This window comes from Gavia stellata, chromosome 1 (assembly GCF_030936135.1).
Source record: "Gavia stellata isolate bGavSte3 chromosome 1, bGavSte3.hap2, whole genome shotgun sequence".
NCBI classification, from domain to species: domain Eukaryota; kingdom Metazoa; phylum Chordata; class Aves; order Gaviiformes; family Gaviidae; genus Gavia; species Gavia stellata.
In genome coordinates, this window is record NC_082594.1 from 103914479 (window position 1) to 104202836 (window position 288358).

The following is a 288358-nucleotide window of genomic DNA, read 5'->3' on the forward strand; positions in this document are numbered from 1 at the left end:
TTTACCGATATATAAATACATGTCTTAAACAAGGCATGCAGTTCTGATCACCGTAACTGAAAATGAATATACAGCAGAACTTAGGAGGTAAAATGAAGAAAGACAAAATGGAAAATGTGAATAAGAAACCTGCTATTCTTCCTTTTTCATAATACGAACACTTAAGGTTATCAGAAGAATCGGTCAGGCAGAAGATGTAAAAGCAAAATAAGAGGAATTTTTTTTTGGGGGGGGGAGGTACTTAAACAGTGACACTCACTAGCATGTCAAGTGTACATTTTGTCTAAAAACCAAAAGGAACACTAAATCATTAAAGAGAAAAATTCAGGTGCAATCTTGGGCTCAGGAAGCCCATAGCCTGCAGATCACTGGGAGGAAATAACAGGGGAAGGATGACACTGTATTTGTCCAAAGTGATTTAGCCACTGTCAGAATGTGCACACACAGCCAGATGGGCAATGTACAGCCAGTATCACTGTTCCTACATTCTACATTTTGAAAAAAAAATTCCACCAAATGGCAGGAACAAATTTGCACAAAATGTTAGGAGTCAGCTGCATCCCAGCTTTACCAACGCATGAATAAATTTACCCAAAATCTTTATCTGCTTACCCCTGAGATGGATTTGCCAATATTGTTTTCAGGAGATGGAGTTTGTTGTGAATACTTTACCTGCCATGATTGTTGGGGGTTGGAAATCACGTTCTCCTGTTTCCCTTTCTGTCTGCAACTCGAATACCAGTAAGTGGAACCATGAACAAGGGAAATTCAGATCTAAAATAACCACAATCTGCCAGGAGCAGGATGCCAAGAAATTCATAAGCAATAAATGTTTTCCCTCCTTCATGATTCTCCTTGTTCTCATGCATTCATTTTTCCCCATCTTTACTCAGAAGGCACATACTAAGTTCTTTCAGAAAACCTAGCTAATTTGAATTTTATTTGCTAAATGAAAGCATTTTCAGGTTGTATGCAGTATGTCCAAAACAAATGAGATCAGTAGGCAGTTTCCAAAAAGATGGTGGAAAACTATTACAAGGAAAAAAATGTAACTTTTTTCAAAGCCCAGGAATTTATCCCTTGTCTTCCACCATCCTGAAGAATGTTTCTGAAAGATGCTAGGTACTGACAACAGTATAGTATGTTCACATAACTTGTATAGCTTAATAACGGCAACAGCTTCAGAAATGATCCCAAGATACAGAGCAGACAGGGAAGAGTCCTTATTAATATACAAATGTAGATCCTATATTTCAATAAAGAACACAAATTTTAATTTGTCTTTTTCAAAAAAATATGTAATTTAGCATATAAATTTGATGTTTTGTATAAGACATTCTGCACAGGTATATAGGAAAGCTAAAACGTGGGTTTAAAAAGCTGCATTCTTGTTCTTAACTCTTACAAAAATCGTAAGTCTTAAGATGAAAATTTTGAAATAGATCACTTGGCACACTAACTTACAAGGGGGAATAACTTCAAATTAAAGCTTTAATTAGTACAGCATTTAGTAATGTTATTAAGTTATCTTTTGTGGTTACAATCCTGGAAAGCATAATCTTAAGATAGGTGAGACATCCCAAATTCTATAAATAAAAAATGGAAAGGACCCAATTTATTATACTGAAAGCCAGGGGAACATTTACTTTAATGCCTTACAGTAGGAGCTTTAAATAACATTTATGACAGTTTGTAAAATTTATTACCAAAGTAGTTATTTGCATTAGCAGACTCCTGGATATAATCACTCTCCAGATTTCCGCCCTCCCTGTCCCAGGTTTTCACTAATTTCAGCTGAAATGATTCGTGGTTCCAAAAAGATGTGATCATCAATTATGGACTTTTAAAACTCGTTTTCAGATATCCAATGGTGACAACCATATTAGCCTCATCTCATTCTAGTTATTCATTACATTTTCCTTCTTCCTGGATCTTTGGAATCAATAGTCTGAATCGTACAGAGGAAATGGGACGTATTTATTCCTTGGGACTCACAGGAATAGTCTATAATTATCCAGGTGACTAAGACCTTTTTTCTAAAACAGCCACATTTACTAAGCTTTAATGCATTTCGTGACAGTGCATAATACAGAGCAGTATATTGCTACTGGAGTATAAACTGCGGGTCACAAAAAAATGTAAGGTTCCTAGATTAACTGGGACATGGGTATAAAAAAAGAAAAAGTCAAAGAAGGATCTAGGTGAGATGAGCTCTAAATACAAGACAATAGCTGGGTTTATGCCGAGAGCACAAAACTGCAGGGAGAATAACATTGCTGACTGAAGGACATCAAATCGGGGTTCAGGGAAGCTTTGCACTAATCCTGTGTTGTAATGACAGCTTAAAAATTTGGTACTTTGATGAGTTCTGAGATTGACTTAAACCTCTTTAATTTGGCTTGCTGGTATTTAATCTTTTAACTTTTCATTCTTAATCAAAACTCAAAGCAGATCTTTAATCTTGTATGTATAAAATGGAAGATTAGAGGACCCTGACCTGCCACTGGTAGACAGCTGTTTGCTTCCCCTTTTCCTTCTCCTTCTCACAGTAATAGCAAGTGAGAGTTATTTCAAACCTGTAGGAAGGTCTTAGGAGAAAAGGGAAAGTACATAAATATTTTCTGACAGAGAAGAATCGGAACCCTTCTCTCTCTTCAGTGAAGAATTAAAATCCATCAGAGCCTTTGCGTGTGTTTCTTTTAAAACATTGTTAACGTGACAGGAAAATAATTCTGTTTTGGCCAGATTCCTCATTGAAAAGGGAGAGCTATATTCAGATTTCCTTCACTCCTAGACCACCTGAGACATCTACAGGCTTCAATGCCTACTCAGGTTTAATAACACACAATACGCAAGACAAGGGCAAGTCAATAAAATGCTTTGTACAAAGGTAGGAATTGTCTTTACTGATAAAAAATAAATCTGTGAGGATACTTCTACCAAACATGTCTGGTTTTATTGCAAATTCTTTGCAGTGGAGACAGGTTTTTTTAAATGAGAAATGCATACAGCAACTCCTTTAAGATGGGTACATGCTCTTATATACCAAGAAGTCCCTCTAAACCTATCTAGTATTTGAAGGACATCATGGTGGCATTAAGTCAGGGCACCTTAGATGGCCCCAGCTGCAGGGACCTCACGGTGGGGACTTACGGGAGCTAACAGAGGAATTTGAACCAGCACTTCAGCAGACATGCAAGGCATCACAAGGTGCGGTAACATCTCCTTTCCTCTTCCCGGGCGTTTCTAGCCATCTGGACCACCCATGCAACCTCCAGCGTCAGAGAGTTTGAAGAGGCAGAGCAAAGACTCTGGGCCCAGGTCCTTGGGACACTGGGCTAGAGGCTTCCCAGGCCACCAGGCTGCTCTCGCCTGTGATCAATCTAGTCATTCATCTCACTTTGCCACAGCAAGACTGCCCCACTCCAGGGTTTTGTCTCAGACTTGGCATGAGAAGGATCATTATGGTATGGGTGATTTAATTAGTCCAAAATCAAGTGCATACCAGGCATTGCTAATTGCAAGAGAGAACTGGGATCAAAGGGAAAGTCACCTCTCTTCTTTTGTGAACTTCATTTATTCCCCCTATGCCAAGTTCCCTGTCCTGTATAGAAATCTCCGCGTGTCTGAGTAGTCTGACAAAACAGTCGCTGATTTTCACTGCACGTAGATGAGCTGAAGTCATGTAAATCTTAATCAGCTGCATTAGGAGAATAACAATCTTGATTTCACAATTCATTTTAAATTCCTTGCACTTTCCATCATAGTCCTGGAAACACTTTATTTTACGTCATTGTTAGTGATGGTTATCCTGAATTATTCAAATTACTTAAATAGAGGAAAAGTCTATGGAAAAGTAATTTCCTGAAGTTCAATAAGAGTTTTGAACTATTTTCAACTTAGTTTGATGCCAGTGAGCTAGAATTAAACTTTTCTTAATCTGGATTGTTTCCTTAAAGAGCACATACAGCTGGACAGAATAGCAAAAATTATCTGGGGTTTTATTTAGAGGAGGGGGGAAAGGTCAAAAGGAAGAAGACATTTTTGATACAGACCAGCAAATAAACACATGAAAAAAATCCTCAGTGCATAAAAAGAACATTTCCAGTATGGCTTCTGACATCATGATTTTTATGCAGTGCATTCGTAAGCATAAATGTTATTCACATAATCCAAGAATTAAGATGAGATCTTCCTCATTCCCTTGAGGAAGATAACTCAGGATTAAGAAATGTTTTAGAAACAACCCTGACCAACACAGGTAAGATCTTTCTCCACCACCTTTCCCAATGAAAGCATATACAGCTCCACTTAATAATCTCCATATTTAGCAAGAGATCTTTTACTGTCACCAAAATTGTAAGATTTTTTTTTTTTCTTGCAGTGACTTCTGTCACAACTCTTGGTCTTTGAAAGAAACAAGAAAAAACTAGTGTGAATAACAAGGAAGATCTTTAATCCTCAAGTTTATTATTGGAATGGAAAAATAATTCAGCAAAACAGAAGTTGGTCGTTCAGCTTTTTGGAAGTTACAATTGCTGTTTGACTATGTGAGAAATGAAGAAGTTGAAGTGTTCTGTAAATACTCAGAAGCGTTCCCACATCCTTCTTATGATTTCTGGAAGCATTATCAGTTAAGTCAGTAAATAATCATGTGATCAGGCAGTCCCAAAGAGGATCAAACAACAGCTGATATTAAAAGTCTGTTATTTATTAGCTGTTTGGATGCTGTTATTGTTCTACTGCTTTGTTTCTTAATTCAGATGAAAAGTATAGCTTGTCATGCCAAATTTTTAGTAACTTTTCTCAGCATCATTATCCTCACACAAAATATAATATTAAAAAAATAAATCAGTGGCTGCACATACATACATAAATCGATGCAAACGCATGCAATTTCTGCAGTGCGCTCGAGCAAAACAGACCAGTCATCTGCAACTTGATGGAGAGAGAAAAGAAGGTGCCAATCCACCAAGAAACCGGCATAGCACCAGTCACCCCCTTCCTCTCTCCTCAGTCAGAATTTGCAGGGCCAATTCACCTTCAACTTCTGAAACCAGACATTTCTTGAATTCAAGTTCTACTGTTACAATCATATTCAATACTCGGTGATTCTTCCTGGCTGTGGCTGTCATCTACACTTCCATATTACCACTGGCTCTCTTTCTTGGCAACCTTATTTTACTAAGTAGGTTTCTTTGCAAAGAGGAGGGAGGAAAGAGTGAGAAAACATAACTTTGTTCCATTCCCTTTTAACTTCAAACCAAATAACTCTTTGAATTAGGCTTTCAGGGATATTTACAGTTAGACTAAAGGATTGGACTCACCCATTTCAAATGACTGCATGAACTTTCCTTCTCTCTACCTATTTCTTATCTGAAAGCCTACATTAAAATAGGTCCAATTATAATAATCTTTTTTTCTATTTTTGTCTCTTCCTCTAGCCGTGATGCTGCACACAGCCAACAGAGTAGAAGGAGGAAGTCAAGCACTGAACTATGGGATTGCTCCCCACAGTCTTGCTACGCTCAAATCCAGCCAAGTACCTTGTAGATAGGGATGGTGAGGATCAAACTTAGAGCTGCAGCACAGCTTCTAGGCCCAGCTGACAATCTTTGAGGTATATTAGACATACGAGCACTGCCTGGACACGAGGGCAGCCTCAAGTACTGAATCAGCCTGTTTATAGGCTTAGTTTACTAATACATACAACGGGGCTAATATTTACCAGTTCTGCAACACTGTTGTTAAAATCCATTTGCTAACATTCGAAACACATACAAGTAGTAACATTCACTACAAGAAGGACATTGAGGTGCTGGAGCGTGTCCAGAGAAGGGTGACGAAGCTGGTGAGGGGTCTGGAGCACAAGTCTTATGAGGAGCGGCTGAGGGAGCTGGGGCTGTTCAGTCTGGAGAAGAGGAGGCTGAGGGGAGACCTCATCGCTCTCTACAACTACCTGAGAGGGGGTTGCAGAGAGGTGGGTGTTGGTCTCTTCTCCCAAGTGACTAGCGACAGGACAAGAGGAAATGGCCTCAAGTTGCGCCAGGGGAGGTTTAGACTGGATATTAGGAAAAATTTCTTTACTGAGAGAGTGGTGAGACACTGGAATAAGCTGCCCATGGAGGTGGTGGAGTCACCATCACCGGAGGTGTTCAAGGAACGTGTGGACGAGGCATTGTGGGACATGGTTTAATGGGCATGGTGGTGTTGGTTGATGGTTGGACTTGATGATCTTACAGGTCTTTTCCAACCTTAGTGATTCTGTGATTAACCTGTTATCCAAAATCCCCAACTAGAACAAGACTCTCCTTCTCAAGCGTTCAATTCAATGTAGATTTATTTGAAGAATATCTGAGAAATATAAAACCAAGAAACTTAACCTGCTCCTCACATTAGGTTTTATCCCATTGTCTAACACCCTCAAAATATTTGATGCCCACAGTTACCATAATGAATAAAGCTTTTAACTAAACAAAATATCTCCTTATGATTTTTCAGATTTTCTTTTGGTCTTTCTAACTGTGCCAAGAAGGATCTTGATGAACAGGTCACAGGGTGACTAGAAGCTCAGCAGACTTCTGATCCACTTACCTTGTCCAACTAACACAGATGTCTATGGGCTGTCTGGATGTGCCCATCAATTCCACTTGGCCTGATGCTGAACTACGGGTGTGCTAACTTGTCAGACCTGTGGATGTACGCTTGGATGAAAGCACTGCAGAAGGCACCGTCCAGTAGCTACTGAGGCCTGCTTCCAAGCTCACCATCTGGATAGACAAGAACTCTGGTTTCACAGCGAGCCTTACCAAAGCCTTTAAAATGCAACACCAAAATTGTCCATGTCAAATTATACAACACAAGAACTACTTCCTTTTAACAATTTGTAGGTTCCCCTAATTTCAATCTTATTTCCTGATTCATTTTTCCTGAATTAAGAATTCTTATTTCCCCTCACAAACTTGTTTTGATTCTTCTGATTTATTTACTGACTACAATATGGTTTCCTGCCTATTTGTTTCACCAGTATGGTAATTCCCAATTTTGTTTGGTTAGCTACTGACTTTCTTTTAATACATAAAGGGTGCTTTGTTGTCCAGTGCTTTAAAATGTCTTCTTTTAATCTGAAATTCCCCTTGCCCAAGTTAATCTGATTCCTGGAATAAGAATTCTTCTGAGAGAAACCACCACCAAGCCCTTAAACCATACTACCTACATCCACTTCCAATCTTCCCTGAGTGAAGCTGGAGAGCTGCCAAAGCTTTCAGTACCGTCATTTAAAGTCACCTTTCCCGATTTTGCTAGGTTGACTAGTGGCTTTCCATTGCAATGTCTAAAGGATGTGTTGATGTCCAGTGCTGTAGCAACCCTTCTTTTAATCATGCCTCCACTTCAAGTATGATAGTAAGTGCCATCAGGTATATAAGACATCACATGAACCCAACAGATGTGACATATGGGAGATCCTCATACCTGAAATGGTACTGAACACCTGTCTTTAGGCAACCAAATCCCTCTGCCAGCATCACTGATGGCAGCAGCAAAACTAATCACAATCACAGGTACTTTACCTTGGAGTTCACTAGGCATCTAGTCAGGCAGGGATATTTCTGTGCAGCAATCAAACTACTTATCGCAGACGACACCAAGTTGGGAGGGAGTGTTGATCTGCTTGAGGGTAGGAAGGCTCTGCAGAGGGATCTGGACAGGCTGGATCGATGGGCTGAGGCCAATTGTATGAGGTTCAATAAGGCCAAGTGCCGGGTTCTACACTTCGGCCACAACAACCCCAGGCAACGCTACAGGCTTGGGGACGAGTGGCTGGAAAGCTGCCCCGGTGAAAATGACCTGGGGGTGTTGATTGACAGCCGGCTGAAGATGAGCCAGCAGTGTGCCCAGGTGGCCAAGAAGGCCAACGGCATCCTGGCTTGTATCAGAAATGGTGTGGCCAGCAGGAGCAGGGAGGTGATCATGGCTCTGTACTCGGCTCTGGTAAGGCCGCACCTCAAATACTGTGTTCAGTTTTGGGCCCCTCACTACAAGAAGGACATTGAGGTGCTGGAGCGTGTCCAGAGAAGGGCGACGAAGCTGGTGAGGGGTCTGGAACACAAGTCTTATGAGGAGCGGCTGAGGGAACTGGGGCTGTTTAGCCTGGAGAAGAGGAGGCTGAGGGGAGACCTTATCGCTCTCTACAACTACCTGAAAGGAGGTTGCAGAGAGGTGGGTGTTGGTCTCTTCTCCCAAGTGACTAGTGACAGGACTAGAGGAAATGGCCTCAAGTTGTGCCAGGGGAGGTTCAGGCTGGATATTAGGAAAAAGTTCTTTACTGAGAGAGTAGTGAAACATTGGAATAGGCTGCCCAGGGAGGTGGTAGAGTCACCCTCCCTGGAGATATTCAAGGAGTGTGTGGATGTGGCATTGTGGGATGTGGCTTGATGGACATGGTGCTGTGTGGTGTTGGGTGTGTTGTGGCTTGTTGTTGTTGTATGGTGGGTTTTTGGGTTTTTTTTTTGTGTGGTTTGTTTTTTTTTTTTTCCAGGTTGGACTTGATGATCTTACAGGTCTTTTCCAACCGTAGTGATTCTGTGATTCTGTGATTCTGTAATTACTGTTTCCACAGTGAGTGCCTTTCCTCTGAGTTTCTTCAGCCCTGGAAGAACACAGAATTTGAAAGCATATCCACTGCACTGAACTTTTCAAGCTAGCCTTAGTTCATTCAGTGTATCTCAACAGGAATCCTTGCCAGCTAGCAAGATGCTTCAATTTGTCTTAACACTTGTTTTGCTATTTTGTTACAAAGCTCGTTAGAACCTACATTTTTGTGCCCTCCTGCCAGATCCACTCATTGCAGCCACGTTACACTACTTAGCCATGAGACAATTCAAGCCTCAGAGCAGAGCTGAAGAAACTACCTGACTTTATGATTTCCATGCTAGCATCCTTCTACAGAAGAGAGCTGAAACCCATGCATCGCATGCACCAGGGCACCAGATGAGAGGTGCAACAACTCCATGCCATTACAAAGCAGATCTGGCCTTGACAAGCAGAGGGATTTCAAAGTAGCCCCTGAATTTTGGCCACAGCGATGACTGCTGGCTTCCCTGCTTCAGATTATCTGTGAAGCAGGTAAAGTCTGGGGATGCTGAAGCTGTAGCTCTTGAGCTACACAGGCAATTTGGCCTGCCATAGTAGTTTATCCATTTAGATCCCTGACTGTTCAGTGCTAATGTTGCAGACATGGGAATAATGGAACATAATACGAAAGCACTTATTTTAATGACCACCATTTAGTAAAAAATAAAGATGTGCCGTACCTAATCTAATTTACAGTTCAGGGTTACAGTTGGAAAAATCTGAAATGATTAAGCCATCATTTTAAAAACTGTGTAGGAGGAGTCATGACTAATATTACATCACTTTTCCATGCGTTTTACTTCCTATCTGAATAGCAAAAAATAGGTTTTAAAGGGGATAAAAATAGGAGAAAATCAGCAAAAGCACAAAACTTCTCTTAAGTCTTGGACAGTATTTTTCTGATTTATAAAAAAAAAATCATAAATCATGTTCTGTGAATAGGGAGGAGAGTACAGTCCTGGATCCTACTAATTCATAGATGACTGGTGATGCTGCAGGATGATGGTCCTGGAGCACACACAGGATTAGGATTCTTCTTTTGTACGACTAGTCGCAAATTGGGAGGAAGAGAAAGGCAAAAAGGACATTACAAAACCAGGAAGCTTGTGCAAAGGTTTTTTTCTTTTTTCCTTCATTAACTAGCTAACAACATTGAAGCAAGGTCTGTGACCTAGCTGACTTCTGTCAGAATCCCATCAGTGATTCTGAACATAAAGGGTGTTGTGGTGCCAAGAGACATCAAACTTATTCATCAGCATTGCTCAGTCTGACTTGAGATGTAAAGGGAAAATTAAAACTGCCATTGCTTACGAATAATTTGACTTTTTAAAGTATTTTTGCAAGCATTCATAAATGCATCAGTTGGAGTGACTATGTCTCCAGCTGCTGCAACTTGTTTTCTAATGGCTGAGCAAAACCCAAGAATTGTTTTTTTAAGCTATGAACTTAGCATAGATAGCTACAATGCATTCAGTACTAACATGACTATTTTCAAGTGATAGGCCACCTGTAGAAGATGGCTACGAATGAACAATTTTGAAAATGCGATGCCTCCTGCAATGGTATGTGAGATCATGTTTCCCCCTGAGGTATTTTCCCTGGAAGAATTTGCACATCAAAAAATTGTAACACCAAAATGCCAAGCCCAAACAGCAGCTGTTGGATCTCTAAGCCTCAGCCTCAAATCACAGCTCCTTTGGGAAACAAACCCAAACTCCCAACAACGCACAGCAGCTGGGTTCTCAGCATAACATTTTTTTTGACTGATAGATTTCCTAAATTTGTGAGCCTGCAAGCAAAATCTCACCCTTAAGAATATCTCTGAAAGTATTGGAACGACTGAATGGCAAGCAGCTCAGTTGCAGCATTGAGCCTTTATTGAGCCAGTTTATTTTTTCCTCATCAAGAGCTCCACAGGCTAATCCAGTCAACAAAGAATATTTCTGGGATCAGATACCAGATCTTCAGATCCACATAACAGGAAAAGAGTAAAGAAGGATTAATGCACTGTCCTGTTTTATTGCTTGGTTTCATCAATGCGTCAGGCTGTATTTTCTGAGTTTTATAGTCCAGTGTTAAACATATTCTCTGGGCTGAAGCATAACCATTTGATTTTAAGACGGGGCAGCAATAATTTTTGACAGCTCAAATAAAGGATTTTTTTAAGCTATTTTTGAGATGGGAATTATACACAGGTCATTTTCCATTACTAAGAAAAAGCATTTTAAATACTTGGAAATTTCTGAGAACTGTAAAGTAATAGGGGAATATATCAGCTTTGAAATAAGGATTTTCTTTTTATGACATCTGTACATTCTTGCTTTTAACATTTGCATTTTAATACATGGAGAACAAAGACTTTTCTACACACTGTTCAAACAAAAAGCTGTTTTCCAGTTTAGCTTGTCATTTTTCAAGCAAATTAATATCCCTAAAACCACTTTTATTATCATGTCTAGAGGAAGAGTTACAGAAAAAGATAGTTGTATTTTTGGTAATATCATGGCAGAAAATTTTGCCACATACACATGAACAATATTGCTTGGGGATTTTTTTAAGCGGATGAGGGAAAAAGGGATATGGGAGATGTTACTGTTAGCATCTGTGCGTCACTGAGTTTTCAAGTGTTTTATCTATATAAGCAATAAAGAACTACATAGAGCTTCAGCCTATGACTGAAATACCAGCTTGTAACTTCTTCATTCTTCTTTAATAGATACTCTTAGGCTTAATCTGGCATGAAGACATCAACATGAATGATATCACAGTTTCTCAGCAAAAGAATTAAATGCAAGCATCTATTTTATCTCAACCAACTCTTCCTCCTTCCCCCTTCCTTTGTGGGCAGCGTTACATGGCACCAACTGAGAGCTGCAGCGTAAAAGACACTGTGTAAAAGGTGTAAAAGCAAACCTTTTCTTCCAAAGCTTGGTTTGTTCTGTGTGTTTACATCAAACACTTGGTATCACCTGGTACCGTTTGGCTTGTTTGAAAACAGCATTCTTCCTCTTCAGAGCAGCATCCAGGACAAAGAGAATCCACCAAGAACGGGGAAAGAGGGAAGAGAATCATCCTCAACTTCATGGAAATTACCTTCCAATATCTTGTTGTGCGGTATGCACATACTGGCAAGATCGTAATTTCTTGACCACAAAGCAGCAATGCTATTCAATGGAGTCTCTTACGGCAAAGTCATATGATTTAGAATATAGTAGCTTGATTTTTAAACCATAATCTGTTTCTGTCCCTATTTATAAGACCCAATGCTGGCACAGTTTTAATATTAAAAATATGCTCAAACACTGTTAGTCCAGGCCCCAAGGCAGACTTCAATGTACTCTCCAACTTAGGTATATTCACAATGCAGAAAGCCTTGGGAAATATTTTGTTCATTATTTTTACTGTTGTTCTCATTTCTATTTTGAATCCAAGTCCATAAGATATGATACACTTCAAGAATTAAAAGTTACAGGCAGAATATATGCTTCTGGAATTCAGACCTGAATTCAATATAACAACATCAGTAATCACTATGCTGCATTTGCATCACTAATCTGTTAAAATTAGTGAGTGTTAAACGTAATTTGCAGGTTGAAAAGCTAGATATTGACATTTATTTTCTAAATTGTTTTTTAGAAAATAAATTTGCTTTTCCACTACTTTTTGGGGTTTTTTAAACCAAATTCTCAATTTAGTTTTTCTTACTTTGAGAAGTAGTAATGCAGGCAGTACGTGGTATCGTGCTGCCATCTATAGTTTAAAGAAGAAAATAGACTGCACAGTTCAAGTTACAAAAGCCACCACCGGATAGGTAGCATTTGTAGAACAAAAATGATCTGGGCTTCTCAGAAGACGAGTGCTAGAGAGACAGATGCAGAGACACATTTGTGTGTTCGCATTCCAGCTCAGTGAGCAAGACTCGGGGCCTTATTTAAAACATCAGCAAGACCTCCGTAAGGAATCCTAGGTTGGACTAAGTCCTAGTTGGCTGCCCTTCTCCCCACCACCCCCACCAGATATCAACATCTTTTTGATGAAAAAGTATCTGTTCACATCATGGGCACAAATAAAAGACAAAGCAACAGTACATGAGCACTCTTGAAAAGCAAGTATTTATCTAACTGTATGAAATAGAAATGCGGGAATCTATATTACACATGTAAGACCCCCACTAGCCCTTCATTTCAGGGCAGGTATTAGCAGCTTGGAAGAAAAAAATTTTTAGAAACACAATCTTCACGTCCCAAATTATCCATGCATCAATGTTCATCTGTTCTCAAAGGGGCTCTTCATAAAACTATATACTTTTGCAGAAATCTGAGTTTTAAAGAAGTGGAAATTGTGATAAATTTCCATGAAAACAAAACTAGAAACCTATTTTCCTGTTAAGAAAATAATGGGAAAATCTTTGTTTGATGTGGAAATCATGCAAATTACCCATTTCTGTCTTCCAGAACCTGACACTTCCTGGTTTTATTTCCTTTGGTGGTGGTTTGTGTGGGTTTTTTTTTTAATTTAAAAAACTGAGAGAACAAACAAACAAACAAGTTCCTTGTTTAATTTGGTTCCAAATGAAATCCCAAAAGCAGATGACATTTGTCTGATGTCCTCTATAGGCATTACAAATGCGTTCATTTTGACCTTCTAATTTTGGAACATTATGAAATCACTGATAAGTCAGTTTTTCATTAGCAAAAAATGCACAAATTACAATAAGTCTTAAATTACTACTAGAACCTATAAAAACTTATTGATAGTTTTCATCCGTATCCTCATTTTCTTTATATATCTATAAATATATAGAAAGCTGGAAGCTCTTTACTGTCTGTAGCACTGAGAAAAAGCCTCTCACCAGCTGACAGGGGAAAGAAACCGCTACAAGCACACGACACTTATCTGATAACTGCAGTTCAAGGCTATCTACAAGCAAATATTCAGCTTCTAGTGAACTTTATAAACATAACCTCAAGACTTCCTAGTGAGTATTGACCATGCAATGTGGTGTTCTCTGCTTGACATTGCCAGAATGAAGTATTGTTATCAGCTGTCCTGCTCCTCAGTTTCCTCTCAAAGATCAGATCCAAATGCAGTCAGAAAACGAGGACACATGCGTTAACTCCTACACAAATGGCATTCCTTACAAAACACTCCAGGTACTCTATGATGCATGTCAATCCAGCTGTCTAGCAGATACTAGCATTTCTAATGAGTTCAGGGAAATTATTATTTTTCTTTTTTTTTTTATATATGTATATATTTACTGCTCAGTACACTAGCTGGTACAAACATCTTGAAGTGTGAGGCAATATTGGCAATATGTTATAGAATAAGTAAACCTAGTATTTAGACAATATAATCCACCACCAAACAGATTTATGTTCAGCCATAGTCTAAAGCTATTTTTACCCTCCCACAGTCATGCTATCCCTCCTCGTAGCCCAGAATGCCTATCTAATGAAGCATTTTGTAGGTAGCAAGTCAAAACACTGTACTAAAATGAAAATGAGATTATAGTTTATCTTGTACTTTGCAAATCCTGTTATTGGGGTATCTCACATCCCTTCATCAAAATCTCTTTTGAATAGGTACTATTTGTATGTGTGTCTACAATACCTTGCATATATGAAAGCTTTTTTTTAATAGTATCCTTAGAAAGCTACACTGTATGCTGAATGAGCATTATTATAAATAGTTTCTTCCACTTTTCCTTGAAACAGTGGAGAAGGGATAGAAAAGTAAAAAATACCTGCTCTAAACTAGAAAAAAATTGGGTTCTAGCATGTGCTCCTAGCATGTGCTCCTGACAAGTTCTGCCCTGAATCTTTCCTGGCTCAACAGGAAAATAAGCACTTTTCATTCTTTAAATGACATGGCAAAACATTTCCCAGCAACAAAGGCCACTACCTGAACCTTCATAAACCCCCTTGTTCTCAATAGAAATGTTTGTTTAAACATCCTGTTATTTTCCAAAGCTTCAATCTCCGAGGGGAATGCTGCTTTCCCTGCCCCATCCGTTATCTAAAGGTGGGGAAAAAATGATTGCTAGCATCCATAATCTGTCAGATTAATATTTGCAATTCAAAAAGATTAATAATAAAAAGCTTAAGTGCAGTGTATACAAATTTAAGAGGCCTGGAGAGCATAACACATGCTTAAATAGGCTTTTACAATATTCGTATTCATGAAGTCTCTCTTATTCAAATATCTCCTAAAACAGCTCATTCTCCCTTCTTTTTTTCTTTTAGTTCTCTCCACAAAAATTCAACTGGTAGTAAGTCTTAATGTACCAATATTAAAATGCTCCTTTACACATGCTAGTTAATTGCAGCTGTGTGCTTTTGAGGCTCATTTTTTAAAGAAAAAGAAAACAAAACAAAGAAGAACTCAATATGCAAACAACAGAATATCGAACAGGCATAAAGGTCCAGCTTCTATTTCAGTGGCAAAAAGGGACAACATTCACTTTGCCCTGTGAAGATAAACTATTTTGTTTATGCTCAAACCTTTGTCAGAAGAGTACTAAAGAAATTTATTCAAAAACTGCTTCAGATAAAATAGGTGCTTTTACCTTCTTTTCAGCTTTTGGAGAAATTTTGCCATTTCACTTTAAACAAATCTCACTTAGCTCTGTCATGCTCAGATAAAAACCCAGAGCTCATATAAAGGGTGGCAATTATCAGCAGTTCCTCATTTCTTACTTCCTAAAAAAAGACCCAGAGGCAGAACTAATTGTACAGTACTGATCTCTGGCACATGTACCTTTCAGCTTTCATTGCTGTTGTTTCTTGCTGAATATTGAGGAGTTTTAAACGTATCACAGACTCTCGCATCAAGATTTTAAGTTTTCTCAAAGAGGAACCACACTACCATTTCTTGTGCAAGCTAACATCTTGGTTCTTAAAGCCAAAAAATGCACAACACACTAACTAAATCTAAATTACTACAAATTCCGAGGACAAAACCGTCCTGGAGAAAGACAGACAGCTTTTACTGCCTTATCAATTATAAGCAGCAAGTTGAACCTTATAATCCATCACCTTGCTTTCCAGCATTTTCCCCAAAAAAGACTGTTTTAACTTTTAACGAAGGGTCTGCCGGTGGGATGGAGTAATTTCAGACTTGAAAGCATCAAATGCACAGGTTACAAAAACTTTGAAGGAAGTAAAACTTCTAATGAAAAGCTTTCTGAACAAGATAAAACACAATACTGAAAAGCTAGATCCAGTATTACAGTTTACTCTTCAGGAGGTACAGAGAGAGATAAGGATAAACACAGTTTCTCAAAGGATAATTTTTCTGCAATCCTTCTGATTATTTAACAGGACCTAACAGATCTACAGTTAAAGATACTTCTTGAGAAGCTTAATAAACGTACATATAATTACAACTTCCCCCATGATAATCCTCAGTCTCAGGCACTGATATAAGCTATGCATGTAATCATCACCACCAAGTTTTTTTTTAGACCCAACAAACCTACAATATCCCATTAATCAGGCATCTACCTCTTCTCTTAAAATAAAAAAAAAAAAATATCAAAGGTCCCCAGAAAAGAAAACCCACTCAAACAGAACAGGACACAAAAAAGTCAAATAAACTTACAGGAAGTTTATTCCAACTCAATAATATTTGCTACTGTGTGTATTATTCAGTAACTTATAAACTCTATAGACTACTTTGCTACTGTTTTCAGAAATGTTTTAGTAGTACTACGTAAGTGAGTAATGCACCCGTAAAGACTTTCACTGCAAAAGTTTTGTACAAAAAAGAAAAGCCTTTGTAGAAAGGATAGTGGTTTTTATTGTAGTCTTAGAAAATATTGAATTATGAAAGATACAAAATCAGCTGTTGTAATTATCTGTTTATTTTACAATCTGTATGCCATCATACTCTTATGGCTTTAAGATAGTCTGTCCAAAGTATTTTAAAACATGCTTTAACAAAGTATTTTACAATTTCGAGTATTTCTTTACTGGAAAAAAAAAAAAACAACCAAACTCCAAAACATTTACCTGAGAATTCTGTATCATAAAATTGTCATTCATTCTTAACTTTTGCAAGTTGATGACATAGGCTATAGAAGTCAACATGCAACTTGTAGGTCTACTGTATTAAATAAATATTTTTAAAAATTATTTAGATGCAGCTGGTTAGGCAAAAACCTACCCTCAAACTTCATCAAGTTCATCACAGGTTTAAAAACATGACACATATTTTATCATATGTCAATGACAGCCATGATTTTTGCACTGGAAGCCCTGCACTGTTTCCTGGGTGGAATTCAGACCCTGGCTGATCACCAGACTGCAGCAGTGGAGCACAAGTCTTTGGTGGATATTCCGGCCTCTGAACTTGGTAATCACTGACCTTGTTTTCCAACATCCATAGCCAAGTGTGTTGGGGGTTTGGGCCACTGGATATGTTTAAGTTCCCAGACAGTCATTCTCTACAAATATGCTCCACCCCTTTATAACAAACATTTAACACAAGGAATTGCATTTCAGAGTATGTGTACTATTAGGACAATGCTTTAATGCCATTATCCACGTCATTTCAGAATATCACCAGCTTTAAAAGTGATGTTATGTAGGGACAGTAGAGAGGTTTGGGACTTTGTTTTGTTTTTTACTGTTTCTTATTGGTTTGCTTTTTAAATAAAATGGAGACTTAGGAGCAAAACACTGCCCAGGGTGGCAGCACAGGACGGAGGCAGGATTAAATTAACCAGGCATATACAGATGCTGGAGAAAAAACCCAGAGAGCTTTGTGAGTAATACATATACAGGATCAACATATATAGATGATAGTAATTTAAAAGAATTTCAATTCAATTATCTGAAAATATATCCAAAGCATTAGAACGCTCATGTCTGCCATATAGTATTTATTTCTGAATGTCAATTACTGCAAGCACTGTGATTTATACAAGCTATGCTCCATTAACATAAATCTTACTCCTAAAAAAGTAATGATATATGATGAAAATCCAAGGATATCACTAGAGATTTGAATCAACTTTCAATCCCATAGGTGAGGTAGTGTAGTCACTTGTATTACATGCTGGTTATGAGAAGTACTGTTGAAATCTGTCAAATTTTTAATTTTTTTTTTTAAATAAGTGGCTTAATAGTCTTAATGTATTTATTAATGCTATGTTACCTATAAGGGCATGGGGGGAAGGAGCCTTGCCAAGAACAAGGTTTGTCTCACTGCAAGGTAAAACTGCAAAGCAGTATTTACAATAGTCCTTTGCTTAGTTGCTACCTACTGTACATGCACACAAAGACACAAAAAGCTAATATACATTCTGAGGTAGGAAATGAAGAATTCCACTGGCTTGTACAAGATTCTTCATATTTTGTAAACCAGCAAAACCAAAGTTTTCTGTGGTGAGGTTCAATACTTAGTTCTGGTGTGAGAATAACATCTAAATAAACAAAGCATCATTGGTATACAATATGCATCTACTGCCATGTAAAAATCTAAAAAAATGGGGATTACTTTTAGTAGCTGAATTTCTCCTTCGCAAAGTAAATAAAGGAAATCCCTCCAGCTCATTTCCTTATTACACTTTCTGTATGTTTATACTTCTAGCACAAGCCATTGAAAATGTACTACAGGTTTAGCATAAAAGTATCCTGAAGACTAAAATTCTGAAATAGATCTTTACTGGTCCCAGTGATCAGAGAACAAATACATGGTCCCAGTGATCAGAGAACAAATACATTTGGAGATTACTTTAGGTAATTAGGCATTGAAGTCGAAGAATTTGGTGCCTGAATACCTTAAAAAAAAAAAATCTGTCCTTAAACTTTCACAATACTTTGATTCCAACTTACCACAAACAGCAGCGAGCTTGAAGGTGCTAGGACAGTAAGTCACAATACAGCAATTAATTTTAACAAGCATATGGGATTCAGATGCGAGAGGATCCAACGCACACTAATCAAAGAATTGCAGCAGTTTCACACTTCTGCCTTTCCCAGTATGTTGTTATTCCTCCTACAAAATTTGGAGAAGAGAGCAGTATGCTGCAGCACCTCCGCTGTTCCAGTTGTCTCAACTATGTACCGGAGAGCTAAGACAAAGGCATATATTCAGTAAAAGCTGGCTCTGGTACAGGTATGGGAACAGCAGGAAGCAGTGAGCTGTTCCAGAGCGCACTTGCCAGGATCTCCTCATACTGTCATGTTATCCTAACCCATCTACAAAATAAACATTTACAGAGCTATATATGCTTCTTAAGGTTTGTCTACCAGGAAAAAAGAAATGTTAAAGAGATGAGAATTCCAGGCATAGAAGTCATTGTGCATAAACAACTGTTAGGAGGCTTTTCTTGAGATGCAGAGTGGTGTTAGGTAGTGGGGCATAAATCAGAGTGAAGGCTGCTCTATACCTGAATTAAAGCTTCCTCACAAATAAACATCTGTGCACAGAGTTTATACTTTCCAACAACTTCCCTGAACTCTCCTTGGCATTACCACACAGTAAAAGCTCCAAGGCTGACACATACAAATTACACCCTAGAACTACACAGAGCAAACCCAAAGCTCGCCAAGCAATATGACCATGTAATTGTCAATGTAGTTTCAGAAGATAAAGTTTCATCTTTTCTTTCACTTAGTAAGTTACTTTACAATAACGCACAATCTCACTTTCAGTTGCAATGTTGAGAGGCTGGCAACGGGAAGAGAACAGATTCACTCATCTGTAGTGCATTTGTCAGTCATTTGCTGACAGAAGTCTGTGATACCACTGCTCTGTCCACACTGTTCCAGAAGTGAAGTTTTCTCCAATGTTCTTACAGAAACTGGATGCAGTTCTTGTACTTGATCGTATGCTGCATCACACACACTTTTCACACACTGGTAACAAGAACTCTGCTCATTTGTAGATGTAACACCTGAAAGACCATCTGCTAATTCTACACATGCTGGTATCGCAAGCTCACTATCAGATGGAGCTGTTCGTTCTCTCTCCGGGAATAAAAATGAAAGTGGACAATCTGAGGAAGAATATTTTGCAAGTATTTGTATTTGCTCGTGACTCAAGGCTGCTTCCTTACACACCTGCTGGCAAAGTCCAGTCAGATTCTGCTTTGTCTCACCCAGAGTTGACAAGATGTGGTTTCTTTCCTTCAGCAAGTTCTCCTTCTCATTTTGCTGCAAAAATAAAAATAGCCTTTTAGCCTACATTTTAACACAAAACCTATGGTTTATGTTCCTATCAAAGCTAAAACAAGACTGTAAATAATCTGGTCTGCTGAAACAGAAGTAATTTGGCAATAAAAAGGTAAAGAGCAACACAATCAAATGCCTATCAAAAGGACAATCCTAACCGCTCTTGAAGTGTCATCAACTCAGCTATTTGAAGTGATTTTTCAGACATGCAACTTTTTCAAAACTCATGCTGGCAGCCAAAAGAGTAATTTGTAGTTATTAAATAAATGAAACCTAGCTTCGCTTACTATAAATATTCCTGAAACACTAATTCTACAGGGTAACACATTTAAACCATTATCACTGGGTCAACAAAACATTAAGTAGAGCAGTCTTCATAGAGATTTATATTTTAAAAGTTAAATGTTGAAAACCAGACATCACATTTTCACTATTGATACTACTCTGCTAGTGTGAAAATAAATTCAATTCTCAAGAAGTGCCAAGTCCACTGTAGAACAAACAATGGCATTAAGAAGAGTTTCTAAAGTAAATAGAAAATATAGGAAAGAAAGACATCAAACATGCTAACATTGTAAACAAAGTATTTTCTGTGGAAATGCAGCAATCTGGTTTGTTTCAATGCACCAACTAGAACACTGGGAGTTAAAGAATTTAAAGTAGAGTGACAGAGGAGTGACAGATTAGTGAATTGAACAGACAATAACAGAGGTGCCACTAGGTACGTAACCTACTATTGGAACAGGAGAATACCAGCTGAACGCTTGCGTTTTATTTACACAGCTAACATGCTAAGAGTGGCAGACACCTCTCAGACATGAAATAAGACTGTCCTTACTCTGAAGAGCTTACGATCTAGCTACATAATGCAAAAGGATTAACCAAACACAGGGCAGCAAAAGGGATGGCAATTCATTAATGAATATCAAGTAGAAAAAAGTACCATTCATTAAGAATTAGGGGGGTTTTTTGCCTTTAACTTGAATGTCATGAATTTTTCTGAGACTTCTGATACAACTGGCTGAAGATGAAAGACATTGATTAAGAGAGTGGTCTAATGATGGAAACAACCAACACCCGGAATAAAGAAAAATGAGAAAATGGCAAAGAAGGACAGGAAACAAGCAAGACCATAATGAAGCAGTTGAAAGAAAAGGAGAAAAAACCCCAAAGCAAACACGCCACAAATTTTGAGTTCCATAATTAATTAAAAGAAGAGGCAGAGTTTTGAAGACATACAAAGCTTTAAATAGTTTTTAAGAAATAAATTTTAATCATAGGGACTATGTGTTATCACTATTGCTATGTGAATTCACTTTTAGAAAGTTTAATTATTTTCAGTCCTCCTCACACCCCCTGTTGCAGAAGAAACTCATACTGCAACATCTACAACTTCTTTTTGAAATAAGTGACTAACTTTAAGTGGCATTTTCCAAGAGAAGCAGTTGTTGCCAGTCCTTTTTGCCTAAAATTATTAGAAAGAGTACTTTGCTAATAAACTTCTACTTGTCAGCACACTGTGAGCAGCTATTGCCAGATCTCCTAATCTGAAATCACTTTATGTACATTTTGGGTATGTAGAGGTACTCAGCTGTGTATTATGGACTGATGAAATTATCTGGACTGCTGTTTAACATAAACTTCAACATTCAGAAATAGCTATTCCAGTGTAAGCTCCCTGCCCCCATCTGAAGCTGTTGACAGATTAATATATTTAAATATTATTGTTTTACTTCAGCAGCATTACACTAATACTGCAAAGTAATGCCAGCTAGTTTTGAGGTCGTAATAACCAAACAGAGCTCTTTTAAAAAATTCTTCTGGTGAAGAATCTATTTAGTTCACACACTTCCTCTGCCTGCTATAGCATATATAACAAGATCTCAATTACAGTTCTTGGATCACAGCTTATAGTATGTCACTCACTGACACATCCTCCTCCTGAGCTACAGAATCTTCAGGGAAATAGTGCTTTTTGAGGCCAGTAGTCCTTTACTCTGGTCCCCCTCAAGTACCCTCATTTTAAAGCTTTGAAGTGAGAAAGTACAAGGAATGTGAATATACACAGGTGCTCTGAAAGAGCTGTTTCTAGCAAGCCAACATCTCCTTGAGTAGCCCACATGTATTCTCAAATATGGAACATTAGTGAACAACAAGAACACATAGGTTGACCTGGAAGATCAATAAGCAAAGACTATATGGGGGTCAAAAATGACATTATCAGTACAGAAGATCAAGAGAAATGACCAAACTCAATCCTCCCAGATAACAGTTAGATTCAGCACCGAACAGCATTTTTCTTCAACATAAGTAGAGCTTAATGTAAGACTTTCAATTTTACAGAATCACTTGGGTGGGGAGGTACCTCAGGAGGTCTGTAGTCCAACCTCCTGCTCAAAACAAAGTCAGCTCTGGGTAAGATCAGGCTTCTCAGGCACATCATGAAAACCTCCAAGGACAGAGCATGCACAACCTCTCTGGGTAGCCTGCTCCATTGCCTGCCTGTCCCCATTGGAAAAAAGTGTTTCCTTATATGCAGTTGAAATGTCCCATTTTAATTTGTGACAATGTCTCTTGTTCTACTGCTGTGAAGTACTACCGCTGGGGAAGCTGAAGATCTTCCAGTCCCAATGGCTATATGATGATCTTGAGGACTTCCCCACAGATACAGGCACGTGGCTATTAGGTCTACTTACAGCCATCTCTCCTCCAAGCAGAAGCCCTGTTTCCTCTGCCTCTCACCATAGGAGAAGTACTCCAGGCCTGACCATCCCGGTGGCCTTCACCTAAGCTTGCTCCAGTTTGTCAACGTACTTCCGGCACTGGGAGGGGTCAAAACTGGGCAAAACATTCAGTCTTATATGTGCTAAGTAGAGGAGTACAATCACTGCCCCGAACCACTGGCTGTGCTCCTGTTAGTACAGCTCAGGACACTGATGGCCTTTTTTTCAGCCTGGACATGCTGCTGACCCATGCTCAGCTTGCTGTCTGCCTAGACCCCCAGGGTCCTTTTCAGCAAAGCTACTTCCCAGCCAGTCGGTCTCCAGCCTCTACTCATGCAGGGGTTAGTCTGATTCGGGTATAGGACTTTCCCAAGAAACACACCACAAATACTATCTTTTCATCTGAGAGAACAAAAACCTGATAAGCAACAACAAATAGAAATTAATACAAGACAACAGGCTGCACATACTATTTCGTTAAATTCCTCATCCTGGCTTCCAGTATTTCCTAACAGGCTACAGAAGAGAGTATTATTGTCATGAGTTTTCAAACTACAGCTACACCACATTATCCTCTCACAACGCCACATTACAGAGGATACCATGAGAAGATCAAAGACTAACAGGTCTGAGACACATGACTGACCCAGAGAAGCAGGAATGAGGCAGGAGTCATCATGCATGAAGCAACCTGGATGTACCATGTAACACCTTTCACAGATGTCTCTTTTCTTCCACCCACCTGGAAATTATGCCTAGACAGATCTTAAAATTCCCGTGTTTGTGCACAACTTACACAAGTTTGATGGTGCATAACGTCAGTGGCTGTCAGACATGCTCAACAGCTCCACACAAGGTCTTTTCAGGAAGTTCTGAAGAAACTTACCTGCACAGTTGGAAAAAATAAGCGACTGGAACATGTTTGTGCCTAGAGCATGATTCATAACTCAGACCTCACCTCACAATTCTCAACACTCATTGCCTAGACCTTGCACAGCGACATCTGTTAAACAGCAGACTTACAGTCTGTTCTAGCACAGGTCCACAGAAGAAAGGATATTATATTATGATTATCAGTCACTTAGTCAACTACAGGTCTAATCTTGCAGATGAATCTCCAATTCCACCCCCCCCCAGTGCTGCACAAGAGTGACAAAGTTACATAGCAAACAGAAATGACAATATGATGTCAAAATCAGGCAGAAAGTTCTGAACTGTCAGAAATGCAACTTCTCTCTTTAGTCAGAATAATGTAACCCTTATTAACACGATCACCTGATTTCCCTGCCTCCCAGAGTATCTTCTTCATTCAGCACACTGAATGACTTGCTCTGTCAACTCAACAGGGCTGTATGGCACTGCAGGCCTTCCTTCAAAGTCTATCTCCTTTGTGGCAGAAGTAGAAGTGCATGTAGTGAAAGATGACAGACCACTTCAGGAAAGTAAGTTTCTAGCCCATGGCACTTTACTCTGATTTTATTTTCCTTTTCACTCTGAAGTGATAAGGAGAAAGGTGCAACATGACTGTGTATGTTCCCCACTAAGGCAGATACCAAATTCATGTACATAAACACAAAGTCTAAAACGCTCCGTAAACAAGAATTAGTAGTACAATAACCCTAAACAACTGAACTATTTAGTGCACACATTACAATCAACTATGAAACTGAGATGGGAGGGTCAGAAACAAACACCAGAAAAAAGCCATTCACAATTATTTTCTTGCCAGAAGAACTTCAGATTATCCACATTTCTCTTAAATTACATATTTATTTTTTTATTGCCTCTTAAGAAGGAGAAATTATATTAACAGATGGTTGCAGAGAAATCTGGATGCATTACTCACTCGGCTACAATCTTGATACAACTGCTAAAGAGGCAAGCAGCTTCCTGAGTTCTGCTATATCTTCCACCTTTCTGCAACAGTCTCATTTTTAAGATTCAAGACTCAGGAAACAGCTCACCAGCGTATGTTGATATGTTACAAGAACAATGCTTACACAACTAACAATTGCGTAACTGTAAACTTGATCATGAGCAATACCATGAGCTGAAAAACAAAAGCACAAAGCAAGAAAGGGGAAAGAGGTAGAAAGAGTAGAGTGGAATGATGGTTTGGGATTCATTCTGTACAATTAAGCTCAATGATGATGGGCTTCAGAAACACCATTCACCAAGAATTATGCTGTGATGCACTTTTACTTGAATGGAAACAAGTCCACAGAATTGCTCTCTCCAATTACCTGAAAGGGGGTTGCAGAGAGGTGGGTGTTGGTCTCTTCTCCCAAGTGACTAGCGACAGAACAAGAGGAAATGGCCTCAAGTTGCGCCAGGGGAGGTTTAGACTGGATATTAGGAAAAATTTCTTTACTGAGAGAGTGGTGAACCACTGGAATAAGCTGCCCAGGGAAGCGGTGGAGTCACCCTCACCGGAGGTATTGAAGGAATGTGTGGACATGGCATTGTGGGACATGGTTTAATGGGCATGGTGGTGTGGGTTGATGGTTGGACTTGATGATCTTACAGGTCTTTTCCAACCTTAGTGATTCTGTGAAAAATGTGTGTACTTTAGAGTAAAGCGCAGAAAATCTAGAACTGCTATCAAGAAGTCATCTAAGACTGACAAAGTTTTCTAAGCTTTAGTGGAAAAAGCAGTAAGCCACCTCACTCGCAAACTACTACCAGATGTCCAGTCAAAATGTTTAGAGAAAGACTCAAGTGAACAGTAATGAATATTTATACATACCAGTTTTTCAATTTCAGACTCAAGATTTTGTATGCAGTCAAGTTTTCTCTTACGACATCGCTGTGCTGCAATTCTATTTTTACTTCGTCTTCGGATATCATGAATACAGTCCAATTGTTCAGGAGTTAATTTATGCATTTTCAGAAACGACTGGAAGTCATTTCTGGAAAGTGAGATAATCCTTTGTGCATTAAATGGCAGCTTTACCTAGAATGTAAGATACAGTTGTAAATCAAAGGTGAAACTGATATACACAAACACCAAGAGGCCAATTTAAGTTTTTATTTTAAGCATTCTTTACCACATAACCCATCTTTCTTCCTAAATCTCAGAGACAAGAGCAAGCTAACATAGCCATCAGATGAGGCGGATAAAACCCAGGGGTTTCAACCAGATGAGTTCAAGAACGGGCAAAATAACTGAGTACTTCACACATTCACACTAGATCCTCAAAAGCATATCTATAGTAGGATGAAATCTATCTGTGTGTGCAGCAAATAATTAGATTATACACTCTAGGAAAACAAGTTATGGTTAGGTGGTGCACAAAACAGGCGTCAAGAATCACTAATACAGTCTAAAGTTTCCCCTAAGCTACTATTAAAGACTGTGCCCTGCATAGATTTTTATGCCTATAGTTTTCTGCAGGAAAAGTTCATCTGAAACTGGCATTTACTTAAAATATAGAAGTTACAATATTTGTCTTGTAATTCTTGATGCTGGAGAAGAGAAACAACCATGCTCTTGCTACTGTCTGTACACCTGAGCTATAGAAGCAGGAACTTCTGAAACATACATAGATCATGAAGACCTGATTAATACTGAAAAACATCTTTACCTTTATAAAATAATTGCCACATTTTATTAAAGCAGAATATGTTACCTTGCTGTGGTCAAAGATCTGAATTTAGTATAAAAAGCAAACAGAGAAACCCTTTCTGTGGGTTACTAGCTACCACTAGTGACAAACAGGCAAAAAAACCGACAAGAGTATTGCCCTCAGCAATGATGCCATCTACTTCTTTGTCATGTAAGACATGAGGAATGTATTTAGCCAATTCGGACCTTTTGTTTGGCCTGCCAACTTTCTATACTGATGGTAGCTTCCACTTATTTTAAGTCTCAGTAAGGCCCTCCATCTTGAAAATAAAAAAACCTAGTGCTTTAAAAACAACTGAATATTCATGACATTAAATGATCCTTCATAAACAAGAGTCACATTGCAATTCTACAATTCTAAGAACTGTGACAGAAATCATTCTAGATATATAGTAAAATCTTTTGGGATTAGACTACTTATGTATGGCAACTGCCTAAAACGCTACCAAAGCAATGACATAAAGGAAAATACCAAATAATTTCTGCAGTTGGAGGAATACAATATCACCTCAGTTTTAGAGAAGGCAATCCTATTAAAGCAGTCTTAAATACACAGCTACTGAAGCCAGCTTGAATACTTAAATTTTCATTTCACGGTAAATCTGAAGTATCATTTCTCTCCCCACAACTCAGAATAAAACCAAGAAAACTGTTAAGTTTCTATAAAACAAAGGTTGCAAGAAGTTTAGAGTTTTCTTAAGTTTAACTGAAGTAGACAAAAAAAACACTCTAAAAAAGAACCCCCATGCCTTGGTTTAAGACTCACAACCTTTTCTGATAAAGTTGTTCCAGAAAAAGATCTGAAGAGATCTGATACCTAAGCACCTACCACTTCAATATCCTACTAAAAAATACTTTAAGTCTCCCTGAATTAACACTGATCTTCCATATAAACCTTTGAATGCTTATTTAAAGTTTCATTTCCCAGATTTTTAAAACAGCAACCACAAAAAAAAAAAACAAACCCAAAGAGACTCAGAATTAGGCTTTTGAATAGGGCCTTAAGAGACAGGGAAGCAAAGAATACACCAGGATATTCTTACCTCACATTCTTGTTCTCTTGCTGAGCAGGATTCACTGTCTCCCTCAGTGTCAGTTTCCGAGTCCTCTCCCAAACTTATCACATAATTATAGGGACACTGTTCTTGTTGCTGTCCCTGAACATAATCTCCACTACTTATTTCAGAGCTGTTGGAGCATCCCTCAGTACTAAGGTTGCTTATAAAGGGGCAGTTGACAGAATTCAATGTTGTGAAAGTTCGCTGAGAGCAAGGTTCAGGGCTTTCACTGATCCTGATACCCAGCCACGGACACTCTGATTTTTTCCCTGAATATACTGGCTCCAAGCACTCTTTTGGAACTGCAGATGGTAAATGTATTTGACAGGCTTCTGTACTGTAAATATCACTCCAGAACCCTTTTGCTAGATGTTCTGCTACCTCTCTCTCCACACTGCTTCGATCACCAGCTGATGTAATGTTAGTGGCTTCCTTGGTGCACAAATCAACCTTTGAAGGTGCGTCATCTTGACTTTGAATTTTGTCATTCCCAACTCCAGTACCTGATACAGTTGTTTCAGCTAAGACTGTATTGTTTTGCATACTACTGAAATTCAAGTTACCATATTGCTCACAAGTATGTAAAAAAGACACAGAATTGAGTCCATGAGGTGCAGCAGAGTTTTGGGGGAAAGCAGCAAGATCCATTTTCTCCACAGGACACGACACATTCTGAGTCACGGAATCTCTCTTTGACTCTTCCTTTTTCTCAATGCCTTCCTCCCCTTCTTCCATTTTTACCTGAGCCTCTTCGCATTTTGAGACCAGCTGCATAGGTACACACTCCTGAGCTTTTTGTATGCCATCAGTATCAGATATTTCCTTCTCAAGAAAAGTTGCAATTGGTGGCACCTGAATGTCTTTAATACTGGAATGGGACTCTGAAGTATGAACTTTGTCATTTCCAAAAGCTTTCTGGAATTTCCTATACTTTGGGCACTGGGAAGATAAGCTGGAAAAAATACCCCTTTCTAAATGTACAGGATCACATGTTTGATTGGCATTATCTTGGAGAGCAGGCGATGATTTAGCATTTTCTTCATCTTTACAGAGCTTTGTGTCAGGAGTTTGAATATATTCCTTTTCTAAAAGTTCTTCTGCTTCATCATCTATTTCTAGGTCTCCATCATCCACATTGCCAATTTTAGGGTTTGTTTTCCGACAACGCTGTGTACAACACTTCTTCCTAGGACACTCCTGCTGATCCGATTTAAAGTCCAAAAATTTGAATTTGAGAAACTGAAAGCAAGACTCTTCAATGTTGTGTACACCCAAAAATTGAGCACATTTGCAAACTTCAGACACATTGTCTTTATTTAAAATAAGTTTAGCTGTGTATGCAAACTGAAGCAGAGGACTAAATCCTTTAAGTGTTACCTATTAAAAAAAAAAAGTATTAGTATGGCCAGTATGGGTTTAAATAGAGAAACACATGGAACCCAAATTTACCTGTGAGCAAACCGTGTCAGCAGGACAGAGTACAAGACAAAAGCAGCAGATTTGTTCCACAGAGAAAACCTGGCCACACTCATCCTGAAACAAATTTTCTGGTACAATTTTATCCTGTACATTTTGTGGCCATTATCTTCTTCACTGTGGTCAATCTCTTTATAAAAATGTTCTGACAATACAGTACTAACAAGTGAAAAAATATTGCTGTTCACTGAAAACCAGTAACATGATTCCAACTTTACAAAGGTATCTTTCAAACCCAAGTTGTACATGAATTACTCTAGAAAAAGATCAAAATGCTGCTGGTATTTAATTGATCCTTTAAAGAGCTATTACTGTTATTTGCTCAGTCTTATGCATCATTGATATAAAGAAGTTTGAAAAAAGGGAATCTGACCATACATGATTATTTATTACTATAGCAACCTACTCCTTTCTTCGTACCACAGATGAAAAGAATTGTACCCAAAAAATGTACACAAAAGAATTATTTTCAGTTTAAAGCCTCTTTGGAATAGGTAGTTTTAACTGAACATTTCCATCATTATCGTCTCAGCTTTTATCGCGAAACAGTTACCTAACAGGGAGTCCAGAGACAAACAAAAACTTGTTCAGTTATGAACTGAACAAGATCATCTTCTACGTGTGAAAAAATTAGTAAGGAATCAGGCAGAAAGCTGCAATATTCAGCTTCATGCTGAATAAAATGCTGTATTAATGCATTAACTATACCGAATTCTTCTGTCAGCAAGATAATTAACTATACATGCAATTTAATTTAGGCATCAGTTGAAGGTTTGTTTTGTTTGTTTTTTAGTCATTGTCTGGTGTTTTTTTTAAAGAACACAAACAACACATGAAAGGAAGTTGAAGAGATCTGCACCAAGACTGTTCAGCAAAACTGTCTGTAAACTCTTATGACTTATCTAAAGAATTCTTAAAATAGCATTTGAAATATGCTCTGGAGAGAAGACTACTGATTACACCATCACATTAATTCATCCTTTATGTGGGAAGGGGAGTGTAACAGACAGTTTATCCATAAGCTGGCAAGAAGTCTTCAAACTTAGTATAGTCAATAAATCTTTAAAGTGGGTTTACAAACAAGTGACATTCATACATGAAACTGAACAAAAGAAATACAATGGTACTTCAACTCTGTACATTCTTTCTGTATAGGGTAGAAACACTTCTAAAAACTGGAAGGATCGGGAGAGGAAAAAACCACTCTGTACTCCTTTCACTTTCTCTTACACATTTCTAGTTGGCTGTCCTCAGACAAGATAGAATGTTAGAAAGACGCTTAGTCTGACTGACCTAGAAAAGCAACTCTTAGCAGTAGCCATTTATTTAATTTGTATTTGGGCTGAAAGTCTAACTCAGAGTAAAAACATTGGTAGAAAAACACCACAGAACCTACACCAAGATGTCAATAGTTAGTCTTTACAGTATAATATATATGAAGTACTTTAATCGCAAAAACATTTTGGTATCTCAGATTGTGGACTGGTGTCCTTCATTTTAAACTTCAAACACTTTGGATGATTAAAAAGGTCAAAAAAAAAATCACGTCAAACCACATGATCAGTGTTTGCTTCTCTCTTAAATACACAGCTTCATAAACTGAATAATTTAAAAATACTTAGCAGTTCCCAGAAGAGACACTCAAGTTGCTGAGTCTTAAAATGCTTTTACATACTTACCAAGTAAGTGATCAGATCAAATGATTAAAAGATGAGATTCACTGTTAGTATTTTTGCTTGTTGCTTCAGCAGATTCAGTTCTTACATCACAGAATCACACACACACAGAATGATAGGGGTTGGAAGGGACCTCTGGAGACCATCTAGTCCAACCCTCCCTGCCAGAGCAGGTTCACCTAGAGCACATTGCACAGGAATGCATCTAGGCCAGTTTTGAATATCTCCAGAGAAGGACACTCCACAACCTCTCTGGGCGGCTTGTTCCAGGGCTCTACCACCCTCAAAGTAAAGAAGTTCCTCCCCATGTTCAGATGGAACTTCCTATGACCAACTTTGTGCCCGTTACCTCTCGTCCCATCACTGGGCACCACTGAAAAAAGACTGGCCCCATCCTCCTGGCCCCCACCCCTTAAGCATTTATAAGCATTGATAAGATCCCCCCCTCAGTCTTCTCTCCTCCAGACTAAAGAGACCCAAGTCCCTCAGCCTTTCCTCATAAGAAAGATGTTCCAGTCCCCTAATCATCTCTGTAGCCCTTTGCAGTACCCTCTCCAGCAGTTCCCTGTGCTTCTTGAACCGGGGAGCCCAGAACTGGACACAGTACTCCAAATGCAGCCTCACCAGGGCAGAGTAGAGGGGGAGGATAACCTCCCTCCACCTGCTAGCCAGTAGTCTTCATACACCCCAGGATGCCATTGGCCTTCTTGGCCACAAGGGCACATTGCTGGCTCACGGTCATCCTGTTGTCCACCAGGACTCCCAGGTCCCTTTCCACAGAGCTGCTCTCCAGCAGGTCAGCCCCCAACCTGTACTGATGCATGGGGTTACTTCTCCCCAGGGGGAGTACCCTACCTTTGCCTTTGTTGAATTTCATAAGGTTCCTCTCTGCCCAACTCTCCAGCCTGTCCAGGTCATGCTGAATGGCAGCGCAGCCTTCCAGTGTGTCCGCCACTCCTCCCAGTTTTGTGTCATCAGCAAACTTGCTGAGGGCACACTCTATCCCTTCATCCAGGTCATTGATGAATATATTGAACAGGACTGGACCCAGTACTGACCCCTGGGGAACACTACTGGTTACAGACCTCCAGCTAGACTCTGTGCCACTCATCACAACCCTCTGAGCTCTATCTATCAGCCAGTTTTTAATCCACCCCACTGTCCATTCTTCTAACCCACACTTCCTAAGCTTGCCTATGAAGATGTGGGAGACGGTGTCGAAAGCCTTGCTGAAGTCAAGGTAGACCACATCTATTGCCCTCCCCTCATCTATCCATCCAGTCATGCCATCATAGAAGGCTATCAGATTGGTCAGACATGACTTCCCCTTGGTGAAACCATGTTGACTACTTCTGATAACCTTTTCCTCCAGATGCTTTGAGATGACACCCAGAATCTTTCCAGGGATGGAGGTAAGGCTGACTGGCCTGTAGTTTCCTGGGTCTTTCTTCTTGCCCTTTTTGAAGACTGGAGTCACATTGGCTTTCCACCAGCCCTCAGGCACCTTGCCTGTTCTCCAGGACCTTTCAAAGATGATGGAGTGGCCCAGCAATGACTTCTGCCAGCTCCTTCAGCACTCGCAGGTGCATCCCATCAGGACCCATGGACTTGTGAATGTCCAGTTTACTTAACTGGTCTCTATCTTCATCCTCCTCAACCAACGGAAAGTCTTCCTTCCTCCAGACTTTCTCTGTAACCTCTGAAGTCTGGGACTCTTGAGGACTGGCTGGAGCAGTAAAGACTGAAGCAAAGAAGGCATTCTGTAACTCCATCTTTTCCGCATCATCTGTCACCATGGCACCTGTCTCATTCAACAGCGAGCCCACATTTTCTCTAGTTTTCCTTTTGCCTCTGATGTACTTGAAGAAACCCTTCCTGTTGACCCTGACATCCCTTGCCAGGTTTAATTCTAAGGAGGCCTTGGCTTTCCTCGTTTCATCCCTGCTTATACACTGACAGCATTCTTATAATCTTCCCAAGTGGTCAGTCCCTGCTTCCACGTACTGTAAACTTCCTTCTTCCACTTGAGCTTTTTCAGAAGCTCCTTGCTCAACCACGCAGGTCTCCTGCTTCCCTTGCCTGATTTCTTGCTCTTAGGGATGCACCGATCCTGAGCTTGGAGGAAGTGGGACTTGAGTATCACCCAGCTCTCTTGAGCCCCTCTACCCTCTAGAGCCCTAACCCATGGGATTTCTCCAAGCAGTTCCTTGAGGAGATTAACGTTAGCCCTCCTGAAGTGCAAGGCTGCAATCCTACTTGTTGTTTTGTGCATACTGCACATGATGCTAAACTCCATCTTCTCACAGTCGCTATAGCCAAGGCTGCCCCCAACCTTAACGTCCTCCACCAGTCCCTCTTTGTTTGTCAATACTAGGTCCAGTAGTACACCTCTCCTTGTTGGCTCCTCCACCACCTGACTCAAAAAGTTATCATCAATACACTGGAGGAACCTCCTGGACTGTCCATGCCTGGCTGTGTAGCCTTCCCAGCAGATATCAGGGTGACTGAAGTCCCCCATGAGAACCAAGGCCTGTGATTGTGAGGTGACTCTCAGCTGTCTGCAGAAGGCCTCATCAGCTTCCCCATCCTGATCAGGTGGCCTGTAATAAACACCCATAACAGTGTCTCTCATATTAGCCTGCCCCTTAACCCTTACCCACAAGCTCTCAACTTGCTCTTTATGTGAGAGAGCAACTGGAATGTATCGAGCTCTCCCTGGAGGCGGATGAAGAGCAACTCCACCACCTCGCCTTGCGGGCCTATCTTTCCTAAAAAGAACATAGCCATCCATGACAGTGTTCTAGTCATGTGAGCTATCCCAACATGTCTCAGTAACTGCAATGAGGTCATGGCCCTGCAACCGCACACAGATATCTAATTCTTCCTGTTTATTCCTCATGCTGCATGCATTGGTGTATAAGCATTTCAGGGAAGGAGTTGTGTGTGTAATTTTCGCCCTTGAGGGATGGTAGGCCTTCTGATTCTCAAAAATACTAGCACGCTGCCCCACAAGTGCTGAGCTACTACAGCCAGGCACCTTCCTAGCAAGCCCAGTTACCTCCCTGTCCCCCTTCAAATCTAGTTTAAAGCTCTCTTAATGAGCTCTACTAACTAAATACTAATACTAAATTACATTAAGAGTCCTCTTAAGTCCACATTATAGCAAATGTCAGGGATTATTATGTTCCTCCATTTTCTTTACAAAGTCTGGTCCCTTCTAACTCAGGTTTATTTCATGGGTTCACTGGAACACTGTTGCTTTGCACCAGAGGCTATTTTTCCCCCTCTCCAACTTTGATATATGTTTCTTATTCTTCCAATATCCTATTTTTTCCACCATCCCAAAGCAAAACTCTCTCTTCAACATCAGAAGTTTTAGATGCCACTTATTTCCCTCTTTTACTCCAAATCATGGATTTGTGTCCCCCAGCATCCTACTTCCCATCCACATCAGCTCCCGTCATTACTTTTAATCTGAGACACGTTCAGGCTATCAACATAGTAAACTGCTAGGAAACAAAGTATAAGAAGAAATTAACACACAAACACAGTAAGAAGGTTGAGTAAAAGTGACATAGTAGTATTATGCTGTAATGTAATTTTGTAACAAATTCATTCATCAACCGGAAATAGCAAAGACCACTGAAGCTCTTTAAATGCCTTTCAGTTTTCTGTAAAAATCAGAAAGATTCTGGTAACAGAAGACCACTGAAGCTCTTTAAATGCCTTTCAGTTTTCTGTAAAAATCAGAAAGATTCTGGTAACAGAGAATCCTTGTGCTTATCCCAGTATGTTACAAAGCCAGCGAGGTAACTACTTTACTGAGGTACAGGGTTTCTGAATACATCATCTCTGCGTTAACACTCAACTCAGTCTTGTACATGAACAAGTCTATAATGTAATCTCCAACGTCACTATAAATATTCATTGATGCACACCTTTCCTCCAACTTTAATGATGCTAGTTGAGTTGCCAACAATTTGCATATTATTTCCCACCCCCATAGCCGACTACCATGAACTACCACCTAGAAAGCCATTGACTATTTAACAACCAACGCTTCAGATTACTGCTACCATTGGGCACAATCAGAGCACCTGGAGGCTCTTCATTTTTCACCTACAAGCACAGCATTTCATATAAAAATCCAGTCATCTGCCTCGTGCCTCTTACAACTTAACTAAATACCAACTGGAGTCTTTAGATGTCTTGGACTCTCCAGATATGTAATAACACATTTTCTTTCCTACAGATATCAGGTTCTGGCTCACTCCCACTGAATGCCTTAAAATTTAATCTGATTTAAGAATATGTATTTTAGAGGTAAAAAAAGCAAGCAAGTAATTGCAACACATTTTCTCAGTCTTAAAAGTAATAAAACACAGCAGAGAAAAAAAAATCAAGCTGCTAATGATCAGTGTGTAAAAAGGATGGGGAACTGAGCAGAAGAAAATTGTTAACAACAGTAAGCAGCAAACAAGAAACATAAGTACGGTTGTATTACTCAAATGTACGAAACCAAATCTTAATGATACTGATTTAAAAGGTATTATCATTTTCAACTTTATTTATTACCCCAAAAGTATTCTCTTTTCATATAGGAGGACTAGTTCTACAATACCTCTTTACCATTTAAGGCCTGGTTTTTTTGACAAACTTACATGCTTTGAATCAGGTGCACAATTTTAAAAGTAATATATACTTAATTGAAGGATCTCCCCTCTACATTCCCCAAGACAGCATTCACTTATCTTCAGTCTGTGATATACACTCTGATCTGCCTAGCCTTTACCTCAACCAATGGCAACTTTACAACTTAGAAATTCCTTCCCCTCAGTTCTTAAATCTCTTACCTTAACTTCTCAGTTAAGCACCAGCCTATTGCAAAACAGAATTGAACAAAACAGACTAGAAGCACTGGCAGGTAAAATACAGAAGGGAGTGACACTCACCTCTTCCGGTAAAGTGATGATAAGATCAGCATCCACCTGGCCCACAATTCGTGAAAGGAAGTAACTGCTGCAAGCTGCAAGCACAGCTTTATGAGCCCGAAATCGCTGATCTTCCACTAAAATAGTAACATCACAAAGAATATCTTGCTTTCTCTGATCATCAAGACTGAGAAGTACATTGGTACTGTGTACTGAAGATTCGTACGCAAAAACCACACTATTCTTCTCACTTAGAGACATTCTGTATCACAAATGGTAGCATAAGCCTCAGTGGAAAGCATGCTTCTATTCTTCAAATCTGGATGAAGAAAAAACAAGTTGCACACGTGAAAGTCATATCCAAAACTAATAAGCAAACTGTTGCCTGATCTAATTATTTTTAAGACTAATACTCAATATTTCATACATGTTAATACATAAATACATGTTTATGAGCATTTGAAGTACCCAAACCTTAATGCGTACATCTTAAAATATTGCTTTAGTAGTTTCATAGACCAAAAAAGGGAACAATGTTTCATGTGACTTCAGTGATAAAGAACAGATTTTTCCTCAGCAAGTGACTGAGTCATAACTTTACCATAACACCTAAAAATTATTTAAGCTTTCATTTTTACTTATCAGTATATTCTGACTCCAACACTATGAAAATGTAAAGAGAAATAAAAAACAGATGCATTAAGCCAAAATTCACCAGAATACTATGTAAGCTACTTCTGTTTACTGATTCACCCAGTACAGACTAAAATATTTGTGTTCTACCTTCTTTCAAAAGTAGTTTGCCTACTAAACCAATCAGGCATTGGTAAAATCCTCTCATTTTCTCTCTAGTCCGTTAATGTTTTGTTTTTAAAGCAGATTAGTTCTCCTATTTTCCACCTGCCTTAATTCTCTTATGCAACCTTTTTCCCCTCTCCTGCTCATCGCTATTTGAATTGTCATGCTTGTTAGAAGTTTGCTTCCCTAATCAATGACTATGATTCAGATCACCTGGCAATGGAATCCCTTTTGTGACAGAGCATCAAAGTTCTGAAATAACATTATTTATTGGATAATAAACAACAGTAAAAGTTATATGATATTTAAGACCTTGAAATAAACTTTTATGTAACTGTCCTGAAGCTATTCCTCAACTCCTAGTATCTGGAAAAAAAAAAAGCTAGGAAGAAGTCAGCCCTCCTAGAGAGTGCAAAGTTTAACAGCATTTCAAAGTCTGATCTTTACACTGTATTTCTAAATTCCTATCTTCTTTGGATTGAGCCTTTTTTTTTCCAGTTAAAAAAAAATAAAAGCCTAATAAGAGATGTCCTCGCATCTAAAGCTCAATGAAAAAACCACGTAACAAGGTTTAGAACTGTCCCACAAGGAAAATACGATATTACCAGGAAAAGTGTTACCTTAACAAATCGAGCATTTCGATTACACTGGACTATTCTACCCTAGAGTTACTGTAACTGAACTCAGTTGCTGAGACTCACTTCAGCTGACACAGGACTACCCAATCATTATATTGCTCAACAGAGGTTGGTATGATATGCCAGCTCCCAAAACCAATAAAACTGTAGCCAATGCAAATCTTCAGTTTTCAAATATGGGAAACTTTCACAACGTGGGGAGGGAGGAGGGCATGGCCATTTTTAAACACAGTGAGGAAAAAAAACAACCACCCTGCCAGCTATACTCCTGGTTGCTCACTACTCAAGTTACTTTCATGACATATAGGCACTCTTAGTGATCTTTTGAACAGAAAGAGAGAAGAAATAGATCCACATTTCCAGTGGCAGCAGTAGCACAGTACCAGTCTGGACTCCAGTAAAGTGCAGAGCATCAGCATTATCTGCCCTTCCTACTCCCTCATGGAAAACTGTACACTCAACTTGACTGTCAACTTTAGCAACAAAACGTACAGATCATAACTTGACAAAGAAAGTAAGTCTGTTCTGGGGCATCTGCTTAAGTATACAAGATTTTGTTTTGTGAAAATAAAAGTTCTGACGAAAAAAAAAGTTACACAAATCAGAGTTTTCCCACTAAGCAATAGCTATACCATGTGCTGTCTAACCCTAAAGGACTTATTTTTGGAAGCAAAAAAAAACCCAGTTTATACGTTTTCATATACCTAACGACAAGACTACAGACAGAGATTTGTTTACTTTGGAAATACTTAGTTTCCAATCAGTTTAAATGAGAATTCTGAAATAATTCCCTGTGAAACAGTTACTCATGTTACTCATTAAATTCTATTCTTATAATAGCTTATGAGAAGTAAACAGTGCAATATAAATCATGTATTCCTAATTTGTTTGCTCTATATCCTTAACTTACCATATTCCTCAAATATTACAGCACATGCAGTTTAACAAAGTATGACTCCGTGTTTCTTACCAGAAGCTCTAAAAAAAAAAAAACCATCAAAAAGGAAGGGAAGACAAAATGGAAAACTAAACCCAGGGTGGTGGGGAACACAGGGAAATATTAAAGATAAGGACATATTTTGGGATGAACACCTAGGCAAAACTCATGAGGGAGACTATAGTTAGAGACAAGCCTTTAAAGGTTCTTTTTTCTTCCATTGAAGTCCCAAGTTTTCCCAACCCTCAGATAGACAACCCATGTATCATACATGCTGCTCTTGGGTTTTCCCTTACAAAATAATCAGTTCCAATATCCAATTCAGCTCACTACACTTCCATACCATGGAAAGCTAGAAGGAACAGTACTGTGTGTGTATATATGCATGTGTTTGTGTGTATATATAAACACATATGTGCAAAGGACAGTCAATCCTCTTTTTCACTTCATCTCCACGAGGCACACAACATGCTTTCAGAACAGTGTACTGCCTACTTGAAGCACTGATAGCGAGCTTCCAATGTTGCTGCTGCCAAAAAAAATTAGGTTTCAACATCGAAACACTACCTTCCGTTTCTTGAGAAGTGAAAATAAATATTCAATTTGAGCATAACTCAATTTAACACAGACAGAATGTTGTACTTCCTAATGTGAAGATTTCAGTGGCCAAATTACATCCTCACTATTTTTAATCAGGATGCAAGTTTTTCTGATTTATCCAAAACATAAAATGCAGCATTTCATTAAGCATTTAAAAATCTAAAAGAACCTTTAAAAAACCCAACCAAACAAAAAACCACCACACATATCACACTCAAACAGTAAATTTCTCTCAGTCAACTTTGTAAAATTTAATTACTGTCATACATGATAAAGAGAGAAATCAAAAGGAAAAGAACCAGAAGACTGAAAATGCTGGTGAAAACAAAAAGCATCAAACAGGAAAGGGAAAATGTAACCACTGTAAAAAGCTGTAACACTTTAGAGAAGTACTAACAGAGGTCAAACTTACGAATGTCTTAATTCTGTTTTCCAGTTGTGCAATAAAGGCATGGTACCACATTTATAATAGTATTTGTCATGACAGCCAACTAGATTTTCCACAGCGGCATGTAAGTACAAAATACACTTGCCCATAAGTAGATTTGTTATATACATATCCACAACAACAACAAGACTTACTGTTGTACCAAAGAGAAAAAGAACACCTCTTCTGTAAACTGTTTGATCTTTCTTCTACTTTAACTATTCTCCTGGAGCACTTGGAAATTCTTAAAATCAACTTCATTTATGGATGGACAAAAAGGGGAAAAGGTATGAAGTAGAGAAAACAATTCAATGGTGTTTTTTTAAAAGAAGCTTTATAACTTACAAGCTCATGCTGCAACTGTCCTACAAAGACAGACCCTTCTAGGCTTGCTTTCTTCCTCACAGTGCAGGTGTCCATTTTACATAATTTTATTTTCTACAAACATTATCTGTCAGATTCCCCGCCCCCTACCCCCCGACAATTCAGATGAAAGCAGCAACAAATTACTAAAAAGAAGGAAAATGGACACATGAACAATAACACAAATTAATACCTTGGAAACCAGACTAAAACTTCTATTCTACCATGCCTTTTTTTTTTTTAAATTAACACTTAAGTAAAGAAAACTAAAAGCAGGCACAGGTAACTTGTGAAAGTATTAGAAGAGACAGCAGATGACTGTATATTTAAATCACTGATTACTAAGTCAGTGCCAACAACAACCACGTGACTGAATGCAAAAGATGCTAAGAAACAAAAACCGTATAAGAATATTCTTTAAGATATTTGATACAGCAGTTACCATCAGTACTAAGGAGAGTCCAAAAAGATCTTCCAAAAATTCCAAAACTTAAAATAGTACTTACAATGCAGGTTGAAAGGATTAAAGAAGAAACCACTAACTACACTACAAATCCTCAGTTAGTGGAAGAAAACTAGTACTGTCAGTACAAGAGCATTCCTCAAATCCCTCTCACCTGAAATTCTGCACATCTAACAACCTCATAGTCTTGAGAAAAAAACCACCAACAACCAGACAGAATGTATATATAAACACACATGCTAGTATAAAAAGTACATAAAGGAATGCTTGCAGCTGAATGAATTGATTTTGCTTTGAAAACACAACCAAGGATGCTACTATGAAGTTTCCATTCTTTATCAAACAGTGATTTTGAGATAAAAAAATGTTTTGCCTAAAAGCAAAAATATTTTCTCCTAAATACCGGCTATAAAATTTTATTCTGCTTTATCAAAGTGAAGTAACTCCCATTTTTTTTTTCTCCCTACTAGCATATGATTCAATAGGAAAACTATGCCTAACAGCTACCTGTAAAATTACGCTATCTTCAGTAAATTTAGACATCTCTACTTTTAATTGACTAGATATATACATATTTATTTTCAAAGAACATATAAAGTACTTATTATCTTAATGAAAATTAGTACTGCAACAACATTTTAAAAAGGAATATACATGTGTTTAAGTACACAGTGTAGAGATTAGAGAAAGATGCCTATCAAGTCTCATTGGCAAATACAGATCTCATCCAAGACTCATTTTTCTCATGCATTTAAAGTTCTTAATTAGCTTATATTATTAACATGGAGGTAACTGTGAAGTATAGTAAGTGTAAGGTACTTTAAAATTGGACTGCAGGTTTGCTCATCTGATTGCTTACAATTGGTAGCAATTACTGCTCTAACTCCTAGTTGACTGCAGAATAAAAGAAGTTAATTAACTGATCCTCTACTTCCTTCTCCCACAATCTCTGCTTTAAAGAGTCACTTGGTGCAGATCTTTAGGTAACCATAAAGTCTCCCCATTTCATACTTAAAAAGAAAAGGTATATATTCCAAAGATGACAATCATTATGGCTGATACCAAGTAAAGCTATAAGGAACTGTTGCTGCTAAGTTACAGAAGGAAAATAATAATAAATAATATTACCTTGGAATAGATAGCATAAGAATAGGAACACATTACCAGGATAAAACTCATAATAGTGTGATGTATTTCTCATCCACACACATATAAATCTGGCACAAAGCAATTAACTTTCATGCTCAGCAGCACCACCGCAACACATAGAAGTCTGCACTCAATATCCTGTGGTCAACAAGAAAAGTGTTATGCGAGAAGTGAAGGAAGCTTTGAAGCACCAAGCTGTCAATGAAGCTGACAAAAGCATGCACAGAAACCAGCTTACCTCCATACATTTATGATAGGGCAAAAGAACTGCTTGATGTTTAAGTATGTCTCTCAAAATTCAGACAATTGTGAAGTCCTGGAAAGAGTTTTGTATTGCATTTCACAAAAATATATATACTTTTGAATAATATATGGAAATATAGAAACAGTGTATTATATAAATAATACATAAATTTTATATAATATATATACACACATTTATTAAAATAGTAATAACAATAAAACCAGTAAACGCCTTTTACAATAAGTCTTCCTAGCAAACGATTCCTGAAAGTCAGGATTTGACAAAGTACCACTTTCTCAAGTATTTAATGTTGAGGAGTGATTTTCCCCATTATGCAAAGGAGAGCAAAACACAGAGTGTATGTATACTGACATAGAACACTCAATATGAGCATTTGTATTTTTTTATGTGGCTGAGCCCAAACCTCACAATTTGCCATAATGATTAAGTCCTTTTGATAACAAAGGGAAATCCCATTCAAAGGGGAATGTTGTAAGACTAACCAGAAGCAATAGCAACAACATGCGGATGTTAAGACAACATTCAAAACCTTGGAACAATAAAGCAACTGTACCACCCATCAACTCACTGCAAATATTAACATCAGCAGCAATTATCCCAGCTCATTGCCACTTATCCAGATGCCCACTGGACAACTACCAAAGAATTCCAGCTTTTCTGTAGAGAATTTCTAACACACTCTGTCCAAACTATTTTATTAATAATGATTGCCAAACATACAGGATCATAAAAATCAACAAAACTGACTAAATAAACAAAACATACTGTTATTCAATGCAGTGAATTAATAGCAAGAACTTCGTTAGACTTTAAATGAAGATTTAAAGAGACTATCTTGCATTTTGCATCAATGTTAGAAAATCCCCCAAAATGCCATATAGTTTAAAATTAAGCTTTTCAGTAACTTAGAAAAACAGTCAGATAACACCAATTCTGTATTCTTATAGCTGGTTTATTGTATTCTTGCATCACTCTTTCTGAACAAAGATGACAAAAATAACAGCTGGTGGTGTCTCTGCCTGCCTATGACAGCTGCCAGGAACTTTACCACAGAACAATTTAGAACAACAGTAGGACAGCTAACACAGAGGTAAATTCAACATCCTTTAGTTTATACTCAAACACCACAAAAGCTGAAAAGAAAGGGTGAGATTTCAACACACAAAGGGGTATGCTTTACAGCTAAAGAGAGTGTTTTGAACGTTGGACCAGCTGACGCTGGAAAGATCTGCTGGTGGCGTTAGAAGAAAATTCACAACTAGAAAGAATGAATGAGTCACAGGAGTGAGCTCCATAGGCTCTGACACTCTAAGGCAAACAGACAAAGAATACTAAAATGGCCCTTAAAACTGAAATACAGGTTTGAGAGTGCAAATCACTGTCATTTCTGCCCCTATTTACACCTATGATTTGTGTACACATTTACCAAAATACTTTTTGAACATTCTGAGTTTGAATGTTTCAAGGGTCCTTAGAAATACTAAACCAGAGTACAAAAATCCATGGAAATCAGTAATGGTCATGCCTTTACTACTTAGAAGGCTTGCAGTTTCAGGAAAGACATAGCTGATTTTCCAAACTTACAATCTGAACTCTGGGCAGTAAATCTAAGGACCTGGAAAAGAAAATCCAGTATATAATGGTCACCAAGATACAGTGGGAACATTTGGATTCAGTTGAGTCTAGCATCCAAAACTAACGATTGTCTGTGAAAGACTCACTGTCAAATAAAACACAGGACTGTACTTTGTTACCATCACCTGTAATACACTTAATAGCAAGTGGGGCAATAAACCAGCACAAACTGACCTGTGGTTCTTCTGTCTTAAGTTCTACTAAGATAGCAATGGTACTAGCAAGAGCCAAGCAAAGATACATGAGCTACAAGAGTTACATCCTATCAAGTCAGTGCTTTGTTTTAAAGACCAACAGCCTCTTACTTACTTTCCATCAGTCAATAAATCCATTTCAGACATTCCTAAAAAGAAGAGCTAACTTTTTATTCCTAGGCTCAGATAGCAATTACATGGCTCTATCATCACAATCAACTCAGTCTACACATATGGGATTTTTTTTTCTGACCTTCAGCTACCATAAATTTCCTGTAAATGATCCAGCCCAAAAGTTACCCAATTTACTAAAAAAGTAACCAAAACCCTGTTCCTTAGTCTTTACTTAGTGAACAACCATCCGCTAATACCATACTGGGTATCAATCCTCTGTAGTAATCACAGTAACTCTCACTTGTACATGGGTAAAGGTCTTGAAATAAGAGAAAGAACAGAGTGAAGCTCCCCTTCAGCAGTTGCAGAACCCAGGTGAGACACCTTTCCTGTCACTGCTGCCTGGTTGAACTTGGACATCCAGCTGCAATTTCACTTGTGATTACCATCACAATAAAACTAGCAAGATTAATTTATCACCTAGCAGACAATAAAAGTCTGCTCAGCTATCACCAAGCTTGTAACACGTCTGTACTCTTAGAACACCTTAAATTCCTGAACAGTTGGAAAAAAGGCATTGTAAACCCCCAAAAAATAGTCTGAAAAAAACCAAACTCTGGGTGCTATTCCTGTGTTCTGCGCTGACCTATTGAGTAACTTCCAGCAGGTCACTTATCTCCTCAGTTCCCTTAGGGCAGACATTTACATTTACTTTATCCTATTAAAAGAAAAAAAATCTGTCATCCACAGATGTAAAGTACAAGGGACAACTATCATTACTACTGCTAAAACATGACAGTTTGGATAAGAGACAGTTTATTCAGAATACACTGCAAAGGCTTTTTTCTGAAGTTTTATATCTCTGTCCTTGCCCCCAGCTACCTCTCCTTTTAAGGAAATAAAGTTATGTTACAGATGAATGCCTACAGCAGTTAATAGCTGCTGATTCACGTTATGCTGACAAGGAATGAACAAGCATTTTAGTGTTCATGTTTATTATTTCTCCATCTTTAGTTCCAAAAGACTTTAAAAGAAAAGAATGATTTAAGAAAGGCAAAAAGCAAGCTTTGCTTCATAAAAACAATGCTTTCTCCTCTAAAAAAGTAGGTCTCATCTTCAGATCATTAGCACACTCATAATTAAAATTCCAAATTGTATGATTTATTAGTCTAAACACCTGGATAATATTGTTCACAGCTTAATTACATAAATGAACTTTTTAAAAATTATTAGCTTGTATTTCTGCAACGTAATTCTTACCACAGCATTTGGACTCTTGTCAAGTCACAAGTGAGAATTAAAAAGAATCATGGGAAGTCTGACAAGTTTTAAGTCTGCACTAAGAGTCTTAATTTGTTTTCCAGGTTTTAAGTCTGAATATTCACTTTTTTTAATATTTGCAAGCTATATGAGAACTTGGGGCATGGGGCAGGAGGAAGGCTTGATACTGGGTAATCACAGAAATTTTTCACAGAGCAGAGGTTTGAACAGCTTCCCTCAGAAGATTATACAAAGCAGTCCATATCAAAGCCAGAAAAACAATTTTTACTACTTTGCAGTTTAGCATTATTTTACACAACACTAATTGTTTACTTTTTGGATCAGGGATAAAAATCATATTGTGGGATTTGGTTTGTTTCAGTGCTAAAAAATTAAATAGGACTGAAGGGATTTCAGAGGCTCCTTTACAGCAAAATCTCACCACTTATAATCGTTCAATTCTACTAGTATTCAAGCAGAGTTACTCTGGGAAGATAACAACAATGCCCAGGCTTCCTAAAGGCATGGTTCACCTAAAGAAAAAAAAAAACCCACCAAAAAACACCCAACAAAAAAAGACCTCCACAAACACAATACCCCAAAAAATACTAGTAGAAATTGTGTTGTTGTTGTTTTTTTTTTTTAAATAAGAACTAAGTTAGATAGTAAAATATTCACTTAGGATAAGGGCTAAACTGGCATGATGTAAAGCATGCACAACATCTACTGTCAACTCTTGCCTTTACTTAAAGGACAAATACCTTTGCATTTATAGCTACATATTCTACTCCTTGCCACAATTAAACAAACCACATGAATTATTTTGTTTTAATGACTGCCAGAATCCATTCACAAGTATGTATGTCAAAATATTTATAATGAATACTAAATTAACCATCTGTGGTTTTAACAGCTCTTACTCTAACTTAGAAGGACACAAGAACCTGAAAGAGCTGTAAAGCAAATATATTGGCAAGTCAAATAAAATACATTTTGGAAATAATCTTCATAATCTTGTTTCTGGTATTAGCTTTTTAACTCCCATTTGTTTCGACAACTGTTCTTCACAGTATGTGAAACTGAAAGAAAATTCTACGAATATTTTAGACATAAATCAGAAAGAACTTCAGAAACATTTCTATGAAAACAGAAAAGAGTAAGTTCATTAGAATTGGCAATATTTATATAAGAAGGAAAAAAAGATGCAGAAGACCTGGCTTCAAATTATAATTCTAGTAAAGACTTCCACCAAATCACACAAAGCTGTGTTTCAGTTTTCCCATCGGGAACTGTAGACCATGTCCTATGTGACACATGATGTTAAAAGACATGGCCTTACTAGCTGAGATGTAAGTATTTTTGAGATGGTACCATAGAAAATACTGACCTTAAAAAAAGTGTAAACAGGGATAGTGAATGCCTTGTATTTACTTATTGAAGTATTAGTCAAAGGGCCAAGTCTGGAATCCAAACAAACACCTACAAACATTATCTTGACAGTTCAAATGAAGTCATTCACAAACAAATTATCTCAACATGATTCTAAAGACTAATTGAATATTCTTTAAGATGCAGGCTCTCATTCAAAGGCATTCTGACTGACTGATACCCTAGGCTACCTCTTCCACCCTCCAATGTATGTCTAATGATTAAACTCAATTTATTTGTATTTCACCAATGCTTCTAAAGTCAATTTGCCCTTCACAGCACACTTCCCCCTCCTTTCTAAAGCTTCAGTAGCTGACCGGTCAGTTGAGACTTACTCTGACCTGCTAACTTGTATTTATACAAAATACTAAGGTTTCCCTTGCTATTACTTAACAAGAACAAAACTTCCCTCCAGCCTGAGAAAGGCCTTAACTGAAAAACACAGCATATTGCTGGAAATGGAGTTAACTTCTGTGATACAGTCTATGATTTGCTAGAGCAAAGTGAGCCTTTCTATTACTTTTTTTTTTTCCCACTCCACACCGCTCACCTCTGAACTGGAGGTGGGGGGCAGGGAAAGCTGCAGGTGGGTCATCATACATTATCCCCATTGTGGTCATACTAGGCTGAATTCAAATGGTTGTTTCAGCAGTTATTTTTTGCTCACTTACGGTTTTGCTCCTAGCCACATGTGCATCAACTAACATGTTACCTATGGTTTAACTAAGGTTTGCACATAAACAGGACTTACACTATAAATACCACAAAGGTTTTTTCTACCCCTAAAACCTCCCCCATGAAACCTTCAGTGGTTGAATTCTAAGGGACAACTGAAATGCCAGCAATCAGACACAAACATGAATCCTTTGACTGACCTACCACTCCTCCCCCTCACACCAGCATGGCCAGTGCAGGGAGAAAGACATCTCTATGATTAAAAGGAAATCTATGAAGAATCTACATGAAGACCTCATCTTGGAGAACTGAGAAGGTGGGGGGGATGCTGTGGGAATGACATGAGAAGGAGACTTGTTGAGCTATGTTTCCCTAAACCACAGGGCAAAGTTATCTGGGACTCGTACAACTCATGTACAAAAGACATCTCTATTCTACACCCAGTGAGAGTGCCACCTGATCCAAATAGTCAGGTAAAGAGTATGTTTTTCAATAGTAGATAATTCTTATATTAACATGAAATTATTAGTGCTCAAAATATCCTTAGCATAAGGATTTTAGAACTTATTAAAAGTAAATAAATACTTAGCACATCAAGATCTTCCACATTTTTGAGTTTAAAACACTGAAAAATACAGTAGATGGAAGTTAAACCTCCACTTTATCATTCTGGTTAGAATCAGGAGTGTGCTAGTGAAGCAAGCTTCCCAAACATCCCACTTACTGTGCTTTCATTCACTTCACAAGATGGACCTGGACAACAAGAGTAGGTTCTTTTTGGACTAAATTTAACTGGAAAATGTACTCTGAAAGTACACCTGAAGTCCAGATACTAAGGGATTCAGCAGTTGGCTCGAAGGAGGGACTTCTGAAAAGACTACAATCCGGATGTTCTGTTTTCCGCAACAACTGTTCCTCTGCAAATCTGCCACTTCTGGGCCTCACTACTTACTAACATACAGATTTATTCACATGTGTTAGGGCATCCAAGAGTAATTATGCCATTTCAGTCACCTTTAACATTAAACTCGTAAACCACAGAATAAAATTTGGAATATCTTAGTTGCTTTAATTTGGACTCAAGATGTTTTGACAGGAATATGCTCTTTTCTCTTCAGTGTGGCATAATATTTGAGATTAAAGAGCTGACGCTAGTAACACAGTATTCAGAGTGCTGTGTAACCTTAATTTACAGTGTTTCTGGATTGCAATTATTCCATTATCGCAGTCACCTATGTTTTTTCCCACACTGAAAGTGCCTTCCTGAAGTGCCTCAAATTAACATGTGTGTCAAAAGTTAGCGCATGATGAAACTGCATATACAGTTATCTTCACTCTACTGCTAGAATGTTTGCTTTTTCCTTTTTTATTTCAACAAACATTTAGAGGGCCCAGCTGTATATGAATTTGGGATTACTGTTATAGTGCCATACTAAAATGAAGAATGTAAATATAACTTGACAGAAAAGCAGGTGACAATTCTTTTATAATTACTACATTTTCAGCATGCCCCAAAGCATGCCAAGTATCTCACCGTACAGAACAAGACAGACAGGATTTGGATCCCTTTGTTTACAGTCTAAAGTAAATCTTCCCCAGCTCTCTCAGAGGGTACTGAACACACCAGGTGCACGTTTCACCCAGGCACAGCGGGGTTACGGCCCGATTTCAGCAGGGCTGATCTGCCCCTTTCGCACAGGCCCAGGGACCGCGGCGTGGGAAAGTCACGCCTGTGTCACCGGAGCACACGGGCACCCGCCAAGTTAACGACTGACTGCCCAGCCCCGCGGCCGCGCTGGGCACAGGCCTCGGGGAACGGAGGGAACACCTGAAGCATGGCACCGAAGAAGGGAAGCCGGCCGCTGCCCGGTGCCGAGCGCTGCCCGGGCGCCACCGCCCTGCGCCGGCCCGGCCGCCCCTGCGAGCGCGGCAGCTCCCCCGCGGGACCCCGCCGCCCTCACCGCCTCGCCCGGGGTCCGACAGCGCCCGCCCCCGCCGCGGCGGGACGGGCCACTACGCCGGCCGCAGAGTGGAGGGGGGGAGGGAGGAGGGGGCCAGTTGACTAACACCGCCCCCGTGAGAACGCGCCTCAGCCTCCTCCACTCCACCCCCCCGCCCCCCACCCGAATGGTGCTGCCCTCGCCCCACCACCCCCCTTCAGCCCAACTGGCACCGGCAGGCGCGCGCGCGCCCGCTCTCGACGGCGGCCCGTTCGCCGTAGCTCACCTCAATGCCTGTCGCCGCCGGTCCTCCGCGCGGGCCCGCTCACCCGCGGGCCAGTCGGCCGCAGGGCAGCACCGTCACCGCCTCGCCCCCTTTCTCCTCCCGCTCCCCCAACCTCGGCCGCTCCTGGCACAGGCTGCGGCCCGACTGCGGCGCGAGCGGTCAGGTGACTCCCAATAACATTACCCGCCCGCCGCCCCTGCCCCCCCGCCCCCTCCCCCCCGCGCACACACCCCGCCCGCTGATTGGACGCGGCGCTCCCCGCCGACGCGCAGCCGCCCACACCGCTGCGCAGTGCGCATGCGCGCCGCCGTCGGCATCTCGCCGGCAGCCGCTCGCCGGGGCAGTGCCGGGTCTTGCCGCCGGCCTCTAGCACCGTCGAGAGCTTCCCCGCCCGTCGGTGCAGCTTGTAAAGCTGTGGTGGCTGGCTTGGGCGCAGTGTGGGCCCTTCGCCGCCTCTCTGCAGGTGCCCCCAAAGGGCAGCCGTTGCTGGCTGGGAAGTGCTGTTTGCCGTGCCGGCCAGGCAGCCATCGACTCGTGTGTCGTCTGAGGGGAGGACGTGGTGGGACGGGACGGGCTTCTTGTGTTTTATTGGCATAAAACTCTCACTCGTTTACAGAATTACAGAATCATTAAAGCTGGAAAAGACCTGTAAGATCATCAAGTCCAAACAACCAACACCACCATGCCCGTTAAACCATGTCCCACAATGCCACATCCACACGTTCCTTGAACACCTCCGGTGAGGGTGACTCCACCACCTCCATGGGCAGCTTATTCTAGTGGTTCACCACTCTCTCAGTAAAGAAATTTTTCCTTATACCCAGTCTAAACCTCCCCTGGTGCCACTTGAGGCCATTTCCTCTAGTCCTGTCACTAGTCACTTGGGAGAAGAGACCAACACCCACCTCTCTGCAACCCCCTCTCAGGTAGTTGTAGAGAGCGATAAGGTCTCCCCTCAGCCTCCTCTTCTGCAGACTGAACACAACCCCAGTTCCCTCAGCCGCTCCTCATAAGACTTGTGCTCCAGACCCCTCACCAGCTTCGTCGCCCTTCTCTGGACACGCTCCAGCACCTCAATGTCCTTCTTGTAGTGAGGGGACCAAAACCGAACACAGTATTTGAGGTGCGGCCTCACCAGTGCCGAGCACAGGGGCACGATCACTTCCCTACTCCTGCTAGGGAAGTGCCACCAATTAACAGGCTTGACCAGTAATGTAACGAGTGACACTTTTGTGCCAGGAAATGTTAAACTAACTTTTTGTAGAAGTACCATCCTGAGAGAGTTTTTGCTGGTATAACTTACTGACTTGCTGAGCTTATGTTGTATGGTCTAAAATGCTTTCTGGATGCTCAAGCTGCACTGATCTGAGGGTCATTTGCTGGGAGTGTCCCGCTGACAGACCTTGTCCTCATTCTGAGTCTGATTTGTCAAGCAGCTAGTGAGCTCTGCGCTGTGCTATGGAAGAAGAGATAAGATGTCAAGTAAACCAAAAAAATACTGTGGAGCAAGTTGCAGTGAGGACATAACCTTCAGCTAACAACACACACACCAATGCTAGAACTGAAAATGGTGTGATGTTACTGTTGAGCTAGTATCCCTATTGAAAGGCAGACTAGGATGTCCCGTGCTATGTGTATGTAGCTTGCATACTGTTTTCAGGTCGTGGCAAGTATTTTTGTGTGATGCCATCTACATGTACAAATTGAGTCTAAGATAGCTAAGAGGATGTCTTAGAAACAGCTGCTGTGTGTTACCCTGCCCAGGACCAGAAAAATTTCAGTACTTCTAGGCTCTGGTAGATATTTGTCTCCTCTAAAGCAACTTAGAGTAGCAGTAAGGTCTTTCCTTCTGCTAAAAATAGCCAGAGGGCAGCTTGCTCTCCCCAGTATCATCTTGAAGGCAATGTAAAGGGAAACTGATTGAAAGATGGAAAAGAACTCTCCTTCCTTGTATATTAAAAGGGAAACAATTCTCTGTTAGCCAGATCAGAGGGGGGTAAACTCCATGTAGCTGTTTATTCAAGGACACCACTGAAGGCAACATTTTTCCAGAAGCTGCATATCCTGAATAAAACATTAATGATGGCAAAAGATGCACTGCCAAGAATACTAATGGGAATTTCATTGTTATGAAATTTTAACGAAGTTTAACAATTTTGTTTACATTTTAATTATAAGATTGCATTTATGCCTCTTAAATTAGAGCAGATAAGAAATATTCAATCTGTCTTACACTCAATTTAAGTGTCACGTAACTTTCTTGAGCTTTTTTTACAGTAGACATTCTAAACTTCATTTTAGCCTTCCTGAGAATTTTTGGGGAAGGTATGAGCAAAGATCTTACTGGTAATATTTAGTAATGATAGGTGTGTATAAAGGGGGGGTGGGGGAGTTCCCGTCACGTCTGGGTGTAATGACTGACCTTGCATAATTCAGACACAGATGAAACCATGGGGAAAATGCTCATGTTTGAAAAGCATGGAGTGTCATTCTTAAAAACATACTTTTATATATTACTTTATGCCTACATGTATTAATACTCTTTTCTACAGAGTTACTGCCCTTACAATGGTAATGCTAATGAAATTCTTCTTTTATTTACTTTCAGCAGCAAGCCAGTTAGAAATTACACAGGTAGGAGGTCTGAGAGATCTAGAACTGATTCCACCCCCACCCAGTGAACCAGTTAGTTTCATTTTCACAGCAAACTAGAAAGGAACTTTTCAATAGCTTTCTTCAAAAGTCATTATACCAGATTAAAACTGATAACAGACAGGAAATCCCTGCTGCTTTATTAATTTGTTTGCTAACTGAAAAGAGGGTTCTGAATGGGATTTTTTTTGAAGTGGGGAGTGGCTGCATTTCACAGGGAGGCTTCACTTTTCCTTGGATCATTTCTAAGTAGGCTCAGTTTTGTAAGGTGCATTTTGTTACTATTTCTTTGTCTCCATTTCTTTAATTGGACATCTTCATTAGTGCGCAAAATAAAAATGACAATCCGAAACACTGTAAAAGCAAATGTGCAACCCTATCCCAAGTAGCAGTTCCAGATTGCTTACTCAAGGGTTCCCAGTTGCTCCAGGCTCTGAGAAGTCATAGTACTTATTCTGAAAATTGTGCATGCAGATGGAAAAGTCTGAGAACTAAAAGCTGTCTTTTCTTCCATCGACAACACTCAAGATAGATGTTAACTCCTTGTATAGATTTGCACCAGGTGAAAGTCTGTCTTTTTGTTACACCCGCTGTAGGCCTGGCACATAAACTGTAGCTGTCTTCCAAAGCGACACACCTTTCATTTTGCTTTTATATGTGCCTGGATTCTTAGAGTCTTTATTGTGGGCTAGTACAGCTGAGTAACAGTTGTCTTTTGTAACTGACAATCATACAAAACAATTAAAAGCAACATCAGTAAAGTACACAATCTACTGTGTTGGCTGTACATGAGATTAGTCAAGCAATGCTTTCTCTGAAAGGCCTGCAGCAAACAGGATTATATAGCCATATGACATCCACGCTAACAGCCGGGACAAAAATGTTGCACCTATGCCACACTGGAACTAATGAAGCAAAGAGGGTATCAAATCAAAAAAGGTGCTGAAAGAGTATGAGGAACAACAGCAGTGTAAAGGATGGGACCAGGCAAGGAACGAAAGATTCAAAAATAATTGCTGAGTTCAGAGCAAATCTGGATATTCAGTTACTAATTTAAAAATACATATGCTTGTGGTCTTTGCTTGTTCATTTTACACGCTGATCTTGTGAACATTCTCTGAAGGAGGTACAATGCTTTTGAGGTGAGAAGGTTCCCCTGCTAGGAGGAAGGGTTGCCTCTCCACTCCCCCCTTTTCCTTGGGAATTCTCTGACGAATCTGTTCACATGTATTTCTGCTAAAGGAACAAGTTATATCCAGTACTTTGTAGATCAAAATAACCCCTCTGACAGTTCTCTTCATATGTAACACAACTGTTATTCCTGTGTTCATACAACTCCCGTATTTTCATTAAGCAAGAGATTATTGGTGGCCCAAATTTGCTAAATACAGCTATATTATAAAATTAGCATCTCAGATGTTTTTAATCTCACAAAGGATTCAGCAAAATCACACATTGCGGAGGGAGGGTGGGTTCTCTCTGCCATTCATATGAAGAGTGTATTGAATAAAATTCTGAGGCTTTCAGTTTTGACAGAGGCTAATACAGATTTTGCTTCAACAACTGTTCGATAACTGCTTTTCACCTCGTTAAGAAGGCAGTATTTAATTATTTTTAGTTACTAGTTAGTCAATATATTTCCCAGTACAATCAGAGTTTCATTACAAAATAACATAAGCAATTTGTTAACAAATAAATTTAAGGTCACCTATTTGATAATGATATCCAAATAGTATCTTTTTGCTTGAGATTTGGGTACTACCAGTTCTTAATGTATTCTGAATCTAAGTTTCTACAGTTGCTCTTTATGTTTTCTATGACTTGTAGTTCTCATGCTTTTACACATGTTGATAATTCCCAATCCGCTAGTACTCAGCTGTTAAGAAAGCAGCTTTAAGACAACTTTTAGATGCTAAAAATTGAGTTGCAGAAATACAGGATGTTCTCAATGCTTAAACATAAGCAGAAAACTTAAAATACCTACCACTAGATGAAGAGGGTGGGTTTTTTTCTGGTCTTATGCTTAAGTTTTTTGTGGGGAAGAGTGGGGAACAGAAGAGAGAAGAAATCAAAACAAAAAGGAATAAATCAAAACGAAAGGAGCTCTTACTTTGGCTTGAAGATTGGCTGCCAAATCTTGGACTGCACCAACCAAGAAGGGATCTTCATCTCTTATTCTCGATCCTAGGGATGATGCAATGCTGACTTCCCACACAATAAGGAATGAAATTATGGCGTAATAGCTTGCTTCTCACTCATAGTCAGACTGAAGAACCGAATATGTACTTTCCTCATAAAAATTAGACACAACTGAAGAGAGGAAAAATAAAAAAGTTAGTCCATTTTTTTTCCTAAAAAGGAGAAGTAAAACCCGCAAAAAGGAGATCTGGGAGCTAAGCTGAAAAACAAGGAAGTATGTCTTCCTGCAGATAAATAGTGAATGTTTTAAAGATAAAACAATATAAAAACTGAGATGATAAGTGCTTACAGAATTAGTGAGCATGATAACAATTAATAGAAGAAAACAAAGAAAACTGTCCCTTTCTTTTTGCAATATATTTTTTTTCTGATACGTTGATGACATTAATGGGATTTTAAGTCCCATTATATCAAATGTTGTTATTTCCCTCTTTGCTAGTGTTTACTGCTTCTGGCACACTAGATGCACCAGCCTCAGCTAGCACTAGTTTGTAACTCGATTTCACTGCACTCTGACTAGTCTATGTGCGGGTAATGGCCCAGAGAGATGAAAGTGTTCTAATCTCTGGAGGTTAGTTGTGTTGACTTCAGGGCACAGCCTAAAATAAGGAACATTTAGGCCATCTTTAATATTGTGTGTGATCTTTTCTGCCCTTGCTCTCTCTTCCTATGCTGAAGCTGGTTTCATACCACAGAAACTTGGCTAATAAATTCTCCAGAGCTAAATTGCAACATACCACAACGCTACAGGTGAGATTCATCTCACCTATCTTTATCCATCTAAAATTTAGCTGTCTAGTCTAAGCTACTTATGTAGGCTCCCGTGCAGTCAATGGAACTAGATACGCATCTCCATGGGGTCATTTTTCCCTTCCTATGGTAGGTGTCTGAGACAGATGTGATGAAACTCTTTTTGGAGATGCCTGTCTCACCCCTTTGTCTGTGGTTGGAACGTGGATAACTGGGATGGGCTAGAGGCATAACTCTCAGAGGACTACGCATTAATTGAACCAGTGCCTCTGTACTTGCTTTCTGCAGGATGTCGGGATCAGAATCCTCTAGAGCAAAAGTGTCATGGAGTCACTGAGAAAAATAGGTGCTAAAGGCCCATCTTCCTTTCATCATGAAATGTCCATTTTTTTTCTGGCTGAGCTCTTCTGACGCTTAGCTAAGAGAGAGTTTCTGTCTGTGGCCCCTTGCCTACACTGCAACAGACTGATGAGGCATATGTAATGAATCTAGCATTTCTGGTTGTAAGCTAAATTAGTGTACAGATCACCACAGTAAATCAGGTGTAAAAGACAGGCTTTTGTCCTAGACGCACCGGGTTTACATGCATAGATTGAATGCGCTGCATATATGTAGTATGTCCGATGCTTTCCTGGAAGCACTGGCCATAGTGTCACAAGCAGTAAATTGCATTCATGCATGTGCAGCAATTCCAGTATTTCCCTGGAGCCGCAGATTTTCTGTGCATATGTACAGCAGCTGTGTTGCACATCTGCAAGACATGCATGCGGTGATGGCAGATGGAGTGGGAAAAGATCTCAACTGGGACTGGTCTGGTCTCTCTGGAACAACTAGTTGTGCTTATGGCCTGTTTCTGGTGTACTCCTGCGCTTGTAGGCACCACAAGCTGTTTCAGGAGTCACCTGGTGGAAACTGCCACCCTGGCTTCACGGGGCAGAGGCTGAAGACCCTGTTGTACACACATCCACGTCAAACATGACTTCTGCAGGCGTCATATAGAAGACTAGTCCATTTACACTGTGCTAAATGAAAAGCAAACCACTCCCTCCTGTGAACTTGCAAACACAAAAGCTGGTTTTTAGTCTACACTTAGATAACATTTTCTAACTGTAAATCGAGCTATCAAGGAGCTACTATGGTATCTGATGTATTTAAGTAACTGAAACCTCAGGGCAATGTCAATATGTACAAGCTGAAAATCTGACTTTTATTTTAAAATGTTTTTTTGAAGTCTTTAAATATGTTCTTTGAGAATTTGTTTCCATATTGTCTTTTGCTGTATGTGTGTGGTAATGTTCTAATTCTTAGGAACACATGCTTATTTTTTATGGTTTCTTGCTTATAAAAGTCTTTTTTTCATTCTGGGAAATTTCGTGTTAATCACAGGAAAATATTTTTAAATTCTCATTTAATAAAAAAAGAGAAAAAATGCTTTTCATCTAGAGCTAAATCCTATTCTAGTAAACTATCTTTTAAAGTGCAATTATAAAAGTGATTATCTTAAACCTAAAGCTAATTTGGTCCAAATTCTCATCAAAGCTTTTTAAAATGAAAACTGGCCTCTCAGTTAAAACTGATTTTTTCCAGATATTATTTTTAAAAACAGCAAGCTTAAATTAAACAGTAATATTTTAATGGGGAAAAAAATGGGATTTTTTTTTTTTTAAAATAATGAGAATTTTGTTTCGATTCTGTGAGAAGGGTTATAAACCATATGTAAACAATGGAAAAAAGGTGGGAAACAGATTTAGAAGTGTCTAGCTGTGGAAAATAAGAGGTCTGCTTAGACAGGCTGAGGGAGGTATATGAAAAGACCAAAGAATGAGAATTGCAGCAGGACAGCTAAAAAAAGCCCCGTCGGGGTACTTAGCTTGAAAGAGGAAAACAATTGATTTATTCACAAAAAATGGATTTGCTTTCCTGGAAACCTGAAGTAAAACTGGTAATGGCTGTAATTTTGTCAGACAGCAATGCCTGATCTGAGGGATCTGGGAAGAGACCAGAAATATTGAGGAGGTGAGGTGAAATTACTGCAGCCAGACTGTCCAGACTAGGCATTATCACACAGTGGCTCTTTTGAAGCCTGGGAGGAAACCTCAGTGTATGTGGGAAAGCCAGTGTATGTCATCCGGGGTTCCATGAGTGTTTGCAGTCTCAAGTAATGCTGTGGGATCGCAGCTGTGTGGGCTTTAGATAAATTAGCTCCCTGCAGCAGAAAACCACTAAGTCTGAAACCAGCAGAAGCTTAACTTTCAGCCAGATGCAGTTCTGCAAGCAGATTCATGGAAGCACTGAGATTTTGGGAAGATGGAGGGAGACCTGGTGAAACACCTCATGCTTGGGGGCTGAGGACATGCATCCACAGGACCACAAACTAAATGCATAGCAGCCCCCACGGTTTCCGTGTGCCCTTCCCCTGTGAAAGGGTCATGCTGGGGAAGAAAGTCATCTCTTCAGAAAATAGCCTTTGTGGTACTAGGGAAAGAAGAGCCCATCTGTTTTCTTTAATTTATAATATAGTCTATTGACAGTCTCCTGAATTAGCAACTTGGGATGGCCCCTCCGCACACCCTTAGTTTAAGAGGACTAAGAGTTGGTACTGTGTAGTTCCCATGCGTGTCTGGTTCGGGGCTCTTGCTTTCACTCTAAACTGCTCTGAGGAGTCTGCTCGTTAGTGTTATGTTATCAGGGCTATCTGGAGTACTGGTTTGTTGCTTTTCTAGTAAAATGCAAACCCTCCCCACCCCGCCCCAGATGAAAATGCTGGGAACGTTCATTATATCCGTGGAAAGAGGTACCCTGAGTTTTCTTAAATGACAGAAGTATTTGTGAGTGAGACCCTTGAAAGGAGGAAAGAAGTGGCTTCTCTCTCACACACATGCAGATTCATAAATCTCTGCAATACTTGAAACATTGAAACTTTGGACCTATTCCCTAAGAACTGTAGTCATACCCCCGAGAGGAGAAGGATGTTGAGTCATAGTGAAGAAAGGAAAGAAAAGCTGAATGTTTTTTCTATTACAGTCATCCCAGAGGTCAGATGCAACCAAGACAGACAGATGAACAACAAAAACACCGGTTAAATGATTCAAAAGACTAGGTTTTCTGGCATTAGACAGAAACATTTCAAGCACTCTGAAAGAAAATATGGAAATTAATTGTCATTCCAGTATATCTAAGCATATCTGCCTTTTGAGTCTGATGCCTCAAGAAGGATTAATTTTAAAATGTTTTGGTAGAAAGCTTCTGAAGGACTTATACTTACGCTGTCTGAAGGCTATTGTACATATACCAGGACCAGAACAGTGAAAAACGAAGTTGCATTTGGTTTTGGAGATGTCTGACAGCAGCATAAAGATGAGAAAACATATGATGTTTTTCAGCATGGTATAACATAATTTTTTAAAAGTACCTAATTAAGCTACTCTTTTGCTTAAATAAGTTCTTCTTTATGATCACCCAGCTTGCTTTTGCTACATAGGATGATTGCAAAAGTGAATGATGTATTTGAAGACCTGGCTAAGACTGGAAAGCATACCAAAATTAGGAAAGAATACCATACATTCAAATACTTGACTAGGTTTTAATTTCACAGCATAAGGTTCTTATTGTAACCTACTGCTTCTGTATTGATCACGCAATTACTTGCCAAGAGGACAGTTTGAATGTTTGACATACTAACTCTGCTGTTACAGCTTTCTGAAAAGGGGATTTATTTTTCTTGAGGTTGTACATTTTCCCATTTGTCATAACAAAGGAAAAATTGATTCAGTGCCTGCTTCTGTTTAGAGCTGCACATTAAATACCCCACAACAGAAGCTGTTCAGTTTCTGGGACTCATTACTGAGTTGGAGCCTCAATTGAGAAACCAGAGTGATTACCAGTTTGTTTCTCACTGCGGTGATCCAGTAAGAGGAGGGAGCCAATCTTCACTCATCTGCTGTGTCTATCTGGATTTCCTCCTGTTCTCAAGTGACTGGCCAGTCAGCTCATCGTGCGCTTGGGTGTGACTGCAAGCCATGATGAGTCATGGTTTAAGTGCACAACTCATACCGAAAGGAAAATGAGGCCAATTTTAACTCTACTTTTGATTTTATCTCTAGCTTAGTTCTGTGAAAGTCACAAAGAGCCCGAAACTGCTACACACAGCAAAAGGTAACCCAGTGCAAATAAGACACAGAAGGAGGTATCACCATCAACATGCAAAAAAAAGAGAGAAATATACCTGCAATTCTCTGTACTGGGTCTGACTGTGATGGAGTCTCTTCTCAAAAAGAGCATTAGATGATGCCCAAACTAGCAGTCGTCTCTTGCCAGAGAATGAAAGTTGCTGAAAACAGCAAGTTGACAATTGGAAAGTGTACTTGCAAATCTGGAACTTGTTATAGAAATGGTGGAACTGATTATATAGTGTCATTTCCTGATAACTTGGTTCTTTGTTAATTTTTTGTCTTATGAGGTATTGTCTAGGACACAATAGTTGGACAGTTTCCTACTGTTCCTGCTTTTCCTCTCCCTTCTTTGGACAGCTGATGATCCGCACCTGTGGAGACTGGTTCTGCCAGCACTGGAGGAGGCTCACAACCTTTTTTAGAAACTTTTTTGAGTTGAGTTTCTCACGGTGCAAGGTAGGAGCTTCCTGAAACCACTTTGAAAGTTTATCTTTAGGGTTTGTGAGTTGCTCACAGGAGCAATGTTCTCCGGGATGTGTTGTACCTGTGCATATTACCTACTTCTCCTCACGTCCCTCCACCTAAGAACAGGTTGGAAAATTTGGGATTCTGAGGTTCAGGTGGAGTTTTGCAAGTCACAGTCAACCTGTTTACATCTCTATGTGCAGCCACGGCAGAGCACAATCATGTTTGGTCCTGATAAGATATGAACCTACAGCTCCGAGTGTTCATTTGCATGCCTTCTCACCATATGAAAGCAAATTACTGCCTAAGAAAATGCAAATGTCTTGTACTTTATGAAAAATGCTGTAAATCAGAAATTGTGGTAACTATCTCACATGAAGTCCCTCTAAGAAACAACAAAATACCAGTGCTCTAGTTAAATGCTTATGAATCACTACCCGGTAAAAAATTACACCACCTGTCACATTTCACGTATGGGCTCAGAAAATGGGGAGAACATGCTGAGCTGAGGCAGCTAGTGACTGTATTGTACAGTGGTTATTATATGACACCATGAGATATATTATACTGCACATTCCTTCCAGGCAGAGAAACATAGCAGAAACTGCACAGCTGACACAGTGCTAGGAGAAGAAATCTTAAAATTATAGTTTAAGTAAGAAAAACATGCATTTTTTTTTTGCATGCGGAGAGTAGAACACAATTTAGATATCTTTCTCTATGAACTTAATAAATACATGCAGAAATTGCATGTGGATACACAGGAGTGACTATTGCCTTATTAATAGATTGTAAGACATAGGTAAGAATGAACAATCCAGGGGCGTTTTTAACAATGTTTCTGGAACAAAGCAGTAAATGAAACAGAAGCATTCAGGAACGCAAATGAGCTGCCACTCCAGCTGGGAACGTAGGCTTTGACATTGACATTTATAGCCTACGTACATAACGTTTATGCAAAATTACACAAATCTAGGGTTGTGTGCTAAATACTCCAAAGAGAGGAAAATGGAATATAGTATACGCTGAGTCCCTCATCTGCTAAGACATTTAACAGAGTACACGTCAATAAGCAGAGTAGTCCCACTAAGATCTGAATGAGCAAGCCTTTAAAAATCTATTCAAAACATACCCTGTTACATTGCATATCAGGAAATATCAGAGATTTTTTTTCTCCATCATTTTGATTTGTGTTATTTAATACCACTTGGCAGTTTCATTGGTGGCATAATATGATTTAGAAGACTGAAATGATGTAGCAGAATGGGAAGGCAACCTTGAAACACCGATCTTGCAAAACAAGAAATAGCAGATAGTTTGTATAAGATCAGTTTTGAGAAAATGCTGCTGTGTAATAATCAATAATAACCAGTTTTACTGTCTTTGGAAAATTACTTTTTTCCCCAACTGGTCCCTCTGCGAGGCTTCTAAACCCGTCTGTCGAAGTTCATTCACATCAGCTAAAATGTAAACTGATATATAAATAAAACACAGTTTGAGGTTCTACCAGTTCTGTCTCTCCTTGTGCAAATCTTGTCACTTTGACTGAGAGAGGTCATGTGTCAGCACAGTCATGTTTATTTGGATTAGTGGCTGTTCTTCTACCAACAAAAAACTTATAACTGCTTTCATGTTGTTGGCAGTTATATTTGTAAGGGTGTGATGACTAAGCTTCACATGTTTCTGTTAATACAAAGTTGGCTGTCATTGGTATCAATACTTGGTGTTGCAAAAAGCGAGAAATACCTTAAATAACAACTTAAAAATTGGTAGAAACTTCTCAAATGCACATTGCAGTGTAGACTGGTTTTAAAAGTTCTCAGTTGTACGGTGCCAAGGAAGCCTCATTTCTGTCAGGACATGAACAGCTTGCTTGTTTTTTCGTTATTTGCCAATTGCAGTGGAAATGATGCAGCACAAAAAACTGCTGACTGAAGAGTCAGTTGTATTTTCTAGGTACTTTCTGGTTTTGAAATAACACTATAGATTATCACAAGCGGTGCAGTTGTTTGAATTCAACTTCTGCCAAGTTTTTATGCTGATGATGCTGGTAAGAATAAAGAAATTTACCTTAGAAGGGTCTTCTTAAGTCATATCTTGTTATTTTCAATATTAAATTTAAAACTATGCTAAAATTAAATGTCTCATTTATCTTTTTTGTCATGACATTCCTAAAATGGCATGGTATCTTAACAGTTATGTAAAGAATAATATTGTGTATTATAGAGGAGCTACCCGCTGCTGCACATAGCTATGATTTACTAAAACAGGGTAACAACCAGACGGATGTGAGTTAATGTGCGCTGGTGCAAGGTGACATAACTTCACCGGTACTATAAATCAGTGTACCCCGATGAACGATAATAAAGATGGTGAGTCTCTCACTCAAGAAAGACAGTATTTTCACCAAATGAGGCCTGTGATGAGGCTCCCTGACAAGCAAAGCATGACCCGAAAGGCCCTTATTCATATTCTGGAACCAAATGCCCCTGCAGAGAGCTGAGCAGACTCGCACCCTGGGAATTTTCCAGCGGTTTGCACAGGCTGGCCTTGAGGGGATCTGCTGTGCTCGGAAGGGTCACTTTATCAGCTGGGCTCTATGCCCCCCTCTGTACTTCTACCTTAAGTTTAGGTAGGACATCTAGCTTATGCCTAAAGAATTAGCAAAGACTTTAAAAAAAGCTTGCGCTGAAAAATTGAAGAACCACAATTTATTTGCAAGCATTGCTCTTCAGTGTTTCTTCTGGGGAGCTAGAAGATGTAAAATATTAACCAGAGAAAAAAGGGAGGGAAGCGATTTCACGTATCAAATAGCTAGTGTGTTTTAAACATACTGCATTTGGTATAGCAGTTAAAACAGCAGGTGTGAGCTGGTGATAGAGTAGCATGACTGCAGATACTGCACTGTGGGAGGAGTTTGGAAATATACTTAGGTATAGCTAGGTATATAAATATACCTAGTTATCTAAAACTGAGGCCCACTTACATCAAAAATGTTGAACCAAGCAATACGTTCCTTGCTTTGCCTCCTGAACGTGGCTCAGTTTACTCCGTCCTTCCCTCTTTGACCTGAGCATCCTCTCAGTGCCTCTGATTGTGCTTCTCAGTACGCACCGGCCAGCTGCAGCCCGAGGAAGTTGATGCCTCGTCCCCACTTAAATGCTCTGCTTGAACATCGGGGTGCCGGAGTGCTGAGTGGCATTTCCAGTGTCCGCAGTCTGCGAGCAGAGCACATCCAACAGGCACAGGCAGGGCCAGGCCTCCTGCAAAATGCAGCATGTCGCCTTCTGACGGGGGCACCTAGCTGGAAACAGAAAGCACTCAGCCCCTTACCTCAGGGTTGCAAGTTGTATCAAAAAATGCGTGCATAAAATTTGGGTGGGGAGCCCCAGTACCCAAATGTTAGGGCCCTGTTTCTTGTTTGCTCTCCCCCCACTCACAGATCTTGCAAAATTTCCTGCACAAGGACCCACTTCTAACGTGAGAGGATCAGCGTTCGTCCTCTGCATGTGCGCTTTGACCTATTTAACCTATGTTCTGGCGATGGGGACACTGTCTTCGAAGCTGACAAGGCTTTCCAATTCTTTCCTCAGAGCGCTTTTGGAATGATTTTGGTAGAAATTACTAAAAAGTCACAGATAACAAAACTGCCATCACCAGTTTTCATTAGTTCTTCTCATCTCCTTCTGTTCATTAGTGCTCAAGACATTAGCCTGTTTCTGTTGTTCAACAGCTAATCTCTTGAACACATCACAAGGATTCTATTTTAATCCATGTCCATTATTTTAAGCTGGTAATTGATGGGTTGTAAAAATAGGCAGCAGGCCATTGAAGATGTGAAAATTAGCTTGGATTAAACTGAACTTGTTCAGATGCTGTCAGGGTTTCAAACAGCAAAATACAACACACTGCCAACTATGCTAGCTAACTTCAAGGTCCAAGATGTACTTGATTCATTGGCTAGATGGCCACCATAGTTGAGCAAGTATTATTGGGATGCATATAATAAAAATGAAACTTCATCCAAAGAAAAAATACGGTATTTAGGTAGATAATGCCCTGGAAAATCCTTACAGGGAAAGCATAAAATTTAACCACTGATGGAATGAAGTAGAATTAGTTAACCAAAAACTCATGCAGAAGACAAATTAGAAGTGCTGAGGAAAGTTGTGTTGTTGCCTGTTGACTGTAAAGTCATCCTGCTTATAGAAACTGTTGAAGTACAAAATATGTTTGCATTGTCAGATAAAGGCAGGAAACAAACTTCTAGGAAAATGGGTTCCAGGTAGGAAAGCTGCCTCCAGACTATCAGTGCCAAAGCAGACATACTAGAGATAGAGTCCTCCCCCCATCTTACAGGAGGTGAAAGAGAAATAAGCATATACTGGGGAGAAATGTTGTTGCTGTTTGTTAAAAAAATAAAAAAGTAAAGAAGGGGCTCAAAAGAGCACTGAGGAAAAATAAATCAACTGGTCAGTAAGAGACTGGAAAGCAGAATAATTACAAAACAAGTAGTTTATTGCTAGAGACTCTTACAATCAGGGAAAAGCTGCCCATGAAGTAAGTTAATCGACTGTTAATAAATTAAGACAGTTATTATGTTGCTACAAATAAATTCCATTTTTTTAAATAAAGTTTTGATGTGGGTATTAAATTCATTTTCCTACAGAGAGGGAGAAAGTCTTGTAGAACAGCCATCTGACAGCATGTTGGAGCAGTTCTAATGAAAAACAATTAAATGGTTCAATTCACAGAAGGAAATGAACAAAAGTTCTACCAGAAAGAACAGGTAACAGAAAAGTTCAGTCCTGAAAGTGGTAATAAACAGCATTAAAATTAAACATTTCTGCCTTATCAAAATGGATTGCTGGTGCATATCACTGATACATGGATAAATTGCACACAGATTTTCCAGAAATAATTAGGCAGAAGGAAGGATGAAATTGGAGCTGACTTCACAGAACGCATAGCCCAGCCTTAAACAAAATTAGTAACAAGATCCAGGAAGGAATCACCTGGAATAGCAACTGAAAAAAATAGCAATTCAGATCAGCTTGTCAGTGGTTCAGAGTGAAGGGACAAAGTGGGCTGCAGGTGGGGACATGGCAAAGGATGCGGGGGAGCCCAGGCACGACACCTCCCTCGTGGGTGTGCTCCGGCTTGGAGTTCCCAGGAGTTCCTGCCGCAGCAGAGGTGAGTCAGCGAATGTGTCCTGGTTTTTAGGTCCTACAGACCAACACTGGGGAGGAGGGTGGTAAGAAATCACCGCATGCTTTTCTCCCCCTGTCCTCTGCACATGAAGGAAACAGTCCAAAACAGTTTTCCATGGAAGCCCCAAAAGACCCACGTATATTGTCACAAGGTTTACAGCACATATCTATTGTCTTCCCAGATCTTTATTACTCTACTAAGATAGAATTAAAAGTGTATTCTTGAACTGAGACATCATCAAAACCCTCTGAAGGTCAAAGAGTGCAGATGAGCAAACTTGTTTGTAGGGTACATTTCCCATATTTCTTAGCTCAAAACACCAAATGATTTCTTCTTTCAGCATGTTAAAAAAGCAATGTCCTACCACTGGTCAGCTGTCTGTCTCCAGGATTTCAATTTATCAGGCTTCACACCAGAAACAGTACAGAGACAGCATTTCTTTGGGGGTTTTGATTGCTTGTTTTTCTTTCACAGACTACATAAGTACCAAAGGATCTTGTTCCACTTCAAAGAAGCTTCAGGCTGAATCCTGAAAAAGCTCAAGTTCTTCTTGAATATTGTTGTCCATATGGTATAGATAACTGTCCATTTCTATCTCATACATCTTTATTGCAGCACCACAGTAATATTTTTTAAAACTGTTTTTTAACAGGAATGTTTCCATTGTCTCATTTGCTTTATCTTCTCTTACTGTTGAGTGCCCTAGAACCTCTATGGAGCTGCAGGAGCATTTGTTCTGCAGATTTGAAGTCTTTTTGGCTTTTTCTTTTCCACCTGATGGTGCCTCTTGGAGCCCTGGTGACAAATGGCCATGTTTTCTGTCCTCTGAAGACCTCTCTGCCTTTTGCCAGTCACATGAAGAGCAGCGGTCAGAATCAGCCAGGCAAGGTGTGGAGCAGCCCCTTTTGCTCCACTTGCCACTGCAAAAGTTGGAGGTGACTCCATAAGGAAGGGAAGTCACACAAAACTGCTGCCCTGTGTGTGACATGCAGTGGGGCTTTACGTCAGACGCCTAAATTCAAGACAGAAATTGCTGTAGCTGCACAGACGTAACATAAGGATTTCAAGTTCCCTTTCATGGGTGCTCAGTTTGTACCTATGCCATACCCACCTTTGTGTGACTGGCAGAATAGTTTGTTGATACGTATTTGGTTTCTGAGAGGGGGTTTTCAAGTGAAGACAGAACAACTTGGTGCTGATGCTACTCAGAATCAGAGTTTTAGGTAATTTTTATGCCCGCAAAGCATGACGCAGAGTGCCAGGAGTCTCAGTCTTAACAGCATTCCCAGAAGGCTAATACTTAAGTGCTGAGAGTCAAGTTTTAAGTGAATGAATGGCTCTTCTATACCAATACAAGATGCGCTAAGTAAGAGACTCGTGGAGACCCAGCTGGTAAGTGACTGGACCCCAAGGTCCCTATACAGTCAGTGGAAGAGCAAAAGACCTCTCTAGGAGGCACTTACAGTCTGAATAAATGCCTACTCCCTGCTATTGACTCTCTTCCCAGAATAGCATCAAGCCCAGATAACATGCAATCTGAATTGCTCACATCTTTTTTGACTTGGGGCACTGCCTGTGTTGTCCAAGTCTTTGGCAGATGTCAGAGGAGATCTTCATACAGTCTAAATTTTCAAAGGTGAAGTCTGGCTTGCTGTGATGTGTCAATTTTGATTTATTTAAAAAATCTGATATTCAGAAAGCCCTACTGCCCAGTCCCTGATAACAAAGCCTTGAGAGATTACTGCATGCTTCTTACCCAAACACTACTTAGTTTTGAAAGCTTGCCTTAAATTATAGAGTGAGCAATCTAAACCCACTGTGGACTACTCCTCTTCTTCTAACCTCATCCTTTTAGGTGGCATTGATTCTTGTAACTAAAATGGTATTTATAAAGGTATTTAATGAATAATTAAATGGGGCTGGAAGCTTTTTTATTTATTTATTTTTCAATAGAAGTTCTCAATAATGCTCTAGTAAGGCTGAGACTAGCTGAAGATGATGTGTTTCATAAATCCTCTGCTTGATTCAGACAGATACTAAGTAATGCCTACTCTTGAAATAGGAAAACGTATCATCAGACAAAAAGCTCCAAATGCTTAAGATCATACTGAAAGTCATTTTGTTTGTTCAGCTGTACATATCATGATAGGTCTGAGCTCACTGCCTATCTATCTTATAAAGGCACTCTAGGTGGCTTATCTTTTGTAATCATGTTTTAATACTCCTAAAAAAGAAGAGAAGAAAAAAAGGCAAGGTGAGGGAAGGCGAGGGGAGGGGAGGCAAGGCGAGGCGAGGGAAGGCAAGGGGAGGGGAGGCAAGGTGAGGGGAAGCAAGGCGAGGGGGGATGAGGGGAGTCAAGTAGAGGCGAAGCAAGGCAAGGGAAGGCGAGGCGACGGTAAGCAAGGCGAGGGAAGGGAAGGCGAGGGAAGGGAAGGGAAGGCGAGGCGAGGTGAAGGGAGGCGAGGCGATGCGAGGCAAGGCGAGGTGAGGGAAGGCACGGTGAGGTGAAGCGAGGGAAGGAGAGGCAAGGCGAGGCATGGGGAGGCAAGGCAAGACAAGGCGAGGCGAGGGGAGGCGAGGGGAGGCAAGGAGAGGCAAGGCAAAGGAAGGCAAGGTGAGGCGAGGCAAAAGAAAGTGAGGCAAGGCGAGGGAAGGCGAGGCGAGATGAGGCGAGACAAGGTAAGGGAAGGCAAGGCGAGGTGGCAAGGCGATGCAAGGGAAGGCAGGGTGAGGCATGGCGAGGGAAGGCAAGGCGATGCTATGCAAGGCGAAGCGAGCGAAGAGGTGAAATGAGAGGAGGTGAGGCAAGGCAAGGGGAAGCGATGGAAGGTGAGGCGAGGTGAGGGGAGGCAAGGTGACGAGGCAAGGCGACAAGGTGAGGCGAGGCGATGAGGCAAGGCAAGGCCAGGTGAGGCGAAGGAAGAAAAGGGAAAGCGAAGCGAGGTGAGGCAGGGCAGGGCAGGGAAGGCAAAGCAAGGCAAGGCAGGGGAGGGCAGGGCAAGGCAGGGTATGGCAAGGAAAGACAAGGCAAAGGAAGGCAAGGGAAGGCAGGGCAAGGCAAGGAAAGGCAAGGGAAGGCAGGGCAAGGCAGGGTATGGCAAGGGAAGGCAAGGGAAAGGAAGGCAAGGGAAGGCAAGGGAAAGGAAGGCAAGGGAAGGCAGGGCAAGGCAAGGCAGGGCAAGGGAAGGCAGGGCAAGGCAAGGCAGGGCAGGGGAAGGCAGGGCAAGGCAAGGCAAGGCAGGGCAGGGCAAGGCAGGGCAGGGCAAGGCAAGGCAGGGCAGGGCAAGGCAAGGCAGGGCAGGGCAGGACAAGGCAAGGCATGGCAAGGCAAGGAGAGGTAAGGGAAGGTGAGGTGAGACAGTGAGGCGAGGCAGCAAGGCGAGGCGATGCAAGGGAAGGCAAGGCGAGGCGATGCAAGGGAAGGCAAGGCGAGGCGAGCAAAGACGTGAAATGAGGGGACGTGAGGCAAGGTGAGGGGAGGCAACAGAAGGTGAGGCGAGGTGAGGGAAGGCAAGGCGAGGTGAGGCGACGAGGCGAGGTGAGGCGACGAGGCGAGGTGAGGCGACGAGGCAAGGCAAGGCATCAAGGCGAGGGAAGAAAAGGGAAGGCGAAGCAAGGCAAGGCAGGGCAGGGCAAGGCAAGGCAAGGAAAGGCAAGGTAGGGCAAGGCAGGGCAAGGCAGAAAGATAGACAACGAAGGGAAAGCTTTGGTTTTGACTAGTAGTGGTTAGTGATGATAATGCAAATCAGAGAAGTTGCAGTGGGTGTTATCCAAATTTAAATGCAGAGTCTTCTTCCTTCCTGGGACCAGGTTTTTAACATATTGTATTTGAATAGGACATCTTCCTCCGTCACAATTTACAAGGACCAAAGGAAGAATATTGACAGCATGGGAGAAGCAAATTGTGAGATGAAATCACAAGCAAGATTTTCTGTGGTCATATATGCCTGCCTGAAGTACGCATTTGCGGGGGAGAGCAATCTGTGTGCTGAACAGTCAGAACTGCATTGATGCTCTTAGGTTACAGAGTAAGTTCAGCTAGGAAATATTTTAGTTCTAAGTCTCTACTTACCACATGCAAACTGAAAATCTCCTATGCTTATTACACAACCAAATTTCAGCAGGCATTCATGTGGAGGACAGAGAACGCTCCTTTAACCCAAGCACTCCTCCTCTGTCCAATTCCTGCATCAAAAGCAGAGGGGAGTTTCTCTGAGAAAAGGGTGCTGCAACCACAACTCTGAGAAACATTTTATTTCTCTATCTTGTCTTTGAAGCAGCTGAGATCTCCTCTTACTGGAAGAACAGGAAGGGGTACGTGAAGGGAGAGGAAAGAAGGAATGGGACCTATCTGACAGAGACGCCCGTGGCATTTTCATCCTAGTCCACTATTTCTGATTAATTTTTCCAAAGAAAAGAAAAGCAAGAGGAATATTTCTAAAATTTTTTAACAGTATTATGCTGTTACTCTTCTAGTTAAGAGGCATTTCTAGATGTGTTTTATAGTGCTTTGTAAATATTTGACATTTCTTCTGTGTTTGATTGCCTTTTTTTTAAAACTCATATAGTTCCATGTAATGACCTTACAGAGCCACTTCATAAGGGTTGGCATGGCTGCAGTTGTGCGAGTGGGAACAAATGTGCTTACCAGGAATGACAAAAGAGAATGTTTTCTTCATTACTTTGACATCTTATGCCAGTGTCTGGCTCACTTGGCAGCTGCAACTGGACCTAGACCCAGCTCAAAGCGCTGGAGCAAGATGCCTGAGTTCCGTATGCACCTCACAGTGTGAAGGTCCTCCCCACTATTAGGTGCTGTGAAGACCTGTTTAGCTCGTTGACAGACAGCTCAACGGAAAGGCCCTGACGCAGTGTGGTGTTTAAACACTCCAGGCACGTAATTAAATTCCAATGAACTCGAAACAGTTGACTTGAACAGTCGAGTTTCAAGCTGAGGTCCTGGCCCCTCTGGCCTTGATCCAGCAAAACATTTCAGTCCACGAATAAAACTTTACCACTGTGAATAGTCCTATTGGCAAATCAGTGCAAACCGCTCATCATTTAATGTTAGGTATGTGTTCAAGACATTTGTTTGATGTGGCCACAGTGCCCCACAGTAAGTGCTGTGTTGAACCAGGGCCTAAATCCAGTTTACCACGTGGTGCCTTCTTGGCGTTGCTGGTTACCTACCGGGCAGCCTTGCTCACTTAGATGTGGACACCCTCATTTCAGAAGCAATATGTTAAGCACTTTTAAATGCCACTTTCTCATGATAAAAAATCAGTGACAATTCTCTTTTGGGCAATAATGTAGTGGTAGATTTACATCAGAGCACTCTGGCAGTCAAACTGTGAATTAACAGCCTCCTGAATAGAAATTACAGGATTAGGGGAATCTCATAAACAACTGAAAATACTGCATGTACAGTCATAATTAGGTGATACACAGCTATCACAAACTGCTAGTCAGAGTGTTGTCCACTGCCTTTGGTAAAATCCCGTTTATGTTTTCTTTCATCTTCATGCCTCACCTTTAAATACAGTGTAACTGGAATTTTGTCTCTTGCCAGATTTCAGCCAAGTGACAAAACATAAACCTCTTTTTGTTAATTAAAGGGGAATTCTGAAAGAGCTGAAGTAGTAAAGCAAACTTATTAGCATGCTTTTTCTGCTCTTTTCCTTCCAAAACCTCCTAGGAACCCAAATTTTCCAAAAACGTGGTTGTTCAGATAAACTGTGGGCCGTGCAAGAGACACCGAATTCATCACTGGTAAAACAATCCTAATATTCCAGCACAACCACTCTGGGTCGTTGAAACTTGAACTGTGGCTGGACCATTGCCCATGCATTAGGGCACTCTTCCGAAGTCTAACACTTCCTGTGTTCAGATTACTTAACCTAAAGACAAAGAGAAAAATAGGAAGATAACACTTGTGTTTTCTTTTATAAAAAAGTAACTCATGAATACCAGGCTGTATGAGATTTAAGGGATATTAAAATTTGCCAGCAAAAAAGAGATACATTAGTCAGCTGTTCGGTACTGTGTTACTTGATTCTTAGTTTTTGTACCATTAAATAAATACTTATTACGTAAAGTGTCTGCAATCAGTTAGTACTGTCTAGTATTTTGAAAAAGTAAAGCCGCATAGGCCAGATTTCCAGGCACGTAAATCCAACTGAACTCAACAGAAGTACTTTGGACAAATAAAGATATTACTATATAATTTGTAAGTATTATGAACCCTTTCAGCTCTTCTGGGATGCCAGAACTCATTTAACTTGGGTGCTCATGTTATCTGTTGTCCAATGTGTTGCTGAAAATCACACCTTTGTGCAAGTATCTCTAGTATCTTTAAAATATTGGATATCACTCTTTTGGTAGTATCAGATGTGATCAGATGGTGAGAAATTAGTATACTGTCCTATACCTAGATAATAGAAAGAATTAGTAGCTATAAACACTTAAATTAACAAAACTCTACTTGGATAAACGTAACTGTATACCCAAAACATTTACTGAGGTATCTCTAGTGGCTTTGTAATAATAGTGGTAAATGTCACATTACCCACCAGAGGGAGCTCAAACAGTCAAATGTAAGGGTATCTTACACAGCTGTAAACGAATGAGAGCTATTTAAAGGGTTATAAGTAGATTTAAGAACGTTTTTAGCAGTTAGTGCATAGCTGGATGTAATTTATATTAGCTGGGAACTGTTATGTGGTTTTTTTCCTTGGAAGAATACTCCTTTTTTGATATTTTTTTCAAAAAAAAGTGTTCACATTCTTCTTGGTGCAGATATAACTTCCTAAGGAGGTACTATTTCATGTGTGAGTAATGGGCTTTTTTTCTGATTCGACACACAACCAGAGAGTGAGCTCTAATATTCAGAATGGTTTCTATATGAGTATGTTTGAATGTGCCCCTGTCTTCCATGAATATTAACACTTGCCTCATATTTTTTTGTACTGACAATCAGTAAACCTATATACTGGCATACTTGGAGAATGTGAATACAAAAGGGTCTGACCAGAAGACAAGTCAAGGTTTTTAGCAGGTAATCTTTTTAAGTGATGCATTTGCTTCTGACTACTCTTAAAAATTCAGAGTGGTTGACTTATTTCGGCTATTGGAGCACAGCAGAGGAATATGAGAGGCAAGAGTCAAAGGAACAAATTGGGGAGAGCACTGCGATGAAATGGCTGTGGAGAAAGTCTGTAGGCAAAGGCAGATCTGGGCTGTGCACTGAGATGTGTCGTACGCTTGTAGGAAAGTAACAAGACAGAGGCTGAAGTTTTTTGATCACAGAACACAACATCACTATCCCTTCATATGGGTAACTGGGGATCTAGTTATTAAGAGCACCAAACTCTACTTGTGCAATGAACGCAGCAAAAGCCCGTTAGTGGGGATGCATTTATTTTAGTACGAAAGTGCTCTAGCTTCAGTGTAGTTTTTACTATACATAAGCTATTTATCAAGGCTGTAATTTATTTGTCTTTAATGCAAATACAGCAGCTGGCATGGTATTGGGCTCGATGGTTCTTATGGGTCCCTTCCAACTCAAGATATTCTATGATTCTATGATTAGCAGAATAGACTCACATATGGATACTTGTTATTCCTCTTTCTATAGAATAACATCTGCTATGCTGTAAGCATCTTTATCACAGTATAGCTCTGTTGATACTAGACATATTAGACAAAAACAGAGCCTTAGATGAAGTAAATGTTCCATGTTTGTGTGGATGAGGCTTGGAACAGCTTTGAAAAACAACCAAACAAAAGCTGCTCAATTTTGAGCTAAGGACAACAGCCTATACATCCCCCTGGTGCAAGCCATAAGAAACAAGAAAGCAAGCAGTTAAGGCATACACAGCTCACTCACCAGTTCCTCTTCCTCGCTGTTACTACCTCCTTTGCCTCACGTACAGTTCTCCTATCACTTTACTCATTCTGAGCACTCAAGGCACAGTCTGGCATCTGGCCGCACATTTGTTACATCAGCACACACATCCTCATTTCATTTCCCTAATTTCTGTATTAAAATGTAATAAAAATTCAAGACAAATAACTAAATCCACAGACCACCTGCTCTCATATTTTCCTGAACAGTCCAAAGAAAGAGAGCATGTCTCGCAGTCAGCACCTGCATGTTGGCAGAGTGCCTTGCTGCTGTATACCAGCGCTGAATCACAAAGCGTCGTACAATCCTAACATTTGGAAACCATCTTAAGCACATGGCGATCATCAGACCACGTCATGAGATCACCAGTCAACTGGATCTGAGCTCTAGAGTGATGATGCTTACTCAGCAGGGGGTACAGATGCATGGGTTGTGGTTGGTGCAGGGAGGGGATTAAAGGAACTGAGGTTTAGAAGGGGGAACTGACGATTGGCTTGTACAAAAACTGAGTGACTCATACGCTAAATCTTGTGCTTTCTACAGTTTAAACCACTGGACTGTGCAGTCTAGAAAGCCTGGGTCAAGGTTAACAGTAATTTGTGAATGATTGTTATCTTTCATTCATTTGGGTATGAGTAATGCATGACATTCCTTGTAAGGAGCACTGAAGAATCTAGAGGTGACTGGCACAGTCCCAAGCAAGGTAGATTTTTTTCATTCTTATAAAATAATTTACTTCTTTGGATTTAAAATGTCAGCTGCACAGTTTTGGTGTGCATCTGAAGGACCATCCCAATAACTCCAAGTTGAACACCGCAAAACCAAGGGACTCAGTGGAGGAAAGGGTGAGATCGAGGCTGCCTGTCCAACTCCTTGCTTCCCTCCCTCCCTCGTGAACGTGCACTGCGGTACAGTCGTGCAGTCACAATGTCTGGTCTTGCCCCAGAGAAGCTCAGCAGGATGGACAACTGGGGCCAGCTTTTTGGTACTTGTGCAGTAATAGCCCTCCATTGCTGCACACCCTCCAGGCCTGTCAGGAAGACAGTTAATAGTTTTGCCATGGGTTTTCCAAGGATGTTCATCACCGTATTATCCATGTATATACATGCCAGCACCCTCTAACAGGAGGGAGAAGACCCTCAGGGCTGTGGGTGTGCATGTATGTCTGTGGAAGTACATGCGAGGGAGAGAAAAGTCATGCCAGCACCCAGGTTTTGCCAACTTCCATAATCCTGCTGGCCACGGCCAGCGCTCCTCCTGCTACGTCACTGCCTGAACCAAACTTCCTTTCCCTGCGATCCCCTTCTTCGGTCACTGCGCATTTTGCACCCTCCATGAGAAGAGAGGCAAGGCTCCTCCAGACACTAGTCTCCCCTGCTCCTCTAGACACTTCTGTGTTGAACGAGCAAACAATTTTATGTAGTGAAAATCACCAGCTGACTCCATGACTAGCACTACGACTAACTCATTTCTGCAAGGTGGCCTGTGACTGGAGTTCGAGCAGCAAATGGACACGTGCCAGAGCTCCCCAACCACATAGCCCAAAGGAAGGCTGAGAACACCTGTGTGTCGTACCCTTGCATATCTGTACCCGCTATGAACAGTATGCAATGCTCCCGAAGGCCTAGATGGCTGTAAAGCCTCAGTGGGGTGGGTGGGGGGGTGGTGACACACTTCCAAAGATCATTAATTCACAAAACTAGCCAGAATAAAGATAATCCTGGAAAGTGAAACATTGAAAAAAGCCGCCAAACCCAAACCTGCAGGTCCTTATCTTCCAGACTTTTTAAGTGTAAAATCACCCTCGCCTCTGGCTGTTTCAAGACTGCATGAGTCATATCCTTGCTAACTGGAATGCTCCAATTGAGCTTGTTCAGCATTTGTTACGATGGAAGGAAGTTAGTTAGTAATAATAGGAAATGGAAAGCACAGGTCTTGTTTTTTTAAACCCATGTACTTCACTAACTGTTTTCTTAAGTGGTCTGAAGCAAATGCATTTGTCATCCTAGTGGCATGCTTGCTTTTGCTAACCTGAATAGCCCAGACAGTAGCAAGAAACACATCTGTGTAACAGACTGTATGGTACGTAGCTGTATACATTTAGGAACTTCTGCTGTCGTCCGAGCCTTTCACATGCCTGCCTTTGCCTTCTGACCACTGGTGAATTGCGAGCAAGAGCCTCAGACTGGGCTGTTGTTTTGCTGAATACAGCTGCAGTCATCACAGGCTGTAGTCAGAAGCTATAAAGTTGAACATTCCATTGGCAGTTGAACTCAAAAGCTGCATCTGGCTTCTAAGTTCTTGGGTGAAATATGATGTAAAACCATCTTTGAAATATTTGTATAAAACACTTTTTTACAGTGCTATACCTACAATAGACCTAGCTAGCAAAAGAATTTAAGGTCTCTCCTTAAATAACAGAAGGACACAAATCATATTATCTATTTGGAAAATACAGCATAAAGATGACAAACAAATATTTTCTTAAAAAACTTAATTTCAGCTATTGAGTCAGCAGAGCAACACAGTTCAAAGCAATATCTAGAGAAAAATTCAGCATGTCAAAATTGGAGATTTATTGAATATGAAAATGTTTATCATTATTATGCTCTTGATAAAAAAATCAAGACATGAATGATAGATACAGCAGTTACCTCTCAGAAGGCTGTTCTAGCCATTTGTACTCTTTGCAACATGTGAATGATTTTCCTGGTTATGTCAACTTTTCTGCATTTTAATTTCACTTGCCTACCACAGAATCACAGAATCACTACGTTTGGAAAAGACCTGTAAGATCATCAAGTCCAACCATCAACCCAACATCACCATATCCACTAAACCATGTCCCACGATGCCATATCCACACGTTCCTTGAACACCTCCAGTGAGGGTGACTCCACCACCTCCATGGGCAGCCTGTTCCAATGTTTCACCACTATCTCAGTAAAGAAATTTTTCCTAATATCCAATGTAAACCTCCCCTGGCACAACTTGAGGCCATTTCCTCTTGTTCTGTTGCTAGTCACTTGGGAGAAGAGACCAACACCCACCTCTCTGCAACCCCCTTTCAAGTAATTGTAGAGAGCAATGAATATTTTTGGAAAATTCCATTTATGTGCTCTCCTGTTTTTGAATCCCATTTGGCTGCTATTTTTTCTTTAAAAATTTGTTTTCCTGAGACACTTTAATTTTTCTTCCTTGGTACTTCTATTTCAGTTTTACTCATTTGGATTGTGATGCAATTTCTCTGAGTCACTGTTCTCAGGCACGTGAGCATCCATGCTGGCAGGCAAATATATTGATACAAAGCAGTTATTTTTTACTTTCACCATAACTAAAAGTAGGAGGAAAATTTGATTTCAAATAGCCACAGTCCAGATTAAATACAGATCTCTGACTTCAATTAGTTTGGGATGTTTTAAGAGTTCCATATTTAGCCAGGCTGGTAGCTGAACCACACCGCAAATTTGGTGTCTCTACACCTGTAAAAATGTTTCCTGAAGACTTCCATACTGGTCAGTCTCCATAGGTTAGAAAAGCCATATTCCCTGGCTACTCTCAAATCACTGTGCGTCACAAATGATGCCCAGCTTCCCTCCTCTACGTGACTTTGGCTCTCCCTCAGGTTTTTTTCAAAGGGTATGATCTGATATTATTCTGACATCTAAAACACAGTGACTGCACTTAAATAGAAAATTTCAAGGTGAACAACCTTATCTATAAGTAAAGTTCTGCTGTCTGATCCATCTGCATCCAAAGCCAGTCTGCTAATGAAATAATTTTATGTACTTTGTGCAGTTTCCAATGAATTCACTGAAATCACCAAACAGACTGGCTGACATTTTCAAAGTTAGGTAGAAAAATCTGTGACTAAGTCAACAAATTAATTTTCAAAATGATAATCCTGTTGTTCAAACACATAAATACAGACAAAAATAATATATCCCAGATTCTGCAGCATCCTGTGCTGAAAGCAAAACCCTGAAGTCTGTACAGGGTATGTTTACCATCAGCACAAAACTTGGACAAAGCTTTTCCAGCACTCCTAGGCTTGACATCCCAGCTGTTCTTTATTCATTATGGTTTTTTTCTCCCCAGCTTTCACAAGATATAGTGAAAATTGGACCCTCAGATAACAATGTGCTCTGAAAGAGGAACAAATACAGTGTTATACTGCCCGTGGAGCATCCCAGTAGAAAGCACATGCCTCAGCATGGTGATTTCTCTTCATGACTCTGCACTGGCCAGGGTTAAGGGAGTAAGCTGTGCTGGGCACATACGCTGGCCCTGCCCCAGAGGCTCAGGAGAAGTGGAGACAAGGCTGTCCTCTCCCGCTACCTCCTCATACTCTCCTACTGCAATGTCAGGTGCTTGTAGTAACACGGAGCCTGTTTTAAACACCTGTGCTGCAGGGAATACTGTAGGTAGTTAGCACAGAGAAATTAAGGATTTTTTTGTTGCCTTAGCTGCCAGAATCACTGGGGAACATTTTGGTGCCAAAAGACTTCCCCAGGAATTGTTCTGATTAACATAAAATCTCATTTTTATAACAGATTAGTGATAATAATCAAAGCTAAAGTTCTGGTGGAAATCTTAAGTTCATAGTTTTCAAATACTAAGACACATTTCAGTACTAATGACACATCAAGTTGAATTCCAACCTCATGAAGATGTAACAAGCTGCATCTATCAAGCAGAGTTAAAAATACTGGGTGATTTAAGAATATTTGGAACACAAAATGGCTTTTCTATATCTGCTTTTAATGAAAAAAAATACTGTATGAATAGAAATGGAAGTATAACAAAGAATTTTCAATTGATCTAGGAAAATACAGGGATAAAGAGAGCAAGTAAAAGTAACATTTTACTTCCAGGTTATTTGTATATCATGGAACTCCAGTCCCTACTTACAGCCACTTGTGTTTCAAAACAGACCAGAAAAGAAGAAAATATCCTCACAGTATTTTTACTGACATATTCTCAGTTGAAACTTTGATGGTAGTATTCATATATTAATTTTTCATTTCTTGCATGCTAAAAAGTACAATAAAAAGACTCTCAAGCTATCTTTACACTTGAGGAAGGAAAGTTTGATCTCATCTGTTTCCTTTAAATTTCATAACTTGCAAATTATTACTGGCAGTACACTTGTTTGATAAAAAATAATTATGTTACTTCAATTTTTAATGTGCAATTTCTCAGATTTTATACAACAATGTAAAGTTGACATAGGATAATAAAATATAGTTTTTATCCATGAGGAGATCTGTTTTAAGATAACTTCCAAACACTTTAGGCATGAGGAAAATAATTTTAAAGATCTTCACCAAACTAAAATTAACATACATGTATTCCGTATATTAACATTGTCCCTGCTGTATGCCTTAGTATGGTCCAAATTCCCAACACAGAGACTATTTATATTATTTTCTAGTGTGTCCATATCTTCTTAAATTGGAAGAAATATGTTTAGAAAAGAAACCTGATCTACTAGAACATATAATGGGGATAGATTAACTTCAATTATGTTACTTGAAATAAAATATCCATTATATAATGGATGAAATATCCATTATATTAAGCTACTGGCTGGCAAGCATTAAATCAAATATAGACTTCTACATACTCTGTATCTGTAGTAAAGTATTATAACATATTAAACAGACCTTTATTTTAAAATCTCTTTCCAACACAGGACCAATCCTGTATTAACCGCCTCACATAAGCTAGTTGAGAGTTATGAAGACCCCTGCCTTTTTTGGTACTGTATTCTGAGTTTTTCCAGTTGCTCTACACACTGCGTCTGGGCCAGCTTCAGTGTTCGGTTCTCCTCTGTCAGTTCTGCGTACTCCTTCGCCAGCTGAGCAGCATCCATGCTTTCTTTTTCCACTTGTTCCAGCCTGGCAATCAGCTCCTTTCTGGCGATTATGGAAAAAAACAAAGATTAAAAATGGCAGTATGCAAAAATTTGTCATCGTGTGTTAGGTTAAAGCTGGACTATAGTTTGTTAACATGGTATTACTCGAGCTCTTGTGAAATAGAGGCCTAGCAAATTAATTTGTTGGAGTCCTCCTCTTCCCTTTAAAAGATGAAGCTGCCAAAATCTCTGATAGGTTTGCTGTTCAGTGACCAAACCTGCAAAATGCTGAGGACCTTCAAGTATCCCTAACTTCAGTAAGAGTTGAACATGCAGTTCATGGGGGAGAATCAAGTTCCTGGAGACCGCATGCTAATATTTTGCCTGAAGAAGAACAATTTATTTTTCTCTTAATACCAAACATATTTGAAAGTCAACAAGGGGCTTTTTTTGTTCGGTTGGTTAGCTTTATCAGTAAATTCTGTGAAGTACACTTGGTTTCCTTTTCTCTGCTACAAAGAAAAACGATTCTAGGCACATGAATCTGAACTACATATATTTTTTTTATGATGTGTTTATGCTCAGACCTTAGCCCTACTGCTGAGGAAGAGTGATAGAGGTGCAAACCTGACCCCTCCTGGTCTTTTTAAGAGCAGACACAGGAGGATTCAAACTGTTGCTTCTTTCTGAATGGAGTCACACAGTGCCCTGTAATCCCAGAGCTGGCCAGGAGCTGGAGTCTCTTGTATAGTATCAACTGAAATTACCTCAGCAGAAGTTAAGATAAAAGAGGTCTTAAAACACACTGAAGGCATGAGTAACTCACGGGGTATCTAATCGTTCTCCACTTAGTTACCCAGCAGGCTAGCCTGGCCTCTGCTTTTTTTCCCCTTTAAGTCAAATCATTTATTCACCCCTGCTACAGGAAGCCTGTTCTGAAAGGTTCTTAGTTCTTTTGATTATTCTAGCTCAGAGATTAGTTAATCTTTAACGGTTCATAGCCCAGTGACTTTGTTTCTCAGTCATGTCAAAACAATGCTTTAAGATCATCAGTGGGAAGACGTAATGCCTTCACAGTGGATAGCTTTTGCTGCCGTCTTTAAAGGAGCCCTCTTGTCAAGCTAGACCAGTGTTTTCAGACAGGAAATGCCTACAGATTAGTAACTCTATCACCACAGGTCAGAGTATTAATGAAATGTTAACATTTCAGTATTTGCTGATCACTTGCATTACTTACAGCTGCAAAACTACCACTTACAGCAGCAAAACTGTAAGCACCTGGGTTTTGAAAAACACTTCTATCTGGTCTTCTTTTATGATGGGTTTGATCTTCCTCTGTCTTTACTGCAGCTTTCAGTGATAGCACAGTTTGCCCATGGTTTAGCCGACTGTTCACAGCCACAGTTACTGCAGTTCACGGAGTCACAAGTTAGAAGAGACCCCTGGCATACCCATTTCTCCCAACTGTGTTTCCCATACAAAAAAAAAGGAAGAGTTAGCAGCTGTTACAGCAATTCTAAATCATCCAAAAGTTGCAGTATCTAGAGACACACCCGTAGCTAAAGATGTTGGCTTTGTTTAATACCACTGAGGTAGTGCATAGCAGCTGTGCTGCAGCAAAGCCTCTTCTCTTTCTTTTCACCAGGTGAAAGGTATATTCAATCAGGTCTTCAAGAGAAAATATCAAGTCTGTATTTTTGTTTAGCAGAATTCTATTCACATTTGGCTCAATATAGTTGTAAAAATTTTAAAAGCAGCAAGCCATTAACAGATTCATTTCTCTTTGCTTGGGCCATGCTAGATCAGCCAATTTTCAAATTGACCAAGATAAACTGATCTTGCTAGACAGTTCGATATTCCAGCTCCTATTAATGGGACTACAGGCCACGAAGGAGTAATTGCACGTATGCTGTAGAGAGTGAGAAATGCATTTAGGTACAATGAGATTTTACAAGTCCAGCAGCTTTAACCACTTCAGTCTCTTAGGGCCTCCTCTTGAAGATTTTTGTCTCTTAGGACCAAAAGAGAGCTTCAGCAATATTTCTTTGCAATTATTCTACTGGTGCAATGCTAGACTGAAGGATTAAATTAAGCTCTTTCAAATTACAGACTATTGACTCAGAAGTGTTCCAAACAAATTAATTCAGAATCATTCTTCCTTACTTTTCTTACACTTACAAGGTTCTTAAAGGGAGATACAGTGAACACGCTAATAAGTAATCAGCATCTTAAAAGCAGATAAACCTTTTCCACTGGGACTTTTAGTACATGTAAAAGAAAGGCAGTACTCTATTTGGACTCGAGCCAGGAGTGGCACAGACAGTGTGCAAACTCAGACACCTCTATTAAAGAATGTCAGTCCTGGTTTGATAAGATGAGGCTATGTGCAGGCATGGCTTTCATACTGCTCTCCAGTAACACTTAAGCAGCACAGATAACTTTTTTTTCCCCCGCGATATAGCTTTGCTACGAAACAAAATATAAATGCATTAAGATCAAAATATACTCATTGCTGTAGTCCACACTCTAGGACCTCCCTTGCAGAAAGCAGTTTCCTTGCACTGAGGTAGTAAAATTGCCCACGTCTGAGTCAGCAGAACCTACTTACTCCCTTCCCATCAGGATCAACACCTGTTTACAGGGTAGGGTGATGTTTCAGGCAAATAGTGCCAGCCTGCCACAGAGATCTAAAATTAGAGTACCAGGGAATTGCTAAATGTTATGAATGGTGTGGTTTACGAAGCTCACAAAAGGATGAGAAGAGTAACTAACATTTGCTTCTGATCTAATCCAGGATTTGAAATTAGCTTCCAGAGGTTAAGGAACACCGTACTAAGCTCTTGCACCATCTAGCCTTTGTTATGGTGCTTAATAAATACATCTAGCACTGTGTAATCTGTGCTTTCTGTTAATGGTTACCCTGAGTTTAAATATTAACAGCATTGATAAGGTATTTTCTAAAATGGTGCTGAGGTACTTGAAGCTTTTGATCTGTAATGTACACTGTAAGTGTTCTTTTTCAGGGGGTGGTTGGGATGGTAAGAGAAGACCAGTGTGATTTGCGTCATAAACCAATAAACCACAAACTATACCAGAGCAGGAGAAAAACCCAGCATGGTCTTATGGAAATTATTTCTCTTGTCCTGGCCTTAATGGCTGACCATGCAAAGAACTGAGTTCCTTGACAGTAATAGTCACAATTAATAAATACCAAGAAAAGTGAGAGATGAAGCAGATAAATCTATCTGGAGATAAGTGTATTTGGAGATGGACTGGACTCAAGGAAAACAGCTTCCACAGTGCAAAGAGGCAGACTTGTCTTTCCGCCGTTGTGAACAACATACTCAGGATCATGCATCTGTGGTACTACACATTTTTTCCCAGCTAACGTGTCTGTGTGTTCTGGTGGCCATGAGGTCATTCACCTTTCCCATATTTGACATGGCTTTCACGTCAGATAGAATCATGAGACCCTATAAGGTAACTGCTGTCTGAGGAGACTGCTCTTGCGTGTTCAAAGTCTACGAATTAATTTTTAAAACAATGAGACAGCCTGTTTAATGTAAATGAAAATATTTCTTGGATGCCAGCACATAAAAGGTCTGTAAGTATTCATCACTGCAGTAGAGCAAGTTGAGGTTTCTCTTTGTATTAGGAAAGGTGTAATTTCCACTATTTGGCAAGTAACACATATTTTGGATACACGTGAGATGATGAAAAATCAGGTCTAGAATGGGAAAATTACTAAGATAAAAGGTTGTCTTTATCAGTCTTTTTCTGCTGTACCTAAAAGACTACTTGTCTCAACAGTGTTGGGAAAGACACTCCAGAAATAGTGTACCTGGAGAAACCATCTGGACTTGACACCTTAGAAACATCCCTATGGTCATGAGAGCATGCAAAAGCATATGGAAGGTTCCCACAAAATTAAGCAGGCATCTTCACTGCATGTCTACTGTAATATGTGTAAAAGAAGGAAAAGAAATCATATCCATGGCAAAGAAAAGGAGTGGTCCTAAACCAGGTGGTGGTCAAATGATATTTTCTGGAGAGTTATATTAGAATTGTCTGGGGGAGGAAAAAGAGAAAACCAGCCAGTGCTAAGAATATAAGATATAGCTAGCAACCATGGCAACTCTAATATTTAACTACATAATCCAGGGTCATTATCTAGTAATAGCAATATAACAAGTGCTCAGAATAACCAGCCATCCCATCCCTTTCACCCAAACTTAGATACCCAAAAACATCTGTTATGGAAATACATGTGTGTTTCTGGAACATAAATTAAATTACATTCTGTGACCTAAATGTGGTGTGTTCTCGCTTCCACACCCTTTTCTTTCTTTTTGATCATGTCTCCCATTCCAGAGTGATTTTGTCCCTTGTACTACATATTGCTGGCATAAATGGGAAGAGTTTGAGTGAAGACAGCAAAGCAAGCTATGATGATTTATATTAGCAAAAAAATCTACCCAATGTTCTTTTAAATTCTTTCAATTTCTTGCTTACTTTTGTTTGTCTTTTTCCTGAGTAACTTCTTTTCCCCTTCTTATTTGCTTTGTCCTTTGATTTTCCCTTTTTTGAACCTGCAACCTCCCTTTCTCTCTCACATTTCCCATTTTCCTGTGAAATAGTTGTTGTCTGCTCTCCCACGCCCAGCCTACTACATTCTCTTGCCATCTACATTGCACGCAAGAGAAAGGGGCAAATAAGCTCTGTTCTTGCCCTGATGAAAAGCAACCCTTGTCATTTCACACCACTGCCTTTCTATACTTCAGCCATACTTGATCCTCACACTACAGTGACAGAGAAGTCAAGCTAAGTAGAATTAAAACCTTTGAAACGTTGCAAAAGAGCAAATGTTTTTGACTATTTTAAAACAACGTTATTCAACTTTCTATTTCTTAAAGATGTCTCCTTTAGAAATATACCTGCATGTATTATTTCATGTATAAAAGGCTACACTGAACTTTGGAGGTTGGAACAAAAATTGTTTAAAGTAGAATGAATACTATTCCACTTTTTGTTTTACTAAAAAGCTCCAATACCTGTAGGGACATTTATGTCAGGTTAACTTAACATTATTTCTTCCTCCTAGCCAACAAATCAAAAATATTTGCTCAATCAATTTTCTGCTCTTTTCCTGACAATCATTGTCTTCAGCATTCTGTGTGCTCAGTGTACTACCAGTAGGCACCACAGGCGCAGCCATTGCCAAGTGGGACTTGACATTTTAATTCCACAGATGAGTTGTTCTGTGAAGAGGAAGTTCACAGCCCTGGCAGGGGCACCATCCAACAGCACTTCTGGTTGCCTTTGGTAAAAATGTACACTGAAGAACACTGCATAAATTGTTTGTTCCCATTACATGGGATGAAACTCTATCTTTGTCCATTTTATCAAAATAATGTTTAAAAGAAATAGACAATAGATAACAGGTGTATTAGGCAATTGTGAATTTTTATTTCCATACATTCAAATTCAAATGTAGAAGAAGATAAAGACACCTGCAACAGGGGCAAATTTCAGAAAGCTGCAAACAACTCCATCTTTTCAATTTGATTATAACTGCTTTTGAAGATAAAAGCTGTGCATCTCATCAGACTTTTTAGAAAAGTCAAAGCATCGTTCCCTTCCTAGAATGGAATATTCAACATGCATGCCACCCCAGCCATTGCAATCCACTCTTCTCCATTCAGCATATGCTACCTCATAAACTTTCTTTAACTTTCCCACTGTAACTGTTGAGAACGTTTTTATATATAAATCAGGGATCACTAGACCAAAACTCTCTTTTACTGCTTGCTTACTCCTTCACCTCCACACTTACACTCCCTTTCTGTGGAGGAATGGCTTAGTAACAAGGGACACGATCTGATTCCCATGAGCAACCCAGTCTCTGATGAGAGGGAAGGCTCGGAGGAAACCGTTAACTGTCCTTGAAAGCCTGTTGTGATAAGAGACAGTGGAATGGTAAACAAGAAGGAGCTACATCCACGAAGAGGAGAAGTGCTCCTGTGCGTGCACAAGAGCACTGTACCAATCTCACTCGCTGCCTTGGCGCGAGAACAGAGGCTGTAAGCCAATCATACAACTGTTGTGGACGCGTGTTCTTGGCATCTGTCTATATATACTCTGTAAGCTTGAATAAAGGGGAGAACGACTATACTCATATTGAGATTCCATCGTTACTCCGGGTCCGTCTCCCACTCCAACACCTTTCTATCTAGTTTTATATCAAAATCAAGGTTAATGTGTTCAGGTTGTGTATGCTTACATGTGTGTAAAGGTATATGTGTCCTAAAAACTTTTTAATCCACCTTCCAAATTTCAGCCAAACTTCATGTGGTGGAGAGGTCTCAGTTAGTTTCTGGAAGGTTTTATAATAACAGACTGCTACAGAAAGGAAAGACACCCCAAAGGGGAAAGGCAGTATCATAAGACCTCCTCCAAGATACTACAAAATGGAGAATCTACCTGGAGGGAGGGGTTATAAATAGTTCCCATCTGGAGAAAAAAGCTTCAGTTGGCACTTGCAGATTTTTAAACCTCAAAATTCTGTTATTACCACAGTGCACCAACCTGTAGGAAATTAAGCATCTTCAATCCCAGTGCCTGTAGGACCACTTCTTCAGATTAAGAGATCTGGAATGTGGTGAAAGGTGCTGCACTGATATTTGTCATGTTTAGGCATTTCACAGCTACACAGCACGTGAATATCTAGGCCACAAATATGTAATTAGAACGCATATAAGAATCACAATAATAGAATTCTGTTTGCTGCCTTATTCTGCCTTATTTGCTACCTTATTCAGCCACTCTTGTTTTAACATATGTTTACTGGGGCATGAAATCTTCTATCCACAGAATAGGTTCAGCAAAAGTAGCAGTGCTGGAAGCTTCCTCACATTGTTCCACTGTTGACATCCACTGGTGGAATGAAGGAAAATGCCAGCCTGAAGCCCCTTAATTCATCTACGATAACCACCGCTGAGAGGCTGACTTCTGGGCTTAGAGGTTGATTAGGATAGTTTTGAGCTCAGGTAAACAATTTTGTGCATGTATCTGCCATTTCCAAGGAGCAAAGTATTTCTAATTTAGCTAGTACCACAGATGCCATAGATAAACGAAAATGCATTCAAACAGCATTTTTTTTGTCTTTCTAGTAAATGCAAAAACATATATGTGGGTCTAGTTTTCAAGGGCTCCAAGCTTACTTCATAAATGTGCATAACTGATTCAGGGATGTGTCAGTAATAATAATGCATTTATATTAGTAGACTCTAAAACCCAAATGATCTAAGGCTACCTTTTGAGTTTATACATCTAAAATTAAGCACTTAACCATTTAATATTTTATAGTAATTTTGGATTTTCAGAGAAGACAAATACACATGGTTTCCACTGAATTCACTTGGTTGCTAAATACACATGTAAGCAGCTTATATTAGACAATCAAATTTGATAAATCATTGCAAAATTATTTTAATTAATTATCTTCTCTACATCTTTTTAAAAATACCAATTACTTTTGTTTGGCCCAGTTTAATTAATGATGAATCAAATGCAAACACAGGGACAATGTAGCGTTACTCTCTTCTGGCTATTTTTTCTTCTTTTTTAACTTTTGTGCCAATCTGCCAGCAACTGAGTGCTATACAGGTCCTACAGTGGAAGGGGATTTGTAGTGGGAAACCTCAACTAGTTCCGACACTTCAGCCAACAACTAACTATACTGTGCCTGTAGCCATCAAACCTGATAAAAACAAGTCTTTCTTTCTTACCCTGCATAGTCTGGATTCAAGGAGATCTTTGGCTATCTTACTTGTAAGACTACAGGATTTCACCAGTTTCCCTCCCACCAGCTTGCTTCTGCAGCTGAAGACTCCCATGGATGCAAACTTGGCTGAAATGCGTGGTCAGCTGTGCGAAGATTGCTATGAAACAGATATAGTGGTCCACCTTCTACTCAAAGCCCACTCTGCAACAGAGCTCTTTCGACCCCTGTTGCTATATTACAAATATTTCTGTTCAAGCAGCATTTGGAAGAATGATGGTGTGGTCTTCATTTTTACAAGATATCGACACTGAGGTAACTCTCCCTGAGGAAGGCAACACTGCTTGAAGTCACCTTCAGTGTGAATGTAAAAATAAAAAAGCATTTGAAAGAGAAAGTTTACTTAGCAGTTACTGTTATTCCTTGGGGTTGGTTGCCTGTGAAAAACTTTCACTACTCGCCCTCTTTCCTCTCCCTGAATTTCTTTTTCAGGTTTCTTGTGGAAAGGGACCAAGAGTCACCGAGTGCACTTTGCCACTTAATAGTCATGCAAAGATGACAGGGGTATGAGTATAGGTCATAGACAAGAAATAAAGTCTCCAGCTTATGCACTTTGGATATGAACACCTAAACTGTCAATGTACATGGAGACAATGCACCTCACAGACAAATGTTTACTGTCAAATACTTTAAACCTAACTGAGGATCCAGTATGTTCTTTATTAAAACATGTAAAATTAAATTGAAAAAAATATCCCAAAATCTGAAAAAGGGACTTGCACCAGCTGAACTAGATTGTTATGTGACCTGGAGGCTGTCAATGAAGGTTTTAAGGGACACCTGTATAACTGAGGGCCCAGAGCTAGGACAACTCTGTGTCTTTAGTAGTCCCCGTTGATCCTATGGACCAATGGCCTAACTGTTGTGCTGTCCTGTAACCATCAGGCAGAGGTATAAGGTCAGAAAATACCATGTGAAACCCTCATGTTTAAAACAGGATTTTACAAAGAGAATATACAACAGGAAATACTTTGGGAAAGTTACTCACTTTCTTTCTTCCAGCAGAGCAATTTCTTTCTTGACCTCATGGTATTCTTCTGCTATTTTGCAGTGCTGTTTGTACACCTGCATAGATTCCTTAGAGTCATGACAAGGAGGCAGTGGCTTTAAGAAAAGAAGAAGAAAAAAATATATATATACTGGTTTTGAATAAAATATTAGGAAAACCCACATATTTTGAAAGATACAGTATTTATCTTAATTCCTGTGAGAACACTTACAGAATTTTTTTTCACCCTAACTGCATGATATGGCCAAATATTCCTAGTGATGGCCTTTCACAGAAGAGAAAAAAACCACTTTCCTGCATAAGAATATGCATAACCTTTCCAACCTTGGAAGGATTTTCAGAACTTCCCTTGTTAACTTTGTAAAGTATCCCTAAAGATTGTTCAAAGAAAGATTTCTCCCTTAGCTCCCTCTTTTTCAGCGACAGTGATATAAGAATGCCAAAGTTGATGCATTGGTCAGACCCATAAGATACCTGAGCACGTTTTCACTGCAGAAACTGCAGCACTGAGCAGAAAGGTAATTTGCGTGCAAACGAGCTCTTATTCTCCAATTCTGCAAGATGAGAAGAAAAGACATGGAAAGCTACTGGCTAAACACTTTTTTTTATAGATGCAATGCCTCTTCCAGCTTACTACTAAATGGGACAGGACCATGACTTGGGACACTGGGGCTGATTCTGGACTGGAGACTGGACTCAACAGGAGTTTTACTGCTGAATCCAGTGCAGCCAAGATTTTGCGATGGGTTCTATCCCAGCAATGCCTCAAGCTGTAAGTAGTTTGCTCAAGATCATACTCGGTTTCTCTGCGTCTCTATTTTCTGTAGAAGGGGACATGCTTAGTCAGCAGAAATGTTGTAAGAGTTAAATCAGCTATATTTGCAAAGTGTTTTAAGTTTCCATGAGAGGTGCAGGTGAGATTGAGAGTTGAAGTATGACAGCAATTAAAAAAAAAAATCAGATAAAAAAGACACAGTGAAGGCAAAAGCACTGTACCTCCTAACCTAAATACCGACATTACTGCAGTAAGATTTTAAATTTTTTTTAATGCCCACTGGAGGTAATAAATATGGCAAATAAAATCACTCTGTCCTAGGACTCCTCATATGAATTACAACCAAGATCTTGAAAATATAGTTTGGTTAAATGTCAGTGCTTTTTGTTCCTTAAAAAGAATGCAACTTAATTTAGGCTCCAGGCTTGACTGTCACATTTTGGCTATAATACTTTCAGGAAGTGTAGTATTTTTAAGTTATCAGCCATGAATCAATTGACTGTAAATGAACTCCAAATAGCATGCTTGAGCCACCTGTTTGAAGCAAAAGGAAGCACTTAAAATAGTTCCTTTACTGTCCAGTTAAAGAACATCCAATTGCGTTTTACAATATAAGTAGATTATTTTTTATTTTTTGTTGTCCTACTTTGACTTTTCTCTTTAGTATAATATTCCTTCAGTGACATTGTCAAGAAAAGAAAAGCACAAGTCTTCAGACTTTTCCTATTTATGATCTTGTAAACCTTTGTTTTAGCTAAACTGGAAATTTAAAATTTTACTAAACATATTCAGAGACAAAGATTAAAAATATTTTTATCTAGGAGGCAGGGTAAGTTGGCTTCAGATGTACCCCAATGCACAGATGTAACTAATGTATGGACCTTGCAAGTACTTGTAGATGGTACATGGTTCCTCACTGAAATTTTAAAACAGACACTCATTTTCCATGTTCTAAATGTGAAAATGCTGTGACATAATTGTTTCACAGCACATTGTTTTATTCTCTCTGAGCTTGGAGAATTTGGGACCCCAGGGAAAGGGCAGTCCATTACTTGATGAATCTGGCCCTTAGGAAAGGGCTTTTAATTGCATTTCAATGTGGATGAGCAATAGCACCATTCATATAGCCACCCAAATAATAAGCATAAATTTAACAAGACAGAATATAGAAGTCTCAGTGCTCTAATCCAAGAATGCAAGGGTGAGCCAAAGTAGCATCTCTGGTATCTACCAGAGATCAGCAAACAACAAATGCGTCACAATAAAACAATTTTGAACAGTACCCGGGGGAAAGTCCCCAAACAGTGATACTTCAAAAGAAAAAAACCTTGCTTTTGCTTCCAAATTAGTTTCCGCAAATCTAGCTGGTTTAAACCGCTTTAAAAATTAAGGCAGCATTCAGTTTCTATATTCCAGCTTCCCACTCAAAAGATATATATAGAGAGCTAAAAATTATCTAGTCATGCTGAGACTTAGTATCTAATTCCCACTTAGAACCAGTTGCTGACTTTCAAACCCCTTCCTATCATTGTTTCCTCTTCAGTGTCTTTTTTTCTTACATTGATATTTTATCACTCAAAATAAACTGATAACAAAAGATACAATCAATTTACTAATATTCATTTCATACAATTCTTTTCAATCTTGTCTGATGCCATTAAGCACTATATCAATAACTTCTTTTAATTTTGAGTGTATTTTTACTTTAAAATGTAAATTTGATTATATTTTTATATGACTAGATGACTAGACAATTTGGTTTGCTCTTTTGTAATTCTGAAATTTCTAAGAAAGGTTTTGGACATAGTACCTACAGCATCCATGAGTAATTTCTGGCCAGTAAGAAATGAAACAGGCTTTTGCATTCATTATTTAACAAACACCTCTACTACAATCGCAAGAAAAAATGGAGAGACACCAAGTCTGGTCAGTTCTTTGCTACCCACCAGAAAATGCAAGCCAACACAAAAGCACAGAGAAATTATTTTACTGATGTCTAACAGCCTACTTTTCTGACATAAACAAGAGTGCAAAGAATTAGTGATACATCTGTTCCCACCAAGAGAAGCGTTTTCAGAAGATGGCAGGGCAAACGCCTGAAAAACAAATGCAGAAACAGAAGCAAAACTTGCTTACTCCAAAGGGGTAACTCCAACTTGCCAGCAGACATTTACAGTATTAACATATTTCCACAGAAAAGAAAACAATAACAGAATAACAACAGTTACTGGACCAGCCCATACTCATCTAAATGGGAATGGGAGGAACCTGCAAAATCAGTGAATCCAATCCCCTGTTATCAGAAGCAAATCCTGCAATTCACAGGCCCAGTTCTGTCTCAGAAAAACTGAAGTCCCCTGCCTCAGTTGTAAGACTAGCCCAGAGCCTCACCAAGGATTAGAAATATTTTTGTCATTTCCAGTTTGGTTTTGTTGAAGACAGGATTGTGTAGTTTTTTATTGTGCCAGCACTATCTTTCATTCAAATGGTGGTTCTTTGTCCTACCTGGTTTACCCCTGAGATGTCCTTATAGAAGGCTCTCATATACTTTCCAAGACCTATGTCTCGGTAAAGCTGCATTCCTCTAATCCATCCTAAATGAAATTTCCATTTTCCCTAGCTTATCCAAGCAGTCTTTCTCTGCTCCCCATTCCAACTGGAATGACTTTTTTGAATGCCTGTGGCCAGGCCATGGGAAGTGTTGCAGATGCTACCCTGATGGCATTCCCGTGGCAGAGAAAAAGAACTGGCATTCCCACCAGAAGGCACTTTTCATCCATTAATTCTGTATACTATTTTTTTGGTAAGAGTTGCTCGTTTACCCAGGCAACTAGTTACAACAAGCCTTAATAAAGTTCAATTTGTAGTATATTTTTTTTTCACTCTGAAGCCAACAGCCATACTTTAATTTCTCCTTAGGACAGCCCAAGCTTGTTACTTCATGAAATATCTTGTCCGTCCATAAATTAATATATATAAAAGCATACCTGCTACATAAGCAAAAACCACCCCTGCCAAAGAAAGTTATATTTAATGGCAACAGTTGCTACTTTTAATCCTGCTTATTTCAGGCTTCAGTGTCATCCACCCTCATTTTCCTGTGCTGGTAAAATATGCACACACAGCATCTCTGATTTTGTTCACAAAGCTAGCACAAAAGCTACAACTTTCAGTGATACTGGTGGTCTATCCTACTATGTCCGACTTTCAACAAGGTGTGATTTTTTCCTTGTATTTTGTTGAACACTGTGATGTTGACAAACTTTCTACAGAATCCAGCAAGTAGACAGTAAAAGAGCCTGTCATAAGCTATTCTGTAACTGCACATATGTATGTACATCTTTACAAGACATATGCACTGTTTATTTAGATTTTTGTTTGGAATCCAGATATGAAAGATGTTGGAAGATGATATGCAAAGGCAGTTCATGAAGAAATAGAAAGAGTCTGAGTGGTTTGGTCTGTTTTTTTAAGACAGGTTGAAGGAGCTGTTCTAATTAAAACCTTTGCTGGGGGACACAAAAGGACAGTTTTCAGGTTTTTTTTTGCTTTACTCACATGACAAAGTTTCTTTTGCCTTGCCATATGAATATCAGCACTCCATACCCACAAAAGATGTATAGTTGATAGTGTCAACCAAGTGTTCAAAAATTTTAAAACAGTTTATTTTTTAATTCACCTTTGTTTGTTTGCATTTACTTTTTGGTTCTACTGTGGAAAAAAAAGCAGAACTTTCTCCTGAAAAGGTTGGAGTTTAAAGAAAAAATTGTATCATGCAGTTTTGCCAGCTAGGCATGTGGACTCGTCTAGAAGGTAGTCTTTAGCACTAGTCTAATTAAAGAGTGGTGTCTCACTTTTTGTAAATTTGGTAATTTTCAGCTAAAATATTCTGGAAAATCAGAAAGTTCAGTGCCAATATTTTGCACATGGCCCACGTTCATTATATGGCCTTGTGTACTCTTCCATGATGGAAGAAACCACATTATTCCAAACAAAAGTGATAGCTGCATATTGCAGCTACTTTTTGTTGTGCAACTGGAACTCTTCAACCAGTTTCATATATCTAGTCTAGGATATATCTAGTCTAGTCTAGTTTTACTACGAAAGTAAGCAGTTCTCTTTCCTCCAAACAATTCAAGTCAACTGGATGGGAGCAATTGAGAGTTTTGCTCTCCTTTCCTGAGAGATTTCCCATTCTTTTCTAACGTTAGTATGATGCTCTGACTTTGTAAACATCCATGTCTTACATAATCTAATATAAGATCATAGTTATCACAGCAGCATTACAGGAGACTTATCAAGTTCATAGGCAATCAATTCTAATTATAGACTACCACGGTACTCTAGGAATTCTCTTGGAATTTAATACATATTAAAAAATACAGCACACCCTTTAAAAATACAATATACTTTTAAACTTTCTAAAACAATTTGTATGTGTCTAACAAGAGTCTTGGTAGTCAGTAGAAGCAATAGCTCCATTATTAAAGTTCCAGAGTAAACAAAGTTTCTGCTAAATATTTGTATCACACACAAAAACCTGTCCATTTCATAATATTTTCATTACTTCTTTTGTATAGACATTTCCCACTTGAGCATGAAAAACTACCCCTTGAGTTAACAAACTGATATTATAAATGGTTGGAGTCTTTTCTCTGTTGCAGCAATTTTACGGTCACCTAACTCCATTGATCTCAAGAGATTTGTAATACAAAATATGACATAAATGTCTCTCTCAAGCTCATGATTTCATGAGAAGAGATGATAAAGAATTACAGAATTCCCTGTGCATCTGTATGTGACTTATGTTCTTCCCTCTTCAAGATCAAACTCCCAGCTGGAATAAAGATTTTGATGGAGAAGAGGGAGATAAACTGAGCAAGTCACAGGAAATGCTGGAACAGGACAGACAGCACACAGGGCGTAGTAATGCGGGTACTTAACACTAGATACCTTCCTCTATATTCAGTGACCTAAACAACAAGGCCTTAGATGCTGATGTAGATGTCTAAATATAGCGGATAACCCGTAGTAGAGTGTCTGTCAGAGGGGCCGCCACCCACTATGCAGCTAATCAAGGAAGCGCCTTCCAAGGCCCAGTCCAACTTTTACATGAGGCAAAGGTTAGCATTTCCCAATAACAAACTGACAAATGTAGCAAGCTTACCCTCGCTGCACTACCCACCACATTGCTCACACAAGGGAGGGGGGGAAATGACACTGAAGCCCAAATAAGCAAGCGCTTTAGCCTCATTCAAAGTGTTGCTCATCAGTGGGGAGAGGCTAATTTCCAATACTGCATAAAAAAGGAGTTGAAAGCAAGAAGTTTATTAATATGAGCTTTGTTTCACTGGTAGAATATCAGGAACTTCTTTGTAGTTTTTTTAATAATAAAGCTACAAAAGACACCAGGCTTTTCCTGCATACAGCTTAAACTGCTCTGTTCTCATATGCAGGGCTTTTGTGTTTGGTTGACCATACTTTTCTTTCTTTAAGTTAAAAAAGAAAAAAAAAAAAAAGCAAAAGTTTTGAGTTAGAGAATTGATATTATTTTCTTACAAATTGCTTCTTGGAATTTCTTCCTCTCAGAATAGTAGAAAAACGTAACATTCAAAAAGGTAATTGGAAAAGACAACATTTTTGGTCTGAACCTAGCTAGTAGATCAGCACACTATACTGATCATTTTTGTTCTTCAGAAAGAAACTGTAACTTTCAACTAGGATTGTCCTCTAGTAAGAGCCCTTATAGAGAATTAGGTATTTGCAGTTAGTCTCCTAGAAATACCTTTTCTCCAGCAAATCCTACCTCTACCGCTGTAAAGTTGGTGCCATTGCTTGGGCAGCACGGTTTATTACCCTGTCAAGGGGGAGGCTGCACTGAACTTTGCCCTGCCATCGGATACCAGTACCCAGGGAGTAGGTATGGTAGGATCGTGGTAGGAAAAGTGGGAACACTAGGTAATTCTGCTCAAACAGCCAAGTTGTCTGCCAGGGCCTAACATAGAAGGACAAGGGCTTGAAGCCTAAAACAGAGGTGCAAATTGCTTGGTACTCAGGCTGTGGTCTGCTGCCTGCATGCATAAAATTCTAAGGCTCTGATTTTCCAAGTCACTCAGTGAACTTACATAGCTTTCAAGCTGCTCAAAATCCAACCTGCAGATCAGCAAATTTGGCCTTTTTGTTTGTTTGTTTTGTTTTTAAAACAGGTTTCAAAATTTTCCTTTGTATGTTTGAAACATGGAAAGTTATTACTTTTTTTTTTTTTAAAGTGCCTATTATTATACAGCCACCTACCCTGCATTTATAGCTTGCTTCTTTAAATAAAATACAAATGCTTTTGACTGTATTTATGGCATGGTGATGAAAATCTTGTGGCTCTATACGTGATATTTTTATTATGAAAATATGTACCAGCATTCTTACAAATTCAAGCATTTCAGGCTGCTATGCCATAGTTGATTAAAGTGTTCGTTTACATGACACTTCATGTGTGCTGCTTTATACTAGCTAACTTTGGGATAGAGAAAAGCATGGATGGAATGACAAGAGACACCACTACTCAGTATTTCTGCAGGTCCTGGTGAAGCCCATGTTGTAGTTTGCTTCTGTAACACAGGAGCTACCTGTTTCAAAGCTGGTATGGTTACATTAACATAAATTGCAACCACATTCTATACAGGGCTGACACACCCTTAGCAGTTTGGATTATAGCAATTTAAAACAGTAATTAATATGAAAATGTAACTATGTAAATTATAACTGTGTTACAGTTATTTCTTGTTTGAAATTTTAAAGCAGTATAAATGTAACATAATTACATTAAATAGTTATAACTTTAAGCTGTGATCCAGATTGACAAAAGCAAGGAAATTTAAGTTTCCCATTGCTAAAGCTAAATACCCTGTTACCTCTGCATCAGCTCAGAACCCTGTGTCAACTTAACTGCCTCTGGTTGAACATAAGGGCATCTAAATATAAATACACACATAAGCTTGAAAAGCTAAAGGATGAAGCACTACCATTAACTTTATACTTTTGAGTGGTTGAGTCAGCCAGATAGTCCTCCTAAGTTATCCTTTCAACTACCTCAATATTACCAAAAAAAGTTTCTGAAGGATAATAAAAAGAACAATATCTGAATCAAAGCCTTTGACTGTTTCTTTGAATTTGTTATCATATTGAGATCATGGGAGTAAGAGAAGGTTCTCTTGGAAAAAAAAGTCAGGTACTTAACAGACCAAGAGGGTGTACTTAGTGAAATTGCTCTAGTGCGTACTTAAAAAACTTTTACTGAAGGGCTATTATTTATCCAGCAGACTTGAATGCTTCCAGGGGAACAATTTCAGTCTATCATGAAATTACATATTTAGAGTACATTATATGTTCCAGAAATGGGTCATAAAAGTCCTAATAAAAAAATCATCACTTGGCCTGTAAAGTACCTACGTCTAACACTAATAATTTTGTTTTTATGTACCAACAGTAGTAATGATAATCATACTGTGCTCTTTCAGAGCAATCTTCACCCATTGATCTCAATGGTCTTCAACAAAAAAGGTAAAAATTATTAACCTCATTTCAGAAATGAGCAGAGGGATGAAGCAACTCCTCTAGGATCACACAATGTGTCACTGACAGTGTTGGAAACAGAATGCAGGTTCTTTACTTTCAATTCAGTGCTTCAGCCACAAACCAATATTGCTTTTCCCAAATTGAATTCTTCTGAGGGGAAAAAAAAAATCAATTGTCTTTGCTGCACTGGAAGATCAGTAGAATAAAGAGGCCAACACATTGCCCTGTTCCTTTCAGCCCAAATCTTGTTATTCGTTCCTTTAATCTTTCCTAGTTATGCCTAAGGAACCTGCCCCTATTCTCAGGATTAGAGGGAAGAGTCTCTGTCATCCTCCATTCCTTCCTCAGTCATCCTTTTGATGAGAGCAGCAGGAGAGAAAAGACAGTCCTTTAAGTCAGCAGCCCTCCAGTGTTGTCTCACTAGTTGACGGGGACAGGAAGGATGACATCATTGAACACGGTCTGCTAACGCCTTTCTCAATTTACACTCAGGAAACAACTGCCTTCATATTGAAATATCAGAGGAAGTCTAAATGCTCCTGGGAAACAGATGATCTGAAGTAGTTTACAAAAGCCAGCAAACACTCCAGAACCGCCACAGAGGAAAGGGAAATAATCCCTGGATACAGAACTGGCTCTGTGCCTGGTGAACCACACAGTTGCCATTAACTGCTGTCTGATTGTCCAGTATATCAGGGCTCCATTGTGCTACGCTGACAAATCGGACTGGTCACAAAAAGATTCACCACTTTTATCCCCTGCTGTCTACAGACACCTGCTAGGGCAACCATTGGGGTTGCTGGCTATGCAGCACGAACTAGAGTAACTTTGAGGAGGCTCTCATCAATCCTGATGACTGGCTGTAGTTACCCAAGATTAGAGATAATATGGCACTACAAAATATACCTTCGCATTCTCTTAGAATGCTTCATAGAAAGCTGATCATACCGGTCTTAGCATAGCCTGTAGGCATGAGAATATAACACCTGGCTCATTCCTTCTCCCATCAAAACCACAAGAACTCTCTTCATTGCAGTGCAGTAGTATGTGCTGTGTTTTGCACAGGAATTGTAAAAAAAAATTTAAAAGCAGGTGAGATTGTTAAAATAGTCATTTCCTTGCAACTGGATTAAAAATGTCATACCGATTTTTCTGCAGAACTTGAAAAGACAATGTTTTCTTCTATAGAAATACACAGTCTTATTAAATGTTAATAGGTTAGAGAAGCACCACTGAAAACTTTCACCTTAGTGTAAAAACCAGAGGTTTTTTTATCATAACAAATGTAGTGAATGTGAAGTAGAACTGTAGTAAAAAAAGTTTACCTGCAGCTGCTGATCTAGTTCTGGAAATGCCAAAGGGAAGTTTTCAGAGGAAGCATCATCTAAAACGTAAACATGATGTTAAAAGTCAATGTCTACCAAAAAGTGTATTTCAAATGATCTGTTTAATGTAATTCTACATTGCATATATTCACAATAATATTGGGATCCTGCAAACACCTCCGCATCTGCTTATTCTTCTACCCTTGAGATACCTTAACAGACTCCTTGAAAATACTAGTGGGTTGGCAATAAGAAAATGTTTAGGTGCTGTAAAGACAGAAAGCCTATTTTGCATTGCAGTGATTAAGAAAGAAAACAAAGCCAGTTAGAACAGTAGAACATGTGATAATCTAGTAAAAACAATAAATCCAAACAATCTTTCTTCCTGACCTCTCCATTACACTGCAAAGTAAAGAATCTTCCAAGGATAGCATCCTCACTACCAAAGAGTTCATTATTTGAATGAAGGGAAAGATATCTTCCCCATCACAATACAATGACTTATCAGGGCTAAACCAACAATAACAGAAACCTTTTCTACTACCACCCAAAGGCTACCACAAGAATATACAAACCAGACAGGTAACCTTGGAACTAGAAGACTGTTATCTACACAGACGTGATTACAGTGGGGAAGCACCACAAATTTCTCCATACTGCAAAGAAATGTCTTTACTCTAACATGCAGATAACAATCTTTATGGGCTAGAGTTAGTTCATTCATGACAACAAGGCAAACTGTGGGTTTTTTTATTTATTTATTTTTAGTACAGGCTTCCAGCAAAGGTGGGACAGACTGTGCCAGTTACGTCAGTGTTGTGATGTGGACACCTGCCCACTAGTAGCTGGACTGAGATCAGAAATATGAATCATACTTGGTAGCGTCACAGCTAGGCACTGCAATATTTCTTTCTCAGTGACTTTCACACTATCAGTTTTGCATTGGATTGTGGTGACTGTTTATGTATCTTACTACAGGTTATGGGAGGTGAAGAGAAGGTTACTATTAGCTAGCTTACAGAGTCAGTTATTTGTAATGTGTCAAAATTAAACAAGGATGGCTCTCATAGGAGAAAATTGCTAACATAGGTCAGATCCTGCAAACTGCTCTATGGTGGCAGACTTGTACACTACAACAAAACCCCAACAAGATTAAGAGGATTCTGAATATTTTTAAAGAGTACAGACTAGTATTTAAATTATTTGTCAAATATTTGTTATCTCTTTATCGTGCCCCCAGTGGTCATACAGCAAAGTAGGTTAGGGGGAAAAAATAAGCCACCTAATCCTATGAAGAATAAACATGCTGGTAACATACGGTCAAAGCCTTACTTTAACTAACATAGCTAGAGCTGGCCACCTCTAGGAAGGGCTGCCCAGAGAAGAAAAAAAAGAATACAGTGATACAGAAGGCAAAAGCAAAAGCTTTTGAACTTCCTCAGGAAACAAAGTGAAGTTCTATATTTTCATGGGGTAGGGGTCTTGCTAGTATTAACAAAAAGTCACACACACACACACACACAACTTCATCTTTCACACCATGTCCCAAACATGTCCATTCTGGAAAATACTTAAATTGCTTTAATTGTACGGAATTCTATCACACTGATATGCAAGTGTTTACCTTTAATTTGCTGTTGCTTTCTTGTACAATGTTTAAAAATAGACTAATATTCTAAAAGAAGAAAGATGAATCATATGGCAAGGCTAAAAGGAAGGACGGAATAGGACTCAGTCCGACTAGGGGTACAGCTGCTCTACAAATATTTGGCTGAATAGCTGTTAAATATTCTGACAGAGATATTGGACCAGAGTCGTGGACAGCAGTTAAGCTGCTATTTGTTTTGACAATTCCAGCAGTACAATCTTTGGTACAGTAGCTTTAAGGAGGGACCTCGAACAATTTTAACTTAAGAAAAACAAAGGAAAAACAACCCCAAGAATTTTAAAGAAACATCAGCCAATAATTACTTTTTCACTGCATTGGATATTAATAAGAAAACAAAATTAATGCAGTGTCAGAATATTAGAAAGTATATTGGACTATCTTCAGAAAAGAACCAGTAAAAAAAAGTTTGGAAATACTTTAAAAAGCATGGAATATAGAGAGAAATTACTATAGAGGAAATCCTTTCAATAAACAGATGTTCACTGCTTATTTTTCGAACTCAAGTGACTGAGTCAATGGTACTAAAAATAGAACATATTGGTATCCTAACCATTATGGCATACCATAGTACATTTTATAATGGGCCTGCCCTAGCATCTATTGAACAGCTGCTAGGGTTTTTTTTAGTTATGCTAGTTTAAGACTTGTTTAAATCATCATCTGATGTGCAGAACATCATCAAGAAAAGTTTGGGACTTCAGTGGCTTGAAATTTTTCTGAGTTCCTAATTATCTTAGGCTCTCTGAAATTTTCAGCTGAATTATTTAATGTACAAAAATAAACAGAAATCTTCACCGCTAACTGCAAGCTTGTTTTCCACAAAAAGAACAACAAAAAACTTTCCCCAGAGCTTCCAGTGAAATAAATTACTACATTAGGTCAGTCTGTTTCACTGTTGTCAAAGTAACATCCACAACAATAACAACAACAATCACTTGGTAAAAACTAAACACGCTTAGATTTCACATAAGCAGAAAGCAAATGACAGCAGTCATTCGCCTCCTTAAACTTTTTTGACGATGTTTTCAGAAAGTCAAGAGGAAAGATAGAAACTCTTGCATTTTCTTCCAGACGAATCACTATTGCCCTTACAAGCTTGCATACTGGGTGTTAACACAGGAGATCAGACAAAATCGCATCGGCCTCTAGCCTTAAAAATCTATGACTTTGAAAATCAGAAACAGTGAAAATGTCTGAAATGTCAAAGAAAATACTCTGAAGACCAAAACACTCTCATAACTATCTCCTTGCCTGTCTGTATTTATTCTTTTCTATTCTTCATCTCCTTAACTAGACACAGAATTCAGAAATATCTTTTTCTCCTTTTCTCAATTTATTATCAATATTTAATGAGTGCCTAGATTGTTACAAGGAATCACTGATATAATCAAAGACTGCCTTTATAATAAAATTAGTGGCTTTTCTGTACCACAAACCCCTGAAAATAATTAGGCTGATTCCTCACCAGATACAAACAGCATCTCACCCCTGTGGTCACTATTTTACTGCTCCCTTCCCTGTCACTCATAAAGAAAAAGGATTTATAATTCAAGCTGGTTGTTGAAAACATATTTTGTTTAAAAATAGAAATATAAAAAAATCAGAGACTACAACTTGCTGCACCTGAAAATGAGTCAAGATTCTGGTCAAAAGAAAACAAAAAAGGAGGAAAAACATACACGTGAATGTTATGGCCATCCCAGCAAACTCAACAGCACTAACCTGTGATGTGAAAGAGTCAGATCAGGGACTTCATCACAGCCACCTAAATTAAAGTATCTGTTGCACGATTTCTAAATGAGTAGCACTTCCTGATTTCCCATAGATCCTGAAACTAGTTTTGAATGTCTATATTTAAAAGTGCACTAAAGGTAAAGACCTGTAGTCTGATTACAAGATGAACTCTCTGCACATACAGTTGATGGTTTTTTAACCAAAGACTTGGTTCATGTGTATGGAATAGTTTGACTTTCATGTTTGTTTTATCAGGTTCATACATTCACTGTGCTTGTTGCTGAAAACTGTCATTATAACAGAGAGCATCTGAGGGAGAGTCTCCAGGGAAATTACTTCCTCCTTTTACTTTCCATCCAGTTGGGCTGAGATAAAGTACCCTTCTATGTCAGATCCAGCTCTCTGACCATACCTACAGCAAAACTAGCAACATAACAAAAGAACAAGCTCCCTAAGCATGCTGCCCAGCCAATGCACCTTCATGCTGAAATGGTGTGATGGGCAACTTTGTGTAAAGACAGCAAGGCTAAGCTGCTCAGCCTTCACTGTCCAGGTGAGCTCTTGTTTCTCTGCTGATAGCAGCTATTAATACAAACAGGAGATGGGCTTCAAATATGTGGTACAGAGATCCACACAAGCCATCTGATTTAGAAGGCTGAACTGTATTAAGACTGTCTTCATACAAAAGGCTTACTACTTATCAGCAATGTCCTGATGCATTCAGTCCCCTGATATATGCTAATGTTGCACATTTGAGAATGAATCATGCTTTTGGGAAAGCTTCACTTATTTAACCATGTTCTGGCCTTCTGGAGATTCCAATAGCCCAGACCTCCATCATGTAGATGAACGAGCGAAATCCCTCACACTTCACTGTCTGACTGACACAATGTCTGGTACAATGAAGCATAACACCTCAGTCTCTTCCTATGTGGCTGCTCCATTTAGCTGAACTGTGGGCTACAGTCAATAGTTAATGAATAAATACTTTAAGAACAACCTCTGATTTATTTGCAGTATAAACTTGCAAATTAGAGTTTCTCTAGGATCTTCACAAAGATAGACAGAAATAGAACATAAAAATTTAAATGTGTTGAAAGCACATTAAGGTTGCTAAATCAGGCACTCAAAATTTAGGAAATGCCAATCACAGCTCTGCTTCCTTGAGTAACTGAGTTATGATCCAGTCTTTAATTATACACTCAGGTACTATTTTTTTCTCCTACATGCGTGGGCAAGTGTATTCAGATCTCTTCCTCCTAAATTAAAGAATTAAATTGGTAACATAAGTAGGCTGTTATCCTGTAAGTAGATCAGCCCTTACACAGGAAAATTGCTCAAACTCAACTGCGAGCACTGCAACTCGCAGCAGGACGACACTGGCAAACTGTGTACTGGGGTCCAGTCTTGGCCCTAGGAGGGCAGTGAGATCCAGCAGCTCCAGCCCTGATTACTGACAGACAAGCATAGACTCATCAAATTCGTCCTGGAAGGCTGTGTGGCTAAGTGACTGCGACTTGGCACTGCTGCGTGAAGCTCCCGGGCTTCTATTCACAGCCCTGCCTGACGTGACCTTACACAACCTCGCAGTTACCTCACTTGTAAAATAGTGGGGAATGGTCACTGCCTGACCCAGGAATAGGCTATGAAGGCTTGCTCAATAATAAGAGTTGTGAACCTCCCAAAAATAGCAATAACCCATAACAGAAGAGATAAGAGCAAAGCCCTCCTACTCCATATACCTTCACCTCAGCCTAAAGCATCCTCTGATGAATGCACAGCCACTATCCCTTTGAGGGTATCTCACCTAAGTTCCTGTCTGACTTCCCAAAGATCAAGCCACTTACTTGTAGGTTGGGTGTAGTTTTAGGAAACTAGCTTTGTAAATTTTAGCCATACATTTTAGAAATCCCCACTGGTTTTCAGCCAATAGATTATCTGCTGGAAAGCCTCTGTTGCCATTACAACCAAAATGAGGATGAAGTAGGGATTTGAAGGTTGTTATTGAAGAAGCAACCATTGCAAAACAATCTTGCATGATCAACTAAAAAAGAAAAAAATTCTTCATGGTCACTAGGATAACAAAGGCATAAAGAAGAATAAAATAAGTCATTTGCTATGCTTGCAAAAATATTACACCATTCCACTGTCTGTCAGTTTCATTAGAAGATGTATATTTTGCCTTTGTTATCAGTGATTTTTCTGCAGAGTGCTATCAGAGGTAGACTAATTTCAAACAAAAGAAATTACTAATAATTTCAAAACCAGTCATTTATCACATGTCACTAGCAGAACTCTTCATCTAGATTCAAGCTTTTATTCTAGGAGGCAAGGTGAAGAGATGTTTACCTATAAACCTCCCCTTAAAACTACTACACAAAACAAATCCACTTGTCTAAATTTAGTAAAATTCCTGTTATAATAATTCTATCTTAATATGTTCAGTAAATAAGAGTTAGTGATATAAATTAGGACATACTGAATTTTATTGGTTTAATTAAATTGATGTTGATAAATGACAATGAACTTTCTATTTGGGAACACTTATTTAAATTTTGGAACACCATATTCAGTTTAACTTGCATTAGTTTCCAAGTGATACAAGATAGGCTGAAATAATGTTTCAAATTCATTAATTTAAAATGGTACCTTAGGTCAAAATGGTGCAATATGGTGTGCAGACACACCCTGGGAAATCTATGTTTGATGGCAGCTTAGTGAACTTGAGTAAAAAAGCCAAACATAGATCTCTATATATACAGGATAAGAGATACACAATAAAATTATCTTCTTATATAGCACCCGCTGATGGGCTGCTCCTGAGACATTTAAGGAATAGATTAGCCTAATTTCACATTTAAAATACTGCACAAAGCTGTCCAGGATTTCAGTCATCAGATGTTGACTGACAAATAATATAACACAATTAAATTATTTCTTGTACACTCAGGATAAGCCAGCTCCAGTCTTGTAGGTCAGTTAACACAAAGCAATCTCTTCTCATGAGTTGAGAGCAGTTTCTCCTGTTGCTGCTCCTCACACCCAGTGCTTGGTTACAATCCTAGCCAGTGAGATAATCACCACCCAGAAGAAACATTCCATTTCCCCTTTTTATATCTAGTTATGCTGCCAGTTCCTCCTAGCAAGCAGTTGTACAGCCCCCGGAAGGAGAATGCAGCCTTACTTGGTGAAACCGGTCACTGTGCCTTTCAAGTGAGGTAAAATTTAAGGAAAAGCTGGTCAGACAGATTCCCCCACCACTTAGACCTGGTGAAGGACTTTTTGTATATACCCTAGCAGTACACAAGCCTCACCTGATACTTTACGATCACACTTACCGCAGGTAAGTCCTGTTTGAACTGAAAACAAATATCATTGTCAAGGAGAAAAAAATATTAAAGAAATATAAAAAAAAAAATGTAAAAAAGCGCCAAGCATGGAATACCTAAAGGTCTGTCTGTTAAATGTTTTTGCAGCCCATCTTAAAAAAAGAAGTGTTAAATACTTATTTGTGCTCTCTTGATGCAACTGTGGTTTGCTGAAAATTTTCAAACCTGATAGAAGTTTATTTGCCTTGCCTTCTTTAAATATATAAAATATAATAATCATGTTCAGGCTTACCACTAAGAGCAAGAACAGAATTCCTGTGATGTGGTAAAACAGTATGCTGGTTTAGACCTCCTGGTAGCCTCCAAGGAGATGTGATGCAGAGGAGAACGTGGAACTCACTTAACTGGTTGCTACATAGTTTTATCAGTACTCACAGAGATTCTGGATTGCATACTGCAGGAACAATTGTATATATACAATAAAGGACTCAAAATTATGGAAAACTTTAACAAAATGTAGCAGAGAAAGATGACCTTTCTGTAATTGAGTTTCCTTCTCTAAATGTTAAGAGAAAGGCTGGAATTATTAGCAGGACAGAAAAGTAAAAAATAAAATATGATGCAATGTTAAGGAAGCTAGGCTTCCTGCCTTTCATGTCCTCTTCTTCCAAGCTATTCACAACCTTGTCATTTCCTACTGCCGTCTCTTGTCACAAACCACTCTACCCTCTTTGATTTTCCCATGGTCTCAGCTTTCCCTGACTTGTTTCCAGTGTCTCACATAAGCATTCTTTTTTCATAATTTGTAAAAGCACTCCCCTTTCTTTTACATCTCTCTTCAAGACCTATCTTTGCCATAATTCCTATAAGAAATTTACCATGTTACTATATCTTGAGAGATGAGAATGATTCATTATTACTTTCTGTAATAAAAATGTAATTACCAGATTCTTTTAATTTATGAAAAAAGGGCACATAGATAGCCACATGTGCTTCTTTATATTCCTTGTCCCAATCTTTCTGTGTCACTCATCCTTATGAGCTGAATGTTATGGGCAATAACATATGAAAATGTTTGTTTTTAAAATCCCTTGCATAGGAGATGAGATTTTATTTCAGGCTTCTAGCTGCAAATTAATATTGCACAACAGTTAGCTAGGAAAGATAATGCATATTCCAAAATATTTTTAAAATGAGAAAATTGGGTTCAAGCTGGGAGTCTATTCACACAAAGCTCAGGAAGCGGCCTCACACATAACCCTATATTGCATACTGTCCCATAAAGCACTCATCAGCAGTGGGTTTCAGTTATCATTATCAGAGATCCTTATATTTCATGCCATAAACACATCTCAACCCTGACTCCAGGCACTCACCTTTAGCAACTGCACAGCCAACTTTTTTTGGGATGCTTCCCAGCTTCCGATTTACTTCCGATTTACTCTCCAGACCTTAATAATATTTAAGGTGCAAACTAATAATATTCATCTATTCCAAAGGCCAAAGTGTCCATGTATGTACAGGGTATGTTTGGGGAAATTAATGCTCCATCAGCACTAGCTGGCAGGATAAACGTCAATGAAATTTCTGCTGCTTTCTCAGGGAACATGCCATGTGGAGCATCCGTTTCCTGAAACCTTTCACCAAGCTGGGCATGTGTGGCACTTTCCAACCTTCCTGCTGAAGGGAAAGTCTCCTCCTGCTCTAGCCTCATCCTCAATACAAAATGTCCTTTTACTTTTCTTGTTTTAAAATTCCTTAAAATCAGACACACTGCATATGCAAGCAAATTTAATAGTTAATTACAGTCCTAAGTATATTCCACAAACTACTGAAAGAAAGCTAAGATCTAAACTGTCAGTCTAAGGGTTTTAGTCTAATGAAATTGTTAATGGAAACATTAAAAGTTATCAGACAGGAAAACTGATCACATGCTATCACTCAGGAAAAAAAACCACCCATAACACTGGACTTCATTTGATATTGTAAACACTGGTAAGAACATGTAAAATTTAAAAGCAATTATTTCATTGTGTTTTACTCCATAAATTAAACTGTACCTGGGGAGTCATTCAGGCTGAAGGCAATTCGTACTGGCTTATCAGCAGGTACCCTGGCGGTGGTGATCATGTGGGCACTTGAGTCAATGCTTTTACTTGTTTGTTCCAGCTGCAATAATACAAACAATATATTTATTACAGAGCATGTCATACCATTCAACAAATGAGTTTTAATGCTTTTCATGCATTCACAGCTACCTTTCTCATTCTAGCTAAGCAACGTTTAGAATCAAAGTCAAGGGAGCGCCATTTCACTTCTCCATTTAAAAATGATTCAAGTGAAATTACGTGCAGACTGCCTTTCTTTTGCTATTTACAGATTAGAAAGAACAATGGCAAAGGAAGCTTCCCCTCTCCTCACCTGCTTGCTCCCCGCCATTGCCCCTTCAGTAAGCCTTGACTCGTGGCAATGCTGCCTGGTTCTGAAGGTGAAGAAGGAAGAAGGGGTGGGGAGTTGAGAGTAACATGACCCCAAGCCTGCCATGTGATTGGAAACGTGCACACCACTCCACATGGTGTCAATGAGGAGACACCCATCCTCCTACCTTCCACCCATATTCCCCCAGTCAAACTGTGCTGATAGTCACACACTTAATGGTCAGAAAGTTACTGGGTGTCCAAACCTTGGTGGTGATTCTTCAGTGGAACTCTGTGCAGGTGTAGGGGTCTGTCTGCATGGGTTTGACTCCCGGATTGGCACCTTATTCAGTCCTCGGTCTTTCTTCTGAGACCACCAACTCCAAAAGGTGGTTTTACTGAGACGAAACCCTGTCCATTAAGAAAACTGCTAGTTCATTTCAAGCAGGGCACTAAAGATTTGTTGTGCAACAAAAGAATTGGCTACTACTGATCTGTAATGGTGTAATTAAAGCACTTCTGAACACTCAAAAGTTGTACTCAGAGCTCTGCCATGTATATTTCACCTTTCGAATGAGCAGTTTTGGTTAAACTCTATTAAATAGCTGAATGCAAACTTAATCTCCTTGTATACCTAGCACAAAGCTGCTAAAATTCACAGATCTTAATCTTCTGATTAGCTCCGTGTGTGAAGAATATGAAGTCAGTGGGACTTCACGCACGCAAAAGATCTGCCCATAAAGAAATTATTTTAGGACTGAAGACTATGCTATCCAGAGTGCATTGTATCCATACCAACTATGTGGACAATTATGAGAGTAGCTTTTAAATTAACACAAAAAATCCTCAGTCAATTAGAAACCAAATTCTTCAGGAAAATGCAATTAATTTACTAAAAGTTGTACCACATGTCAGTAGACAACACGGGATTTAGCTAGTGAAAACAAAGGACAGTTTCCTAAGCCAATAGTCTTGCAGTTTTTCAGTAAAGTAGCTATTGTATTGCATGGAAAACCCAAAAACTCATTCTAATTTACACTAAATTATTTGGCAGTCTCAGAAAGTCAATAGAACAGAACAATGTTTCAGGATTACAATATTCCTCAGTGATGCACAAATGAATCAAACTCTTCCCTGGCATCACTGCTTTGCAATCAGTGGAAGAGTATAAAATCTGCACTTGGCCCATTAATTTCAGCATTTCTTTTTTATTTGCTTTGTCTGTCTTAATATTTAGCTAGCAGAGTGATACGGTTACTCTGCAGCAATGCTACAAAAGAAATTGTGATTTGAAGTGCACAATCTTCTCTTAAAAGAACAACAACTATTTTAAAATCATTACTTTGGTTTGGAGCTGAGAGTGTCTCTTTCTACTAATACATAAAGGATATCAGGGTTTTTTCTTTATTCCCCGTTGCTAATAAGAAAGACCCACAAAAATTGAACTGATATCTATTGGGCAGAGACAAAGTAAAGTCAACTAAACTGCCGCAGTGTATGTTTTTGGACTCAGGAAAAGATCCCTGGAGTCAACTGAAATATTGTATTTTTAAGTGCATTGCATTAGAACTTTTACTTTCTGAGCATTATTGATCTCTCTTTTTCCACCAGACCCTCACTTTATAAGAAACATTTGAGACATCTCGGTGTTTTTAAAAAAAACTACAGAACTACTAATCCAAAATTCTTTATCATATTTCCCTTCCATATGTCCCAATAGAAGGTAAAGAAAAAAAAAAAAAAGAAGATATTTTAAATGATAAGCACATCCTTTAAACAAGGCTGTTCATCATTCTGTGTTGGTGGTACACATTCCCCTGACATCTGCTTACTATCTCAAGTGGTCTTTCACATAAGAGTATACTTAACATTTCGTATCATAGCCTAAGAAATTAAAATGATGCATTTTGCTAGAGGTTTTAAAGTTGTCATAACAATATTGCTAGGAGTAAATCTGTTGTTTTATCCCAGTCACATACTCTGTGGTCTGCAATGCCTTCAAATTACCTCTTTTAACCACCTACTATGCGAGGGCAAAAATCAATACCCCTTCAATAAGCAATGATGAATTCGATCACAACATAAAAGAGTGTTTTCATTTTATTTCAATCCACAAAACGAAATCTCATCTTTATACGCAGCAATTACCCTGCGATCCATTTTTTTATATTGCATTTATCCCTTCACTCCTTTTTGTGCGGAATCTTCAAGCTCTTCATCACAAAAAGCAATCAAAGGGAACAGAGAGGGATGGAAGCAGCCTGTGTGCAAATGAGGTGATACAGGAAACACACAGACCAACTGCCCCCAATTCCCCACCTGCTTTCTCCACACATGAAGAACAATATCTCTGTGGACAGAGATGAGGGTAAGTGGGCAACCTGGAATTTAACGAGATTTAATGAGCAGCTCCCTTCTTCACAATTGCCTATAGAACTGGCTGCTGTTTCTCCATAAAAAATCTGCAGCAGAACTCAGATTAAGTGCTGTTACAGCTCTATCAATTTAGTTCAGTTTTCACACCTGTTGCCTTACCTCACTTAGCGGAGTGTCTGCACTTGTATAATCCAGGGCCAGCCACTGCCTTGGCTTGTTGTTGCCTTTATGGAGTAAAGCTTCAATAAAAGAAAAGGCTGCACCTGCTGCATAGCAACAAACTGACAAGGTCTGAGAAGCTGAGACAGCTGTCAGGGCAACATGCTGCTACCTGCACTTCCCATAGGCTTTGCTGTCCCAAAAGATCACCCTTTTCCGCTTTTCTCCACAATTCCGCTTTTCCTTCCTCTCCTTGCCAGTGACGAGGGATTATGATGCTGTCACGCTTCAAGGAGGAAAAAATCCTTCTGTCACAGGCATTATTAAGCAGCAAACTGTGGCGAGCCCAAGATTTTTAATTCATTAGTCCTGGCAAACCTAAAATACAAACAGACTTGCTTCATAGGACAGGAATGTTTTCAGCATGACCCAATCAGTGTCTGTGTCTATTCCAGCAAACTGGCAAAGATAGCATGACTCCAGTCAGCAAAAATGTCTGCGGCTCCAATCAGCTTGGGCTGACACTGCCAACTTGGACTGGCTACAAGTGAACTATCAAATGATAGCAGCGACTATCAAAGCTAACAACGAGGGATGGGCTTGGCATGTTAGGCTAGGTTCATGTTGGCTTTGGTCAAGCCGGGCTTGTATAATAGCAGACGATAGCCTTGCACTTCTGAGGAGGCAACGGGCAAATTTCAGAATGCGTACGCTGTGAAAGCAGATGTATTTATAGATGAGCTGGTGATGGCAGTGATAGCTGAAGCTGATTAGATCAGAGATTTGACTGAACTCAGAGGATTTCCTAGTGTGATTTCAGATAGCTTTTGTCAGTTTTGAAACCACAGGCAAGCAATTAATAGATACATCTTGAAGCATCACAATAGAGATTAATTTCTTCAGCTTAAACTTTCATTTTCTGTAGCTGTGTCACACACATGTACTGCCCACATGACTTCTTTGATTGACTGCTATCACAGTCATTAAAACAAACGGAGAAAAATGGAGAACAACTATGGAATGATTTTACAGACTATCTTCATATTTATTGGTCTGCACTTGAAAAGGGGGTTCTCCTCCTTTTATATCTCAAAATGTATTTTGAAGGCATATTTTATATTTTTAAATTCCAAATTGAAAACGTTTATCTAACCCAGATCGCCTGTATAGGCACACTGCTAGATTCTCTTGGCTCAGCTGAGATACAGAGAGGTTGCAGGACAAACAGAGATACGAAGGTCTAAAGTCAAATTTTCATTCTTCCTCACCCCCTCACCTCTGGCCCTAGCCCAGGATTGATCTAATAAGTGCAAATCTCAGGAAGCCAGCAGTTGCCCTTGTGGCCTCAAAAGACCTTTTTCATACTTTGACATGACTAAACTGCAAAGATATTCTACCCACACTCCCTTTCCCCCAGCAATGACCTGGGAGGGTATCAGACAGCTACACCATTAGTTAGGTATCTGGTGAGGCTGTCTTTTTAGCTGCAGTCTGATTTCAGAGCAGACTATAGATTCTGCCCCAAAGAGTTAGTGAAAAGCGGGACTACGCCTCTGACTGGGCTGAATCATTTTCTCTTCTCTTGATGTGTTTCTGAAAAGATTGAGGGTTCCTCCTTATATGTTTCCTTTGGAAGGGGAGGGTGGGAGATTTGTCTCTGATCACGTCCATTATTGCAAATAACATTCTACAGCTCATTACCATCAGCAGTTGATACTGATCTCCAGCTCCAGGTCCAATTACTGTGAAAGTATTTGTTTGAAGATACAGAAATTCCTTGCTCCAGTGAAGTCACTAAAAACATCCTGCTTCAGTTTCCATGTAGCCCGGGTTTCCCCCAAATCGTAAGATCCTCTTCTGCTTTGTATGGACAGATGGTATTTAGATGGTATGAGTGCCGTCATTACATGCCACTACAGTAAAGCCTAAAAAAGGCTCTCTACGTAAAATCTTAAGACATGCAAAATCTTCAGTAGCCATGACAGCAAGGGTCTTGGACAGAAATGATGGCTGAATAGCCCAGGGGTGGTTTTTCCAGATGGCTCTGACATGCCACAGTTCCAGACTGACACTTCAGTTGTACTCAGTTTAAATAGTTTGCGCATTTGCAAATTGAGTTCATAATAATTTTATGTTTTGTATCCATTGTATACATGTTTTTTAAATGTTAGCATTTCTAGTTAAATCTGTATTATTATACGCACTTCACAAAAGAAAGTGGAATCACCTGTACTTCACTTAATATGCACACTCCTCTTCTAAGGGGTGTGCTGCTCCCGAAAGCTATGAATCATGTGCTAAGATACCAAAACTTCACAAACCAAAAGTCCCCTGATTTGCATTTAAATATCAGTTCCATGCTTTACACAATTATTAGGCACCTGAAACTACTACTTTATGGAAGGTAGCGTATTTTTAAAATGTGAGAATATTTTAGCATTCTGTATACAGAACATTAAATTTGAAGCATCAGGATGAATGATTTGACTGTAACCGTTTTATCTTCTATTTATTATTGGGGCTACGGTGCTAAAACCCCCAACAGCACATTTTAAAAGGTTCTCTAAATTACTTTATAACAATAAACTGGGGAAGATCTCAATTTGAAACAACAGGGAAATTGAAGTCCAGGGTGCTTTGCTTCTGTGACTTGCTCAAATTAATAGTCAAAGGCATTGTAAATTTTGGGTAGAGCTAAATCCCACTTCTCTTATTCGCTAAGTAGGTGACTAAAATCTGCGCATCTAAGAAAATTACTCTCCCATTTACTGCAACACAAAAAATACTTCTTTTTAACAGGCTGCACATACAGTCATCTTACAGTCATCTCTATGGAAATTACAGAATGCTGATAACTCCAGGTTTTTTGTGCAGGAGCACAGCCTTTCCTGTTTTGTTTCCAGCATATTCTTAGTCATCAGATGCCTGGTACCCAAGCAAAATTCTTTCAATCCTGTATCACATTATGAAACTGGTGATATGCTAGAAGAGGGTATCATGTTTTATTCATCAAAAACACCTTAAAGAAACACTCTAAATGAGGAACACTGAGACTTACTGATATTCAGTAGTAGAAACATGCAAATTTGTAACAATTTTTAGGATGAAGTATCAGTTATTCTACAGATGTAAAAAAAGCCAATATTTGCTATCTAATAAAGCACCTGTTGCCTTCCCTTTTTTAGCTGTGCTACTTTCAATTCATCTCAGTTTCCTAGTATAAGTAGTATTTTAGCAGCATATGACCTCATTCATGCTAAAATGGTGTTTCACAGATTGCTAGTCACTATTTAAAAATACACTTTAAATATTATAGCATCTGGAAGATGTTCCAAGGAGAAATTTAAAAAAAATAAAAATGCTTTGTCTAAAAGTGCACACAGAGCAAAATCTTCATTTTATAGATTCCTCTGAGTACAAACAGAATCCCATTCTGACAATTTCTGATGATTTCTGCAGCAAAATTTGTTAAAATTCCCACTGTGGGAGGGATTTGGTCCCCTTTATGGATACTGGGGCTGATCAGGGTGAAGCTGCTCCATGCTATAGAGAATTGATTTTGAAAGCATAAACACTGGTGAATCACGTCCTTTAACTCCACATTACTGGTAGAATTTCTACCTACTTGGATTGCATGGCTCAGAATTTGCCAGATATTAAAAGCTAGATGGTATATTCCATTTGTCTGCCAAGGTAATTAAATAAGTGCCCTCACACCAGCCACAAAAATAGAATTTCTTTGTTGACCTTATCTCTTCTTGCAGTCCATAAGCATAACCATTTCAAGTCTGCATGGAACTGGGTAGAGCAGTGCAGTTATCCTAAGTGAGATCAGAACATCCAATATGATGTAATCAAATCACAATATTCCCAGCCAGAAATCCAGAATCAGAGAATAATAATTCTTTCTTGTCTTTTGGATAATGGAAAGGTATAGATCAAATATACATTATTTAGTCTTGTTGCACCTCACTTACAACCTAACATCCCAAGTCCTGACAACTGCAGCAGCCAACAGAGGACTTGATTACTGTTCTTAGATACTACCTCCAGCCTCTTTGCCTAGGTAATATTTTAACGCAAGTAAAATAATGTACTTTCCCCCAAGCTCTACACTCATAAATGGCTGAACCCTATCAGATGAAATGAAGTCATTAAAACCAGCATGAAACATACATTGAGCACTGACTTAAAAAATAGCACATAAGAAATTTTATAATTAATAGCAAACCAATATGCAATAGCTGAATTCACTTATATAGGATCATACAGATCTAATAAAGGAGATTGTTGCAGAGAAATTAAAAAATTGGCTCAGTCAATGTAATGTGAGTTTACAGGTCTTGACTCAAGAATTTTTACACCTACCTTAAGACCATCTGGAAATAACTGCATCTTGAATCATTTGAAAGTCTGACTGGTGAAAGACTCCGTTGCTTCCACAGCAAACTCTAGACAGAAATTGTGGGAAGCTAATTCCTCTCAGAGGAAGAAAACTGAAGCCTTTGAGATATGCTGCTGCCAAAGACCCTTGCATATCTCTTGCATGGAAAACAAGATGAAAGCGGAAGTTAGAAATATTACTGGGAAAGCCTCACTGTTGTCAGAAATCAGCAGGTGCAAACTTACATGTTTCACTCACATCGACATAGAGATGGAAATAACCTTTAGAAACTAATTATGGGAAGAATGGTGGCATGTCATCTCAACAGTGAATGATGAAGGACAATAAGGACTGACCCTGCAGCAATTCACTGGGAGATCCAGCCAAATGTTCAAAGCTAGCATTGGCTACCACTGGCTAACTGGAAACATCAGCACTTTCTCGCAAGCACTTAAACATAAATGCATCAATTTTGCTTACCAATTGTGCCACTAAACCAGATCCACTTGTCCTAGGATAAAAAGATAATTCTCTCATATCTGTGTAAAAGCAGAGTAATCGCTCCATTTCAATTGGATTTGCCATTCCTTAAGGTAATGCTTAGCTTACCTTACTTAAGAACTTACCTGAAGAAGATACTACAAGACATTACAGCCTCACTTGTTGATGATGGCTGAGGTCATCATGCTCTCATGGATACATGCACAAGACTTCTAAGTCAACACGCTTTTTTATGAAGCTTTGCTGCTATAAGGAAGAAATCAGCATTCAGAAGAATGTGGTGAAATCCCCAGCAGCAGCTGGTATTCTGCCCATACTTGAAACCTCACTGCTGATTCAGCACCAAACCTGCCTTAGTTAATAGTGCCAGCTGCAAACGTAGAGGAGAAGTTTAGAAACAATAAATGCTAGAATACTTACTAGCAAAAAATTTTCATTACTAAATGCGGCTTATAATAGTCCAGGAAGTCCTTACACCTCCTCTAGATATTTATCCTCCCTCCCTCCCTGAAGAGAAAACATATGATAACTAGCAAGAGCAGAGCAGACAGTTCAGCAGTGTGGTAGATCTATCAGGCACATGACTATTACACGATGACAGGATGTGAGCATGAATTTATCTTGCTCTGTAGAATGAACTACACTAAACAAGAAATCATTATGGTTACAAAATCAAAAACTGTCAGACTTATGACCTGCCTCCCTATTTACAGTTGATTTGGATCCCTTGTGTATCTCTGATACACATAATGATGAATTCTCATGCCTCTTTCCCCCATGAACCTAAATTCAGCCAAAATTGCTTGTTCCAGTGAAAGATACTATATTCTTATAAATCCAAAGATATTATCTTTTTATAAAGGCACACTAGGAAAAAAAAAAAACTTTGCTCTGGCAGATAAATTATACAAGACAATTTCAAAGGCCATCTTACTCAGGGACAGCTCCTGCCCAGAAAACAAGACTCTACCAATTTTCTATTGGGACACTGACAAGACAAAGTAGGGTAGGAACAGTAGACTGCTTCTTTTTCAGAGAGGGGGAAAAAAGCACTTGAACTTTGTTCTTCCTAAATGATTATCCATGCCCCTGAGGCTGACTGCAAGTGAAGGACCAAGCACTACCATTTTGTCGTTATTAATGCCAAACTCTTCCTCTTATCACAGGACTTTAATGAGGAAGAAGCAGATATTCTTGTGATCTAATGTACAGGACTAAGCCAGTGATACTAATCCTCCAGGATATTCCCATATTAAGTCACCCACACAATACTGTTTAAGTGCAATATTGACAGGAAAGACTTGACGTTATCTATTTAGCATTAGTTAAGATGACATATTGCTTCTAGAAATGACATAATGTTGATATTTCTCACAAGAAAGAAATGCAAATAGGCTCTGCCATCAGTTTCTCACTAAAAAAAAATTAACAAAATACCCAACATTCTTGTATGATTTTGAGTACTCCACAGGGGAGAATTCCAACGGTTTTATCACTTAAACTGAAACACGTCTGCTACAGGATTTTTGACAGATTGGCAGTAATGACTCCCAAACATATTGGTTACCTTTCAAAACCCGTAATTCCAGACAACAGAGAATAAGCACTAATTTGTTAGTCACTTACTTACACCTACATCATGTTATGAATAGAAGCAGCCTTTTACAGAGACCTGCTCTTCAATGCTGCCCCTTAGAGGACACATTCGAGAAATTCATCCATCTCATGTCAAAGAGCCTTTGAAGACAACACGAGAACTGGATCAGGACAGTATAATGTTGCACCATTTGAAACCTATCGACTATTTTGATACTGACTATTCATCAGTATAGCATATTAATGTAAAACATCTTAATTAGATTTAATCAGGTAATTTCTTTAATAAGAAATTGCCTTTGCTACAGCAATTTTTGTCAAAAAGCAACCTTGATTCCCCATACCATGTTCAAGCAATGACATCCTGTTTCGATTTTATGATTTTCTTCATGTGGTCATCCACAATAATCCAAGAACAAAATGATCTCTCCAAACGAAACCTGTACTGAATCTTTTTTTTAATCTCTTTATTCTTCTTTTTTTTCCCCAAGCTCTGTTGGCTATACCAGCTAATTGTTTTAACACCATGAGCTATATGCAGGCTGCTGCAGCTCCTGCTTGAGCTCTCTAGATCCTGATTCTCATGTGAGATTGACAGGAATGCCACCTTCACAGGGACGCAGCAGTGAATACTGATCTTTAAATTATCTGAATTACAGGCTCCTGATAAAAATGTTTAACATTCTCATCTTGCAAAATACAACATCTCTATTTACGTGTGAAGATTCATCATACCTTGAATGCCTTTCCTTTAGATGACCAGTTAGATCTTAATGTCTGGTAACTGTCCATTTCAGATGAAACGTTATGAAACACAAGACTGCAGTCTCAAGTAGCCGTCAATGGCATCATAAGAAAAGCTGTAAGATACGTGGGGTAGCACATACATTTTTTGGAGAAAATTGTACATTCCAAGTTACAGTTCAGATCATCAACTTCTCTGCCACTTGAGTATTACAAGTGTTCAAACACAGTGCAAAATTAGAAAATTACTATTAACATACCTAAAATGAAAATTACTCCCATTCCATTCACTCAGTTCCTACAGTTTTACAGCCATAAATAACTGGTTTAAAATGAACAAAACTAGCAACTAACAAAGCCCACAATTCTTGAAATGTTAAATCCAGTAATAGAGTGCTGTTTACTAGAACTGGATAGTTTGTATTACCACAGTTTAGCAGTTGATGAGATTTCAATTTTAAACATTGCTTTCAAAAGTTACAAAAAACATGGCATACAGACATGACAGACTGCTTTTGAATTTTAAAAATGCAAAAAAGTAAGAAAAAGAAAACTGTTTCAAGTATTTGTTCTTAAAACTTTTTACAAGCCACAATTTGCCATGATAACAAAATAGTGAAAATTGAGAAACATTGTCTAATTTCACTTGCTGATGAAACCCCTTTTTTTAAAGTTCTGAATACCTAACTATTACAAGGTTTTTTTCTTCACACTACCACTCACAGATTTCACCATAACCTCACTTAAGCCTCCTAAAACCAAGGAATAGACACAAAAAGTTAAAGCAGTAGGTTCCTATGAGACTGTAAGATGTTATCCAGAGGATTCATTCTTTTCTCCAAGATTTCAGGAAGAAACAGTGAAAGCACATATCTGGATTCCTTTAACACAGGCAACTAGAGATAGATGCACAACTGAAAACAACCTTTTCTTTAGAGCTGCTGAGAAGTCTGCAGGAGGGCTATCGAGGTATTTGGAACCTTTTGGAACCACGTATCATACAACAGTAAAAAAACCTGTAATCCCACTTGTTCTAAGCGATCCCTTATTTTCACCCTGTTGACGGGTCTGGGATAATTTATTATAACTACTAAGTCTGACCATAGATTAACTGAATAAGCCACAACGTTACTAGTAACTTAACTTACATAATCAGGGGGTAAAATCATAACAATTTGTTTTTTTACAGTAAAAATACTGTACATGGCACTGTTAAAAGCATACACTCTATATTTCACTGTTTCAGCTTGGACTGTGATTCTAGTATGTAAAATAAATTATTAGCTCTCAAATTCATAATCCTTTATAAGCCTCATCAGAACAGAGTATTTTCTTTTGTACTTCTCCTGTACACGCCAGCGGTAACAGAAATTCAAGATCGAAGATGAATTGCTGGTTAGGCCATATCGTAGAGGATTGGAGGCATGGAGGCACAATGAAGTACTCCACTAGGTCTGAGTTCAAATTTCAGGGACTCTGAAGGCTTGAAAAGCAGGAATCAAACTGCTGATGAGAGCAAAAGGAGTCACAATTGTGTTTTCAAAAGCACTGTAAATGGAATCGCACACTGCTGAATTACTGCTTTGGGTTTCCCATCTTTCCCAAAATTATCTTTCTGAATCCTATTTCACTGTGTTTTTCTGAGTTCATGCACAAAGCAAGTCTAATTGTCAAATGCCTTCTTTTATTAATAAAGCAAATTAAGTTCAAATGAAGGAAAAACATAGCAGTATGGTTTGGAGTCCTGTACACACTGCCTTCCACCACTCCTTTCTGTGAAGGTGGTGGCTTCTGGGCCGACCTATCCAAAGCCTTTATAAGTGATCAAACAAGACAATTTCTCTCAAGAGTTTCTGCAGGTGTTGGGAACATAGATGACTCCCTCCTAAACCCGCGACATGCTGATGTTCAAAATAAGAGTGGTGGTATGGCTTGCTGCCGCATATTGTCCCACTTCAAGCACCACTTTAATGTCTTCTGCTGTCTCTTCGCCAGCTGGCTGACAAGGACATCTGTTAGGGGATCAAAATAACTGATGTGGTGCTGTAGTATATGTTTTGGACCATTTTCATGCAAGAGAATGATTAGCAGAGAATCTGTCATGATCTCACACATGGCTTACTGATGCCCATATTTTAGTCAAAGGAACTCAGAACCTGTACTATAAAGACGTGTAACAAACATTTAGACATTCACTTCAATGTACTATGTTAAAAAAAAAAAAGAAATGAAGAAGCTTAAATGCATCACAGATGAAATCTATTCTTTGCTAAGCAATGAACACCTAGCCTGCAGAGCTGGTAAGATAAGCAATACTGATGATGAAAAGCATTTGGGACAATTATCCTCAAAAGCAAAAAAGGCAGAGATTTCTTTACCACTTGATTACTGTTTCAAGAATCTTAACCCCAATACAGGGTTCGGAATTAAATCTGGCCGATTGCCAGCAGGGAAAACTACTGATACTGCTGAGTCAGGGATATGGTGTTGCCACCTTCACCTTGGAACTTCAATGTCTGGTAACATCCTTTTGCTTCCCTGAGCCTAGTTACACTTGTGTTACTTGCCTAGTTCTCTTGTTCTCATTTCACCCATTCATTGTGTAGTATGCAAAGCATCCAGAGATCAAATACTTAGCAAATACACAGAAATCTGAGTGAACAAAGTAATGCAGTATTGCGGTAGCTTTACATATCGTCATAGCACAGTACAAACATTAGTTCCTGCTGATTAGATGTACGTTACGGTGATTTTCTTATTAAATAAACCTCCAGGACATTAACTTTTCTTTTGTTGTACACATTACAACACTGGTACATTCACAATTACCTATTTTGAAGGTGTTTATTAGAAAATGTTCTCTGCTTATTCTTTATATGTAAGCTGTGTTGCACTGCTTAAATTATACTTTGTTAAAAGTCCATAATTATTTTATTCATATATAGCTGTTACTTTATTTTTCTCTACTGTGTAACTTGAATATCAATGGTATGATCTTCAACTTAACAGGTTTTTTAGGCGGTTCGTGATGTGTCTACTGTTCAGACACAAGATCACACTTCTGGGATTTAGCATGCAATACTGGGAACAAGTATCGTGTGACAGTCCCAACTATTATTCATTAATATTCCTTTAAACACTTCAAGATTCATGTAGGAAATACTATGCATTACTGTGCAAGCTATGATTCATAGTTACAGCTAGGAAGGTTATGCAGTGCAGAAACGAGGGCTGCAAAGGTGTCTTTGGAATTCTTTTGATTCACAACCAAGCACGGATTCAGGCCAATTTCCTAGCTGCTGGTAGATATAAGGGGCTGACAGATTAGCCAGGAAATAATGATGGGACACACAGAAGTTCCCCAGCTTATGCTGCTGGGTCATGCTCTACGCTGGCAGCAAGGAGAGTGCTCCGCAGACCTTGGGTCTGCAGAGCCAGGTGGGCCAGGAGACTCCCACTGACCTGAGTTCTGGAGAATTAATGGATTTCTCAACAGGTACATTCAGATGACACACGATTAAGAATCCTAAAGTTAATCCCTAAATAACAATGGGGACAATATGAGAAACAAAATTTGCAGGTACTTGGACAATGTCTTTAAAATTATTTGAGTAGAGAAACAAAGAATTAAAGATTGGAAAAATCTCTGTCTTTGTCCTGAAGATCTAGCACTGTTTTAGACCATCCTTAGAAAATTCCAGATTGGGCATCCAAGACAAGGCATGTCACAGTGAAGAAAGAAGACCACAGATCTCAGTGGCCTAGGTGCCAACCAACATAGGTTGTGGTCTTGATCTCAGAATCCTACCTTTTAGCTACATTTTTTTCTGCTTAGTGTCTGCAGAGCTAGAAGAAATGCAAATCAGGTGTCGTAGTAGCTTGTTTCCAGGAGTCTGCAGACAGTTATTTATTTTACTCTTCATTACTTCATTTGGATGTGCTATTTCTGCAGAAGTCTTTAGCTATTCAGTCCTGAGCCTGCCACCCTCTTCCAGTATTTCCTATCTTTTCTAATTACAGCCTAATATTACTATTTCCCCCACTCCTCAGTTTGATGTTCTCCAAGTTTCCACATCCCATAGGTACCAATAAATTTTTCCCACCCCAACAAGAACAGCCAAACTTTCGATAGCAGTTGGCTTGTATTTCCAAGCTCCTGTGCACTCCACGGGAAAAAAGTTACCATATGACCACTTTGAAAACTGAAGAAAGATGTTTCTCTAGCCCTTATCCAATCCTGGATTTGACTTCCTCATGCAAAAGAGAACTCACCATGTAGAAGACATGTCATTTTTGCTCAGTTATGCTTTCTTTCTCACATCAAAACCAGAAAGACCTCAATAATTTTGCTTTCTCTCATGAAGTAGATGCTCTTGAATTGTATTTTGGTGTGTACTGTATCAGTGTCATAGCATGATTTTGTACCTTGATTGTACCTGCAATACAAAATCAATACAAACAGCATCAATCCCCTTCTGAGACCATCATCCTTTCCAATCTTGTTTGTTTAAATGAACCTCTGAATTCTTGCCACTTGTGCAGGTAGAATCAAACATACTGGATCCTTAACTCAGCAGGGGACTGTCATCACTACGTTAATATGTCAACATTTTCAAACAATTTAATCTACTGATCCCATGCAAAGGCAATACTCCTCTAAAATCCCCAGAAGTGCTTTCCAGTGACTTGAGCTAACTGGATTAGCTATGACAGAAAGCACATATACTGAGGTAAGAATATACAAATGGTAAGGAAATCTTGCTTTCCTGCTAGCTTGCAATCCTCTGCACCAGCAAGCAGGGTAATCCCAGGATGAGGGGAGTGTTTAACCCAGGAGCTGTGGACCAAAAACCTAAGAAGTACTTAGCTGATTAGGAGTACTCTAGTTGATTAGACTGCTACTTCTCATTATGTCACAAGTGAGATAAGCACAATCTGGGAAAAGCTGATGTAACTGCTGCTGCTGTTACTAAAAGAATTATGTTCACTCTGAATGTTCAGCCCTATGTGGCTCACAATTCTCTGTTTCAGGTCTAAGCATGATTCTCTGCAAACTAGTTATGATCCTCAGGCTTCCCTCAACATGCCATTCACACTTTTTCATTGGCCAGATGTCAGTGTTGTTGGACAAATACAGTCAGATGTTATACTCACAACTTCAGCAGATACTTTTCCATTCCTTGTTTTCAAATTGCTCAGGTTCCCACTGCTGAATAAGCAAATAAAAATTAACATTCTGTCCTTTTTATTAAATTCCCGAGATTTTGTTAAAATCTTACCATCCTAGAATTTGACAAACATGTTCCTACAGATAAGCTGGGGATTTCCATGTGTACAGTAATAGATTTTGGCTGGTGAAAGGGCAGCCAACTGCCAATAGCCAATCCTCTGACCTTTGGATGGTCTTTTAGCATGGCAATGTCTGTGCAGAATATAAATGGTGTAGATGAGTAGCTATAAAAAGATCAAGGCCAAGTCAAAGTCGTGATTGGACAGCAAGTCCCAAATAACTCCTGATTATAACAGAAAGAGATGTTTTAGTGATGGTTTAATACAGATTAATATATACATATATATTCATAATCACAAATATGCATCTATATTTTAGCTTTAGTGGTATTCTGGCTTTAAAAAATGTAGCTACCATAAGCTTCAATAAAGGCACTGTACCACCAGGGCAGTTCCAGAAATATTTGACAATAGCATAAGGCAGCACTGCCACAGAGAGACTGCTGCCCTGTCTCCCTTCATCTCTCCCAAGCCCAAGGCTTTGCACAGCCATGTAGTGAGCAGGAAAGCTGAAAGCTGGCCAGGCTTCTTTTGGGTTAGTCTTAATGCAGATCAGTTCCCTAATCTGGTTCATTGCATGGGTGCACAAATGTTTGGCAAGAGAGGATTTGAGAGAAGGGGAAGGAGAATGCAGAGGTGAAACGGGCAGACAGAGATGGGACTGCCTTTCTGGCCACTGTCCTTGCTTAAAATACTGGACCTGGAATGTGGAACTGTTGAGCAACACTGACTTTATGACTGCAATATTATGAGTAGAAGCAAACATGGGTAAATCTACTTCTCCAAGCAAAAGCAACACTTAAGAAGCCTGAACTGGAGTGAACTGGACAGCTGAAGTGCTGAATTAGAAATGTTGAGCCTTTCACGCACAAGTTGCTTATTTTACCCAAGCAGAGCTGACCTAACAAGAAGCACCATACAATGCTGCGATGGTTACTGTTGGCCTGCGTGAGTTGGCTTTGCTTTTTGCTGTAGTTCCAACATTATGCAAGCTACACTTCCTGTATATAATCACTTGAGAGACTAATTAAATAACACCATTTTAATTATTGAAGACTCAGAAAGGGAATGTCACCTTCTTAGTAGGATGAATGCTCACAAGGTTAACACACCACATTACCAGCCAATAATAACCCTTGATTTAATTTCTGAGCTAACATTTACCAAGATTCTGACGAAGCGAGGGCTTTGGAAAGGCCATCCCTGAAAAATCAGAGAACAGAGTTTAGAAGTTATGAAAAAATAAATATTCGGCCTTTCTTGTTATGGAAAGGTTGTCATGAATGTAAACTTGAGAAGTGTTTTTAATAGTAAAATCCCATTTCTTTAGCATCCTACATACTATTGCCTTGATTCCTCTGTTATTTGTCTTGGTGAAAATCAAGGAAGGAGAATAATACCAATGTATACCAATGAGCTCAGAAACATTTTTTAATACAAATCAATACTGTTTGAGGCATCATAATCTAAGCCCAGTTTAGCAATCCACCTAGGCAAGTGATAGGATCCTACACGAAAAGTGCCATGGACTTCCTGGCAAAATTTCCAGGAAGCCATTTCTTCATTTAACCATTCAACTTCCTATGTGGAAAAAAATGTACTCATGTTAAGTCCTGCAACAATGAGGTAGCTATATGCAGATGATGGCATTGAGAGTGTAAAAGATACAGTAAAAAAATGACAAAACTTTTAAGTGTCGATGAATCAGTAGAGACTTGCCTAATGTCATGCAGGCTATTAGTCACAGAGAGCTGAAACACATCCTGCAGTTACTGATCAGCAGTCTAACCACTTGAACCATCTTTCCTCTCTGCCCTAAAGTGAATGTGTCTGACTAGAAGGCATTCAACTATTGATATAATGCCCGTGACTTCATGCTCATGACTATGAAAAGTCTTCTGCATTGACTTAGGAGTAAGTACCTCCTCTGATCTCCATGGCTAACAACAGATGACAGAAGTTGCTTTATAAAATACAGTTTCTGGTATCTTGGCTGTAGAACAGGATGGACATTTCCTTCTTTCCTAGTTGCACTGTGGTGCAGATACATTGGAAGAGAGAAGAGAGGGATAAATGGTCTTATGCCCCCTGTGCCAAACCCCAGCACTTCCTTTTGGAAGTGCCCACACTCCTCAGTCACAATAGTCAGGGCTGAATAGGTTCCCTCTTCTGTTTCAAGTGGCATCTGCCTCTAAGTACTTCTAGAAAAACTGCATACAGATTTTTTTAAGTCCATTCATGGGGTGCTTTATGTAGTTTTGCTTTCTGTCACCACTCTTTTTTACACTGCCATGATGTGTTACAGGTTAAAACTGATTGAAATTTAGGAATTCTAGGATGGTAAAACTAACACAAGTGTATCCTCTTGAGGTTGCTTAAGCAACACATATCAAGCGATTTAATTAACCTTGCAGGCATCCTAGCTGTGCTGCAGCGGCGGAGCAACTCAGTGTCTGTTGGGTTACAGGCTCAGATACTGTGTGGCCTAAATGCAACAGCATTTCTAAGGCCTTGAAGTTCTTGTCTTGAAACAGTATGTTTGATTTTGTGTGGCACAGAAGCAAAGTTAATAAAACTTATGAAACTTAAAGCAGCTCCATATAGAAGCAGCTCCACTGTCTCCTGGCTGGACCTCAGCTACTTGTAGAGATGTCAAGCTGAGCCTCCAAAGTACTCTTCAGCATGTCCTGTAGCACGCACATTACTTGGGATTACCCTGGATAATGAGGACTTGACTGTACTTAGCCTTCCTGTCAGTACATCTTGCTTCCATTGGAACAAGTCAGATATGTACTAAGCGAAATACACTAATGGAGTCTGCGAAGTCTTAGGACCAGTTTTTGCCATGGGTGGCAATGAAGGCTCTTAACTGTCTCTGGGACATGTATCACTAAAGGTACTCACAGAAATGCCTGGGAGACAGTATGCTGAACTCGACAGTGACAGAAAGACTCTGAATGAGCCAACACCCGCCACCGCCACAATGCTGTGCATCACTTTACAATGTTTCCTAGGAAAGAACACCACCACTCAGCACCCCTGACAAAAAAAGGTAGTGAGTTGCACATAATACAATGAATCAAGTAATGCTATCTTACCTATGTCAGAAAAACATTAACTGGGCTCTCTTTCTTTTAAATAAATGACATAAATGTTACATAAATACCGTAAAAGTGAGATGAACCACCGACTTTGGTTGGTTTTATTTCCCTAAAGCAAAATGCACAGCCACGGGACAAGCCAGTCATCCCTCAAGTTAGCAGTCTCTGAACGCTACCCGTTCTACCAACCTCCATTCTCTTTTACAGACTCGGAGGCCTTCACCCAGCGGTGAGGCTGCCGGCTAGGCGGGCTTCCGGCGGGCTCAGCCGGGGCCACGAGGAGAGAAAGATGTCGGGCGAAAGGGTGTTTTGCGGGACCCGGCTCTCAGGACACCCTTCCTACTGAGGAGCACGGCCTCCGCCCGAGCTGAAAGCCGAAGCCTGAGCGCCACCCACCGCCCGGTCTGAGGAGAGGCGGAAAACCCGCCCCGGCCACCGCAGCGCCCGGGGCCGCCTCACGGCTCCCCGCGCCCCGCCCTGCTATCGACCTTCCCTGGGCGCAACTCGTCCTGCCTGCGGGCAGCCCGGCTGCCCTATCGCGCCTGCGCACCCCTCTCTCCCGTCGTTCCCGGCGCACCGCGGTGTCTGGCAGGAGCGGAGCGGAGCGGAGATGGCGCTGCACGTCCCCAAGGCCCCGGGCTTCGCCCAGATGCTCAAGGAGGGGGCGAAGGTGAGAGCGGCGCCGGGCAGGCGCTGTTCCCTCAGGAGGAGGCGGGCGGCAGTCTCAGCGTGGCGGCGCGGGGAAGGTTCTGGAAGGCCGGCGGGGCCCGGCGGTTGCACGCGCCCCGCGGAGCGGGGGCCTGGAGGGCCTCGCGCTCCTCGCCCCCCTCGCCCCGCCCCCCGGCTCTGGTCCCCTCGGCGGCCGTTGCGGGGCGGGGGCGGGGATCTGCCCCGCGCCGCCGCTCAGCGCGCGGGCTCGGGGCGGCGGAGGGAGGAGGGCGGTGCCTGGTGCACGCGGCCTTCGAGAAAGCTCTGCCGGGGCTGGCATCCCCTCTCCTCTCCCCTCCCTGCCCCCGTGCCCGGAGGCGCTGCCTCTGCTTCTCGCCGCCTCGGGGACGCGCGGTGGGCGCCCGCCGGTTCGCAGGGCGGCGGCCTGTAGGCTGGGCAGCTTCCCGGGCGCCGATGCTTGTCCCCGAGCTGTGTGCCTGACTCGTGCCTTCGCTGTGAAAACGATGTCGGGTCGGCGTGTTTTTGGAGAGCTTTCGTAGGTGGCGGTCAGCAAAATTACACCGAGGCTTATAAATTTAGCTGTTCAGGAGTGTCCCGCTTGTTATGTAAATTCTTTGACTCTTTTCTGTTACTACGCCTGTGGGAAAAGCACCTTTTGTAGTATTGTAGAGTAACATACTTTCCATGTATTCCCCCTAACATAGTGTAGATTTTGGTAGTAGTCAAAGACTGTGCCTGATAAAGTAGAAGCTTTCTTTGAAGAAGTGGACAGAAAGCAAGGAGGTTTTTCTTTATTGCAGAGGAAAATAAAAGGAGAAAATGTCTCATTGCTGCTATTTAACAGAAAGGAAAGTGAAGTTAGCAACTCGGAAAGCTCTCTATTTTTCTTTTCAGAATCCTACTTGGAGACAAAGAATGGCATATGTCAAGAGCAGGGGGGGGAGAGCAGGGAAACAAAGTGGTTTAGATGCTGGTTCTCTGTTAGATAATTCAAGGCCAGAATAGCAAGAGCTGTCTTTTACAAAACAAGGAGGCAGCTGGCATGCTGACATGTTTGGTTTGTATTTAGAAAGTAAATATTATTAGAGAATATCTTTCTTCCTTCTCTTGTAGGCCACACAGTATGTTTTACCTTGCTCTTTCTTAAGGCCCTTTCTGGGGATCCCTCCTTTTCTTAAGGCTTCCGAATGAAGCCAGGCTGATTGGCTTCTGAAACGCAAATATCTTATGAATCATTGTGCTTCTGAATTTTCAAACCGCACATGTTTGAACGTAGAGCTGAGGTAAATGATTTTTGTAGAGTACAGAGTTGTGAGTAAAGAAGCATGTACAAAAACACATGCGTATAAAACCTTTGCCCCTCTCCAGTCTGGTACTGGTTATTTTCTGTTTCCCTTTGGCATGCCACTAACTTTTTTGGAAGACTTGAGAGATGCAAACTCTATGGAAAATTGAGTCACTGTTCAAATTTTCTGTTCAGAAACTTATTGTGCATGCTGAGCTGCCTAGTTGAGAAGGAGTACACAGTAGCTCCTTTCTCAGTCTCTTTGGGTAAGGTTTAGTTTCTGTTTAAAATTTGAGTGAAATACCAAATCTAAATTAATCAAAAACTTTCATGGACTTAGTAGGTTATTATTGCTTTGATGAGAAATGACTAGTTCATTCCTTTCTTTTTTGTTAGAAAGCCTAATTTTGAACAGAAGTTTTTTTTTTTTTTTAGCATTATTCGGGACTAGAAGAAGCTGTCTATAGGAACATCCAGGCATGCAAAGAACTTGCTCAAACCACCCGTACAGCTTATGGACCAAATGGTAAATAAATTCTAAAATTATTGTAGTGTTTTTGAGCAAAAAGTTATGTTTGAAGGTTAAATCTACTTTGACAAAGAAGCAACAGTTTCTTGAGGAAACACATTGTACTTGCTCTAGAACTCTAAATATAGTCTTTGTGGCTATACAGATCAGCCTTTGTTTGGTTAGCTCTTAAGTTATGCACAATGTACCTGCTTTTGCTGGGTTTTTGTACCAGTTACTGTGTCCTCTTTGTTGTCATACTGCTATATGGGAGACCTACAAAAATTAAAGGAAAGACAGTAATAATGTGACAGGTAGTCATAATGAATATAACCATACCATGTGTGGTCAGATATACCAAAGCAAAAGGTGTTCCCCAGTATTGATTAATTAAATGAAGTTCTAATATTTCTGAAGAGAAAACTGCTTATTCCGAAATTATTGATTTCTCCTTAATGTAACACACTCCTAAGTGTTATTTTGCAAAAATCTTCGAGGTTCTTAAATTATAAATAGGGCTGGCATTTTAATGCGTAAGGTGTATCTGAAAGTTATGAAACATTATCTGTGTACAAAAGTGATATTTGCTGAATGAATGATTTTAATTTTTTTTTTTGCCCCCGTTAGGAATGAATAAAATGGTTATCAATCATCTGGAGAAGCTTTTTGTTACAAATGATGCTGCTACTATCTTGAGAGAGCTGGAGGTAAATTTTCTTGCTTCAGAAGATATCAGTTGTGAGCTAGCGTTTCTGTTCATGGGCTGCTATGGTTCTGAATGTTAAGGAAATGCATGTCACCTCGCCAGATGATTTTCATATGTCATTTTGTAAATCATTTATGTTTTCCACTGGATTTGAGTAAAGTCAATAGGATACATCGACGGTGAGGAACAGAATTCTTTTGTAAAGCAGCATTAAGTAGTTGTAGGAGATGCTTAATAACGGCCTACATTTTTTTTCCCCCAAAACCAGTGTAGATTTAGAAGAGGGTATGTCTAGACAATACAGTGTTTGGAAAACTGAATGAAATAACTGTTGTGTTAATCTCCCAGGGTTGGTGGTTGCCATGTTCTCCTGTTTGCTTAGAATACATTAATTGGATTTAAGAAGCTGAGGATATAGCAGCATCCTTCTGTGAATACAGTAAAAGTGTGGAAAGTCTGACCTATCCTAACTTACTGTTTTACTATCAAATTCATATTTGTATCACAACACAAATAATATTTTACTGAAGTCTATCCTTACTGATAGAAATAGTATAAGTGTTAAATATTTCCTTAATTAATGCATTATGTTAGTGTTTGGTATAAGAATAACTGTGGAAGTCACAGTTCTGTTTTAAAAAAATAATCCGCAGATTAGTTATTTGATTTAATGAGTTTTGCATGTTACTTTCTGGGATGAAATGACAGCTGCTCTAATTATATTCAAGAATACAGCATTTTTAGTGCATTTCTTTGAAAGAAAGGGAAAGCAGTGTGATCTTTAAGCAGAAAAAAAACTAGAATGAAACTAAACTAATTGAGACATCTACTTTGCGTGTTACACGTGAATTCAGCTTGAAGATCTAAACTTCAGGCTCCTTTCCTGTTGCAGAACTTGATTGTGAAGCCTCTGCATCCTGTGAAAATAGCACAGAACCAATGTTAAGGATGTCTAATTAGTGTTGTAGGGGAAATGTTCAGTTCTCTGATTTTTTTTTTCATATATGTTTGTACTTTTGCTTATTAGGGAAGTTAGCCAGTTAAGATAATCTGTGCTGCTTTCTTTTCATGTTTTGTGCATTCTTAGTATCTTTAGATACGGTTTCAAATAAGAGAGCTTCTACTGGATGCACAGAAAAACCTGGAGCTGTAGTCTAGGTGGGATGTTAGTAACTAAAATGTGTAACTTCTTGTAAAGGTCCAGCATCCTGCTGCAAAAATGCTTGTGATGGCTTCCCATATGCAAGAGCAAGAAGTTGGGGATGGAACAAACTTTGTCCTTGTTTTTGCTGGAGTTCTTCTGGAGTTAGCAGAAGACCTTCTGAGGATGGGGTTATCAGTCTCAGAGGCAAGTTATATTGTTACTACAATTCACATGGCTTGAATACAGATTGCTGTTGGTCAGTATTCCTGGGTCATATCATGAATCGTCTGCTCTCTTCTGAACTAATTTTTTAGATAGAGATGTATGAAGAACAGCGTATGTTTTGCTGCATGTGATTGCTTGCTTCCCTTGTGAGCTTTTGCATTTGTTAATGTTTTATGGCCCTTTGACAAGGAGATTTAAGCAGTATGAACGCATAATGAAGTGGTGTAGTGAATATTTATTGTTTGCTGCACAGGTGATTGAAGGATATGAAAAGGCTTGCAAGAAAGCCCTAGAAATTCTTCCAGACTTGGTGTGCTGTTCTGCAAAGAACCTTCGAGATGTTGAAGAAGTCGCATCTTTGTTGCACACTTCGGTGATGAGCAAACAATATGGCAATGAACAATTTTTGGCAAAGCTTATTGCTCAAGCCTGTGGTAAGTGGACAGGAACAGATGTGTGCATGCATCTAAAACTGAGTCAGTTTGATTATGATCATTAATAATGTGTTCATATAAGGTAAAAGGTATGGTTAGTTTATCAGGTTGAATTGGATGGAATGCTTTAGCCTTGAAATGAATATAACCTTCATTCTTGTGTTGTTGAACTCTTCATTGGTATTGTGGCTCAGAAAAGGTCTGGTTTCTACTAAACATTTATAGAAATAGCTTTTCTAGTCTTTTTAAAGCAGACACCCATCTATCTTCCTCTTTTTTATCATTAGGAAGACATTACACAGCAGAAAAGCTGTTACTAGTCTCAGCTACAGAACAATGGAAGCAAGACTGTGGTTGTGTAGAGTTGTTGTTTTCTCCCTTTAGATTACCAAGAAAAAACTTTCATGTCTAGTTTTAAGTGCTTTCTCAAAATATTCTGGGTCAGACTTCACTCTTGAGTGTACATGTGTAAATGGATATTCGGACTTAAATTAACTGAGCTGCCTGGTTAGATGTGGCTTTCTGATTACTACATTGTAAAAACAAAATTTCTGCTTCTCTTGATGCAGGTTATTAGCAGATTATAATTGCCTTAAATTTAGGCAGATACCTCAAACCATTGAATTTTAGTACTTCGGAAAAACTCCAGGCATAATTTATGGTGTCATTGTTCTACTTTATTCATTAAGCAGCACAATTAATTATTTTTTTTTTCTCCTCCCCCCCCAGTTTCTATTCTTCCTGATTCTGGTCATTTCAACGTTGATAATATCAGAGTGTGCAAAATTGTGGTAAGTTGGAAGTAGCTAGCTTTACTGTATTATTAAGGTAAATGGTTTAATGAAAATTAGTCTTTAGATCTCTGAACTCTGAAAGTGCCTTTTCTATTCTAATCTCTGTTGTGTTGTAGCATGCACAATAAGTTTTGGAGTCTGGTCTTTACATTCCTTGTTTAGTGCCCAGTAGCAGCTTTCAGAAACAAAAATCATTAATATTAAAAGTTTACACTAAATCAGATACGTTAACTTAATTATGCACAGGGATGTTGATTGCATCTTTATTGTAGAAGCAGTCACAAGATTAGGCTAAGATGCAGGCTGGCAGAAATGTAATGGTCTAATCTTGCATTTTTTTGTCAACGGGACATCAAGCCTCAGTATGGTATGTAGGATTGGAACAAGCTTATATCTACTATGAATTTCCCCCTGTTTTTTCCCTGCTAATAAATACGTAACAAGTTGAGCACAGAAAATGAATGTCACAGGCCTTAAGCTGGACCACCAACTAATCTTAAAATGGGAACCTGTAAGACAATGTTTGATGTTGCTAAATCGGCTTAAGTCTTATTTCTTTGTGCTGCAATGAAAACTTAGGTTGCTACATTCAAACAAATGTAAGGACTGCTTTTCATAAAGGTTAGTCCAGCTTTCTGATAATAAATGATCAATAATATGACTTTCCCCCATTCCATTTCTTTCCTTTCAGGGTGCTGGTATCTCTGCTTCCTCAGTACTGCATGGCATGGTTTTTAAAAAAGAAACTGAAGGAGATGTTACTTCTGTCAAAGATGCAAAAATAGCTGTGTATTCCTGCCCTTTTGATGGTATGATAACTGAAACTAAGGTATGTAGAAGCTCAAAATAAGCTAGATATCTGTTTATGCTCATATGTTCTTATTTTTAGACTTAACTGTAAATGTTCTTGACACTTGGTGATTGAGGTATTTTTGTTAATATTGAGTTCATTAGTTTAAAAAAGTTCATAGAAAATGGCTGAACCTGATTTTGCTTTACAGGGTTTTTGGGGTTGGGGAGTTGCTGGTTTTGTAGGGTTATTTGAGCCAAACTACGTGCTAGAACGTTTGAACCTCAAGGTTATCTAGAAATGCTAGAATTGCCCTTTTTTGACTTGTTTTACCCCATTGCCTGGGAAGGGTGGCAGTATTATAAAATAGGATGACTTGAGTTTTTACGCATAGGTTGGGAGACAAAATGGTTTGTCAAAAACTTTTAGGTAGTTAATGCTCAATTGATAACAGTGTATGTGTTTTTACTAGGGCACCGTACTTATAAAGAACGCTGAAGAACTGATGAATTTCAGTAAGGGAGAAGAAAATCTAATGGATTTGCAAGTGAAAGCTATTGCTGATAGTGGTGCAAATGTAGTAGTAACAGGCGGCAAAGTGGCAGACATGGCACTTCATTATGCCAACAAATACAATCTTATGTTAGTCAGGTAAGTACTAGAAGAGCCTAAAAACATTTGATCAACCAGGTTTATGAAATGTACTTGTCTTATTGTCTCTTGCCTCTCAAATGAATTAGAGACAAAATACTGCAGACTATTGGGTTTTCTAGTGGATCAAAACCTGACCTGCAATTTGGTTGTTTCACAGCTTATGTTTCTTGATAGCATTTCACCTCTGTATGACAGCTAACTGGGGAGTAACTTGTTTATATGGTACTGTTATTCTGGTTTAAGTGCCTTTTATAACAAAACTAAAATCAAGAAATATCAAAAGTTGTGGATCTAGTAAAGAGGAATGTGGCTTCCAAGGCATGTAAGACTTTACCATAATGGTTCCTCCTGGTCACAGTGCTCATGTTATGCTTTAGCAATGATGAGATATGCCTCTGTGTATCACTAATATGTTGATGGGTGGAAGAACTAGTTCTTAATACTTTTCTGTCATTTTTATGGGCCTTAAATCTTCTTATCTATAAATAAAGTATCTTTGTATGTCCTTGAAGTACATTCTGCAAAACATAAAGTCAAATTACTAGCAGCAGCTCTCATGTCTCGCACAAATAAGCAGTCCTTTGTTGAAAGCTGTAACTATTGGTGGTGTCCAGAAACATTGAACTTCTGGAAATGGAGCATGATACTGTAATCTCTTGCATAACAAAGAAGGATTATTATAGAGGTGTTGTAAAGATCAATTCAAGTCTTATGCACTAGAAGATGAAGTTTGATAATTTTCGTGTACTTGAACTACTTACTTGTTTTAAAATTCTTAGAAAATAGTCTTTGCATAGCATCCCTGAAAATAGATAATTGTAACTCAAAAAAGTAGATGAGTGGATTTTATAACTTGGTGCAGTAAATTTTGATAGATGTCGTTAGTTTACAAAATGCTGACAAGTTAAGAGAATACTTACATGCATTAATGTTTGCTCTGGAAACTTCTTATTAGAAAGACTGTTTTTGTTTTTAAAGGTTGAACTCAAAGTGGGATCTGAGAAGACTGTGCAAAACTGTTGGTGCAACAGCCCTACCCAGACTGGTATGGATTTTTTGAATGAGGAGCAGAAGGGAGAGTACTGATGAACAGGTTCACCTCTTAACTCTTATTTTTCTTTGCAGACTCCCCCTACTCTAGAAGAAATGGGTCACTGCGATAGTGTATATTTATCGGAGGTTGGGGATACGCAAGTTGTTGTTTTTAAGCATGGTATGTATGTTCTGTAGAACTCCTAATGCTGCTGTTCTAGAAGTATGATGATCGTATGAGTTTTATATCTGACAAACTCATTTCAGTAGTGCATATGTCTGTTTGAACAGAAAAGGAGGATGGTGCCATTTCTACTATACTCATTCGTGGATCTACAGACAATCTGATGGATGACATAGAGAGAGCAGTGGATGATGGTGTAAATACTTTCAAAGTACTCACAAGGGTAAGTAACCAGAACACTTCAGTTATCAAAACTGAGCTATAGATCTGTTTGAGGCAAGACTCGTTCATGCATTGTGCTCATTTGCTACAAAGGCTGTGGCAGATATTTACATTATCAGTTTAGGAGCCTTCTTGAGGTGTAGAGAAGGCTGTGTAGAGAAGATTGCTTGCTGACATCCTTGTGAATACAGTGTACATAGAAGATGCTGCTCAGCATGTACTGTGCTCAATTTGCCAGTAATGAGTGAGTTGTTGAAGATAGGAGTTTTACCACTTTCTAATGGCAGTCAGGTCTTTCTTGAGTCTTTCCCGAAATGTTTTGTAATGTTCTTTGGAAACTAGGCACAGAAGAGAAGCTAGATAGCTTTGTCACTGGGGATCAGGAGGAACTGGCTGGCTGCAAACTAAATTTCTAGTTCATTGGTGACAAGACGTGCTTCCTCCACATAATACAGATATGCTTTATAGATGCAAGAGCTCAGTTCTTCAGAGTTTTTGCTGAGCAGCTTTTGTGGACTTGAATACTCTTCTTTCCTTTTTTTTTTTATTTAATACAAAAGGAGATGTTTGTGTATTTACTCAAAGGTGGCATGCAAAAAATACTAGATTTTTGTTTGACACTTAATGTCCTGTACATACCAATACATGCACATTGATTTAGAGTACAGAAACAGCCATAGACTGTGTGTTTACAGTTGTCTCCAGGAGGAGTCCTGACTTATGATATATGATGATTACTTTTCTGTTTAAAAGACTGGGAGTTCTGAAGTGAATGCTGGTTTGCCCAAGGATATACAAAATGCTTAATTTAAAACCAATAAAACCAAAAACCCCAACACCTCGTGATACCTGTTGATATATTAAACTTGGTGTACAGTAGATTGATTTCCTGCATGATATTTCCCAACAAGTTGGTGGAAAAGATGAGAAAATCTAGGAATTCTATTATTACTTAGCCAAGTGTTGAAATTACTTTTTCTTTAAAAAAAAAACAACAATAAAACCCAGACACAAACCCCACTGCCTAATTATTTTGCTTTTTACAAAAGAAGCTATTTTTCTTCAGAGACATTTGGAATGAATGAGTAAGTTCTGGTAAATTTCTCTTATAATGCATGTTTGTTCTGAAGCGGATTCTTAATAAGTCTGTGTGGGATAAAGTTCTGTTGTGTTCTTGGTATATGAATTTTAAAAAGTGAAAATGAGTATGTTGCTTTAAGCAAAACTTCACATTTTGGGATGGTCTGTTCACAGGATAAACGTCTGGTTCCTGGAGGTGGTGCAACAGAGATTGAATTAGCCAAGCAGATCACATCTTACGGAGAGGTACAGCAAATGGGCTTTTTGACTTTTTTTTAATATATACATACACACACACACCCCTACCTATATATGTACTTAAATATTTATGTGGTTTATAAAAATATATACATATTATTTTATACCAAAGTATGTATGTGTATTAATGCATATAAATAAATCTAAAATGTGGGAGAGAATGCCTCCCTATCTTACAGTTTTGGAAATGCTGACCTGGTTTTCATCTTCACTTCAGACTTGTCCTGGGCTTGACCAATATGCCATCAAGAAGTTTGCTGAAGCATTTGAAGCCATTCCTCGAGCACTGGCAGAAAACTCTGGAGTAAAGGCTAATGAGGTCATCTCCAAACTTTATGCTGTGCATCAGGAAGGGAACAAAAATGTTGGATTTGATATTGAGGTAAACAGTCTCTCATGTTACTTGGTGCTCTGCAGTACTTCTATCAGTATTAAGTATTTAAGGATTAATTTAAATCGTTGAAGCTCTGTGATGCACAGACTAGGAGAGTAACTTCTTAGAATTATAATACTGAAGTGTGGGTGTTTTTTTTTAATCAGCAAGCAGTTAAATTCAATGTAGTATAGCGGCCTTATGTAGGAGGTGAAGTGAGATGCTGAACTAATGTGATGGAGAACAAGTCTTTAGTAATTGCATGTTTTGTCATCTTGCTAATGGATTAGGAATGGAGGCTTTCTGAAGAAAGAAGATGAGATCAGAAAAGTGATAACTTGTTCTAAACCTGTGATCTTGTAAGCCAGTAACTTGTGAAGTAGAAGCCTTAGAAAGTTTTGAATGATGTTTTTTCCCCCTGTCTGATAGGCCGAAGCTGCTGCTGTGAAGGATATGTTGGAAGCTGGTGTATTAGACACATATCTTGGAAAATCCTGGGGAATCAAGCTAGCTACAAATGCAGCAGTAACTGTCCTAAGGGTAGATCAGGTAAGCTTACGTGTAATTTAGCGGCTGAACTGAAACCTTTTTCTCAGTGTGCAGAACACTAATGCAAAATATGTGAATCTTCTGGGAATGCAAGGCATGAAAATACGATACTTGAAAAATGTGGTTTGTTTATTTCTGAAAGCCAGGAAGTAGTTTGTTCAGGAGCTCGTAATTTGGAATGTTGTAATGTTGCTGTTTCCATAAGAGTGCTATTAATGTTTTTTTGTTTAAGATTTGACAGTTGATACTCGTATCCAGAAAGTTATCCTAACTTTTATAGGAACAAGATTTAACACAAGAAACCCTCTCTCATATATTGTTTTTACATGAAAACCCAACTTTTAGGAAAAACAGAGGTTATAATCTTAATGATAAAAATCTTCACTTTATATATTTTGTGGAACTTCAACAAAAATGTATTTGCATGTAAAATTTCTGTAGATTATTATGGCAAAAACAGCAGGCGGTCCAAAAGCCCCTAAGCAACAAGGACATTGGGATAAGGATGACTGGAAAGATGAGCCTGAAAAATAGTATGCAGCAAGCTTTGTTTCTCTAGCAGAGAGGTATCTCTGTGTGAGTGCATGCATGAGTATATTGACAAGCACATGGCAGATGATCTCTTTCTTGAGGACATGTAACACTGCTGTCTTATGTGTGCTCATTGCTACCTTTTGTACTTGTGTCTTTGCAAATGAATGTTACTCTAAAACCAAATTTTCATTGAGGGGATGACAAGTGCAGTTTTAGTTCTACCTTAATTGTCACTGTAGCAAGTGCAGAAAATGAGCCTTTAATGTGGTTGCACCAGTGGACTTCGTGCTTTGGAAGTGTGGTGTTTAGACTCAATAATTCAGAACAATAGCTCTGATAATTCTGCCTTCTGTAGTGTGCATCCTGTAAACCAGTCACTCGTTAGTCTATTTAAGCACTCACTTTCTGTAGACTAACTGAAGTCTTAATTTGCATGCAAAAATGAGGTAAAAGCCCTTTTTTTTGTATGTCAGGGCTCAGCTTCTGCCATTTTCAACAAATAAAATAACTGGTTTGTGAATATCTCAGGTGGATAATAATATTCACTGGCTTATGTTCAGAGTAGGGAAACTGCATGAATTTAGTGAATGTTGACAGCATCATACGGCTGTAAGTAAGAGTGGGGTAAGAGTCTGATTCTAACCTAATCTTTTTCTACTTCCTTGTTATCTTCAAGATCATTATGGCAAAACCAGCTGGTGGCCCTAAACCTCCATCAGGAAAGAAAGACTGGGATGAAGACCAAAATGATTGAACAGTTTAACTGTACTTCTTAAATGACATGATTATGTGAGTTTTCTAATATTCCAGTTGGAGCCTGTCACGATGTTTTGTTCTCTTGCCTTTAAGTTATGAACTGTGTCCAATGGAGTGCAGATCTTCAAACACTTCAATAAACATACTCACTGTTAAAATGTTATCTGTCATTTTTATTTGGACTTAGCATGACATGGTTGTTCCCAATATGTGAATATGCAGGCATGTGGGTGTGGGGGACTGCCCTTGGCTGGCTGTCAGACACCCCTTCCTCACCAGAGCAAAGGCAGAAAATGAGTCAAAAAAGCTCAAGGGTTGAGATAAAGACAGGGACGTCACTTACCAATTACCATCACAGGCAAACCAGACTCAAAGTGGGGAAAATTAATTTATTACCAATTAAAAATAGAGTTGGAGGGGGAGAAACAAGTACAAAAACTAAACCACCTTCCTCTTCACCTCCCCTTCTTCCCAGGCTCAGCTGTACTCCTTCCTTCCCCAGTCCTCTACCTCTTCCCTTGGAGTGGCGCAGGGAATGGGGGTTGTGGTCAGTCTGTAACAGCTCCTCTCTGCTGCTCCTTCCTATGCCCACTTTTCCCTTCTTCCCTTTCCACAGGGTACAGTCCTTCATGAGCTGCTTCAGCATGGGGGTCCTCTGTATAGGTTACAGTCCAGCAGGAACAACTGCTCCTGTGTGGTCCTCTGTGTGCTGCAGCTTCTGACAGGAAAATCTGCCCCAGTCTGGGCTTCTCTCCACAGGCTGCAGTTTCCTCCAATGCACACATCCACCTGCTTTGGCCTGGGGGCCTCCACAGCTGCAGTGTAGAAGTCCAGCGTGGTCTTCTCCCCGAGCTACAGGGGAACAACCTGCTCTGGCATGGTCTCTGCAGGGGATGCCTGCTCAGATGCCTGGAGCTCCTCCTCCTCTCGCATGGGTGCTTACACAGCTGTTGCTCACACTTTCCCCTTGCTCCTAGGCAGCATTTTTTCCTTCTTACACAGGCTTTCCTCAAGGTACCACCATCTTGGCTGAGGGGCTCAGCTGTGCCCTGTGGTGGGTCTGTTGGAGCCAGCTGTGACCAGCATCAGGCACTCCTGGACTCTCCTCACAGAGGCCACAGCTGCAGCCCACTCCACTACCTTGACACCTGCACCAGGATGGTGGATGGGGGAGACTGACCATGAGCCTGGTGCAGAGAGCTCGTAACTTCAGGAAAGCATCATCGGTAATTGTTACAGCTCTTTAAGTGTAAATAGTTGAGTACTGAAATAATAAAGTATGGCAGCAGGTCTGTGGTCCATGCCTATGTTCATTTTTGTTACATGCATTATTTCATCCTCACCCTTAAAAGAATCTTCACATTCTCAAAATGGCAGCCTGACAGGTGAACTGCATCTCATTCTAATGGCCTTAAAAAGAAACACTATAGCTAATGTGATGCTGAAGTCTTTCAACTGAAGGCCCCTGTTAAGATTCTTCTTAAATGCAGTTGCTGGTCAGTCACAAGTGGTGTTCCCCAGGGCCCAGTATTGGGGCCGGTTTTGTTTAGTATCTATCAATGATCTGTATGAAGGGATTGAGTGCACTTTCAGTAAGTTTGCAGATGACACCAAGTTGGGCAGTTGTGTTGATGTGCTGGAGGGTCGGAAGGCTCTGCAGAGGGACCTGGACAGGCCAGATGGATGGGCTGAGGCCAAGTGTATGCAGTTCAACAAGGCCAAGGGCCGGGTCCTGCCCTTGGGTCACAACAACCCCATACAGTGCTACGGGCTTGGGGACAAATGGCTGGAAAGCTGAATACTGTGTTCAGTTTTGGGCCCCTCACTACAAGAAGGACATTGAGGTGCTGGAGCGTGTCCAGAGAAGGGCAACAAAGCTGGTGAGGGGTCTGGCGCACAAGTCTTATGAGGAGCGGCTGAGGGAGCTGGGGTTGTTCAGTCTGGAGAAGAGGAGGCTGAGGGGAGACCTTATCGCTCTCTACAACTACCTGAAAGGGGGTTGCAGAGAGGTGGGTGCTGGTCTCTTCTCCCAAGTGACTAGTGACAGGACTAGAGGAAATGGCCTCAAGTTGCGCCAGGGGAGGTTTACATTGGATATTAGGAAAAACTTCTTCACTGAAAGGGGTGTCAGACATTGGAACGGGCTGCCCATGGAGGTGGTTGGGTCACCATGTCTGGAGGTTTTTAAAAGACATGTGGATGAGGTGCTTAGGGACATGGTTTAGTAGTGGACTTAGCAGGGTTAGGTATTGTTTAAAGGTCTTTTCCAACCTAAATGATTCTGAGATTCCTGGAAAGTAAACAGCTTGTATGTCTCAGAATAGCTTGAAAGGTGAACTGCACTTGAAATGCAAGCCACTTCAATAATTATTCCATTTATTACTCTCGCCAGTGCTACTCTATTTCACAGCCAGAAGGGAGGGGAAGGCTAAATCAAGTTTGGAACTATCTTATGCCTAAATAAGGCCACCATACAACAGCTACGCTAACACTTGCTTTATAGTCAGTTGCTGGTGTGGCTGAAAAATAAACTCAGCAAGTTTTCAGAAGGAGTGGCATACTGATATGGTCAGCTGCACAAGTGCTACTGCTGATGACTGTAAGGAAGGGTAACAAGAACATGTAAGACTGCCCATTTTCTTAGTAAGGTTGTTGTGAAAAATGCACTGAATGTAAGCAGCTGCTGCTCTAGCATGGAGGAGCCAAGATTTTATTTATGTGAAACCCAGTGTGAAGCCTAGCCTGGGGAGAAGAGAACTTTAAAAGCTACAAGTCACTGCAGGACTAGTTTTCTTAACCCTGCAGTGCAGAAGTGCTAAGCTGAGGTGCCTGAAGTGAGAGATCTGAGCTCTGCATCTTGCAAAATACCAGCATAAAGTTCCCATGCAAAAGAATTCCTAGAGAGTTTGCAAACTGAGGGTTCCTCTATTAGACATAAACCAACAGTGGAAAGAGAGCTGACTGAATTTATCTCAGCTAAGATGTGTAGGAAGAAATGGCTTTTTATGCTTGGAACCCAGTCCTAAAATATACATGGAACATATGATAGCCACGATAACTATAGTTCAAAATTATAGCTGGTCCCTTTAAAGTGAAAGAGTTGCTGCCTAAGATGTATAGCACTTGCAGGAAACTAAAAGTAGTGGTTGCTTGTCTGTGCCAACACACAAATTACCCAATAGAAACTCAAAGCTGTAATTTTGAAAAAACTTTTATTTAAAAGTAGTGAAAAAGTGTAAGTTAACCTTTTGTCAGTGTGTCTAAGAAGCATGAAGTATATTCCTGCAGTTGCATACAGTAGCTCCAACATTTAGCAACATGATTTGCAAGTCTCTGCCTTCTTTCAGACCACTTGAAGATGGCGCACATACAAGAAGGTTTCTCAGATGAATTACAGCAGTCGCTCATAGAACAGGAGATAGGCTTGCGAGCTCAGCACTTTCGATGCAGACACGGCTTGTACATGGGTATCACTGATGTGGAACCACTGTCCTTTTACTGGTTCAGTTTCTAAAGCTATGAAAGGAAGAATTTAGGAGTAGAAGTTATTACAAAGAATTGAAGCAATCAATCATGTTACTGTTCTGCAGTAAGAAATAATTTGTAAAATATTTCTCATTATTTACCTTGAGGAGATTGTCCTCGAAGGACAAGATCAGAGAGATGGTTGTTCATAATTCTCCTTTTAGCATAAGCAGTGTAGTGCCCAGACCTCATTGTTCCACTATGTTCAACAACTCCATAGAGAGAGTACAGTACTTTTGTATTCCCTTCAGCCACATTCTATAAAAGCAAAAGTTTACGTATGTCAGTCAGGTACTGGGTCTTGAACAAGGCTAGAAAGCAAAGTGAAGAGTTTACATTGATTTATTTGTTGATGAAAGGGCAGCTGGTCATTACAGATTCATGCAAGCACTACAACTATGATCAGTGGAAGTACACTGACTCAAGTGCAAGTTGCACTTGTAAGTTATCCTATATTATCACACAAAATAACTGAAGCTTGACAAGCGTCTACAAAGATTCTGCTAAGCAGCTTAATTGTGAAAGCACATTAGAACATGGGAAAGGAGAATCTGATTGTTTTCCCACTTACTTTACATTTAACTGTACAGAAAGGAGCCAAGTCTATCACTTCTGGAAACTTGATATGCCTGTTAACCTTCCGTAGATTAAATCCACCCTTAAACAGAGGAAGCAGAGGAAAACCCCATAATATTAAAGTGTAGCATATTAAAACTATGCTTAGTTACTAAATGTTTCAGGCTAAAGTTTCAACAATACAAAATTAGTTTTTCATTACACAAAATTGGGAAAAAAGCAACACTAGTTTGTTTTTTTTCTCCAATGCCCAAGGTTTTCCAGCATTACCTCCTTGCCCCCCACTCTTACGGCAACTTAATGGTAGCAGAAGTGCAAAAAGAATCAGCTCTAATGTACTTATGTAACTATGAGGACATCTCTTGCTTCTCAGATACTGTAGTATGCCTGAGGATCTAATTTTGTATCATCAAAACTGATGTAACTTCTACTCCCACCTTATTCAAATAATCTTCCAGTATCAAACTGGAAAAACAAAAGGAGATGACGACAAATGTTATTTCCTCGATCATGTTACAGTCTCTTGGAATACGCTACACATTTCCATTTTCTCTGTGGAATTGCTTTTCATCTACTTAAAAGTGACCTCCCTTATTTTTCAAGTATTTTGACCAAAATACTGAACAGGTTTAAATTTAGAAGAAGCAATACTGCCTCTCACCCTCATTCCTTTCCTCTTTCTTTCTTGAAAAGCTAAAGTCCTAAATTAAAAATTTTTCTACAACTTGGAAAAAAAGTAAGCCACTTTACTTCAGTGTCTATAAATAAGACTTAAGTTGCATTGCTTTCCATTCATCCCCATTTATTTTTCTTCCCTCAGTAAGGCTTGGAATCTTCTCTTTTCCAATTCTACTGACCTATTTGTTACATTCATTTAGTAAGGGATCCTATTCTATCTGTACTGAAATGTAAGAGACCATGAACTGCTGTAGTAGCAGGAAACACTTGATGCTAAGATACTGTTTAATACAGTGAGCAATAACAATAGTGAGGGAATATATTGCAAATAAACTCACAAAACAGTGTATTCCAGGTAACTAATGAAATATTCTTTCAGAAAAACACACCCCAACTCCTCAAAGACCACAAAACCTAACACTGCACACCAATGCCTTCCAAACCTTGGAAAAAAACCCAAACCAAAACAGGCTTATAGGAAATGAAAATATGCTAACGTTAGTTTTAAGTTAAGCTAGTACTATGTGCATATATATATATATTACACTGATATTATATACATACACATTTTTGCAATATCAGCCTGCTACTTACCTGTTGAAACCTCTTTAAGTGAAGAGTTAAAATTGGAGGAGCAAGAGAGATTAGCATCTGCTTTTTGGCATTAGTATAAACATACTTATTTTCACCTGTAGAAAAGAAAAAAAGAAAAACCACCAATGATTAACATCTAAATAAACGTTACAGCAATAATTTCTTTATTTTCACTATTTAGACTGCTATAATGTCATCTACTACAACAACTGAGAAACTGAACATTCCCCTTTAACATGATGAACTGTACAGCAGCTGCCATCTTGCAGATCCCACATCACAAAAGTAACTGCTCACACCATGTCTGAGCAGTGTCAGCACAAGCAGGATGAATTCTTGCTCGGTCTCTACAACTCTCATAATCAGAAATCACATGCGGTTTTTATTGGCCTTTTAAGCAAACACCAACATGATTTCCCTATGACTGTCACAGCAGAATTTTCACATTTGAGGAAAGAAAACTCACCTGCTAAATAGCTACTCCCTACATTCATCCACATAATGAATTTTCAGACTGAAATGCCCTTTCCTTCCCCTCCCCCCAACCCACTCCTCTTTGCTCACTCTTCTTTTTCGGTCCTGCAGTATTTTGTACCCAAACTTGTGAGCCTACTGTTGTGCTCAATTAAGAACTCACTTGTATTAATCTGTGTGAAAGAGGTTCTCACAACCTACCCACTGAATACTAGTTCAACCGATCCAAGTTAAAGTTATACAAATACCACTTTAGGGACATTCCCCCCCTTTACCCACCCAAGCAGCATATAGGGACATATTTAAAATTTTCTTTTAAAAGATAATTTGTCATACTTTTTATGTTCTTCTTTGGTCCATAATGTCTTTGTGTACATACATCACAGAGTAGTTTATTGGTCTCAGTAAGTTTTTCATTACGGGTAAATTGATACAAACAGTGATGGATTGAACCTTCTTCTGGGTTCAGATCTTCCCTGTTCGCAAGAGTACAAAATGCTGTTTCTGGATCTTCGGTCAATACTTCACACGTCTTGATGGGAACAGTTTGAAGGTCATCTAAGATACTCCTATCAGATTCAGCATTGGCACCCAAATGTAGTTTTGACAAGTCAGTAGCAAGCTCTTCCTCATCTTCATTTTCATCATCCTCATCTTTCAAAGATAGGTTGTCAAGGCCATTGACAAACCTCGTAGGAAAATCTAAACCTTCCACAGGGAGATCCACGAGAGGCTCATTTTCTACACACTCTTGTTCTGGCTTTCCTGTATTTTCATGCATGCTCTGAACTTCTGTACTGTTTCCCAGTATACTCAAGTCTTTTTGAGTTAAGCAGGGATCTTTGCACTCATTTGACGATTCCTCTTTTTGCTTCATATCAGGAGTTTCAGAGTTAATTTCTGCCTCTGATTCGTGGTTATATTCAACTTCTTTTTCTGACTGTTCAGTTGCACAGATATCTGCCAAATGAAGCACCTTCCCTTGAAGTTTTTGCTGGCGGCGCTGGCTCTGCGTATATACATAAGAATACAAAAAGCAGAACAAGTTTAAATTATATTTAGCTTTTCTTATCATTTCTTTACCAAAATTTTTGTAGCAAGCCATAGCTGCAAGGGGGGGGGGGGGGGGGGGGGGGGAAAGAATAATCTATGATTTAATTATCAGAGATGATCAATTCAACCAATACTGAGTTTATCCTCACTCAGATATAGTTCCCACTGCTCCTTGTTACACAGTATCTTCAAGATACAACTCATGATTCCCTTTGCATCTTCCTGATCCTTCCTTATGTCTGCATTCTAAAGTTTTGTGAATATTCTGGCAATCAGTGACTGAAGAACAGCTGTCTGATACAAAATAATGCTACTTCAGACAGGCAACACAAATTCCACATTCCTCTGCATATTAGCTTATTGCTAGCACAGCAACTCTTAACAGAACATGTAACTTCTTAATAGCAAAGATGTAGATACAATTGGTCTTTTCAGTTGTGCATCCGAGTGAGGAGAAATTCTAAGCTGTCTCCTTCTTCTCCTCCATCTAAACCGAGGAAGCAAAAAGAACTTGTTTTACCAGAAGTTGCAAGCACTTCATTAATAAAAGTGAAATTCTTATCAAAACCAACCTTGGCTTGTTTTTTGGCCTGTTTCTTTGCTTTTTTCTGAAGGTGCTTACTTGTACCAGGAGGGTCATCTCTCTGCTTAAGATAACAGTCATTGTTTTTATCGTCTTCATCTTCAGATTCCTTTTCTTTGTTTTTTTTAACGTTTCTCTCATTTGTAATTTTTACTTTCTACAAAAACCAAAAAGCCACAAAACATCCACAGAAGTAGAGATGTTACTGTCCTGAATAACAAAATAGTATTCCAAAGAAAACTGTTATCTGAGTTTTCAGCTCAAGATGTAACATTTTAGTGACTATAACATACAACTAACTCATTTATGTCACCCTAATGTTTACAAAAGGGGTGTCTCACTCCAGAGGGAGTCCATGTGGAACTACTACTTGCAGAATGAAACAGCATGAAACAGCATGAAGAAGTAAGGCTATCAAGGGCCAATTTCTGAACCTGTAAAGGGGCAACATTACCTTTGGCTCCAACAAATGTAAATCTCATCAAATGCACTGAAGAGTAACATTTTACACAAGGGGAGACATTTTCAGTTGAACTGCCTGCCACAGAATTTGTTTGCTTCTGCTAACATGAAATTTGTTTGTTGCAGAAGGAATGGGATCCCTTTGGGTGAGGGGTGTTCATTTCAATATTTACTCATTAGCTTTTGCGTGAGCAGTGCTACGTAACAAATCTGAAATACTACATATACAGATTATCAGTGTGAAACGCAAAACAAGTCAAGTTATTTTCAGTGTCTAGAGATTGAGCAAATAAACCAATATTGATCAAGTAAGTATTCACATACTATCCTACCAATGTTTCTTAACTTTATTCAATAATCTGAATATTATAAGTATTCTTGCACTCGGTAGAGAAAAACAGCTGAAAAAAGTAAAAAAAAAAAAAAGAAAAACCCCATCATTGTCACGCAATTTAGTTCAGTTTTACAACAGCGAAGATGAATTGGGGAACATTGTTCTTTGCAACTCAGTCTTCTACAATAGTGAGACAACATTGGAACATACTAGATTATTCCCTAAGCTAATCTCTACATTAGAAACATTAACTGACATAGCAGCAAGATCACCAACAGACTGTCAGTGATTTTCCAGAGACAATTTACAAGCTGCAACTTACAGGAATGACTCTCATGAAAATCTTATTCTCTACCTTTCTGGGCAAATTTGTGATTTTAACTTTCAAAGGAGACATTTAGAAAGATGCATAAATTCATTCCCTAATGATTATATAATAAAGGTGTTTTCATATAACCAAACAAAAACTAAGCCAAAAAGCAATGTACAATTTCTTACCTGATCATCTAGTACGGGAAGCGACAAATCAAGGAAAGACTCATGGACCAAGGATACCTTTAAATGAAGAGTCCAATTTAATTTTGTTTGGAAGTGGCTGGCTTGCTGTCAATAGGTTTATTTATATGTAGCCTTGCTTGCATTCAATGCATGCTTTCACTTGTGCATACAAACGTAAAACACAGCTAATCTACCTTCACATACAGCTATCCATGACCAAAACCTAGCAGTCATATTACCACAGAAATAACCTAGAAATACTTTTACAAATTTCAGTTTTCTAGTGGCATAGAATGTGAGAACCCAACTTAGGGCTTATGAGATTGATATCTGCAATCTGTCATGACATTCATCTAGCCCACTCACTAATACCCTTAATTACTTTATTCTCAGGATGCATTATCCCAGTAAGGGCCTTCTTGCTTAACTATTCTCCTGGCAATTGCACAGTCATTCCAGTGCGGGAAAGGGAGAGACTTAATCATGTGATGAAAAAGGAAAGGGCCCCTGGCAGCAGAACAATTCATCCACTCTACAATTTATGCTGTTCGAAGGTGTTTACCAGGAATCTGAGAGTGAATTCTTCTGGCAGAGGCAGACCTCTTTTTCTGGAAGTCTTGAAATGGACTGCAAGATTAGCTTTATAACACAAGGGAAGAAAGACTCCAGCCAAACCATGCCCCTCTTTGAAAAACATGCAGCTAGTCAACTCTTAGAATTGTATTAACTGAAGCCAACCTCTCCAATTTCACTTATTTCTACATATCATTACTTCGGGGTTCTCCTTCCGATTACATAAAATTATACTCTAGGCTATTCAAAGCAGGCAGTTTACTTACGGTTCTGCATTCCTCACACATAATCATACTGGTTAATTCTCCACCAAAGATTCGATCTACAAAACTTTGTATTCCCTTTTTCTTTTCATATTCTGAGAATTGACAAATTATAAAGTAAAGTTAATAATATTACATATTAATATACTGGCAATCAATTTAGTTATGGCATACCAAAGTAAAAAAAAAGATAATACAGTATGCAAGATGTATGATGGAATGTGTTGGCCTGTTCTAGTTTCCTCAGGAATTACAGCAAGATTCTTAAACTCTTTCATGCATCAAAGAAATGGAGTGAAAACAGTTGCAGAAGACAGTTTGACTGAACCAACACCTTTACCACTTTCTCAACTCAAATGCATTTCCCTGTTTTCTCAGAAGTACTGCATCCCAGTAAGAGTTCCTGTTTTCCCTTAGGACTTAAACAACTGTCTGAACCTAAAAAACAAGCACCAACTTCTGCCTGTATAGGTGCCCTACAAACAAAACCAATTTCCTCAAGTTATATGTTCAGTGTAGCACATAGTCTGAATTTAAACTTGCTCTTCATCTTCTAACTTAAGTCATGTTGAAAAGTTTAAAAAGTCTTCTGTTCACTGCTGGGTTTTGTTTTTTGGGGTTTTTTTTTTTTTTTTTTTAATACCACTGTTAAGTAACAATGGACTATTAGGACTGAATAAATCATTACATTCCTGTGCTAATATTTTATTTTCTTACATAATATTTGAATGATTAAACACTATCCAAACATATTTTAACGTACAATATCTATAGAATGAACTCTCTCTTACACTGTTAAGAAAATGACAGTAAGTTCAGTAAGACATTTAAATAAATAGACTAACACTATTGAGGCTTACGTTCTAGATACATATTCAAGATGGCATAAAGTTGTACAATTAAATCTGTATCTTTTATTTGATACTATTAGTGTTACTTTGCGTACTTCAATGAAACAGAAGATTTCAAATTCTCACAACATCAGTAACATGTATTTTACCTTTAATTTTTTTTTTAAGTTCTTCTTCATTTTCTTTGTTAGAGTCAGTCAGCGCCTTCAGTATTCCAACACTTATTTGCTGAAAGTTTCAAAACAAATATACACTGTAAAATTTCCTAAAGTAATTCAGTTAATTAGTTCATTTTACAAAATGTTTCAGATGTGTGGAATAATTGCTGGAGGTAATTTAGGAATTAAATTTATATTAAAGGTACAGCATTGAAGAAATCTTCAGGGTGGAGTGTGGCGAATATGCAAGGAATCCATCCCACAGAAGTTCCCTAGGCAACCTTAGATGTTGGCAACACCAGGGGAGCTTGGTGCGCTGACTCTAAGAGAAACTACACGGAGGGTGGAAGGGAGTGAAGACACCACGGCCAGGCTCTGTGATAAGATGGGAACTGGAAGTTACTATGGAACTGACAAGCTGCATATTTACTACCCTGAGCTGCATATTTACCACCCTGAGCCAACAGTCTGTCATTTTTTGACAAAATACTATCCTTTGGGTGAACTTTGCTCATTATAATCTCATTATAATACCAGAAAACACACCTCCATCCCAAAACTACCCACCTCCAAGGTGCGACCACCCCTCACTGAGCTTGCGCTCTGAATTTTTCTTAGTCTATACCTTTAAAAGTAAACGAGAAACTTTTACACCAATTACAATAGAGGTATGTATGACTAGAGTCACTCAAGCTCCACCTGTAAGGACAAATAATATAAAATGGCTTAAGAGAGGAAGGATGCCAGGGGAAGATACTATTGCAGACCACCTTTGACACCTGGGATCAGTTGACGGGCTGAGCCTCTCTTCCCCCCCCACAGGGACGCCTTTGGGTAAGATTCGAACACTTGGTTATACCAAGTGATTCCCCGGGAAACTTAGAAATCTCTATAGAGTTGCTTTATAACTTAACGCGTTTGTAGCCAGGCTATATTACTCACATTCTTGGTATTTGCACATGCTTTGCAAGCAGTAATTTTATCACCGGCAATCCGTAAGAACTTGTGTATCTGTTGCTTCAATAAACTGCACTATTCACTAATCTAGCCATGAGAGTTCTCATTGAACGCCACCAAATCCCTTAAGTGTGGCTGTGCTAGTTCATGGAACGCGACTAGACTGAAAGTGTGCAGTGTTACAAGTGTATCCGTAATCGTGAGAGTTCAATACATTGAACGCGACTGGACTTGTAACATCCTGGCGGTGTTACGAGTGTATCCGTAATCGTAAGAGTTCAATACATTGAACGTGACCGGACTTGTAACACAGAAAAATTGGGCATCACTCAGAATCTAAGCCTAGCCGCCCCCAGCCCCTCTGATATCTGAGGACAATCTGGAACGCAAGGGGGTTTATTTTCTGCCAAATTGCCTTGCCCTTTAACGCGACAAGATGGAGGAAAAAGTTTAATCTTCACCAATTAAGAGAATCAATACAAACAACAAAAATGCCTGTTGAGACACAAAATGATTCCTGTGGATATTGAAAAATAACCAACCGAGAAACAAGCTTGCAACCGTAATGTTGCAATTAGTATGTAAGAAAAATCAGTCTAAGAATGAAATACTTTCCCAAATTAAAACTGGCAAAAAACCCCATGGAATTTCCACAAGTGAACTTTCAGGCATTTCAGAAATTAAGACAAAAGGACATTCTTCAGGGTGACTACACATACTCCAAACCCTCTTTTTCTGTAGAAGTTTTGGACAAGTCAGTCTGTTTCTGAAGGACAACAGGAATTTGTATTAGAAGTGTTGAATTAACCAAAGACCTTTAGAGCAGGCAAAACTGAACCTTTCCACTTGATTTTATTAGAACAGCACCGAGAATAACCAGTACACTGCTTTCCAAAAAGGCAGAAAATATCATTACCTTCAAAACCTAAACAATGCGTGCAATGTATGTAAGAAATATAGGCCACAAACAAACTTCTTTCTTTGAATAGTTTTGTTAAATAGTTTTGTTGCTGCTCCATAACCCCACTACTTAAAGGCTGTCTGGTTCTACAGCTCTGTTGCTAATCTGCTCCAAGTGCATGTTATAGGCAGTACAAACCACTCTACAGAGGTTGACTTTTCTCCCCTCAGCAGAGGAGAAAGTATTGGTCTGGGGTATGAAGAAAGGTATGCACAACTATGAAATCAGCACTCACATGGATTTCTTCTGCTCTCATTCCATCAAGTAAGTAACGAAGCAATTCATGACTGTCTTGCTGCTGATAACCTTTAAATCGTATTGCTCTGTTAAATGAAACGATAATTGTAAAGTATAACTGAACTTAGAGATAGACCAAGTAAAAACAATTCACACCAGACACAAAAGGACAAAGTCTCAAGCATGTATGTATATAAAAGCAGTGTCTACATATGGTATTTTCTAAAAATATGAAGCTAGCTAATCAGAATATATCACTGAATATCTTTCTTTTTACTTCTATTTATCTATATTTTGCTCTTTATCCTCTTCTTTGAAAACTTGTTAAGTATTATACAGATTTTATATGCTGTGATGTGAGCTCAAGAAAAAAAGGGAGAACACGGACCTTCTTTTTAAACAACTAACAAACTTGTTTCATACTCACTATGACAAGCAATTGTACAGATACTCACTTTTTACAAACCTGAGCAAAAAGTTCCTTAGGAGTGACTACCCCTTTTTTTGTCTCTTGCATTTCTGTCAGGAACTGATACATGGCTAATGTCAAAGGACCTGGCTGATCTAGTTTTATCAGCTGAGGTTCCTGTTTTAAACAGAAGCAAGAAAGTTGTTTTGCCTTAATTTCATGACAGATCTGGAGTAAGTTTTTCCTTACCTAAACAGTTCAGTTCTTGAAAACACCATTATAAAATAGAATACACAAAATTCCAAAATGGCAGTAAGTTAACCTGACAAAAACAATCAACACATGGTTTCACATGAGATGATTCAAACACTGGGCTAAGAATCGCTAATTATTTATTGCTTAGTTGCAGCTCTGGATTTCTTGCTTCTATTAGGAAAAAAATACTATTTCTTAAAATGCACAACCTTCTTTCCGATCCAAATACCCAACCATAATGACAGGTGCATTATTTAAGTTAGCATTGCAGACATACTCTAGCTTCCCATTTTGCATTTAGACAAGTGACACTATAGTACAATTCACACATTTTCATCCTTTAAATAACTTAATCATAATGTAAGTACTCCTTTGATGACAACTAAAACTTAAGAGTATTGAATCACTGCTCTTTCACTTTGAATGAAAGACCTCCACTGACTTCAGAAGCAGGTTTATGGAAGTCAATAATGAAGTTTCCATTGATTTTACATCTTAATCTTGGTAGTATTTAGCTGAAACAGCTTTAAAAAACAGATGAGTACTGTTTGTTTCTTTTAACAGATTGGAAAAGTGGGGACAAACACTATGGAGGTTGAAGCATATATACCATAGATAACTCAGGTGACTCAATTTTAACTGTTGTGCCAGGCATTTTAGTTTCTTTAAGCAGCTCCCTCAGGACTGGAGTTTGTGATAAATTCTGTAGAGCAGAAAGAAAAAGAAAAAAGAAAAAGATTGGTAACTGGGGAACAAGAGGAAGGGCAGAGGAGTTCCACTGGTCATGGAATTTATATCAACCAGATTAGCAACAATTTATTTTTCCCAAACACAGAACTAGAGTGGTAACTACCACTCTGGAAATTCTAACAATGTTGAACAGTTAAAGGTACATTCCGTACAGCTAATGGGACTTCCAAGAGTCCTCTTTATACATTACTTTAGATTGCAGAAACCCTAAATGTACTATCCTTCTACAGACTGATCTTTTGACAGTCTATTTACTAGTGTCTGTTTCTAAAATCAAAAGATAAAATGCAGTGTGCGTATTTGCTTGGTTTAAACCATTTAAAAAAATAAAAATAATCAAAGTGTTCACTAAAACCTGCAAGTACAGTGGGAATTTTGTTTGAGTAAAGCTGCAGTATCAAGAGCCAAAAGAGCCCAAGATTACATGTGAGTTTTAATACACATGAAAGAGCAAGTTGATTCTGTCCAAACACTTGCTGAGCAAGACACATAAGATGGCAATGCAATATGCTCATCTTGTTAATACTTATTTTTATTTGATTTCCCGTTGCTGAGAGAGACATTTTTGTTTCAGTAAACACCCCCAGTCTTTGGGTATTAATCTCTTACATTCTAAGAGGTCAGCAAGGGTGATAAGCCAGACTCTTATGTTTTTTTACTAAACTAGGAAGTTGGCTTGCTTAATCTGTATCAGTGAAAGATGCTGTCCCTCAAAGACAAGGCAGTTTGTCACATCTTCCCTTAGAGCAAGTCTGAACCTGCAGCTCCATTTCTTCATATCTCTCTGGGCCAACACACTATTTTTAGAATGAACCAATCATTCTTGGCAGATAAAAATCACATTCTAACTGTGTCATTGTACAATACTGGGGGTGAGGTTGTTGTGTGGTGTTGGTTTTTCTTTTGCTATTCAAAATTTTTTTTAAGAGCAGCAACAACTACTGTACCTGCATCACTGCATTAAAGAAACATGTATTCCCCAAGTTGCTAAGTCCTTTCACAGTCACTTCCGAGTTAGTACTTGAATGAGAATTCTCTTCTTTAAGCGAGACTTCTTTTTCTTGCTCATTTTTGCTGTCTTTTTCTACTTTTTTATTTTCAAATTCTTTGTTCTCTTGTTGTTTTTCTACTGAAATAATAAAAAAAACATACCACATATTAACCTACTAACAGGAAATGGGCTAGGAAAACGTTATTATAGGCAGCAACAACCTACAATGTTTCAAACGTAAACAGATGGTAACGAATTCTGTAATTGTATAAATGTAACACTACGGGTTTAGGTTCTTAAACTCTAGGTAACAGGAGTTAAAAAAGAAACAAAACAAACCAACAAAAAAAAAAATCAAGAAACCCCTGAAATGCCATTGCAGATCAGCATACAATTTAAACATGCCACCTGCCCCACAAGCCATTCATGCCAACAACCGCTGAAACTCTGCATGCGTTCTCTGAAATTGCATTCCTGTTGCAAAATCACCTATGTCAGGGCTTTATACAACATCCAACAAGATGGCATCTGAGACAACACCCCTTTTGACATGGCACTATTTCTGAAATGAAATGCACAGGCCTCCTGCTGTCAAAGCATTCTCATGTTCATTTCATGAACCTAAACAGGTGAAACTGGAAAGGTTATATTCTTCAAGACACGTTAAAGATATTTTCTCAAAAATTGCTTTGGTGTATACCTCAAAATTTCAATGACCTGTTTAATAAAACCTTAACAGAATTCCAGGTAGTTTTCAGAATAACACCCACACTGGTTCTCCCAGTTTGGCAGTCTACTATTGATAAGGTTTCTGATAAATAGGGCTGTGAGACAAGATTAACTTTAAAATGAGGTAATGCCAGCTCAGAGAAAGCAAGGAAACCAGGCAATAAAATCTTTGCAGATGGACAAGAAACAGACGGATGGACAACAGATGGAACACCTGAAAGAGACAACTGCACCCAGATATTCATCCGTTTTCCTGTTCAAACCTGAGAAGAAAATTCTGGCAACCAATATGAAGTTCAAATACTAGAGAAGCCACGTATCTGGGAAAGACAGACCAAAACCACTCAAAGTTTCTGGTCCCTGTGGGAAAACCTCAGCTGTTTCCTGAACAAATATTCAGAGACAGCCAATTGGCACTGCTGCTTGGCTGTGATCTACTTCCCAAGGGGGCTATGATTTGACCCAAATGTAGGATGGTGTTGGAATTTCTGATAGCCAGGAGTTACAGCATTTATGTTGATACACAAATTCTTCCAAGTTTTCTAGTGGAAATGCCTTGTACAAAACCAGTTTTGCTGTTGAGGAAACTGGGAGGGGTTGCTGGGTTTGTTTCCTTTTAAACAACCATGTTTAGCAGATAGACTGCAGGCTGAACACACTATTTTAGGGAGATCCGAATGCGCTGCAGCTACCTGTACTAAATGTACAGCCCCAGCAGGCAAATCCTTCCTTCCATTAGGAAATGTGGTGCAACAGCTGAAGACTTAGTCATTCCAGGCAATATATTCACAAATACCTACAAAAATACTTTTAAAAAATAAAAGAAAATCACCCCTAAGCAATGACAATTTTCCTTCAAATCTCAAGGCAGACTGAGCAATACTGATGAATAAAAGCAACACTTTGGAGTACTGAAAGTCAATTCCTTACTCACACAACAACCAACCATCGTATCTAAAAAAACAGTCACAGTAAAATTGTATTTTTTGTCCTCCTATTCCTACATTTCTGGTTTTTAAAAGTTTAGGGGACACTGAGCAAAATTCTGGTCCAATTAGGTCCATGGGCTAGGATGTTACTTATGCTATCAGAATTCTGGCAAAGAAAAAAAAAAAGAAATTAGCTTTTTACTTTACCATAAGGTGCTCTGAAAGTTAAATCTAATTTAGTGCACATTCTTGATTTACAGTACTATCTCCTACATTTAAGGGACTTTCTGATTTACTGTATGTATAGTATAGTTACTTACCTGTACGTGATGAGTCAATACAAACTTGTTTTCTAACATAATCCACCATCTGACCCAATCGGGTTGAAGTATTGTATGGGACTTCATTATCGCATATGTAGCACCTGTCTCCGCCCCCCCAAAAGAAAAAACAATTAATCCTATTCTTTTCTATTGCTTAAAAATCCTAAATTATTTGCTTGTTTGATGCAATTCAGTACACAAAGTTATAAAATTACAAGATTTATTTTAAGATTTAGAAGTCTTAGAGAAGAGTTCAATTTATTTCTGATCACGAAAATAAAAATTTTAAAAATTACCTTTACTAAATGATTTCAGTAACTGGAGGTTGCAATTTACAAACATAAATTAGACCCTTAAAAGATGTGCTTAGAAACCTATTCTGCAAGAAAAATAAATGCAGGGGAAATTTTGCCAAAATCAAGAAACTAAGGTATCGGGCCCTAAAGGAAATGACTTACCAATGTTATGGCATGGAAAAAAAACCTCTGAATATTCTAGCCAAGCAAGTACTTCATTATATTTAAATGGGATAAGAAACAAATCAGTGTGCTCCATTAGTCCTGCACACTTTTATTTGCTCTTCTGTTGTTGACACAAATCTATTTGTCTCTTTGTGAGCAAAGGAGTGCATGGTTAGGCCACTAATCTGTTTTAAACAAAATTATGAGAGAAGCTACAGTGATAAAGGCTCAGGTAAGAGTAAAATTCTGCCAGAACACATACGGCCGAAGGAGAGTTGTATGTACTGATTTTGTAGTTCTGCCCAATCAGCTCTTTGAAGAGCTGACAAAAAGTACTGAAGAGAATGCGAATACTTCTGCATTTTGAAACATACCAATTACAGTTCTTAGGCACAAATGCATTTAACAGATTTCAGGATTACCGTAAGTCAGAATCTATTTTCTGATATTACAAGCAGCAGAAATCTGCAGCAAAGTGCTTCCCTAAATCTCTAGCATTTCTGGAATTAGCTGCAATTTTCACATTTCTTCATGTCTCATTGGAAAAATTGGCTCTGCTTTTGGATCCCTAAGTATGTATTTATTGTCTGTCTGGTTATTATAAAAATAGGCATTCTCACTCCCAGAATAACAAATTATATTTATTTCCATGGGCAATTTTAACATCAAAACCTTTCATCCATCAAAAATTTTGTAGGTAACCTTGAAGGAATCAAGAGATTGGAAATTCAGCAATGGCTGTTTGACCAGTGGGGGAAAAAATGTAACTGACTCCACTGGTAAGTCATACCAGTACTGAGAATATGTACAATAGCACTTGTTGTAAACCCAAAATAGCAGAACTTAATGAATTACTAAAACTCTCCTCCTTCTCTCCCAGTTTAAAACGTTTCTCTTAACTGTTTACAGTTACTATTCAAATCCAATTTCAACAACATATGCATGCACACCATAGAATGATTTATTCATACGTTCATAGCATTAATAAATTTTGATCAAAACTGCTGCTGCTTTTATGTACTAGACCCACTGTGAAATACAGTTCTTGACTGTAGGTTTGATTTATAACAATAATTTATACTCAATATATCAATCTCTGAATAATTTCTTATGCAAGTTTGTACAACCAAGAAATTCTAGAAGGAAGCAAAACATCTTGCTTAGTCAACTTCCTCTCATTTGCAAGTACTTTGATTTAAAAACTATGTAAGTTCTAGAACAGAGAAAAAAAATTATGATTTTTGAAGTGCTTCAACATTAATTTATTTTAACAAAAAGAAGTTCAATAGTTCATTAGTAATACATGTAATTAATATGTCCATTTCCATTCTAGAGTTCAGTAAAAATACTGATCGTTACACATGAAAGTGCTAAACATGATCAAATAATGAGAATATTATATAAAATGAACATAATGACAAATAATAGATTTTTAACAAGGTTACTAAGCAAAATGAAAACTCTTTATATCAGGCATAGTACTGCTGTATAGCACAGGTTAGAAAATTAAGGTTCCCCCTTATATAGTAACATACTATTCCTTTTAAGAGAAGGAAATACTGCCAGGGAGATGGAATTTGTATTGATTGATCCAGTAGCATCTTGTAATTCTACAGCTATGCTTCTTAACTATACATATGGTATTAAGAAGTCATAATTACTTTTATTTCCTCAATAAATAAGTTTGTCACTAAGCGCTCATCAGAAAGGAGCTCTCCCCAAGGATGAAAGTGAAGATTTAGAGCTACATATCAACATTTGTTTCCCCGTGTCAGTATTCTGACCAAACAAAAGCAGTAAAATAAGAAGTCAACAGCATTTACTAGTTGGTTGATTTCAACTTCAATTATAAAAATTTTCTAGTTATAAGTTTTACAGGAAAGTAATATTTATTCAGCTAATCTCAGCAAAGACTACTGGCATTTTTGTGTGCTTTATATATGTCTAGAGATAAGTCCTAGAATTCACAAAGAAAAGAAAACACAAATTATATCAAAGCCTCTGTTGCCCTCCAGCTACGTACTACAACTGTTGCCTGACAAACTCACCACACACTCCAGTTGTCCAAACTGAGAACCAAACAATGGGGATCTGATCTTGGCGTTGTATAATGCTTTAAAGCATGCTGTTCTTGAGAATTTCTGCCACAGCCCTATAATGTTGATAACCAGAAGCGTCACAAAATCCAGTTGACTATCAATGAAACATACATAAAGTCAGACCATAAACAAAGTATTAAAATGAAAACTGTTTAATCATGTTAAACTAATTAGGATGAATAGATGGGTGTCTATTTCAAGACAGTTATTTCTGCAGAGAGAAAGGTAACTTACTGGGTGCAGGATAACTATAAAGTTGCTCGGGGACTGAGTATCTAATTTACAAATTCCAGTTTGATCAGCTTGAAGAACGAAAAAGCAAAAACCTCTTCAGCATGCAGAGTTCTACGTTTAATAAACTAATGTGAGCGTAAGATCTTATTGTAAAAATCACAAATTAAGAGCATTAACAGAAATTTTTATTTCCTTAGCAAAATAATTTTTACTTTCTAGGAAAAGAAGTTTTAGCCTCAAGATGGTGTTTTAGCCTTAAGTCTGCTAAATGCCTTTGTGCCAAGCTTCTAAGTACTTCATTCGCAATTCAGAGTGGACAGTTCTTAATCACACTAAAAATATATAAAATCATTTATATAGTACCACCTTTAAAATAAAAAAGAGATAGTATAGGAGTTCAGTTAGAAGCTCTCTTGTTCCAGTATATTATGAGGCACTGAAAGATATTAAGACAAATTAACAACAGAACAAGAGATACCCTATGGCCGCATTTTAGACACAACCATATCGAAGGGCTTTCGTCAGTCTCCTCCTCAGATTTCTCTTGTGTTTTATTGTCTGCCTTGCAGTCCTGACAAACATGCCATTCCACGTTCAGCAGTGCCTTCTTCAGGTGACCTTGTTCCAATCCTTTACGAATATGCTTGCATGTAGGTTCTACAAAATAAAAAGCACAAGTAGGATATAGGTATCATGACAAATGCAAATGTCTCTAGGCTTCAAAGACACAGGCAGCAATCCATAAGCTAGCATAGCCTTTCTAGAGTCAAAGAAACACAGACAATTTAGCAGATATATCTTTTGTTACCCCCATTCACAATCCAGTGATATTGTTGCTGCATCCTAAATTGCTGCATTACAAAAAACCCCAAAAGTATCACTCAAATCTGCATCTAGTCAGAGGAGTTGACAAAACCTTTGGATACAAACCTACCTACTGTGCCAGGCTGTGGGCTTCTATTATTGTGGCGTTACGATTCCCACACTTCCCAGGGAGCAGCCACAGCCCACTGCCACGGTTCCCAGTCACCAAGGCAGCACCTGGCTGGCCTATAAAAGTGGAGATTATGGAGGTTACGCTTCCAGATGAGCTGCCTCAGTGATATTATGCAGCAGACTATGGTAAAAAAGAATGGCAGAGTCATCCTACCTATACCATTATCACTTCACACTACAATACTACACCCTACTCAGAGCTGCACCTTCTGGGCCTGGTGTGAACTCCATCTATTTAACCAAACTCTGCTAAAAATGGTTACACTGAGAACAGGCATCTGTTGCTAAGAGTTACTATCAGGAGTTTAATGATCTTATTTCTTTTTTCATTTTTGAGGTTGTTGGTTACGCTGTCACTTAAGCAAAGAGAAGCTGCCTCTAAGCTTAAGTCATGTACAGAGAAATTGTGATTGACAGATAATGTGTATGCAAAATGATTCAAGTTCTTCCAAATAAAAAACGAGGAACATACTTTTTTTTTTTTTTTACAGTGTAGGTTTCTAAGACATTTAGCATCAGCAGCCTACAATTCTTCACTATCTGCAGTTACAAATGTCTAAATTTGCAAATACAGGGTCAAATATCTAGCAGTACAAAGAGTTACCTCAAAAGTCAAAAAGCACAGAGTAAACAAACCCATGCTAAAAGAAAAATGCTGTATGTACTTAATATGTTTTTTTAAAAAAAAATCACATTTTTGTGAAATTATTATGAGAAGAATTACATAGCTGTTTACATAATTCAACTGTCTTAAGTCCTTTGCTACAAAGGTATTTTTATTGCTCAGATACCATCATAGCTCTGAATCTATCTTTTTTGAGGACCATATGCAAGATTACAGCCACAAGATAGCAAACTTTTCTTGGAACGAGCTGAAACTGGTGAAAAGTTTTGCACCTACAGTTCTATTTCTGTCTGAGATTATAGGACTTTACCACATTACAAATGCTAGCCAATGAGAGCCAAATACAGACATTTAGATGCATTCTTTAAGCTTTTTTTAAAAATACAAGCTTCATCTACAACTTCAAAACTGTGTTTTTTAAACAAACCTTTTGTATATTGGCCACTGCTATCCAGTGAAATTATTCACCATGATCAGTCTTAGTTTCCATTTGTGGCTTTACAGGACTTTGTCAGGATAAGCTAGCCTATTTTTAGCCAAAGTGAGATGTCATCAGCAATTGCACCATAACTGATTTTTTTTGCTGGAGAAAAATGAGGACCAGTCATAGGAGACATTGATCTTCACTCCAGAAAAAAAAAAAAGGAAAAAAAAAAAGGACAAAAGCAGCTAAAAAGCCATAGGAGACAGAATCTACCACAAGACCAGAACAAGCAGGAAACCAAAGTAGAATAGAATTGAATTTAATGAAAAAGCATTATGACTAGAGAGCTGAGGTGTCCAGGGCTAGTACGAAGTTAGTTGCTAATGTAAAGACAAATGGTTTCACGAAAATATTTTAGTCAAAATCTTTTTTGCAGAAGTGAGAATCTTCTGCAACAAAATCTTCATTAGGAAAATGCTACTTAAACCTATCATGACAAGCTTAGTAGCTGACTCTACACACCCTTTATATTCTGAGGAATTTTATATAATTCAATACGATCTGTGTATCGGTAAAGAACTGAGTGTCTGAGTTTCTTGAAAACCAGAAAATAATTCTGGTTTTCAAGACAGGATTGTTATTTTCTAGCATATTTAGAAAAGTAAAAACACTCATGTTTCTTGGTAGACTTCAGTTTCAATTATGTAAACCCACACTTTGTAAATGAGACTTCAAAGCCAGTGACTAGTGCAAAGGCCTTCTAATATTAGTGAGTTTTTCAAGCCCTCTTTGAGGTTAAAACAAACGTTAGGACCACAGACTTCTCTGAGGACACATACCCAGCGTATCCAGAGACTCATCAGACTGTGCAGTTTTGCCTTTGATGCGTTTCTTTCCCATATTTGTAGTCTGTAATTTTTCTTACATGGAACAGTGACCTAGCAAAGAAAAACAGTAAGTTAGAAAGTAGTTTTTGGTTTCACTTCTGCATTGCTAAACAATAAATTATTTCTATGGCCAAGATGTCCCTTGAGATGAATTAACTAGTTTTAATTTGACATTTTTCAAAAGAAAATAAACTAATCATACTTTAACATTGTGCTGGTTTTGGCTGGGGTAGAGTTAATTTTCTTCATAATAGCTAGTATGGGGCTGAGTTTTGGATTTGTGCTGGAAACAGTGTTGATAAAGCAGGGATGTTTTAGTTACTGCTGAGCAGGGCTTACACAGAGTCAAGGCCTTTTCTGTCTCTCACACCACTCCACCAGCGAGCAGGCTGGGGGTGCACAAAAAGTTGGGAGGGGACACAGCTGGGGCAGCTGACCCCAGCTGACCAAAGGGATATTCCATACCATATGACAGCATATAAAGCTGGGGGAAGAAGAAGGGGGAAGAAGAAGGGGGAGGAGGGGGGGACACATACAGGGTGATGGCGTTTGTCTTCCCAAGTAACCGTTACGCGTGATGGAGCCCTGCTTTCCTGGAGATGGCTGAACACCTGCCTGCCCATGGGAAGTGGTGAATGAATTCCTTGTTTTGCTTTGCTTGCCTGTGCAGCTTTTGCTTTACCTATTAAACTGTCTTTATCTCAACCCAAGAGTTTTCTCACTTCTACTCTTCCAATTCTCTCCCCCCATCCCACCTGGGGGGGAGTGAGCAAGCAGTTGTGTGGTGCTTAGTTGCTGGCTGGGACTAAACCACGACAAGCATGAAACAATTGTAACTGTTGTAGAGGCAAGATCACAATGTGAATTACAAAAACCAAACGATTTAAAGCCTTAAATCAAAAGCATTGCACAAAAGAACAAGATGGGAAACTTAAGTATCAAAAATCCCATAAACCTTTAGGACTTGTACTTTAAATAACTAATAACACAGGGATTTTAGGAAAAAGAATTGTGTTTGTCCCAAATAAACCTTCAAGTTTTTTGCAATTACAATATTTCAGTTTTCCTTACTGCAAATTCCTTGTATGTTTGATGAAGTCTGACACATGCAAATACTCTAACATATTTGAAAATATATAGACAATGGGAGTGTCAATTTTTCAATTTCTTCACTGGGGGAGATTTATCATCAACTTCCCAACAAACCAAGCAAATAATTCAGATGGGGTCTGTTATTCAGTGTGCCTGTAAACCCTTCTAGACAAGAGTTATCTACCACTATAAAGTCTTAAGCCAAGTGCTTGCCTTCAAAAAGTTGGCTACTGCACATACGGTAAGACATTTTTATCTTCTGGTCTGTAGCGCATGGAAGGCCCTGTGCCTTATCTCACAAAAGATCATTCAAAAAGATCAAGTAAACTTAAAAATCGACATATGCTATACAGTGAAAACATGCAAGCTAAAAAGGTTCAAAATCAAGTCTCTGCAATCTTTGCAGTCTGGCCTAACCCTGCTGTCCACCCTTCACGTAAACACGTTAGCACAGCACTAAATCTGACTTGTAACAGCCATCCTTTCAAAACCATTTCTTAGCTCGTACTCAACAGCACACCTGCCACAGAGAACAGCTGCCCACTTGGAGCTGTCACAGCCAAAAAATGAAGCCAGCCCAAGAGAATCAGAGAGAAACTAAACTGGGAAGAGTTTAGGCATGACACCTAGAGAGGCCTTTTTGTATGAAAAACCTTTTTGAAGCATGCTTTTAGGACAGATTACCCCGTTGTTAAACGACAGGCAGGCAGCCACTTCATCAAGAGTGGAATTATCAACTTTTGCAACTTAGCCTTCAGTTTGTTCAGAAAAAGAAAAACAGTTCATCCAACAAACTCCCTCTACAGAACATTTTTCAGCAAAAAGCTACAACATCTGATCTTACATGAACAACTCTAAAACGTTAAAATCCTTTCCCAACTGCCTTTGCTCCCGCCGGGAAGAGAGGACAGCATGAACACAGACAGCTGTTAGTTTAACCCTCGCTGTGTCTGGACAGACTTGTCTGACAGGCTCTTCACCAGCCTTTTCCACGGAACAGCCCACACGAGGAAAGCGCCGCACAGCCCAATACCTAAAGCAATAAAACTACGGTTTGTTTCGGTTCCCCCCCCCCCCCCCCCGTAAGAAAGACAGCTCTGCAAACGACCAGAAGTGCACCTGCGTTGCACGCAGACCCGGGGAAAATGCCCAGAGAGGCATGCCTGGGGAACCACCGGGGCGCGGCGGGCGCCTGCCCCAGGCAGCAGGCCGGGCCCCGGAGCCTCCGCCAGACACCTGTGGCCAGCGGGGAGCCGACACTCCCTGTCCCAAGGGCAACGGCGGAAAGCAGGTGCGCCCCGGGACTCGGCACAGACCGGCTGGGCGCTCGGCTCGGCTCGTCCCCCAGCCACCCGCCGGGCCGCACCACTCACCCCGTCCCGCGGGCCGGGCCGGGCCGGGCCGGGCCGGGCCGCCCACGTGCTCCCCGGCCCCGCGGCGCCCGCGCCGCACACACTCGCCCCACTGCCGCACACCCCACGGCTCTGCACCGCCCCGCCTGCTTCCGATTGGCCCGCGACCGCCTCCCGCGCCTTCACTGACAGGCGCCACAGCCAATACGAAAAGCCGAGTGTCCCGGCCAGAGAGAAGGCTGCGGAGCGTCGGAGGAGTGTGTCCCGGGGCGGTGGAAGGAGGGCGGCCGCGGTGGTAGGAGCGCGACGGCAGGAACGGGGGGCTTCCGTCCCTCACCTGCCGGCGCCGCGGGACGAGCAGCTTGGCAGCACATGGCTCCGTCTTGGGGCGGCCCGACAGCTTCACCTCATCCCCAAGCAATTGGGCGACGGTCACCAGCTGCCATGGGCGCTTCCGGCGCGTTGCATTGTGGGGCCGTGAGGACACGGAGCGGGGGAGGGAACGGGGTCGAGGACGTGTCAGCGCATGCGCAGGCTCCTCGGCCTGCACTCTCGCGGCCCTCGGGGCTGCCGGTGGGAGCCCGGGGCCGGGGCCGGGGCCGGGGCCGGCCGGTGCTGTCAGGCCGGGATTGCTCGGCGGGGTAGTGGAGGCTCCCCAGGCGCGCTAACGTCCACCTCTGTGGCCGCCAAAGCGGCAGAGGCGGCTGCGCCCCAGGTGTGCGGCCCTGTGAGATAGAAATTTATTTGGTGACACACCACCACCTCCTGTCCCGTCGCAGATCAATGGAAACCTCATGGACTGTCACAGAGGATCTTCACGCTCCTAACTGCCCAACATATATGAGCTAGTTTTGACGGGCTTGGTGAGAAGGATTAATACAATTTACGTGGAGGTAGTTAAGGAACTTAGTCCCATATTCAAGCCCTGTTTTTCTTCCCTAATTTCTTCTTAGCTTAGGAAACAACAGAAATGACTAACCGAGAAGAAGCTGAGATACAAATTTCGGAATTAGATTTACTCTCCAGCATGTTTCCTTATGAGGAAGAGTTCATTGTGACTGACCAGCTGGCTGTAGCAGAACTAAAGCACTACCTTGAAAATGAGTCTGCAGAGGTGCCATCTTCAAAAGTTCAGTTTATACTGAATGTAAAGCTAGAGGTCTCTAATGCCTCTATGGTATTGTAAACACATTTTTTAAAATTTTTATTTTTATTTTGTGGGATTTTAGGGCTTACTTGAACTGAACATTTGCTCATTTGTTTTTAGGTGGAATTCTCTATGGCCTGTGCCTTACCATTTAAATATCCGACTGTTCTACCAGAAATTACTGTGAGGTATAGCATTAAAAGTACAGCTAATAAAAACATTTACAAGCTATGGTGTACTACATAAGTACAGATATGATGGGAAAAAACAGTCCTTTTTTGATAGTTTACTGACAAATTAAGCCAGATGGACAACAATGTTGAAGAAAAACTAATCTCCAAGGCTATGATTTCTTTGGTGTCCTCAGTACATAAGGGAGAAAAATGGGAGAAGTGTGGAGGAGTGCCATCTTCTGTACAGAAGGGTTACGTGTACATACTGTTTATAGGCCTGATGCTCAAGAAGAGAGACTGTTGTCCATTTTGACAAGTCTTAACACTAGCTAAAGGAGTGAAAAGTTAGTCAATGGTCTTATTATTCTCTTGTCAAAATGCTGTTACTCCCAGGCTTCTGTTATTTTTTATTGGAACATCTGTGTTTAAAGAAGTAGCCTTGCATATTACAGGAAATCAGTTCAGCCACCGTACTTACTTTTCAAGTACCTTTTTCTTGATTTTGATTTACAGATTGGTAGTACTATATGTGAACTCAAGAGTTAGGACACCAATTAAATACTAATTAAGACTTTGTCATAGCTAATATGACTTAAGTATCAACAGCTAATGCATACCATCTAGATATGGCCTGATTTTTTGGCAGCTTGAAGTAAAACTGTTTGAAAAACGTGCTAAATTTTAAGCATATTACAACTGCATTTATATTTTTCTTTTTCTTTAGGTCATCATTATTAAGCCGCTCTCAGCAGATTCACCTGAACTCTGATCTAAAAACATATTTGATGCAAAAATGCAGTGGTGAGCCCTGCATGTTGAGTGCAAGGGAGTGGGTTAAAGACCATGCAGCTGCTTACATTGACAAAGAGCTTTCGTCTTCCTCAGTGACAACATCAAATGCCATGCAGTCAGAAGACATCACATTCACTCGATTGTGGATCTATAGTCATCACATCTACAACAAGCAAAAAAGAAAGAATATTATTGACTGGGCCAAGGAGCTCTCTCTCTCAGGGTTTTGCATGCCAGGGAAACCAGGTGTAGTTTGTGTAGAAGGTCTACAAAGTAGTTGTGAAGAGTTCTGGTCAAGGTTAGTTTTTATTTGTACTTAAATGCCATTAGTATTTGGAATATTACATGTTTCATGTTGTGTATGTGGCTAGAAGGTGGGAAATCCAATCACCTTCCAACCTTTAAAAGTCTGAAAAGTATTTGTGTTTATCATAATATATTTACAACTCTGAATATCCACTGTACTGTTGGTTACAGCAATCAAAGCTACTAGTACCACACGGTGCACATTTATTTGTGTTTTACCTTCCTCTGTATTTCAGTTGTATAGCAATGGACTGCAATACCCCAGTCGTGTTAGATATGTATGCTGTTATATTGCTTTACATTCATGTTTTATTCTGCTCCCATCATCTATATTTCTGGGTGTCGCAGACTAAATGAACATTGCCATTTGATTATAACAGCCGAGAGAGTTCGAGAATATGAGAATTCTTAGCACAGGCAAGGCAGAAGTGAGCACTGAAATTGAAACCACATCTTCAGCAATTATTTTGTGAGGAATAACATTAAGGTTTTTGAATCCTGGGGAGATACAAAGAAACAAGCTCCTGATTATGGGAGTGTTTACATGTGAGTAGTGTTTCTATGACCAACTAGGGATCCATTTTCTCTGTCAACATATATGTACAAATGGAATGTATTGACTTCTGTGATAATAGCTCTTTCATAGTATTTTCTAAAAGTCTTTATTTTATAGATTCGTATTTCTGCAATTGCTTTCAGAGTAAGAAGATTAACATGGAAAAGAATTCTCATCCGGCACAGAGAAGATGTTTCTTTGGAAGGTGGAGGACATGCTGAGATTCAGAAACACAGAAAGTTCTCCACTTTAGAAGAAAAATGTTTTGATGCACATGGTGCCAGAGGAAATCATATGGATTTGGGGCAGCTATATCGGTTTTTAGAAGAAAAAGGTTGTGCTGACATTTTTCAAATGTACTTTGGGGTTGAAGGGCATTGAAGATCACCACAGGTCCAAGTGGTGATCTTTGTAAGTTAACCCTCCTGACACATTCCTTAGCTGTTCTGCAACAGTTGATCAGAGAGGGGATTAATAATTTGTGGTGTATGTGATGAATCCAGTTTTCAATGAAAACAAATACCCAGTGAAATCCTGATTAATGAAAATGACTAAATGAATGCTGTATTACACTTTCTGGTTTTAAGGACATTTAGGGTACATACCTAATTGTAGTGAAAGAAAATATGTTTGATAAACTGCTGGGCAGTTGCAGAAGTATAGATGAATGAATAGATGGAATTACGATGAATGAATATATGAATAAGAAGAGACAAAAATGAAGTGTGCATATCTCAGGAGGGGAAATGTGATGTTTGCATTATTTGTTACTGTTTACATACACTACCTGAAGGCTTTTTTATAACAATCTTTTCCTCTACTTTCTACCTGAAAGTATACTAAGCCATGAGATTAATGTTTTCTTTACAAAAAAAAAAAAAAAAAGGAGGGAGCAAGTTCACAAAAGTCTTGTTTATGCAAACAGGATGAGCTAGGATGCCTACTCTAAGGCATAAGAATCTTCCATAGGTAAAAGCGTGTATGCAGGTCAGAGAGATGCTGTGGTGGCTCCACGACATCCATAGCAGAGGAGTCCAGTCTGTTTACTCACGTAAAAGCAGAAGCTTACTAAGGATTAGGCTCCCTTACAGTGCACTCTAAACCAGTAAAACCATGCTTACCCTGCTGAGTTCACACGTTTGCAGTCCACTAATTTCAAGTGGATTATGCTGCCTATGCTTTTGAGTCTGGTTTCAACAAAGTTGTATCAATGAATGCTAATTTGTTTCTTTGCTTATGGATTCTGTATCTGTATCATGTACACGTCATAAAAAGCGGAGATTGGTTGCTTCTGATGCTGATTAAATATTTCTGCGTAGATCCGGTAAAATTCCTAACATTCAGATCTCTGGTATGGACATGGGCACCTTTTGTAGCGATACTTTGCAGTGATTTCATTCGACGAGTGCCGATTTGCCTCTATTTCAAACTTTGCCACATCGTAAGCCTTTGTAAGTGTACAAGAATAGCGTGGCCTAACACAGGACGCATGATATCCTTGAAGCCTCGGCACTGTTAAGATCTGTTGATGGGTACACAGTTTAAGGATATTTCAGCTAGATTACACCGAGGTTACATTTCACAACAACGCGCTGGCGGTTATCGGAACTGTTTGCAATTTTCCCGTCAGCACCGGCTCATCTTTCACGGACGCGTTCCGAGGAAGAGGGGCCGTGTGTGCCGCGGTGTCCCCGGTACCGGCACTACCAGCAGGCCTGGCAACACCGGAGGACCCACGGACCTCCGTGGGTTGACGTGGGCGTCGCGCGCCTGGCCCCGCCCTCCGGAAGCGGCGCGCTCCCCCGCCCCGGCCGTGCGGCTCCTCGCTCCCGGCCGGTGCCCAGCGCCGCTGCCGCCATGGGGGGCAAGAACAAGCAGCGAACCAAGGGCAACCTGCAGGTGAGCGCGCCCCGCGGGGCGGGGGACCGCCGCGCCGCGCCCGTGGGCCCCGGGTCCCGCGCGGCCTCCGCCGGTGGTCCCGGCGAGCCCTTCCCGTCCCGCCTCAGCGGGGCCGGCAGGCGGCCTGGCCGGGTAGGGCGGCGGGGCCCGAGCCTCGGGGCCTGACCCTCGGGGCTGGGCCTGGGCCTCGGGGCGGCGGCTTCCGGCACCGGCGGGCCGGTTAAGGCCGCCCTGCCCGGTGCCGTGGGAAGGGGGTGTAGGCCGCCGCAGCCCGTCCCCCGCGGGGAGGCGGCGCTGCCTTCGGGCCCGGTTGCAGTAGCTGAGGCCGCCGCCGGGCTTCAGGGGCGACTCTTGGCCTGGGCCCGTGTTTCAGGGGAGCGTGACTGCAACTTTCTGTGGCGTTTGTACGCGTTTCCCAGAGAGGGGCAAGGGCAGGGGCGTGTAACTGCAAAATCACCGCGGGTGTCAGTTCAGCAAGGTACCGGTGGGTACATTTAGTGTACTTTTCAGTGGAGAGTCTCGGAGTACACCTGTCGTGGTGTCTCCCTCTTGCCACGGTGCCTGAAGCGGTGTGACATCCATCATATGTGGCACTCGCTCAGGGTGGGAGAATTGTGCGTGGAGTATTGTGTTCAGGTTATGTAATTCCTACAAATCTTCTCCCTCTCACGTATTTAGAGAAGACTAGGGAACACAAAGAACCATGTCCTTATAGTCAAGGTTTCACATGCAGAAAAAATGACTTACTATGTAGATATAGTAGTCAGGTAAAATGTGGCTTATGTACCTCAAGAAAAGTCAAAAAAGTACGATGAACTTCAACAAATTGTCATTACTTTAAAAAAAAAAACCACAACAAACTCACAAAACTGCAACTGTCATAAGGAAATAAAAGGTATTTGGACTATAAGGTATCACAGAGAACATTAAAGCATCAGTCAGTCAGTTTTGGGACAGTCTTTTCAGAAGAGTGTGGTTGACCTAAACATGAGCCACTGATACGATGAGCAAGGTGTTGACTTAACTGGGGCAAACTGGAAGAGATACTGAACTCCAAAACACTTACTGTGATACTAATAGGATAGTATTATACTGTGTTATGTATGTACGTACCCTTTGGCTCCATTCCTCTAAATCTTTCTTGGCCTCTTTGCTGCTGGTAGCATCCTTTGTTTGTGTGTGTTCTTATTTTTCCCGATGATATGAAGAGCATTCCCTGGGAGCTATATTGGTCCATATGCAATAACATGAGAAGAACTAGTAAAAACAGAAGTAGTGAAGGGGGGTAAATGGTTTCTTACTAAATTGTTTGCTTACAGAAGGACTTTTCTGTTACACTTTTTTGTACGTGTATAAAACCAATATAATTTTCCATAAGTATTCATGGATTAAAATCACTATGAGAGAAGGGAATGCTGTTTCCAAAGAGAAGAATAATTTTCTACGTCAAACTTATGTGTTAAAAGCATAGGTGGCCTTTTTTTGTGAGACTTTGCTTTAAATGGAAGGTTAATTACACAATATAAATGGTATCGTTATTTGAAATGCATGATGTGTGCAAAATAAAATAAAATGACTGAAATAGGTAACTGACTTCTGTCCCTGTTTTTTGTCAGCCTTCTAGCAGTGGCCGAGCTGCAGAGCTCCTTGCCAAAGAACGTGGAACAGTGCCTGGGTTTATTGGCTTCGGAACATCTCAGAGTGATCTAGGATATGTTCCTGCAGTTCAAGGAGCAGAGGAAATAGACAGCCTTGTGGATGCTGATTTTCGAATGGTGTTGCGAAAACTTTCTAAAAGGGATATCACAACAAAATTAAAAGTAGGTGTATCCTTTTTTTATTGGAAAACAATACATTCCTCTCCCATCCTTAAGAAAAATGTATCAAGGTAGCTAATACTAATTTCATATTGGTAAATTGGCTAGTACTGCAATCCAGAAGGTAACTTGGTGGACTTATATAAAGGTCCATCACGCAATGCTGGTGGAGCATTCATAAAATTAACTATATAGATGCTCAATTGCAAGAAATGAATGGATTTTTGAAAAAGAGAGTTTCAATGTCTGTTAGAAGCTGGTAAATTACAGAATATATCTCTCTGACTTCTTCAATCATGCTCTTGATATCTTGATTTTAGGCTATGCAAGAGTTTGGGACAATGTGCAAGGAAAGAGAAGCAGAAGTTGTTAAAGGTGTTCTTCCTTACTGGCCAAGAATTTATTGTAAAATCTCACTAGTAAGTATTAAAGTATCTAAATTAAAAACTTCTCTGGATACTTCCTGTGGAAACCTCTAAGGCAGTCTTTATTGATATATATCTAATTTTGTCAGAATTACTGACTTGTTCTAGGAAAAACATGAAGTTGAAGGAAAGTAGTGTTCTTTATTGTGGAGATGTTTCAGTATTGGCAGTGGGTGGAATCTTGAACTGTTCATGCCTGGGCTGTACTTGCTGGATGGAGATTGCTGTTTGTTAGACCTTTGTGTTAAAAAGATGACAAGATATTTCCTCTCATGAAAAGTTCTTTTATATGGATTCCAGAACACCTAAAGAGAATGTACTGTTCAGTTAACGTAATTATAAATCTTTTTGATCTAGGACTAATATCTGACCAGGCTTAATATTAAAAAAAAAAAACAAACAACACAACACATAGAAAAAAACCTCCAAAACAAAAAAAAGACCACCACAAAAAAACCACCAAACATGAAAAGACCATATATAGCCAGATAATCCATAATTTTCTGATACATTTAATTACATCTCCAAACTATCTGGACTGTCTACTGTTGGGAATGTGATACTGGAAAAAATGAATCACTGTTCTGACCCATTAGAGTCCTAGTATTTCTTTCAGGAGCCAAGAGCACAGAAAGTCATGATGTTGTAAATTCATACACAAATAATGGATAATGGTGCACAGTTTGTGTAGGTTTATGGTTGTTTTAATCCAAGAAGTGTCTTCAAGGCTTCCCATTTCTCTTGCCTCTTGTCTTTCTGTTAAATGTTTGTATAAAATGGAAATAGAAACTGTAGTTAGGCATATCAAGGAAAGGTTACAATTTTGAATGTACAACACATTGGGAATATGATGCTGCTAAGTTAGGACTCTCCCCTTATCTAGGGATACTAAGACTTTGTTGTTGTGTTGTGTCTTTTCAAATCTGTATTGCCCAAGTCATTGTGAAAATGGCTGAACTGAGAGACAGCTTTTTTTTTGGTTATCACTTCTGCTTTGAAATACCCAGCATCAAAGATAACGTTTCTTAAAACAATAAATCTTTCTCTTTGTTTTTTCCTTCTTCTTTTTCTTTAACAGGATCACGATCGCCGTGTTCGAGAAGCAACTCAGCAATCTTTTGAGCAACTGATTCTTAAAGTAAAGAAACACTTAGCTCCTTACTTAAAAAGTATCATGGGGTACTGGCTGATTGCTCAATGTGACACTTACTCCCCTGCTGCTTCTGCTGCAAAAGTAGCTTTTGAAAAAGCTTTTCCTTCAAGCAAACAACCTGAAGCCTTAGCATTCTGTAAAGATGAAATTCTTAATGTGAGTTTATACTTTAAGGCTTTGTGTTGAGTATATGTCAACTTTTATTACAAGTTTAAAACTCATCCTGTCCCCATCTATTCTTCATGATTAAATTTCTTTCTCACCTGAAACTTTGCTCCTGCTAATGTGAAGAGAAGACTGAGACAAAGACACATCCTCTTACTTATTTGACTTGCGATTAGAATGACTGGAACCAGAGGAATTAATATGAAGTGAATTTTCTTGTATGCATTTCTGTGTAACGACACTCAGTCATCACGTAATATTGTTGACAGATGGAATAATGATGCCAGAGTAGTTTTGCTGCAGTGGTAGAGGATTAAAGAATGCTGAGCAGTGTTTCAGAGAGCCTCTACAAGTTTAGTTCTGACCAAGGTTAATGCTCTTCTGCCAGTCATATATGAAACTGAATTGACTGCATTTAAGAAAGTGAAAGTTTGCATTGCTGGCCCATCGTATGCAAACTTAACCGTTTTGTTTTGTCTCGTTTGGCTTCTTTTTAGCAGAAGCCTGTTGTCGTAGGACTGCAACTTACAAAGTACTATGAAGTCTTGATTCAAGCAGTACCATGGCTACTATGTTCAGCAGGAGTCAATTAAATTATGTTCCTGTTCACTAGCGTGTCTAAAATGTGTTTAAAAGACTTGACTCAGAGGTTGTGAAGTTTTATTGTAGAGCTGTTTCTGAATAATGTATAGACTATATTATTCACATTATAAATATTAGAATCTCATGTGTATGTATGTGGTTTTTTTTTTCCCCCTAGGTACTTCAAGATCACCTTCTGAAAGAAACACCTGATACACTCAGTGACCCCCAGTATGTTACCCTGCTTTAATGTATATGGTTTAAGTCTTGGTCTGTATTGGTTTCTCTGTCCCTGGAGGTAGTGGATTCAGTTTTGTTTCCAGAGACAGAAGTTATTTGAGTCCAGACCCCAGCAACTTTCTTTGGGACTAAAGTATAAATGCTTTTGAAAGTGTTATCAGTTGTCTAATTCTTGTTTCAGCTCTTTTAGGAGTAGCATTTTTTAATAGCTGGAAGATGAGATGACTTGAAACTCTCTCTTTTTCTAACACTTTATAATGTAATTTGATAGCGTTAGAACTTATGGGAAGTTTACATATTTACATTGCTGGAATCTGAAATCAAAAGAAGAACACAGAAAAACTGAAGACAGTTTAGTTTAGACAGTTTAGAAGAGCTTGAGAAGCCTACTGCTTTATTTATGATTCACTTTAATTTGTTTTGTTTTCTAAGAACTGTACCGGAGGAAGAAAGGGAAGCCAAATTTTTCCGGATTCTGACCTGTTCCTTGTTAGCTTTGAAAAAGTTGCTTAGCATGTTGCCAAAGAGAGAGAAGCATTCATTGGAGGAAAAGTTAACGTCACTTCTGTCCCAAAACAAATTTTGGAAATACGGCAAACACAGCACACCACAGGTGACTTTTTATTTCTTCTTTATTTTGGTTGGTTTTAGTTAAAGATAATACACTGAACCTAAGCAAGTATTAATTACTTGTATTCTACAAGAATGAACTTTATACTTCACTGAATTATGTTTGAAACAGCCTTCAAATTTTTAGGCCTTAAACAGACAATATTGCTCTAAAATTTGCCCAAATGGGTAATTTGTTATTTCTGTGTCACCATCATCTACTTTTTGGCAATCTGCCATCATTTCAAATTCATGTAGAAGATACAAACTGTGTCAGCTTACTGCATGTGTTCTTAATGCTTTCGGATTTTCATTTTTTTTTTAAAACCATTTTATTGGTCTTTGGTCTGCTAAGACCAATAGTGCATAGAGTGATGAATTGATTCTGGTAATATTTTGTTAAAAAGTTTTAAGGTGCTTTTGGGAAAACATGTCTTTTGATAAGTATATTAAAATAAAATTTTTGATAAGCATTTTATCACTAAACAAATTACTTTAAAATCTTAAACAGGCTTATCAAATAATTTCTTTTTTCTTCTTGAATAATATTTAAACCTTTGCTGATGTGATAAAATACGGGGACCGCGTGTTTGTAAGTTACGGTGACTTTAAAAGGAATGTTATAAACTACATATAGTGACAAAGTGTTGTCATTTGACTAAAATTTTGTTTTTCTGTGGCCTATGTCAGGTTCGCTCAGCTTTCTTTGAGCTGGCTTCTGCTTTTTGCCAGTACTTGCCTGAGCTGGTGAAAACTGAAGCACCAAGAGTTTGTCCTGCTGTTCTTCTCAGCATTGATGACAGTGATGCAGTAGTGTGTCCTGCTCTTTGGGAAGCTGTACTTTATGCTATCGCCACTATTGAGGTAATGTGGGAAACCCAAGTGGTAGATACTTTACTCAAATTCAACTTTTCACCAAGTGCCATTGTTCTCTGTGTAGAATTAGGAAGAACAGCTTGACTTGGTTTTCTTTATGATTAATAACATGAACTTATCAATACTACGTGCTCCTTCTTCCTCCTTAGGATTCCAGTATAACTTTCAAATATATTGCATACAGCATGCCTGAAAATCAGAGTTGTTTTATAAGTTTAATTAATTAACTTGAATCTCTTTGATTAAAAATCGTTACTAGTAAGTAAAATAATACTTAAAAACTTTTGCTTGGTTAAAGACGGTTACAAAAAAGACCCGCAGTGCATTTTTGGTTTGTTTGTTTCCCCTTGTAATCTAGTGCTTGGTTCTATAATGTTCTTATTACTTTTTTTTTTTTTTCCAAATTTACGTGAAATAACAGCTTTGCATTTATTAGCAGGATGAGTGGTGTTGCCATAGACTGGGATGCTTTGGGGGTTTAATGCTGCAGATCTCTTGTAACTGCTGGTATAAACTGTAACAATTGATGGGGGGAAAAAAATCTTTGCTCAGCTTGCTATAAATACAGGTATCTGGAACTATGATGAATCGAATCAGATGACAAAAAACTTTGGGGTGTGGGAGGAAAGCGCCAAGGTATTCTGCAACTGTAACTAAATTTTTGAGGGGAGTTTTGAAGTAAGTGATGCTTCTAAAGTTAGGATTTTGAAATCATTGCTTATTCTTGATAATAAGAACTCAGAATTAAATACAGGACCAGTTACAGTAATGATTTTTATAAAGCATCCTTAAAGCTTTATTAAAGAGAAGCCTTTAATTGCAGTGTGCTAACAAGGAAGGTCCATTGATTTTAAACAATACAGAAACAGTTTTATCATGTTAACTTCTTAAATTCACAAGCTGAAATAGGGAGAAAGTGATTTTTAAAAATACTGGCAGGTGAATTTAAATTTTACAATAACTTATTTCAGCTACAACATAGGGAGGTAGATTAAATGCCTAGCTTGGGAGTTCTTCCAAGGCAACATATTCTCGTTTAATTTACAATAAGTGTATTTCTTTCTGTAGGACTGTTGGAATCATGTAAATGCCAAAAAGGGAGTTCTACCAAAGCTGTGGACAGTGCTTCGAGAAGGTGGACGAGGACTTGCTACTGTTATATACCCAAATCTCTTGCCGTTCATTAGCAAGGTGCCTCCTGGCATTGCAGAACCAAAGCTGGAATATTTAAGAACTTTTTTCAGCTCTATAATTCAAGGGTAAGAACCACAAATTTATTTATTTATTTGAAATCAGTCTCTTTTACATTTGGAAATAGGAGAACTAATCTTCTTTAAGCATTTAAAGATAAGTAACATATCATTTGGCTTGAGGATATTTAAATATGCATTAATTGTTTATTTGAGAAAAGGCTGTTTTCATTATGATATTTGAAAAATCATACTTTAAAAATACTTTTAAAAATCCAAAACTAGAGTCAGTTCTTTGTGGCTGTTCCTGTCTTCTTAAACCTTCAGCCTTCTTTTTGATTTTATTATGTCTTCTTTACCTAAAGCATTCTTATCTGTCCTTGTCAAAGCTTTGTGTTTATTCCACGATAAGTTTTAAAACGGGAAACTAGTTTAAAATGAAGAGTGGCTTTGAAGACATCAGGCTCTTCTCACCAGTGTGTAATTATTACAGAGGTTATTGGGGATTAGCATTATGATTGTGAAATTTCCTATATGCAGGAACTTTAATTCTTGTGATATTGATTTTTAAAGGATTGAAACTGCTATCATTTTTTGCCTTTAAAATACATCAAAACCAACTTTCTATCAAATCTGATTTAAATAGATGCATGTGCATTGTGTACTCAAAAGCATATATAAGTTATTTTATGAAAGACTAAATCATAACTTATTTAAACAAAATCAATTCTCAATTGATCTTGGTGTGGCCATTAGCAGAGCTCTTGGAGAAGAGAGTTATTTATGGGTTGGTTTTGAAAAGTGTATAGAATTTTATTACAAGTAGTAAAATGGTTGTAATATTTGTATGGTAATTTGTGTGTTCTAACCTTCACTGAAAAGCAAACAAATTACAGTTGTTCAGACTGAAACTGGCTGTGGTGAAACTGTCTTTTGTGGGCTTTTTGTTTTAGTTTTTTTTTCTTTTTTTCTGTAATGACAGAAAGTGACCCCTTCTAAACCTCTGTGGTGTGTGTAGAAAATTGCAAAGGAGTTTTGACAAACAGCTGAAAGAGTAGACAGTATGCTTGACTGGATAAGTTTCCTCTATTTACATAGATTTTTTTTGTGAATGCTAAAACGAGATGAAAAAGTTATTTGAAAGTTATATTAAATGCCTGGATTTATTAATGCCTGGGTTTATTGTTTTAACTCTTTAAATATGTCCTATTGAATGTGTTTTGACCTGACTCCTATCAATGATTCTATGATTGATTCTATATTCTCATATTGGTGTTGTCTGGATAAGAACACCATAAGCATGGTTACATTCATTGCATACAGTCAGCATAGATGACTGAGTGTGCCCTCCCTCCAATGTTACCTTTCAATAGGTTGTCAAGTGAGAGAGCAATAGCCAGCCCTTCAGAAAGTTCAGCAATTATAACTGCATTTATGGAGTGTCTGCGCTTTGCCATACTACAGAAAATAGACAAGGAAGATGACCAAAGACAAATTCATCAAATGCTTATATATGACCAGGTATTTATTAGAAATACTTAATATTGTTGTGTGTACATCTAATAGTTAAAAGTTAAAGAAAAATGTAAATTTCTGTCAGGATTTACTTCTCTGTTGAATGTTTTACTAGATTTTATGGAAAAAATAATCTTACTGAATTTAGTCAATTTTTTCCTTCCTATAAAATCATTCCTTTTACTGTGCAGTTTAAATTATATTTAAAAAAAAAAATCTCACCCTGTATATTTTTATTAAGTCTTCAAGCTTGAGTAATTCTGATGCTTTTGGAATTGCTTCCAGAATGTTTTTCAAAATTATAGAATTTCCTGGTATTATAAAGAATAAAATGATCATCTAGTTGGATCACTGTTCTTTAATAATTTTTTTGTCTTTGTAGCTGATTCCTCTTATAGATGCTGTACTTAAGGAGCCCAGGTTACAAAACGGTCCATTATTTTATCAAATAGCAGAAATGCTGAGCTCCTGGGAAGCTAAAGCAGAACTTTCCAATGATGATGGCACAGATGAAGTTTTCCAGAAACTGTTGTCAAATTTTTGGGATCATCTTTTAAAAATGTGTGTAATTCATGTTGATACGTTGGAGACTGATGAGAAATCCTTGTTTGCCATATCTGGTATGCTAGAAATTCTTCAGAATTCGAAGAGTGCTACAAAACCAAACAATAGAAAATCTCTAAAAATCAGATTTACAGATGAGGATGAATCTGAAAGAAACACAGAGAATGGAAAGCTTACGGAAGTGAGAAATAGTGACTCTGAAATACAGGCTGACTTGCAGCATAGTTCACTTCTAAGGAAAGAACCTTTAGAGAATTTAGTCTGCAACCTTGCTGAACTGAGTATTGTGTATGTCAATGAACAGAAGTCAGAACAGCATTTGAAATTTCTCTCTGCCCTGCTCAACTCTTTTTCTTCAAACAGAGTCTTTCAAGTACTTTTAGAGCAGGGAAATGATGCAAGCTCTGTGCAAGCTGAATCCCAAAATGAAATTGAAGCTCATCATGAAAATCCATCTGTACAATTTCTGCATATGAATTTAATAGCATGGCTGAAAGAAGACTGGAGGAAAGACACCCATTTTCTGGTTGATATTTTGTACAGTGTGCTTAATTGTTGCAACAGTAATGATGAAAGGAAAATCATTCTTGATGATTTAACGAAGGTATGACTCTTGCCCATTTTATCAATGTGACTACTCTTTTTGTGGGCTGTGTTTGGTTAATCATTTTATTTTGGGGCTGTGGAATGGAAGATATTCTACATGAACATGGTCAAGTTCAGCAAAAGGAAGGTAGATTTAGGAAAGTTTGACATGACAGTGTTGGGGTGAAAGGCTGTCCCTTTCTATATGGTATAAATCATTAAAAAAACCCCCGTAACATGAGAATTTCTCTGTGGTTTCATACTAGTCATCGGGGACCTTGCTTATAAGTGCAGTCCCTTATTGATCTGTGGGGTAGAGAAAGACTTCGAAGCCAAAAATAATATAATCAATAACTTTGTTACTGAAACTTAGCAACTTCTGCTTATCCCCTGCAGAAAATAAAGTTGTAAACCAAATGGTTAAAATGGTATTAAATGCTTCCTATTCAGCAAAGAATTTGTTAAATATTGTGGAATTTTGTTTTTCTTTTCAGATGGATCTGAAATGGATTATTTTTCTCCAGATAATTCAAAAGGTACCTCATAAGACTTTTTTGTTCTTGTTTTGCATAGTTTCAGGTATTTTGCTGGTGTTAGCTTTGAGAGTTACATGTGTTTGAATGACTTTTTTTTTTTATTTTTTAAGTAGTGATATTTTCCATAGTTTGAAAATCTTGTAGTAATAGTTTCAGACTGTTGTTTGTTTTAACTGCATTTAAATCTGGGGACAATCTTAGAAATGAAATGATGATACCAAAACGAAAGCATCTTTTTGTACGTTCTATTTTTGGTCAGTTTGCTCTTTGAGCTAGGGGGATTCCTGATTTGTTACTGGTCATCCCTTCTAAGCTAGAGAGAATGGAGTTGGGTATTAGACGAATAATTTAAATGATTATTTGTAGCATCACCCTTACATCATGCTTACAAGGAAAAGATAGTATACCATTTTTTCACACAGGATATTGAAAGACTGACATTTAAGTGATTGCCTGGGATGAAATATGAAGTGTATTACAACTTTTTGGACAAGAACTCATAGCACTTGATTTACAGTCTAGTGCATTGACCATAATAGCTTTCCTCACAGATACGGCGTATTTTAGGAATCCTCAGTTTTCATGGTTTTGTAACTTACAATGGCTTATCACCAAAACAATGTTTTTCTGATTTGTGACCTTCCATTTTGTTTTTAGAGAAATTCAGATGCTGTAAGTAGATTTTATGTTGTAAATAGATTTTATTTCAGCCAACCTGGCCATCCAAAAGTTATCTTTCTAACTCCAATGTAGGCATTCCCTGGACTCTATAGTTAGAGAAAAGGAAAAAGAAGAGCTTTCAGAAGGTGGCTTGTTTCACTCTAAAGTAGAGGTCTGACCTAGCCATAAGTTGCTGTCTCTAACCAAAAAGAAAGTTGGGGGGGATTGTTGCAGACATGAACACCTAGAGACTTACTGTTTATGACAGATGATATGATTCCCACTCTGTGTGTGCAGGTTTGACATATTAATCTTTTGCTTAGTTAGTAATAAAAGTTAATACCCTCGAAAGATTATTAGAATAATTTTCTCGTGATTCAGGCATGCTCAAGCACAGCAAACCTTTCCTTAGTCTCTGACTGGCTGAAAGGAGATACACTTGGAGAAAGACTTGTAATGCTGGCTGATGATCTGTGTCACCTGGGTTTAAAACCTATAGCAGCCTCATCAGAATCATCCTCTTCAGAAAGGTGGACCCTCCTGAGCTTAGTGTTGTCACAACACATTAAAAATGGTAAGCATATTTATTCCTTAGAGTTTGTGAAGTGTGAATCTTCCAGAATACTTAATTTGTAACATCTAGGCTTTCTTCTGGTTTGTGTTTGTTTTTTTTATTTTATTATTTTTGGTGGTTTTTTGTTTTTTTTTTTTTTACTTGAGCCAATTAACCATGTCCAGCTTAATTTCGTAAACACTAACTTGCAGCAGCAACATTGCAATTTCTTTGGTCTGCCTTGCTAAACAACAGTCAGTGTTTAAAGAACAGATTCAGATTTGCAAATCTGGAAAACTTGAGGAAAAGTTAAGTAAGTTTGATTTATTAGCTGATGTGCTGTAAAATAATATTAATTTTTAAACTATACTATCTGAAATTTACCTTCAAAACTAGACTATAAAAAATCAATGGTTATGGACCCACACATGCATTGGTAATGCCTTGTTACAGGACCTATGAATTGCTTTGAGCCATTTTCAGTTAGTCATGTATTTTAAAAACTGTGTGTGTGCACTTATGCTGTATATGTAATCTATTTTTTATTAATAACATCCTATTTCTGTTCTTCCTTACATTCTATCGTATCTGTGATACAGACTTCTAGTGGCGCGCTATTTTCTTGATGTGTTATATATAAGCTTGTCATTTGTGCTGTGTTAAACTCAGCATTTGCTTTGATCCCTGAGATAACATACTTCAGTTTATCTGAATGCTGGGCACATTTGTGGTGCTTTTGAGTTTCAAAGATGCATGCAACAAGTTGACTGCAGTGGATGTTCATATATAGTGCATCCTGAAAGTGTTGTAAGATTGTTATTTCTGTTACTGGAACTTTTGATGTAGAGGACCATCAGGAAAACCTGTTCCCTCTCTCCAGAGGCAGTTCAACAAACTTGCTCACTTGTGAGTTAGTGGTGTCCTAGGGCTGATTGTCCAGTGACTTTGCTTTTTGGCTCTAGAACTAGAGGTACTGCTGGGCTCAGGTATTTGTTTTGTGCTGGGTGCTGTGTGATGCGTTTTTAATATATGTTGGATGAAGTCTTAAGAGACCTTCAGGAACTATGGTTCTTCTTGACTTGGTAATTTAGGCCAAAATAGACTATGTGGACTTCAAAAAGATTTTTTGATGAGATCTCTCATTTAAGTTTCTCAAGGTAAATTGTCATGGAGTAAATGGAAGGGCCTTTCATGGCTCAGTAACCTATCAGATGATTCATGGATAAGTAACCTATCAGATGATAGGAATTAAAGGGGAAAAAGGATAAATACTGAAAGGATGATAATTGCTTCCGATAAATTATTCAGAGTAATCAAAACTGCAACTTCAGGGAGCTATAGCAGTGTGTTGTGATACTGAATGATTAACTGATATAATTACGAATTAATTTCAAAAGCAATAAATATCAAAAGTATACATGGGAAGAACACAGTTGTAACTGTATCTATTCAGTGGTAGGCTCTGAGCTTGTTAAAACTCAGAAAAGACATCTTCAGTCATTTTGATGGTTCCCTGTAAGTGGCAGGTTGGTGCTCAGCAATAAAAAAGGAATACAGGTTATTAGGAGCTGCTGTGAAAAGAACAAAGGACAAATGAAAATTATTATGGCATTGGTGTGCCATTATCTTGAATACTGCCTGTAGTTTTGGGCACTGCAATATTCTTGTTCACCAATATGCTTTTGAAAAAAAGTGTGATAGAATTAGTATATGCCAAAGAAAGATGGCAGGGATGGTTAGGCAAATGCAGCGGCCTGTGCTTGTAGAGGCAATAAAACAGACTAGAATTTTTCAGCTTGCAATGAAAGTGATTGGGAGTGGGGTTGAGGTAAAGAGCCATAAAATCATAATTTGTATGGAAAAAGCAAATAGGAAGAAGTTTTTCATTGTTTCTTTAAATGGAAGGGCCTGAAGTTGCTTACAGATGTTTAGACAGTAGGCTTGAGGAAAGAGATGAGTATACTTCCTCATACAGTTCATAATTAAATAATGGAATTTGTTGCCACAGGATGCTGTGGAGTTTGAGAATAAATGGGATTAGCCTGCTTCAATCCAGTGATAAAGGGACTAAGCATATTAATGGAAGATAGGTCTGATTGGATTAATTATATGCAATGGTCCAGGTGTAATCTCTGGCTCACAATTGATTACCAGAAGCTAGGAAGGCATAAAAAGGGGAAGGAATCACTCTGCACTTGCTCTATTTTATATACCTTTTGTTTAAGCTGCTTCAGCTGGTTTAGAGAAAGGATACTTGGCACTGTGAAACTTTGGCTAGGTGATCCTAGATGACTGTGGAATAAGAAAGGGAGTTTAGCTATACTTTAGACTAAAACTACTTTGCACTTTATTTTGCATTCGAAATTGATAAATAACAAACAAATCAGTACATATTAATATGACTTTGAATGATTGTGTTTATCAAGTAATCAAAGCATGCTCTCTTTTTTTCCTGTCCCCAATAGAATCTTTGATTGGTGAAGCTTTTGTCGAAAGGATTATTGATAAACTGCAAGCAGCTCTGTCTAAAGCTAAGGATCTTTCTGAAGCTGGAAATACTGAACCATCAGTATCTTTCATCTGTGATGTAGCCTCAAGCTTTTTCAGCTCAGTTAAAGGGTGTTTACTGATGCCATCCTCAGAAGACTTGCTGCTTACCATCTTCCAATTGTGTGCTCAGAGACAGGAATCTATGCACTTAACAGGTAATTTGGAAAAAGAACTTCAACCAAACTTTTTTGTAGTTGATGATTACATCTAAGTTCTTTTTCATGAAACAGATTCAAGTATATAATAGAATATTGAGTTCACAGACATCGAGCTCTTGCAGCTGTAACTGACATGAAAATTTGTGCTTTAATTTATAATCCCAGTAGTTACTACTAAACATCAAGTCCTGTACATCTTTATAAGTATTTAAAACTTTTTTGATGTTAGTATCCCCGTGCTTCAGCTGTCTTTGAGGCTGTGATAGTCCACGCTTTCTGGAGTGTTACTTAAATTAGTTAAGGTCTATGAAGTACAAAGAATGAGCATTTTTTTTGTTCATTCTGCAATGTGAGGTTCCTATGAAAAAATGTGTGCTATCACTTAGTTAAAGATACATATATTTATTCTGAAACCATTTATATTGGTCAAGTTGCTCTGACAAATAGTGACCCATTTCTCTCTCCACTGGCATCTCATTTTCAGACTGAGATCCAGATTTATATTCTTTGAATGCAGAATTTGAGAGTGATAAATTGGTATATGCATTTACTGACATAGATACAAAGGGGGAAGTGTTGCAGAGTTGTCGTAGAAGTGAAGTAAGATAACACTAACCTGAAAACCACTGCTGCTTTGCAAATGAGCATTGATGTGAATGTTCAGTATTTCAGTATTTTAAAAATATCTATGTTTTTGAAGGCCATATGAACATATTGTAGTAGACAACAGGAACATCACTCGTATTCTCAAAATACTATCTGTGTCTCAGAGTTAATTTAAAATTGCTCTACAGGAATAAACCTGTATATTTGCCCTTGATAGTTATTGCATGTAACCACATAAAAAAGAAAATTCTACTCCTACTCTAGGACCTTTAGACATGTAATCGTTGCTGTATGCTGTAGGTTGTAATTTGAGTTTACCTGTTTGTGGTGGTTTTGCTTGTCTGATTTTTGGTGTTGGTGTTTTGTTGGTGGTTTTTTTTTTTTTCCCTACAATAGATTTACTGGTATGTAAATTAAAACACACTTGGATGTCTGGTGTAAATTCACTTGTGCGTCAACTTCGGAGCATGCAGAAACAGAGTACCTTTTGGCATAAATCTGCACTGTGGGTCAAGAATCAAATTCAGTCTTCCTCTTTGGATGTTAAAAGGTAATTGTGATGTACATGTCCATTTCATAATATGTTGTTCTCCAAAACAAACTAAGATCAGTGCTATACTATTCTTTATTTAATTGGTATCTGTGTTACTGAGAGTTTTTTCAGCCTGTCAGAGGTGAGAACTGTGGCATAGAGCATAAGTTAAAAGTCATTGGTATAGCATGTATATAGCAGTGATATAATGTATATAGTATTGTATCAATGTAAAATAAAGCAGGTTGCTTTTACTAGAATGTGCCAAACTTGTTTGCAGTGTTTTCTCCTTTCCTCAGCCTTCAGGTTTTGATCTCTGCAGTTAGTGATTTGTTGTCTAAGCTTATGGAAGCTGACGGACAGTCTGGATATCTTGTGGGAGCTTATGTTGAACATGTCATGCCAAACAAAACCGAGTGGGAGAAATTGCGTGAGTCTCTATCCACTGAGGTATGAAAATGATAATGGGCTTGCACATGGTAGTCAATCTTACCTCAAGTTTCTGTCCTTTAGGGTGATAAGCATTCTTTATTTTGACATGGGACTGCAGTTATGAATACGCATTGTTTGTATAAAGGTTCTTTTCAGCCTCTGTCCATGACAGAGGACAAAATCTGTATGTTTATGGCCCCATCCAGTACTACTGGAGAATATAAAGATCTATGAAATTACCCTTTTCTGCATGGAACACCAGCAACTTACTTCACAATTCAGGAATTTTGTCTGACAGAATATACATCATGAAGATGTTCTTATCTTTAAGTTAATTCTTCTGTAAGATTAATTTTGTGAAAGACATCAGTATCTGCAGAGGAAGGAACATGATGTGCTGACTATCAACAAAATACTGACACACGTAGAGTGGGGAAGGACATAAATTACCTGTCCAACCACCAATCTTCAGTAACCTTAGTATTTCTTGTAAAATATATAGCGGTCTAAAGATACGTATTTATTTCTGAGGCAGCAATGCAGTTTCAAGCTACTGCTCTGCATTTAGGTTTTTTAATATGCTGGAGTGGGTCATCCTCACCATTGTGCTTTTGGTGTTAATTATTTGTTCATACTCTTTTTATGCACATTTTACAGTGGATGCACAAACCTCTTTTGGAAGGAAGGCTTAGTATGAATTGTGAACCTTTGGGATTATGTGTCAAGCTGTGTGGCACATCTAAACTTCCAGGCCACCTGTGTACTTCAGCCTTATTAAGTAAAATGGTGCTACTTGTATTGGAAAATGGTATAGTCCATGGAAATGATGATGCTGAAAGGAAAAAAATTGATGATATAAGTAAGTTACAATGGTAAAACTTAAAGGAATTTGATTTTATAGTAGTTGTAAATTAACATGAGTTGATAATCAGAAATGAATAGTTAAGTTTGGCATATAGGTATGAGAAATCACCCTTTTATCTTCTGTTGTTTTCTTTTTTTCTTCAATTCTCCTTTAAATGTAGAAGTATGTACAAGTATAGTGTTTATACTTCTAGGATCTTTTGTGATTATATACGTGGTATCTTAACAGAACTCTGAATTTGGAGAAGTTTGAATTTACAATGAAGTTAAAAGTTGTTCATTGCCAAAACACATGGTGCATTGGCATGAGTGGGCAATGGGAACTGTATCCATGCTATCAAATAAAGTGTTGAGTGTTTAGCTGTAATGTAAAGATATTTTGAGGCAGCAATTTTTCGTAATTCCACCAGGTGGAATCTTGTTTCTTTTTATTTATAGAATGCTCAAATTAAAGCCAGCATTATCAAATTAATAATTCTATCTCCAAAAGTTTCACCATGATAAGTGTAATTGTTCAGTGTGGGTCTTTGTAAGCTAATGAAGAAACCACATGCTAACTATTAGCATCAGATTTGTTTGGTTTTTTCCTGGACTTGGATCTTGATTGCCTTGTCTGCAAGAAATATATATAGTTTTTTAAAAAAAAAGGGGGGAGAGAGAATAGAGAGGAGTTAAGAGTTCTTGTCATGCTTGATTTGTTTTAAAATTTCCTGAACATCTAGAATAGACTAGAATAGCCTCTTCTTCTCTTGTATTTTGTGATGCAATGGCAAATACCCAGTTTGTGCTCTTAAGCACCTGAGATTGCATATAAATGTCATCTTTTTAATGCATTAAAAACATACTTAAAAACCCACCAAACCCAACAAAACCTTGACCTGAAACTTCTTGCTTATGCACTGAATATATTCAGCAGTTGTTTGTAAACAACAACCTTTATTTAATTAGTTTCAGAGCTGTTGTACTCATTACAATGGATTGAAGAATTGGAGAATCCTCCTGATCTGCTTCTGGAATATCTTCATATGTTAGAAGACATGCACATCACGTATGAGAAGTTCAGTACACTTAGTAATACAACTAGCCTTCAGCAAACAATATTTGAAAGGTATGTAAGAACAAGTAAAACAATCCTTAATGCTGTCTTCATATTCTGCATTGTATAGAGTATTAAGTGCCACCATATTTCCTTATGTGTATTGATCCAAACTTCATCCAAATGCTTTTGTTGTGAACTGTGCATCTGTATATATTAACCAGGGTCTTTCTTCTTCTTTGAAGATCAGAGGAACATGGAAGACTCTGGTCCTTAACCATGGCTAAAGTGATTCGTGCGGAAAACACTGTATCCTGTGAGATTAAACAACTTTTTAAGACAACAGAAGGGTACCTTAATACTGCTGCCTATAATCTTTTAGTTTGTTGCAAATGTTGATAATGTTAAATGATACTGATTCTGATGAATGACAACTGAAGGCTGAAAGTTTGGTAATATATGTATGTGGTATGTAAAAGTGAGACTCACTTTAGTGTGTGGGATTAGTTACATGCTAGGATATTAGATCACTATGAACCAATTGACATTTTGTGTACTAGTTAAATTTTTGGGTTTCTTTCTTTCTTGATGTTTTGCTTGTATGAATAGGTTTCTGCCATTAACAGAGGGCAGATTGCATACACTTCAGTGTCTATCACCTTTTTTAATTGAGGAAGAAAGGAAAGAACTTGTCTTCCACTGTGTGGCCAAACTTATGACATGCACACAGACAGAGCTTTCCAGCACTGATGGTGAGTATGTTCTTACCTCAGTCTACTTCATTAGAATTTAAGAACATTATTTCATAATAATGTTTGCTTTTAGATAAAACGTGTTAACTATAATAATGTCCTTTTTCCTAGAAAGAGATGTCTTCTCAATTTGCGTATTTCTTCTAGACTGTTTGGCATAGTAGTCTTCTGCCTTATTAAGGAAGTACAAGCTATACTTCTTGGTGCAAAATTAGAACTAAAGGATTTAGGCTGATGTTAAAAGAATTTTGATATTGCCTTACTTCTTGTTTGGTCTATCTGATTTAAACACATCTGTAAATATCAAAATTTTCAATTAATCATTTAGGCTTTACACAGCATGCAAAAACATTACTATTGTCAACTGGTAGTGTCATTATTGTCTTTAGATGCTTTACAAGAACTCTTTCACAGTTTATGTATAATTTTTGAGTAGTTCTTCCAGTGCATGGGATATAGTGTGCTGAGTCAGAACTGCTGTATATACACTTTCAGCAGCTTTTGAAAAATTATTTGGAGGTGATTGAGGTGTGTTTATAATATTGCTTTGAATATCCTTCAGAAAACCTTTATATTTTCACAAACTTGTTGCTTTTCAAGAAAATTATTTGGAAATGCTCACACAGAATCCTTCTACATGTTTGAATTAGATGTTGTTTAAAAGAAAGAACTTTCTCTTTTTTCTCAGTACTGCTTTTGTGCTTTCTTGCACATACTCTTATTGATCAGTCTGTATAAAAACTTGAAAGTTGATTTTTTTTTTAATCTTTTTAACAGGACTGTGCATACTTAAATCAAAAAAACTATATTTGGTAACTTTAAACTGTGGACATCTGTCCCTTGGCAATGTCCGCAGGTTTTCAGATGAGTTCTTCAAATGGATGTCCTCCAAGTGTGAAAAATGTCAGTGTTAGTGTCATGCAGCAATTGAGAGGAACCTTGAATTTTTCTACTGTGGTAGTTTCCCTAACTTCTACTCTTTGGAATTAGTTAAGCTTTCCTGGCTTTCTGAGCGAACTGGTGAACTAACCAAATGTGGCTGTGATAATTTAAACAGAAAATGGGAAAAAGAATCCTCACTCCTCCTCTGCTGTGGAGTGCTCTTGTTTGTAATGCTGGTATGCATTTTCCTTTCTGCTACTTCTCATTTTCCTAAGGATTCCTGAGCAGACAATATATATGCAAATTTTCCCAGTAAGTATGATATAAGCTTACAATTCGAGTTCTAATTATTTTTCAGATCAGGAAAGTGCTGTTAAAGTTCTTGTAAGTCATTACACTCCTGCTTAAGTGAAGTGAATTTTTTGTTTGTTTTTGCTATGCATAAATGATACTTTAATTAACTCAGTTCTTTGTCATCATGCTTGTAAGAAATGTTCTTGTTCTCCAAGAAATCTAGATACATGCGGTTTTCCTTAAAAATGGAAAACAGTATTAATGCAACAGTAGTACTTCACTCTGAAAGTAAAAATAAACACTCTTACAATAACATTGGAATTCACAACTCACAGTTACATTTACTTAATTATCTGTCCAAATTCTTACTTAGCATACTACAATTTTAGTAGCACAAATAGGTTTAAATCTTAGCAGCTATTTTTCCTTTTTGTTAATTGTATAAACCAACAACTAATCTTATAGGAGTTTTTGGGTGGTTTGAGGGTTTTGGTTTGTTTGTGGGTTTTTTTTTTTTTTTTAGGTTTTTAAGGTTTTTTTTTTCTTTTAAGTTTGGGTTGGATATAGTATACCCAGTCACAAGCGGAGTTCTCTGGTCACAAGCAGAGTTCCCCAGGGCTCAGTTTCAGGGCCAGTCTTGTTTAGTATCTTTATCGATGATCTAGATGAGGGGATTGAGTGCTCCCTCAGTAAGTTTGCAGACAACACCAAGTTGGGTGGGCGTGTTGATCTGCTCGAGGGTAAGAAGGCTCTGCAGAGGGATCTGGACAGGCTGGATTGATGGGCTGAGGCCAATTGTATGAGGTTCAACAAGGCCAAGTGCCGGGTCCTGCACTTTGGTCACAACAACCCCATGCAACGCTACAGGCCTGGGGACGAGTGGCTGGAAAGAGGAAATGGCCTCAAGTTGCGCCAGGGGATAGTTCAGGCTGGATATTAGGAAAAATTTCTTTACTGAGAGAGTGGTGAACCACTGGAATAAGCTGCCCAGGGAAGCGGTGGAGTCACCCTCACTGGAGGTATTGAAGGAATGTGTGGACATGGCATTGTGGGACATGGTTTAGTGGGCATGGTGGTGTTGGTTGATGGTTGGACTTGATGATCTTACAGGTCTTTTCTAACCTTAGTGATTCTGTGATTTTTGATTTAATGATGGCATCTCTGGATTAAGTGTTCAAAGAAGAAAGCTTAGGTTTTATCCAAACTATCTTATGATATTAATGTTAAGTTCAAATAAAATGATCCAGTCAATTGACACATATTCTAATGTTTGCTTTTCTTGATAATTAAGACGTATTGAGTATGATATTTTTATTACGTTATAGGAGCATTTGGGTGTCTTTCCATTTTGAACTCCTGCTTGAATGATAGAAGTATTGATTGTGATCACCTACTACCTGGAATACTAAAAATCATAATATCTTGGAAAAATGATAATGAGGACAGTTTTCTCTTTAGCTGGTGGGTGCAACTTTGAGATAATTTGACTTTTTTTTTTCATTTCTAAAACAAGAGTTTGAAAATAGAGTGGTTAACTCTAACAAAATCAACAAAAATTAATTTGTAAGTTACAACTGCCATCCACTGCTCTAATATTACATTTTTAACCCTTTGTAGAACTGCATCCCTCAGTTTAATATACCTCTCTTTAAGTATCTAATAACTCGTACTGAAGAAAATTACCTTGTGGTTGAAGGCTGGGAAACTAGGAGCTTTTTAATGCACCTAGATGTCAAGTGTTTTCAAAAGCATTCAGAACTGACCAACTTTTGTAGGTGTTGCTGGATATTTAGTTCTAAATTCTGATTGCTTATTTAGCTAGCAGAAAGACCAGCACAGATACCAGACTTAGGTGTCTGGTTTTTAAAATTCTGGAACTGAAAATGTAACTTGAAAAGCTTCCAGCAAGGAGCGAAAATATACTGAGGTTCCTTTGTCTTGATTATAGTGAGAAAAATCCAGGCAACAAAGTCTTGAAATAATGTGCACTATTTGGACACTTGAGAGCTTATATTTTATTTTCAAAATTAGTAACTTAAATGGTTATTTTTCCTGCATTGATTTAGTTAAAATTTCTAGATTTCATTGTTTACATAAGTATATTACTTGAGTGAATATGTAAATTGTACAATTTTAGGAATCTGTATAACACACAAATGAGCGAGTAGCTCTGATAGTCTATTTTGTACCTGTTGACTGACTTATTTAGACTTGGCAGCTAATGTAGTATTCTAACTTTGAAAGACAAGAGTTTCAAAAGCACGTAGGTCAGAGCCTGGTGTGAGACTAATTTGTTCTAAGAGGAGAAGTGAAGGCAAGAATATACATACTCATGTCTACAACATGAAGATATGTTAAGCTTTAGTTGTATTTTTATTGCAGCAATCTGAAAGAAACAAGTGCTCAGTTGCTTGGTTTCAACATAGAGATGATTCGTTACCTTCCCTTGTTGCTGAAGTATTCCACAGCTCCTTTGGCTGATAATGAATGGGACTTTATCATGTGCTCCATGCTGGCTTGGTTAGAGGTAATATGAAAGAGATTATTACTGACCATTGCATTGCAGCTTTTAATAGGATCCTCTGGATGCCCTCTGAACCTACTGGACTGATGGCAGGGGAGGGGAGGTTAAAAAAATAGGCTGTGAAATAACTACATTTTTATAATCTTACTGGGCTGCCTGATCAACATTTCATGATAAATCTTTGAAAGCTGTATGTTAAAAGTTCGCTTATCTATTTGCAAAGTGGAAAGTTGGGTATTAGGATGATACAGTAAAACACTGTAGAAGCTATGCCACATAGCAATTAAATTTGAACAAAGATCCATGAGGATTACCAAGAGGAATGGAAATCGGCGTGCTCCTAATGGCTCTTACTTAGAGTTTAGAACACAACAGTCTCAACAGTTTTAACTTTGTTTCATCTAATGTGTGTGTTCTTGTACTTTAGAGTAATGATCAATATTAATAGCTGGGTACTCAGCATTTCAAAGATAACTTATTTTAAAAAGCATCTCAGTCGAAATACTGAACTAAGAAAGTAAACTTCACCTACTGCATGAGTGCTAATGTTCCATCTCCAGTTTTGATGTACTTACCTTTTTAGATTGTTCTCTGGATATGGCAGGCACATAGTTATATCAGCTTAGCAAGTATTTGACACAGTGTTAAAAAGAATTGCACAAAATCCTTTTTTCATTGAACTTTGACAAAGGTAGCGTGTGGCTTAAAAGCACAAGCAATACTGTATCTTCTCTTTCTTTTTGTATATGGAGATGAAATTACCTCTCCCTTGAATTAATATGATGTTTAGTAATAGCATTGGTAATTGAAGAATAATTTTGAAATGTGTCTGCTATAGGTCTCTATGCTGAAAAATAATATCCCTTTATGTCATGTGAGACTTTGGTCTTAAAAATTAACTGAATGAAAAGCAGTATCTGCATTTCAATATCTGAATGATCACATGAAACATGAAAATTATATTCTAATGCTGTTAGAAAACAGGTCAAAGTGAATAGCTGACTACTTTATTATTCAAATAAAGATACAGAATCTTTCACCCTCTAGCTTGTGGGGTGGTGTTTTTTGTTTTTTTTTTTTGTTGTTTTTGGGTTTTTTTAATTATAGCACCATCTGTCACTACACACAAGGGCAGGCTGGAAACTACCATGTGGCCTTTCTTGGTCTCAGGATTAATCTTCTTACCTATGCTGTATGTCCCTCAAAATTGTATTTTTTTTTTTTTTTTATTTAAAAAAAAACAAACAGCAAACTTGTGTGAAAAACTTGTTGCATAGATTAAGTGCTTGGGAATATTGTATGATATTTCTTTTTTGGGGAAACTAGTAAGAATAAAAATAAAAAGAAGGAGCTATGTTGGGGGAGAGGAAATATTCTCCTGATTGCCAGCCACTTCAGTAATTTCCAGTTTACAATATTGACAATTTCTTTCTGCAATTTGGAAATAATATTGGTACAGCTTTTATGTTTGGGAGAGAAAAGTGAGAGCACTTCACAGATCAGTTTTGGCTCACTGGGCTGCACAAGTGCTCCAGATAAGCTACAGCTGTGTACATTTCTATTTGAATCCACTTGGTGGCAGTTTCTTTCTGTCGTTATACAGGAGGTCATATAAAGGAAGCAATCCAGGATTCTAAATGTTGATGAGACTTGGAAATAATTTTCAGCAAGTCTTCCTGAAATACGGATTATATTTTTAAACTTTTTTCTTTTTTCCCCCAAATTGTTTTAAAATGCAATTGAGTCTTCTTTGAAATTATACTTTCTGGTAAAGACAGGGAATGTGAAACAGATATTTTAAAGCAAATTTGTAATTAAGAAATCATACTCTTTTTTTTTTTTTTTTCCCTCCTAGACAACCAGTGAAAACCGTTCGCTTTATCATGTCCCGCTTGTGCAGATTTTTGCTTGTGTCAGTTGTGACTTGGCATCTGCCCTTAGTGCTTACTTTGAAGATGCAGCTCCTGAAACTACTGAAAACCTTCCTTTGAACTTGATCAGTGAATGGAAGGAATTCTTTTCTGAAGGAATTCACAATTTGCTGTTACCTTTGTTGGTGAAAGTCACAGGCAAGTATATGGCAATGAGGGGAATAGTGGTACCTGTCAGGCTATTCTGAAATAGAACTTGACAGGCTGTATTATTGAATTTATAGGAATATTATGTCGACATAGCTTATAAAAACTAACTTTTTTGAATGCTTATATGCTAATTAGTAAGGTAATTGCACTTAACATTGTGACTTTTAATGTTAGATGGATTCTGATAAGCAGAGTCTGAGTTGTTTTTAGTAATGCTTGTTTATGATACCATCCATACATTCTGTATTACAGCTTGTCTTTCTCTAATTTAAACAGGAGAAACCAAAAATGCATCTGAAGGCTCCTTTCAGAACTCTGTATTAACATCTTTGGGTGAAGCTCTAACATATATCTCGAAGGACCAGTTGTTAAACCATAAATTGCCAGCCAAGTTTGTTGCAGGCCAGAAAACAAATCTTCCAGATAAACTCCAGACTCTACTAAATACATTATCTCCATTGTTGCTTTTCCGGGCTAGACCTGTACAGGTTTCTGTCTACCATATTTTGTATAAGTAAGAATTAACAAATTTCTCACTTCCCTCACCTCCCCCCGCTTTTTTTTTTTAATATGTGCTGTAGAACATGCACTTAATAGATGTGTTCAGCAAAGTCATGTTCCATTATGGGAGAAAAATCCTTAACTGGGCAATTTATGTTTTGTGTTGGAGAACATTATATAAAGCTATGAATGCTAAATTTAATTGTAGAAGTAGACTAAATATATACTGAGAAATTTTACTGCAGTACATGAAGATACAATTTATTTTCTGTAGCATAGTTACATGGATATCAGTATCATAACCATAAAGCTATTTATTTTTAGCCCCTATTTTAACACTCAGAGAATCCTAAAATGTAACCTGAAATATTCCAGGTTTGATCTGGGTTTGACAGTATCATTAAATAGTATGACCTTTTTGTTTTCACTGGTTTAGATAAGAAAATGAAGAAAGTTAATAAAAATGGGTAGTATTCTTGTGAACTTTTTGGATATCTCTAGTACCAAAAGAGAGAATACAGAATTTGAAAAATAGTATCTGCATTTGACTGCCCAAAATGCAGATTGCGAGGCAGATGGCTTAAGCGTTAGAAGCTACCATTATCTTTCACTTATACTGGGGCATAAAGTTGCAATAGCTTTATTCGGAGATTGAGAAGTTTATTTTAGCATGACTCAGGAAGTGTAAAAGGTCTGGAAAAGGACTGAGCAAAGGCATGTGCTCGTTGGCTGTCAGGAACCAACTTTGCAATGGTGACATGTCTTTTAAAGATTCTGTGTTGTTATTAAGAAATAATTGGCATTATTTTATTGCTTATCATTAATGTTGACATTGATAAGCGAAGAACTATGCATCACATGTATTAAAATAGTAAAAATTAAATCTAATTTCCTTTCCATATTTCTATAGATTAATGCCTGAATTGCCTAAATTTGATGATGAAGATCTCAAATCTTATGGTGATGAAGAGGAGGAATCAGCATTGTATGTATTTTTTCCTTATGCTTTTTACGACTGTTTTCCATATTTTTAAACTGTGTTACAAGACTTGAGATTTACAGCAGAGTAGTCATCTGTCAGGAGATGTTAAAAGAAAAAAAAAATTACATGGTTATGACAATAGGGTCATAAATATTGAAAATATTCAGTACAATTGGTTAAGTCTGCCTTTGTGCTAAACCTGGAAACAGTATTTGCTATTGTTTTCTAGGTACAGTTACGAGAGTAAGTGCAACATATATGCTCTGTATTATATTTTTACTGGACTGCTGTATTCAGAATGCGTCCAGCTGCACAGGTAGCTTCAGTTTCTTGAACCTCCAAAATTGACCAGGGTGTTTTATACAGCTTGAATCCGATAAAGTCAACAATTTGAAGAGGGAATATGGTAACTGATTTAAAAAAAAAGTAATTTTTTTTTTTTTTTACCTTAGGCCAATGGTTAATACTTTTTTTTACTATGGAGCTGCAAAAGGCTTTTTAATCCAATGCCAAAGCCCAAACCCAACACATTCAGTGATTAGGAGATCCATTGTTCAGTTGTGCCTTTGTTGGTGTGACTTGACAAACAAAGCAAGCAACCAAACCAGCTGTCCATGATGTAGGTTAAATCAGCTCAGCCATAGACCACTTTCAGATTAAGTGATCAGCATTCCATTTATATTCATCTTCTAAGAGGTAAAAACACCAACTCTCCATTTCAGGAAAAAAAATAAAAATCTTTAAATCTAGCACTAATGGGTGAATCTGAAAGTAAATTTTCCTGTAATAAAAGGCCCCCTTTTTTTATGTTCTACATACCTGGCTTTACTAATGGGTTTCTAGGAAAGCTGTGAATATAAATGCAGTTAATGCTGTGCTCAAGATTTGAGTTTACTGTGCCAGATAACATTTTTCCATAGATCACCTCCAGCGGCTCTTATGTCTGTCCTGGCCACTCAAGAACTCTTGCTAGAAAACATCTTGGAATGCATTCCAGTTGGAGAATTTGCAGTTATTCAGCCCCTGAGTGATGAGTTCTGCCTTGTGCTAGGATATCTTCTCACTTGGAAGTTAACATTAGCTTTCTTTAAAGCAGCTTCTTCTCAGGTATATGTTCAGAGTCTTTCCTTTTAACTGAATTTCTTAACATGCTTATTTGGTTTGAATCTTGAAGCTTCATCCAGCCTTTTTGTTCTTTTAATTATGTAACTTCCTACCTCTTGTTTTTGTGGAATTAGTGGAATTCTGAAAGCACTTTCTGCACTGCAATAGTTAAGGATGGTAATATTAGAGTAATAAAGAATTAAGATTCCTTAATAGATGATTCTTTCTGGCTTTTTCAAACTAGCTTGCTACATTTTATGATCTTCTAATCATTCAAAATGGTGCAGAGAACTAAATCACTCTCCTGAACGCTTGTTCTGAATCACAGTCTTCCTTTTCCTCCCTACATAGTTGTATTATTTACAGAGAAAGCTATATTTGTTAAGTCTTATCTGTATTTTGTGTGGGTTGTTTTGTTTTGTTTGTTTTTTTAACACTATCAGCTGCGAGTTCTCTACTCACAATACCTGAGAAGAACTAAAAGCTTGAATAAACTGCTTTATCACTTGTTCAGGCTTATGCCTGAAAACCCTGTCTTTTCTGGGCCAACTTCAGAAGTTCCAAATAAGGACACAAAAACATTCTTTACCGAAGAGCTTCATTTAGATGTCAAAGGTTAGTTAAAAACTGTATTTGTGTATTTGAGAGAGTTTTGATATTGCTGAAGTTTAAATATGCTTTTCTGCTTAAAAATACATGTTTAGAAAATCTTACCTATAAAATAGATACACACACATACACAAATACATACATATGTTTAAAAACCTGTGGCTAACACTCCCCATTTGAAGCTTAACCAAAGTTGAAATGTTTATCAGAAAAATCGGGAGGGGGGCAAAAAATCCCAAATCAAAACAGGAAATGCTTAGATTATTCACTTAGGGCAGAAATAATACATTGCTACTATCTGAATTCTGAATGTACGCAAAGATTCCAAATACTAAGTATGTGTGATCTATTCTGGGACTTCTCCATTGCTTCTACATAATTTTTTATGCTAAATGGAATGTCTGGTTTTTTTCTTCTATTTTAATACATAAGTAAAAAAATTAAAAATATATTTTAATATATATTTTTCAAATGTTTGAGACGTTTAATTGTGTGTTGTTTTCATCACGCTGTTCAGAAGACCAAGTTAATCAACCCTGATGAGAGAAGATACAGTGTTTGGTTTTTTTTTAGCTGAGAAACATGAAAAAGAGAATTAGTTTTGAAAGTTACTTCATTGAAATTGCTATTTTATGTACCTGTATAGATGTAAGCAAAAATACTGAGTTTTCATTTCTTAATTTTTTGCTTGAACTTCACTGTATGTTGCAGAACAATTTATCTGGATGACAGTAAGAAAGAATTACTAACATGACATCCCAAGAGAAAGATTTCCCTTAACTCTTTATGCACTTCTATAGAACACTGCAAACCTCAAAGGTGCTCCAAACATCTTATGGTTTGTTCATGCCGAAGTGAGCATTTTGTCATTTCTAGGGTATAAAATTATTCTTGATTTCTGGTAGTCCACCTAGAGTTCATCTCAAAATAAGAAGATGCATTCCCAGTTGTGAAGCATTATTCTAAGAAACAAACAAACCAGACTGATGGAGAAAGGCAGAGTCAAACAAGCACTTATAGTAGCAAATATAGAAAGAGCATGTACATGAAATTCCCTTTGCCAGTTATGTTAGTATCAAAATTTTTGTATGTGGTGTGGAGGAACCAACATTTGTGACTGTGTTAGAGTATTTCAGCATCCTATCTTTCCCTCCCAGGGACAGGAGTCCTGTCATCCCAGATTCCGCACTTGGCCTGCTCTGTGTACCATATAACACTCAAAGACTTGCCAGCCATGGTCAGGCTTTGGTGGAATAGCTGTGAGAAACGTGTCTTCAATGTTGTGGATAAATTTACAAGCAAATATGTCAGCAGCGTGCTTTCTTCGCAGGAAATATCTTCTGTTCAGACTAGCACACAGTTATTTAATGGCATGACGGTTAGTAAGACTTTTTGTCCTTTGTTTGATTTACTTTAGTTTTTTGCAAACATTTTAAGAAATGTTACTTCTCAGAACCAGACTGTATTACAGTGTTTTATACGATTGAATTTTTGTTGTTCTAAATGATTGATGAAAACATAATTTAGTTTGGTATCAATATTTTAAGTTGATGTTTATTAATGTTCTGTTTGGAAAAAATAGAAAAGAATGGGTTTTATGATGTTGGAGAGATGCAGGAGGTAAGTGGAAAATACTGCTATGAATATACTTCTTTTTGGTTTATTAAAAAATGTATTCAATCAGTAGATTGAAAAATGGCTGGTAATTTCTTTTTGGTTTGCCAAGATATAAGTGGATTTTTATTTTCTTTGACCAAAGTATTTTCCTGGTCTAGGAAAATTATTTAATGTGTGTAGTAAAGTTTTTATGTTTTTTATATATATAGATAGAGATATAAAAAAATTTTTTTTTAATATGTACAATTTTTTTCATAGGTAAAAGCTCGGTCTGCAGCACGGGAAGTCATTGCTACCTATTCAGTTGATGATATATTTATTGAACTAATAATACAGCTTCCATCAAATTACCCACTGGGATCCATAACAGTTGAGAGTGGAAAGAGGGTTGGTGTGGCTGTACAGCAATGGCGCAATTGGATGCTACAGTTAAGCACGTATCTTACACATCAGGTGAGTTTAGAGAAAGCCCATAGTTTGAAAACTTGAGTCCTGATAATAGAAGAATATTCCTAGTAATGTAATATTATTTAGATCTGTATAATGGATCTCATCAGTAGATCTCAAAGGACTTCATAGAATTGGTCACTCTTACCATCTGAAACAGAGGTAAAATTATCTGTCTAGTAAGTTGTGTTAAATCCATAGCCAAAATTGAAAATTTAGATCTCTTAAGACATGGGCCAGTGTTTGCCCCATGTGGCAGTGCCATCTCAACTATAATTTGAAAAAAAAAAGCAAAACAAAACCAAACTGAAAACCCAAATACATTAAATTCTCCAAAAGATTGGTGGTTGATGAAGTTGCATCATCTGTGGTTAGAACAAAACAAAACAGTGACTGAAAATTTTAAAATCCCCTTTTAAGTGCTCCTAAGTGCATTCTTTTCATTGTGACGAATGCTTGCATTTGTATAGATTAGACTATCATCTGTATTTCATGTGTTGGCTTGATAATTAATTCACTGCATATATTGCATATAATTTCAGATTATAAAGCCTTCAGGCTTTGTTTCCTTCATGTGCTTATGAATAACAGTAAGAATATTCTGAAGAATTCTACAGTATTAACAGCTCTTTCTCCTCTGTTAGAATGGAAGTATTATGGAAGGCTTATCTTTGTGGAAAAATAATGTGGATAAACGTTTTGAGGGCGTTGAAGATTGCATGATCTGTTTTTCAGTCATTCATGGTTCCAACTATTCTCTTCCCAAAAAAGCTTGCAGAACATGCAAGAAAAAGTTTCATTCAGCTTGCTTGGTAAGTACCCAGACTAAGGTGGTTTTTTTTAAAATAGGCAAAATATCCATTTATAGTTTGAACCAGGAACTTCTGTTGTAATACCGTAAATTCTCTATGATGTCATTGGAGTACTTGGGATTGACTGAACTCATAAATTATTTGTACGGATTTGTATTACAGTACTAAGCTGTAATGAGAGAGGGTTGCTACACTTCACAGATAATAACTATCCATTTTGTGTTCACTAAGACATCAGCGATTACATCTATGTAGGGTGTAGCAACAGCATCTTGTTGTTATCAGCTCAGATATGGGAATAGAAAAGGTTAAATTTAAATTTATGCAGCATGCTCTTTAGTAAACTATGCTGATCTGGATAATTAACATTTAACTGTATCCAAGTCATCATAGGCATTGGTTGTATGGTTATAGAGTATACTGGAACAGGTTGGCATCTGTATGGCCATACACTGGAGGAATTATTGCTGCTATAAAAATGCTGGCTTTTTATTGTAAAATGAGACTGGACAATAATTCTTTTGTGTTGTTTTTTAGAATAAAACTTTAGTATTCTGTGTGTGTAACATGTACATGCATACATACACAAGTGGTTTTTTACTCTTTCTTGTTTGTTTTTTTTAAGTATAGTTAATGTTTTGATAGTTATCCATTGGCAAATAGTGGGTATTATTGGTGATAAACCAGTGTTCCTGATATTCAGCTTGCATTCGTATGTTAAACAGTGGTATTTCTCTTTCAGTACAAATGGTTCACATCCAGCAACAAATCCACCTGTCCACTCTGTCGGGAGACATTTTTCTGAAATAAAACGGTCTTTCTTCTTTCTGTGAGCTAAGTAATAAATGAAGAGGAGGCAATAAACTATATGTTGAAAGAAGCTAACTTGGAATAATGTCAGTTACTTTAAATTCTTGACTAGTGGGATATGACACATAATGACCTCTGGACTGTTTTTTGTAAGTTTGAAGATTCTTCTTTGATACAAAGAAATATATAAGAATAATTTATTTTAATTTGTATATTTTTAAGGTATTGAGATATGTTAAAAATTCAGAAGTAATGCAGTTATGTCTGAAAAGTGGTGTTTAAGCCACAGCATAGTTGATTTTAGGTATATTCTAACATGGTGTTATGCACTTAACCCAGATCATGCCTTTTTAATATAACAGGTGAATTTAACATAGATGGTATAAAGAACTGATTTTTTTATTATAGTACATTTATAATAGTTCCTCTTACAGGGGAAAAAAGAATGTTATTGCTCTTAGACATTAAGGCATGGAACTAGGGTGATAACCTTCTGTTAAAGCGTAAAATTTAAACATAGCATGCTCTAAATTAACATGTTTATAAACTGAGCTTTCACCTTTAACAGTCTCGTTTTTCCCAAAAAAACTCAGCCACCCAGCACCCTAAAAACATGAAAACTTGGCAGCCCAAGTAAGTAGAGAGAGTACAATCATTCCTGCATGACAATGAAAAACACTACCTATTTATTGACAATTGGCTCTTGAAGAGAAGGCATACACACTGTCAATTCTTGTTTTCGTTATTTTGGTTAATGCCTTTATTAGCTGGCAAATTAACTATCACTGAATGTACACTTTACTTCCACTGTCCTATAATAATAAGGACTTCAAGTGAACATGACAGATGTATCAGAATTTAATACTGTCTTCAATTACACATTTTTTTCATGCCTTTTTTTTTTTAACAGCAGTAGCATACTAATATATTCTAACTTGGATGGTATTTGTGGTGGATTTCTTTGAAAAGTCAATAAAAGGGGAGCAATAAATGACTTCTGTCAATCTGTGTAGTCTCTGGATTGCTGTCTCTTCCTCTGTGTGATAAACATTCAGAAATCGATAGTATAAATTTTCAGATGCCAAGTTTATGATGTACTCAATTGGCTGTACCTCAACAGCTGTTTCTTTTAAGATTCTGTATGTTTTCTCAAAGTTGGTCCCTTTCGAGGTGACAGCTCTAGAAATTATTTTTAGCTGTTGATAACTTAAGGCTATATTTTTAACAGGTAGCACTGGGTTTCCAGAAGAGAAATTTCCTGACATCTTTGGAGAGAGAATGGAAAGGATTTAAAACTGGTATTGAAAAGGTCTAACTGAAAACAGATTAAGGAGCAAGCTGTATTGTTTTTGTATTTACTGATACTAAACCTCCAGGATTGTCTCCATTGCATCACTTTGTTTCAGACCAGACTGGTTATTCTAAATTACTTATTTGCAAGTTCAATAACTGATTTGAAGGCTAGTTGGGGTTAACCAGGTATTGCTTGGAAAGAGACATCTTAAACTCTTCTAGCAGACCCTAACTTGCAAGTTGCCTACTAAGAACAGCCTTGTGGAGAGCTTTTGTCTTGGTTTTGTTAGAATGAAGAAGTGCAGGTGCTTGCAAAGCAAGTGTGTCTTTTGACGCTGGTATACTTGCTGATAGAGCAATGCCTAGGGGTATGGGGGAGCAGAATTTTTGCTTTCTTCTTGGTAAGTTTGACACTACGTAGAAAGTCTCTATCTACCATGTGGCTTATTCTTATGTGCACTGAACACAGCAGTATGCCTCCCAAAACCCTCCAGAAAGTGTTGCGTTCTTTTGGTCTTCTAGGAGAAGGGAATAGGTGTGCCCTGGCAAATGCTAAATGTACATGCAGGCCTCTGTGTAGTCATAGCAAGCTTCAAAATAAAAAAAAAAAAAAATGTTACCTGGCCTGTCACTAATTCCCAGTCTTCACCAGGATGATGGTAGCATAATAGGAATCAGTTCTTGCAGAACTCACTTATGTGCTTCCACTAAAGGTGCAGCAGACAGTAATATGGTGGGGCCAGGAGAATGGACTCAGGATTTACTGAAGTGGCCATACATATTTTCTTGTCCAAATATCCATTTGTTAGACAGTCCTGTGCAATCGTTTTTTGTTGAAAGCATGTATGTTTTATTACACTTTCTGTTCTGATCTTCTATTCTGATTTTCATTATTCTGTCCTTTATAATTTAAAACGGCATACACTGTTAAGCATTGTGATCTACTGTGCCAGATGACTGCCCTTTTTTATCTTTGATTACCTCTTTTAAAACTAATTCTTTAGTTTTAATCTGTCTAGCTTTTACTTATAGCTGCCTTTTGTTAAACTTGTAGTTTGATTCTATTATGTGTTTTGACTACATCTTAAAGTTGTCTTTTGGTGTTGTTGATTGTGCTCAGCAACCTAACTTTGTTAGTAAAAGTGGTTAACAACGTAAAACTCCTAGAGCAGTCTGAGGATGACAGCATTTTGGTTCATTCAAATAGCCCTACGGCTGTAATTATGACCTCAAAACCCATGACTCTACACAAAAGGAAAATTGCTAAGCATAAAACCTCCTCTCCTTACAGTTCTGTAAAGTAAAACTGAAAAAAAAAAAAAGTGTGGCTTTGCAAATCGTCTGTCATCAAGTCAAAAAGGTTCTAGAAGTAGGAGGCAGTCGAACTGAAATACGACTTTTCAGAACTGACTAGTTCGTAAGCTGCAAGAACAAAACTTTGCTTAAATTCTTCAATGGAAAACTGCGGCAACATGTTCTTTCATAGATGGCCACAAAGTTTCCTCTCAGTTTCTCAACTTTGACATTCCTTAGACAAGTTATTCAGAAGGTAAGAATCAACAAAGCTCCAAGTCTACCCTCACTTTGGTCAATGAAATGCATTTTTTTAGACTTAATAGTTTCAAGTACTAGAATTTCTTTTAAATAGCATAAATGTCAAGTAGTATCCTTAACATGACTGAGTCTTCCCTCTAAACCCTCCTACTGCATGTTTGTGTTCTGATTAATGTTTTCTGTCAATTTGTTTTTATATAGATGAAGTTACTGAAGCGGATGCATTAGCTGTGTTTGAATTGTTGAATTGAATTGCAGTGTTGCTCTTCAGTAGTCTTCTAAGCTGGGGAATGGTGACTCTTAGGATGTAAAACAATCACCACTGCACACTTCCTGCTATCCAATCATTTCGGTGTTTTCTTCAGGATGGTATAAGGAACAACTTTTATGCCAGACCCGCATAAGTTGACTTTTGACCTGTATCAGTTGGAAACAGCTTCTCGCATTCCATTGTGGTAAAATACCTCAAATGGTCTAGCTAGGTCTGTAGTTGCCTGTTTCTGCTAACAGTACCTACCCTTCTTACGTGTTACTCTGCCTGTCCAAAACCTGCTTTTTTTCAGTCTCCTAGAGAAGTTTTTTAGGTGGTCAGATCAAAACATGGAAGAACTTTTAATGTTTGTACAAGCTGGGTAAGTACAGAGTCATAAGTTTAGTTCTGAAGTCTTAAATGGAATAGTCTTTTAGAGCCTCAGCAGCCTACCAAAAAACCCTTGGACTTTAGTCCACATAAAAGAGCTAGCTAATGGTTTATCATAACATCACTTAAAGTTTCTGTTGACACAAACCCTTAAAAGTCAGTTTCTTTGCAAGCATTCTCCCAGAGAGGGCTAGTGGTGCTGCATACCTGAGTGGTCTCTACCTTTGTGCTGCATGTGAGCAAAACACCTTCCTCATAGGATTGTGCCCACCGCACAGCACCTAATGCCGCTGGGACAATGCAGTATTTAGAACCTTCTGTGGGCACCAGGAGGGGGAGGAGGCTGCAGAGGAAGGCTCTTCATCAAGGTCTGGTAGTCAGGAAATAGCTTCCTATTTTGGCTAGTGATTTTGAGAGAGGACTTTTGTTCCGCTTCTCTACTTACAGTCATTGTTTTCAGCTCCCTAGCCTTTTTAATAGCACATGCTTTTTTTTCCCCCTTAATACCTTTTTATGGATGAGAACTCTTAATCTAATCTACATCTCCATAGTTGTACCCTCCTTGTAAAATGGCATAAAAGGGAGCACAATCACCACAATATTTTCCCCAGAAGAATTCAGGACAGTAATAGCTTGCCTTTGTCCCAGCTCTTGAGGTACACTTACTGCATCTTTCTGTTCAGAAGTACACTGTTTCCTTACTATAGAAACAAACTCAGTAACTGTACCTTAGACCTGTAAGAGTGCCTGACACTACATCAAAATGAGTAATAGAGATTTCAAATATTCATTTAAACCCAGCATAGGCATAGACTACCTATTAAAACAGGAAGAATTGTATCAAGTACATTATTTTAATAAGCCACAATGACAAATATACAAATACCTATTTATAGAGGGAAAAGTCTTTAGTGCTTAAGTGCAAATGCAACAAGGTAGGGTATTTCACAGTTCCCCCACAACTGTCCTGTGGATAGCCAGAGGACAACTGTACCTCTGACAGCAGATAATAGCTGGTTAACATCCAGAATAAAGATAAATACAGAGTCTTGATCAGTTTCACTGCAGTAATCAGGAAGTGAGGATACACCTTAAGAGGGTGAAATCTTGGCTTAAAAATGGATTTGACAACTTCCAGTACTCTGTGTTCAACTTTCTGCATGCCTAGTATCTTAACCATGGAAGGTTAAGAGCAGTTATTAAGACCTCCTAAATTTGAGGATAGTAAGCATCTCTTGTCCTGCTTGCCTGGAAAGTACTCGTGTGCCTTCTAAGCCACATTTCTTCATTGTTTCTAGAATTTCATCTGTAATAGAAAGAGCAGTGTTACAACCGAGTTTATACAGAAACCTGCTATAAAAGGCAGTGCTAAAGTATCTACCAAACATAAGCTGTAAAGCAAAGATTTTATGTCCTCTTACTCCTTCAGAGAGTAATTCTTATGCAAAGTAGTCTTCCACCAAGAACAAATAAAGTTTACAGTTTACTAACTGAAGTTCTGTATTTTGGTATTAATAGCAATGAACAATTAAATTTTGAAGTTAATTTGTAGGAGAAACTGAAATTTGTAGCACCTTCTCCCAAAAGCTGTCTAATCAATCAGGTGTGAAAGAATAATCTTTCTTCTTGAAACTACTTGATAACGTATAGCCATTAAGCATTAGATCAGAAGGAGCAAGTCTGAATCTTTTCTCTACGCATGTCAAAATGAAAGACCTTATATTTCCAACTAAAGGCTTGTGCCTTTTAAGTTTACAACACCATTCTCTTTCATGAGAAAGGGTTGGCCTAGCTTTGTTACTTAGTTCAGAAGATTTACAGTCACATTTCAGACTTGGAACTGAAGTCTTGCAGAGCTGCTGGGCTCAGGACCTACATATTACCATTGTCCAAAGTAGCTTAGGGAGTTCTTAGTTTTGGTAAATTTGCTTACATTTTTGGTCTAGCTCACCATACCCTGGATGCACAAGGCATGAATTCAGAAAAAGGATTCCAAGAGGCATCAGGTTATGTAAAAGTCCCTCTGTAGATTAGAACCCCCATGAACTTGGAAGATGAGAAGCACAAGAGTCCACAGAGATGCCATGGTTCGTATGAAGCATGCAGACACACTCTAGCTGTCGGTAGCATTTCTAAAAAATGAGCTAGAACACCTATATGAATTTCAATACATGCTGTCAATCTTCAATTGGTTGCCATCACCAAGTTAGATTCAACTGATGTTATATACTACTTTTTCTTGTTTACTTAAGTCTGATAACCTACAGAACACTGCTGTGATCAACATCTCAATTAATGCAATGTGCAATCTGGTTTGGCACATTTAAGGGTCCAAGGAAAGCGATCACCTGGATTATTTTCTTTAATTGTGACCAAGTAGAATAATCCTCCTGGTGAAAGTAGGTCTGGTACTAATGGAAAAACTCTATCCATTACTTCTCTGCCCTTTTTGCCACCAGCCCAGGATGCCTCTATTCCATGGCTTTCCACCTAGGAAGAATGGATGCAAAGACTGACTTAATACAGAATGATAGAAGTGTCAGTGGTACTTATAAGAGAAACATCACCATAATCTCTACCTTTAGGTGACTGCCATTAGAAATCTGACAACTTTGACTCAGCAGATTATGCAGCAAAACTACTTCAAAACTACTTCCTACCTGATGAACATACTACTTTTTGTTTCAAGTTCTACTCTTAAACTGAATTAAGAGAGCTACATTTTGTCACATGCTTTGTATGTATTTTCTTGTAGTGTTTTACGAGCTTGTTTGCCAAATGGAAGGTGGCCAAAAAACCCTTCAAGTGCTCCTGGGTCCAATTCTGACAGTCAGAGTCTGCGGAAGCAGAGGATATTTATTTTGCAGGGAACAAATGCATTTTCCATTGAAAGTCTTCTATAAGAATACCTTAGCATGCCTAACAGAAGTCTTACATGGTTTATACTTGATGGAGAAACTAGGTATTGAGAAGCAGCAGCTAGCAATCCTTATTCCCATGTAGTCTTTGTAAGCAGGTCTAGTAAATCATCTTCACTAAAACAGTGCTGTTACAAGTGCTGTTACAACAGTGCTGGTCCTACAACATCCTTTGCTATTTCAAAAAACCCCTGCAGTTTTCATACCAGAGCTTATTTGATTTGCTATCTCTCCTCTGACAGTAAAAATACGATTTTTACTGTGTATTTCAAATTTTTCCTACCTCTTCAGAAGGCGTTACCACGTACGGTGGATTAAATAGCAGTAGATCAACCTTCCCATTTAATCTTGGAGACAGTCCTTTGACCTACAGATGAAGTTGATGATTCTTTTGTTATTTTATTTTGGAAACATAAAGAATGCAAACATTTCGTAAGAATACAGTTACACAGTGCTGGATATTCTGAGCATTTCAGCCTGACTCAGGAACACTGAACTTTACTTCCTATGTGCAAGAGAAGAAGCATCAAGAAGAAGTACCTGTGCATAGCAGAACAATTTCAACAGTCTTAAGATTGTTATGTATGGGATGTAGAAGAGCAAGAGACACATATGCAGACACAAAGGTAGTACTTTATTCTTGGTCAGTTCAGAATTCAAGTTAGACAACAATAAAATTCTTCTATATCTATCTTATCTTCGTCATCTTTTATAAACATATATATTCAGGGTATTTTAAAGAAATATCTTGCTAAAGAGATGAGAACCTTAAGCTTTTCTCCATATCAAATTTTGTAAGAAGCAAAAAGTTGAGAATCAAGAACTGCATAGCATTAGAGGAAGGGCTATGATAATGTCGGGTCACTGCAGAGTTCCTTGTGCAGCATTCTCCAAAATCTAGCTGCATAATTTTTTTTTAATAATTCAATTAACTTTTAAAGCTTAAATATGAATTTTAGAGCTTGTGTAGTTTGTTTTTCCCTTCTTTCAGAAACACTTCGGCATTTTATTGTTTTCTTTTTTTCATCCGTGCTTATTAAGAGAATGTTTGTTCTAGACTTTATGGTTACTTTTCAGTATCTCTAATAAGTACTAAAAGTTACAAAAACTATAAAGAAGATATTATTGAAACATCTATCTTACCAAGTCAGTAATGACTGGCTGAAGGTGAACATTGTTAAGCAGAGCTGTCTCCAGTGTACAGTAAGCTGCCATGGGGTTGATATCTGTACATCTAAAGGCAAAATATTACGAAGTGTAAGTTACTGGCTACTGTATCTGGAAGTTTAAACCTGTGAACCACGTGCTAATTTATCTACTCTTGATGAAAATACCCTTTCCAGCATCCCTTACTTTGTAAGTAAATAGCAAAAATTAGCCAGTAAAATACACACAATGTATCAGCAGCTAAACCACTCAACACTACACTGGAATTTTTAATGACTGTCTGAAAGCTGAAGTATAGGATTTCCTTTTCAATGCTAGTTATGCCTAAATACATACGCATTCAAGTCTCTAATAAAATTCAGTTACTGCCAACACCCAGGTAACTAATATTATGTTATCAGACCTCAGTAAGACTAGTCAGGAGCTACAATTTAGGATTCAAGTCAGCAAACACAAGTGTTAAGCTTAGCCATTTGTCCAAGAAGTAGGAAAATGGAATTTAGTCGCAACTGTTACAGAATCTGGAGTAAATAGTTCAGGCTCGCCTTGCTTTGATTTCTGTATCTGTAGAATTGAACCAATATTTCTTTGTGAAAAGAATAGTTTTTAAAATGTGAAAATGAAAGGTATATATGTGAGGGCTAAGTATTCTTCATTATTGCATGCAACAGTTTAAGTAAGTGCTATTATACTTACATGTACAGTGCACTGGATCCAATAATGGAAGAAGCTAGAAATGTTGAAACCACACCAGATCCAGACCCTATTTCAAGGCAGATCTCTACTCTAAAGAGAGAAAACTCTGGATGACTTTTATTTGTAACGTATAAGAGCACCTGCAACAGACGCAGAGTTAGTCAAGACAGTATTATGAAACCAGCAGCCAAAGTGCCCTTCTCCCTAACAGGCTCAAATACTTGCTGATCATACAGCCCTCAAAGCTGACATGTCGTCTGTTTCATAAGGGCGGCCAGGTCTACAAACAGTTCCTGGTTATCACAAACCACTTTGGGAAACGCGTTTCCCCGTGCCTAAACTTAAAGTTTCCATTAACTACACCATCTCAAGAGTACAGGCTACATTTCTACAGCATTTATTACAGATTTATTACAGCAAGACTGAACTCCAACAGACATTATGGGAGACCGCCGCGAAGCCACACAATGAAAGCAGAACTGAAATGCAGAATACCTCAGGGGAGTTTCATCCAGCTCTGGACAAACAGCAGTGGCAGGCAGTTTCAAAATAATCACTCACAAGATTAACTCCTTGGGTGATTTCTATAGCAGTTATTATAGTTATGTAGACATAATTCAGCCGTGGAGACAACAGCCGCTGACGCTGGGCAGCAACCTGAGCGTTGCAGCAACACAACTCCTACAGCTTTTTCAGGGCTGAGACACAGACATTTTACCACATTCAAATACGTGCTGCTGCCACCAAAAGAAGTATCAGCTCTCCAGGCAGCTGCTCGTGCCATTGCTGCTCATGCAATTGCCCCCCAACGTGCCACCCTACAGCCAAGGGGCAGAGGCCGAAGCCACCCTGCGGAGAGCAGCGGGCCCTGCACCGCCGCGCTCCCCTCAGCCAGCCGCCCGACCGAGGGGGCAGCTCAGGGGGGCACCGCCTCCCCCCGCCCACCAGGGCCCGAAACCCGATTAGCAGCTGGGGGGCCTACGCCCTATGGACAAGCGGCCGCGGGGCTCGACGCCCCCTCCCCAGCGTTCAGACACCCCGGGCCCGAGGGACGGGGCAGCTCCCTCCCCCTCCCCCTCCCCCTCCCCGCCCGGGGAGCCGTTAGCGCCGCCCCCTCCACACCCGGCGGCAAGTGCTGGCCCCGCCCCCTCCCCCCAATTGGCCGCCGCCGAGGGCTGCTCCCGCCCCTCCCCGCGCGCCTACCGAGCCTCCCTCAGGAGGGCCGCGTCCTGCTCCAGAGCATCCATCAGCAGGAAGGTGTCCTCGGCCGGCTCGTACACATCCCGGAAGGGTCCGTGTGGCCCCACGTGGTCGTACCGCGGGCTGGGGAGCGTGGGCGCCGCCATCCTTTCCCGCCCCGGGGCGCGCATGCGCAGGCTCGCCCATCCGTCCTGGCCGCGGCGGCAGAAAAAGAGGGCGGGGCCAAGGTCTCTACGCGGCGCGCTGGCGCCAAGGCGGGGGAGGCCTGTGCTGCGCGGGGCTGCCGGGGAGGCGGGGGCGCGGCGGGGCACGCGCACCACCGACGCCGCCAATGGGAGGGCGCCGGCTTGGCCCCACAGAATCACAGAATCACAGAATCAGTACGGTTGGAAAAGACCTGTAAGATCATCGAGTCCAACCTGGGGGGGGGGGGGGGGGGGGGAAACCAAACCACAAAAAAAAAAAAAAAAAAAAAAAAAAAAAAAAAAACAAAAAAAAACAAAAAAAAACACCACACAACCACAAAACCCACGCCACACAACAACAATAACAAGCCACAACCCACCCAACACCACACAGCACCATGTCTATCAAGCTACATCCCACAATGCCACATCCACACGCTCCTTGAATACCTCCAGGGAGGGTGACTCTACCACCTCCCTGGGCAGCCTATTCCAGTGTTTCACCACTCTCTCAGTGAAGAACTTTTTCCTAATGTCTAGCCTGAACCTCCCCTGGCGCAACTTGAGGCCATTTCCTCTAGTCCTGTCACTAGTCACTTGGGAGAAGAGACCAACACCCACCTCTCTGCAACCCCCTTTCAGGTAGTTGTAGAGAGCGATAAGGTCTCCCCTCAGCCTTCTCTTCTCCAGGCTAAACAACCCCAGCTCGCTCAGCCGCTCCTCATAAGACTTGTGTTCCAGACCCCTCACCAGCTTCGTCGCCCTTCTCTGGACACGCTCCAGCACCTCAATGTCCTTCTTGTAGTGAGGGGCCCAAAACTGAACACAGTACTCGAGGTGCGGCCTCACCAGAGCCGAGTACAGAGGCATGATCACCTCCCTGCTCCTGCTGGCCACACCATTTCTGATGCAAGCCAGGATGCCGTTGGCCTTCTTGGCCACCTGGGCACACTGCTGGCTCATATTCAGCCGGCTGTCGATCAACACCCCCAGGTCCTTTTCTGCAGGGGAACTTTCCAGCCACTCATCCCCAAGCCTGTAGCGTTGCCTGGGGTTGTTGTGGCCGAAGTGTAGAACCCGGCACTTGGCCTTATTGAACTTCATCCGGTTGGCCTCAGCCCATCGATCCAGCCTGTCCAGATCCCTCTGCAGAGCCTTCCTACCCTCAAGCAGATCAACACTCCCTCCCAACTTGGTGTCATCTGCAAACTTGCTGAGGGAGCACTCTATCCCCTCATCCAGATCATCAATGAAGATATTAAACAAGACCGGTCCCAAAACCGAGCCCTGGGGGACTCCGCTTGTGACCGGCCGCCAGCTGGATTTCACCCCATTCACCACAACCCTCTGGGCTCGGCCATCCAGCCAGTTTTTTACCCAGCGAAGAGTGTACCTGTCTAAACCACAGGCCGCCAGCTTCTCTAGGAGAATACTGTGGGGAACAGTGTCAAAGGCTTTGCTGAAGTCCAGGTAGACAACATCAACAGCCTTCCCCTCATCCACTAGGCGGGTCACCTGGTCATAGAAGGAGATCAGGTTGGTCAAGCAGGACCTGCCTTTCATGAACCCGTGCTGGCTTGGCCTGATCCCTTGGGTAACCTGCACGTGTCCCGTGAGCGCCCTCAAGATGAGCCTCTCCATAACCTTCCCCGGCACCGAGGTCAGGCTGACAGGCCTGTAGTTCCCCGGATCCTCCTTCCGACCCTTCTTGTAGATGGGCGTCACGTTGGCAAACCTCCAGTCGTCCGGGACCTCCCCCGTTGACCAGGAGCCTAGCGCCCGCCCCTAGCGCCCCTCTAACGGCCGCTGGCCGCGCTCGGCGGCGGCGCCGGCTTTGGCCTCCTTGTTAGTGGAATTCAGACGTTTGCTTACCGCGAAAACTAACGTTCTCAGTGAAAGTCCGACGCCAGGTTTCATCACTCTGACTCGACTGATCCGGCATCACAAAGCGTTGCTAAGTCAGTTCAGGCGGGCGTAGCGATCCCCACAGCAGGTCGTCCGTGACCCGGTCGCCCATGAAGACTGACACGGAAGGGACCTGCTGCTCCTGCTTCTTATTTTTGCGTCAGCTTTCCACATTAATGGCTTTCCCGTCATGAGAAGCACCACCTTTGCACGGCAAGGTAGCAGGAAGCCAAACGAAAGAGGTGATGAGGAAGTCCCTAAGTGGCGATTCTGCAGCGAAGCACCCAGGGGAAAGACTGGCACTGATACTCAGCGTAAATGAAGCTCTTTTTTCCAGTTATGAAAGAACATGTTTCTATGATTCTTTGACAGCGGCACATGACAGCATCCTTAGGTCCAACCGTATGAACTCCAGAATTCAAACAGAAATGAGGCTCTGCAAAACTAAGAATTGAGGGGAAATTTCAGGGCACAGATCAGATTAATAGTTTTGTGATAAATGACTCAACCCCAAATAGGATTGCAATTAAAGTTTACAATTTATTAAACGAATAGAGGCAAGCAAACAACGCTGGGTGCGCCGGGAGTCTCTGCTCCACCAAGACGCACACCGTACAGTTCTTGTTTTCGGTTTATATTTCTCTTGCTGCTACATATTCATAGGAAAGGTTGGTCTTTGTAAATGAATTAGGTGTCGTCCCCCCCCCATATGTGACGTGTAGCATGATTTGGGTGGAGAGACGAGTGCTATAGTCATATATGTTTACAATGACCTCTATAATTTTCATTAGCATATGCAGGGGTGTGAGTTGTAATATGCATTTCACAGGTAATGAAGCAAAGGTCAGTTATCGGACACGAAGCCTTTTCGAAGAACAAAGGACCTCTCACATTCCTGTTATTTTACTGTCTTTGCTGACCATAAGCAGGGCTATCCTGCCTCCACAGGGCCCCCTCCTTATCTGCACCCTGTGTTAGCCAGGCAAGTCTCCACTCCCCCGGGTCGCACAAGAGATAGCAAGGGCAGTCTTACCAGCTCTTTGTGCACAGGAATCCCACCTCATTATCCAAATTCCACATTATCCACCGAGTGACTATAGTCACTCGGATCGAAATCCAAATCACACTCGCATAAAATCGCTTTTGGGGGTATCCCTCACATTAGACTTCTTTTGCTTAATACTATGCGGTTAGCAACAAAACCAGTTTTGGAATATTTGTCAGGCAACCCTTGCAAGATACAAGAACTATATACATTAACCACTCTGTGTTTCTTAGGCTTATGGGAACTATATACATTAACCACTCTGTGTTTCTTAGGCTTATGGTTAACAAGGGTATGTAGGACAGAAAGTCACATTTCATCATGCGGCCCTAGCATTGTTCCATATCGACACGAATCAGATGAACACATTTCACAGTTTGCTCTACACAACAAAACACAAATGAGCAAACATTCCGATCAAAAGCAGGAGGGAGAGGTGTATAAGTTCCAATTCCTATGAAATGTCTGTGCTCAATTATTAATGCACTGAACACTCAAATTCTGAGAGTGAGGTGAATGTCTAGGTCCATGAAGGAAAAGGGTGACACTAATAAACAGGTCAGAATCTTAAAACATTATTTTTGTAATAATTTCAAAGTACATCAGTTTTGGGAGAAGAAGAAAAAAAAAAAGATCATAACTAATCCAGTAGATTAATCTTCGTTGACTTAAGTCCATTTAAGGGTTGAGGGGTGTCTTGTTTGCTAGACTCCACTTTTGGCTCTGGAACTAGGGAAAGATAACCAATTTCCATTTTTCACTTGCAACTGTAAATGGCCTCTGTAAAACAGAGGGTGTCTTCCATTCCTACAGAAGAACTTGATTTTTGAGCAGCCCGTAGTTCATAAATGCATCTAACTCATTTTGAAGCTAGGCTTATTCTGTTTATTTCTGTATCTGCCGTCGGTCAGCTTTGCACAGAAGTGTAGGAAAATACAGAAAGGGAGTTCCTGCTTCATGGGAGGGTCTTATTCTTTACCCTCCATTGCAAAGAACTGTGAAACAGATACTTTGTCCTGAATGTTCATAGTTCATCTATTCCACATACCCATGTGAGGAAAAAATGATGTCATCAATATACTCCTTGCAGTAACAAGAAATTTCTTCGGGTCAGTTATCTTAGAGAAAGGACTATGCCTGCACACTGGAGACAAAAAAATGATCAGCAAGTGCTGAATCTCCGGGACTCTTACAGCAGGGGACAATTCCATTCTCACTGCAGATGTGGTGACTGGTGTTACCTGACCCAAGTGCTGGACACCAGCTCACCAGCCAGGGTTCTGGAAGATTTAGCTGAAAATTCAGTATTAGTGCATTCTGCCTTATATCTGCCTTTAGCTGTGGCCCACCTTCAGTGTTTCCAAGTAAAATCAGCACGCTACTCTTTCACCTCAAAGCCAATGCTTTTTCAAGTAGCCAACAGAAATTATGGAGAATCGTAATCGATATACCAGAACTACATGCAAAGAATTATGGTCATTCAGTAGGAAGCAAGTGTCCTTTATGTCTTTTGGGGTAAGTCAATGCAATCAGATATCCAGAGATTAATAATCAGAGATCCAAAGATGAGGTTTTCACTCAAGGATCATTTTTGTCCTGTCACAGAAATGAAACGATCAAACTTTATCTTAAAACAGTTTAGGTTTCTTGCTCCACTGTCTAGCATGTAAAGTCTAGAAACTCAGACGTTCAGAAAACTTCAATTTCCAGAGTAAATTAATTCATGGATCTGATCTTGTATTACCTTTTAGTTTAAAATGTTATTTTCTCTTAATTTATTCCCCCATATGAAGTGTTGCTATCTCAACCTATCTCAACCTTCATTTCGCCAACAAAATCAACCATTGTTGCCTCCTATTTATGTCCTTTTCGTGCTCTTTCGTGAACCTATTCTGATAGGAGTTATTCTATCTTTCAACATGGTGTCCGCATACAGGCTAAATGAGATCTTCACCTGTGAGAAGATACTAATTGTTTCCTTTACTGGAAATCCCTTGGCTGATGCAGAGTAGGATTATCACGTTTGTGTCAGAATGGTGGGTTCTGACAGAGGTTAACATGAATCTGTCTGCTGTTCCTAAATTACCTCGATCATCAGTGGAGCACGATAGGCTGCTTCAGGGGCAGCAGTGAGCAGGAGCCTGGCTGGAGACAATACCAGTTTTTTAAATGCAAAAGGAAACCCAATAGATACTCCTTCTTTTCATATGTCTTCCCAATGGTTTGCTGCTGCGCCAAAGGAACAAGTACTTGTAAAACATACTAAGCTTGCATAAAATTCCATTACTTTGGCAAAATGACGTCATGTTAAGAGGCAGAATTTTGCACTGTGTCCATATTAGGAAAATTAATTCTTTGGATCTATTTTTTTAATCTCTACAGGTGGTCAGGCTTTGGAGTGCAGTAGAAGAAATGACTTCACCATCCTTAGCTGTACTGGTTGTTATTTTTGGCTGTTTCATACTTCATGAAATCTGGTTAATTATTATTGGTTTTTTTAATACTTACAAGTCCTTCTGGGTGAATTTTATAAAACATTTATTTTTATTGCTTATATAACTACCTAAAATGTTTTTCTTGGTAGACAACTGTACTGTTTTTGCCAAAACAGATTCTATTTCAATTTTGGGAAATTGTTGGAAAGCTAATATTCCCGTTTTCAGTGGTGCCTCTGCCATGTTATTAAACTAGGCTTTATGGAGATGAAAAATGGTTCTTGACAGGAATCATAACCATTTGTTTACACTAACTAAGCTGTATGGCTCTTTCCCATTTGGAATTCAGTGCCGTTCCTCTCATACAGCGATGCTTAACCCGTAACTTCCTAGCTGCCTGTCAGCCCTCAGAGGTCTCCACCGTAAACTTCTCAAACATTTCACGGCTGTGTCTGGCCCTCGGTGTCCTGGAAGAGACATAGGCCTGTGCTGGACCCGTGAATACTCCTCTTTTGGTGCATTTGAGGAAGTGGAGCCACCAGGATCACTGCAAGGACAGAACTGCTAAGAGAGGTCTGGAAGGAATATCTTTACCTATGTAGTCCAGCGGCAATCACATCGTATAATCCCTTTCTTAAACTGAGCAAGTGTCTTCCTAAAAGTAGCTAGGTTTCTTGCCATCAATGTTTCTAATGAAAAGCTATTATAACACTTAGTGCTCTAATGATTAGAAACCTTGTAATTCCCAGCCCAAACGCGGTGGTGATAGGTTTTATACTCACTTACTCTTCTGGCAAGTATGTAAGCTTAAGCGGTTCTTTTCATAGTTTTTGCTTGATGGATTTGTAGACAAAAGGAAGGCTCTCATCAGCTTTTGTTTTGCCTGACTAAATAAGACGTGCTGTTAAAAGTTTCCTGTCGTAAGGCATTCTTTTCAATTCTCTTGCCACTCTTTTAGACTTTCCGTGTATGGATTCAAGTCTGACTTCACCCTGAATGTGACTTGTACAAAATACTCCAGGTAACACCTTACTGATGCTTTGCAGAATTTACTGGCTTCATTATCTCTCCTAGAACTTTCCTGGTACATCCCAGGGTCATGTTTGCATTTTCCTTGCAAAACTGGTTTCTTACATTTTGTGATCAGCTGTTTTTCCTCAGTTTTTCCTCAATGATTTCCAAATAACTGACTATAAAGTGAGAATTCTGTAGCCATTTATTGTTTTTACTAGTCCACTTTGCATGCCTGTTGCTCATGTTCTGGTTATTTTGTTCCCCCTGTGTGATGTCTCCTGACTTCATTTTTTCATCAGAGTGATGTCAAGGATATTGATAAAAACGCTAAGTAAAATCAGCCCCAAGATTGATCTTTCAGGAAGTTACCATTAGTGACTTACTTTTAACCTGATACTATTCCTTTTCAGTATGATGTATGACTATCTAACCTTTATTCAGTTTCTTGTTCACCTCATGTTTTCTCTGCCAATTTCATCATCTCCAGCTTAGTTCATACTTTTCCACATAACATCACATCAAAAGCTGCATGGGAGTCTAAGTAGGTTCACTGTGCTTCATTTTTCGTGCTTAAAAATGGAGACAGACACTGCAGTAATGTAGCAAGATGTACTGACTTTGCCACCATGGCCAAAATCATCATCCATCTGTTGTTCTTAATCGTTATCCCAGCTTAACAGTACAGAGGTTCTGCTTCTCTCCTTGTCTTTTTGAACACACATGCAAAACTTTTTGCTCTGTGTTTTAATGTCTTCATTAAGACTATTTCAAACTGATTTTAACAATTCTTATTTTACATTCTATTTTCTAGCTTCTAAGACATAACTTTTTTACAGATCAGCCTTTTTTTATATTACTTTTTAACACTCTGCATATTCATAATATCTTGCTTGAGATGGTTATTTAACCAATTAGGATTGAAGCCTATTCCTGCACACATTCATTCCCATGCTTCCACCTTTAACCACGATCAAATATTTTTATCGCCTTTTGACCTGAATTAAGACCTCTTTCACATACACATCCTGAACTCCCCTCCATAGTTTGATTTATTTCATTCAATTATTCTCATAGTTATTAACACTTGTCATTTTAGAATAGTGAGTTTTAGTTACAGACCTACTTTTGTTTATCCTTTGTTTAATTATATTAAATTATTCCATGGTCAGTCATGTAAGGTTATATTCCTTGACATCCTTGAAGTAACATACTCATTACTTAGCAAAGTCAAAAGTAGTATCATCTTTTTACTGCTTTCCTGACTATTAAGTGAAGAACTATGAAGAAGTTGATGTGAAGAACACTTGGACGTTACTCATTTCTGGTCTTTGGATAATTAACTTCTTTTTCCAAGTGTCACATTTCCCAATTACATTTCCCTTTCTAATCATATTACTGAGTTCCCTAACCATACCAAAAGCCAAACCTTGAGGTTGATACTCCGATAAAACTTTTTGGCTCCCCATTCTCCATAGATACTCCCGGATAAGTCCATGCTGGGTTTTACACGCTGTTCTTTCTTTTATATTTCTAAGGTGAATAGATTGAATCTTTTTTCACTTCTTTGCTTCCCTACTGACTGATGAAAATTCTTGCCCTTACATCATGACATTGCTTCAATACACCATGGCATGGTAATATTTAATCACAGCTGTGGAATTTTTAGACCTGCTAAGGAAAGGTCCAGGGATGACATATTAGAAAGTAAGAATGACAGATACTTGTTTATAGCCCTTCCTGAAAAGATCCCAGAGTGCATGCTAAACTTTACAAACCAATTACCAACTTTTCTATTGGAGGAGTTACATCACTCATCATTGAAATGCAGCTACCTCAGGGAGAAGGCAAGGAACTTTTTAATAGTGTACAAAAGTATTTCAACACTTCAGGAGAGAAAATGAGTAATACCATAATCAACTGAGCAGAAAGAGAATGTTTAGGTAAGTAGTCATATATAGTTGTTTTAACTGGATGTAGGCCAGAAACCTAGGAAAAACCTACTGCTAATGCAAAAAAATGGAATTCGGATTTTTAAGTCACAAATGATCAAGTCCTTTGGTTTACATTTACATCTTAAAATGCAACACCTCAAGCAGCAGAGTTGTAGCAGAGCGTTCCTTTATAACTGGCTTACCAACATTGCCTCCTTCAGTGGGTAAGAATGATGTCTGATTTCCCCAAGAACCTACACCAATGTGCCTGCAGGCAGATTGGCTCCTTCAGCTATTTTCAGGGCATTTCTACTTTTTCTTGCCATTTTAAACTGTTAGTTTTTAGAGGTAAATAACGCTAACAAATGTTTTATTGCATTGGTTTCTGACAAACAAACTCGCAAGATAAGAGATTTCCTTACTTCCTGCCTGCCCAGATACTGAAGAGAACTCTCTATCAAGACTGCTAGTTTTGAGCGTGCTTTCGCATTTTGTCTCCAAAGACTTTGAATGGAGAATTCAGAGAGAAAGAGGGAAAACAGGAAAATGATGTGCACTCACAAGGCAATATTCCTTCTTGACAATTAGACATCAGGAGTCCCTTTTAAAAAAGTTAAAAATAATGTGGATTACTCTAATCACTCTGTTAGTCTGTCAGCAGCGCTTGTGACAGTCTAAAATGTAGCTGTATTCCTTGTTTGTTTTGGCTAGAACCATCACCTAGAGGAAGATGTAAGGGGTTGATTTGGAATCTCTTACAAATGGCAAAATTGCAATGCAGTCAGGCTCAGTAGGATCATGGCAAGGAATTTACCAAAGAAATAGCTGTTTTGAATGTATGCATATATAATACAGAGACTTCTATTGTTTTTTAATTACATTTTTAATGAATATGTATATATCTGCAGGGAGCAATGTGACACAGAAGAGAAACATACTGGCTATAAGGGCAATTCTTGCAAGGCTGTATACAGCAGAAAAAAAAATCTTCTAGGATACATGTTCAGCAAACATGTTCTAAAACAGATTAAAAATCTCTCCTGTTTAAGAACTTAGGCTGAACTGACATTTTCATTACCTGAGTAATGGATAATTTCTATGTGTGTCAGTCCACTGGAACTGGAGTGAAACAGAACTTACTGAACAGCTAAGCAGGTGTGACTGAATAAATTCAGAAGTTATCCCAAGAGGGACAGTTTTTCCTGCATCTCCTTAAGAAAGCTCTTTGGTTGCTAAACCTTTCTCTCCTTGTATGATAGAACATGAAAGTCTATGAGCTAGCCAGAGATAACACCTTCCTTTTTGGCTTAGAGAACATTTAACAAGGAAATCAAAGAATATATGCTCAATTTCCAGGATAAAAACAGGTTGACAAATTGCTCAAATTATCTGAAATAGTTCTGACATTGTACAGGGCTTTATAGAGAAGCAGCAACACTACAGTTGGTTGGTTATTTAAATTAATTAGTGTTAGAGAAAACTGTAATAAACACCAATCTTGTCTTATTGTAGGCATCTGAGTAGGTATAAATACAGCAGATTAAATCTTTACCTATTTTAAATCATTACAACTTTACTGACTTCAGCAGTCATAGCTACTCCAGTGTTCAAAAACAGAAGACAGAAAAAATGGACAGAACAATTATAATTGTCCCTATACATTTCAGAGTAAATTTGTTGTCAATCTTCAGAAAATTATCACTGTCATGGAAAATCAGTGAAAATCTGTTTAACAAATGCGACAGATAGCATACGAATAGCTTAGGTTAGAATAGGAGATAAAATAAAATCGGAAATACTATAATAAGCATACCTGTATATATAATGGCATTATATAAAGATGGTATTGTATATACATGATATATGTTACATGATGATGTGTGTATATATTTTTATATGCATACATAATCATATTTATTGTGTATTGGTTTTGTAAAGAAGCTCATAAATGGATGATGGAAAGCTGTTGAAGCCAGGGAAAGAGTCTGACTTTCCGGAGAATAGATAAGGATGCTAGAGAAGGCAAGAGAATAAAATGCGATTGAAGCTTTTAAAGGAGTGAATGAACTACATTGTATGAACTGAAGAAATTGAAACTCTAAGTGAGTTCTCAGGAACTCATAAAACTTAAAGGCAAGAAATGTATTTTTTTCACACTATATAATTAAGTAATAGAACTAATTTTCAAAATATGTAAATGAAGCCAACAGTCTGAAGCAATTTATTTAAGGAACATTAACACTTTTGCTTCAGATAAAAAGCTGCTGTCCACAAATGGGCATTTAGAGTAAGGTTTATTAAACGGTCAGCTTATTCAGACATTATGCACTTAGTTTAAATTCTGATGGGATTACTCTACATTAAGAGTGACTACTGGGAGTCGTTAGTAGAAAAAAATGTCATTTTCTGTTGACTTGCTGAAGCAGGTTACACCAGGAGTACCAGGAGAAACTCGCTAAGCAAAGTGATTCAGTTTGAACTGAGTCATCTTTAAGGACTGTTCCCTAAGAACAACCAAACATTGTGAGAAGGTTTGAACTGATTATTTTTTATCTTACTATTTCTATTAAAAGGCCTCTAATTATAGGATCAAAGAGTCACTCAGGTGGGAAGGGGCTTCAGGTTTCTGGTCCAACCTCCTGCCCAAAGCAGGGGCATCTCTGGGATCAGACCAGGCTGCTGAGGGCTTTCTCCAGGCAGGTCTTGACACCCTCCAAAGATGGAGCCTGCCGAACCTCACTGGTTCCACTGCTTGATTGTCCTCAGGGTGAGAATCTTTTTCTTTATATCCTGCCTGAATCTCTGTTTGTTTCAAGTTGTGTCCACTGCTTCTTGTCCTTCCACCAGAGAACTGGTCCTCCTGGCTGTCATCTGAAAACTTGCTTGGGAGTCCTTTATTATACAACGTGCTTGTAAAAACGTCAGGGAAAACACGCACCCTGCAGAAGATCTCGTGTACCACCTTCTTGCTGACACCACTGATACTGATTACACTGACACTGATACTTGATTAGGCAGGCTGTGGTTCTTGCATTTGTAAATGTTATGTCTCTCTTTTTCTTTTTGTTTGGATATATTATGAACGTTTTGCCAGCACCTTCTTATCCATACTATTTCCTGGACAATTTTAATGTGTTCCTATAGTCAGTAAAGGAAAGCGTGACTGTTAAGAAACTAAACAAAATCTGCATGTAATTATGTTTTGGGTGGCAGTTTTCCCTGTGTGTATTTTAGTATGAAAATCTAATAAAGAGATATTAAAAAAGATTTTCATTTCAAAACAACCTTGAAATGTCTTTCATAATGACATTTGATACTCCGTTACAGTCATGCTTCAAAAGCAGGGGGGTTAGGCAGCTGTCCACCAAAACACTGGATGTTGATGTAGCAAGCTTAGTAGGTACTGGATAAAATATGTCATCAGGCACCTCAGAGGAAAGATTTTCTTGAGGGTTATATAAATAAAGCATCTTGACAGACTTAGGAACAGGACACTAACGTTATGCAAAATATGTTGTCTATAGCTGTATGTATTGTAAATGATTGATAAGTATGCATTGTAAAAGTTCAGGTCATAGGTATTCACATAAGGCTATTTTAGTAGAATCATTTCTAAAATCATACGTTGTTGAGTCAAAAAAAGAACAGCAAAATTTGGCCCATAATGAAGGAATTTGTCACAGTAAAAGACAGTCAAGATAAGACTGCCACCAAAATAGTCTAACTTAATGCTAAGGACTATGGATGGGAGTCCTCATTTGCTATGGCTTTCCATAGCAACAAACATTTGCTAGCACTTAATAAATAAAGAAGCAAGCCTGTATTTCATGGGTTACGCAGGTTTTCAAATAACTTTACATCAAGACTTTTCTTTAAATATGTTTCCTAGCTTTTTTAAGGAAAAGTAGAAGGAGAAGATACAAAAAAGCATGACAGAGAAGAAACTAAATATACTGTGGGAAGGAGCCTGAAGATTAGCTTCTTTCTGGTTGAGTTAGCCTGATCTACAAACAGATTGTGAGATTTGGGGAACTTTTTTTTTTGGCTTGTAAGGCTACGTAATGTAACATTTTCATTGGACTACACTCAAACTGGATCTTTGTCCAGCAACAACAACCTCCTTAAGCTGTCTGTTTTTCACATGCACACCTGTTAATATATTTTAAAGGAAATACTAAAAATATGTTACAAGTAGAGACATAACATATGTCAGTAAGGATAAATGAGGTGATTTAGAATTGTATTAAAATCTTCAAGGTGCCTGGTTGGTGAGCTATGCTCTAGAGCGTTGCAGATTGACCTCAGCTGGAAACAGGATATAGCCGAGCAAGTAAAATTGCTGCAACGGATCCTCATCACTCCTGCTCTCTTTGTGTAGCACATTGCATTCTCGCTTTGGTCTCTTAGCATGGAGCTAAAGTTTGTCAGAAATGTTGGAAAATACTTTGTGATCTGTAGTGAGTTGGGTCAAACGTAGTGAAAGCTCTGTAGATCTGCGTCCATCGTACAGCTGCATGCAAACTTGGAAGACTGAACCCAAAAGATCCATTTGGTCCCTTTCAGCAGGAAATCCCCAGCTGGGATCAAAGAGGGAAATTAAAGAGTGGAGATTTAAAGCTGCAAAGGCTGAGAAGCAACTCACAGGGACAAATTTCCTAGCAAGAAGAAACATTATAAAACAAAAGGCAAGCTCCACCTTGAAACAAGGAAAATGTTATTTGCTTTAGAAAGATCTAAATTATTTCTTGTATTGTAGAAGATAAATTGCAATTTGTTTTCCTTTTGCTGAATCTTTACGTGTTTTCTTCAACTGTCACCTGTATTAATGATAAATTGGAATGTGCCAGAAGAGGTGGGGGACTTTTGACCTCCTGGGGCACCTTTGGTGCCTAGACACAAGGACTGGCAGCACCTGTTTTTTTGGAGACTTATTTCAGGAAAGTGTGGGGGTTAGTCTGCCCTCATGAAGCATGCTGCTGAGCTGATGGCTGGATCCTTCCTTATCAGGGAGAATCTAAAGTCTTTTAAGCCCAGCGTATGCATACTGACATAGAAATAGGATGAATAGCTACAGAAAGGATTCACTGGCAGTGTTAATTTAAATACTAGATGACCATAAATGCAAATATAAATTAGTTAGATATCAAAATTGCAATTTTATTTTTCTTCTAAAGGAGCACTGCTTTCTAAAGGGAGTAAATGCTCCCTAAATTGTAGACACCCTTTAGTTATCTATAATACCCTCACTTTACAAACAACAATATTTTGAAGCATCACTTTCAAAACTCTAATAACTTGAACAGATGTTCAGTCAAACAAATATTTTATGAGACGTGTCAGTAAGCTCTAGGAGATAAAATTTGGGATGGAAATCAAAACTTGTAAATAGATACATAAACAAGGCCACTATTTAATAGGTCCACAGCAATTGCACATGGAAGAAAAACATTATAAATCCTTTCTGCCTGTCATAATTCAGTACATATATTAAAGAAAGCAAAACTAATCACACACCGAAAGGTGGGCTGGTGGTCTGATTAGCTAATGCAATTCTCCCAAATAAAATTATTTTTTTCTAAAATATGTTAGATATTACAGTTAAACCTATCAAATAAAAATTCATATGGCCATGTTTTTTTCATTTCCAGCTTAAAATAACAATACTGACCTTGGCACGAGCTAAATTCTTGAGATTAATGACCAGCTTGGGTTAATGATCCTTAGCTGTGCTGCTGACCTTCATCTCCTCCCAGCCAGTCATTAATCCTCAGGAAATTTACTGCACCGTGATTGTTAATTACTTACGTAGCCCACGTACAAACCTCAGCAGCTGGTGAATATGTAAGTGGTACTTTGCACTGCAAACTCTTACAACAGAAAACAGCAAAACCAGCTTTGAAACTTTAAAAAATCAGAAAGGCAAATCATATGATTTTGATCAAAGTATTAGTAACAGCCTTCACTGTGCGGTGTTTTCTCTGTATAAGCCTTGGAGCAATTAGTGAAGACTATTACAGAATACGAAAAATGTAGTGTTTGGCATTGACTATCTGGTCCAGGCATTTCTAAAACAGCTATCAACTTTGAATTTAAATGCCAAATACAATATTTTGCCTTGATGTAATTCTTCAAAGTACCATTCATTCTCCTTTCACTGGAAATGGTGCAAATCAGAGCAATGCTTTTATGAAGGTATAAAATGAGTGGGGAGCCTTTTGCTCATCAATTGTTTTTCCCTACCCACCTGTCACACAGTTAACTCTTGCACTTCACTACAGCTTATAGATGAAGATTACGAGGCAGAGAGAAGATGTGTTTGCCTAAGACCTTAGAAATAGCCATGTATGGAGTTATAATTAGAAGATGTGATTTTTCTAGTTAATGCTGATGTTAGTGTTCATTCCTGAGGATCATTTTTCCTTCTGTGTCTGTGCTAAGGATGTGATGTTTATACATCTGATGCCTGTATGTAAACCAGAGTTGACTTCCCTAGCACTAAGAAGTTCAGCAGAGTTCCAGATACAGAAACAAATAGGAAGAAAAATAAGTGCTATGATACTCCTTTCTACAGCTTTTTGAACTGGCAGTTCTGGAAAAACAAAGAAACAGCACAAAACCCATGACTGAAATCAGACATAAATACTTCATGGTGTCAAAGGTCTTACTGTTAAATTTGGATCTAAATAAACTTCCTTTTCCCTCCAAAAATGCACAAACAAGAAACCAGGAGTTTGAGCAGAACAACATCCTAGAATACTTTGGCCACTTAAGTTAATGTCTGTAGAACTTAAGCAAAGCCACTTTTCCTTGCAAATTAATGGCTTTAAAGACCAAGGAGGCTAGTTACTAGAGTGCAGACCACCCTCCCAGGAGGGGAGCTGTATAACCTCAAACAGGGTATAGGGAACACCCGTTATGAAAACACCCATTTGCTTTGCAGGCTGCCTCCTGCCTTGCAGGTGGTGCGGGGACAGAAGCACCTGCACAGCCGCGCGCCCTACGGCGGGGCGCGGGAACGAAGCGGGTCATTTCTTGGGTGAAGCTGAGTGGCGGCCGGGGACGAGTGCACAAGTTTACCCTTTCCTTTGAAGCACTCCGGCTTGGTCTCGCGGGCGCACACGAGTGGCCTGCCGCCCGCGCCCTCACCCGGACCCCCTAGCCTGGGCTCTGAAACCGCCCACAAATAGCTAGCCGTGTGCGACACATCTTATTTAAAGATAAATTTGAGATTTATCCTGCCGCTAATGCCGCAATAAGAAGTCGTGCCTGGGCAAGGGGGCTTATTCTCCATCCGTCCATGAGCATCTCGAGCACTCCATAGCGGGGGGAGTAGGAAAAAATTAATTCCCCAGTCATCAGCAGGCTGAATAATGTCAGCCCAGCTCTGCGTCGTGCTGGTAGCAGTCAGAGGCCAGACTTGGCATGGTTTGCTTCACTGTGGAGCCCCTGTTCCACCTGGGATGGTGGCAGGCTCTCTACAGGTCTTCTGAAGCTGGCTGCTCTTCATTGAGAAAAGATGGGACACCCATTAAAATAGGAAAAAAAACCCCAACCCAAAAAACCCCGTTGTGTTCTTAAACCCTTAGTCATTACTGCACGTTTGTAAATGGTTTTGCTAAGGAGACAAGATCTTACTTAATTTAAAATTGCACAGCATCCTCCATCCTCTTCCATTCTTTGTGACTTTCTCATTTCAGTTTTCTACCAACCTAGGCCCTGCATTGCCTGCCAGCAGTGTTCTGGCTAAGCAAAATTGGATGAGAAGCTGTGGAATTGCTGTATTTTAACCAACTGGGAAGATAACCAGTGAAAGATGTAAGGCATTTTTTTTCCCATAAACAATTGATCACAATATCATCCCAGCATTCCCAGGTCTGCCAGTCTGAGAGGCAAAAAAACCCCAGGAACAGAAATAAAACAGCTACTAAATGTTTTATTTCCAGTGTAATTTCTGGCTCTGTGCAGATGCGGACGGAGCATGTGAAGGAGTGGTTTTCCCAAGAGAAGAAAAAGCATCGAAATGCAGTTACTTTATAAGGACTGTTGTTATGGCAAAACCACTTTTTAACGAGAAGGAGAAGAGTCATCTTTCTTCACACACTATATATAACTTCATAAACCCCCTCTTTGAACTATTTGCATGCAACATAAGCTGCATCCAAAAATCCACAAAATTCTTTAAAAAGTTAATGTTTTATTGAAAGTTTCCCCACTACATTTTCATAATACAGAAGTACAAACAATTTGACTTTTCTCTAGGTCTATGAGGATTTTACTGAGATTTTACCAACAGGGAGTTTATCTTTTGAAGCCCCGTGGTCTGAAGAGGTAAAGATGGAAATCTTCAGTCAGCAGCAAGATGTTCAGAAAAACAGCTGAATTCAGCTAAGGACTTATTTTCTGGGGACAGCAGTGGATGCTGGAGGTGGCACTTGGTTGCCATAACAAGGGACAAGATGCTGAAGATTTCCAGGGGTCAGTCAACCTGGCTGCTGGGAAAAGAAGAAGAGTGAGTGGATGAATAATGAAGGAAGGAATAGGCACTTTCCATCTCAAGTAGCCTGCAACACCATTTTAATATAGCAAGCAGCTTGATGTACATCTTGGATTACCAGCTAAGATGTAGATTTTTACTTATTTTCAGGGTGGCTGCAAGAACTTATTAAGATAATGTGCGAGTAACAGAACTTCATTGTTTTGGTCAATCCATAACACGAACTGAAATGTTTTTTTTCTCTGTATCTCTTTTGACCTTATGACATTTCATTAACATGAAGTTTATCTAAAAATTCTTTTTTCAAATATTTTTTCTAATGTCACACTGACATTTGAATATGAGTGATATTTTTAGGAATGTCAGCAATACAGGTAATAAAAGTTAATGGTTTAACTAAAAGTAAAAAATTTCGCATGACTTGTCACCCTTTCAGTCCTTTTTCAGCTCTGTCTCAATATTCCATACCTGAAGCAAACATCCTCAAATATTTGGTTATTGATTAACAGCAGCTAGCTTGAAAAGACTTCTAGAAATGGAGAGCTATGTAGACAAACAGACAATGAAAGATAGTTTTGGTATCTCAACACAGATTTCTTTCTTTCCTTTTGGCAGAAAAGGAATATATTAATGAAGAGCTCAGGTTACTAAATATATATGACGTGCATACGTTCAGTACTGACAGAAGTAGCTTAGTGCCAGCTGAGATTTTCCAAAGTCCCTGCAAATCCTTGCTTAAAGGATCGTTATGCATAATTATGTATCAGTGGCTGCAATTTGATGATTTTCATTAAAAAACACATTGAAGGAAGAAGATGCAGAAGGCAGAATAACGGTCTTTTTAATAGATTAACAATAGAATTGAATTAAAATTTCGTAGGTGAATTTAAGGTTTATATTCCTTAACTTTTGAATGCCTCACTTTACAACTGTAATTTTATTTTAGTGTAGTTAAAATGCGCATGTAAAGGAAGAAGAAGATGCACTGAATCAATATACTCTAATATCACCAAAAACCTGCCATAAAAGTAATGGATATCTCTGCAATAAAAGCAGTTTGTCTGGAGATCTTCATGTTGATATTTTTCTTCATTGTTAATGGTAATGTTTAATGGCTTCTGATAGCCTGCTCTAAACAGTACAGGTAAGTTTCATATTATCCCTATTATCATCTTGCTTAACATGTTTTGCTGGGAGGAATTCACAGAAAGAAAAAGCAGAAGTATGATAGGAAACAAGTTTCAAAGGAATAAAAGAGAAACTCAGTGGACATTTGTGTGTTAACGCTGTATCTACGCTACCAATTTATTCAGGAGCTGTAGAGGGGTTTTAAAATGAACTGCTTGCCTCTGTTTTACCATGCATTGATCTGACATATGGAGTGGTTTTGGTATATGGGAATGGGCATCGCTTTAGAGGAAACCAAACTGGAAGCACCTCATCAGCCGCATGCCAGGCCTTGATGGGGATACTGTGAGTCGGGGTATAGGCTGTATCCCTCTAGGAGATCCTCCAGGATCCCCCTTCCCTGCCACTCACATTCACCACTGTCCTGTGCCAGTGCTCCTGGTAGATGTGCAGCTTTTTGTACATTTTCTACCCTTCACCTGCAAAGCTGATGGAGTGGGAGGGGAGTGCTTGAGGATTATGGAGGAGTTGTAATCTTTGGCTCATAGCTCTGGAGAAGGGATCTATACGGCTCCAGTCCCCCGGAGATGTGGGCTGCAGGAGAGCCTTTCTGCCTGACTGCTGTGTACATCAAAGACAGCCCATCTGTCTGCCACCCAGCACGGGCGCCCATCTCCCTCCTGGAGCATCTCTAGAGAGATGCCGCTTGGGGGTCTCCTCCTCACTCCGAATGCGGCAGGTGACGGCCAGGGGAATGGTGCCATGCCCAGCTGGGGCGCGGTGCAGATCCTGTCCCTGCACCCAGTCACATGAGAGGCAAGCTTGGGCTGACGGGTTTCTGAGTATTCAGTAGTTATTGGCCGAGTAGGAGCAGCCAGTTGTGGTAACTCTCTTCTCCCTTTCCTCTGCATACCCACCAGTACAAGTTACATGGCTGCCTGCCTTCGGTGCCACACGCAGCAGTGGTGCAGGCCTGCCCCTGCATGTCCTCTGCCATGGAGAGCCAGCATGGCACCGAGCTCGCCCCTTGGCTTTGAGGGACTGGAGGTTTGCAGGAGCTCAGCAGCATTGCTTCCCTTCCCGCTTTCAGCAGGTGCCCCACGGACAGGATCTTCCAAGGGGGATCTTCCCAGTGAGTGGGGCAGGTAGAGAAGAGCCGCTGCGTTCGCTGACGGGTCGTTGCTGTCCGTGGAACACTGAGTCTGGCCACGCTGTCCCCTCCACCACGGTGGTGGGGTGGGTGTGCGGGCGCTGCAGGTAGCTGCATGTCGGCATGTGGGGAGGCAGCCCGTGGTTTTCACTGCCACCCCTGTAGCCCGTAAGACCATACCTCAGTCTGGATGGCGGTAGCATGGTACAGCTACCTGGTAAGATGCCCCTCGCCTTGCTTGAAGGTACTGTCAACTCCCTGCATCAAATCCAGGGAGTTGTCTCTGGCTTGTCTCTGGCTGCGGACAAGAGCAGATGCCTGGACAAGAGCGTAAGAACAGGGCAGATATCTAGGGATATTTCTAATATACTGCCTTGTCTTCTAGTACATACGAGGGATGGAAGGAAGTGTTTTATTTTCCGACCAGCTCCTTTTTCCCAAGATCACCTGCCAAAAGCACGAGCAGCATCCATCTAGAATAGGTGCCCCAGCCTTCCCCTCCTGATGGTGGGAGAGCAGGTCCATCACTGCTGTGGCACAGAGAAGGACAGCTTTGGACTCTTTCTGGGCGACCACCTGCAAATTCGGGTGCACAGGAGCCATGGAGGGTGGGGGGAGTAGTGAGGGAGGGCTACACATACTGCTGAGCAGATTCAAAGCTACGTGGAGCACTTGACACAGATGGGTCTTGGACAGGCCTGTAGAGTTAGGGCCTGTACAGGGGTCTTCTCTGACCCGTTTTCTGGTGAGGAAATAGAAAAGATGCTTAAATCTACCATTACGCCCACTTCCATCCACCTGAGGGGATTAGGCAGCACATCCCTCCGTCCAAGGCAGGATCAACAGCACTGTGGTCATTCCTGACAGATACCTGCACGGTGCGTCCTTAAAGATATCTGTGTGCAGGCTCCATAGTTTTCCAGGTAATCTACTACACCTCTACATTTTCCTTAAAATTAGAAAGGACTTTTCAAAATGTCTATCCTAAACAGCTTTCATTTCAGTTCACGCCTGTGACTCCTTGTTGTTTCCACCAAAGACACAGAGAAAAAAGATTACTCCTTGCAGTAAGCTGCAGCGAAAGATTGCTATCATGTCTGTCACTTAGGCTACCTACCTTTGAGTTGTCTGCTCAGTGTGTGTTTATATGTATATTATGACTTTTAAGGCATAATCTCCGAAAAAGCATTCCACTCGAGGAGTACGTGTTGAAATCTACAGCAAGTGCTGTACAAAAGTTCCTTCCCAAATAAAACTATTATTTAGTGCTTAATTATTTGCTACCAACTTGAATAGATGCTACAGTTAAATATGGTCACACCCGATTCACAACATATGTGCCAGAAAGAGTAAAACAATTAGTCCTTCTGTTCTATTCACATCACATTTACTGCGGAGAAAACACTTCTTTCTTCATGCAGGAAGATTTTTAAAAGGGTTTCTTTTTCTCTCTAGCCGTGCCAACATTCCTTTCACATTAGAAAACTTGAACAGATTTAAGCCCTCATTCAAAGCACGGTTTGTAGTACAAACATGCTACAGTTGTCAACACACAATGCACAAACACACGGGGGCAAAAATAGACCGAGCGGGCCGGCCGCTAGCCCGTATTGCTAAACTGCTTGTGGGAGGGGGGAATGAAACTATTTTTATGAACAGCCAGCCAAGCTCTTCGAAGTCTCAGAAAGTCTATATTTGGAGTAATTATATGACTATGTTACATCTTGGCTAATTACAGCAGTCATGTTAAATAGTGAAATGATTCAGCCATTTCCCTTTGTGTGAGATATAGCCCCAGATGGTCACCCTCATCCATTTCATACCAGTGTAGTGCAGCAGCACTACTTATTAAGAGCATATGGGGAAATATTTTAAGTGCAGTGTAACTAGCTTTATACTGCAGTTCATTTTAAAGAAATAAACAAACTGCAGTAATTCCTCAAATTTTTTATTCCACAAATGTTCTATAAAATTCTTGTTATATCCGGGCTCTTACAACATAATTTTAGAAGCTGGCAAAGGAAGTAAGTGTTATAAAAGCAAATCACTATTCTGTACGATTCACGATGTAAAAAGTGGTAAAACTAGTGTTGTCTATAGGATTTAAGATATATACTCAATAATAAAAAAGTTCAATCTCTATAAAATACGATTTACCTCAGCACACTTTTGCTTCATCTGCTTGGATTCCACAGGTTAGCTTTATAAAACAACCAAGGAGACAAGAGTTATTATTGAAATTCCACCTGTCCCCAGTGGTATGTACCCAAAAATGATGCCAAGTCTAGCATGATGTCAAAATGAATTCACTCACACAAGAGCAGAATTAGCCTAACTGCAAGCATTTGATATTATCCAGACACTCTTATAAAAGGAAGAAAAGCTAAACTGGGCTGAATTTTGATTAGGGGAAATATTATGGAAGAACGAGGTGCTAAGATTTCTGCTGAATATTCATATCTGAAAATTATTTTCTTAGCCTTCTCATTTAGTGCTTAGGTGCACTGGGGTACTGTTACACAAAGGGATGACAATAGTGTGTACATAAGGCTATCTTGTTGCATCCTAATTGAACAATACAATAAACTCCAAGCGCATATGCGCATAGTTAGAGGGAATTTTCATGGAAGAGCTCCTGGAAGCCTTACCTTCAAAAATGACAGAATAAAACCAGAATCAGATAGATGTATTGCAGTGCCAGTCCCAAGCTGGTTTTCTAAAAGGAGAAAAATCTCTTTTCTTTACTTGTTTGCAGGTGACCATGTGTATTAGTTTTTTAATATCCTTGAGTTTTTGTGTAGGCTGTTTTTTGCATAGCATGTCTGAAATAAATAGGAACCGTTTGGAACAGAGTCCTGGGTTAAATTTTTCAAGATTCCTTAGATTTATCCTTAAAAAAGGAGTAGGTTATCTACATATAAACTGGCAGAAGGGGGGATCTGAAATTGAGTGGGGTTTTTTAAAGAAACATTTTGAATTCAGTGTCTTTAAAAGTATTATTTCCTGTAAGTGGAAGTCTGTCTTCAAGAGGTGGCCCATAAAGTCTTCTACCGATTCAGGATGCTGGGCCCTTCTGGGGGCATCCTCCTCTTCTTCCTACAGTCGCTGCTCAGTAATGTTGGCTGGCAGTTCCCTCCAGTCCCCTTCAGAAAGGAGCTCAGGCTCTGCAGACTTAGCAAGTCTTCCCTAAAGTTCTGGGGGGGTGAAACCAGCCTCCCCTGGGAAGATGTCAGACTGTGTGGGTGAGGGGACACTGAAGGAACAGATTACAAGGGAAATGCAGGTGGAATTGAGGAAAATTGCTTTGTGTGTGTGTACGTGAGAGATCTTGCAGAGGAAGTGCCGAGAGCAGAGGTGGAAGTACATCAGGATGAAATTGAAGGGAGTTATGAGGTACAGTGGAAAACTTGAACAGATTTTGAAGAGGATACAGCCTCTCTTTTACCTAATGGCAATCATTTGGTGATTGAGGGAACAGCGAGGGTGTTAACCATTAGCACAAGTGCCTAGACTGGTTTTTGTGGCAATGGTTCCTGATGTTACTGGAGAAATAGGTAACTAACTCCTGGAAAGGCTGGAAATAACACGATGTACACAAGTCTTTTGCAAGGCACAAAAGATTGTCACCACGAATGATTTAATGGATGATTTCTGTAGCCTATTGTTTTGCATTCAGTTGCTGAGTCATCCCTTTTAGTGTCCATGAGGTTTATTACTGTCTGGTGTCATACTGCAATTGAAATGCTTATTGTAATGGTTAGCATGCAGCTCGTGAATCGATATTCTTCCCCTGAAAGAGATACTTAGGTGAGGATACTCAATATTAACTTGGGCAGATTTATCAAGAGGATACAGGACAAAAAAAAAGAAGAAAAAAAAAAAAGAAAAGCTCCAGTATTCCCTGGTAGATAAATCTCTAATGGCTAAATGTATCTGATAGTTGTAGTAGCATTTTGCTAAACAACGTTTAGAGTTCCTTTAGTGCATAGCTTGGCAGGACGCTGTTGTTCCTTGAGAACGTAAAATTCATATGCCTAAATATTGGAAACATATTGTAATTAAAATTACTGCTTTATTAATAGGTGGTTTGTGAGCTATGTGATACCCCACCCCAGCAAAATTGGAAATAGTACTAACAGCTATACTTGATGAACTGAAGCAGGACCTAGAAATTCAAAATAAGTACTATCTATTACAAAGTGGGGAAAGCATCTGTATGGATCAGAGAGTATAAGCATGGAAATATATAGGATTTTGAATTGAAGCTCAGAGATCTTTTCTAAAAATGTAAGTAGTCTGAAATCTACATAATTTCCTTTGCCACCTTATATATGAGATCATCCTTTAAAAGTTCTTAGGAAGGCACTGATGAGACTGAAGGTTCAGAGGGACCTGCCTTTTAAGATTTAGCATTCCTAACACAATGCCATTACACAGGCAGTAGAAGGTGCTCTTGTAACAGCAAACGATGTTCCTTGATTTGACCAGTTAGAGCTCAAAATCATCCTGCCCCTCATGTAGGCCAGCATCCTGTATTTCAAAAGCCATGGAGCCAAATGATTGCACAACCTAATTGTTTTTAATCAAGCAAGGCCAATTTTAGTTACATTGAAGTGTATAGAGCGAGCTGTACTTTTCAGAGTTTCAGGTGATCTCTTGGGTATCTTCAGACAAAGATTTCTAAATTGTATAAATATATCTTATTGTTGCTAGGATTGCATGTGGTTTTAGGTATGAAGAATTGTGTGAGGGATTTGACTGGGAATAAGGAACTAAAGGTCAGTATCATACATGTACTTCATGCAATACTAGTGTTGGCATAGACCCTGTGGTCTCAGTACCCGAGAGGCAAGTTTTGTAGGATTTCCTCACTGTTGCCTGGGATAACAAGTTACGAGACAATAGTTTTCCAAAAGTTTATTCCAGGTCTTAACCTCACCTAGATCTTTCCATAGGACTTAACCACTGGCCCAGCCCTTCTCCTTAAGCACTACCCAATGTCCTGATAAGATCTGCCTCTAAAACACAACCACTACCGGCTTTTCCACCTTGCCTTGACTCTCCCAAAAGTTCAATTCCCATAAATTCTTCAGCAGAATACCTTTGTGATGTGGGGACTTAACCCAATGCTTTTGCTCACTTTGTCAAGTCCTCTATCTCCAGCAGCTGGCTTGTCCCACACCCCTGGAAGTTCTGACGACTCTGATGGTGCAGAATATTTCCCTTAGAGTAGAAAAGCTAATTTCTACTATGTATGGTTTTTCTACGTATTCATTAGGATAGATCAGTGTGAAGTAACTTTTACTGCTTCACAGCGTCAGCTGTTTGGAAATCTACGCCTGCAGTCTTCAAGAACAGGAGCTGTGTTTTTCCAGTTAATGGTGATGGAGGAAAACTCAACCATTTGTCAGTTGTTTTAACACCATATCTGGTAGCTGAGAGCATGTTTGTATCCGAGCATTGCTGCAGCTCTAGAAGACAGCCAGTGCTTTCCAAGCCCTTCTATGTCCCCAGGTAAAATAAAGCATGCAATTGTGGAAAAGGGCTTGCAACTGAACAGTTGTTGAAGGTTTCTGGTTCCAATGGTTGGGACGTGGATCTCGGCACTCAGAGAATGAGGTTCGTGGAAGAGAAACAGATAAGTAACACATGTTAAGTTAGCCGGAACATTTAAAAAAAAATGTTAACATTTTCTTTAGACATTAATGGATGAATTTCAATTCATCCCTCCAAGATCTAAAACAACTTACAGCTGTTACTTTCTGGAGGAAGGCGCCTCCAGTATTTTAATTCTGACTATGCACTGGAACCCCCTGTATATTTTCACTCACATCTTAGTATCAGTATACCAATACTACTATCATTATTCTCTAAATAAGTCCCTTTTATGGATTTTTATAGTTCATGATGCTTCCCTTTGTGAAGAAAGTACAGTGCCTTTTTGTTCAGCTTCAGTCTGCCAGAAGGTTTTAGTGTCATTTTGATACGTACGAAACTCAAGCTAAAATGAAAACTCATCCTTCTAATTATGTAACAGTAACTTAGAAAATACTGGTAAATGCAATTTTATGGGCTTAGTAGGTAGTGAAAGGACCCTGATTATTTGGACTAAGGTGTATCAGTTTGTGTGACTACATTTCTATTCACCTACCTAGATAAATGCAGCCTCATTTTCAGGGGTGTTCAAGCCTCCGTAATGAGGTGGAGCAGGAAGGGGTCAGTACGAGTGAAAACCTGACCATTTTATGGTGAGTGCAGATTGCCTATGAAAACTTTGGCAGCTACATTTCGTTTTCGGCCCAAGGTGCTTATTTGCGTGCAATTCACTAGGAGCTATTTAGTTAAAAGGTTGTTTACACAAATGTTTAGCTAACACCAATGTCTACCTGCAGAATGAAGCTAGTCTTTCCCATTAAATGCGTTTAAAAAGGTAGAATAATCTACCTACCATGTTTTGACAATCTTGAACAAAGTCTCCTAAATTTCTTGTAATATGCATAAGTGCTAGTGAGATTCCATTAACAATGTGATCCTATATTGGCTTGTTATCTTGTTCTGCTGTAAATTAAGACACTTGAATGCTCTAGACTTGAAAGCGGGGCCACCAAGAGAGTCAGACAATTAGCAGCACAGATGCGTCAAAGCAGTTTGGAAAAAACCTGAGTGAGGAGATGGGCAATAGGTAAATTTTATCATGTGTACTGAAATCCCAGATTCTCTGAGCTGGTGGCCGCTGCCAGCTGGAGCAGTGTTGTACCAGGGACTTGCATCATGTATGCTGCAGTGCTGAATATGGGCTGGCAATCTGTGGTAGACCTTCAGTCTCTTACCCAGGCTGCATGTGACTGTTACTGCCTGTATTTCCACTTACTTACCTTGCTTGCTTTTGTTTGTGTCTCTTGTTGAATATGAATGAAGTAATACAGCTTTCTTTTTTTGCAACTTCAAAGCAGTCTTACAGACCTTGCAAAAAGTGACAGAAGAGTCACTGAAGGAGGAATTCTTGGTCTATTTTTTCCTGACATTTAAAGCTACATATTCTTAGAATCATAAAAATAATTTTAGCTTGCGCTAAGCTACACTTTTTAAACTGATGCGCTTTCCCATTTGAGTAACACCATCACGGAATCTATTTTAAGGTCCCTTATTTGATCAGGAATAATCTTGCCTTGCCTCAGCTGTCCTTTACAGCTAAGATCAAAGCACCTCGGGTATCTTCTACAACGTATCTCCTGATTAATTACCGTATTAGTAGCAAGACAAATCAAAAGGATACATGCGTAAAGGAGCCCCAAACATCGCAGATTTTAATTAATACATAAGAACTTGTTAATGATATTTTAGAAACAAAAAGGAAACTGATATTTTGAAGTCAAGATTTCAAAAAAATAATCCACAATTTTGGTGCTGCAGTTTCCACACATTATCAACAAAAGACAGTTTAAATACAGAATCTTTTCAGGAAGTGTCTAATAAACGGTCTTGAAAGTGCCACAGTTTGTCCACTCAAAATTAAGATAATCTTAAAATCTGATTTCAGTAATGGAATCATATCTAGACAGAGTGAGAAAGCATCACTACATTTCTATAATCCTTTTCTCTATGATTTTCTGAGGGATTTAATTTTAGATAATAAATGTAACTATCTGCAATTAAATGAAAAATATTAACTTGGCTTTTTGTATTGACACTATTTCATTTGAAAAGGGGATCTTTTCTGGGCAACAAAAAAAGTACCCTGAGGGGTACCGCAGAGTAAAACATTCAAGGCATACTTCATTTTTATGCCGGGGAAATTGGAACAGTAATTCTAAGCATACAAAGTACTTCCATTTCCTTATGCACTTTCAGTCTTCCTTAATATAGTACTTGACCTCTCCCAGTCTGTGGTGCGTAGGAGTTATCCATGTGCTGATAAGGCAGGGAAGGGCCCCTGCCCAATTAGACCAATAGGGAAATTCAGGCCCAAATTGATGCATGGCCTTACCTCAGGTTGCTGAGGACGTCTGTGACAGAGCAGGGGACTGAGATCACTTCAGATCACAGATCAACACATAGTTAGGGAGATGTGCTGACTTAAGTTTGTCTCCTGTTTTCAGCTTCCTATGCACTCCCACTGCATATGTCTCACATAACAAAAGCAAACATCAGAAGAAAATATCAACCCACTACTTTGATACGAAAGAATATTTTAACAATTGAGAAAATTTTACCTACCTTCTTACAGTTGTAAAACAATTGCATTTTCATCCTACTTAGGAATAAAGCAAAAAACTCACCCCAAACCTGTGAGAATATGTACTGAAAAGCTTAGCCCATAAGGTGAATACTATGTAACGTTCTGATGCCGAATACACAAGTCATTGCCAATAGCAAATGCAGCATCAGTTAAATTTAAAAAGTAATCTATACTGATTTTTACATTTTAGCTACAAGATGAAACCAAGCATTTGCTAAACAACTTTGAGCTAAACCATCCATTGGTAGCAAATGGGAAATAGTAAGATTTTCTGCAATTATATAGCTTTAGGAAATGCTGCCAGGTGTGTGTCAAAGCACTGAATAGTGCTGTGCTAGAAGCCGTGTAATTAAGTACACAAAAGGATCAGATTATAGCCTGTTAAAACCATTACTTTTACACACCTGAGACTATTGCTCTTTGAATTAACAGGAAGAATAGGAGAGCCTGGTTTCAGGCACTGCTTTAAGTCCTATGTTTGCAACAGTATTTTATTTTAAACACTGAAAATTCAGCTCATCTAAATCAGATAGGGTTCTCTATTTGGATGTTCAAAACCATTTGTTAAAACGGCATTCAACATTTTAGCTCATCAGTGCTGATGCACCTCATTTTCTGTCCAAGATCCTCAGTCTAAAACCTGTTCTCTATCCTTTTATTTGTAGTTTTTGTCTCCTATAACCAATTTACACAAGGATCCATGTAGTCTATTCCCTTTGTTGATAGTGATGTATTACAATGTCCATTCTCCATATGATGTTCGCTTTGAACACTGCCTGCGAGCGGTAACAAGCCAATGTGTTGAAATGCATAATGTTACTGTGGAGATACTTTGCAGTAACCCAATTCCATCTCCTGTAAGCTACAAGAAAGTTGAACAAAGCACCAGCTCTGTTGTCAATTTGGTGTGGCAACAAAAATGTCTTTCTGGGATCGTAAAAGAACCCTACAATGTTGGAAAAGGTATGGCTCCATCGCCACAGACAGCTAAGGGGGAGGGCACCGACATGGCAGTTAAACACGAGAAAGAGGCTTTCGAAAAAACGGAGGGTTTAATATGCCTTGGGAGATAAAATTGCCAGCCAAACAGCATGCCCACTCTGCTTTGCGAGGAGCTGAGAGCATCCGCTTCTTTTAATACGCATGCTTTCATCCCCGTCCAGTGCTGTTGTGTTTATTGCCATCCACACAAAGGCACTTGCAGATGAATCAATGGAAATGGTAGTGGCTTTGGGGTCCAGTCGTACTTTGTGGTTTTGAGGGAGGAAGGAAGAGTGAATCTGTTTGCATTTATGTTCTAAATGTGATTCTTTATTTACAGCCCACTGCAGTTGTGCTCATTAGCAATGGTATGCATTACAGACTGAAAAGCTGTGCCAACACGTTTCCATAAAAATTTTTAAATAAAAAGAAGAAAAAAGGGAATTTAGAATTACGTGATCACATGTCTAGTCAGTTGTTTCTTAACTGAAGCAAAGATTGGTGCATTACAAGGCCCAAAATTCCAGATTCAACAGGTATTTCCCTAAATGAACTACCTTGTTCTTCCGTACAACATACAGACTTTATCCCTTTAATAGTTTTGGCCTTTGAGATGGCACAGTAACCCACACATCCTCACACATTACCACCAGACATCCTCAGATGCTTTGTTTGGCAGACCATTTGAACAGAGAAAACACGACAGGTAAAATGATAAATTCACCCGGAGAATCATTCCTGTCTCCTAAAAGGCAACCCCACTCGTTACAGGTATAGTCACTGCACTAACATCTTCTGGTGGTTGAAGTTATGTTCATGCTTAAAGTAGCTTGAGTTTATGCAAACGAAGCACTGCAACACGCCTCTGCTGCTTGAGACACAGGACTGGTAGGGACCAGTGCATCCCCAGGCTCACAGCACAGTTTCCAGTTGCTTTTTCCCATGCGTATTCTTTGCACAATTCGCTCCTTAAATGGATCTCACATTCCACCAGCCATCTCTCTCCCCACAACAGATATCCGTCAGAGGACAGATCATCATGAAGGGAAAATAGCCAATGTGGTTTTTTTCTTAGATGGATTTTTGGCAAATGGGCAGACAGTTTAGAGCATAAATGTTATGAAGTGCAGTTGCCAAGTCACAAGGCATTTTCCTTTTCCCGATCAGCTTGCTCCTCTCAAACCTGTCTGATACGGAGGTTTTGGTGCAGCTACCTCATGATGTCTGCATCCTCTAGAGCCACATCACTCCGACTGTCATCTTTGCCATACTGCAGCTGATAGGTTTTGCTTGTGCTTCCATCCTCCTCCTCCTCTATTTGAAAACTGCTTTTCATTATCCTGGTATCTGGGTGACCAGTGTAGTTCTGGCGCTTTGAGTCTGCAGCCTGTTCTAGCACCAGCACAAGGGAGGAGAGGGCACACCAGACGGAGGAGTTTAAGGAAGATTCATTAGCCTTTGCAAACCGAGTGCAGTGTTTTTTATGAACGAACGTAACCAATAGCACTGGTCAGAGGCAGACAAGAGCCAGGAGAACGCAGGCCTTGTGTAAGCTCCACGCACATTTATGTCACAGTCGGATCCTGATCTCCAACACCCCTTTGACCTCATAGTCAACTTTCTTTTGAATACAACCTGCCAGCCATGTTCCATTGGGCAGTGTTTTTGCAGTGTGTAGCATGACCTCTGAGGACATTGATGACCTAATTAAGATACCTCAAAAATGGGGCAAGCTTTAAACCTTCACATCTGGAAGCACTAGATGTATGCTTGAAAGTCCTCTGATGTATTTTAGAAATCCAGGTTCACTGTATCCCATCTCTATTTTCCAAATCTTGCTTTAAAGTGAACAGAACAGGAGGAAGTTTATTTTGTGCTGAACATGGGTATGAGTCTAGTTCGGGACTTTGTAATTAGGTAGCTTATTTCACAGAATGCTGCATGTGGCATGCAGCAAGTGATTGCAAAATCAGTAATAAATTAACCTGTAAAAAATGTGAAACTTTGGCTCATGACGGATTTCCAAACAAAAGTGTTGGATGTTGGACGTTATTTTGATTTTTAACACCTGCAAGCACATGGAGATTTATTTCTTCACCACGCTCCTAGCCTGAAGCCACAGATGTATTTTGCTCATGTTGCAAACAGACTTATCTGGAGTTTAGGGTTTAACTTCTGATTAAGCTTTCAGGTGCTAATGCAACAACAACAATTATTTTAAGATGGATGGTTACACCTATTCCAGAAATGCTGTGCTGCTTCAGCAAATTTTTAATTTTCATGTATGCATTTATTTTGTAGTTTATCTTGGCATTACAAGAAACATTTCTTCATGAATCTCTTGAAATCCCAGCAGTCTTCTCCTATATGTCTTTTACATACATTCTTATAGGAGAGAGTTTCTGACAGGCTGTAAGAAGTCCGGTAATTTTATTTCTGACCTGGACATTAAAGGTTGTGCAAGTGTGCTGTGAGAGGCTCTTCCTTACTTTCCTATTCCTTTTTACCCAAACAATTGGCTCAATCAGCTTGCAGAAAGCATCATGTAATTGACGCATAAAACATCTGAATTGAGGACTCCCATGATATTGGATAGAGAGTGAATTAGTGAATTGATCTCACTATAATAATACAGTAGATTTTTGATTGGGATATATTAAAATGTGCTTTTTATTTTAATATATTTTTGTTATCCTTTTGCATTTAAACTATTCCCAGAACTTAGAGGAGAACATTGTATATTCTCTTCTGATTTATGGAACCTTAAATAATTTTCTTCAGTGGAACTTATCCTGCTGGTTGTATGGTCAACACATGTTAAATAGTTGCTCTGTAAAAGCACTGCTAAGCTCATTAAACTCAGAAGAAAATCCCAAGAATTTAAAAGAGGCTAAAGTAATAATCTAAGTTTAAAATAAATTGAGTGGTTTTCTTTGTCTTAAAAATGTGTTGTTAAAACAGAATGGATAACTTAAAACCATCTACTTTTTGGTAGAATATGTTTCAGTTTTTTAAAACCAGAGTTGCAGTTATCATAAATGAAAACCTATAGCGCATGCATGCATTTAGCTAAATACGATAAAGTCTGCAGAATCACACTGTGACGAATGTGCAGACACCAGGGGAGTCAGGAGAGAATTAAGGCATTGCTCTGTTAGGGAGACGGCTTCCCTGGTACAGTCTCCGCTTGAAAAGGGAGACCTGAGGGTGATCCCCTTCTTCCTTTTCTACTACTTCTGAGTCGCGGTGAACTCTAGCCCGTGTTGAAGAGCGTAGCTCTGGCACCATGGGACTCGGTACGGGCTGCAAACACCTGCCCGAGGCTGTCCTGTGCCCTGTGCTACGGCCAGCGGGCTCTCCGACCGCATCCTTCCAGGAGGAAGCCGACCGCGTTTGTCCTCACGGGCTCCTGTTGTACCTTTGCTATAGTGTCCTCTGGCTTCTCTGAGCTGCAGTGCTGTATTCTTGTACTCTTTGCGAGACCTCTGGTTTTGGCTGTGGTGAGAGACAGGACAGCGGGGCAGAGGATCCCAGCACTGCCATGCCACGTCTTTGTATATGCAGGCACTCAAAAGTGTACCTGCTTTTTAAAGGCCGTTTGGGAAATACAATCTGCAGTCTTCAGGTGCCCACTATGTGGCCACAGGGATGATAATCTGATGATATTTTGGTCTTCCTTTGAAACAAAGTCAGCAGAGATACTGGGACTGCTGCCAGATAAACATCAACATGTAACCTGTAATAAATTAGCAGTAACTTTCGTGGGAGAGACAAAAATGGCATCCCTTGCAGTCTTTGAAATCACATGAAATACATGATTACTGTACAGATAGTTATGTTTGATATTTGGTTAGGTTTGATACATATTTCTAGGTCCCAAATCAGTGCGTATTTAATGGCAGCTATAACTTCGGGTAGCTCTTAGTCATTTAAGGGAAAGAATTTGATAGTGTTACTCTAGGTCTTGGGGGGACGTGTGCTTACATCCGCACCTTCCCCTCATGCCTTTGATCCTATGCGGTGGTTTTGGAAGATGCCACATTGGCTGAATAAGCAGTGAGTGCTACGCCAGGACGTGCTCAGGATTTGGCTACCGGTGGGCAGCAGTGTAGGTGAGTGTGCCTACCTCTAGTTACAGTGAGGGCCTCTTTCCCCGGGGGTCTCAGCCAGACCCGTGCATCTTAAACAGCAGCACAGTCAGGCAAGCTCAGCCCACGATGAGGATGCAGGCAATTCTGTGTGTTCACCTCGACTCTGATGGCTCCGTGTGAATTTTGAAAATGCACACTGCTGCCTTGTGCGTTGTAGTTCTCATCTGCAAAATGGAGGTAGCATGGTCTTGCCTTGTCCACCTCAAAGGGGATGGTGAAATAATGGTTTTCCTTGTTGCTCTATTGCTAGGATTTGTGCTTGTTATTTTAATTACTGTATCTAGTTAAAGCAGGGACTTTCCTCTCTATGATCAGGCCTTCTACTATTTTTTAAAAAAACAGTTTATTTTCTTGTCTTAAATTTTGTTTAAAAATGTCGTTCAGATTTGTTAACAGTTGATCGCTTATCTTGGAAAACAAGCTTCAAAAAGACATCCAAAGCAAATGTTTTTGTGCAACTCTTTAGACTGCAGATACAAAGTGAGTGACCTGTAGCCTTTAATTAATAGAGACAATTCACTACTTATTGAATCGCGAATTTAATTGGCAGTGCTGTAAGAATTCCAGAAATAAATGAAGATTTAAATTTCTACAAAAATATGTTACCAAGTTGTTGTGCCTCAAATCTGCAAGAATTCTTTTGTTTATACAGCCCTTAGAGTGATTCACGCAGATATTTCTAAATACAGCTGATCTGGGTTTTTGCTAAGGGAAAAGGTTCTCTTCAGACCTCAATAAAGGCTAAACCACATCCATCTCTGTGCAGATGCACAGGAGGCAAATTAAAGTCTCCTGAAGCAAGTAGAGAAGAACAACTGGTGCTGTTTGTTTCAGGTGGAGTGAGAACTTGCCTCCGCGACTAGATACTGGGGTGGCCATACAAAGAGAGCTGACCTTGTCCTAAGAGTTTCATACCATATTAGAGGGATTATACCTCAGTGTACAGTTCAGCCAGGCAAACTGAAAAGTCAGAAGCAAACGTCATTTGGGTTGTGCTGAATATGAAGTTCTTTGATTTGTTTTCCAAGCTGATGAACCTCTGGAAGGGTTTTGTGGAAAATTCATCAGAATTGGAGCAACATCTTCCTGCTTGGACCATCTCTAACAGGAACCAAGGAAACAAAGGAGCCGGCTTGCAGAAGTTGTGGTGATGGGCTTAATGGCAGTGCTATTGCCATCTCCCTTTCATCCAGGCATCTGATAACCAGGGAACATGTAGGCTTGACCCGCCTCTCTGCCTCGTGGGGTTTGAACTTACTTCCTTTGCAAGAGGTATCATGCAGAGGCTCAACTCTAGACCATGCTGCTTGGGAAGTGAGTCCCCTAGTTAACAAAGCTCAGCCATGTCACAGTCCTTTTAAGTCATTAATACCTCAGCATCAACGGCTCTGATCTGCTGATCTGCTTGCTCCTCCTGTGCTGCTTTGCTTGCTGATGTCTGCAGTCCCACATACATACCCTGATCTTTGGACTGGCCCACCCTTTCTTCTAATTTTTCCCCCCTGAGTACTTCTGCTCCCCTTCTACTTGGTTTAATCCTTTTCCTCCTTTGCTTTTGTCACCCCACCAAAACAAGGGAATGACAATCCGTGAACAGCAGATCACGAAGTCACAACAGAAATTACACAGACTGGCATTGTCCAACATAAAGTGCTTCACCCCCATGCATTCAAACTCATCTAAAAGGCCTTTGCTTGTTCTTTTTTCAGCTATGTCTTCTGGGAAAGACTATACTTGCATTTGTGTTTTTCAGTTATTTGTTGTCCTGTCTTTGGAGAACTGCCTGCTCTTCCCATCGTTTGGACACCGCTCTTCTCTCTGTTTCTACCTGCATGTCGCACTGCATTTGGTCCAACGCTGCGATAGCAGAGCTGCCTGTTTGCTGCGGTGAGGTGGAGTGGCCCACTTCATAAGAAAAGACAAAGTACAGGAGGGATGTGGTGAGAGTACAGACCCTTAAGATGTGCTGAACATGCACCAGAGAAGCCTGAAACAGTGTTTTGCTCTTGTAATTGTCCTGTGAGGGTGCTGCAGCTCCCCAGGTCCAGTGCCATAAAGCAACATTCAACACAGAGAGGCATGGATGGTTTCAGGATTGATAAGCGAAAGAAATTTGAAACCAGGATATATCTAGGTGGGTCTGGAATTTAGCAGTAGCTGCACAGGCAGGAATTTGTACAGGGATACAAGAAAGAAGCTTATATTTCATATTTCTTGTGTAAAAGGCAAAAAGTCCAAATCATCTAAACAAGCTCCCTGAAGCATTTCCTGTTATTTATAAAAGTCCTAAGATACCAAGTTGCGAAATTAAGCACCTGATGTAGGAAGTGCCAGTCATAAGATTTTCCGGCCAACCTCAATGCCTCTGAATTATGATTCAGTTCTGCAAGTATTCTGGCCCACATCTCATTTACAGTGCATGAAAGATTGCAAAGCAATTCTATATTTGACTTTTATGTACAGAAGAAGAAGATTTGTTTTTGCAAATTAGGAGTTCATCTGACATAGACTGAACGAAAACCATGCGATGGTATCCTACAGAGGTAGTAGTGTCTTCGGCTTTGCCTGCAGTTTATTACAATGTCTCCTGCTGAAGAGAGCGTTTATTGCCCATCCCAGCCTAGCAGCTTTTCTTTGTGTTGCACAGAGGATCCAGTTCAGCAAACACATAGTAACCACATGCAAAAGGCTTTTTGCTGAATTGGGGCCTTAGCAAGTGATGCCTACCGCAGTATCTTTTCTTTAAAAAATAACTTCTGATGATGATTTGAATTTGGAGAGGTTTCAGTTTCACATTAAATAAAAGACATCTATAAACTTTGATTACTCTTTCCATACACCATTGCCAATGATAATTTTTAATATCTTTTCACAGCCCCTTTTCCATTGCATTTAAACTGCACTTTTTTAAGGCACAGCCTACCATCCTAAATACTCCCTTGGCAGCTGCAGCTAGCAGCTCTCACAGAACAGAGGTACCCAGCACTGCGCTTGGAAAATGTGCTTTTACCGACCTGCTGATGATGTGTAAAAAGCGATGTGGCAGGTCTTGCTGAAGGCCTCAAGCTGCAAATCAATGGAAGCAGGTATATGTAGCAATAATTGTTTAGATACCCAATTTTGTTTGCTGCCGAATGGGTGAAGAGTCTTATCAGAGTGTCCTATCTAATAGAAAGCAAAATAGATTACATGCCAGGATCAGCAGGTGGTTGAAATGTATCACATTGTTCCTTTGAAACTGTCTCTCACAGGTGTCTGTTTGACGTTTCATCGTGAATAATAGCATTAAAGATTTTAGTACCATTCCTCACTATCATCTGCTTCGTGGAGTTTTACCGAATTCAGATCAGCAAGGTAGGGTAGCAGAAGGGAATTTGAACCTTGTGCTCACCCGTGTCAGGCGCTGCAACCAAAGAGAGCTGGTTTGCACCACTAGCTGCAGAAGGGTGTTTTATTTTTCCAGAATGGAAGTGGTAGTCATGGCAGTAGCAACACTGTCAAGCCAAAGATGAAGCTTTCTCGGGTTTTCTGCCTCTGACAGAGCCTAAAGAGGCTGGAGAAGAGTATGGGAAAAAAGCCCACACGTATGGTACTTCTATCTAATATTTTCCCAGCCTCCAGCTTTCTGAATCATATGTGGTTTCTGTATAATTAAGAAAACCCTTAACCTGTGCATTTGCTGTAGCTGCCTGTTGGTTCATGTAAAATTTTAGCATCCACAGCATCTGCATTCTGCAGGAAGCAGATCTACAGTGTGACAAGACACATGCATTGGTTTGCCTAGAACTTGGATCCTATGAGGTTCATTTAATACCCTATTGTTCTTATACTGGAAGAGGAAGCAACCATGTCATACCATGGTTTCGTAGACCTTTATTATATTCACTTTCAGACGTCTCTTTTCCAGACTGAAGAGTCCCAGTTGACTATCATTTGTGGATGTACTGCTGGCTGCAGAAATTGCCATCCCTAACCTTTGCAAACCCACTAAGACTTGGTTGTCCCTAGGCTGCAGGAGAGATCGCTTGCTTTCATTCACAAAACACTGTATTTAGCAGCTGTGTTGGTAGGTCTCTGTGCCTCTCCATCGTCTGGAGCTCCTGGATCCAGCCCCAGCGCTGGAAGCAAAGAATAAAACCATATACACTTAATTTTTTATAAGTGACTTAAGCGGGCGTAAATTATTCGGACCTGGAATTTGTCCAGCACACCAGACTTTAACAGAGGTCGTCTCACAAAAAAAATGTACCATAGGAATTTTTACTGGTCTTGAGGACTCAAAAACCTGCAACTTCAGTATCCCACCTACCGGCATAGTGCTTCCTAGGAGCAAGCTGAGACACTGGATCAGACCTGGTGAATCACCAACACCCAGGAACGTCCCGAGGACTCCTAAGCTAAATGTCGACCGTGTTTGACCCTGTGTAGTTTCTACAAGATAAAATCCCGATTTTGCATGGCTAGAGCGGATCAGTAACATTCTTCATGAGTTTACTGGCGCCTCCTTGAATTTGGAATTGTGCCCAGCTGTATCAAGTCCCCAGAACTATTTGTTCAAACTGGCAGAGGTTTTGTCTTTTTTAACCATTAATCACTAAATTGTGCAAAGTAAAGAGTGGGAGACAGAGCGAGAGCAGCGTATAGCCACAGACATAATAAATAGTTTACCAAGAATATTAAATGAAGTCACATGTATAATTCGCTGATTATTTGTCTTTCGTACACACCAGCTAAGAGCGGACTAAAGTACATTTGCTGACAAGATTTGTGTGCCATCAGGAGAACGTTTTATAGAGCTACCACAATAGTCCAGATATTATACTAAGAATAATAATGACAGCACTAACATAGTACCTGAAGAACTCCTCTCAGTCAGAGGATGGTTTTAGGTGTGTGGATGGAAAAGATAACAAATTTGCCTCATCAGGAAAAGTTTGAAAGCCAATTAAAATATTTTTCCTTTGCAAAGAGTGTGATTTGGCAGTTAATTTTGTAGATGTTCTTTAACTCAAACAAAAATGTTTTCCATTAAAAAAAACATTATTCTTTTGCTCTTCGGTTGCGTAAGACAAGCCTGAGACAACCATTTTATTGCTGAAGTCTGTTTAAATTTATCTTGTGACTAATTGGGCTTTGATTAAAGTACAATAAAACATTAAGTGTCTGTAGGCTGAGTCCAATGATTACTTTTCCTTCTTCTCAAAAGATAGATGGCTTTTGAGCCTATATGACCCAATATTTCAGGGTTCTTTAGTCTAAGGAACTGCTGGTACTGTAAGTACTTGCAGCAGTACTTACAATTTGCGGTTACTTGCAGTGTGTAACAATTTGTGGTTACTCACAGAAGAAAACCGCCACATAATGTACCATATTGCTGTGCTATCTTTATAAAAAAATACCATGATTTGATTAGCTTGTAGAAACAGCAAAGCTTTACTCTCAGGATGGGAGCTGGGAACTCCATGTCTCCAAGACTGTGAAGTATTCAGAATGTCTATTGCTCTAAGCATCTGCCATAAGATTGTGTGACTAAGCCCCTAACTTAACGTTGATGGCAATTTATATTCTGCTTGCAGTTACCATAAGCTGAAGAGTGTGTATTCTGGTTTCCTACCATTTTCTACCATTGAGCATAAAGAAAAAAGGATATAAATATCATCAACGTACTTTGCATGTTAATACAAATAAATATTTATTTCTTCCACCACTTCCCTGACCTCACTGACATAAAACTGAAGTGCCCCTAATGGAGGAGCTGGCCTTAGGCTCAATACAGAGCTGGGGATAATGCTTGTGCTTTCTATTATTTTTATACCTTTTTTTTAACACTCTGGTTTATTTTTCTGACTTTCTTATGGGTCTGCTGTTGTGCCAGTAGGAAGACTGTACATGACTGTACATTCAAATGCAGTTGTCACCACCTCTGCCCACTGTTGCTATCCATCTGCACTGGGTTTTCAGATGTGCTGCTGTCCTAAAAGCTCAGCCATCCAGAAAAAAAGCTGTGGCCCAAAACCTGCAGCTGTGAAAGTGTGTATTTATCCCCTAGCACTGAAAGGATACATTAAAAATTTACGTGTGCAATCAGGATTTTTCTTCCTCCTTTCTCTGTTTCTTTACCGGAAAAAATAAGTGAGTACAAAATACACACGCTGAAAGGCCTTCTACACTACTGAGGTCATACTCTGAAAAATAGCACAGAAAATATGGCGTGATATAGTTTCATGTCTATGTAACAACAACTTTTATGGAATTTTGTTGCATTTACAAGACATATTTGTACACCTGCCAGCTCTGCAGGCTTCTGATCTTGAAATCCAAGCTGCATTCTCCTTGACTTCTTCATTGCCACCATAACTTTCCACCAGACAAACCATGTCTTGTGTTGCATTTTTGCAAGCACACTTTCTTCACATTCTGTTTCTAGTTAATCTCTTTCATTCTCTGTCTTCCAGAGGCTGTCTGGAGAGACAGGATTATGGCCTTGGATTTGGAACATATTGATACATGATGCAGAACAGAAAACCATTAATTCATGATGCAGAACAGTAAAACATATTGATACATGATGCAGAGCGGAGTCTTACTCATTCTTCCTTAATGGACATGGTTTTGCAGTACTTAGAAGGAGTAGAAATAAGAATAAGTATCTACTTCAGGAAGAAAAAAAGTATTATGACTCTTAATATCAGCAGAAATATATTGATTTTACAGATCTGATTTCCAGAGCAGGAACTGACTCTTTATATGCTAGAGTTGACATCACGTAAAATTTAGAGGCTAAGGTAGGGTGGTCCATAGGATGGGTAGCACAGGACTCAAGAGGGTGCAAGTCTCTCCTTTGCTGTAATTTCATTTAAGCAAGTCACTTAAAATCTTTGTGATTCACTTCCCTGCTTCTCAGAAATGTTATGAAAACAAACACAAGCAATATTTGAGGTAAACACATCTTAAATGGATTGCAATAACTAGGCTTGCTAATCTTGTTATACACCTATGTAATGCAAAATAATCTTTATTCTGTTGAGTTTTCCAGAAAGACCTATTAAAAGCATAATGATGATCATGCAAAAATTGCAAAATTCATTAATACAGTGTTTTGAAGCTGTCCTGAAAGTGTTTTCTTCCAGCCAGCAGCTTAGTCTATGTGGGTATTGTGATTTTTCTTAAGCTGCAGGATGTCATTTCTCAAAGCCCACTGATTATTTTAGGGCCATATGTGCAGTCAGTTACTCTTGGTGGTTCGTTAAAGCAAGTGACATTGCACGGTATCTTAAGTGGTGTGTTTCCTGAGACCTTGGGCTTTTGGAAATACCTCAGGGGTGATCAGTTTGTGTTGTTCAGTGTTGGTGGATGTTGCATGATTATTTCAGATGAGCCATATCACAGCAATAAGACAGAAAGTTAGGAATAGCAGTCTGCCTGGATTTAACACCCACTTGCACTAATGGTGCCATTAAACCTTCTGCCAACGTTTGCAGTTTTTTAGTACATGTGAAGGCGGATCCTGCAGCTCCTCTTTGAGGGACATAAGTTCTCCTTAGTGGCACAAATAGAACAGTCAGTCAGGAAAATGGGATATGGGATGTGCCTACACCTTGTTGACTGTCCCCTACACTTTGTACTCCCTGTGTTTGAACACAACAAACGTGACATAGTCCTAGTCCTTGTTGATCAGCAATCTGAAATCTCTTGATACAACTGACATTTGTGTAGGCTTAGTTTACTTGTTGAAGTTATCCCTTGAAGGAGTGGGAAAGGAGCAAAGAGCAGTGTGGAGCCTCTGGCATGTGCTGAGGTATCACTACGCGACATTAATGCAATCTCCCTTTTCTCTGCCTTGCAGCCTGACTTTTGTGCTGATGCATGGACAGAACTCAGACCTTTCAGGAATAAAAAAAAAAAATAAAAAAAGAGAAGAAAAAAGAGCATGAGTCAGACATAACTCTATCAGTAAAAGAGTACCAAATAACACCTAAAGAATAATGTTTCGCACAACTTGAATGCCTGTGTACATTTCTCAGATAGGACCACCCCCCCATCCTGCTTGCTCCTCTAGAAATTTCAGCAAATGGCCCGCACTAACCCACAGCTATGTATTATCCACAAGATGACTCTGCTGTCTGTAGGGTGATGTCACAGGGCCACCAGAGATGAAGCTTCAGGCCTTCATCACCACAGGCTCCGGAAAGTTTTCAGCAGCACAGTGAGAGCTGAAAGGCTGTCGGCAGCTTAGCTCAACAGCTTCCAGAGAGTGCGACAGCTTCAGTTTGCACCCAGTGGTACGTGTTACTGACTGAAGGCTTCACATCCCGGCCCTCAACTCCAGCTGCCATTTCCCAGAGCTGGTTCCCAACCACTGCTGTCATGTTGACTAATACTGTATTAGTCTCTGGCACTCTCCAGAGAGTCTGTAAGTCTCATTTACCTTCTGGCTTATACTGTATTATACATGGACAAATTCTTTCAGATAGGAACCACCACTTGTGCAACATCTACCCCTGCAGCATCTTGCTCCATGGCTGATTTTCCTGGCCACTGTTTTTCACCTATTCGTTTCAGAGATCAGCTCTGCTTTCATCAGGGAGGAGAGCCTGCAAAGGTCATTGCCCTTCATGTGTGCTTTCTCATCTGCTTTCATCTACTGAACCTGTCCTATGTCTATCTCATCACCTGCATGCCTTGTTCTTAATGCTTCTAAGCCTCTTTGAGAGGAGACATCCAGAGTCTCCACTCCCCCGGGTCGCACAAGAGATAGCAAGGGCAGTCTTAACGGTTCTTTGTGCACCAGAATCCCACCTCATTATCCAAATTCCACAGCCTCTTCCCCCGTGCTTTCACAAAATCACAGAAAAGCTGAGATCGGAAGGGAGCACTTGACGTCATCTGTCCCTCTCTTGAAAGTGGGGCCTTAAGTTCGGTTATCCAGGGCCCTGTCAAGCCAAATCTGCAGTATTACCAGTGAAGGAGATTCCACCACTTCTCTGAGCAACTTTCTAATGCTGTATTGTTCTCAAAGTGAATATTTTTTTCTTATATCTAGATGGCATTTACCCTGGAGTGACTTGTGCCCAATGCCTCTTGTCCTGTTGCTGTGCATCCCTGTGAAGACAATACTTCTCTGTACCTCTGTCTACCTCTCTAGAACTACTTTTTTTGTATTAGAAGACTGTGATTAGATTCCCCAGGGGCCTCCTGTTGGCTGCAAAACTCAATTCCTTCAACCTTTCCTTCTGCATCAGTTCTCCAGCACTCTAATCATGGGTGATTATCATCCACCAGGCTGTCTCCAATTTTTCAATGTCTCTTGAGCAGGGAGAAAGCAAAACTGGGTGAAGTAGTCCAGGTGGGGCCTGACAAGTGCCAAGTAGAGAGGAATTGATCACATCTCTTGGTTTGCTGGATGTAGTCTTGCTGATGCAGCCCAGGACACGGTTTGCCGCCTTTGCTGCCAGGGCGGACTGCTGGCCCATGCTCAGCTTGCTGTCTGCCCAGACCCCCAGGGCCTTTTCAGCAGAGCTGTTCCCCAGCCAGCCAGTCCCCAGCCTGTACTGCTGCTTGGGGTTATTCCATCCTTGCTGCAGGAGTTTCAATTTGTCCTCATTAAACCTCAAACATTTATTGTTTTAACCTCATATTAAACAGCAATCTTGTTGGCTTAGTCTTCCAGCCTGTTGAGGTCTCTCTGTGTGATGGCCCGTCTCCTTCCAGCATATCTCTTTTCCCAGTTTGGTGTCATCCACAAACTTGGTGTGGGCATTCAGTCCCATTATCCAGACCATTGAAAAATATGTTGAACAGTATCGGACCCCATATCAACCCCCAAGGAATGCCATTTGTGACTGGCTGTTGGTTCAATTTTGAGCCATGAATTAACCATCACATTTTGGATTTTTAGCTGAGTTTCCACCCATCTTGTTTTGACCTATTCTTTGGATTTCAAGAGACATCAGTGGTGTCAGTGCAGATCTATGTGCTGCAGAGTCCATCAGACAGGGCAGACTGAACTTCCATGTTGGAAAAGGTGACTGTGAAAAACAATGAATTTAGGGGGGACACATTGAAGTGCTAAGGAAGAAGAACAAAAGCCGAATCAAGAAGATGGAGGGAGGGGGACCAGTCCTGAAAGCAGTAGTTGGAAGCAGTTTGCGGTTTTGGTCTCGAAAAAGGACAGAAGTTGGCACTAGAGAGAAAAAGCTTTGCAGGTGTGAAGAGCTGGGTGGCTCTAAGTGGCTAAGTTGCTTCGTAACAGAGAGAGAGGCCTTTGAGAGGGAGCAAACACAGAAGAAAAGCAGTGAGCAGACAAGAGTATGGAAATGAATGAAAAAGGGTGAGAAGACTAGGGAAAGGAAGAAAAATGAACACTAAAGAGAGGAATGAAAGGGATCAGTGGGTGAAACTGAAAGTGGTAGGGCAGTACTGAGAGTCATCAAATGAAGAGGACTGATGAGATGGAAAAAATAGTACACCCAAGCTGTAAACCTATAGTGTTGTTTGAGTATTCTACTGCTTTATCACGGTGTGGTATTATCAGGCTAATTCTTGATGTTCAAAACTGTCGTATAAACCCACATAACTCTCCTGAGTTGTTCTAAGAAAAATTAGAGATTTGCATTTTTTCTTGGTATTTCTGAAGATTTTATTTTGGCACCCACCTTTGTCATGTTCCAATAACAAACGGAGCAGATTGCCACGTAAATGCACTCACTTATTATCAAAACCTCTTTTAGAGCCCCTTGTGTTTCCCATACTGTAATAAATGCTAAAATTTTCAGCTGGAGCCCACAGTACTGTTGGTACAAAACATAACAGGGTGTGATCATAGATTTTTGGCTTAATCTGTCTCTCACTGAAATTATTGGAAGATTTGCCATTGACGTCAATGGGAAGAGAATTGGGCCCATGATAGGAACTACAGTAATAATAACAATGCATTTGACTTATATAGCCCTCTCTTTGCCTGCCAGAGGCCTCTGGGCACTGCATGTAAATGAATACAAAACAATAAAAGAGATTAAAATGTCTCTGATTCCTGCAGGATTAGAACAGACAAACAGTGAAAATCAAAGTATGCCTATATATGGGCCACTTCTTATGCAATGGTTCTAACTGTGTCATCACACAGTTTATGGCAGGTCATCACGTACTTGATCTCTGCAGAGCTGTTGTGGATTGATCCATGAAACCACTGCCTGCTTAGAATTTTCTTAGCATGCAAATAAGCACAAAAAATGGATATTGATAAAAGAGAATATTTTTAGGCTTGCAAATCAGCCAGAATCAGTCAAATTCTTGGCCCCAGCCATGTGCTGCTGAGTAGTGTCAGATGCTCACACATACACAAATTGACATTTACAAGGCACGCTGTGCCTAGTGCCAAGTTCAGAAATAAATTGCCTCTTTTGATAGGTTCACCAGAGCCTCCTAAGTACACCAGAGCCTCCTAAGATTCATTTATTGTTTGCTACTGGAGGGACTGGAATGCTCCTGGACACAGAATGAAAATCCATTCAGCGCAGCATAAGGGAAACTACATAAACTGAAGTAAAATAACTGTGAAGCTGCAGTTTCATAGGGTAACGTATTCGGCGTGCTGCATGTGGAGGATTAGGTTCCTGGCTGTCATTAACGGCAATGTGGGCTGCGTAATTAACTCCATGTGTATGCTGCTGAAAACCTTCACCAATAAATACCAATGCCACTTACCTGGGGAGCATAGAGGAGGCTGGGTCTGACCCCTGGAGCTTTGCTTGTAAAGGATACAGCCCTGAAAGGATTTCCTTCAGCTGCGGGGGGGTTATGCTGACTGCTGGTGGATCTCCCCAAGAACTCGTAGTATTTTGTTGCTGGAGGAAGCTGAAGATCCTCATTTTGCCTCTTCACTTGTCCAGAGCCAATGTGAGATTAAGTTCTGCAAGTCCATGTGAGGCAAAATCCGTACACATTTATAGTACAAGAAAGAGGATAGCCTCACTTGGTCAGATGATTCATTGATCAAAAATCCAGCACGCTGTCCCTTAGGCTGATCGGTACAGCTCATGGTATCTCAAAGGAAGCTTATAATTCACTTAGGCAGTTGTGCCAAACTGTACAGTAATGAGACATGACAAGTATTAGACACAGCAGCCATGAGCTTACTTCTCAGAGCCTGCAAAGCCCATCGAAACATCTTCATGAAGCCCTGAGAGTCAGCGTTATCCAAATTCAGATTTACCAGGCTTTGTCCTCTTCCTTGGACTGCTTTGCCTCCTGGAGAAGGCACAGGCACTGACTTTGCTGACGAGGCCAGTTCTCAATAGCATTGTCTTTTTGCAGATAATTATAGTATGGGTTTGGACAGTTAAAAATTATGATCTCTACCACATGGTCCTGTAGTATTTATCAAGGGAGCTGAAGAAGACAAAGCTTTACCACAAACTGGCCTAGTTAGGCAAGATGGTGCCTGTGGTGAGAGGTCCTATTCCCTGTTACAGTAACTGAAAACACTGCAGGAAGAAGATGGGCAGAAGCCTTTTTCGTAGTCATCGTTCTGAAAAAGAGCTTGCGTGTCTGCCAACTTGTCTGGTTTTTCAGACCTGGGGAAGGTCTTGAGTTGTTGGGGTGCTGCCACTAGCAGTAATCGTATTGCTGTGATGGTCTCCCCTAAGTGATGGAAGGTTTCTAGGGAGAAGTATGGTCCTCTGTTGGACTAGCTCATACAGGTGGGAAAAACTGGACAAACTTTGGGGCACACAAGCCCCTTTCAGCTCAGAAGGGTCTCAGCTAGGGTGCCTCATAGCTTGCCTGTTTATTCCAATTTTATCGGTTGGTATAATAAAAGATATTGCCTCACCCTGAAAACCTTGCTGGGCTTACATCCATAGTTCCTAGCAGCTTCAATAATACTTCAAGAGTGTTTAGCCCATTTAAAATTGACCTATGCAGCTTCAAGCCCTGGTATGAAGAAGTGTCGAGTGCGTGACCCAGTCTCGGCTTCAGCAGCGCCAGTGCTGACAGCTGTGGCTGGGATGGCTGCTCTGGTTTTAAAGAAGTTTAGGGATCTCAATACATACTAGTTGGTTAACATCTCAAGAATTTCTTGCAACCATAGTTAATGATGAGTTGATGCCATCTACAGTCATTTGATACCTCTGGATAGGGTGAGCTGTGAAGGCCTGAGGGGAGGATTTGTGTAACCACATACCTGTGTGCCAGCTGCCCTTATGGGAACCAAATAGTCCTGAAATTAGTTATTAATTAAATTGTCACTGTTCATAATTATTTTCTGTGGTTGTTACCAGCTATGAAATGTGTTGACTTGACGGACTGGAAGACTGAACACTTCCCATCTACGTGGGCATCTGTGTTGCAAACACTGCCCGCTGCCTAGCAATAGTAACAGGCGAATCTCTCAGTCTTTAGATAAAGATTGTACTTTAAAGGCCTATTATCAAGATAAATGGAAAATAAGAAACGGAATGAGCTAGTCTTCTTCCCTCTATTGTACTTGTTTTTAAAGGCAGTGGGAAAACAAGTGCCTGGCAGACACGGTGTCAGGTGTGGGGAAAACGGAATGGCAGAGCTGGGAGAGCTCACACAGACATCGTACCCCCTGACTCCCACAGCTCTCCACCTCTGCATTTAAATACCCCGCTTTTAAATATTTTCCCCCTTTCGGGGCCAGAAGGTGGAATCACCTTGTGAGAAAAAAAGGGAAAATGTTGAGGGAGCATCTTTCCCACCCTTCTCCCTTCCTGAGAGAGGACTTCAGACATTTTAGAGACAGAGTTTGTTTAAAGTGCAAAGAAGCTGAGAAACGGCTTGGGAGCAGTGTGTCGGGGAGGATGGGAACAGCCTGAGGCTCGGAGATGTGAACTCCCACTCTTGCCTGTTGGTGCCTTAGTAACCGTAACCAAATAGTTCCCAGTCCATTTTTATTAGCAAGCTTTATGTGTTTAGGGATAAATATTAAACTCTACAATTTGGTGTGAATGTCAGCTGTTGATGAAAAGCAGATCCCAACTGGGACAGCAAGGACATTGCATCCAGGCTGTGTTTGAGGTACGTGAGCGGAGCTGTGTGGGAGAGGCTTGGCTGAGTTTATTGCTCAAGTCCAGCATGGGCTGCTGCTTTTCTGTAACTTCAGCCGAAGTCATTTGATCTACTTGGGTGTGTGGCTCCATTCTGCCCTCAGAAATACCTCTCTTAGCATGGTGACAGTAATTCCTCCCTTTCTATTCTCTCACGTTAAAAATAAAAAGGAAAAAAAATCCAACTTTTATTGGCAGAGCATTCTGTTTGTGCTGTTGCCCCTTGTCACCAGGGGACTGCACCCACACCTAGCTTCCAGCTCCTGGGCACAGGGGATGCCTGAGCGCCTACAGTGGACATACTTGCCCAGGAGTCAGACTTACAAGGTCTTGCAAGTGCTGTTGGAACACTTGCCCCTGAGTTTAGGGCAGTCAGGTAAGTGCCCCAGGTTAGGAGACAGGTCTTTCTTCAGCTCATTCTGTGTCCTCCGTGGAGAGAGAGAGAGATGATGACTCTGAATAGTTCACAGCTTTAGGTATGCTTTTGCTTTGAGTTGTTCTCCAGAGGAGCCTTTCCTAAAGTGCATGGTATTTACGGTATTAGCAACGGTGAACTATTCATAACAGGGAGGCTCATTTTTTCTCCGTTGCTGTAAGAATTCACACTGCAGATACAGGAGACATTCAGTGCTGCGTCAAGTGTCAGTGCAGAGCTTTGACTGGACACTGTGGCCCTGAGAGCTTATTTTTTTCTCCACGGAGTCATGAAAAGCAGGGAGGAGAGAATGGCTGGCTTTACTTCTGGCAGGTTTTGTCTTTCTTGCTTTCCATTTTCACCCTGTTTTATTTCAACCCATCTCCTAACTCTTGCTTGTCCCTTACTCTTGAAGAGATCTACTGTGCTTGAGGTATGAGACCTGTAATGATGGCTTAGAGTAAGCCTACACCATGAAGTGGAGCGTGGTGCAAAGATCACAGAGCTCGTCTTGAGCCCCCCTGGTGTTGGGTGGCTGGCTGGAGAGGACATAGCTCCAAGCCCAGAGCTGAGCAGCCGGGTGAGCTCGGTGCTGTGCCCAGGCTCCCCAGCCCTGAAGTCAGCAGGGTTAGGAGGCTTCATGTGCTGCTGACTTGGCTACCAGTAGCTTGAAGATCTGTGCCAGGTATCATGGCACTGTGTGGATGTGCCCTTCGACTCTCCCTGCACATACTCTTTTATCTAGCCTTTCTCGTACAGATCCCCAGCAATCATTCCTTGCCCTTGCTCCAACAACATGAGGCACTTATGGATTTGGTTTAGTGGTGGACTTAGCAGTGTTGGGTTAACAGTTCAACCTGATGATCTTAAAGGTCTTTTCCAACAATCCTATGATTCTATCATCCTTGATCTCCCCACTCTTTTTGCCTTACAGGCTGAAGAAGAGAAAAGAGCTTATGTTCTTGGCAGTCAGGGTGGATTAAAACTGGTGTGAGGATGGTGTCTCATTAAGACTGGAGAAGTGAAGGTTAGTCAGATCTTCCAACTTTATTCGGGCCAAACTATATTCATATTCTTCCATAAGCATTTACTGCTGGTCACTAGATACTGATGTAAAGGCATCTGTCAGCTGATCAAAAAAAAGGGCCATTTTTGTGTTTCATAAACTTTCACCCTGACATTAAAAATGAACAAAAGTAACAAGGACACACATTTACTAGTAATCTGTAAAATTTCCTGAATGCTGAGCCAATTTTATGATTTTTACCGTTAAATACTTTTTTGAGTGACTGGCTTTAAATGCAGCTCTACCATTAGACTGAGACTCACAAATGGAGACAGGGCTAACAAGTACATGCAAAAGCAGAAACTGAAATGAGAGTTTATATATAAACTTATTGATTGCAACCACTAATACACTGGGGGAGCCACATACTGTTCTGCTGAAAAAAGTGTATATCTTAGCATGCTGTAACAATTTACAAGTTAATTCCCCCCAGGTGCATGCTTGAATGTTCTGCACAAGCCACGAGATGTCAGTCTGGCTACATGAAAATTCAACCACAGTCCTGCATGCTGATTCATGATGTATGATTTTTAACTCTAATATCTCTGGTAACATGATATCTTCACTTACCTCTACAATTTGTCCTGCATATTTTCCCAATAGGCATAAATCTCCTTTCTCTTTCCAGTGACTCCTTCACATAGGGCAATATATTGAAGACAAAAAACAATGTCGAGGAATATAATTTACCTCTTTTTAAAATAGTTTTTAATATTGACGTGTCCTTGATCTTTAAGTTTTGGCTACTGTTTTGCTATGCTAACACTTGCAAGGACGCACACTGGCAGTAGGGATTAGTTGTACTATTACATACCATTTCCTTGAAGCAGTTTGTGCAGTAAGAGCATTATGTATTAGACAAGTCATGGGTCACTTTCTCTCCCTGTTTCCCTATTTGATCCCTGTGGTACAGTTTAAATTTCCACATGCACTCCCTAAGACCTTTGCTCCAGCAATTAAATGTGTATTTTTTTTTTTTTTGTCATTAGTATCTGTGGAACTGCAAGTGCTCAGTTCAGGGTGCCCAACCTCATCAGCTATGGGGCTGGATCCCAGTTTTGGAATCCTTCTTGCTGATTTCCTTGATGTGATGGTTTTTCTGGCCACGTGCCTGCATGAGATACGCCTCTAAGTTAACCCCTGCCTCCAAAGAGACTCCTGGTCTAGTACTAAGCACTGTGATTTGAGCAGGCACTGCAAGAGGTGTTTGGCTCTTAAAAGAAAGCTGACCAAGTAGCTGTTCCCCATCTGCATCACAAGGGTGGTAACTGCAAGTGTCCAGAAGGCAGGATCTGGCCCATGAGCTGCTAGTGAGACAGTGCTAAATCTTTCAGAAAATTACATTAACCCTGAATAAATTTCTGGAGATTATGGATCTTTTCAGGCTCATTATTTCAGATCAAAGCCTATCAATTCCCTATATTTTACTAGCAATACTGAAACAATGTACTTCAAAAATTTTCTGTAGAGCAGGGGTTAGCGCCCGAATACCCACTGACTGATGTGTCACCTCCGAGCAACAGAGGGACAAGACGTGCAAAACCAATGTCAAGGCACCCATTAGTCACCTAGCTTCTAGAAGGTCTGACTTACGCTTGAGTTACCCCAGGTCTTGGAGGGGTTATGGTAAATGGTGCAGCTAGGCTGCTCCCTCCAAGGCAGACTTGATGTTCTGAGGAGCCTTATTTGCTCTTTGACAGCCAGTGGATAGTCTCAATTCATCTTATCACTATAAAACAGTCAATTCTTTCCAAACCACTTTTTCATGCCTATTTTCTCCTCTTAATCCAGGACCTTTTTCTTCTACTGGGAAAAGGTCATTATGATTATCCCATAGCATTCCTGGTCTATCAGTGACGCTGTCCCTGCAAACACCATGCTAATTCTCTGCTTTACAGTCATCAACAAAGACAAATTTCATTCCAAAAGAGCTGAAGGGATCAGTCATACGAACTAGTTACCACAGCTTGCTAAATTACCGCATGTCAGAGCAGACGGGGTGCATGACCAGGAGGTAGCGCCTGGAGCACACCTGAGTTAAGCGCATTTGTTTCACCAGCCCCTAAGGGGTTGTTGTTTTACCCTGCAGAGTGTGGGCAGTTTCATGGAGGACCATGGTCAGCTGTGGTTGCTCACCACTGGTGCATGGTAGCTTGCTAAGCCACCATACTTTGTTACATTCAGCCACATGCCAGTACCCTGATGGGTAATAGCCCAGTGCCATTTTAGCTCATCTGTTTCCGTAACCTGGAACAGAGAACATATCATAGCATGTTTTCAGCGTCCAGGCAACTTTTGCGTACAAGGAAAGATGTTTATATTTCTCTGGCTATAGATATTAGGGGATATATTCTATGAAAACTCATTTTTAATGCTGTAACTATAACTACACAAATTAAAAACAATTTCCATATGTAGCAAAGACATCCTGTGCAACTCCTAAAACACTCTCATTTATCAGCATATTACAAACTTTCTGGGTTATTAAATATGTTGCACATTGGGTCTGACATTCCACTTCAATTAGCAAAGACAACAGAGAAGTGAGATAAAACAGAAAATTAAAAAAGGCTGGAAAAAGAACAAACATAATCTTGAAAAAGAGGGATATTTTGATTATTTTAATATGATAATATTTGTGGAAAAAAACATCTGCCTGCCACTGAACACTGCTAAAGTTTAGAGGGACCATGCCGTCACTAAGGTCGCTGTAAGGCTGCTGGTTTAGAAATCCGACCATGACCAGGAGGCTGCAGATGGCAGTGCAGGACTGTGGATGGCTAGATGTGAAATCTCAGAAATTGCTCGGTTTTGATCCAGTTTTGTAGCTAAGTTATTCACTCTTTGTTATTTATGATGAAACTTTGTGCTGTAATCAAGGCTTGCTATTGTTGTGCACTCACTCGGTTGACTGGATTGCAGGTAATTTTACCTCGCATGACAGTCCACCTTCTAAGCCTAGTCCAGCAAATGTAACAAATGGTAACAGCTGAAAAGAGTGATATACTTTAGTAGCAGATGTAGAGAGGAATTTACATTTCTTAATTAACCCTTTGTGATACCAATGATCCATACATTCATGTTTCTGATGATTTTCACTCGTTTTCTGCGGGGCTAATATACCATTGCTTTAACAGAGCATGTTGGGAGACTTTGAAAAGAAGAGAGAGGGCAGGTATGTGCCCAGGGTCTGGCAAACCTCTAGGTTTCCTCCTAAAAACCTTCTGAGATGTGGCTTAGCTGTTTGGAAGCTAAATAATTTGTTACAAGAATGACTGAAAACAAATCTAGGCCCTGATCTTGCAGACATGTGTTTTAGTAGTCTGACTTCAGACACTGCATAGGATTAGTCACATGCAGAAAGTATTTATGGAACTGATGCCTATAATGAAATATAAAACCCAGAAGGCCCTACTTCCAAATTATAAAATAAAATGCATAACTTTTTTGCTACATAGAATAAATTCATTATAGAATTATGGTCAGTTTGGGATTTAAGAGACCTGGATTTGAATTCCAGTTCTTTCACAGACTTCCCTCTGTGACCTTTGAGCAGGGCAGTTTGCTTGAGCTGTGACAGAAAGCAAGGCTGCTGGAGAGAGGCTGCAGGGACTGCAGAAGTCTTGGAATACTTTTTTTTTGTTTCTAATGAGACTGGCAACAATAGATAAATTCACTTTCTGTCCAAGCATCTGTGTGTGCGACTTCTGATGTTTTACCACTGCAAGCAGGTACCATGTTTGACGTAAAAGCATAAGAAGCTACAAGGGAGAGGCTCTCTGCCCTATAAAAGATTTTGTGCGTATGGGTATGCGTGTCCCCCTCGGCCAGCGGGGTTACATCATTAGTGTCGGGTGCTCTCCATTTCCCGAGGTGCTTACTGCGAATGCTTGGGAAGACCAGAAACACAGCGTGCTGAGCCAAGTGTTTGACTATGCCTCTACCTACAAAAAACCGGACAGTTTGTGTCTGTAAATGGTGCTTGGAGAAGCCTTGCTCTTGCTGGGCTGGAAGATTTTTGTGAAGTGAGAGCCAGTATTGTGTGGTTTGGAAGAGGCTCTTCTGAGATTAGCAGCAGATCAGTAGATTTCTCCACTGCCTCTTACTGTTACGATCAGAAGCAGGGACATCAGCCCGGGTTTAAGAGAGCCAGGATTATGTCCTGTGTTCTTCCACGTCCTCCTCTGTGACCCTGGGACACAGGGCTGCAGCCCGGGCGAAGCTCCAAGCGCCAGGGCATGCCAGGAGGAGGGCAGGGGAGGAAGAGAAAGCCCTCGGCAGGCCAGGTTTGCTGCAGGTGTTGCAGTGGCAGCTTCACCCACAGACCTCAAAGGTGTTTCTTGGTAGACCTCTGCACAGGTGAAGGAGGCAGGGCGGAGGCTGGGGATGCTTTACCCCTCTGCTGCGGATGGTTTCTGCTTTGCTCAGTCCGGAGCCAGTGCTGGGGGTAGTAGCGATGAGCGAGACGTGTCCCTCCCAATAGCTATGCCTCCCCACACAGCTTCCCCTCCGTCAGCGATTAGCATCACCTCTGCTCTGCCAGGATAACCTCTCTCTGAGTGGATTTCCTTGATCTTCAGCGCTGTAAACAGCAAGTCTTTGCTAGCCCTTACTCTTTTTCATGAACTGCACGAGGGGGAGGTTACACCTGCAGTTATTCTGGCAGACCTGCGCCAGTGACGGCCTTTGGCAAGGGGAAGAGGAGAGCAGCTGGGGACAGGTGCATGGCTACAGCCAGGGCGGGAGGTGTGGAAAAAGCCTCAGGCTAGCTTGTCACAAGCAAGAGGCACCTAATGACCATTTGTGTTGGAGTATCTGTGGGTCCAGGCCTTAATTTCTTCGTGCCTCGGCTTCCTATCTGTAAAGTGGAGATGAAGATGTCTCCTCGCCTCACCCAGCGGGGGCTGGCCGCGTCCACATTAGCATTACGGAGGGAGTCAAATGGCACATGAGCGTATCCTTAGACTGGAAATAGGTTGAAAAACACGCCTGTTTGGTTACTATAATCTATTTCAGAAGCCAAGTTAGAGTTAGAGTTACGCTCAGCGCTGTGATAGCGCTGGAAAGCCTGTGCTGCGGGTGGATCACGGGTATGCCTTTAAACTCACCCTGATCCATATGCGAGATAACAGAGAGAAGCGAAGTGTATGGGTAGACATGGTAAAAATGCAAATATTGACACCGACTACCACATCTGAAAGAATGCCTGCTTGTGAGAAGATCCAAACTCCACGGCTGTGAGTGCAAAGTCCTCTGTTTACCCACAGAGCAGGTCCTGCAGTTGAACAAGCTTCTCGTGTTTTCTCATCAATGTGCCATCACTTTGTCCTTCAGGGACCACCGCTGAGCGATGCCTAATCAGTGCCTGGCATGTGGCCACTAATTCATGGCACGCAGATTTCTAAACAGCTACTAGATGGCTTTGGATTACTGCTGGCCATACCTGGCCTCCGACCAATGACTGGGAGGGTTGAAAAGATCATGTTTTCCTTCCCGCTATTCAGGCAACTCAGTCTCCCAGGACTGCAGTTTTAAAAGCTGGAAAACGAAGCAAACGAGCTCTGAATCTTTGCACAGTGTCAGTTTTCCATTGTAGGGAAAGGATGCCTTCTTAATTACACCTGTACAGTGGTGCGCTGTCTTCAGGCTTTCACAGGTTGGAAAACGCATGTACAGCTATGCTTACAGATTTGCACAAGATAAACAGTTTTTTTTTTCTTTAAGAAACAGCTCATGAAAGTGTGGTTGGCAAGGTATAGGTGGTCTTTATGTAGGAGAGATTTTACAGTAAAAATATACAGTAAAAATATACAGATGGGATTAGGAAAATGATCTTTTATGTAAACTATATAGAACATGAAAGAAATAGGCAGGTGAGGTACAAGCAGATTGTCCAAGTGATAAAGCACACCAAGAAAAATATTCATCTGGACTGATGATGAGTTGCAGAGGCCTTTGATTGTGTTGAACACTGCAAACTCATTATAATTGTCAACTGAAACTGGAAAGAAGCTATGAAATGTGCTCCATTCATTTGGTATAAAGCGGTCTTGTCTTCCCTCTGCCTGTACAGATTTGAACTGAACACTTTTCCAGTTCCACCCATCTCTTGAAAAATTTGGACTATTCAAAACTACACTTCATTAAAACACCTCACCTAATCTCTGGAAAGGCACATGCGTAAGTGTCTTGTGTGTGGTTTAACTAGTGCCCTGTTCGCTTTTCCCCAAACACTTTTTCTTTCTTGTGCCAGAAAGCTGCTTCATTTTCTATCAAAATTGTCACCATAAGCTTTTTTTGAGTCTTTGGTAGCCGTTAACGACTGACCTTCTTCCTTCTCACTATGATACTACCGCAGCTTTAAAAGACAGTACCTCATTCAGCTGATATTTTGAAGAAGCTGGACTGATTTAACAGATTTTAGAAAAGAGGAATAAACTAACTGACCTGCTTGACCTGAGGCAGCTACTCCCACCACCTTAGGCTAGTGGATACGAGCTGGATGTGGAATCTGGTAAGCTGATGGGAGGAATCAGGCGGAGTTTGCTGGGAATTTGTTAGAATTGTTCTGTTCAGTCATGACACTAAAACATCGTAATTCAAACAACAAAAACCTGTTAAATTAAGAACAGACAGCTCATACCCTGATGTCTCCACTACCAGTGCTGTCATTATTCTGTATACTCAGTTAGAAATAGTGAAATGGCTTTCCAGTGGTGATAACTTTATTAAGCTTGTATCCTAAATCACTTTTAATGAGAAGAAGTGATTATGCTTTTCTTTTAGAGTACTCTAAAACATTTATAATGATTAAAATATGATCAGAAGCAATTCACAAAATTATAATGATTAATCTGAGCTCTGTCATGAAGATTTGTAAAAGTCCTAAATATCAGAGTATTCTATGACTCTAATAAGCTTTTAGAGTCACATCACCATCTGATGCAAATCAAGACACCTCCAGTGGGATGCTTGTATTTTTCCACGGAGAATGTAATTATAATATAGTAAAATTCACCGTTGTTGAACACTCTTCTGTGAGTTCCAGTTGTAGAATAACACTATATTCACTCCCACAGTCATCCAACATTTCACAATCTTAATTTCCTTTTTAAAGACTGGAGCTATCCTGCTAATAGTATTAAAGACATCCTCAGACAATTAACAACAATAACTTCTGCAAGCACATAATTATGTTAAGCTGGAAAAAGATCTGCCGCTTACACAACTTAACTAATGCAAATAACCAAATAACAGCTGTCATCCTCTTTGGCTCAGTTCTTACAAACTTAGTTCTGCTTTCTTTTTGCCCTTCTTCAGCCACTGCATTGCTTGCTGTGATCACATGCATGTTTGTAGTGCCTAGTAGTATGGGCATCCACAGAGAGGCACAAGCTGTTTTTTGGCACATGTGTAAGGGTATATAGTATGTGGGAGTGATAAGCGCACACTTATGGGTGAAAAAGTGGAGTATATAATACTACATGCTTTAGCTTTGAATTTCCTAGCTGCTGTGAGATATTCTACATCTGAATCATAATGTGAAATTCTTCATTACTTTTGTTCAGGAGGTGTTTTTCAGTTGTGAGAACAATAAACTTAATTTCATGATGACACAGGAACAGTGGATTAAAATTATCCAGCGTTAACCAAGCTCTCTCTTACTCCAAACCTGTACGTGATCCACTTTCTTATTAAATTTTGTGCAAAGTTTTAAATGGATTTTTTAGTTAACAGTAAAAAATAGGATCTTCAAGAACAAATTCTATCTGGAGCTGTAAATTAAAAACCTGTCCAAGAGCTTTATGAAGAGAAACCAGGTAGAAATGATAAAGAGAACTCAGGGCCATTAAAAACTAACACTTGTGTGAAATGCCACAGATAGTGACCACTTGCCTATGACCCCTTCTAAATCCATTTTTGAATGCGCTGTCACTTGTGGAGTCATCTCCAGGTAGTACCATCATTCAAAATTAGCATGCTATGTGGGCTGTCATCTCTTGTACAGCTTTGTTATTGGCATTCCTGGAGTGGCAAGCAGGAAAAGGGAAGAAGGAAGCAAGGGCATGTGGTGCTTCCGTGGTGTGTGGCTGAAGATTGATGGTTCTGGGAAGATGGCTTGGGGTGGTCGTCATTTCTGTTCTGTTGGCAATGGCTTTGTGTACCTGTGGCACAAAATCAATGAAGCTGCATCTGTGTGTGTCTGTGTTGACGCCTCTCATGCCTTGGGCTCTATCCCCTAATACTTCTCCACGGGACATTAGAAGGAGGGCTAAAGCATCAGATATAAAGCCACGTAGCCTTTACAGTGGAGTCAGTGTTTTTTTCTGTACATGTGTCAGAACCATTTATTATAAATAAGAGTATGGGAACAGCTGCTCTGAGCCGGTTCATTTGGTCAGTGGTCAATAATGGATGCATAAGGAAGAATGAGAACAGGGAAGTACGCAGCAGTGCTTCTAAAATACTCTCCAGCCTCCTCCCCTGACTAAACATCTCTTTTTTCATGTTATTGTTTTCACCCATGCCCATATCCATTCCCAAGCAGACCCTCCTTCTTGTGCCAACCCAGAGTCAAAGGGAGGGGTCTCTGCCAGCGGCCACTGTTTCTTTTACTTGGGGTAAGAGGAATAAAGATACGCATAATATTTTTCAGTCAGACATTTTTGGGGATGAAAGATGGCTTTGCTTTGGAAATGTAAATGTTTTTATTTCTTTATTGCTTTTCAAACTTGCAAGTTCTTTTTTTTTTTTTTCTCAAAAGGCCCAAGCTCACCATATTTAAAAGCACTCTGATCCAAATAAACCCCAAAGCCAAAACTGGAAAACTTTTCTTCCCAGAACTTTCCATGACAAATATTTTTGGCTAATTTTTTGCCAGTTCTTGTGGGGATTTCTCTGTGTGTCATTCTGACCCTCTGAAAGTGCAGGCACAGGTCCCCAGGCTCAGGGCTTCCATACCTGTGGCAGCGTGGTGCTTCCCAGTGTGCCTGCGTCTCTACATGCACAGGCTGTCTGCATCTTGCGTAAGAGTGAATCCCGGGTATGCTGGAGAAGACAATTGTCTTCTGCCCCCTGGCCCCATGTCTATAGCTGCCTGCATCATATCCCCGCGTCTTAAACCTCTCACCCGGGGTCACCGTTTGTTTCCTAGAGAAAGCCGTGGCTGTCGGCTGAACCCAGCAGGATCATTGAATTTCAGATCACTCCTTTGGATGAAGGTGCAGACAGTGACTGTCAGGGAAAGTGATAAGCCCCCAGGTCCTGTAAGCTTTAAGCTATGCCTTTAGCAATGTTATGAGACATAACAGATCTGTTTTAGGAGCATAGTATTACTTATAACTGCGGTCTTCATGAAAAGTCACTCCAGATTTAATCTGATAAGGTAAAAAGAGACCCTGATAAACGTGAGAGATTTTTGGGTTAAAGAATTAGATGGCATCTGATCTTTAAATGTATTGCAGCAGAAATTCTTAACAAAAGCAACTCTTGTTAGCCAAGCACAGCAGATGAACAACAAATACAAAAAAGAAAAAAAAACAGCAACCTGCATCTGGTTTAAATACAGCTGAATAGTGTAATGGTCAGAATAAATTAGCAAGCAAAAAGGAAAATCTCGTGTTGCCTAAAAGATGATAAAATAGTTTTGGTGGTGTTCGTTACTTGCTTTTAGAGCTGCATGACCAGTATGTTAATGCAACATGCCTTTTATATATTTCCTAGGCAGCAGTTTGGTTTGTTGAATTGCCCTTTCATGTTCTCTCCTGTTCTCATTTAATGTTAACGGCAAATAACTGCATAAAAGGGAAAAGCAGCAATGTAAAGTAGAAGAGCTGGGGATTGCACTTTATGTGAGACAGTTCAGCCCTAAGAGCTGCACAGTTGTTTTTATCTGGAAGTGCTCCCAAGCTAGCAAGACTTGTGGAGGGACTTCTCAGCTGTGCTGCCTGGCTCAGATCAGCAATAGCACAGGATTTCTGCACTATCACACCCTGATGCATGGTATGGACGTGTTAATCCACACTTCTTAGCATGTGCTTCAACATGGGCTAAGCCACATCAGTTTTCTCCAGAGTTGGAGGAGCAGAGCGGGAGCCACCGACTGCTGCAGACACAAGCCCAGGCCCGTCCCAGCTAGCCCATGCAGCATACCCAGATATTTCTCCCTCCCTGAGCAGTTGAAGATGGTGATCTGCTTTGATCTCAGGACCTCAGGTTTGGAAGGAGCTGAATAAATCATGTGCATAGCAATTAATGGTCCTATATTATCAGCTCTTCCCTCCGCTTCCCGCAGCATGCCGAGCAGTTTGGGAGGTGCTGAGGGATGTGGAGGGCTGGCTCTGGGGCGTGAGGAGGGTATGTGTTCCTCCTGGCCCCCTGCAAGGTAGAAATGGCCATATCCTGGAAGCACAACCTGTGGGGCCATGATCCCTTGCCAGAACCCTGTCCCCTGTGAAGATTAGGGAAATCCTGGTAAAATGCAGAGCAGAGCGTTTCCTTTACACTGTCCTTTCTGTTGACTTCTTGTCTACATCAGCATGTGGAGACCCACAGGGGGTCATAGAAGGTTAAGTCAATGCCGGAGGTGCCAGCATTTACTCCCTTGGGGACTTACGGACACAAAAGCTGGTTCCCAGCAGGATGATGGGAATAGCTCTGCAGAAGTCGGTGGAGGGTCCTTTGGCTTGCCAGAGTAATACTCTGTGGACAACAGAGCAGCTTTAAAGAATGAAGAAAATTGCTTGGCACAGGGAGGGAAATGTATTATTTGTGACATATGTACTTCTCCGGTGCTTTCTGCAGGCCCGTCCTGAGGTTGCTCTTGTTAAGGGTAGGAATGTGGAGTTTGCTGTGGATGAAGTTGTATGCAGTAATGAACCTCCCGAGGCTATTTTTCTTTTAAATGCATGAATTGTAGGTAAGTAATTTTAAATTCTTATAATGGGATGTGGGGACCATTAGCAACCCAGTTAAGTAAAGCAAAGTTTCCTCATTTCCGAAATGCCCAATTCAGTATGACTGTGATTGCTGAACATACAAACTTGGTGGGGTCCTGGCTTGGGATTGTATTCAATGCTTAATTTGCAGTTGATTTAGCAATTTATCAGTGAGAGTAGAATTGGTTTTTTATTTTTATGGTGTTTTTTCACATAAATGGCCAGAAAAAAATACTTCTGATAAGAAAGCAAGCATGATACACTCAATCATGCTGAATTTCAGCTTTTTTTGGTTAAAAAAAAAAAAAAAAGACATTTGCTGACATCTCGCATTGCCATATGACTGTTTTCAATGTTTTCCATGACTTTTTTCCTGGACCTCGTTTGTTTTTAAGTGATGTATTTCCTAGCCAGGAATTTTAGCTGTGCTCTCCATCCAGTCGAGCAGCGCATTGTGAGATTCCGTCAGAGCGGCTTGAGCTCTCGGAGAGCTTCTTGGCGGGTGTGCAGTTCAGGCACATATGGAGAAGATATCAGCTGGAGAGATTGTCCAGGCCCTCAAAATTTTTTTCACTCAAGACCTGTTTGAAAATTTTGTTTTTAAATGTATTTATGGAAAATGGTCTAAATCCTCTACATGTTGATTCAGTTTGCTTTCCGAGACCACAGCAGATCATTTACTGGTTAGTTACACTCTTTCAAATTGAGAAACCCGTAAAGAGTCAGTAAGACCTGGAAATCTAATTATTAGTTGCTTACAGCTTCCAAGGGTGAAACCTTGCTCTCAGGTCCTTACCGCATACTGCTGATTTTAATAATAATTTATGTGGGTGTGTGGGTTTTGTGTCAAGAGCCCACGTTGCCTGATTTGGACAATTTTAGCTGGGGACTGATGCAGTCAAGTGCTTCTTTGCGTCAAGAAGATTTGAAGGAACTCCTGTCTTGCAGCAGCACCCTGACACTCACTGGACATGAAAGCAGTAGAATTGGCCGGTTGGTGGATTTTTTTGCTCAGCGTTTCAGTCACTCCCTGATGTTGGAAGGGCACTTTCTGGAGCATGGTAGCATTGCACATGGGCGCAGCAGTGATTTGCGTTGTGGGACCCAGGTAGATAAAGGAAACGGCATATTTTTCATGCTGGTGGTCATTTCTTTCAACTCAGTGTTCAGCCTCTACCAAGAGGAGGTATAGGTTCCTATCAGGTAAAAGCTCTCATGCCACACATTTAATAATATAACTTTTGAATATACTCTGATGTCAGCAGGAAATATACCAGCAAAACATCTATATAACTGGCTCTCACCAAACGGTTAACACAAGGCTGTAGAGTAAAGGCGGTCTTCGGTTAGCCTCCAATTACTTTCACAATTTACTATCAGTTGCTGTATAAATCCCAGGTAGACAGTGATGAGATCTGGGCAGGAAAATTCTTCCAAATAATTGATTTTCTGGATACACATGAGTAAATGGCTAAGATACTGTTAATGTTTTGTCTAGGGAGTCAACACGTTTTTTTTGTAAAGAGTTCTCACAGGTTTGATCCATCATCATTGAATTAGGATGTATCTTGCAGTTTGGATTTAAACTAACCAGAATCAAGTTAAGTGGAAGAATTACTGAGTGTTCTGATAAAAAATAATTTGATTGTCTTCCTCTTAATAAAGCTTTATTATCCCAGCCAGCAAATATGTTTATTATCCATAAAAGGAGAGTATCCCCTTGCAAAATAATAATTTCCTAAACATGGTGGATGGTGATGTTAAGACAGATATTAAGTAGGAGGCTGGAGCTGTCTGAAATCACTCAAACAGATTTTTACTTTGAGCCAGGGAGTATTTAAGAGACAATGTAAGAAGCTTGTTAAACTTGCTATGTATTTTACATCCACTGGGGGAACACTTTAATTCCAGTCCAAAGATGCTGAAAACACCTCACTCAGCAGTATAACTATTACCTGTTCCTTATATTAAAAAATTCAGTCTCAGTATTGATTTATCAGCAGAACAAGAGGTATAAAGATTTATGGGTGAAATTGCCCCCTTGCAAGGAGCCAGAGCTAGCTCTAGGCACTACTTAAATATCGCTTTACCTCTGCTTTGCAAAATCCAGTGACTTTTAAATGGTGAATAGGCTTCTGACTGACCTCCATATGGAAGAGTTTCATGGTGGGTGAAAGAAAAGGGACATCTGTCTTTGAAATTGGTTTCCAGCTTAGTGCATACAAATCTAATCACCAGAAAGAAGGTTTAATCAAGAGAGAATTAAAACTAAGAAGAAATTGCCCACTCACATAATAAAATTCAAAACCCGTGATTGCCAACTGTTCAGGAAATGCAAAATCAAGATTTCTCTTTTACTCTGGATTCATAGTAATTTACTGCCTGGGATGGAAATATTCACCTATTACTGTCTAAAATTAAATGAATACCTGTTGATAATAAGAATGGTAAAAGCATGCTTAGTCCTTACTGAGATTTCAAAAGCACCTTAGGCATGTGCAGTCCTTTCTGATCATTGACATGGTTTCTATCTCTGGAGCTAGCTGATTAAAGAACAGAATAAAGATGGAGGAAAGTGATGGAAGACTTCAGCAAAGTGATCAGGCAAATGATATGTACACCTCTTATTATGTACAAATACATTTGTATACATAATCCTTTATCATTTACACCTGAGCTCTATTTTCTCTTGAGAACAGATTTAAAATCTTCAGTTATCATAACCAATAGACATAATTGTGGAGTGAGATGCTTCCCCAAACAAGTACAGAAACTGCGTAAGAACCTGGCTTTACGTCCTTAGTAATAATACATAAACATTATTTCTAACCTATTAATGTTCTATCATGCATGCCAAAACATGCACCTTTACACTGCTGTAGTGCCTCGTTGTCCAGTACCTCACAGACCAGGTGTCGGTCAAAAAGGAAGATTGCTGCAAATGTAAAATGGAATAATAGTGTCTCCTCACACTCTTCCCCTGCTCCAGCGTAGGGCCCCTCCCACAGGAGACAGTTCTCCACGAAATTCTCCAATGTGAGTCCTTACCAGGAGCTGCAGGTCTTCGCAAACTGCTCCAGCATGGGTCCTTTCCATGGGGTGCAGTCCTTCAGGAACAGACTGCTCCAGTGTGGGACCCCACGGGGTCACAAGTCCTGCCAGCAAACCTGCTCCAGTATGGGCTCCTCTCTCCACGGGTCCACAGGTCCTGCCAGGAGCCTGATCCAGCACAGGTTTCCCACAGGGTCACAGCCTCCTTCAGCCATTCACCTGCTCTGGCATGGAGTCCTCCATGGGCTGCAGGTGGATATCTGCTCCACCGTGGACCTCCATGCAGGGGGACAGCCTGCCTCACCATGGTCTTCACCACGGGCTGCAGGGGAATCTCTGCTCCAGCGTCTGGAGCACCTCCTCCCCCTCCTTCTGCACTGACCTTGGTGTCTGCAGAGTTGTTTCTCTCACATATCCTCACTCCTCTCTTCTCCGGCTGCCCTTCCGCTGTTGTTTTTCCCCCTTCTTAAATACGTTATCCCAGAGGTGCTACCACTGCCGCTGATGGGCTCAGCTTTGGCCGGTGACAGGTCCATCTTGGAGCTGGCTGGCATCGGCTCTGTCGGACATGGGGATAGCTTCTAGCAGCTTCTCACAGAAGCCACCCCTGTAGCCCCCCGCTACCAAAACCTTGCCACTCAAACCCAATACAATACTCTTGAGTTCTTGAAGAAAAATCTGCAGTGAAATGTAAACAGGAGTCTTTTTCTACTGTAGGATATGAGTAACTTCTCTTCAAGTAAATGGGAGTTATTTATGTGCAAGGCCTAGGGAGGTTTGCATAAGTAATAGAGCAATTAGACACAACTGTAGAGAATTAATGAACAAAAATTATAGGGTGCTATATTCAATATATGCAGGGAGTTCAATTTATTATAATTAATGCACCATGTATTTTTTAACTGTCTTCTGGAGGCACCTCTGGAAATATTATTTCTGAAGTGAAATGCAATTATAGGTACAGAATGTGAGAAATTAATATTTATATTCCTATGTATTGTGGAAAAACACAGTTCGAAAAAGAGCTCTTTTATTAAACAAGCCAGGACTGAAAATGAAGGGGAGGATTGCACAATGCACAACTGCACATGATGGTTGAGAGATGAGATCATCAGAGCAGCTAGGAGTTAAGACATGTGGTTTGAATTAGGGGTACCTACTTTCTAGGCGCTCAATGAAGTTGATAGAAGATGTCTCAAAAGCATATAACAGCTCCAAGGAGAGGAACACCTTTAGAGATCTTAGACTTCACTGTTCTGTAGCATAATGTCCTTTCTTTTTTCCTCCTTCTGTAGTATACCAGTGTGGAAATCAAACAACTATATTTCCGTAGCAGTATTGTCCCCATCGTCAAAAAATCTAAATGCTCTAGCTGTTAGGCATAACATTAGAAGCTAAGCTGGATCTTAATGCGTTGCAAGAGGTGATTTGGAGAATATTTGTTTCTTCACAGAGGCACTTATTGAAAAAAAATAAAAGGGTGAGTTTTGAAATACAGTGGTTTAGATATTCAATCCTATTTAAGCATACAGGATAGTCAGACAGCCGAGCCTCTGAAAGAGGATAGAAGTGGCAGTGTAGCTACTCACATGTTCAAAAGTATAATATCATTCCATGGCTATTCAAAATGCAGTTTTTTAACTGCATACCCTGCTGGAGCAAGTACCATTTATAATACTGATATGTTTTAGTTCTCTGTATATTTGCACTCAGAAATACACAGCAAGGAGACTTCTTTGGATGCCAGGAAGGGTAATTTTACCAATTGTAAGATGAATACAAAAGAACAAAATATTTTTCTTCTTTGACTGCATTCAGTAATTTGTTTGGACCAGCAAAAAATAGACTAATGCTGTTGTGAGCTTAAGGGTCTAAAAATAACCAACTTACCTGCTGCTAACTAGGAGGAACCTTCTTTAATATAAACCCAAAGATTATTCTAACTGTCAGTCAGTGTCTGGAGTCTGTTCTGCAGGGAGCCAGCTTGGGTGTACGTGTACTGCAGTTCTGAAACCTGAGTGTTGGGGGGAGCAATGCCTGGCAATGCCAGACCACTTGCGTATTCAGCAGGGCACGTGAATTCAACCTGCCTACCTGTTTGGTGGGACTGTTCGCTCAGGGATCTGGAAAAGCTTGTTACACTGGGTGCAATGTTGCAGGAAGGCATCAGTATGGGGTTGCACTGTGCCACATCTGTGCTGAGAAACCTTCCTGGACCTGGAAATCACTAGGGCTACAATATAAACATCTGAACAAGGTCTGCAAGATCCACTCTGGATCTCAAAGCTAATATTTTCATTATTTGAGGTATCTTTGGCCCCTGTTTACATTGCGTAATGGAGTATAATGTCAGGATTGCATAAACTCAAATGTTTTCCTTGGAATTGGTGAGGATTTCATGAGGCCTATGGATTTGGTTTAAATATACACATATCTCTTAGACATGTGTTACTGCAGAGAAATTCAGCCCTTAGCGTCTGAGCTTTGCTGCTTTGCAGCCTATGAGAAATTCCAGTCTGCCAAGGGTGTTTGTTTAATGGTAGCGCAACACTTGATGTCAATTGGGATTTAGATTATGCTGTATGGATGCTCACTAGCTGGCCACATTTGAACTATTTCTACTTCTGTTAATGTTGATAACACAATTCCAATCAATTTCAATGAAGGCAAGGTATACCCATGCCAGTCTGCTCTTATCTTATATGCTTAGACTTTAAAAAAATCTGACTCCCATCATAAGAACATGAGAAAGAGCACTATAATTATAGATCTAGCAATATTTCCACAAATGATACCACTGCCCTTTCTTTTGTCGTGTTACAAAAATAACTTTGTCTCATTCAGTGTTGCTTCTTATGGTATAAGATCTTACAGAAATCATTAGAGTGCACACTTACTGTTTGGCTCTATAAATCTCCACCGAGAAGCTGTTAACATAGCTTGAAAAAAATACAATGCATTTATTTTTTCATTTATTTTTGCAGAAAAGAAAAACATCCCTCAACTATAGAAAGTTTATGAAACAGTTTCAAAAAGAAACAAAACCGACTTCCACAGATAAAACAACTGTAACATGCTAGGACATCTTTAGTTGTCATAAAACATCTGGTTCTTCTCGGGAATATTTTGATAGCTTAAACAGTGCGCTGATTTTTGTTTTCAATAATATTTCTCTTATTACATCTCCAAATGAAAAGCAAGTATAGCAGGACATCAAGTGCACAGGAAAGGTATATGGGATGCCTACCAGGCCCTGTGCCTACCAGGTCCTGTGGAAGAGAGAGTACTAAATCAACAGGTGATATTTGCCAGCTGTTTTGATCAGGTCAGTGGTGCAATAAGTCTTGAACTGCTGATTATTTTTGCTAAGAAAAAGTTGCTTAATAGGCTATACTGTGCTGTCAGGGAAGGAAAGCCTTCTCTCAGATGAGAAACTAGTTGAACATTTGATTCTTTCCATGCTACAGTGGAGCAAAGACATGATTACTGGGTTTTGCTCTCCCAGAAACGTATCTATCTCAGCCGGAGTTGGTCAGAAGCATCTTTTTGCTAAACCTTTGCTCTTTGTGCTCTATTTAGGAAAGGGATTTAATATCTCTTTTCAGTGGTGCCGAGTGACAGGACCAGATGCAATGGGCACAAACTGAAACAAAGGAGGCTCCGTCTAAATGTCAGGACTGACACAGGTTGCCCAGAGAGGTTGTGGAGTCTCCATATCCAGAGGTATTCACAAGGCATCTGGGCATCGTCCTGGGCAACTGGCTTTGGGTGGCCTTGCTTGAGCAGGGGGTTGGACCAGACAACCTCCAGAGGTCTCTTCCAACCTCAGCCATGCTGTGATTCTGTGATTCTGTAATTCTCCATTTCTTTCTTGTCGCTGAGCTGTGCTGGGCTCACAGACTATTTGTGACGTTTGGATAACAGCTGTAAGCATTTTGAATGATCTAATGTAAAAGAGTCAACACCGTCCCTGGCGTTCGTCACCCATTTAATGTTTTGGGTATCTGTTTCAGACCAGAATTCTTTTCGGTTGTGCTCTCTTAATTTGCTTTGGTCAGTGTCAGAAACTCTGCTAAGGTATACATCAAATAAAGACTTGGTAAAAGAATACCCAGGGAAAGCAGAAATTAGTGTCCATTGTAGGCCAGTCCAGTGGTCAGTCAAATGCTCCTCTCAGGCACAGTGACTGTACATGCACAGTTTGTAAGAAAGTCTCTCTAATAGACCCTCTATAATTGGAAGCCTCTATAACAGAAAGGCAGAAACGGGTGAAAAAGAGGAACTTGGAGAGGAGAGTGGAGCTGGCTCAGTTCACGAAGTATGCTGTCTTTCACTGCTTGCTGGGGAGATTATGGATTCTGACACCACTCATTTCATGTGGCTGAAAAATACTGTTATCTCAGGACTATTCAGTGCACGTTGGAAATAGAAGTACGCTGCATACCTCAAAAGAATGATCTTGCTTGGTTCTTAACCAATAACGTTGTGTCCTGTGAAAAGGTGCTGAAATTCTAAGCAAAACCTACCTGGTTTAGATGCAAAATGTCCTTTACATCAGCAATAAAACAAGCCAAAGAAGCATATCCCCCTCCTGCAAAGTCTTTAACTGTTGTCTGATGTATTTAAAGAATTGAGCTGGAAAAATTAAACTTTTTTTTTTTTTAGAATGGCATCCACACCGTCTGTGGTTCACACCTCCCTTTATTGGCTGTGGCTAAGGCAAATAGCACAACATATAAACAAATAGCAAGCCACACGTTTCAGAAGAAAGAATATATATTTTTATTTTCTCATAGAAAGAGTAGAAATTTGAAGTAAGGATTCTAGGACAATTGAAAACAGTGAGATACTACATAGTGACAGCAAAGAGTAGAATTGCTGGTACCACAGGAAAAATCAACCACAGCAACAGCTTGTGATGGCGCATGCTGAAATGCCTGTGAGCCACGCCTTAGAAGGCATATGATATCTTTGCTGCCAATGTCGTATTTCTCAGGCCCACATGCCATTTTAGGGGTCACAAATGCACTGACTGCAGCTCTGGTAGAAACAATTTGCATTAAGGTGTCACTGAATTTTTACAATGTAGTTCAGTTGGTTTGAAGAAACAGACAAGGAAGAATGAGAAAGAGAAAAGGCAAAAGAGAGAGCAAGAGAAAAAGAGAGAGAGGAAGGAAGGAAAGAAGGGAAGAAGGAAGAAAAAGCAAGAAAACAAGAAAGACAGTAAGAAGAAGAAAAGACAATTCTCCGCCTCACACCAAGATGAATGAAGGGCTAACAAAATGGTTATTCAATGCTGTGTTGTAATCCCTTATTTTAGTTTCTGATCTGAAATCCTTTGATGTCAGTGAACTTCCATTGACTTTAATATGCTCCGGATCAAGTTTGTCATGTGGATCTCAGACTTAGTGTCTGTGAATTAACATGAATCTGTGGATTAGTTTTCCAGAACAAACAAATAACTTTAAAAAGTAATTAGGCTGGTATTTTAACATTAGCAGGTTACAATACACAGGTCCCTAAGCAGATGTGTAGCACAGTGTTTTTGAATGGTGTACGATCAAGTAATTTTCTTAACAGTGTGTTTTCTGTTGGGGTTAACAGTATTTAGGTTAATGGAAAACATGCCTGTCTTGCAAAGAATTTCCACCAGAAATACTGGAGTCTGAACAACAATCTTTTCTTATTCTGAAAAACATGTGGAGCCGCAGTATTTCGCTTCTTTCCCTTTTATGTATCTACCTATATAATAACTGAGTATATCCATGTCATTATAATATTTCTATACAGTAGCTCACAGTAGAGTGTATATATATATTAAAATGTAGACATGCTTACCTTAGGCATCTATAATAAATATCTCTAAAGCTCTAATGCCACGTATTATTCCAGAATTATGATTTCTTGATATACATGCACTTTTGAAAGTTCAACAAATTATTTTTCAAAAAAATATTATAACATTCTTCGCTGTGGTATCAATCAATCTTTCTGTTCTAATTCACTGCTATATTCCAGTTTTGTACCTGTGCAACTGTAATGTGCACTGCTGGTTGGCAATATACTGGTACCACAGATTTATCATGGACTCAAGTAAGAAATGCTACTGAAGTTGTTAGACATGGACGCTTTCAGGACATTGTCTCCCCTGCCCTCAGCCAGCAAATACCCCTTGGGCTCCTCAGTGTTGCCGGCGTGGTAGCGAGTCTCATCTTTAGGCTCTGAGACTGGATGAGGCACTAGGTTGTACCAACGTAGGAGTCCCATGGGAGAGGGGTCCCATGGGAGAGGGGTCCCAGGCAGAGAAGGAAGAGTAGGGTCCCGGATGCCCCATGCCGTCTCCATGTGAAACCCCTGGGACAAGTCCCAGCCTGCAGAAAAATTCCAGCCTGAAGAAATATCTGACCACCTGGCAGCAGAGGCAGCCATAGGGAGAAGACAACCCTCCCCTCACGTACAGCTCCAGGACCCTCCTGACCACTTAGAAAGTGTCAAATACTTGGTAGTATTGGAAATAGTTCAGATTGCATCAGCTGTCAGTAACACAAGCTTGACTGAGGTAGTTGTCATGTAGCAGAGAAATCAGATTGGTACACTAAAATAATTGGTGTGAACAGAAACTGCTAATGAGTCTTAGTAGCGCCATATGGCAATGAAATGGAAATAAAACATCCAGTAAGATCTTAAAGTGCTGTGCAGCTCCCCAACAGAAAGATCTGAATGCTGGTAAAGGAGCTAGCATATGTTTTATGTTTAGTTCTTTTTGTTCATTTGATGTTTTTTTCTCTCTGTGTTCTTTTATTAGAACTGATTCACAATTTGTTATTAAACTCTTCTTTTCAATTAAAATATGTTCTTTCCACCAAAGTGATGAATTTAAATATTAAAATAAAATCTTAACTGAGAATTTTTGTTTCAGACATATTTATCTTATTAACCACTTCTGCTGGTTTTGCTTTAGGAGAGAATTTTCTGATTCAGCAAAGTAGTTGAAAACTTTTAAAAACCCTGTTGCCACTCAAAGAGAGTTTATATATAGTATTTTTTTATGGAAACTGTGGGGGATGCATGTGATTGTGTGCATATAAAGAGGATAAAGATTTTTTTTGTTAGACTACTAGGACTAGTTTTATGTGTATGATATTCTGTATTATATTTAAATGTGGAACTACCTATTTTAAACCATTTACTAAATTTGTCTGATCAGTGTTCCAAATATTGCTGTTTCATGTGGCCATATCATATTATATTGCAATCTCTAAATTGTACACGCTTGAAGATTCTGCCAAAGTATACAATTTAGTACACAGAAATTAATGGTTGTGGAAAAATAAGTGTAGTAGTTAGAATATTGCATGTAATTTCTTTGGATTTTATATTTGAATATGTTGGCAGAAGCAATTAGAGGGAGACCAAAATGACACCTATTGAGTAGAAATGAATTCCAAAGTCTCTGTGTTGTTATTACATGTTATTTATAAAACTCAACAAAACTTATAATAAAGCCCTTTGGAAAGGAGACTGGAAAAGCTCAGGGAACAAGACAATAGAATATTGATTCTATTAAAGGTAACCAGTGTAAATCAGGTTTCCAGCTTCAGGAAAGAGCATGAGTAGGCATAGGGATCCACTTGTGATTTTCTTTCTGAGGTTGTCTCCCAAGGGCAGGAAAAAAGAGAAATGGATGCGACTTGCACTGTGTCTACCGATGCTGTGTTTTTTCTATTGCAGACTAATAATTTTAATGCCTTCCGTGAAGTTTCATGAGGCAGGACAGAGCTGTACTCACTGTCACTGGAAAGGTGATGCTACTCCTCCTTTTGGTGTCCCGTCCCTCCCTGCTCATTTGGTCACCGTATCCCTGCCACCTCCCTCGAGCTCAGGAGAGGTGCTCTACAGCCCTCTGTCTGCATCAACAAACTGACAAATAGATCCAGCAACCCTCCCCTCCTCCTCCCTCAAGCAAGATGGAGTGTTTAATGCGTTTTTCACCCAAGTGCCAAAGGAGAGCCAAAGCCAGTGCAGGAGGAATGGGGCAGTGCAAAGATTGATCAGGGCTGGGACGTCGGTGAGCTGGGAGATGGGCTTTGCCCCCACTGGGACATTGCACCTTCCACCGTCCTTCCCCATCTTTCCAGCTGAAATCCGCGTGTTGCTCTGAACAGAGGCCAGACACATTGCAAACCAAAGATTAAAAACTTGACATGTTCAGAAGTTTTTATTTTTCTAAGCTATCGATTTCTTTTCCTTTCTTGTCACTGAATCAGACGTGGATTTTATGTTCCTCAGAGCTCCTCTGTGTGCAGAAAGTATTTATACCCATGTAGTATTAAATTAGTCCCATTAAAAGACTGGACCAAAATACAGCAACACAGTTTTAGCTCTGTATTTGGGGGCAAAAACTCTCTATCTAGTTCAGAATAGAAAAAGAACTTGTCTATATGTTAGACATTGTTAGGTTTTTTCCCCTATTCTTCTTTGTTACACTCTGCTCAGAAAAAATATGTTGTAAGGCTGGAGGCCACTAAGACTCAGTCACGAGCCACATTCTTCTTTCTACGTATGTATGCAGTTTGCGGCGTATAATTAAAACAAATTATTATATTATATTCAAGCAGAAGCTAAGCCATGTAGCAGTGTAACACTGACCCATCAGAAAAGACTTGTGTTCTGAGGTTGTAAGGGGATAAGAGGTTGGTGTGTTTAAAACAAAGATGCATTTTATCATTGCATGCTCTTGTACAAGTGCCAATAACCACAAGTGAAAACTCCTTGCTTGGATGACGTAGTAACACTGATCCGATCGTGTTATTCTGATATTTTCTCCTTACAGATGTCAGTCACAGTCCTCTGTTTTCTGAGGCTTTTCTTCAGGGAAGCTTGACTCCTTGCTAAGCTCTATGGACCAGTGCCACCATCATCGTTGTGATGGTCTTCTAAAGGTATTTATGGCTTGACTCAGTCGCCTTTTGAGATGGTCTTGACTGGACCAGTGTCTAGCTGCTGGATCCAGGAATTGAATTGAATCCTGTTTTTTTCATTACAGTTTCTAAACTTTTACTTAATTTACAAAACCAGAGTAACCTAACCCATGCTCAAAGAAGATTAGATAATAGATCATAGATATATCTATATTAAAAAAAAGTGTGTATATATATTTGTGAATAAACATAATAAATTTATACTTAATATGTATGGAGTGTAAGATCTACTGCACTGGAATAATTTTAGCCCTAATCCAAACTCCATTGAAGACGATAAACTACACTTCCCTAATAAAGAAGAAAATACAGAACTATTCAGAAGACAAAGTAGAATTAGCATCCTGTTGCTGAGACTAGCTACGAATGCAAGTGATTCTGATATATATATTGCATACAGTATTAATAAACTTAATGCTACTTCACTCTACTCTTTTTCCAAGGTTTTGTACAACGGAAATGCCATGTGAAGGCAGCATTTGGGTACTTTCTATCTGGAAGGAAGTGTATGGTATGCTTACTACTGTGTGAAAGAAAAAGGTCTCAGACTCAAGCCTGATTCCAGTCTCACACCAATTTCACAGCTGCAGAGAAGGACCCTTGACCCAGCTTAAGCTGAGGTGACAAGGCTATTCTAGGTGCTGGATGTCTCTCACATACCAGAACGTTTTGATCTGAAGTAAACAAAACCAACTTCACTTCCATGGGCTTTGTGTAAGGCCCTAAATAGGAAGCCTTTAATCTGTCTTTGCTAAAATACTCATTGTGGCCCCTGCAGACTGCAGTTATCACTGAAGTTTCAATGTATACGTACTGCAGAACAGGGGGAGAGAGTAGCAAGGAGAAGAGAAAAAAGCACAAAGCTGAGGTGCAGGTTTCAGTCGGCTTGGCAGTAAAATTTCTTCATCAGACACCGAGGACTCCTGTGTAGCGTACCTCACTCCAGTGTGGCATGTTCAGCGTATCTTCATTTGGTTGATCAGCAGTGTCTGCGCATATATAATTTCATCACATACTTTATACTATTGTGGTTTATGTTTATGTATTGGGTTTGAGTGGCAAGGTTTTAGTAGCGGGGGACTACAGGGGTGGCTTCTGTGGGAAGCTGTTAGAAGCTATCCCCATGTCCGACAGAGCCGATGCCAGCCAGCTCCAAGGTGGACCCACCACTGGCCAAGGCTGAGCCCATCAGCGGCAGTGGTAGCACCTCTGAGATAACGTATTTAAGAAGGGGGAAAAACAACAGCGCAAGGGCAGCCGGAGAAGAGAGGAGTGAGGATATGTGAGAGAAACAACTCTGCAGACACCAAGGTCAGTGCAGAAGGAGGGGGAGGAGGTGCTCCAGACGCCGGAGCAGGGATTCCCCTGGAGCCCGTGGTGAAGACCATGGTGAAGCAGGCTGTCCCTCTGCAGCCCATGGAGGTCCACGGTGGAGCAGATATCCACCTATAGCCCATGGAGGACTCCATGCTGGAGCAGGTGAATGGCTGAAGGAGGCTGTGACCCTGTGGGAAACCTGTGCTGGATCAGGCTCCTGGTAGGGCCTGTGGACCCGTGGAGAGAGGAGCCCATACTGGAGCAGGTTTGCTGGCAGGATTTGTGACCCCGTGGGGTCCCACGCTGGAGCAGTCTGTTCCTGAAGGACTGCACCCCATGGAAAGGACCCATGCTGGAGCAGTTTGCGAAGGACTGCAGCTTGTGGGAAGGACCCACGGTGGAGAGTTTCATGGAGAACTGTCTCCCGTGGGAGGGACCCCACACTGGAGCAGGGGAAGAGTGTGAGGAGGAAGGAGCGGCGGAAACGATGTGTGTTGAACTGACCGCAGCCCCCATTCCCCGTCACTCTGTGCCGCTCCAGGGGAGGAGGTAGAGAAAATCAGGAGTGAAGTTGAGCCTGGGAAGAAGGGAGGGGTGGGGGGAAGGTGTTTTTAAGATTTTGTTTTATTTCTCATTATGCTACTCTGATTTTCATCAGTAATAAATTAAACTAATTTCCCCAAGCCGAGTCTGTTTTGCCTGTGATGGTAATGGTGAGGCATCTCCCCACCCTTATCTTGACCCATGAACCTTTCGTTATATTTTCTCTCCCCTGTCGAGCTGAGGAAGGGGAGTGTTAGAGCAGCTTTGGTGGGCACCTGGTGTCCAGCCAGGGTCAGCCCACCACAGTTTAGAAGCTTGCAGTGAAAATTTCACATAAATTGTAAATGCTTCTTTGCTGCTGTCACTTTGCTAGAAAGTTTTGCATTTAATTTTCTATAATGCCACTAGCAAAGGATTGCTCAAACTGCCTAAAACCAGCTAAGAAATAAGTGAACAGCGGAAATGAGAGGAACCAACTGCGATGTAGCGAGGCAAGAAGAGGAGTCAGGGAAACACCTGGCTTGTATAGGGGCTTCTGTTTTACTGGATTTTACATGGTAGAGAGGGGAGAGAGGAATAATTTTACCTAAGAAGACAAAGAGTTTACAGAGCTTTATCTGGATATGAAGGAAGAAGGAAGACAGAGAAGCCTAAAGCATAGGCAATATCTAAATATGAAAATCTGATTTTGAATAACTAAAGAAAAAGTGCTGTGTTTTTTTTTATTCCGAAGTGTCTGAAACAGATCTGTTTTCTTCTTTGTTTTATCTTATTCTAAGAGGAGGGGGTTGTCTTTAAAATTTGAATCAGATCTCTTTATAACCTTTCAACTGCGAAAAGAAGCCTTTCACATTAAATGGAAAAACATGCTATAAAAAAAGAATTTTCCGTGAAAAGTTTTTATCGAACATATTTGGATTTCTTGTTTTTAAATAGGATCAAAACTAGAAGCCAAGATAAAAGGAGGAACTGTTGACTGTGACAGAAAAGTCAGTGGAGGGAGAAATTTGGAAAGATAGGTGAAATTTTGTACAGCAAGACAACACTATTGAAAATTGTGGTGTTACTGGATGTAGCTGAAGTCTGAGTTTGTGTTTATGACTATAAATACAATGCCTGTGGCACAAAATGATTGCTTGTTATACTCTCAGAGAGACAACGATAAAAATATCTTATTTTTTCATACTGGAGAACAATAGGAAATGAAGTCAGGACCAAATGGTTCCTTAATGGGCAGTTGCAGAGCAACCACCCACTTCCATGAGATCAGGCTTTGGCTCATGATGCTGCACTTCAATACACTGAATTTAAAATAATGCTGAGACATAAAGGAGGAGACGTAGGGAACAAGGGCACAGGTATGGCACTGGGCCAAAGTGGAAGGAGTGGGGTCTGAATGGCAGAGACAGAAGAGGCAAAGGGTGGCTACAGAACCTGTAATCTCTGTACTAAAATATACTTCTAGTGAGCTGTATGTACGGATTTATAATGAGGAACTTAAAGGAAGCAAGTGCCCGCTTCTATTGCATTTTGCTCGCCCCATGGTGCCTGGCTTCCCTGGGATCCTGTGAAAAGCTTTTCATTGTTTTGCAGTCCATAAGCTTTCATAATGCTCTGTGCAATGTTTTAATTTTGATTATGGTTACATAGAGCAGCTACATAAAGTGTCACCTACTTTCCGTCCAAAATGTGTGAGAAAAATGAATAAGGGGAGAAAAGGAACTCCAGGGAGTACAGACTGTATCTAGAAAAACACTCATAAAGTTAAAACCAGCAAAATTTCTTAACCCATCTCAAAACCACTGGGTTCCTTGGATAGTACTCTTTTTCTATATTGACTTGACTGGAGGCCTCATGACTTTGGCAATCTTTTGCCCAGGAAGGGAAGATGAGATCAAGGTGGTTTGACACACTCCAGCTCTCTCTGTAGTCCTAATCACTGTAGTTGCTATGTTTAGATGCCAGCCTGTGCAGGTGTCTCTCCAGAGATGTAATAGAAGCATCCTGAGCTTTACTGTAGTTTCTCCATCAGCATGTAGTGAACTTGGCCCAGAGGTTTCTTGGCTGACAGACTGCGCTAGAAGAGATGACAAGATCAGTCAGGGACCTGAGTGATATTAAAATCAGGATGATAATTTTAAATCAAACTATACTGCCAGAGTACCTTTGAGACAGATGAAACTTCATGGATTTTCAGCAGTAATTGCTACATGAATATTTTACATGACAGAATTCTGAACATTTAAAGGAGAATTTACCCAGCATGAAATGGTTGCAAAACTGTAGATTATGGAGTCAACTAGTAGCAGTGTAATTTTTCAAATGGCAGAAGATACTTCAGGAATTTCACCATAGCTGAAAATTGAATCAAAGTAGAACAGCAACCTTTACCTAGAAGTGAGAGATAGTCTCTTAAAGTAGCATTAAAATCTCCATTTGACTTCTATTGCCTGCCATTTTAGTGACACAAAATTTTAAAACTAAATAAAGATTTTGAATGGGAAAGTAGAAATGTTGTAAAGAAATTCTTTTCAAATTCCCTAAATCTGAATATCTAGATACCGTGCTTAGAAAATCAGATTGAATATCCGATATCACTTATCACTATTCAAAAGCAGACATGATTTCCAACACAGAGCTGAAATTATGTGAATATCTTCTAAACTCAGAACATCGATAATTCCCCAAGTAAACCTGTGACTGATAAGACCTTATCATGGCAGTCAAGATTTCAAATTGATTTTCACCTCAGAAGATCTGGGTAAAAATCGTCCAGTAGTTATGGCAACTTTGAAAATTTTCTGCAGTTTCAAAATGTATCATAATGCAACTAAAATTTACTGTTAACATTTTTTTTCAGGGATTTTGGGCAATCATTGTTCTTCCTGTCTTCAGTCCTTCTGAGCTCAAGACCTTCCTTCACTTTCAAAAAAGTGTACTTCCTCTCTACTGTTATTTCATTGTATTTTGTTTTGTGTTATGTTGTATTTTACTTCCCCAGTTAAGAAAGATAGTTGGAGAAGTAGGCTTTATGTGCAAGCAACTGTTATTTCACTGTTGTTCTCACTGTCTCAACCTAACAACTATTACTATTGGCTTGTTTATCAGGAATAACTCTTTGGAGTGACAAGAATTTAGCAGTTCAGCACTAATGAATAAAGCGTAATCTGTGCCCATATAGCTCCACTGAAATCAGTAGGCTTTCAGGGTTGCTGAGATGAAGCTCAGGACCCAGATAATTTTAATTCCCATGTCAGATATCTGGAACAAACCAGTGACTGTCAATACTCGGACACAGATGATAATAAAAATCCTATTTTTGTTGTTTGTGTTTTACAAACACTAAGGAATGAGGTTTGATCCCATCACTGGTATTAAATAAAGGTTTAAAGAAGGAAAACCTACTAAAAAATTCATAACGACTTTCCTACTTATGCTCAAAGACAGCAAAAAAAGTTCATCATCTTTTCGATATGAAGATAGACTATGTAATGCAACTGTAGGAATTAAGATTGAAAAAATGAAATAATAAAACTAGCAATATATTGCTCCCCCAAGGGAGCCTCCACTGTGCACCCTTGCTCGCTGTCCCCACAGCTGCATCTCAGCTCCGGCTAGGACTGGGGGGCTGCCTTGCACCCACACTGTGCCCAGCCTCCCACCTCGCTGGCTCCACTGCTCAGGGCCCGTGGTGGTGCGTGGTGATGGCCGGGCTGTGGCTGACCCCGTCCTGTCCTGGCTCACCTCGCTGGGGGCTGCGGGATGGGGCCTGACTGGCGAGGGAGGACGTGGCACCACTGCTGCTCACTGATGCTCTTCTGTATGAAATCACTTTACCTGCATGTTGAGAGCTGACTTGTGTGACCACGTCAGGGACTGGCAAGTGTAAGTTGTTTAGCATGATTGCCAACCATCGAGTTCCAGTCAATGGAAAATTTTGGGAATGATTAATTCGGGTAGTACCTGCTATTAGGTGTCAGTAATGCAGTGGTTTGTTCCCTTTCTAAAGGATTTTTTTTCCTTTCCAGATGGTCAAAGCCCCAATAGCCCAAACTGCATCCAGCCATATGGCACAAGGCATCCCTAATGTTATTAGCATTATTGGCACATGTGTTAAAAAACGTATTTTGGGTAAGAACTACGATCAGAGAAGAAGATGAGGAAGGATCAAAAGACCATTTCACTGTATTTTGGTTTGGGATCATTTTACCTTCTTTAGTGCAACTGGGACAAATTCAGATAGTGTGCCTCTCCAAAGGAATTACACATGCTTATATTGGGTCTGAATTTGGCCTAATTGGCACTGGACTTTTTCTTGGCGCTATCAGTAGACAGAACTTCTGGGAATCTAATTACAGTAGCAGAATGTCAGAGCTCCCAAAACTGAAACAGCATCTTTCAGGGCAATAATATTAGCCCAAAGTCTCATGTTTATCCTTATAATTCATCTATGAAGAGGGAACAGATTTAGCTATAAGGATGTGTTTAGCATTTTTGCCAAATGTTTCAAAAAAGGCTGGACCCTAAAAAGGTCAGTGTCTCACCTGCATAAATTAATCTCACACTGTCAACAGCTTTGATTTCTACAGAGGTGATTCTTCAGGGGAGGTGAATCCTACCCACAATGGGCCTATTTCTCCCACAGGCTAGAAAAGGCGGACTGGGTATCTAACTCAAAAGTAGGTGTCTAGATAGACTGTGGGATTTATACTGAGGTGCTCAGAATCCTTTTTTCCTGCAGGAGATACTCAAAACCCAACTAGACATGGTCCTGGGCAACCCGCTGTCGCTGATCCTGCTTGAGCAGGAGGGTTGGACCAGGTGATCTTAAGAGTTGCCTTCCAGCATCAGCCATTCTGTGATTCGGCGATACGAGGTTTTTACTATGTAGTAGTGGTGAACTTCAGCCCAGAGACGTAACAAAAGGCCAGTGACTCCCCATCATAGGATTAACTGGTGGAAGGGTTTTCTGTTGATTCACTGATGGAGGTAAATTTTGGAAAAAAAACAGTAGTTAAATTTAGTCAGCATTTCACTACTTGTGAAACTTGCTGTATTTTTATGGTAATCAAGTCTTTCTACATTAAGCAGGTAGCATGAGAAGGGCTGTTAATATTCTATTCCAGTGTGTGCCAGCTCTGTTGAATAGACAGACCCCTCTAGGAAGTGGTCGGCCTTCTGTCTGCTAAGGTGGTAGCTCTGACGTTAGTCGGAGATGACAGATGTCTGCCTCTTAGGAACGGGCCAAAGGCTACGACTGTACAGTTAAAAAGCCATCTGGGACTAAAAGCTTTCAGGGTAATTTCTAGGCCCTGCTGGAGCACGTGACAGAATTCCCATGGGGTTCAGTGGATCCAGGGTGTCCTCCTCAGCCATCATCAAGCCTTTTGTAACGTAACCATAACTGGAAGCTACAGACAGAGATACTCTATGGGACGGAAGAGGCCGCAGTGTCTTCTGACTGGAGAACACTGATTCATTGGGCCAGGAGAAGTTTTGGGAGGAAAAATAGCAACTCTATTAAATAGGGACTTCCCCTTCTCTGCAGAGGGCAGCTGGCATGTAACCTGACTAAATTACCCTGGAAACGGGAAAGTACTGGTTTCCTGTTTCAGCCCCCTAGAAATTCAAAACCGGCTTTCTTCGCTTTTTGAATAATATAAACAATGAAGTGATAGATAATGATTTGTATCCTAGGCTTTCTCCTCTTGCCTTGACTTTTCATTTGGGGCGTCACAAAGTCCCTCTGTTTCGACATGAACAGATTGTTTCTTTCTCTGATCCTGTCTCTTCTGGTCTACATTAAAAATGTGTCTTCCTGAAAATAGAATCCTTCGCTTGCACATTGGCTGTGCTCTCTGTATTTTGAATTGCTCATCCTTTAGCTCTTATTTGGGCTATTGGAGATGCAATCAACAAATCACAGTATTTCCAGTCATTTTTCTTGCAGACCTAATCTGAGAATAGTTCTTTCGAAACATAATGTCTGGGACTTGCTACTGGATTATTTCCTCTCCCTTCATCACCTTGACAAACAAATGATAACAAGAGTAGGAGTAGAAGGGTCCCGCAGCAAAATTAGCTTAAAGATTAGCCGTAGCACTCTGTGCTGACAGGCTGCGCAGAGATGCACCGTATGTGCAGAACTTCCTATGGCACATGGTATTTGGACAGAAACAAGAACGCTTAGAAGAGTGTTGGCATAATTGTCAGGACCAATTATACAAAATATGCTGAATTTCACTTCTCTGGAGGATAACTAAAACTGATAAACAAGTGTTTTTTCCTCTGTTTTCCATGTGTGTGTTAGCTACATTCAAAATTTGGAATAGATACTGCTATTCTTCAGCAGTACCTGCTAATTTAGCACAAATTGTCTCATTTAATCCTTTTTAGTCACCAGTTTTAAAATTGCATAAAAGAATAATTTATGAGAGCACTGACAGGAATCTGTGTTAGATGGAGTCATGGAGGATAATAAAGACTGTATCTATGGAAAAAAAAGGCCCATTCTGGGCAAAATTGCCAAACTTGACTCACTCTATGCACAAGAGGTTGGAAAAGATATGAAAATTCAAGTATGGAAAACAAAGAGAGGAAACGACTTTGCAGGACAGTAGCCAGTGAATTATTCAGTTCTTTGGAGGACTGAAATACAAAGCAGCTTTAGTTAGGTGACTTGGAGAAGACTGAGGCTTAATTTTCAGATATAACTACCTAAACACATCAGCTGTACTTCAGGTTTTAATTTTTTTTTTTTTAAGTTCTCTGCTTTTTCCAGATATCTATAAATCTTTGGTTATTGAATTAAGATATATGAAAGTACTGTGAAAATATATGTTCTGATTAACATTCTGTTGTGAAAAGATATGTTCTGATTAATATTCTGTTGTTTGCTTTCATGTCAGCTTTATATATTAATGCACTGAATAAAGGTCTTTTTGCATATGAGAGATAGGCAGATACAGGGAAATGTGTGACCTTCTTTTTTCATTTTTTTTTTCAGGATTTGAAAGACAGTGGCAGTAGCTTGACCATTAATGGGATGGAAAAGAAAAGAAGGAAAACAAGAGTATTCTGGGATTCTCATCTCAAACTGAAGTTCAGAGGGAAAAGTTGGAAGATTAGGTCCCTGAAAACAGCAAAGGAGGAAACAGAGGCTGTGTAAAGGCCATGACATCATCTGACCCAGCGTAATACTCCATGTCAGCCGTGGAGATAACTTAACAGGGATGATGGCAGAAGGCACGTCTGGCATCTTCCGCTGGATGCCTTGGGGCAGAAGCTCAGGGAGAAAGAGCAAAACTGAATCCCAGGTGAGGCTTTAGTTGGGATAGTGTAAAAGAAGTCAAGAGAGAGCAGTCAGGTCCTTGGTTCATATATGGCCAGGGTTGAGTTAGAATATTTTGCGGTTGCTGGCTGCTCTGGTTGCTTATCTCTGCAGCCACTAGAGCTGCAAAATTAGGTTAGATTGCTCATGACACTGTTCAACATATTTTCAGTCCAGAGATAATATCCTTCTGCTTCCTCCCTGCCATTAGATATTCCAAAGCCTTGAAAATGTACTTTTATTTATGCTCTACTAGTGAGTGGATAAAGGTTGTGTGCATGTATATACAAGTGTGTACACAGCTGTTTCTTTCAGAAGCAGTTATCCCACTGGCAGTGGGTGCCTTTGCTCCTGAATAATCTGTGGCTCTGTCTTGGAAAACTTGGACTGTTTTTGGTTCGACCTGAAAGGGAAGAGCCAGTAAAAGCCTTCTGGATTGCAGTGTCAATGTCTGAGTGCCTGGCTCTCTGAGTGAACTGCAAAGCATGGTCAGGTACACAGGTGCCCCATAGTTCACCTCAGGAAAATTTAGGTGTTTCTGTTGACAGACCAGAAACTGAGCATGGTGGAAGTAGATCTGCTCAGAAAGCCGACAAGAGACTCAGCAGTCGTGTCTGCAGTTCCTCCCATTTGCTTCAGCAAGGGAACCAGGGAGATGGGCAGGTACTGCTGGTCAGTCAGGATGCAAAGCCCAAAGCCACCCCCTAGGGTGGGAGTCTCAATCTGCTAGCGAAAAGAAATCAGCAGAACAACTACCTTCGAATGTGTGGCTGTGGAGTCAGCAAGGCTTACAGCCTGCTACTCTTTAGAGAGGTGCCTCCTGGCCAGAGGGGTGGTCTGGGGCGTGGAGGGTCCCCAGCATGGGGGAGACCAGGTGTGCACCCAGCCTGACAGTGGATTTGCCCAAACCACTGTGCTGCTGTGCAGAAGGCAGCAAAAGAGCCGCTGACCCCTGGAGAGAAAGAGCTCGTCTTCCATGGGAAGTGGAGAGTGGTGACTGATAGCAGCAGTGCTGGTGACTTTTAAATCAAGACATTCCTGGAGAAAATACAGTGCCCCTCCCTGCTCAACACAGAAACTGTTGTGGATGATGTTTTTCTGTCACAGGATGGGAGTAACCCCCTTGGAAGTCAATTGAATGTTTTAGCAGAAAAATAAGGCCCGAGGCTATTATGCTCTTGATAAACCTTGCACCAGAGAGAGCAGGAGGAGAGGCCTGTTGTCTTAAATATTGCAGCACAGGATGGGAATAAATTCCATTGACCTCCGGGGGAGTAACTCCCATCCTGACGCAGGAGAACTGGTTTTCAGGAAAAATCCCACAGGTTTTATTGAAATACTACGCTGCTGTCCGACGTCTTTCTAGAACAATGAAACGCTTATGGTGACTCACTTAACAGTTACTCTCTTGCACTGACTCTCTTATATAAATTTATACTTACACTCTGTTAAGTGCAAGGTGCGATTCTAACTTGCACGTAATGATACAACTCTGCGTGTCTTTTTTCCCTGACCACAACTCTGCATGTCTTTTTTCCCTGACCACATAAAAG

At 39.6% G+C, this 288358-nt stretch overlaps 7 protein-coding genes across 16 annotated transcripts; 3 read left to right on the forward strand and 4 right to left on the reverse strand.

Moving 5' to 3' along the window:
* Positions 1-16254: 16254 nt before the first annotated feature.
* Positions 16255-48526, reverse strand: BACH1 (BTB domain and CNC homolog 1). 2 transcript variants are annotated; one of them, XM_059821783.1, is made up of 6 exons: positions 48476-48526; positions 37650-37717; positions 35325-35622; positions 27206-28597; positions 25284-25490; positions 16255-19796 (listed from the first exon to the last, which is right to left on the reverse strand). In XM_059821783.1, exons 3-6 carry the CDS (start codon positions 35562-35564, stop codon positions 19335-19337), a joined length of 2301 nt encoding a protein of 766 aa, XP_059677766.1. In that variant the 5' UTR covers positions 35565-35622; positions 37650-37717; positions 48476-48526; the 3' UTR covers positions 16255-19334. The 2 variants fall into 2 exon arrangements, with proteins under 2 accessions (XP_059677766.1, XP_059677774.1); XM_059821791.1 differs by lacking the exon at positions 48476-48526 and adding an exon at positions 40917-40935.
* Positions 48527-77518: 28992 nt separating this feature from the next.
* MAP3K7CL (MAP3K7 C-terminal like) lies at positions 77519-105701 on the reverse strand. Its single transcript, XM_009806819.2, has 5 exons — positions 105621-105701; positions 104998-105106; positions 96206-96264; positions 86513-86628; positions 77519-77745 (listed from the first exon to the last, which is right to left on the reverse strand). The coding sequence occupies exons 2-5, from the start codon at positions 105065-105067 to the stop codon at positions 77565-77567; spliced, it is 426 nt and encodes a 141-aa protein (XP_009805121.1). The 5' UTR covers positions 105068-105106; positions 105621-105701; the 3' UTR covers positions 77519-77564.
* An 18351-nt stretch (positions 105702-124052) lies between these two features.
* CCT8 (chaperonin containing TCP1 subunit 8) lies at positions 124053-135853 on the forward strand. Of its 5 annotated transcripts, none has more exons than XM_059834033.1 (16): positions 124053-124174; positions 125894-125984; positions 126594-126673; positions 127871-128020; positions 128295-128475; positions 129205-129266; positions 129961-130098; positions 130532-130710; positions 131692-131758; positions 131839-131926; positions 132037-132152; positions 133406-133477; positions 133707-133871; positions 134292-134411; positions 134853-134987; positions 135622-135661. In XM_059834033.1, the coding sequence occupies exons 1-15, from the start codon at positions 124115-124117 to the stop codon at positions 134943-134945; spliced, it is 1662 nt and encodes a 553-aa protein (XP_059690016.1). In that variant the 5' UTR covers positions 124053-124114; the 3' UTR covers positions 134946-134987; positions 135622-135661. The 5 variants fall into 5 exon arrangements, with proteins under 5 accessions (XP_059690016.1, XP_059690085.1, XP_059689961.1 ...); XM_059834102.1 differs by having other exon boundaries at positions 134853-134944; positions 135622-135660; XM_059833978.1 differs by having other exon boundaries at positions 134853-134977; positions 135622-135655.
* A 3095-nt stretch (positions 135854-138948) lies between these two features.
* On the reverse strand, positions 138949-161476 carry USP16 (ubiquitin specific peptidase 16). 4 transcript variants are annotated; one of them, XM_059827169.1, is made up of 18 exons: positions 161372-161476; positions 158543-158641; positions 156137-156315; positions 155374-155477; positions 152862-152965; positions 150840-151018; positions 149753-149845; positions 148934-149064; positions 148477-148564; positions 146315-146393; positions 145318-145409; positions 144479-144535; positions 143174-143341; positions 141885-142557; positions 141075-141169; positions 139798-139884; positions 139328-139484; positions 138949-139217 (listed from the first exon to the last, which is right to left on the reverse strand). In XM_059827169.1, exons 2-18 carry the CDS (start codon positions 158601-158603, stop codon positions 139093-139095), a joined length of 2472 nt encoding a protein of 823 aa, XP_059683152.1. In that variant the 5' UTR covers positions 158604-158641; positions 161372-161476; the 3' UTR covers positions 138949-139092. The 4 variants fall into 4 exon arrangements, with proteins under 4 accessions (XP_059683152.1, XP_059683137.1, XP_059683144.1 ...); XM_059827154.1 differs by having other exon boundaries at positions 150840-151021; XM_059827161.1 differs by lacking the exon at positions 161372-161476 and adding an exon at positions 161056-161088 and having other exon boundaries at positions 150840-151021.
* A 480-nt stretch (positions 161477-161956) lies between these two features.
* On the forward strand, positions 161957-164699 carry RWDD2B (RWD domain containing 2B). Its single transcript, XM_009809980.2, has 4 exons — positions 161957-162211; positions 162302-162369; positions 163079-163444; positions 164152-164699. Exons 1-4 carry the CDS (start codon positions 162005-162007, stop codon positions 164387-164389), a joined length of 879 nt encoding a protein of 292 aa, XP_009808282.2. The 5' UTR covers positions 161957-162004; the 3' UTR covers positions 164390-164699.
* Positions 164700-165833: 1134 nt separating this feature from the next.
* Positions 165834-197948, forward strand: LTN1 (listerin E3 ubiquitin protein ligase 1). Of its 2 annotated transcripts, XM_059818833.1 has the most exons (30): positions 165834-165907; positions 167524-167727; positions 168045-168143; positions 169228-169458; positions 170228-170280; positions 170722-170902; positions 171589-171762; positions 172843-173033; positions 174338-174485; positions 174862-175647; positions 176123-176164; positions 177206-177398; positions 179843-180082; positions 181088-181241; positions 181523-181673; positions 182313-182514; positions 183468-183627; positions 183801-183905; positions 184165-184307; positions 186809-186944; positions 187866-188010; positions 189863-190076; positions 190365-190602; positions 191500-191574; positions 192492-192678; positions 193119-193290; positions 194442-194662; positions 195160-195354; positions 195993-196160; positions 196903-197948. In XM_059818833.1, exons 1-30 carry the CDS (start codon positions 165866-165868, stop codon positions 196963-196965), a joined length of 5313 nt encoding a protein of 1770 aa, XP_059674816.1. In that variant the 5' UTR covers positions 165834-165865; the 3' UTR covers positions 196966-197948. The 2 variants fall into 2 exon arrangements, with proteins under 2 accessions (XP_059674816.1, XP_059674823.1); XM_059818840.1 differs by lacking the exon at positions 176123-176164.
* Positions 197949-201363: 3415 nt separating this feature from the next.
* Positions 201364-206584, reverse strand: N6AMT1 (N-6 adenine-specific DNA methyltransferase 1). Its single transcript, XM_059824139.1, has 6 exons — positions 206442-206584; positions 205239-205328; positions 204519-204609; positions 203659-203742; positions 202806-202947; positions 201364-201763 (listed from the first exon to the last, which is right to left on the reverse strand). Exons 1-6 carry the CDS (start codon positions 206582-206584, stop codon positions 201657-201659), a joined length of 657 nt encoding a protein of 218 aa, XP_059680122.1. The 3' UTR covers positions 201364-201656.
* Between the last annotated feature and the right edge of the window lie 81774 nt (positions 206585-288358).

Coding starts and splice junctions, on each gene's coding strand:
- N6AMT1 (XM_059824139.1), bottom strand. CDS start 206,584: ATGGCGGCGCCCACGCTCCCCAGCCCGCGGTACGACCACGTGGGGCCA. Junction 205,329..206,441: donor GCCCTCCTGAGGGAGGCTCG/GTAGGCGCGCGG, acceptor TTCTCTCTTTAG/AGTAGAGATCTGCCTTGAAA. Junction 204,610..205,238: donor GGATCCAGTGCACTGTACAT/GTAAGTATAATA, acceptor TTTTGCCTTTAG/ATGTACAGATATCAACCCCA.
- LTN1 (XM_059818833.1), top strand. CDS start 165,866: ATGGGGGGCAAGAACAAGCAGCGAACCAAGGGCAACCTGCAG. Junction 169,459..170,227: donor GTAAAGATGAAATTCTTAAT/GTGAGTTTATAC, acceptor TTTTCCCCCTAG/GTACTTCAAGATCACCTTCT. Junction 174,486..174,861: donor AAATGCTTATATATGACCAG/GTATTTATTAGA, acceptor TTGTCTTTGTAG/CTGATTCCTCTTATAGATGC.
- RWDD2B (XM_009809980.2), top strand. CDS start 162,005: ATGACTAACCGAGAAGAAGCTGAGATACAAATTTCGGAATTAGATTTA. Junction 162,370..163,078: donor CTACCAGAAATTACTGTGAG/GTATAGCATTAA, acceptor CTTTTTCTTTAG/GTCATCATTATTAAGCCGCT. Junction 163,445..164,151: donor TGTGAAGAGTTCTGGTCAAG/GTTAGTTTTTAT, acceptor AATTGCTTTCAG/AGTAAGAAGATTAACATGGA.
- USP16 (XM_059827154.1), bottom strand. CDS start 158,603: ATGGGAAAGAAACGCATCAAAGGCAAAACTGCACAGTCTGATGAGTCT. Junction 152,966..155,373: donor TTGGACAACTGGAGTGTGTG/GTGAGTTTGTCA, acceptor GGGCGGAGACAG/GTGCTACATATGCGATAATG. Junction 145,410..146,314: donor ACTTAAAAAAAAAATTAAAG/GTAAAATACATG, acceptor GTCAATTCTCAG/AATATGAAAAGAAAAAGGGA.
- CCT8 (XM_059834033.1), top strand. CDS start 124,115: ATGGCGCTGCACGTCCCCAAGGCCCCGGGCTTCGCCCAGATGCTCAAG. Junction 125,985..126,593: donor TACAGCTTATGGACCAAATG/GTAAATAAATTC, acceptor TGCCCCCGTTAG/GAATGAATAAAATGGTTATC. Junction 133,872..134,291: donor ATGTTGGATTTGATATTGAG/GTAAACAGTCTC, acceptor CCTGTCTGATAG/GCCGAAGCTGCTGCTGTGAA.
- MAP3K7CL (XM_009806819.2), bottom strand. CDS start 105,067: ATGATCACCACCGCCAGGGTACCTGCTGATAAGCCAGTACGAATTGCC. Junction 86,629..96,205: donor AACTAGATCAGCAGCTGCAG/GTAAACTTTTTT, acceptor CTTTTCTTAAAG/CCACTGCCTCCTTGTCATGA. Junction 77,746..86,512: donor GCTCTGCTGGAAGAAAGAAA/GTGAGTAACTTT, acceptor CATAATCGCCAG/AAAGGAGCTGATTGCCAGGC.
- BACH1 (XM_059821783.1), bottom strand. CDS start 35,564: ATGTCTCTAAGTGAGAAGAATAGTGTGGTTTTTGCGTACGAATCTTCA. Junction 28,598..35,324: donor TCATCACTTTACCGGAAGAG/GTGAGTGTCACT, acceptor TTTTTTTAATAG/GTAACACTTAAAGGATTTAG. Junction 25,491..27,205: donor CAAGAGAACAAGAATGTGAG/GTAAGAATATCC, acceptor CTTACATTCTAG/GTAAAGCTGCCATTTAATGC.